The sequence below is a fragment of the Vanessa atalanta genome, chromosome 8, assembly GCF_905147765.1.
Source record: "Vanessa atalanta chromosome 8, ilVanAtal1.2, whole genome shotgun sequence".
In the NCBI taxonomy this organism is placed as follows: Eukaryota; Metazoa; Arthropoda; class Insecta; order Lepidoptera; family Nymphalidae; genus Vanessa; species Vanessa atalanta.
This window is the reverse complement of record NC_061878.1, coordinates 7,954,641-8,242,998: the sequence shown is the minus strand read 5'-3', so window position 1 is coordinate 8,242,998 and position 288,358 is coordinate 7,954,641. Positions and strand designations below refer to the sequence as shown.

General features: G+C 31.3%; 8 protein-coding genes and 1 non-coding gene across 10 annotated transcripts; 4 read left to right on the top strand and 5 right to left on the bottom strand.

Annotated features, from left to right (window-relative positions):
- Window positions 1–9,896: 9,896 nt before the first annotated feature.
- Window positions 9,897–10,015, bottom strand: LOC125066097. The gene has a single exon (XR_007119658.1). It is a non-coding gene; the product is annotated as a 5S ribosomal RNA (ribosomal RNA).
- A 94,642-nt stretch (window positions 10,016–104,657) lies between these two features.
- Window positions 104,658–182,610, top strand: LOC125065656. The gene is made up of 6 exons (XM_047673411.1): window positions 104,658–104,687; window positions 177,718–177,841; window positions 178,194–178,432; window positions 179,711–179,803; window positions 180,892–181,032; window positions 181,609–182,610. The coding sequence occupies exons 2-6, from the start codon at window positions 177,735–177,737 to the stop codon at window positions 182,388–182,390; spliced, it is 1,362 nt and encodes a 453-aa protein (XP_047529367.1). The 5' UTR covers window positions 104,658–104,687; window positions 177,718–177,734; the 3' UTR covers window positions 182,391–182,610.
- Window positions 182,611–183,225: 615 nt separating this feature from the next.
- Window positions 183,226–191,490, top strand: LOC125065919 (protein I'm not dead yet-like). The gene is made up of 16 exons (XM_047673778.1): window positions 183,226–183,233; window positions 183,328–183,342; window positions 183,419–183,554; window positions 184,105–184,257; window positions 184,771–184,895; window positions 186,184–186,295; window positions 186,918–187,008; window positions 187,796–187,856; window positions 187,961–188,086; window positions 188,428–188,527; window positions 188,846–188,955; window positions 189,033–189,124; window positions 189,302–189,397; window positions 190,060–190,256; window positions 190,650–190,802; window positions 191,326–191,490. Exons 1-16 carry the CDS (start codon window positions 183,226–183,228, stop codon window positions 191,488–191,490), a joined length of 1,740 nt encoding a protein of 579 aa, XP_047529734.1.
- Window positions 191,491–194,306: 2,816 nt separating this feature from the next.
- LOC125065829 (protein I'm not dead yet-like) lies at window positions 194,307–203,864 on the bottom strand. 2 transcript variants are annotated; one of them, XM_047673673.1, is made up of 14 exons: window positions 203,797–203,864; window positions 202,049–202,201; window positions 201,607–201,722; window positions 200,602–200,716; window positions 199,873–199,975; window positions 199,467–199,527; window positions 198,699–198,824; window positions 198,129–198,243; window positions 197,245–197,360; window positions 196,847–196,938; window positions 196,674–196,766; window positions 195,709–195,908; window positions 194,947–195,084; window positions 194,307–194,512 (listed from the first exon to the last, which is right to left on the bottom strand). In XM_047673673.1, exons 2-14 carry the CDS (start codon window positions 202,166–202,168, stop codon window positions 194,396–194,398), a joined length of 1,512 nt encoding a protein of 503 aa, XP_047529629.1. In that variant the 5' UTR covers window positions 202,169–202,201; window positions 203,797–203,864; the 3' UTR covers window positions 194,307–194,395. The 2 variants fall into 2 exon arrangements, with proteins under 2 accessions (XP_047529629.1, XP_047529628.1); XM_047673672.1 differs by lacking the exon at window positions 203,797–203,864 and adding an exon at window positions 202,910–202,966.
- Window positions 203,865–204,093: 229 nt separating this feature from the next.
- On the bottom strand, window positions 204,094–215,354 carry LOC125065918 (protein I'm not dead yet-like). The gene is made up of 15 exons (XM_047673776.1): window positions 215,350–215,354; window positions 214,923–215,052; window positions 214,335–214,487; window positions 213,340–213,455; window positions 212,003–212,117; window positions 211,261–211,363; window positions 209,874–209,934; window positions 209,228–209,353; window positions 208,289–208,403; window positions 207,848–207,963; window positions 207,176–207,267; window positions 206,427–206,519; window positions 205,330–205,523; window positions 204,876–205,013; window positions 204,094–204,334 (listed from the first exon to the last, which is right to left on the bottom strand). The coding sequence occupies exons 1-15, from the start codon at window positions 215,352–215,354 to the stop codon at window positions 204,221–204,223; spliced, it is 1,671 nt and encodes a 556-aa protein (XP_047529732.1). The 3' UTR covers window positions 204,094–204,220.
- Window positions 215,355–218,156: 2,802 nt separating this feature from the next.
- On the top strand, window positions 218,157–262,551 carry LOC125065631. The gene is made up of 7 exons (XM_047673364.1): window positions 218,157–218,434; window positions 240,229–240,417; window positions 247,152–247,322; window positions 255,807–255,884; window positions 259,550–259,687; window positions 261,092–261,188; window positions 261,355–262,551. Exons 2-7 carry the CDS (start codon window positions 240,237–240,239, stop codon window positions 261,506–261,508), a joined length of 819 nt encoding a protein of 272 aa, XP_047529320.1. The 5' UTR covers window positions 218,157–218,434; window positions 240,229–240,236; the 3' UTR covers window positions 261,509–262,551.
- A 6,334-nt stretch (window positions 262,552–268,885) lies between these two features.
- Window positions 268,886–275,923, top strand: LOC125065915. Its single transcript, XM_047673773.1, has 9 exons — window positions 268,886–268,900; window positions 269,358–269,430; window positions 271,590–271,767; window positions 272,555–272,678; window positions 272,748–272,894; window positions 274,191–274,392; window positions 274,546–274,721; window positions 275,047–275,151; window positions 275,780–275,923. Exons 1-9 carry the CDS (start codon window positions 268,886–268,888, stop codon window positions 275,921–275,923), a joined length of 1,164 nt encoding a protein of 387 aa, XP_047529729.1.
- A 510-nt stretch (window positions 275,924–276,433) lies between these two features.
- Window positions 276,434–282,195, bottom strand: LOC125065676 (putative inorganic phosphate cotransporter). Its single transcript, XM_047673440.1, has 9 exons — window positions 281,920–282,195; window positions 281,576–281,772; window positions 281,259–281,495; window positions 280,973–281,182; window positions 280,723–280,890; window positions 280,127–280,343; window positions 277,951–278,072; window positions 277,192–277,308; window positions 276,434–276,749 (listed from the first exon to the last, which is right to left on the bottom strand). The coding sequence occupies exons 1-9, from the start codon at window positions 282,032–282,034 to the stop codon at window positions 276,525–276,527; spliced, it is 1,608 nt and encodes a 535-aa protein (XP_047529396.1). The 5' UTR covers window positions 282,035–282,195; the 3' UTR covers window positions 276,434–276,524.
- A 1,366-nt stretch (window positions 282,196–283,561) lies between these two features.
- Window positions 283,562–288,053, bottom strand: LOC125065914 (putative inorganic phosphate cotransporter). Its single transcript, XM_047673772.1, has 9 exons — window positions 287,954–288,053; window positions 287,616–287,812; window positions 287,284–287,520; window positions 287,003–287,212; window positions 286,763–286,930; window positions 286,354–286,570; window positions 285,363–285,484; window positions 284,368–284,484; window positions 283,562–283,799 (listed from the first exon to the last, which is right to left on the bottom strand). The coding sequence occupies exons 1-9, from the start codon at window positions 288,051–288,053 to the stop codon at window positions 283,575–283,577; spliced, it is 1,593 nt and encodes a 530-aa protein (XP_047529728.1). The 3' UTR covers window positions 283,562–283,574.
- Between the last annotated feature and the right edge of the window lie 305 nt (window positions 288,054–288,358).

The following is a 288,358-nucleotide window of genomic DNA, read 5'->3' as shown; positions in this document are numbered from 1 at the left end:
CGTGTTGGAATAAACATCTTAGCCGAGCGACATCTGCGTCAAGTCAAACAAATACACTTTTAAAAAAAAAAAAAAAAGGGCGGGAGTTTTTGGCGGCAGACAGATTGGATTGCGATTATCATATTGACTGTGTAGCGTTGATGGTTATTTGTCTTGTAAATTAAATGTTTTTTTATCTTTTGTGGTAAATTGATTGTTATTGTAAATTAAAGGTCATTGTTGTAGAGGTTAGCTTATTTGTTTTTTTTTCTTTTAGTAATTCCTACTTCTGGTTCTAAAAATATATATTACTAATATATAAATTAGACAAAACAGAAACTGTAAAAGAATTAAAGGAATCGATCGATACTATAATGGTTAAAATGATGCATATTATTATATAAGACATTTTATATATTTTTTTAATGACTAATATTTATCAACTGCATAATATGAAGGAGTAATTAGATCGTGTATATTAAATTAATATTTTTGAAATCAATTTTTGTACCAATTATAATTTGATGATAATTAAAGTAAAAATACTTCTTATATTGTTCTTGTAGCTTAAACAATCAGTTGTTGAAAACTTGCGTAATATGAATTAATTAGGAAAATACTACAACTTGGTAAGCGGATGAGCATACAAAACAAATTTAATGAAGGGTTATAACGCTTTACATACATTCATAAGATAGCGTCAGTTTAATTATAAGATGGCTCAGTGATTAGAGCGCGTGTATTTTAGCCAAATATTGTGGTTCCAAACCTCGCTAAAAATCATTAAAATCTCATAATACGTGATGTGACACGACTCTTAAATTAATACGATTTCTTACATAGAACTAAAGTCTAACTGTCATATTATTGTTATTTAATTACTCCAGTAATAGAATCATAAGACTTACGAATATTTTTACTATTCAATTTCTTGATAACTATACATACAAACATACACGAGAAACATAGGACCTATCTTAATCTTTTAAAAATACTAACAAAGAAAGCATCTAAGTGTATTTTTTCTTTGTAGTGTATGTATATTGATAAAAGTCCATATTTCATCGTTTCCGACACGCGTTGCGAGTATTTTGCTCAACGCCTGTAAATGCATACCCATTAATTACAACACTCGTCCGGCCTGACTGTTCTGAAACGTTATCCTATAACTACCCCATAACACCCTACTGTTTCTTGCTAACTCTAATTATTGTTGAGAAACTAGCCGTGTATCCGATGGATCCTTTCGGAAGCATTATAGAAAAACCACCGAATTTTCTTTTTTAGTTATTGTAGTTTTTTGGTGCACTTTAATGCAAACTTTTATCCTAAGTGGTCGAACGAAAGTTTTCGTCTGTCTTTGATCTTTAACTTATTAATATACCTTTAATATATATTTCTAAATTTCTAACATAAGAAATAACGAATTTCCATGCAAACTTTTTACCCTCTCTTAGTGTTCACCTAACTACCTAATTCCATAACGAATTCCTGTGTTATATATACCCACCGGTATTGGCCTTGCGTTGTAAGTCAGTCCGTAATTTTTAAATTTTATTAAGTAGAATATATTTACCTTTAATTATATTACCACTAGAAGTAAATTTGCCCAGAAGACATAACATTGGTTTGGATAGATTTTAATCATAGACCACGGGTTCAAACCATGATAAATATTGAATTTGTCCGCAAATTGTGAGTTCCAGTAGTGTGAAAAGACTTTTTTATTATTAATAATTGCTGTTTTAACAAATTGTTAATTACTACACACCCTACCGGGAATTAGCATTCGCTTTTGATTTTATATTCGCTTGTCGCCTTTGTATAAACTTGATTTGTGTTTATAGTTCATCTCGTGCTCCGCTGTGATAGATAGTATCGGAAGGAATATGCATGTTTCGAGTGAAATTCACCAACATGTACATACTGTGTTTATCAATCGTTAATAGAGAGACGTCAACGATTTAAGAAGCTGTAAAATTTCCCCATTTAGGGAGGAATCTCCTCAGCCGAAGGTTTAGGTATTTAAATACGTAACTTATTTGTTTATTTTTTTAATTGGGTTGACTCACTCGCTTTTCAAACCAGAGCACAACAATACTAAATATTGCTGTTAAACGGTAGAATGCATGTTGGGTGGGTGATACCTACCTAGAATTTGCAAAAAGCCCTACCACCAAGTAATTAGTTTATTTAAAACAAACCAGACTAAAGTATTTTTTTTTAAATTATTTTTGAAGAATTATATCGGAGTATGGCTAATATTATATATGTTTATATTTTCAATAAATCAATTTTACGTCATCATTATCACATAATCTACCGCCAATGAAAAAATTGGTATTGTTGTTTTCAGGTTTGAAGAGCGAGTAAGCAAGTGTAAACTACAGCCACAATTGACTTAGTTTCCCAAGGTTGATGGCACATGGACGATATAAAAGGGTATGGGTGATATTTTTTACAAAGTAAGTGTCAATGGCCAGTGGTGACTAGTTGCCATCAAGTGGTCCATTTGCTAGTTTGTCTGTGTCTTGAATTAAAAAAAAAAGAATCTTTTGACATATGAATGCATCTAAAGAAGTTCATATTTAGCACATTAGTCACTCCCGCAAAAAAAACAAAGTTTTTACTTCTCAGAGTTCCGGAAAATGTATATACATTTTAAATTACTCGAGCAAGCTGAGCTTAAGGATTTCTTAACGGCTGTTGTGAAAATTTCTTTTAAAACTTTGTTATAAAACACGTCTCCGGATATTATATCAGTTTAGGTTTTGTTAATGATAACAAAATATATAGATCACAATCATATAAATAAAAATGGATATTGGTATATAAGTTTGACATAATTATATTTCGACTGTTTAACAGATCACCTATAGGTATGTGTATATTTTCTTAGAAAAGGTTTTTATACTTTGCACTTTGTTGTAATTCGCCCTTACAACTTCTAATTAGAAGAAACCATTCCAAGAAGAACTAATCTCCATGAATTTTAATACACAAAGAGAACATCGTCTGCCGGGTTTGACTTGTATTTGATAAATATTTGTTATGTATTTTCAAATTTATAATTAAGAAATTTGGAAATTTCGTTAGTGCACGACTCATAACTGTCGTTAAATAAATAAAAAAAATAAAATGGGACTTATATGAGAGCCGAGAAGACCAATTGGATCTTATCCAATGATTGCTGCTTCAGACTCACTCAAGCAACACTTAATTTGCGTTTATGATTCATCTGATGTTCTGAAGGAAAACATCGAAAGGAAACTTAAATGTTTAGACACATCAATTTCAACACATTTCAATGAAATTCTGCCACATGTGTATCCATCAACCCACATTAGAGCAGCTTGGTGGAATACGTTCTCGTCATAGGTAGGACGAGGCTTTAGCCCAGCAGTGAGCCATTTACAGAATATTACTTTACTTCATTTTAAAATGTAAAAAACAAATGATAGGCTCAAAGTAACTTGTTTAATAATCAACGAAGACTAATCTTCTGAAAGATAAAATCTAATAAGGATTACTTAGAGATGGCTCGCGTGGCAGTATCCACGACTCTTGAACAACTCGGGCCAGTAACTCGCCTCTGTAAGGGATTAGTGGAAAGTTGTGAAGGATAAGCGCCTCGTCTCGTTAACTACTTCACACCGTTCTCTGAACAAAATAATCCCATTATCTTGTTTTGGAAGTATAAACCTTTAACTAATAATGAACCGAGCAGCTAAGTTCGTACAGACCTTCGCAGTCTGTTGTTTTATAATCTACTAGCTTATTATCTGTAAGATTGATTGGAATTGAAGACTAATATTTGAATGTTAGTTCATCATAATGTATTTAAATAGTATGTTTATTTATGCGTACATGGCATTAATCTTCTGCGTCTTTCCTCTATGGTTGCCTGGAGTGATCGCTATTTAGCAATAAGGCCGCCCCTTTTTACATATTTTTTGCATGTATTTTATGTCTATGTTTATTGGTATATAATAAAATGTAGTATTTTGATTATAATATGTTTATAAGTATGTATGTTATATACATACGCGTATATCAACTTTTATCATCATATAAGTTGTACGGTAAATAAGATTGGAGCGCTAAGGCTCTATCTAGTGACGTAGTGTTGTAACAAAGTAGGTGGCATATAATCTTTCTTCACGAGTAAATAAATATATACATATAACATATATGCCAAATTTCTTGCCGATAGTTTAAACGGTGCTGACGTTTATCAATCTCTATATGTTTATATGTTTATTTAAAGGAATTATATCAATAAAATTACATTAACCGCAATCTCTTTGAAATATAATTTGGGTGTTGATATAGTAAAAAAAAAATAGATTACCTGTACACAATATGACTTGATAAGACGCTCTTGTTACCTGTTGTACGCTGGTACTGCGAGTATGTCAGAAACCTTCACGCATGTATGTAACCTACGCAACAATGTACTGTGCGAAGGCCTAATATATAATTGGGAATCTTCAAAAAAAGAGCGCAGTAAATTCTTAACAGTAACCAAAAAATTTAATTGAGAAGAAAAAGCATTAATAATATTAATAAATCAGTTCTCACTTAAAAGTCAATCAGTTAAGGGAGTACAAGGATACTTCAATAGAATAAACATTAAAAAATCAAAATCGGTGTAACCGGTCTCAAGTAGTCATTGCATAATTTCTTTATGTACTTCTTTAAAGTCGTTTAAAAATTAATTGAGCACTTAAATAAAAATACGTGCCATTTTAAACGCATAAAATTTCTATTATACGTATTAATAGTAAATATGCACAGGCATCTTGTTCTTCAGAAATATTCTATACGACATCCGTATCACACTTATGAAATCTTGAAAACTGAATTAAATTTATGCTTTATTTATTGTAGTCAATGTTGAATTTTTCATATTTTATAATCGAGCTCCAGAGCTCACTCCAGAGTGAGTTTAGATTTGTGCTTATAGAATAGGTCAACTGTTAGATACCAAAGCATGCAGACTACTAGGGTAAAGCGGATGATTATACTTCTTACAGATAATAAATTTTGTAAAAAAACGATTTTTCAAGGGCTATTTATATTACCTAGTAATCAACTATATTTATAGACTCCAGTAATGTAAGAAGCACTTCTTACTTGAGTTGAATATTACAATAGAATTTCCTTGATGTTAATCGATTTAACAAAATTAACCTTGATACGATTTTTTCTGCTAACTCTACAAATTGACCACTTGACCACCAAGAGACTATTATAAATATCTGTCGTTAACCTACTTTCTTTGCAACGTATTAATAAAAAAAAGAGGTGTCGTGGGCTAACCGGTTGGAACAAAGTCGCTTACTCTACATATTATGTATCTATTAAATACCATAATTAAATGAAATGAACAAAAAATAAGTTTAAATAATTTTATTTCAGACCGCATCCAACATAAAGAAACAGAGAAAGGGCATAACGCCTTTTTCTCACGTGACGATTTTTGAATTTCACTCTATTGCAAGCTGAGTAAAATTTTTGTTAAAAAAAACTGGAATCAATATGATGAAACATAATAAAAAGTATTTTAAGAGATAATATCGTAAATAGTATCCTTGTCATTACAGTCTAGTCATACATACAAGTAATATTGTGGTATTGATCATTCCATGCGAGTACGCGTAAAAGATAGGCCTCCGGCAGCGATGTTAGGTAGTTTTTTTTTCTCAATTGTTATATGCTTGTGAGTATTTTTATATTTTCTAACGAACTCTATTTGATCAAGAAATTCCTAGAACTGACATGTTATATAAAAAAATAATTTAAATATGATTATTAATCTCCTTGTCTGCCTCAAATAATTAAAAAAAAAAATATTCAATCTCAAATCAGAAACATAGCGCTGGATGTGTATAAAAAGAGATATACTATGTTTTATTGTTTTGGAATAAACGTGGGAATACTGTATAGCCCAGAATGGACATTTACAGCTATTCATTAATAACGGCGGGTACAATCTCGTGAAATATGAACCTGCATTGATATCACCCTACCGTTGATGCCACTGAATTATTTATGAGGCATAGAAAAGAGCTATGAATTTAGACTGATCGGAGCACTGGTGCGACATGTTCCAACTGACCATGATGGTCGAATGTTTATTAGATTTAAACGTCAAATGTAAATCAATACAGTTGTTTATTTATGTTTTACTGCACGTTGTCCTGCGCGCATACAAATATATATACAAATGGTAATTTGATGGAATGGAAGTTGATATGGTGCAGCGCCATCTAGTGACATTTGTTGTAAAAAAGTGAATAATAAAAGTACCTATTTTTTTTTTAAATAAACATTTTTAATGACGACCGGTCAAGAAGTGTCGATCGATGCCAAAAATAAAAATTAATACATATATTAATTTACGATATTTATTTTCTGAACGTATGAAGGCAAATAAGTATAAAATATCAACTGGAACGTACTAAAGTCACAGTTATTGAGAAAGAAAAATCAGTGTAAGAATAATATACTACTAAATTCTAGAAAGTCATAAGCCAATTTTTACGTATTTTTTATTGAAAATAGATAAGCAGAATGGCAAATGAGTACACCAGATGGTATGTGGTCACCATTGATCTGCTGGACGGGACGTTGTCTTGAACGAATATGTGTCATGTTTCTTCGCTTAGGGCAGTTAGGCAGTGGTGTTAAGTTTTCGCGCGACATATTCATCGGTAACGACCAATCGAGGGCAACGCGGATATACGTCATCCACCTTTAAATTGGTAAACTAATTGTTTGACCGTAGACTAAGTGATGAGATCGTCTTTAATTTATTTAAATATAACGACACATTTCCATTATCATTATTTTCTGTATCCATCTGTGGCTGCCGAGCGATCGTTTGTAGGCGGGCGTGGAGAATTAAATCCACGTGTTTGAAGGTTTTACAATATAACGGGAATACAATCAGCACTTTCGGTATTATAATAAAGTAACGACGCTCCACAGAAATGCAAATGCATTACACAAAAGAGCGAAGTTGCGTCAGGGTAAAGAAACGTCAAACCGCCCTATTCCTAATGTTACTGTCAAAAATGTCACTATCACCTTTTTTCGTTTGTTTGACACTCTCTAAACACAGTGACCTGTCAAATATAATACATTCTTGACGTCGTGACACTGTGACAGGTAACTAAAATAAAGGTTGAATTTTATAAAGACTCGACTTCTTTAAGTAAAAATTAGTTGTTTTTTGTCAGATTTTATAAACAATACATAAAGTTTACTATTGTTATAGATAATTATAATCTGCCTACTATAGAACATACTTTATTGAACTAGGGTTTTATAAGAAATTTCGAATCGTCATTTCACAGATTACAGAACACCAACAAAGATTAATAATCAAAATGTGTTAAGATAAGGAACGTAGCACAGTATAGCCATTCATCTCATGGTCGGTGGTGATAAAAATCATTGTAACTAAACCAAAATGTGTTTCATAGAACTCAACCACATATGTACCCATCAATCTGCTTTGGATCAGCATGGTGTAGTAAGTTCCAACCTTAATCTTATCCTTTAGAGAAGGCCTTTTGTCCAGAACCAGTAACGGGCGGATGGTTAATTAATGTTTTTTTATTAATTGCATTTAATTGTATTAGAAAACAAAGACATACTCGTGACGAAGTTCCACGGTACCCTTTTCAAGGGCGCCCTAATGGCTAGTGTGACACTTTAGAAAGGGTTTAATTTATCTGAACTAAGTTGAGTTGGCAACTTGCCCTTAATTATAGTTTAACTTACTCGCCGCAGCTGCCCGTTGTTCTAAACTTGCCCGTTAATTGCCGCATGTGTTGTCGACATTTAAAGTATATACAAAAAAAAGATTTCATATAAATAATTATATAAAATCAAAATATACTTTATACTAGCAGGTTCCTACGAGGCAATTTGCACGAGATTATATCAAATGTAAAGGGAACCGCAATATGTAGATTTTTTAGAATTTAGATTCTAATGAGAATAATTGTCAATACATTTAGCAGTTACTGTTTTCTAAAAGAATAAACATTAAAGTCAATTTACAAGAAAATTCATTTGTTTCGAACCTGCAACATTCGTTTAAGATTAATCACTAATCTCTTGATCACCTCGACTCACTATCTGTTTTAGATTAATACACTCACAAGTAAATAATAAATTAGTGGGAATCTATTTGCAAATAGTTATATATCTTTTCTATATCTAATTAATTTGTCTTAATAGACACCGTCATCTATAAATTGTTTAGATAATTAGCACACGATAATTAATTACGAGCTCCTTGAGTTTAACAAACTAGTTAAGTTTTAATTTAGATAATTAATAAGTCTCATGAAATCGTCTTTATTGATTTTGAATTCTTGATAAGAAAATTTTGGAAATTATTTTGTGAGAGGAGAAAAATGCTGGAGTTATATATATATATACGTAACGGTCAAGGTGAAAAATTGCGCCCCGGGGAGAGTTGGTGAAAGGTGAAGCCGAACCCGACCGATACCAATATTTTACATTGTGTTTAAATATAACTTGTTTGTTTTGTACATAAACGAAATAGACATTGTAATGAAAAATTAAGTGAGCAATATTTGATACACGTGTTCGAAATGAAATGTTTTATTGGAAATGTTTAGTTTAAAAGCGTAATATATCCAAATGTAAGAGCCGAGATGGCCCAGTGGTTAGAACGCGTGCATCTTAACCGATGATTTCGGGTTCAAACCCAGGCAGGCACCACTGAAATTTCATGTGCTTAATTTGTGTTTATAATTCATCTCGTGCTCGGCGGTGAAGGAAAACATGGTGAGGAAACCTGCATGTGTCTAATTTCAACGAAATTCTGCCACATGTGTATTCCGCCAACCCGCATTGGAGCAGCGTGGTGGAATATGCTCCAAACCTTCTCCTCAAAGGGAGAAGAGGCCTTTATCCCAGCAGTGGGACATTTACGGGCTGCTAATGCTAAATGTTGGATGGCTTAAAGTATAATGAAAACTGCTTACAATATATGTAATGAATTGAAATTTGACGGTATTAGAGGTACTTCGGTTAAGTTGATTCAAGCGCACACACTAAGTATATTATGAGAGGGACATTATGCGTCATATGTTATGTAAATGTATTGCACATAAGCACAGACGATATATAGTTAGGATTTAAAATTTTAATATATTTATAAGTTCATCATATTAAGGTTATGTGCGAGGAAATATGTATTGTTGACAACCTCGTTGGTCTAGTGGCTAGCTTATAGGGTTTTAGACTTCGAGTCGATTCAATAAAAAACATATAAAGTTTTTTTCAAGATGTTTACAGTAGCAGTTTCAAGTTATAATGTTGGCAGTGTTAATATATCCATGCCTCGGAAAGAACCAAAGATTTTTCTACACCTGAACCCAATTCTACCGCCAAACAGCAGTGATCAGTATTATTGGATACCGGTTTGAAGCTTGATTGAGCCAGATTAAGTATAAGGACAATGTACGTCACATCTTAGTTCTCTAGGTTGGTGGTACATTGGCGATGTAAGGAATGGAATATGGACTCACTCCAGTCATATTGATTTTCCATCCCATCGGTTTATGACAGCATGAGAATTATGAGAACGCCTGTGTTTTAACGCACAATGCATTATTTTTTGTTCCTATGCAGTTGGTTATTCGTCGTTGATTGTGACTGTCGTGGAAAAATCATAAAATTCATCGTTTCGTTGTTTCTTAACTTCTTTGATTAGACCGCTTGCAATGTGCGCCTATGTCCTGGGTCCTAACTGTCGAAAACATCAAAAATGACAAACTAATATCACCTACAATAACCCCATTGATATTGTTCAAATGTTGACATAAGACCTACACTGTAGTAAAAGTATTTTTTTGCAAAAACTGCAAAAAGGCCAACGACACGCGGTTTTCCCAGGCGGTCACCCATCCAAATACTGAACGCGCCCGATGTTGCTTAACTTCGGTAATCGGACGAGAACCGGTGTATTCAACATGGTATGGACGTTGGCTACAGGCAGTCCTTAAAGTAGAAACAATATATATTAGCATATTCTCTATCCTAATTGTCGAAAATATCAAAAATGACAAACTTATTTCAACCACAATTGCTTTTCTTCAAATGTTGACATGAGACCTACACTGTAGTAAAAGTATGTTTTTGCAAAAACTGCAAAAAGGCCAAAGCCACGCGGTGTTCTCAGGCGGTCACCCATCCAACTACTGAATACGCTCGATATTGCTCAACTTCGGTGATCAGTGGGAGTGTAACCTAATATAGATCTTTTAGTTGGTGACGCACTGACAGTAGGGGGAGAAGTAAACAGTAGGCCATTTGTTTGATAGAGATACAAAAACATTAAAAAATTATAGATATTTCTACTAATTTTTAAGCCCATTTTGTCAACTAAATTATTTGTTGTGTTAGAAAGGTACGCTAGCAGTATTTGCGTGTAGGTATTGCTCAAGCAATAATATAGGACTCCTAGTAAATATTCCTAGCTTCGGTTCTTAAAAATAATTGATGGTATCGTCTTTAAGCTTATTTTATTCATTCAACTCTTCGTTGAAAACTTGAAGCTCATATTACAAATACCGGATTCCGTTAACACTACTACAAACAGCATTTAATTTTGAAACGCTAAAAAGATAAATTTTATTTTTAGGGACATGACAGAAAATATGAACGCAAATCGTACCTAAGGCTTGTGATCTTGGATCAGAATAATGTTATATCAGAAAAAAATCTTCACTGTCCATTATACGTGAGCAATAGGTGCCAATAGTAGGAAGATAATAATACCAAGGCACCCGAGAGTGCTTATAGGAAAATTCTATAAAGTGGCCCTTTGAGCGTGCAGGACTGACCCGACTCAAAGGCGCTGCCGCTAATGGCTTATGCTGACGTGTTATCTCACACCCGACTGAACTAAAAAGATATTAGTGCATGGTTTCACACAAAATATTTTGTATGAAGGAAATATTTTTAAAGGGAACTTCTTGTATCTTCATTTTGTGAGTCTTCTGTGTTCATACGAGGTAAAATTTAAGAGATTTTATACGGTAAGAATAATGGACATTTCATCACTAAGATTATATAAGGTAAGACGTATTCCATTAAAGCATTCATGAAGAGTATTAGTTTGATTCTCGTTGCTTTGGAACTATTATATATTTTCACATATATAATATTATATATTAACTTTTAGTCTTTGGTAATTTTTATTAACTTTAACCATAAATTGGTGACCTTGAGATCAATAATGTTACTTAGCATTATATTATTGAGTTATTTATGCTAAAAATATTTAAAAAAAGACGATGTTAGTATAGCACACCTCTTCTTATTGCCTCCACGGGTGACAGGAGGGCTGGTTCATATTTAGCCCAGACAATTTTTCAGAGTTACAGATTCAACGGGTAATGCTGTTAGCATTCTTTCCACCATTCCACGCGGTCATGATTTGGACAGTAACTATTTTTAATTTTTATTTCTTTATTAATAAGGACTTAAAGTTAATAATTTTGATGTACATATGTAATTTAAAAAAAATATGTGTATTGCCTGCATAACGCCCAGTTATTGCCATAATTTATTCTTGAAACATGAAAATAAACCAACAACGACAAAGTTTTAATTATTCGTCCGATCATAAAACAAATATTTAGTGTTACTGATAAGAACGGCCATTTTGTAACAAAACATCATTAAAATTCCTGGAATGGCTGTTTCCTACTAATCCTCGTCTAACATAACAAAGCGGGGACATAATCGTCGGCGCTTTCCGTGGAATACATTAATTGATAATTCTAGGGTCACAAGTGACAGGGTCGTAACTCACTAAGGCGATCATATTTCATACTGTTTCATCAAGCAGTCGTTAAAATCTTTACCTACTTAGGACTCTCATCCATTACACGAATAATCGATTTAGTCAGCTGTTGAAATTGTTATTATTGTTAGAGTAATAGCAGATTTAATATTCGAGAAAGGTAAGATATGGTGCTTGGGAACCAATTTTTATTATTTTCTTCAAAATAAAACAAAATATGTTTCATGAATCTCAATTCCGTAGCGGTCATTAATTGAAACCGCTTTGACGACCTCCGTGGTCGAGTAGTGTGTACACCGGTTTTCATGGGTACGCCACTCCGAGGTCCCTGGTTCGCTTCCCAGCCGAGTCGATGTAGAAAAAGTTCATTAGTTTTCTATGTTGTGTTGGGTCTGAATGTTTGTGGTACCGTCGTTACTTCTGATTTTCCATAACACAAGTGCTTTAGCTACTTACATTGGGATCAGAGTAATGTATGTGATGTTGTCCAATGTTTATATATATATTAAATAGTTTAAAAATGGAAACATAAACAAGTTCAAAGATATTTTAATATTCCCTATATTAACAATGTCTTATAATTTAGTATCAATTTTAATATTTAGAACAGAATTTGTGATATCATTGTCTCCATTAGCAATTTGACATCGTATGTGTTTGTGATGATATGTATTATTTTTAAAGCATATGTTGTATTATTTTAACAAACTTTTGTGGATCGTAAACCTAATGGCTGTATCTGCTTAATCTCCTCGCCGCACAACTGTTAACCATCTACTCTTAATTTGTTAACGAAAGACGTGGATAAACTTCTGTGTTTATTGTGCGGACTTCATTTATCAAATAATTACTGTATCACATATTTTCATTACTATTAAAGAAAAAATATAAATTCGCGTCGAACAATACCGTACTGTCCTTCTCTTTTTTAACTTAATTAAAAACAGATGAAGTTTCGTTAGATTTTTTTATATAAGATATACATAGAAATCACTAATGCGATTATTATTAAAATTTCATATGGCGATAAGTCATAGCTTTAAGATTAATATGGATATTTAAATATAGAAGAAAAAACTAGATTCGTATACAGTATTGGCAAAATTGTTATAGACATACCGATAATAGATATTCGTATATTCATTATTATAAAATCGGTGTTCATATGTAAATATGCGGTAAATACTCTCAGATATAGTAAGATTATGAATGAGAACATAACTCTGTCTTTCGATCTGTTGCTCTTTATTGATCAAACCAATAAACCGAATTTGATGAAACTTAGCAAGTTTGAACTCCAAGGAAGGAAATAGGCTATTTTTTTTCCTAACTCGTAACTTTCCTGACGACCAACCCCTGACTGCAGCCGCAGTTGACAACTGGTATTAAATTATATCTATTGAATGACAGCATTGAGCGAAATCGGTCAGAAGTATATCTACCAACTACCTTTTATTATATATATATATATATATATTTAATTATTAAAAATCGATAGAGTAAGGAATGAGTACATAAGAGGAAGTTTGAAAGTGGCACCGGTAAACGAGAAGCTATCTGAAAACCGGCTGTCTTGGTATGGGCATGTTATGCGGAGGAATGAGATCCATGTTGTGAGAAAGGTTTTGAGTATGGATGTGGATGGATATAGAGGTAGGGGACGATCCAAGAAACGATGGATGGATTGTGTGAAAGACGATATGGTTAGAAAGAATGTTACTTGTGAGATGACGTCTGACAGAGAAGTATGGAAGAAGAAGACATGCTGCGTCGACCCCAAGTAAAATTGGGATAAGGGCAGGAGGATGATGATGATGATGATGAATTATTAAAAATCGAATATAATTTCACATGTTACTTACTGCAATTAATATTGTTGAATACAATAGCAAATAAGTAATATTGCGAATAAGTAATTAAAAACCTCATTAAATTAAATAATAACATAACAAATTTGCTTTTAATAAAAATGAAGATTTCAGTTCCGGCTTACTTACCCCTGTACCTCGTTTCATCAATTTATACAAATGATTTGGTTTATCATACGCTGACTGTTACATTAATGAAAATCCATTTATAAATTATAGGATTAACAATGATAAATCGGGGTTTCCGTGCATCCGATCGTGGAATTATAATATTAATTGGTGGCAATATTTGATTGAATATACAATTATTTATTGAAAATAATACATTTAACTTAACCACAATATTATACGATTTGTTTTCGAAACCCTTTTGAAAGTAAAGTACTACTCAGTGATATTGTAATAAACACGATATTATCCCAAAAGGATGGTTCTTTGAATATATTTTTCTTTCGTCGCACAGGGGGGTATCAGATACGAGGTCAACCCTTGTCATACAGACAAACTTCAATTTTACTAAGTAGATTCGGCTCGATTTTATTATAATCTCAATGTGGTTTGTTTTTTGCGTTACATTCATATGATATCGAAACTATATTTGATTTATCAAAAAAATGACATGAAATTCAAGCTGGTCACGTGAATGTTCTAAATTTAAAATAGGCGAACTGATCAGTGCGATTACTCATATAAAAAAATAAAATCTTAAAATCGATTTATATATTCACGTATAGGTAGTATGTAAATCGGATTTGAAGTTTATTCGTTTAGGTATTACAAAAAAAAAATCTGCTTATTTATTATCATATGACATATTGGCATATCGCCTATATTTGGCGACACTTTTCCTTGTCGCATCGCTAAAAATGGAATTCTCTACCAGCAGACGTATTCCCTTCCTCTTATAACCTGGGTTCCTTCAAACGAGGCGTGAAGAGGCATCTTGCGGGCCGGCATGACGAGGGCGGCTAGGGCAGGTAATTATTCCTGAACGTTCTTGCCATCTTCGCGTTTGGACTCCAATACCTCTTACCATCACGTGAAGTGGAGTCATATGCCTACCCCGAAGGTATAAAAAAAAGTTCAGTTTTAGTTTATGAAATAAATTAAAGCATCGCATGTGAAGTAGTACGCTACTCAGTTGAGTCCTTTCTACTTTTTATTATTTCATAGTCCACAGTGAAAACAAAATCTCTTTTGAGTTTTTTTTTATGTACTCATTATTTTGTTTGAAATTGGTAGTCGGACTAGCAAAAGTGATCTGGTAGTAAGTGTTCGTCACGTGGTAAGTAGGCGGACGAGTAAATGAGCCGCCTGATGGTAAGTGCTCACTGCCCATAAACATTGCCTCCGTAGTATAATTTAACCTATTGCCAATGTGCCATTAACCTTGGGAACTAAGATGATATGTCCTTTGTCTCTATAAACAATGGCTCAATCACCTTTCAAATTGGAACACGACAATACTGAGTCCTGCTGTTTGGCGGTAGAATATCTATTAATGGGTGGTATCCACCGACACGGGTTTGCACAAAGCCCTACCACAAAGTAAAGTTGTCGCAAGAAAATTACTTTATAAAAAAGGGGCTTATGTGATTAAATTGTCTAACAAACAAATATAAAGAAATATCATACTTAATGATAATAATAAATACATCCATATACATATAATACATACAAAAATAAATTAGGTAAAAAGAGTAAAAAACTTTTGAGGCCAAAAACCTAATTTCGTACGTAAAATGCTTCAGTAGTAGCATCGACTAAGTAAACAACAATAATGAAGACATTACCCGTTTCAGCTTCAAAGAAAATTGGATCGAGGTGCCAATATTCGGAAGTCCCTCATTTCCGTTTAGTCGCTGTTGTTCGCTTGAGGCATTAAATTTTCTTCCATGTCCCATCCCAGCGCCGAATCCGGGCATGTCCTGCCCTTCTCTATTTAGGACAGGAGTGAATTAAGGGTCTGTTTCTCCATATTTTACTTTCACAACGCTATTTGAAATAAATTTCAACTTTTTAAACTAATGAATTTTGACGAAAGAAGTTTAATTCAGGTTAAATGTGTTGACATGACAAAGCTTTTTTTTAATTTTTTTAAATATGAATTCCTTGAATGACCACTATATCGGTATTTTATGTATATAAAATGGCTAATTTTATAGAGAAAAGTGAGAAATTTATTTGAAATTCTAGTTCTAATCTGATAAAGCTGTACTGAGTTATTCTTTTTTAATTTATATAAGTCGATTTGTGCAAGATTGAACAAAAAGTTGTGAAATTCTGACAAAAATAAATCCGCCGACTTTTGATAAAGCAGCCTAGTAACATAAACTCCAAACCTTTTCATGAAATGGAGTCTTCTGTCCAGTAGTGGGATTTTTATGGATTGGTAAGTAAAGTTACTTTGTCATTTATATAGTAAGTTTCCTCGACTTGATTATTTAAGAGACAAGATGACGCAGTGGCAAACACGTACCATTGAATTTTCCTAATTGTGTACTTATAACTCATTTCTTAAACAGTGGCGAGGAAAAACATCTGCATGGGGTTGGATGGATAAAAAATTTTCTCCTCAAAAAAGTAGAGAAGGCATTAGTCTTAGAAGTATGTAATTTAGAGACTGCTCTTTTATAATACTAAAAAAATAATTTATTGGATATATTTATTCAGACATTTGTTTGTTCGCACTTTCCAAATGGCACAACTTTGGCATAATTTGGTAATAAAAAAAGTACATTATGGCCAACTCAATAAGTCCATGGCTTAAAAAGAAGATCAATGTTATAATACGGCAAATTTTATACTTACAGCTACGTCCAGGTGCAGCCAATTTGCGAGCATTTTGTCCCTAGGTATCCATAACCTAAGGCCCGCCAAAGCGCCCAGGATTCTGATAACGTTTAAAAGGTTTATAACCCTCTTAAATAAAGTTAATAGCTCCCGGGAAGTTTTTCGTTGTACCCCTTAGGGCCATTACGCAGTGTTACGATACGATTTATTCTGCGTTTATAGACTTAGGGCCCCGGTAAAGCTTCTCGTTACAGTATTTGGGTGTCAACTAGAGTTGTAGATATTTTAGTAAGATAAGAATCTTAAAATTTACGAAAGAGTAAAGGGTTAGCTTGACTGTTCAAAATATACGACCTTTTCGGTTAGGAACCCAGAGAAAATCTCGGTGTAATTTGCTACCCAGGTTTTTCCAGCGAATAAGAATAAGTAAAAATCCCATGCTTTTTTTAATTAATTTCAAGTTAGTTTCATTTTGTCTTTTATTTTGTACAGCTTCGTTTGAAATATATTATCGAAAGTCATTTTTTTGTTCAGGTGAACTCATTCGACGGTTTTTTTATGACTATAGATTTAGTTTATTTATTAATAAAATTAAACGATTATGTCAGCCTATAACCATCACCGGGACAGGCTGTGTGGGAATCCTAACAAATCGGGTACTATCCCGTAACGATCAATCCTATACGTGTTTATATTCCAGCCAATAACCGGCCTAACGAAATCCATTCGAAGTGCTTAATTGATTGTATACCATTTTTCTATGCCCATCACGTTGATGAAACAGGTGTTTTTTTAAAAAAATATACGAAATATTCACGAACATATATTATCAGACGTATAGAAAAAAGTATTGCGTAATAATTAATTTCTTACGTTCGATAAATATTTCGATGAATCTAAATGTTTACAAGGGAGAAAATAATATCACGTTAGCTTAAATTATGGAAAATAGAAATGGGAGTCTTATCGTATAAATACACGTGGTTATTAGCTGTAATTAAATTTTCTATCGTCAATATGGAATTTAATACAGAATCTTAAGACACTTACACACTATACTGATAATCGTCGAGATACATAATTGTATTTTTTTTGCATATTTTGAATTATTTCATAGACAATTCCAAACACGAATAATATTTATTATTTTTACTTGCATTACTCTTTAGTTAAACATAATATTTAGTTTTAGTTTAATCATGTCTTCAGTTTATCAGTGTAGATACGAGTAGCTTAGTACAAAATAGTCCTTTTGGTATTTTTGATATATAACATCATAGGAATATCCAACTTACATATATAGTTGACTTTAATCAGAATTTAGTGCTATAAAACATCACTACTAACTGACGCGGCTTACCACATCATTTAAAAGTTCCTTTATCCTACCTACACGAATTGTTACTAAAATTTTACACGCCAGAGTTAGAATTTCTGTTTCAGATTTTCAAACTAAATCATCTAACCATTCTCGTGTTTTGTTATACAAAATCACCATTAGTATTTAGTTACGTGTTCTATAAACATTACACAACTTACCTCGTTATAGATATTATCTGTGGTCTTATATTCTACTAATTAGTTTTATTAAATTAACACAAAGAGAATCCTGCTCAAAGTATATTTATTTATTTATGTTTTTTTTTAGTTTATTTATTTATTGAAAATGTTACACGATTAACTTATCACTAAGCACTTAAATTAACAACTGTGGGTAACATTCAAAGAGATACTTTCTGTCTTTAAAGGTGTACAACAACAAGCTTATTCGGAAAAGAACCGGAGTTACTGACAAATATTGTATGATTAGCATGAAGTTCCAGTGGGCTAGTCACATATGTCTAAAGATAGATGATCGTTGGAGCAGATGAGATCTAGAGTGGAGAATGCAGCGTAGGTCAATCTCTAGCCAGGTGGACTGATGAACTGAAAAAGGTCGCCAACTCATTCAGGTCATCGGACCCGACTGGATGCGGAAGGCGGAGAATTGGTAGCTTGGGCGCATTTCGAGAGAGGCCTATACCGAAAAATGGATTGAAATTGGCTAATGATGATCTAAGGACCGTTGTGTAACACAGCTCGTTACCTGGTATATCTAATAACGGAATCTAAGGATTAGCTTTAAATCGCATTCATTACAATTACTAAGTAATTACTCACTACTCAAATAACGCTTATCATACGCGATCATTATTCATGAATGATTTTTAAAATTAATTTGTAATGTCTATATAATTTGACGACCTCCGTGGTCGGGTATTGTGTACACCGGTTTTCATGGGTACGCCAATCCGAGGTCCTGGGTTCGATTCCCGGCCGAGTCGATGTAGAAAAAGTTCATTAGTTTTCTATGTTGTCTTGGGTCTGGGTGTTTGTGGTACCGTCGTTACTTCTGATTTTCCATAACACAAGTGCTTGAGCTACTTTAATTGGGATCAGACTTATGTATGTGATGTTGTCCAATATTTATTTATTTATTTATTTTAATTGTAGAACTAAATAACTATTTATTAATTACCATAGTAAAGTAAAGTGTTAATATAACTTTGCTTATATCATATCGTGGGGTAAACATATAATGAGATCGAGGTATAACAGCAATGCTGCATCGGTGGTGCCTTCAGATGAGCGTCGGTAGACTGTTAGTTTAGTTAATCTGGTCATGTTTGAGGTCATTCGTGGCTGAGTAACTTACCCCAAATGTTAGTCTCGTCACCTACATATGTTTGAATAATGTGTTGCAAATGTGTGTGTTGCTTTTGATATTAAACACAAAATTATGTATGTGTGTTTTCTTAATTAAAAAAAATATATATCTTATGTATTTTAATTTTGTTGACATAATGTAAGTGGAAAAATCATATATTTAAAAAAGTAATCTTTTAATTAAGTTATATTGGAACTAGATTTTATCTTAAATGTACGTCAAGTAAATACGGAGTGGAAGTAGCCGACATAAATTACGAGGACTGTGTAGATGTCCAAGCAATACGTGTTCGTGAAATATTAGACTTCGCCCCAATATTGTTTATATTATACCATTAATTATATTAAATCAATTTTAACACTCTTGGATAAAATGATCGTTTTCTTAATCCATTATTATTAATAATAAAACTATGACAAATGAAAATACACTTTATTACTCTTTTAAATCATTATACAGGTATAGGTACATTAAATTTAAGCCTACCACCGGTTCGGAATGTATATATTAAGATATTATAATAGATTTACCACCGGTTCGGAAATTAAAACCTAAAGCCCGGAAAAAATCGATGAAAAAAAAACAGCAGTTTTTTTTTATAAGACATCAATATTTTCAGTAAATACAGTTCAATACTAATATGTTAAAATTAAACAAATTTAAAAAAAAAAGTTGTGAGGTGTCAAGGGACACCCGGTGGAACGAAGTTCTTATTATTATAAGAAATTATTATTATTTTTTTTTATTATATATTAATGTACAAAAAACCTGTATACACTCAACAAAAATAATCGTCGTGACACCACACTGTTCAATGCGAAATAGAAATGAAAATATCTGGCTTGCTTTCTATGAGAGAGAGAGAGAGAGAGAGAGAGAGAGACAGAGAGAGACAGAGAGACAGACATGCGCACGCCGCACAGCTTACTATAGCAAAAAGTGTCGTTACAACTTTTCGTGAGATTTTTTTCCGTCTAGCCCCCTGTCACAACGCGCGATAAGGAACTTCGTTCCAATAACAAAAAAAACAATGTATTGTCGATTGCTGAAACTGTCCTGATATTAAGAATATTCAAGAAGAAGATTTTTTATGGCTGCCCCTATGGGCATGGTATGCCTATGCATACCTGATGGAAAGTGGTCACCACTGCCGAAAGATATTGGCTCTGTACAAAAAATTAACCATTCCTTACATGACCATTGCGCCACAAACATTGGCTGGCTGGCTCACCCTTCAAACCGGACTACAACAATTCTAAGCATTGCTGTTTGGCGTTATAATATATGATGACTGAGTGGTAATTACCTAGACAGGCTTGCACTACCTTATTGAGTAAAATAATTGATACTTATATTATAAAGGCGATTGTAACTCTGTCTTTTATCTCTTAAACTGTTAAACCGATTTAGATGAAATTTGGTATGGATATAGTTTGAGTCCCGGGGAAGAACATAACACTTTTTTAATTAATTTTTTAATTCACCGCTCGAAGGGTAAAATAAGGGGTGACGGCTTGTGTACTATGGGTAAAGTTGTATATATTTCGCGCGGGAAAAGTCGCAGTTTTAGCGAACATTATATATATACAAAATATTCTCTCAATAAAAAAAAAACAATGCTTCATAATATTATTTTTGAAAATGTATCATTATTTTTCCTCAAGTTTACTTTATAAGTTATTTATAAAACAACAAGTCATGGTCCTCTAATAAAGCGTCCTTCAACATAATAAACCTGAATTTCTCTCTCGACTGGATACAATAGGATATATTTATTTTCAATACACACCCAAGCGGAAATCATTTTTCAACCCACGCCTGGTACGAAAATAGTCGGAATTAGGGGGCTTACTTTTATCCGAATTTACTTAACACCATATATGATACATATATTATATTATATATAATACATATATTATAAAATACATAAATAAATCGTTAAATTGTAAAGTTAACAAAGTAACATAACTTTCATTGTTTCGAAAAAAAAAAAAAAATTATGGCCATATCACGACGATAAACGAAAAATATATTAAAAAATTATTTAAAATCCGTATTTTATTAATTATAATTAAACGACACCGAGTAAGATATTCTCAATTCATCACATTAAATAAATTTTTGACAAGTAAAGAATTGATCTTCATTAATATACCTTTAAAACGTTATCCAAACTTCTTTTTTCCGTGAACTAATAAAATACAATGATCAATTCTCTACTTTTCCAAAAATAAGTATCATAACAAAAATAATTGCTGTGTAATAAAGTGAAAATATTTTTTCTGTCGTAAAGTATTGAGTCATGCAGTTTAGTTTACCACTTGACCTTTTTGACCTCTTGATTTTAGTGGGACAATTGCTAAATCAATAGAGCGTCTAATCAGACGTTTAAAAGAAATCAATTCAATGAAAGACTTCCATTTTTCAACCTATGTTGATATATAATTCAAAATATATATATAATTCAAAATTCATTTCTTGTTGAGGTGCAACTTCTGGATAATTAAAATCGAATCGTATGAAACCGCTATTCATATTCATATATATATATATATATATGAATATGCTTATTGCTTGCCATTTTGTGCCAATATTCAATTTCGTTCTCAATATTTACGAAACTAACTAATATATTTATGACCTATTTCATTTATATCTTCATTTTAAATTGATATAATTTTTAAATAAAGAACACCATATTCGTCTGCGAAATAAATACAAAACTCGTATCGATTTAATGAACATCGTTTGAGTTTCGGATAAGATTTACTGACGAAAATGTAAAAATAAAAAACGAACTAGATACAAAAAACAACACCTAAATTTTGAATATTTCATACGGCGTTAATTTAAATACTTTGTTGAAAAAACATTGTAAATGTTAATTAGAGTAGCTGGATCATGCCATGTTTTGCCAACTGCGGTAATCTATTCAACCACATATATGGAATAATGAAATTTAAATTAAGTACATAATATTCTATTTGTTTTAAGTACATATTATATACCTCTTTACATAAACACAACCTCAATAGCTAAGAACAAAATAAATCTAGTAATCGACCATCTTAAACTTAGTCGCTTAAAAACAAAAGAAGCTTCCGAAGAACCAAGGTCGAAGCGTTAACCACAAATGCGATAAAGAAGGCAATTTTCTAAATAGGGCTTGCGGGGATTACCCTAATGTCCAACAAAAATGGATTGTCGTTCGCGATATAAGTTACGCGTATCTTGTATCAACAAATGTTAAGAGCTTTTTAATGTGGTTTGAATTGACGTTATATTTGTGAGGTTTGTTGCTGTGGATTTTCGTATTATAAATGGATATTGTTTATGTTCATATGGAAACAATCTAAATAATTTTGAGTCTTGGACTACTTTAGGTTAAAGTAAGCATCCTTATTTGAACTAAACATATTATAAACAGCTTGTATACAAAGCCTTTGTACTAATAGTATCTTGGGATTATTTTTAAAAGTTTGACACAGCATGTGTTAGAATTTTTTTTGAATGAAATAGTAGGTACCCAAGTCGTATCGGTTCTAGTCTAGTACTCACCTCTAGTTTTAGAGTAGTAAGTAGAACCTCCTGGATCCACCAGATCGATGACATCAATTATTATTACGATTACTAAAAATAGATTAAAAATGAAATTATAAGTCACATAATTATAATTGTCATCTCTACAAAGTATAAAACAAAGTCACTTCCCGCCGTCTGTATACTTAGATCATACAAGTTACGCTACAGATTTTAATGCAATTTTCACAAATAAACAAAGTGATTCAATAAGTAGGTTTATACTTATTATATTACATGCATCTTGCAGACCGACGAGGCGGTCAAATTCAAACGCATTAAGTATTTGAATTGAATTTAAATGATTTATATATACCTCAGCAATGTCACAAATAAAATGTTATTTTATATATTTTCATATACACTTTCATAAAGTAGACAAACGCCTTGCTCGTTGATAGATAGATGAGTCTAATGAAAGTCAAGGGACCATGTACTGGAATGTTATCTTTTGTAAGACCTCCAGCGTAAAGCGATGTGTATTGTGGGAAGGACGTTCAATTGGATTGAAATGTCCGCCAGTCGTAGCATCCGAGTATAGGGACGGTAATAGCGTTTAACTGAAGGATGCGCTGCAGAAATATTGTTTTGTTGATTGAAGAAAAGGATATGTGATTACGTTTGTATTGAAAGAGTCGCTTGATAGCATTCATTGTCTAGTGAATATTATCGCAAATGGTTTAATAAAATGTTGCTTTTCATTTTCTCAAGACTTTGTGATTCTAAATTCAAATAACTGGATAGAAGTTCAGGATTTATTAACAGAGTATTTTTCTGTTTTACTTTTTGTATCGCATTACAGTTTTTGAGATCCAGGATCTCGAAACATTAGCCTTTGCTTGAATGCACAATCACATTAAAAGAAAACGATATTTTTTTTATATTATACTCGTTATTTGAACCAAGGGCATCGATATGTACAGCGTATAAACTAACAGCTAGTCGATTTTAGTAACAACACACTGCGTAACAACATTTTCATTGTAATTTTGAGGGAATTTAAATTTAAGCAAAATAATAATAATTGAATAAAACAATAGCTTTGAATAATTACTAAAACTTTTGTTCATAGTGAATTGAATTGAAGTGTTATTCTGTAAGAGGGAATGAATCTATTTATTTCGTGCTTCATTTTTAACTAGTTATCGCAGGCGGCTTCGCTATTGTTTTAGGGATCGTCGGGTGCTAGATATAAAAATAAGCCTATGTCCTTCCTTGGAATTTAAGCTTGCTTCATAGCAAATTTCATCAAATTCGGTTCAGTGTCTAGCTTTGAAAGAGCAACAGACAGACAGAATTATTATTTGTATTTATTTAATTATTTTTTTATGATATCGGTAGGCGGACGAGCAAATGGGCCACCTGATGGTAAGTGGTCACCACCGCCCATAGACAATGGCGTTGTAAGAAATATTAACCATTCCTTACATCACCAATGTGCCACCAACCTTGAGAACTAAGATGTTACGTCCCTTGTACCTGTAGTTAAACTGGCTTATTCAACCTTCAAACCGGAACACAACAATACTTAGTACTGCTGTTTGGCGGTAGAATATCTGTTGAGGGGGTGGAACCTACCCGGACAGGATAGCACAAAGCCACCACCGAGAAGTTAAATAACATTGATATATTTCTTTATTAATATTATATTCCAGTTTCATTTATTTGAATGTGATATCGTACGTACACGTGTGTACGGATAGAAGCAAACGATACAAACTGTTTCCTTAACTAGAAAAGTTTGTAGCTAATTATTTTGTCTACGTCGTGCGGTTCGTGGTGTTTCTTGCTAGCTTTGAGTTACTAAATCTTGAACTTCAGTAACATACATCCTATTTGGATTAACTATATTTAATATATACGATAATAAACTTACAGTTACTACGATTCTGAATAATTCAATGATGGTAAGGCGTTAGGGGCAAATGGTTCAAATTATGAATAAGTAAGTGTAATCGTGGCATCTCAGTTCCCATGGTTGGGAACGCTTTGAATATCTAAGTAATAGTTAACATTTTCATAGTGCCAATTTTCGGGGGTCAGTGGTGACCAATTACCATAAGTTGACTAAACTTATGTATAAAAATTAAATTAACAAGTTGGTTCAAGTTTAGAAAATAACAATAATAAACGAACATATACAAAACCATAAAAATTATTGTAAAATAATAAATCAACATTATTATTAATGTAGTAAAAAAATATTAATAATGATTCAGCTACAAAACTTTGATAGCAGACGAGTCTTCAAGCCCATGAAGATACTTAATTATTATTATTATGAATATACGGCAAATAAATAAATGAACCACATGATATAATATTTAACTAAAGATATATTTAAATACATAAATTTTCTGTACTTGTTTGTTGAATAGTCTAAATTGAACCCGAAGATAGCGCCGTGATCGGGAAGTAAATAAAATTATTATGTCGCCCGAACGAAGCTAGGCGCTAGTAATATAAATCCTGAAGCGATATCAAAGTTTAAGTTCTATTCAATAATAATAATATTCAATAAATTTAATACTTGGTAGTAAGGCCTTGTGCCCGTCTAGATAGGTGCCACCTATTCATCACATATTTTACCGCAAAACAGCAATACTCAGTGTGGTTGTGTTCCGGCTTAAAAGGCGAGTGAGTGTATCCACAGTCACAAGAGACATAACATCATAGAACCCCAAGGTTGACAGCACATGGGTGTTTTTATATATATATATATATATACCAATGTGTATGGGTAACGGTTGAGCTATTAGGTGGGCCATTTATCCCCCCTATATTTTGACACATGAAAATTTGTTTATTAAATTAAAAAAAAAAAACATTTCAAAGATTTATTTTTAAGTAAGAAAAATATAAATTAATAATGCAAAGGTCATCATCGAACGCAAACAGCACTGCAACGGTTTCATAATATCATAATTGGAAGAGTTGCGTTTTGTTAATTGCAAAACATTTGTGCTGAACTTCGTTACGTTGCTTAATGAATCTCTTTTAAATATTGCCATATTAATTGAATTTACTGCTTTTATTGCTCTTTGACTACAGGAAATTCAATTTGAGATAAAAAAAGAAACGATTCAGGATTATTGGTAAATATTGCTCTTCAATGAGAATTTTAATTGAAATGTAGATAATGAAGAGTCTTCGACGACATTTGCTGCTTCTTCGGTACTTAAACTCTACACTAATTTATTTGATAGAGCGAAAATATTTGATATACATTTTAACTCCTTACAATTCTGATCTCTTATTGCGGTAAAGCACTTTAGTGTACTTCAATTTCCTCTTATAGTTCAGTTTGTTGCTCGTATCATTTGCGTGCGTATCGACAACGACAACAACAATTATTTTAAATCTTTTGCTTCTTGTCAAAGTCAAATTAGTTTTACTTATCTGTATCACAGTTTCAATCACAATATTTTTTATTATATACATTAAAAAATATATAAGCATATAGCGATAATGGTGTAAATAATATATACTATGATGATTTATAAATATAAAAACACTACCATCAGATGTTGTCCTTCCTTCTAGACCATGTATCAGGTACTAAAACATTCTCTAAGCCGCGCTGCACTTTCATATATAAGTTTTATCTAAATTAGTTCAGTTAGGAAATAAAAAAAAAAACTTATCCTCATGTATTACCATCATACTGACACCGGTGCGTCACCCAGGACTTACACTATCATATTTCAAGTGCAGGACCAACAAATTTACCTACATTTATATTTCCGAACTCTTTTCAGTCATGTTTAATCTATCCATCGTATAATACAAGTCAGGGTTGAAGGTGATTTCCTAATCGCTTATGTAGTTTAATATTTCTGACACAGTTGGCTCCGTGAAGAACCAACTGCTTCAGATATAAATAAGACTAGCAACGCACCTGCAAGCCAACCAGTGTTGCAGGTGTCCATGGGCGGTGGTAGTAACTTTCCATCAGATGAGCCTCTTGCTCAATTGCCACATATAACATAAAAAAATGAAAAGATATCTTCACTATCATAAATATTTGATATAAATTATGTTTATAGCAATATAACAATAAAAAATACATCCTAAATTCCATTTTACGTATTACATCAGTACTTGTATTATTACTAGATAAAATAATACAATTTTCGTCCTATACCGAACATAATTCCTCAGCTCCAGTCGATAAAAAGTAAATGTGCTTACAAGCTTTATGGCGCCGTAAAATTCAAAACATCGCAGGCATAGAAAATGTTTTTCAATAAAATTATCTTTATAATAATAAAGAAACTCAAATAAATATTATTTTATATATATATTAGATATTTATATGTATATATATGATTTATTATGTAATGAAAAGGCTTATTTTTTAGTATTTCTTACAATATAAGTGTTAGTCATTTTGATTATTTATCTAGCTGATCCTGCGGCTTTACAGGCGCGAAATTTATAAAACTTTATCAATAGTAAACAAACCGTCACCCTCAAATCTTACTTCGTAATATATATAATAAGAGAAGGTAGAAGAGAGATGAATAATGAACTCAAATTAAGCCTTTATAAAAACTGAGTGCTTGCCCGGTTAAGGTAGCGTGGTCTAACCTTTGAACTTATCAGCTCTTTCGTTAATGTTATTCATTAAGATTAAATACATAAATATATATTTTTTAAAAAATAGGTATTCAAGTTTTTAAGAGATCTAATCAAAAATATTACTAAACTAAACTGCTTGGTAGTTGGCAACGCTCTCTCACCAATTGTACAGAATTGCCATCCAAGCGGACCGTGATACTGAATAATATGTATCTTTGCCCACATGTCTCGTTCACTGTCGCAACCCTTTACATTGGGCGCCGCGGCCAATGTTGGATCAAAACATGCCATAAAAATAACATAATAAGCGATAAAAAAAACCACAATTAGTATTCATTTTGTACGAAACAAAATCAAACAATAACACAAAAACATAGACTAATTTTGTTTGTAAACTCAGTCAAATTGGAAGATCCAATTTTCGCTTCGTCCAACTTATTTTAAAAGAGTTAATATGAAGCCAGACTTTGTAGCTTCCAGGACGATGAACTGAGCATTAATGAATGTATTGCTACAGTTTTAAAACATTCATTTGATTACTGGATTCATAATTATGAAAACTGGTTTTTAAATTGCAAATTCATATTCTATATGTAATGGTGGCAAATATATTTTGGTTTTCCTCTTCTTTGTTTCGTGAAATCACGTGACTTTCATATTAATTTCACGGCCTGATAAAGTGGCTAGTTATATTATAACGTATTCGTACGTTAAATTTACATATATTTTACATTACATTTTTTTACATTAACAGCCTGTAGATTTCCCATTGCTGGGCTAAGGCCTTATCTCCCTTTGAGGAGAAGGTTTGAGCATATTCCACCACGCTGCACCAATGTGGGTTGGTGGAATACTCATGTGGCAGAATTTCGTTGAAATTAGACACGTGCAGGTTTTCTAACGATATCTTCCTTCACCGCCGAGTACGAGATGAATTATAAACACAAATAAGGCACATGAAAATTCAGTGGTGCTTGCCTGGGCTTGAACCCGAAATCTTCGGTTAAGATGTACGCGTTCTAACCCCTGGGCCATCTCGGTTCGACATATATTTTGAATATAAAAAAATTTAATATATAGATAATAATATGATGACATTTGTAAGTGTATAGCTTACATAACAAAAAAACTAGTAACTGTTACAGTAAATATGTTGTGTAGCATCTGACGTCTCATGGTGATGATAAGCAACATTAACATTGTCTTGGGAAATAGGTTGGTACCATCTGATGGCGAGCGCCAGCACCGCGGGCGCTTATTGATCAAATCAAATAGCGTTGCCCTGGATTCCCGTTACAAATTCCCGTCCCTCTTCAGGAAATCTTAACCACAGTTTGCAAGTATGCTAGAGAAAAGATGTTACACGTCAAAAATATAATCGGAACTATAATATCTGAAATGATGAAATTCAATTATAATTGTAAACAAATAACCAAGAATTATTACATGTACGTACGAATTAGAGACTGTTCGTTCAGCACGTTCACGTTTGAAGCTGCTTTTGCGCTAGCGATCCGTCTCTTGTCATTTTCTACGCCACCTCACAACATGATCTGTAATATGTGAACATCAGTTCATATCAGGTTTTATTTTATTTCTTTAGTTTAAAAATAATTGTCACATTGCTGGACTGATTTTGATTTTTAGGTAGGGCTCTGTGCAATTTGGGGAGGTACCACCTATCGTCAAACAGCGATACTTACTCGTAGTATTGTTGTAGTCCGGTTAAAAGGGTGAGTGAATCAGTGTAATAGGCACAAGTGTCTTAACATCATAGCTTCCAATATTGATGACGCATTTGCGATGTAAGGAATGATTAATGTTTTTGTCAGAGCCAATGTCTCTGGCCATTGGTGACCACTTGTTAGCCCAGCATGTAAACAGTTAGCCCAATTGCCTGTCCACCTACCTAATTTTTTTAAATAGCTAATCAAATATATAAAAAAAACTATTATTATTATCATGCACATTTTTACCATCCTGAAATACTTTTTGAAAGTGAGCGCAATGAATTAGTTTCTGATTCAATTCTTGATTCAAAATTACCTCTTCAGCTCCAATCTTTCGCCTTTTAAAACCGTCATCTTTCTTTTATTTCTTTAGCAAAGTAATAATTTTAGTTAACTATTTTTATTTGATTCACGTCTACGCCTGAAACTTAATGTTATTTCTAAAAATAATTTATTAAAATAACGATAACAACTTATACTTGAACCGTTCTTTACCTTTGTATCAAAGGTTAAGTGAATCTTAAGGCCTGTTGAGAGTGGGCATGAGAAAATATGGTACAGTTTCTCGAACATCGATCGAACAAGTTTCATTCGCCGGTTGGCCTCTCAATCAACGTTAGACTACAATGCATATTAATGTCATATAATCGTAATAAACGTACCTATTCGTCAACCACGTCTAAAATCTCGACCTAAAATTCTATCTTAAGCCGGAAAGAACACGTGGATCTTGAACGGACGTGCGTTATAATTCATCTCGTGTTTGGCGGTGAAGGAAGACATTTTGAGAAAGCCTGTACGTGTCGTATATACGAAAATGAGTACTCATAATTCAGTCGAATGTACCTCTATGTTGTCCCTGTATTTAATATCGACCAATCCACTGTAGAGTAGCGTTGTGGGAACTTATATTTTTTAACTGCAGATAATGTCTTTATCCTGCAGGTAGTCAAATGTAGTGTAATTACATGCCACATGCATTTATGTATGTATGTATGTATTGAGTGAGGCTTGTTCTTACAATATAGTATCTTAGTGTGCGTGAGACGTTTAAAATAAGAGTATAGTTAGCAAATAAAAATACAATTTAAATTAAATGATTATCTTTGTTTTTAATTTCTACGTGTATGACATTATTGATTTTATTTTCTTTATCTATTGTGCGTAATATTGCTTTCATACACGTACATTTTAGTTGATCAACTGCGATATCAAAACCAATCGATTGAAACCGTCTAAACAGAATTGCAATCAAACATTGGCTTATAATATAATATCACTGTTATAAATATGTTTTTTGTCGAATCTAACTCATCGCCACACATCTACCGAAACAGAATTTTTTATACGTTTAATTCCTTATCGTCTACCGGATCATAACATCATCAACCATGTAATAAGTTCTCATAACATAACAAACAAAAAGTTTCTAAATAAAAAAAAATAATAATAATCTAACGTTATAATCATTAAAAAAATAAGATTAATTTATTCTTAATTTAAAAATTGTTTTCGTTTATAAACGTTCCGTGTTAGTTTAAGTAAAAATATATGTAGTAAATATAGTCATATTGATCATATGATTTGAATCGCGCGATATCTATGAAACAATTTTAATATCAGACGGGTCACATCCTTGACGTAATATTATAAATTTTATATACATATCAGGGGTCACTGAATGCAGGAAGTACCTAAATAAACATCGGCTATATTTCACTACCAACAAGCTGAATTGAATAGTGCTGACTAAAGTAACGTAGCTGACTTTATGACCCCTAAATCACTTACCTACTTGACCCGAACGGTACCAAGTTGGGATATTGGAAGTAAAATGTTTTCTATATGAACAATTCGTTTTCAATACTGATAAAGAACTGGAAGCGTATAATCTATATATTGTTCATTTTATAGCATTATCATAAGCTTCCTTTTTATTTATTTTTATCAAATTGGGCCAACTGATGGTGGTGAGTGGCTACCAACATATATACATTGGACCGGTAAGAAATATTAATGATTTTTTATATCGTCATCGCCTAAGATCGAACTAAAATGTTATGACATTAAAAGCATTCTTTCTACCACTATACTCATACATATATATACATATTCTGATATAACTATATACATATTCCGATGTAACTATAGGCTCAAGGAGCCTATAGTTACATCGGAATTGTCTGAAAAATATGCTATAACTACCCAAACGGGCTTGCACAAAGGCCGAACATCAAGTATAAGCATAAGCCGGATTGTCTTAAAGTAGGGACGATTGTCTTGGTAGAGTTATAAGTGATGAAGCATTGGAACGGTTTTAGCTGTACGAACTTTTTGCACAAAAATGCTACTTTATAATTGTATCCGAATTGAAGACTTACAAATACTAAAACTTTTTATTTACATCTCATTTGGACTTATTTATTTTTTAGATAAAACTGCGATGATAATTACTAGTAACAATACAATAAGTATTTATGCACTTAAAAGTCGTTACAATATAACTCAGTAAACATAAGAATTATTAAGGTTAAGTCCTTAAATATATACAAATATGAATTAAAAATAAATAATGTATAAATCTTGACCGCGTGGAGTGGTGGAAAGAATGCTTTTAATGTCATGGATATAACCCAACTTTTAAGAATCTTTTATTTCAATTAATACAATTATGCAAAAAAAAAACTGCTGGCATTGGTATAGCTAACATATATTTTTATTTTTACATAAGAACTGCAATAGCCATTGCATTTATGAAGCAGCTTACTAAAAACTAACTTAGTTCGGTATCATGCAGTAAAGACAAAGTTTATAAGGCGCTCGCGAGTGTGCCAACATTGTTTCCATATTGGCTTTCAAACTTGAAAATGCATTGTTACACACGCCACACTTTCAAATCCCACGGTTAATGAGATCCAGCTCCGTTGCTTAGAATGCAAATCTCATTCTTATCAGCTTAGTAGTTGCAATTAAAGTTTAAATTAATTAGGATAGTGTACATGGAACTTATGAGTAGTTCGCGTAATTTATAACTGTTATTACAAAGCAAATGTGTCCGTTAGGCGTAATGTTATAATGTTAAGTAAAAGTAACACGTGGTAAATGCCCCAGGGGCACAGGTCTCGTGAATAAAAGTAGAAGGACCCGTGGTAGAAGATTGTGGGTAAAACCATTATTGAATTTTCACGGCTTTAATTAATGCTTGTTAATGGAAAATGTTATCATGATCATCATCACCTTGCTTATCAGTGATCTTGCTTCACAGAGTTAGAAATATTTGCTATTCCTTCATGATAAAGGGACATAAAAAGAAAATAAATAACGTCACGAAAAAATAAACATTTTTAGCATAAATAAAATGATATCATTTGTATTTAGGTTGTGATTTATATCGACCTCTTTATTTATTCATACGTTTGTAAATATTATTAATAAACAATTTTGTTACGTTCAAATATGAATATATATAAATATATATTCAAATGTATGTATAAAAGTCCCTTATAGTCTGAGTGTAAGCATATTTTGTGTATACTCTTATTGTACGATCAATATGTTATCAAAATAGAGGATGATTTAAACCGTTATCAAAGGAAACGATAGTGTTTGTTTTAGACAGGAAAGACAGATTTCATCCACCGAACAATTTTCGAAACATCGGCCTCCCTAACATGGCTGGAATATCAATTTTACAATCACACCGTGTCACGTATGTAGTCGACACTCGTTGGTCGCGATGGAGAAATATAATCATATCGTCAAATCGGAAAGACTTAATTTATATTCTGCCCTTCGATGACAATATTTTATTTTATTTGGCTAAGAATGAACGAATATATTAAAACATTCTAGATGATGTTTTCAAGTGTGGTGCTTCATTTGTGTTTATAATAATCTCAACTTTGTTGTCGCCTTACGTTTTCATAAAAAAATGAATATAAATATAATTAAATGTATAAGAAGTAGTTATCTTCTCTCAAATAAAAAAATACCTTTAAGGTTATTTATAAGCACTTATGAATTGTCGTTTTACAATTGTATCATTGTTAAAAGCGAATGGGTTCGGAATGAACCGAGCCAACGAGATGAGTACATTTTAATAATAACACTTGTCATTTTATGTATCCTGCATTTCTTTCAAAAGATACACTTTTCTATTAATTTGACGATGAGTGCTAATTTATTTTACCATTAATTATATTATTATAGCTCGGATTACTTGAATCTAAACAGGATATCACATCTGTTATTATGTTACATATTCGCCTCGAAGTACAAGATTTATTTCAACTGTGTTTTTATATCGAATACACCTTTACATCGAAGTAATAGGATTTTAGGAAAGTCGCCGTGAATTTTATACGCTCGTTAAATTGGGCAAATCAGATCGCGTTACTGTTAATAAAACACACCTATATTTTACCTTCGTATTTTCGTAGGTTCTGTCCTTTGAAATGTTTGTTTGCGATATTTATGAATACTCCACCTGACTTATGTGACAGTTAGGAAATGTATTGACATCGTTCAGTAAACATTTCGCTGTAAACACTCGTATATGTTAATAATTTCGCTTCGCGTTACCTATTTCATACGGGTAAGGAATATATAAAATACACTTTTGTCACGTAGTAAATATCTCAAACGAGGATATATTATACGTATATTTATAGTACAGTAACAGCCAGTAACTACACCATTGCTGGGCTAAGTCGTCCTCTCCCTTTTGAGAGGAGTCCTTTTCCAGCACGCTACTCCAATGTGCATTGGTGTATGTGTGTCCACATGTGGCAGAATATCCTGCAAATTAGACACATGCAGGTTTTCTAACGATGTTGATTTTTACCGCCGAGCGCAAGATGAATTACAATAACAAATTAAGTACATGGAAATTCAGTGGTGCTTGCCTGGGTTTGAACCCACAATCATTGGTTAAGATGCATGCGTTCTAACAACTGGGTTTTCTCGGCTTCTTATAATATATTTACATTTTTCACATTTTTTTTCAATACTATGATACACAAATACTAGTACGATAAATTTGAACACACATAGTAGTATATTACTATTGGAAAAAGAAGAATAGACACTAACAATGACGTTGCCAGCTCCAAAGATCTGACTTTGCTTCTTTTCCTCTGAGTAAAATGTGTCATTTTACTCAAAGATATATAACCTAAGATTACAACAATACTAACACTCACCTAACCAGAAAATAAACAAAAGTCTATTATCAGGGAACTTTTAAAAAAACGTACAAATTGATGAAGTACTAACTAAGAAAAATATTTAGAAAAAGATGAAAAAAATAAAATATAAAGCTAAACATAAATATTCCTGCTACTAGTAATTGGATAATTCAGTAAAGACATATTATATTCATAGCGGATGAAAATTCACAAAAGTAACAAAGAAACTCGCGACGCATTCGCGAAGATATGCTGAAGATACGAAAAAGGGTTATTTATGATGTAAAAAATATCGAAAGGATATAATATATAAAGGATATATACAAAACCCACAAGAACAACAATGTAAGCAACATTATATATAGTTAGAATATAACCGAGTGTTCAACCAACATTATAGGAACGAAAACACAGCCGAGATGGCCCAGTGGTTAGAACGCGTACATCTTAAGCGATGATTTCGGGTTCAAGCCCAGGCAAGCACCACTGAATTTTCATGTGCTTAATTTGTGTTTATAATTCATCTCGTGTTCGGCGGTGAAGGAAAACATCGTGAGAAAACCTGCATGTGTCTAATTTCAACGAAATTCTGCCACATGTGTATTCCACCAACCCGCATTGGAGCAGCGTGGTGGAATATGCTCCAAACCTTCTCCTCAAAGGGAGAGGAGGCCTTAGCTCAGTAGTGGGAAATTTACAGGCTGTTAATGTAAAAAAATATTATAAGATTTTTTATTTATTTTTAGAATTCATTTATAACTTTAAAGATGATTTAATTTAAAACAATTCATCATTTATTATCATATATTCATCAATTATGTATGTCCTTAGTTTTCAAATGGAACAATGAATATAACAGCCTACTAAAATATCTTGGGAAGTACTACAAAAGACGCTTATAACTTTTGCGTTTGTTAATGTAATGTAAAAAAATACAGAAAATCATTGATTTCACAAACACAAGCTACTATTAAAAAAATGATTGAAATATTATAATAAACAACATAATAATTATAAAACTATAATACATCTAAAAATCAACATATTCAGCCACATGAGAATGCGAGATCTGATTATTCAAGGAAATTATATCTGTTATGTAATTTAGAGGCTTTAAAATCGATACATCATTAAAAAAAACTGGGCATGTGCGATTCGGACTCGCGCACTGAGGGTTCCGCACCATCAGATAGATAGACAAACATACACTGATACAACAAACAATTTTTTGATTGATTGCTTCTTGGCAAATTTCATTATTCTATGTCAACGGGAAGTACCTAATAGGTTTTAATTACCTTTGCCAATCTATAGGAAATAAACGACATAAACGACTATAACATCTGATTGCGTAGACTTAGAAGTTCGATTCAGCAAGAAACTGTATTTCTTAGTATTTGATATTAAATTCAACTTTATAGCTCCATGCGTTCCTTAGAAAAAGGATCTTGACGGACGGACAGAGACCAGACAGACGGACTACAAAGTGTCTTTTTTTTATGGCTATGGTTGGCGGACGAGCATATGGGCCACCTGATGGTAAGTGGTCACCACCGCCCATAGACAAAGGCGCTGTAAGAAATATTAACCATTCCTTACATCACCTATGCGCCACCAACCTTGGGAACTAAGATGTTATGTCCCTTGTGCCTGTGATTACACTGGCTCACTCACCCTTCTAACCGGAACACAACAGTACAGTGTACTGTTATTTGGCGGTAGAATATCTGATGAGTGGGTGGTACCTACCCAGACGGGCTTGCACAAAGCCCTACCACTAAGTGGTAGGGCTTATTCTTATAAGCATTTATTTTTTCTTAAGACGTACGGAACCCTAAAAAGTAACACTCCTCGAGTTTAACGAGTGATAGTGTCTTAATCCTTTTGCAATTGCACAGAGAGAAAGGAAAATTACATATTATGTATTACAATTGATTGTATATATGTATTACATATATAATGAATAATCATACAATGGCATACAATGAATTATCTTAATATTCTATAAATTATATATGTATCTACTTCAAGGAGGCACTATGATCTCATTATTATAAACTTTAGAAATGCTAACACATTACACCCTATGTAATATCAATATAACATTCTACGTAAATCTATGATCTTATATTATAGATTTAAAGTTCTTAAGAAGACTTAAGTTGCACACTGATTAATCGTTGTAGAGATTTAAAGATTTTTGTATCAAGTTATTACTGACGCGGAGCTTACAAGAAGATAATATTAAGTTGATCAGACAAAAGAGATTCTAGTTGAAGTTTAAGCACTGCTTACGTATCGAACGGTAACAAAATAATCTACCGTTTTAATGCTCTATTAGCGTGTACTGATATCCTATTAGGGTGTTAATTAACTTTACTTTACCAACATAGCTCTGATCAGTACAATATGTGAGTCTAAATTAACCGATGGCTCAGTAGATTGCACACGTGAAACTTAAGCAAGGATCGCAGGTTCTATAAGCTGGCTCAGTTAATTGCTTTTAATTATAGGATGAATTTGTGCTGCTACGGCCATCAGTAGGAAATTTATGAATAGTAACTATAGTTTGTATTTAAATTAAATAATTATACATTAATAATTTTTATATGTGTATAAGGAACAATTAAGCGAATTATCCTCTTATGTAATGTTATAAAGCTCAAATGTAGATAACTTACTGTCTAGTTTAGACAATTTTATTAGTTAAACGATGTTCCTCATACCGAACAACTTCAGCACGGCTAGAATAACAATTTTACAATCTTCCCGCGTCACGTAGTAGACACGCGTCGGACAAGGAGAATATTAATCATTCCTAACAATCTTATACTCCACATATTATTCCCATAACCCTTTTCAAGCGCAGAAACACAATTGTAACTGATTTGGAATCTCTTAAATTACAAATATAGTTTTGTGTTATACACATGTGGGCGTTTGTTACATTTGAATATTTGATATTGTTATACATTGCTGAGTCTAGATTTGGTTTCGACAGCGTGATCTTATATGTTATATGTAATAGGTTTCAATATTTCGATCTCCTGTTTGAACAGTGAATACAGTCTCTATGTAATTACAGACACAAAGGACATAATGTCTTGGTGACGGTCCTTGGTTGGAGACAAGTTAAATATGGGTGGTTAATATTACATACAATGCCAATGTTTGCCGAAATATATATAGTAATAATGTCCCTATTGAAGTATTGAAAAGTAGGATTTTGGAATCGTTTAACAGTGTGTAATACAGGATTATGAAATAAAACGGTTTTACGGCATTTTTTTTTATATTTAATTGTTATATACTAATAATAAACCAATAAAAAAATGATTTTTAATTTTTATTTATCTATTTATTTATTTTATTTTAGGGAAATAAACAATGAGATGACACTTATGGCGTAAAAATATACAATATTACATACATCAGCTGGTTTCCACTAAAAGAACAATTAGTAAAAATAAAAAAAAAGACTACCATACATAAAATCAAATAGGTAACATTATACAATTAATGAGATCAATAAACGTATACTTATATAATATACGGAAATCTTGTCATAAAATAAAATAATAATCTAAAGACTAGCAACGCACCGGCAAACGCCCCGGTGTTTCAAATGTCCATGGGCGGAATTTCCATCAGAGCCCCTTGCTCGTTTGCCACCTATGACATAAAAAAAAAATAATCACACAAAACAAATATTTTGAGCAATAAAAATAAAATTCTACCTACAGGTGATAATTATTATAAAGATGTAGGTTCCGTCTGTAATAAACGTATTATTATTATTAACCATCAGAACGCAGTTGAAACATTAAGGTATAGTACACAAGAGCTTGATATAAAAATAACAAAAATACTAAAAAGGTTTCAAGCGAGTTTTCCTCTTTTAACGTCATTCGATACAGTCCAGTGGAAACAATAGTATCATATTACTGTATGATACTTACATATTTTGTTTCTTTTTTATATTCAAATATGTTTTAGTTACCTGTTATGTTTATTATAGATACTTGTTTGTTTTGTTTAAAAATATAAGGAGATTAAGTTGCTGTTATAGGTACTTGGTTTCTAATGGTTGTTTCTATACCGAAGGTAAAAAAAATAACGGTCTCTAAATTCACTTTAAGAATGGAACAGAAAATTCACTGAAAAGTGAAAATTCTGTATTCTTACTGGATTTGTTCTTCTTACTGAATCCTACGTGGTTGTTCTTAAATGTTTAATAAAATACTCCGGGTTTCTCACAAAACTGAAATCTTTCCAAGTTTACTTGTTAAGTCCGATTGGTAAACGTAGCAACTGAGTCCGATTCTGAAAAAGCTAATAAGTGTTTCCGTTATGAAATTTCTATGCATCTGCATAAGCATGTACATTATAAAATCTCATGAAATGCGCTCACAAGGACTGAAGTCCTTTTTCAAAATTGAGAATTTGCCATACAATGTATGCACGTCGCTGGATTATAAAATAAATAATGATTATATAAATAAATATGATATTATACAGTACTTATAAAAGAATAAACTTTAACCGGAGATTAGGAGTTCCAATCCAGACAAGTATCCAAAGCTTTTATGTGCTTGATTTTATAAATTCCATCTGCCATCCAGTTGTATCTATTGGTCTTGGAACAGGCTACTGATACAGGTCAAGTTGACACATGAGAGGTAATTTTGAAACTATTTATTTTCTTTAATCGGAGTACATATTTTAATATAGTAATTATAATACGTGTTAGCTAATAAGGAATAACCTCAAAGTTTACATGTTAAATCTATCGGGATGTTAACATGCCACATACTATCGTTCCCTGCGGTTTAACCCGACTATTATAAATCATGCCTCGCCTCCAAGTTAGTTGGTCTGGCGATAATTTAAACGACTTGGCAATATATTAGGTGATATTTATGTTCGCGTTTATCTATTTAAGGTATTTCGTTAATTTTCATGAATTCAATATGTATCGTTATTTAACGTTAATTTCGGAATTTTATCATTAAATAATTAGCTTTGGGTTATTCTAATCGATGATAGAGTAAGATAAGCAAACTTTAGATTTATATATTCCTTGTAATATTAGCAAACCTGTTAGGTTTGCTAATATAGCAATATTAAATGTATTAATATAATTATTTTCTTTCGCCAGTTCTTCCACCGGTTCACATTTGAGGTATATCATTTCGAGGTGGTAGATGTTTTTTAAATCGATGTGAAATAAGTAAGTATAATGCTACTATATCGAATAAAGATTTTTGACTTTGAATTTGACAACATAAAACAGAACAGTGTCTGAATCAGAATCAAGTTCCATCTTTTCCTTGAGGGTAAAGTATTTTCCATGTCTTCATAGTGGATTTTTCACTTTTAATATTAACGCTTTTTAACTATATGATCTTAAAGACTGCTCCAATATTATTCAAGTTAATATAGAACAACCGTGATGTCTTAGTGGTCAGAAGATGCGAATCTCAACATATGGTTCCGAGTTCAAACCATCGATTGATTTCTTCTTCCCGATTAATATCAATGTTACCTTGTATACATTCAGTAATTCATTCCCATACTGTTCCTTCAAATTTACCATGAGTACTGTTGAAGTGCTTTTTCAATGAATAAAACTCTGTTATGTTTTTGTGTGCACGTTCGCAAAGGTTTTTGATGTACAGCTATTGTACAAAATATACGCGTGAATCTATCATTGAAATAAATCATTTTGAATTAAAAAAGCATAAAGATTAAAAATGCCATCATTAATCAGGACCTTGTGGAAGCCCGTAGGTACAATATACCTATCCAACACCATACCCTATCTACCCACATCATATACTCTACAGTGAAACTGCAATGCTTAACATAAAACATTTTGATTAAATTAATCCTATTACAGGTAGGACATTCAAGTTTCCAAGATTAGTGCTGCATGGGCGACATAAGGGATGGTTTTTAGTTCTTACAGCCCGGAATTCTTTAGGCGATGGTGACCGCATACCGCCACTTGCCGGACTACCAAAATCTTTTTTTAAAAAAAGGTAATCATACAATCTGCACATACATATAATCGACTATAACAAAGCCTTGAATAAAAAAATTAATGTTACTCACATTCTAGTATAAATTAAAACAAAATTAATTTTAATTGAAACGATTTTTCTTTTTAGAATATAAAAAATGGAATTATCATCATGTCTGTCTTGCTGAGTGTGCGAAGTTGATAATATGATTTGTGGCTCAAAGGGCGTTGTGAAATTATAGCGTCTCGTTGCTCTCCCCCCATTTGCAAGATTCATGTAACCAGAGAATCCTATTTAATTTTCCCTTCTATTTGGCTTCATGTTATTCAACTAACTTATAAAACATTATTTATTTATTTAAAAACTAAAATAGTTCCAGCTATCATGCTAATTTCGAATTAACTAAAATATTCATTATTTATAAGAGATAACACAAATGATGAGTAGAAGTATGTATACTCCTGTATTGTAAATAAACCAAATAAAATAATCGTTAACTTTAATTAAAATTAATATAGATCTGATTTGCCCCATAGTTATTTTCTCGGGGACATGTTCATGTGGATGGTGATCTTGCTGTTTATAATAATGTATGTATTATGACACTCATCCTTCATATCGAATCGGTTCGATTTATGATTTTATTATTAAGATGTAATTCGTCTAATTTTGGCTTAGCGCAAACAAAAAATACTTCATGTTTAGGTTTTTTTAAATACATATTTATTCATATAATTAATTATTATATTATAGTAAACTAGAATGCATGGAATGTATCTACGGAAAGTCCTCAGTGTCAAAATCATTCAAGAGTTCAACGATAGGTAAATTGATACTTTGGCAGAGCACCTCCAACACGAAATTCTTGAGAGTTGTTGAAAGACCTATCTTGTGCAACTTTTGATCCGCTTTTACAGCGTATGTACATAAATTAATATTTAAAATATACAAACTAAAACGCTGAGAATATATGTATACCAAATCTATGTATGGTACAGAGATTTGTAGGACTTTAAAGCTGAACATACACTGAACAACCTTTACTAATTTTATGATTATTTGATGAAAAATATACTAAAAAGTTTATTATATTTTTTCTTACATTCTGATATACAATATTGAGAACCTTTTAGTAAGTAATAATAAACCTCAGGATGCCTCGCTAAAAATAATAATAAATTAATTAATAAAAATAACAAGAATAACTTTTTTTAACGTTTTTGCGTAAACAATGTAGGTGTTTGTTCGAAATTCAAATTGGTTTGAAAAAACAACAAAAAAGAGACGTAGGCGTGCAGTAGTACGGAAAGATTGAGTTTTTTTTTATGTTATATAGGTATGTGAACCTACCTGGCGGTAAGTCCACACGACCAGCCACAAACATTGGTACTGTACTGCGAACTAAGTTGTTATGTTCCCTCTGCCTGTTGTTACACTGGCTCACTCACCCCTCTAACAACGATAATAAGTATTGCTGTTTGATGATAGAGCATAGGATGAGTGGATACTTACTATAGTAATATATACTGTAATGTATACTGGTACTTACATAGACGGCCAAATAAACTTATATATCTGAATCTTTAAAAAATGTTTGTAAACAGTTGATGTAACATTTATAAATACAACATTTTTTTATTAGCTGCCAGTCCTCATTTGGTACGATTAAAATGTTAACATCCCATTTTCCCCTTGAAGTTCAAATTTTAAAAATCTTTATCAGATTCTTTTACTTTGTATAATAAACCAATATATATCAGTAATTAATTAAATAAAAAGTCGCTGTGTTTAAAAAAATACTATTAATATAGATTTCAAAGTAAAAGTAAAAAAACTTATAAACCATGATTAGAATGTCTTGGAATTTAACGATCTTTTTATACAAAAATATTTCCTTCCCCCTGAGAACGGAAAAACAATCACTCAAAAGTTTTTAAGGGAGTACCTAATATTCGTTTAATATAGACCGGAGGGAAGAGCTCTTACGAGAGAAAGTTTATTGAATCGCGTTTACCTTTTAACCATTTACCTTTTACGATTGTATTTGCTTGTAGGTTTTTCTTCTACATTGTAAGTGGAAAAGTATATGTTTACATACAAATAATACGTGCAAATAAATAATATAGAAACAAAACACACTGATCATTTGCGACCATTTCAGAACGACAACGTTGGCTTGTCTAGTGTGCAGGATATATTATTATAGTGTCATCAGTGTGTGCGTAAACACACACTGATGAAACACTATACCACCATTCTCATGATACTTGGGATAGAAAATAAAAAAAAAAAAAAAAACTGTGAAGAAACTAAGAGCTACTATTGAGAATTTGTGATAAAAAAACACAAAATATGTATATTGATCGGCTCCGGACATTCACATCCTCGCGGTCTGCGGTTTGGTTAGCCACTTACTGGGCCACTGAGGCAGCCAATATAATACAGGTGTATTGTGTGTTTTTTTGTTTTGAAAATTAATAAAATAGTACTAGCTTAACACATTTTCTTATTTTTTTATGGTACTTTGTTCTAGCTATACATAAATAGAATAAAAACTTGCTAGCGCGATTCAGGGCTAACGTAAGCGGACTTCGTTCAAACACACGTTTGAAGACTACTTTACATTCATTCGCGCTCTTCTAAAGAGCTTAGGTGTACTAAAGTAGCTCTTACTAGAATAAATTTCGTTCAATACACTACATATTATAAATGTTTATTCATTTCATTTTAAATACGTTACGGACGATCGCCCAGTTATGGAAATGGGCCATCTGAGGGTAAAAATATTCAATCATATTTTAAATTGTCAATACGATGCTCAGCGTATGAACTAACGTAGTATAACCCATGTATTTAATGATGTAATGATTATTGCTTCAATCCAAAATACAGCAAAACAAAAAAATTGTTTGGCGTTAGAATGAAAAGTTACGAAATCATCGGTTTCGAAATACATTTAATTAATTCATAAGATTTTCTTCTTTTATTCATCAGTTAAATTTATTATTCAAATACAGTTCATATTTATTCATTCTTAATATAAAATATAATCTTACTAATTTGTGGGATGGCACTTTCCCTTATAAAATTTTAGAATCTTAATATATTTATAATATTTAAATTAAATTCAAACTCTTGCTATTAGGAAAATAATTGGTTGTGAAGTATTTAAGCACAATTGAATCATCTATGATCCATTGTCTACACAGGATGTATTAGTAATATTCGTTATACATCTTTGGCATATGAGCCGAGATGGCCCAGTGGTTAGAACGCGTGCATCTTAACCGATGATGTTGGGTTCAGACCCAGGCAGGCACTCTGAATTATCATGTGCTTAATTTATGTTTATAATTCTCGTGCTCAGCGGTTAAGAAAAATATCGTGAGGAAACCTGCATGTGTCTAATTTCAATTAAATTCTTCCACATGTGTATTTCACCAACCCGCATTGAAGAAGCGTGGAGGAATATGCTCCAAACCTTCTGCTCAAAAGGGAGAGCAGGCCTTAGCCCAGCAGTGGGAAATTTATAGGCTGCTAAAGTAATATGTCAAAAATATTTGATGGTATTTCTACATACAAATATATTTTTTAATATAAAGTCTTGTTTATATGTATATGTGTCAGTCAATGCGATGCTCCATGTTGTTTTGGTGTCCCGAGGCCAAAAGCGCTGTTGTTTGCTATGATTTTGTTAGTGCGGCGCTCCGTCAGAACGTCGATGACGTAATATTCAAACGGAGACAAAAGCCTCTATTGTGGTTTATATTTGTTTTAAATGTTGATACTACACATGCGATGAAGAAGTTGATCTTTCCCAGCTGTATACAGTACACATCCTATTACTTATATCTATGTATATTATATCTTAGCTTAGCTAAGATGTTATACCTGTTGCACTGGCTCGCTCCCCTATTAAATTAAAAACAACAAAACTAAGAATTGCTGTTCGGCGGTAGCTTTTTTTTTCCTGATATCGGACGAGAAAAAAGGTTACCTCATGGTAAGTGGCCACTACCGCCCATAGACAATAGCGCTGTAAGAAATATTAACCATTCCTTACATCACCAATGCGCCACCCACCTCGGGAACTAAGATGTTATGTCCCTTGTGCCTATAATTACACTGGCTCACTCGCCCTTCAAACCGGAACACAACAATATTGAGTACTGCTGTTTGGCAGTAGAATATCTGATGAGTAGGTGGTACATACCTACCCAGACGGGCTTGCACAAAGCCCTACCACCAAGATTAAGTGATGAATGGATGGTACCTACTCCAACGGACTAGCACAGAGCCCTACTACCACAAATGTGCGCAGGCAAACTTCTATAATAACTTATTAAGTATAAAAATTTGCTAACGTATAAATCTATTAGTATCCATAACAGTTAATCTAAAAAATATTTGCATGAACTTTAATAAAATTATTACTCAGTAAAACTCGAAATCGTTTACCTGCCTCTAACTCTTAATCGAAAACCTTTTCGATTATATTTTGTCGATTAAATCGGACGTTTCGATGAAATACTGTATTCAATAAAAAATAATTTAGCGTGAAACTGTGCCCCATATCTATGTTTCGCTGTAGCCCGCTTTTGGGGATTAATAATATCGTGCAACCTTTATAAAACCACTTTAAAGGTTTGCCTTAAGCCGGTGTAAAAGTTTATTTCAATTTGAATAATCTTATTCTGTAAAATAAAGGCTGTTTGTCTGTATTTTTAATAATAAAAAATAACAATGACTATGTATATGTAACAGAAGCAGATTTTGTTGGCAATATAGGTCCAAAATTAATAGAAAATTTAATGTACACATGTTAAAAAAACATCTGTATATAAACCTTATTTTGTTTATTTGTATATATTTGGATGTAATGAATGTATTTATATAGTAGCATTTTTAAATAATACAGATTTTTTTTATGTATTTTTAGTTTGTACGCCTACCAAACTTTCATATTCGTAAGGTTGGCTGGTAGTGAAAGCTGTAAAATGTAGTCCAGCATTGTACAATTTAATTTTATTGTGCAATAAAATATATTTTTTATTGCACTCAAAGAAGTTTAACTTCTTCTTCTCTAAACACGGTAACGTTATGTGAGCCGAAAGTAAATAGTGATGTTCATTACACGCACGGACAGATGTGCTTCAGCGACGGAATTTCACAATCCATTTGCTTTTATTGGCAACGTGTTCACCTTCAAAGCGAGTAGCGACTAATGCAGTGATTAATTACATTTCTGTCGCGTTGTATCGAAACATGAGTTCTTTTTTAAAATGATTTGAACTTCAATTAAATACAAATACGCTTAAACGACATATTATAGCAATACAGGAAAAAGGCTTTTTGTAAATTAGCTTTTGTTAATTGATTTGTTAAAGTGCATTAAATTTGGTTGGTGTTAGATTGTAATACCATCACAAAATAAGTGTAAGGTAGAAAAAAACCGGGCAAGTGTGAGGCGGACACGCGCACTGAAGGTTCAATAGCACCACACAATGCTGAAATATTACCGCTTATCAGATTTTGGTTTTGATTTCTTTTGCAAATGTATGGGACATACGATATACACGGTTATATCTTTTCGATTTTAATGTTAATTTCAACTCTATACATGTACGCCTTCCTGAGAAAAAGGTTCTTGATAGCAGAGAGACGGACGGTCAGACAACGAATCTTATAAGAGTTTCTTTTTTCCTAGAGGTACGGAACCCTAAAGACAATGTTAAAAAAATACTTACTGCTTAAAAGTATTAGATCGCTCGTTAATTGTAATAATTGATTTTGTAAGTTATATTATTTTGTTTAATTCGTCTAGTAAATGCTTTGAATTTGTTATATAATATTATGTGTTATGTTAGCAATATTAAACTTGAGTGTAAAATGAATGGTACTGGTTTAAAGTTGCAAGATTTAACCAAGCCAAGAAAAAAAATTGGTGATAGAGAAAATATTGTGTGTACATAAAAACATAAAAACTGTACACAATAAAAAATATTATAAAGAAATATTGTATTTAATTATTCCATAAAATAATGTATCATCTGGATAATTCTTGCGGGATTGTTTATGTTAGGTCCAAATGTTTGTTAAACTATAGTTATTTTCTATAGAATTCGTATCTCACTCGTGAAAATCGGCTTACGTATTTAATACGGAGTTTTAAAAGTTGTATCTCTCAAATATTATTAATATAAGCAATACTGCAAATCACTTTCTGTGTTTTCATGATCATATCCTAATAATGACAATGTTCTTTTACACTGATTCAAAAGGATTTTACTCAACGAAAATGCTGTTCTATTTCACGACAGTAACTTCGAAATAGAAGGTAGTTTTATATTCTTCACCGAATATCCGAAAACGGCTGGATTTGAATGGTATAGACTTTATTCTTTTGAGGTAGTTCTGATATATATTTTTTGATATATACAACGAACGCATCGATGGTTTTGGATTTAAAATTGTTTAGTATATTTGATACCCCAATTTAATAATACTGTATTCGTAACTCATATTTTACAGGAAACTTTTTGTGAATTTTATTATATGATTTAATAAAAAGTTATTATCAACTTTTTTTTTTTTAATTATTTTTACATAAGAATTCATAACATATCTTTGTAACATTTTAAGATAAATTAAATTACTGTAGTGACCTAATAAACATACATTCAGTTTTATTACCTTACGAGGTTATTTCACGAAGGCATTGACACGCAAAATTATTTAATTAAAATCCCAAGAGTTATATTTACTTTAAAATTTTTCTCCAATCTTTCTTTAAGACTTTCTTTAATACTTAGCCATGTATTTAATAGGATTCCAGGAAAAATATGTCATGAATAAACACTAAATAAACTTTAAGAAACTTTATAAAATGATATTATACATAGACGAGAAAAAGAAGAAAACTTAAATATTTCCGTGTTGGTAAATCTAGAAAAAAAAAAACATTTTAAAATGTCCTTTGAAAGAGTCGCAAAATGTGAAACACGAAATTACGCCGTATTGTCGTTCCGGAAGCGAGCGAGTTTGAATTTATTTTTCTCGAAACATTTCTATGTGCCTCAAAAATCATTAATCAGGCTTCTATTTGGCAGTGACCCAAGGACCTTACTCCCCTCATTTGTATTTACAGAAAGAGTTCCTGACCATAAATCATTTCATTTTGATAAATGATTTCATTCAATTTTTTCAAATCTCTGAGGGCCCCCTCAATTTAATATATGGTACTATTTTGTAAATGAGATGAATAAATGAAGAGCCACTCAGATAAACAAAATGTTTTCTGTATATATTTACAATATTTATACTCCACAGTAAGAAACAGTATAATTGTTTCAAATATGTTGGTTTTTTTGTACGTGAATCATCCATTAGCTAGGTAAGTAACAACTTATTATGACTTATGACTGTTATTTTTGTCATAGTATTTAAAATATATTGCAAGAACATTGAGACAATATTTTTATTGTCGCTCGCGGCTTCGGGCACATTTTAGTGGTTCGTAGTCAGTTATTTGGTATCGAGAGTAGCCTATGTTCTACCTTTGAGTTCAAGCGGACTTCAAACCAAATTTCATCAAATTCAGTAGTTTTGCCGTGAAAAAGCGACAGACATAGAGACAGAGTGACTCACACATAAAAAATATTAGCGTAGATAATTATCTTGTATATGTATGATGTAGCTGCTTATGAATATAATATAATATGATAGTAACAGCCTGTATATTTTCCACTGCTGGGTTGAGGCCTCCTCTCACTTTGAGGAGGTTAGCAGAATTTTCCACCATGCTGCTTAAATGCGGGTTGGTGGATTTACATGTTGCAAAATCCTCACGATTTTTTGCCTTCACCGCCAAGCTGGAGATGAATTATAAAAACAAATTAAGCAAATGAAAATTCAGTGGCGCCTGAATGGAATTGTACCCGCAATCAACGGTTAAGATGTACGCGTTCTAACCATTGAGACATTTCGGCTCATGTATATATTTTTATTGAAAATTTTATTCCGAACTTTCAATTTAATTACACAACAATAATCTTAACTTAAATTTTAAAACTATATTTTATAGAGTTTAAATAATAAATGAAATTAAGTTACGAGAACAAGACGCATTATATAAAAGATATTCAATACATAATATAATTACATAGAACATAGACAAGATTTTGAGATGCTTAAAAACTGGTCAGACAGACAAAGACATGACGCGTTAAGTTGCGGCGAGTGCGGTGGAGCGCCCTTCCGGCACTATCTACACCGGAGATGGCACATTCATCGCAATCGACATATGCGCTTGGCAAACTGCTCAGATATTTCTTGGTCCTGTACACTTAGTGCTCACTCCTTAGTTAAGAGGAAGTATATATGATCTGTGTCCTTAGGTTTCGAGTAGTATTACAGTATATGGAAACTTGTAATCAACTAAAATATATTCTTAGTAGTAGTAGAATAAGCAATTAATCTTCCAATATGATGTATGCCATTAAAATTGTTCAATTGATTGTTTTTGTTAAGAATCAATATATTACATTTCCGAGAAGTTTATTTTTTTTTTTTCTTTAAAATTCAACTTTATAGACATAATTTATATGGAATATATACAGGATGCTCGTTGCCCAAATATACATAGATAGAAGACTACTGAGCAGTTGACCTATTTACTAGAATGTTTTTTTGTTACCAGTAAAAATATACCGCATTTTAAACGAGATCTAATTCTTTTGCAGATTTAAAATTACTGTAGAACCGGCAACTTTCTTCCGGCACTGTTATAACCGGTAATGATGCACTCGACGCCATTTTCCAAGTTTTCTCAGATAATACAGATGAACTTATCTGATCATAAATTAAAATAGGTTGTTTAAAAATATTATTAAAATTTTAAAAAAGTCTTTATGAGACATACATTTTTGTCAGTGTTTTAAACAAAATAACACTTAAGAACGGATAGAGTTTCACTAGAAGTTGGTTGATTGACCCGTCTTCAATATAAAAACGCAAAGAAAAAATGAAAATAATTAAATGCTTTTGTTATTTTTGTATTGAACAGTAAGAATAATAGGTATGTGATTACACATATATATCCGTCTTCCACAACAAAACTCAAATAAAAATATGCCATTACGTATGTTGATGTGGATGTTTTTTTACGTATTAGAATTTAAATTCAGAATAAACAAAGCGAAACAACAAAGAAGACCTTGAAAACTGGTACGAATAAAGTCTGTAGAGAAATAATTAAAGAAAAAAAAGCAATATAACATAAATTTTGCACCGGTACTATTCCGATAGTATATTTTTGATTATTTGGAATAGTTTTAAGTAGTATTGGTATTGAAACTAAAGATACTATCTAAAGTAATATTAACCGTAACACTCTTAAGGCACTTTCTTTTTATACTAAAAGAAGATAGCAACGCGCTGGGACCAAGATGCACTTTAGTCTTTTGTTTGGTAAACTTACTAAGCAAGTTCGACATTCAATCCTTTGTGGTGATACTTCGAAAAGTTTTAGTTCAAGAAGACTGTTTTGCCGCGGGTGACTCGAATCGCTGCCACGCTGCGTCGCTACTTCCGCTCTCTTGCAGCTGAATTAGCAATTTATTTTTCATTCCACTGACAACTTTAAATATTTTTATAAGATAAGTATTTCTTAATTGCTATAAAATTGTAAAAAATATTTTTTTTTTCTAAAATGGATAATTCAAATATATCGTCAGATAAAAGTTGAATCAAATAAAATCAAAATACTCTTTATTGTACACAAATAAACTCATGCATGAATCACATTCAAATAAGATACTCTTGAAGCGACCTTATCACTAAAACAGTGATCTCTTCCAAGCAACCTTAAAGTGGAAGAAAGGAACAGAGGTAAAATAAATAGGGTTGTACATAGCGTAGATAAATATAATATATAAATACATTACAATACAATAATAATATATTTAAAATAAATTACTACTTAAGTGATTGAATGTTACACTAATATTTATTTATTTCATATTCTTTAAAAAACCGGACAAGATTATTATTTTTGATACGGAATTTTTTTTCTCTGTCAGAGTGCTTCAAGCTAAACTATAAACGTTACAAATATAGTTTGAATATGAGATTTCTAGATCTCTAAAATGTCTGTATCCACAAGGACGATTAAGACTTTCTAATTAACCCCTTGAAGGGGTAAACTCTAAAGAAGGGGTAAACTTTTCAAAATACAATTTTACTAAAATAGTAATAGGCGACGAAAAATAGTTCGGAGATACGGTGTTATCGATAGATATGATCTTGTTGTTTTTATTTTATTACTTCATTTTATGGTATAGATTTGCGGACGAGCAAATAGCCACCTGGTGGTAAGTGGTCACCACCGCCCATAAACAATGGCGCTGTAAAAAATATAAATCATTCCTGACATCGCCAATGCGCCACGAACCTTGGGAACTAAGATGTTATGTTCTTTGTGCCTGTAGTTACTCTTCCTTCAAACTGGAACACAAAAATACTGAATATTGCTGTTTGGCGGTAGAATATCTGATGAATGTATAATGTGTAGAATAATTTATTAATATAATTATATCTAATTTAGGATATTAAAGTTTTTGTTAATTTTACCCCGAAATTAATAAAATTTAAACAAAACCCTTATGTTAGTTTGTGGTTTCCTTCGATAGAATTTTGAACTATTAAAAGTATTTAGAATATTTTTTTATTGAAAATTATATTAATTAAGAAAAAATAGCGTTATTTCATGGCCAAGCAAAAAATCTACCCAAATAAAAATAATAATATTAGACTATTCTAGCCTCCAAAATTGTTGGGAAATCCCGCTAATGGTCCTCGTTACTCCAGTACTGGATACAAATGTATGTATGTAAATGTATTTCATCACAATATTTCTCATCACCACCATGCAACTTCTCCATGACTTACTAGTTCACTTGGCCACCTTGGTGGTCCAATTATTCATGTTTCAATAATGCTACAACAATATCACCAAAGTAGTTAATCTTATCTGGACTACTACAAATAAAAACCGATCATGATATTTATTCACTCAATAAACCAATACGAAACCTTTTACTTTTAGCGACATTGAGCATTCAAAAGTGTTTTATTGCGCGCCGCACTTCCACGCCCGAATTCCCGAATAAATACTAAAGAGCATCCGATCCCCTTTTTCTCGTAAGACGTTTCTCACTTATTCTTTAGGGGTTACACCGTCACAGGCGAAGGCCAAACCCAGCTCATCATTTGCATCCAAATAGCTCCTATAAATTCGCTACCCGAATTTTCGCCGTTCTCCCGCTCCTTGGGAGCAATTAAATACTTTTTCCACGCTTCAGTCCGCTCGCTCGATTTTTCAGGCCGAATAAATTCGACCAGATTTCAACACTTGCAAGCTTCATTAAGTAAATAATTTTGGTTTTTGTATTCAGTAACGTGAACATTTTGATGTGTTTCATTTTTTTTTTTTACGGTTTTTTTGTTCTGTTTTATAAAAGGGTAATAAACTTGTTAACAAGTCCGTGGCAATTCATATCAAAAATTATATCGAATTATTTTCAAATTATATCTAAATAAGAATGAATAACCACCAGTACAGAATTTTATTGGTACCATAAAGGAAAATAATATAACACAATTAGTACCATACACTTGGGGTCTACCTGTCTGTTCCCAGGCAATTTTTTACTTATTACCAATATACCTAACGCGCACCTGTTGTTATGAGTACTGCAAGCTAATAATTAATTACTGCTCTATCATCCTAGTCTTTTTATTATTAAAATATAGATTATTTACTAATAGTTCCGGCTTTTAATACTATTACTTTGAATTCTATAAATACCAATTTTGAGCCTTTTTATCTCTCTGTTCTTAGTCAGGTCGGATTATACCCAATATTTTGTTTATTTTGTGTTTGGCACCTGGTCATTAGTTTGTAACCGCCGCCCTAGGTATTGGCACTTTAAGAAATATTAACCAGCTCTAACATCGACAATACCCTACCAACTAGGAAACTAAGATATTATGTCCCTTGTGCGTGTAGTTACACTGGTCCACTCAGACTTCTTTTTTTAACATAATAATGGTTACTGTCACCTATATTGGAGCCGAGATTGCCCAGTGGTTAGAACGCGTGCATCTTAACCGATGATTTCGGGTTCAAAAACAGACAAGCACCACTGAATTTTTATGTGCTTAATTTGCTCGGCGGTGAAGGAAAACATCGTGAGGAAACCTGCATGTGTCTAATTTCAACGAAATTCTGCCACATATGTGTTGTGTAGTGTACACCAACCCATTGAAACAGCGGGTGGAATATGCTCCAAACCTTCTACTCAAAGGGAGAGGAGGCCTGAGTCCAGCAGTGGGAAATTTACAGGCTGTTAATGTAATGTCAAGTATATATAAAAAATAGCTTGCAGGCTATTCTCACCATAAATCATATAAAGCATAATATAAAGTTTTGTTTCTCAATCTTTCATACAAAGTTTTCGAATATCTGTAATAGTTTTGGCATCGTTCGCTTGGACCGACAATTTTCTCTCCGACTATTCTGACATAATAAGCTACATCTCAAAAAATATGTCCACTCTGAGACTATTATCGACTTCCAGGCTTCGAGCTAAAAAAAAATCGATAGAAAAACCTCAATAACTTTTTATCTTGGCGTGACCTGGGATTTGAATCCAGGAACTGTGGATCTACGATCTGAGTCTACGACTATTAATAAAGTCGTATTATAAATGCGTTGAACTAATTTAGATGGAATTTCGTATGGAGATGGTTTGAGATCTAGTTATTAATATTTAGATATCATAACTCTAACAGGTTGATCGTTACTGGTTTTAAATTAATGCCAAATATATATTATAAGATTTTTTACTTATTTTGAGGATTAATTTACAACTTTAAAGCCGATTTAATTTAAAACATCAATTATGTATGTTCTTAGTTTTCAAATGGAACAATTAATATAAAAGTCAACTAAAATATCTTGGAAAGTACTACAAAAGACGCTTATAACTTTTGCGGTGAACATGGAACGGGCGGTTCTATCGTCCTGAAGAATTGAAGTCGGAAGCCAACTTTGAACTCCATGCATAATAGACGTCAATTCATGACGTACATTGATGTTAGGACATATTTTATACCTCAGTTTATTAAAAACCGTTTTAGTGTTGAAATAAAAAAAAAGACTAGATAATTTAACAAAAATGGTGATCCTTCTATTTCTTTCGTTACTATAAGATATAGAAGTAAGTACTGAAGAAGTTAATACTTTCACGGGTTCTGTATTTAAAATAATGTATCATTTAATTATATCAATCCAGCGGATTAATATAACGAACAGTCGATATCAACCTACATACCTATTCAGTTTTCAAACTAATACAAATAAATAAGATGGAGATTGGGATAAGTCAAAGAGTTTTAAATTTATTTGACACATTATATAATAAAAATTAATCATTTCAAAGGAGGTATTATAGTTGTGTGTATATATTATATGCACTATTGAATCGTCATTTTATAAGAATAAATTTAATTTAAAGTTACCTTTGTTTCAAATGATCTACATTTGATTAGATTAGAATATGTTTTTTTTTTTTAATATTTGATAACATCACTTACATTACTCTGATCCTAATGTAAGTAGCTAAAGCACATATGTTATGGAAAATCAGAAGTAACGACGGTACCACAAACACCCAGACCCAAGACAACATAGAAAACTAATTAACTTTTTCTACATCGACTCGGCCGGCAATCGAACCCGGGACCTCGGAGTGGCGTACCCATGAAAACCGGTGTACACACTACTCGAACACGGATGTTGTCAAATTTATTAATGATGTACAAATGTATGTATATCCTGATTGAAATTCGACAAATACTAACACTACCCTTACTTAAAGCGATACAATATTACTAGTAATAGGCCTAATGTATCGTAAATAATTTATCGTGAGTTTTTTTTATATGAGTTAAAAATTGAGTGATAAAGCTTATTATCGAAACTTAAGGATACACTTTTCGCTTTTCCCATGGAAGGATAAAAACACTTGACGGTGCTTTTGATTGCGGTGATAGAAACTTGGTCTTATAACTTTTTCTTTACTTCTTGTTCTTCTACAATATTTGTCAACAAGTTACAATGCCTTTCCTTGAGACTAATCTATATTAATATACGAAATATTATTGTGTTGTTACTGAAGGTATTCCGACTCTTTTGAAACATCCAGAAGGACCTCTAGCTCTGCAGTCCTGTACCTGGTATTTTCTATCAATACGTATGATATATTACTGAATTTTCATTCTTAATACTATTATGAATATAATTTAAATAAAAATTCTGAAGGTTATCTGATTATGGATAATGTTTAGTAAAAATTATTTTTAAGTAACATTTACTTAATTTAACTCTAAATAGTTGTCTAGTGATTTAAAATTCGAAGATTCGTTTATTGTCTTCACTCGAAATGAAAACTTTACGCCAAATGTAAGGTTAAATATTGGTTTTTTATTAAAAACATACATTTCAATTGTTCTATTTAAAAAAATAAATTGATTAATTTCAATTAAAATTCACTACACAGTATTTCCAATGATAAACAAAGTGCAATTTAAAATAAAGCTCGCTGGAAATAATCCAACTCACTAGTGTAATTTTTGCTTCATTACTCAGTAACTTGTAGTTGAAATAAGCTCCTATTGCAATATCATATGAATGTAGCTGAAATAAATTTTGATTGAAACGGTATTTTGATATTTATATTTCATGGTTGAAATACTAAAAATTACGGACCACTCAATCTCAATAATCGTTAGGTCAACAAGAGCCAAGTAGCCTTGTAACTACAGACTCTTCGTGTAGTTAATTTGTGTTTATAATTTATATCCAGTGTGAAAACCTACTTGCGCGGAATGAAAATCTATCACATTTACGAGTATCTTGTATATTGGAGAAGCTGGGTGAAATAAGATTTTCAAGAATAAGCCACTACTGGGCATATCGTAGAGTATGTTTTGGAAATGAATACAATGATTTTAATAATGAAAGTATATATGTATAAGAAGACGCACCGTACTATTTTTTGAGATTGGAAGAGGGAGCCTTGATGCGTGGGATTTCGATCAAATGAAAGATAATTTGGAATTTTATTTATGTTATTTATTTGGTTAATTAAAATTTATAAGAATAATTATTTTGCACAAAAATTGTAATGAAGATTTTGATCAAATGAACAGTAAAATTTCATCATAATAAGTATATTCTATATATGGATGGAGGACCTATGAGGTTTCTTTTTTAGGAAAACATTTTTTTATTTAATATAATATTTTTGGGAAAAAATAACTTGAAGATAAAAATGCGCAGATTATTGCGCATGGCACAAATAACATGGTTATTTAATGTTGGAAATATGTAGTATAGCATTTCACAAGCTTATAATGAGTCTGCTGGTTACCTAACTTAGTGAGCCCACATAGCTGCTATGAACGTAGCAATAGAACGTTCACACATACTCTAGATGTTTACATAGCTCACTTGCACCTTAGCTATTGGTAAAAAGAGGACGTGTCATCGTAGATTAAAATATATTTCGAATTTCAAATATGCTAATGACAGTTGATTGCTTGTTAAAGAAAACCGATTGGATAATATACTTTTTTCTTAAAGTGTGGTTCGCCTAAAATTGTAGGTATCTAATTGTATGAAAAAAAATAAAATAAATCATAGGTAAATGTAAACATACACAAACACCGTCCTTGGAACGCAAATAAAATTCGGTTGGTCTTTCGAAGATAAATTTTTGGAAAAAATTGTACTTGGAACATTAGGCTCATAAATTTATTATTATTGATATTCAAAAATTCAAATGAATTATACGACGATTGTAAACATTTAGTCAGTTTTTAAATAGTCTAGTATTAAATCTAAAACAAATCCGCGCTTATCATTTCCAGACCACTGAACAGTTCGAATCCTGGTCGAAATCACTAACGTTGAAATACAGCTATTGCATTGGTTTAAAATAAATCTTTAAATGATTTACTGTAATGGTTATTTCTTAATGCGAGACTTCGCCTCTTGCTTTGATGCATTCTTCCATTTGCGGATTCTCTTTTCCCAATATTTCTTCCCAACTAGCCAACTCTTTGTTTCATACTAAATTCTATAACTTAGTACTCATTTTTTTATTAGTTCTATTATACAGACAGATTAGTTCTATTAGACACCTGGTGGTTAGTAGTCACCACCGCCTAGAGACATCAGCGCTGTAAGAAATATTCTAGCATCGCCAATGCGCCACTAACCGCGGGAGGTAAGATTTTAAATTCCTCGTGCCTTTGCCTTGTGTAATAACACTGGCTTACTTGCTTTTCGAACTGGAACACAACAATAGTATGTTGCTTAGCGGTAAAATATATGATGAGTGAGTGGTACCTACCCAGATGGACTTGAACAACACCCTATAACCAATTGAAAAAGCATTGCAATAACTCTTTAGGTTTCTTATAAACAATTATTTGCCACACTAAAAATATTCACGCAAATACCAAAAACAAGTGTTTACAAACGTTTGAACGCAAACTCATATATGATGAAACAAAGATCTATTTTGACATATTAAGTTAATTCGACCTATTCGTATTGGGTTTCTGAGAGAAATAATAACCCACAGTGTCTGAATGAGAGGAATGCAGACTAGTCGAAAGCCATAAAATTGCACGGAAAAAGACGAAATTGAAATACCTATAAAGCTTCAAGAATATCCACGAGACGTTCTATTTAATTAAAAACTTCATTCACATTTCAAAATCAAATGCTGCTTACATTTCAGTATATAAAGAAACGAAATAATTTACTTAATGAAGTTTGCAACGGTTACTAAAATGAAACTAAATTTGTTTCAAACAAAAATAATCGGTCGACTGGAGCGTTGAAAAGTATTCAACAACTAACAAGGTGAGAATAATTATGAAAAATAATACAAAGATTTATAACAACTGTTTGAATTTTATTGCATCGTTCAGTTTTTATCAGCAATATAATTAACGTGCCAATTATTTTTGGGTGTGGCTATAATCTCAATTAAAGATCCTTTTAAAGTCAATGCGAAATCAATTTCAATAACAATCATTAAGAAGTTGTTAAATGACTAAATACAAGCCAGATGTCATGTTAATCTCATTGCACATGAGTAAATTACAGGATCGGTGCGCTTCGAGGCGCTGATGCTGGCCGCTAGCCAAATGGTTGGTTGCATCAGACTATTCGCTATCGATAAATTATTTCTTTGCTCGTTCTTTCAAACTCCCAGATCCGAGTTCCAAGTTTTACGGCTAATAGAAAAACGAATGTATTGAACAATGTGTGGCTTCGCTTCGTGTCGATTGCTTTTCATTTTATTTTTCATTCATCGCATGAAGGCAGAAGGGGATGAGCCACCTGATGATAAAGAGTCGCCTAGCTCAATATAAAATAATAAAATAACAATAAAGATGCTTATAATATTAAACAAACATGAAAAAGGTAATATATATGTCGGAGAAGAACACCATTATTCTCCGTGACAACGTCATTGGTTACAGGTCTTATATACGCGTCATCAGGATTCAATGAGTGCACAAAAAAAAAAAATACTGCTTCACCTAATGCTACAAAGTTTCGCTCCATAGTTTTACTAGATAGTAACTGATATAAAACATCAAACAAATGGTATTAATCAACTAGGCGGAATCAAAACACTGAACTTATTTCACTGATGTGTGTGAAATTGTTAACTCTTCCGATAATCTACCTCGATCCTCCTTTATTCTGTTCGCATTACAAAAATTCACAACAAAGTGTTCGTATCAGTACTTTATTCCCGTCAAACCGTTATGATGGTTTCTCGACCCCGCTTGAGGCTTGACCTCTACTGTTGGTTTGGACTGGTCGTGACTTATGACAATATTATAATAGTAACCGTGAATGATTGACCCAGATTAAATAAAATAATCAATGTAAGAAAACGATTAAGATAATATTTAAAATGTAAACAATAAACACAATTCCGTGATTTCCTTAATTATCCTATAAAATTTAGACGAAAAATCCATTTACAAAAGTACAACAATTTAAAAACAAAACTACTTTAAACACCGTATTAAAGGTGACTCAAATTTAAGCTTATTTTAAGTCCCACGCAAATGATGTGAACATACTTAAATCTGTTTATTTTATTATGATTCATTTATTTTATTTTAATTAAATATTAATTTATATTTTATAATCTACTGTATTAAGAACGATGTAACAAAAACCCTATTGGATTTATCCGTACATCGGTATTAGTTGTCAACATATAATTTTAACAGGAATAACCTTCTCAAAATAAATATTATTTTTTAATTAGTGAATAACCTCCTTTTTTGAATTCGGGTAAAAATTCAATTTTGGGCATAATTAGTATAACCTAGTGCTAATATAAAAGTTTAATATGTACTCACCTTTCAAACCAGAGCATAAGGAATTAACTTATTGGTTTCTATTTATCGGTATAATAAAAGTGATTGGGTAGTGCTTATTGCATCACAAACGTAATCCACTGCTGAGCACAGACCTCTCCCAAAGGGCGCCAAAGCTTCAGGTATTCAAACTCAATGGAGTGCTATGTTGTATGATTTGATAATTCTTATAATGTGCATTTGGTTCTGTATAGCAACAGCTTAGCAAGTCCCTCTCTCCCTATTGAGTAAAATGCTTTTGCCGGTTTCCAAAGATTAATAAAAACAATAATAATAAGTATTTAATTATAAATATGCAAAACAAAAATCTACGATATTAGGAAACGAAGAAACTCATACGATTTGTTATATAAGATCCAGACATACGTATATTTGTAGTACTTTTTGGAATACTCAATTTTTCCTACGCTTCTGTTGTCTTTTGAAGTTTCTCTTGAATACAATTTTATTTTAAACCTCCTTCACTTTGCCTTCATTTTAGTTGGCTTTACTTTTAACGAGAAAAGAAAGAACACATATTCAACGTAAATTCTTTGTAAAATGATAGTCGGTTTATTTTACACAAAGAACTTTAAAGCATTTTAATTTAAAAAATGAACTTAAGATAAGAACATATTTAAGCGAATTTATTATACTTACTTTTGTATGTTTTCTTTTAATTTATTATTATGTTTGTAATTTTGTTTTTTGATCTGTATCTTATTCTTATTCATTAATATCTTCATCGTCACGATTAATACACCCCCCCCCCTTTACACGAGCGAAGCCGCGGCTGAGAATTAGTAATAAATATTTTAAACATGAATAAACGTCATTTTAAAATTTTGTGAAATTCATCAATTTTCATTTATTTAAATTAATGAACAGGTCGAGTTTTTAGTATTGGACTTATGTGTGCATGTGAATAATGTTCAAGGAATGGTCGTCGAAATATCAGTTATTTCATTTCTCGGCGGCTTGTGTACCTTTTAACTATTCAGGCTTGCTTTAAAGCAAATGCATGCGTGTGTGAATGATAAATTAACTACTACTTTCAGCAGATTTACCGGCTCTAATGCGAAACTAATTTTATATTAATGGCGTCAATGTTTTTGTAGATACGTGCTTAATTACAGCAAATCTCTTTTAACTGAATCGAATACTATACGAACTCCCTTAAGAGCTAGTTTCATTATTAATTACAGCCTCTTTTGTGAGAACTTTGGCAAACTTTGTTATCTTTTATTAAAGATATACACTATTAACAACTGAAATTAATATTTACATGATGTAACGGACTGTACTATACTATTTACATAAATACGTGAGAATGAATTATTGTTATTTTAATACATTTTTTTTATATAAAACATAACATCGGTCGCAGCGCCACCTACCGGGTCCAATATAAGCCGTCCGTAGACTCAGTTAAGCACATATTAAAATTTAATTAAAATTTAATCAAAATTGGTCAAATTGTTTTGAAGAGTTTACATACATACATACATACATACATATATAGAATTATATGTCATATATAGAAACATAAAAACATACATACAAATAAATTCATGAGATTGCATAGTAAATGTATACATATACATGGAATAATAAATTAATGACATTATATCAAGCTTACCTTTTTTCATACGTTTTTGGTGAAATCGTTCGTGTATTCATGGATATGTTCGTGTATTGGCGAAGAAAATGACGTGCCACTTTTTTAAGGAAAAATCTCGGCGCCAGCCTTTTTCCATACAAAATTCTATAGATTTAAGGCTGACCTGCGCCGAATGTCATACTCTCGTGAAAGCATATATAGGGGTATGATGCTTGGCAGCTCGGTTCAAATTGGACGCGTGGAGTGTTGCGCTCGCCGCATCGGCCGCGTGCAATAATGCATATCAAATTACATAATAAGAAATGATACTAGGCGGTGCAGCTGTGCGGGTTATACTGCGAGGCTGCTAGCTATGGTTGATTATTCTGAAATATAGGAGTGGCGCAGATCCGTGTGTCGGTGTAGTGCCTACTCATATATTAATGGTGGATGCATGGCAAAATATAATTATAATGAGAATGTGCTTCGTGCACTTTTCCTATAAATAATACAAATGATTATTACAAATTACGGTAAGGCAGGCCGTTATATGAATGAGTGTTCTCAATGAGACATCATATTTATTATATAAAAGCGATATAAAGAAGGTCGGGGTTAACCTCGAATAAAATATAATAATGAAATTAATATGATATAGAAACGGTTTGATGGTAGCCGTCTTGCGATAATATTTAATTGAAAAAAGTATGTACTGGGCGATGCATACTGATAGTAGAGGGTTACCTCGGTGACTATTAATTATGAAATTTAAATCAAGTATATTAACAAATAGCAATAAGGCTATAAATAATGATTGAACTTCTTTCAATAATAATTAATTTGTAAAATAAATAAACATATTGCTTGTCAACTTTGTCTTCCATGTTGCAGATTCTTGTAAACCGTAAGCGGAGCAAGTTGTAGCGATATTATATTGTAAAACTGTGACGATCGACGGATGTAAGTTCGTATAGCGGTCGAAATCAATAATCTTCATGTAAAACTGTGACGATCGACGGATGTAAGTTCGTATAGCGGTCGAAATCAATAATCTTCATGTAAAACTGTGACGATCGACGGATGTAAGTTCGTATAGCGGTCGAAATAAATACTCTTCATGTAAAACTGTGTCGATCGACGGACGTAAGTTCGTAAACCGGTCGTTCTAAAACTCCACAATTATTATCAGTAAACATATCCAAGTTTGGTATAACTGTTTGATACGATCACGACGACAACGATCTAATGATGTTGATGTTTTAAGATTTTTATTGTTAAATAACAAAACCTTTATAATATATTTGTACTATGCACATGCAAAATGATCGCGCACGAGTACTTTACTGAATATACTCTGGTGGATTCTTGATGATTCGACGCGTGGTCTGAGGCTGTGTGGCTCGACCGAGAGTCGCTGCATTAGTGTCCCTCGTGGCGATGTCGTCTTGAATTTGCTTAGGTGATGCAGTTGCGAGGTGTGATGTTACTGTATAACGTCTTCGGCGATACGGTAGTGTCCCTCCTTCTGTTACCAATGAGGCTGCCTACGTGAGATAGTTTCGGGGTTTGAGGTTACTGTATAACGTCTTTGGCGATACGGTAATGTCCCTCACTCTGTCTTACCGGGTTACTAGAGTAGTGTATGTGCTATGTGGTACTGAGCTATGGCTGGTTGACGTTACGATGTCGTTATTGATGTCTCTCATCAATCGGTAGTACCAGAATCACGACCGAATGTTGCAGGGCGTTGCGGAGGCTGTAATAATGCTGAAGTGATACGTTCATGCAGTGAAGGACCCAAATAATGGATTTCATCCAGGCTGGCATCACTATACATATATGGCGCACTAATCGCTTTATACGAGAAGTGTCGTTTGTAGCAAAATGTTCGTCCTTTTAGGGACGCCTCCTTAGCCCAGTGTTAAGGATATTATAAGAAATATTGTAGTAGGACACCTAGTTTAGTAATAAGACTGCGTATATCTCTTTGAAGTTGATTATCACATGCAAATAATGATCTGAGTTCAAAGCTGGTTTAAGTAATCGATTGTCGGGTGTGTGCCTGTTGTAGAGTTAAGTATATCCACTGTATAGTTATAGATTTAAGTAAAACGTGATACGCGAAGCGTTTATAAGGTTTATAAGCTAGTTAAGAAAACGTTCGATTTAGTTTTAAGTCTTAGTTATAAGTCTTAGATATAAGTCTTAGTTATAAGAAATAATACGATTATACGTTTATGATACATGATATATATATATTCATACTTTATAACCTACTACGGTAGAAAATATAACAAATTATGTTAAATCCACTTAAATGATTCCTACGCGGTAATCTATGAGTTTAATTGAATATTATTCCACTATGTTTGGAATTAATACGTATTATCTTACGATAAAACGACACTCTGCGACAGTGGATATAGCAACGAATAACGTTGTGCTTGCATTAGGCCGCCTGATGGTCGTGCACTTGAACTGGTATGAGAAACAGTGATTTAATGCAATGATAATCCAGGGTTAAGCCCATTGACTACAGATTTCTTCATCTATGACAGATTGACTATTTATGGGACTTTGATCCTTATTTTTATTATTATTGTTGTAGCATTGGCTACTTTATAAAAACCGCAGTTACGACTGTGAAACCCACTGGACCACGGTCTAGTTTGTTAATTTATTAATAAGTCTAATCGTCAATTTGAATAACATAGTTATTACTGTGCTATCCGCTAGACTACGGTCTTGATTTATTTATAAGACTATTAGTCTTTTATACACCTCAGCTACGGCTGTGATACCTGCTGGACTTTAGTTCTAGTTCATATATTATTTAACAAAGTGTTTGCACACTATAAAATCGCACTTCCCATGTTCGAGGAAGGTTCGCCGATCTATGGTTGGAATCTACAGTTGATGGCGGGCGCGGGGCCATTTCAACCTCCTCCCCCTTTTATATTTTTCAAAAGAGTTAAATATATAAAGATGGGTAGGAGCGACATCCTTCAGCTACTCGTAAGAGGTGTTAAAGGAAATGGGACCGGTATCTCATACATTCGATTATTATTATTCAAATTAATTAAACAAAATATTTATATTAAAAACGCATTTAAAAGATAAACCTGGTTTTATTTGACTCCTCTATAGTCGATTGAATTTATAAACTCTGACGCTCTAAAAGAACACGGTTATTACACAAAGTTAACGTTATATGGATCCTAACTAACTAGACGAAATCACGAGCCAAACCGATATTTAAATATAAGAAATTTAAACGTAAAATTATATTTTATCTAAGCTAGGCAGGGAATAGTCACAATGTTACAAGCTTGTTTATAGTCTATCTGGAGCCTAAGTGACCCAGTGGCTAGAACACGTATATTATAAAGATTGCAGGCTTAAGTTCGGGTTAGTTCTACAGAATTTTATGTCGTTATTTTGCGTTTATAATTAATCACGTGCTCGGTTATAAAGCAAAACATCGTTAGGAAAGCTTTGCCACTGCTGAGCTATAGTTATGATATAATATAATTAATCTATTATATAATCTTTAATAATTTCGGTTATAATTCCTTTACTCACATCATTTGTTATTGAACATTTTATTGGTAATTTATTAATTTGGAAAAATTCAGAAATTTAAGAAAACCATATAAAATTTCCTAATTGTAAAAACATAAGTTGTAAGATTAACTATGTGATTAGTTTTTCATAAATAAATATTTAAAAACTGGTATTATAATTAATTTTTGTATAACTCGGGAAAATTTTAAAAGAAATTGTCACGTGATACGACTTAACCAGTGTTCGGGGCTAGTTGTAACTACCCTGGGGCATGTGAAACAACAAACACTTAAGTATTTCCTCGAGTTATTTTTGTTTATCAAACGATTTTTAAAGGTATTCAAATTATGTGCATTTGCACATAAAATTTTTAAAATAAAACGAAATTCGAACATTAAGTAACAATAAAACAACATGAGGTAATCATTCAGTAATGTTTTGTCCTCCACTTTTTTATTAGTTATAAGGTGTGTTTAGGTTCACAGACTTTGTAGTTTTAGTAGTAATATTTACTGAAAAATTTATCAGTACTACAGTTTCAATTACTGTTACATAATCTGTTTATATTATGTTAGTAACCATTTGCACCCACATTAAATACTATTAATGCTCGGTAATATAAGGCTAATAAAGTTATCATAAAAATAACTAGACGAATAAAAAAAAATGAAGTTTTCGAATATAATAATCCATTAAAACAAAATAAAACACATAACATTTACAGCCTGTAAATTCCTACTGCTGGGCCAAGGCCTTCTCTCCATTTGAGAAGAAGGTTTGGAGCATATTCCACCACGCGGCTTCAAGGCGGGATACACACGTGACAGAATTTCGTTGAAATTAGACACATGCAGGTTTCCACACAAAGTTTTCCTTCACCGTCGAGCAAGATATGAATTATAAACACAAATTAAGCATATGAAAATTTTGACAAAATCACTTTACTAAGCTGTAGAAAAAGCAACGCTGCGAGGCGTCATCAGTCGTCGCTTACGTCACATGCGAGTGGATACGATTACGTAGGTACTTGTTACATTACGATCAAAGCAGCGGATTATTTGTCCTTTGTAGGATCGAACCGGCACCATAAACAATTTAGCAAAAGCATTATACGAAGTTATCTACTTATTTCATTTATTTCACATATCGAAATATTCTGATGCCATAAATTTCAAACGCGACTTTACTTGACTTGAATATATATATATAGTTATAATAATTTTAATTAATTAAAAAGTATGCATATGCAGTCAGAAACGTAGCTAACACAGCCCATAGTAGTTCGGCGTTCGGAGAGACTCTTGTGAGATTTATGTTATAAAGAATAAATAAGGTCGAAAAAGTTGTCAGTAAGCATTGATATTCTAGGAAAAAACTGAACGTTACTACCGCTAGTAAACAAACACCCTGCTCCCCAGTTTGCATTTACGTGGATTATATGTATATTGGTGTAATCCATCCACACCACTACGTCTATTAGAACTAAATAGCTTACTAGTTCTGCGCCCTGAATTCACATGGGATAGTTCATGCAATGCTACCCCTCATGAAGTTTCCAAACATCTTTACTTAGTGAGCGCCTCAGTTGCGAAAGGAGTAACTATGCAAAATTTCAACCAAATTTTTAGTTTCGGAGATCTTGTGATTAGACAGTCAGTATCGCATTTCGCACAGACATTTCGCATGTTAGTAATATATTTATTTCCTACAAACATAAATTCAACATTTAATTCATGTAATACAAAAGAATAACTAACTTTTTTTTGTATTACACCACCATTAAAGCGAAAAAAGTAATTAAAAGATATATAATAAAAAAAAATGTTATTATTACATATAAAATACAAACAAACAAAATAATATTTCGTGATATTTGTTGAAACAAATTACAAATAAAGTTGCAGAGCTTTACGATGAAATTGTAACAAATTAATATCGTAATTCGTCCCTAAGGTTCCTAGGAAAGCTTTCACCTGCTTCGTCAATAAAAAGGGAAATTACCCAAAGGTTTCCGATTTTTATTAGGTCAGGTCGTCATAATCGTGCCTTCGAGTTTCGTTCTGGTATTTCGTAGATTCTGGTTTGTAGTGTGTGTTAATAATGTTACTGTCAAGGCGGCAGCTTTGATATGGGTTGAAAAGGGCTACAATGGCGTGAGATCATGTTACCTTCAGTATTTCATTGGAATGTGGGCACCGCAGCAATATATTTTCGTTTCATAACACGTGCTTGAGAAATTCTATAGTCATGTTTACGAGGTCTATTGACAACTGACGTGGATCAAGATTGTCTTGTAAATTTATGGTTTGTTTTTACATAAAAAAAATGTGCGTTTTGAGACTGACAGAAGTGATAACTTAAACTAATCTAAGTTGAACTATTTAATATTAAAATTGTTTAAGTTGAGAAAAGCTTAGACTTGAATTTGAAATATATATGTAATGATAACGTAAGTAAAGTTTATCTATTAATAAAATCTTTTATTGATATCAACTGTGGATATTTTATTCTTAGTTACAATTCTTGAATATAGACATTAGAATTTTATGTATGTATATTATTAGTATCATTATTACCTACCTACTGTTGCTGTATGCGCAGGATTGGAAGCCCAACAGATTGGTGCCGTAACGCGTTACGTAACGAAGCAGTTTACTCTCCCATAAGACGTTATCACTTCAACAAGATCATGAAATTTAAGCTTTTTATGTCAATATTCTTAATTTAAAGCGGGTGAAACTGCAAAGAATTTATGTACCTATGTTTTATATAAAATCTTTCTCCGAATTGCGCTGCAGAATTCATTGTATCGAGATAGTCCAGCGCATGGAATACGTTTATATTTAATCTCGCGATCCACACGACTGAAACAGTATCTTAAGGGATCATGCATGTCTTGGAAGAAATTCTGCATAGTTTTAGTTCCATCACCCAATTACTAGCAATGTTAATTGGCTCAAAGCTACCGTAACTTAGATATTTGAAAGTCTAACAAACAATTTCAATGAGCTCACCTTACTTGTTATAATATTAAGTTCTAGTTTCCGAATGCAACTACGTCATTGTCATTTTTAATATTAATACTTAAGATTAAAATTGCTACTGATTTATAGCTATACCATGACAAAAAACACCATGTTTAGTAAGGGATACAATTTATTCTCTTGCCTAAAATAGCATACCTGAATCAATTACAATCGAAACTTTAGGCAAGTGTTTGAAATGTAATAGTGTTTTATCAAGAATAAAAACGGGTTTCTTGTAACTTTATGTGGTTTCTTGGTATCTTTTTGGTAAAACGAATAGAAAGAAGGGAAGTGCAAAACGCTGCAAACATTCTTGCCTCTATTCTGTGCGGTCATGATTTGTTCAGTAATTTATTTTAAAATAAAAAAAATATATATTAAGAACGGGAAAAATACGATTTTTGGGCTCATATAGGTATGCCATTAAATGTTTAATAAATAATTTATTAGTTCTATAATAGTAATTCATAAGATGAGTGCTTATAAGTCTATAATAACAAAGAGTTTAGTGATACATATTAAAATATCATAAACGTCTCGTTGACGGGCCAAAAACCTCCTGAACGAATACTTGGTCTTTATTCCACACGTTGCTCCAAAATCAACGCGTGCTTATACATGTAGGAGAATTTCATTCGCTCGTGTGATATTGCTAGTATGTAGGCTTACTCAGTACTAGTATGAAATGACCCAAATTAAACACGGAAACTTTGCTTGCTCCAATTTGTACACGAAGTCTTAGGACTCACGTTTCATATTCACTGGACCGTCCTAACTCAATAGTATAAACGCGAAAGAGAGTTTTTTTTTTTTATGGCATTGGTTGGCGGACGATCATATGGGCCACCTGATGGTAAATAGTCACCATCCATAGACAATGGCGCTGTAAGAATTATTAACGATTCCATACATCGCCAATGCGCCATGAACCTTCAGAACTAAATTGTCATGTCCCTTGTGCCTGTAGTTACCATGGCTCACCCCTTCAAACCGGAACACAACAATACTGAGTACGGCTGTTTGGCGGTAGAATATCGGATGAGTGGGTGGTACCTACCCAGACGGGTTTGCACAAAGCCCTACCGCCAAGGGTAATAATAAAGGATATATTATATAAAATTATTTGTATTTGACTGACATAAAATTCCTATTTCAAATGTTGGAAAAGAGTAACTACTGATTTCTTGTCAGTTCTTCTCGGTAGAATCTACATTCCAACGCGGTGGCAGGTTAACGTTTAATGCGATTCTGTAAAATGACGATTCAAAAAGTGGTTGTAAAAGTCTACATGAAAAAAGTATGTTTTGATTTTGTCACGTTTCATCTGTCTCACGCAGGTGAAGGCGTGGTTGTTAACTAGTTACCTGTGAATATTAAATAATAAATTAGTACGATATTCTAACCTTGTTTTTATAGAGAATAGTGAAATTAAATATTGTAAAAAGCAGAAACAATAAAACAGGCAATTTATTAAACATTTTATTGAACTTTGGAATGCTTCGTTTATTAAAAAAAAAAAAAAATTGTAATTTGTATTCAATTCGCAGTGCGCTATGTCGGGTAATGAAATGAAACTTCAAACGAGGCCCGCTGGAAGTAATCCAACTCGCTAGTGTACTTTTTGTCTCATTACACCGTAATAAATGGTTAAAATGAGGTCCTATTTCAGTAATATATTATTCGCTCGTTTGAATGAAATACTATTTTGCATTTGATACGCGTATTATGTACAATTTGTAGCTATTACACGCTATAGTGATTTGTGGTGTGATGTTTTGCGCGTTTCGGAGTAATATAGTAATTATTAACTTTATAACATGAACGCCGTGGCACACTGGTTGAAACAGTTATTGTACTATTTTATTAGCACGTGTTCTTAACTTGCTCTTAAATATTTTTATATGCTATGCTTTTATTTATTATGTTATTTTTATGCTTCGCTTTCATATGTTAAGGGTTTTATATGCAATTTAATGAAATAATGAAATTTTACTACACATTGAAACTCAATGCCTAATATTCAAATTTTACATTACGGTTTTAGGTTATTTTAAAATAGATTTAAAATAAAACCAATTAACTAATATAGAATAATACATAATTAGTAGAAGAAGGTAGTCAAGTGACGCTCGGTAAGTGTGAAATATCGCGATTGATGAAAATCATTTTAAAATATATTTGATAAATAAATAAAAACATTAAGTTTCATTAATTAAATAAATACGTTTTATTATTATCGCGTGCATCTTAACCGATGATTTCGGGCTCAAACCCAGACAGGCACCGCTGAATTTTCATGTGCTTAATTTGTGTTTATAATTCATCTCGTGCTCGGCGTTGAAGGAGAACATCGTGAGGAAACCTGCATGTGTCTAATTTCAACGAAATTCTGACACATGTATATTCCACCAACCTGATTTTCTAGCAGCGTGAAGGAATATTCTCCAAACCTTCTCCTCAAAGGGAGTGGAGGCTTTTAGCCCAACAGTGGGAAATTTACAGGCTGCTAATGCTAATTATTATTATTATTATAACACTTAGTATCAAACACCATAATATACACGTCAAGCACACTGAAGGGCCGTTCGCCGTCACGGCATACGAGTCGCTCTCACACTCCAAGCAGCGTTAATTCACATGAATAATTTATCTGTACACAGCATATATAAAGTTGGACAGTTTGTATTGCTGAACGTGCTAATATCAGGAACCACAAATAGGATTCCAATAATTCTCAGTATAAGTTATATAAACTTCACACTGAAGCCCTAAGGAGCGAAACAGTTGTTGTAAACCTCAATCAGTATAACCAAATGTATCTATAAGATATGGATATATTTATATTACAAATATAAAAATAAATAGGCAGCTTAGTAAAGAAAATCATATAATGTCATAAGTTTGGAATAAGTATAAATCTATACATATAATAAAATTGGAGTGTCTGTTTGTAATATTAAAATAACCGCGTTTTACTAAATGCATATGTATATATATACGCTACATATACCTAAATAACATTTTTTACAATTTTTGTCTGTCCGTCTGTTTGTTCCGGCTAATCTATAGAATGGCTAGACCGATTTTGACAGGACTTTCACTTGCAGATAGCTGATGTAATAAGGAGTAACTTAGGCTACTTTTATTTTAGAATTATATGTAAAATAATAATGAAGTCACGCCTTTTTATTAAATTCAAACGCGCACGAAGTCGCGATGAGTCTATAATATAATTGATTATTGAATAATTAAAGTTCTTAAAAATTTGACTCATTTCTGTTTGTCTAAAGTTTATACACGTAAGCCCGCATGCTGGCAAATTGCAATGTAAATTTCAAATCAGAGTTTAGAACAAGACCTCTGAACTTCTTATTTGAAAAGTGTTATTGGTCTTAAGAAACTTTGTAGTATAAATCTTTATAAGAGTTTTTATCGATATTTCAAAAACAGAATGTACTTTTTATGATTAAATAAGTTATTAATATTACCTTAAAAACATATTTAATTAGCTGTCATTGAAAGGTAGAAGTTATTATTATTTTTTTTTTTTTATAGTTACGAAATATCTTACCCGGTTATGAAATAATTTAATAAGTTTTTGGTATTACCTTTTTAACAAATTCTGTTATACCGAGAATACTCACATACATAAACGTATTTCATTTTTTGATGGCGATTCAATCAAACATACCGTGTAAAAGAAAACTTTTTTTTATAATATTCTTTATATTTTTTTTTATATTTCAATACAATATTATTTTAATTTATCCAGATTAAATTTCAAAGTATATATAAATAAATCACTATAATATAAATATTTATATAATATAATATAAATATAAATATTTTAAAAATTAAACCTTTAGTAATTAGAGTATTGAAAGCAATAACACTAACACATACTTACTAAAACTTTAAACAAAACGATCTGCATCGTCTGGTGTTCTATGTATAAAAGTCTTGTCATTTATTTATTTATTTTTTACTACATTATATCGTAGTTTTTTTTCATGGTGTCGGTAGGCGGCAAGCAAATGGGCCACCTGATGGTAAGTGGTCACCACCGCCCATACAATGGCCTCTTAAGAAATATTAACCATTCCTTCACTTCACCCTTCAAACCAATAATAAAATACAACAATACTGAGTACTACTGTTTGGCGGTAGAATATCCCATGAGTGGCTGGTACCCAGACGGACTTGCACAAAGCCCTAACACCAAGCGTAGTTAGCTATTTTTATTTTATTTGCATAATTAAAGACAAAATAAGCTGATGTTTAATTATCGCATAAGCTTCACCTTACAAAGAAGCACGGGAGCATGTAGGAGATAATGAGGCATCACGTGTTAACTAAGCTAGCCTTGTACACGTGATTATCTCTCGTCGTTCGGCTCATTGCTTCGAAACACTTAAAATAACTCCTGAACAAATTAGTGACACTTACCACACAATGTTGTTCACATTTAACGTTAAATTTTCTATAGTGTTGTGTTTAATGGGATTTTTATTTACATTTTGTATCATGGTTCATGAATTTAATTTTAAAATTTCTTATTATATTGACTTATATTTTAATTTTCTTCAGAAGCCGTATCATCTTTCTTATTTGACCAAATAATATACATGTTTGAAGTCATCCTGATCGAAAACCGGCCACAGAGGTAAACTTCAGGTAAACATAAAAGGCACAAGCGTTTGGGTAAACACAAGTTCTCTCATTTTCCTCATAATCCCGTAATCATACATTACAAATTTTCAGATGTTTTCTGGAATTCTGATGACAGTTACGAACCCAATGAAATATACGTCAAAACTTAACGTTTGGTCCAAGCGCTAATAAGTATGTCACCATTTTTGGATAAACTTATGTTTTTACGTATTTACATAAAATTTACTTATAATGAAATCTTTTGAGCTCAAGTTATTATTTGCACGAATCGACCTCTTCTGCAGGACAAATAATTTATTCTCATATTGTTTTTGTAAATCTTTTAAACGATTACTGACAAAATGTTACAGAATTTCATCAATGTGTTTATGTCAAACCACTGCAGTTGATTTTTAATTTCTGTTCGATATTTTGTATCAAACGAAGACACATGAAAATTCTGAATTGTCGCCCAGTCGCTGACTTCAATTTATAGTGTAGAAAAAATCATGACTAATATTTTTAAAATAAATAACTATATAAAATAAATGTATGTTAAAAATGGATGTATATTAACTTGATGGAACTAGGATATACAATGCACTAACATGATTATAACTTACAAAATTCGCTATGTGAACATGTGTGCGAGCGTCTTTTGTTTAATCTTGATTAATATTTGCGGAAGTAACTAGGTATAAATAATTATTCGCATTCTCTTAGTTATATTGCATTTATATCTTGGCTATAAGAATAATACTTTGAAAATTTATTTAAATGTTATGTACGCTGTTATCAATATAAGATCGATTTCATATGATTTGATCTTTCAAATTTCTCGATTCAATATAGAAGCATTATATCTACTTAATTGTCAAGTTAACTACTACTAAATTAAATACTTAAAGGGAAGTTTTATAAGACCATAGTCAGACCTGCTGTCCTATATGGATCAGAGTGTTGGGCTATAAAAGGGATTAATGTGTGGTGATTACGCAAATGGATAGAGTAAAGAATGAGTACATAAGAGGAAGTTTCAAAGTGGCACCGATAGGCGAGATGATATGTGGAAGGGGGCTATCATGGTACGGGCATGTTATGCGGAGGAATTAGGAAGGTCTTAAGCATGAACGTGGATGGATATAGGGGAAGGGGACGACCAATGAAAAGATGGATGGATTGTGCGAAAGATGATATGGCTGGAAAGAATGTTACTTGTGAGATGACGTCAGATAGGGAAGTATGGAAGAAGAAGACATGCTGCGTCGACCCCAAGTATATTGGGATGGGGGCAGGAGGATGAGGATAATGTCAAATTAAATACTACTACGAGTATGTCAATGTTGCATGTTAATATATTAAATATCATAAAAAAACAAATTGCCAGGATTCGATTTTTTCATTCCCAAGGCGTGTTATTAACATTGAACTCGCTAATTGTATAATACCTGGCACACAATCTTTATTTAATTTCATTTTTTTGCAACAGAGGCATATTTAACGCTTTCTGAGATCCTGTTATAAAACCGTTTACAATTCTATTTAATTTCAATTTTTTTTTTACAAAATTACCAAACAAAATTCAGTACACACTATGAATCTAACATTAATTTTCATTGCTTATGTGTATTGTATCCGTGCTAACTCAAAGGATAATGAAGTATAGTATAATTACATAATATTACGTTTAGTTGTCAAGGTTTAGAGCTTTCCTAAATTACTTGCTTAATAATGGTATATTCACTTGGAACGTGCAGTCAGAGTTGAGTAAAATGTGGACATTCGAGGCTTAATTTGACTCTGAATATCCTTCTATATAACTAAAGGCTAAATACATGCTGCAGTCAAATTTCACATATATATATATCAATGAATAGTGATATTTAATATAAGGTAGTAGAGCTCCTTTTTCAATAAATTGTTTGTCAAGCTTGTTAAATTACGCACATATATTCGTGTCTGCAATTTGTAACATGCAATTAACCGTTTTGCTTTTGTTGTTTATAAGTGAGTTCATGATGACGGTGTTAAAGTGTTAACAGAGGTCAGTCGCTAAATCATAAATGCTGACGGAATCCACAGCGTGCGATAAATAATTAACATTCAGATGTCGCATGCATTATATTATAAATATTTGTAAACTTTTGTGATTATACCCGCCTCTCCGTTTTCGGCAATGGCGGCCATTCTCTAGAGATTCTAGTGATTTGTGCAAACTTTCGATCGGCTCTATGGTATGTACTTTAAGGCAAAGATGTTAATAATGTCGTGAAATAAAATTGTCTGTGAGTCACTCGATCTCTTATTTCGAAAGAATGGAAAATGCAATACGAGCAGGAAAAGTTGAGATGAGTTTAGAAGTCCTGGTATGAAAGTGTAAAAACTGCTAATTTCAAAACCTTGGGACGTTGTTGAAGAATTTATGGCCAGAAGAACCGAAAAAATATTTACTGGGCTAATAAATATTTGAGTACTGGGCACGAAATCTGCGATTTTACAAACTAGCCACTAGACTGAAGAGTAATTGCACGCAAATATTCACAAACAAATCTATCAAACATAAAATAAGTTTGTTCATTATAAGACGATAAAGCTAGGTACATAAATAAAAGTAAAAAAAAAACACAAAGAGCAACCCATAAATGCAATTCAATAGTCAAAGCTGCAATACTGAAAGCAAACACCAAATTGCTCGCTAACTTGAGATTACATGGCGCGTCGTTGAAACACCCACCTCCCTACATGGCCGTTTATACTCAGAGACAATTTTATTTCACGACATTATTTACATCTTTGCCTTAAACTGCAAACCATGGAGCCAATAGAAAGTGTTCGATCAACATCGAATAGATTTTTTCTAAATATAAATACTTAGTTTATAATTATAAACTGCCATGTATAATATTAGTTTTGTATAAGTACATATATTTATTTATATAGATTATTTATGTATATTATGACAGAGCATGCACTACAAAAGAAGTCCAGAGAGCTAACGTCGTATTACTATATACTAGTGTGCGTGTACTTAGCAGCCCACTGTTGGCCTCTATTTCTCCCGGCGTGTTCTCAGTTTTGATAGTTTGTCTAGGCATGTAAAATAAATAATAAAAAAAAACTATTTGTAATGTTTTTCTTAAATATAATTTTCTATTTTTTTTGTCTGTAAGTAATTAATTTATCACAATAAAGTACTAAGCGATACAAGAATATATATATACAAAGAAAAGTGTCATATATTAATACTTTAAAAATCGGGAATTGGGACGTAAATAAAAATAGAAAAATCTGAGATCAGGCATCTTTACAAAGATGTATGAACATACATAACATATAAACCTACTTCAAGTTTCATATTTTAATTGTTAAAGAAAATATATTTAAAAATATTATACAATAATTACTTAATTGTAGCTCCCAATGTTGGTGGCAAATTGGTGTCAATTTGCCATCAACATTGGGAAGCAAGGAATGGTTAATATTTCTTCAAATGTCAATTTGTGCGGTGAAAATCGTTTGCTCGTCAGTCTGCCTGTACAGAATAAAAATAAATCAGAATAAATTGTTTTAGAGTTTATTATGAGATATCGTAATATATAAAAGGAGCGCACTTCGATCCTATTCTCATGTTGCTAAAGCGTTGGAAAAACTAACGAAACTTGACCGAGCTGAGTTATTTTTACAGGGTATGTCATCTTGATCTCGAGAGCTATATATATAATATTATATATAGATTGTTCTGACATTGAAAGGCCTTTATTGTCTTTTACACGTCATATAAAGAGAACGTCTTTAGAAATGAACGAGGAAAAGTTGACTCATTGGAAAAACGACATAAAGGTATAGAAACAAATATTGTATTTTTTATTATTTCTAAAATTATAATGACTATCTATGAGGCTGTAGGTGAACTAAATACATGTAAATTAAGTTTTTTCGAAAATGCTTTCGGTAAATACGTTGTAAAAAGTTTATTAACACTTTATAATATGTGATAATATCAATGCAAAATAACCTGCTTTTTTTAACAATTAATTTCATTTTTATTTTGTAATAAAAAAATGTAGTACCTTACGTATTTAAAATGAGAAGCCTTATTTCCTGTGCTAATTAAACAAAAGAAGTGATAACCGTCGAGGATAGGCTTGTAGTATTTATTAAAAGAGAAACACTTACCCACCTACGAATATATGGGGTAACAAAAAAAAATCCGATAATGATACAGTTTTACAAAAATATAATTGTTTAAAAATATATTATAAAATCAATAAGTAATTTTTTTTAAAAGATTTTTGTAAGAGATTTTGTCCCGATTTTTTTTTTTTAAAAGAATTCCAATGCAATTTATAATGTACTACTTTTGTTTATCGATAAAGTTAGTAAGTTTTATTCTTTTATGTATAGAACAATTATTGTAGTACAGCAATATGTTGTTCCAAATTTGAATATCAAAATTTCGTCCAATAAACATTATTTTTAGTCTAAATTCGTATTTCACTTGTCTACCTCTATTCGTGGCATAATGCAGTGCCGTCCGGTTCATTTGGCGCGTCTCGTTCGCTGGCCTGTTGTGAATAGAATCCAAATTACTTGAAAAATTCTCCAACTGCATTCCTTCTCGAATCCAACGCTCTACTTGAATACCTCCTTAACACAATTTCAAAGGAATTGCTTATTGCTTATCGACTCCCTCCATTCAATAACACCATTAGGCTGTCACTTAGGAAAACGTAATCAACTTTACGTGGAATAGCTCTCGATAATTATCACTCAATCAATTCATTACGTTGATATAAAAAATATTAAGTGCAAAACTTTTTTTGGAATTGGCCATAAAGAAGACTTGAATTTTAAACGAAGAAAGCAGGTTCAAGCCTGCTCATTTTCTTTGTGCTTAGTGTTTTTTTTTTTCCATTTCAACACGTGCTCTGCTCTTTGCTTGTATAACGTAGTAGAACCTTTTTCTTGAAATGAGAAATGAATTTTGCCCAGCAGTGAAAAGATTGTCGCTTGAAAAATATTTATGTTATTGATAAAATATAATATAATACTGTCATGTAGTAGAATAATATAAAATCATTAAGATTCCCAAAATCTTAGACAAATTAAACTCGCGAATAATAATATTGTTGTATTCGAATTAAACCGTTTATCTGGATTGTAAGACAGGTCCTGACCGCGGCAGACCCAACCCGATCGAAAAGCCACGAAATAGGTCAACACTGTCAAATCCGATTGATATCTGCCCATACTAATATACGAGATTTTTTTTTTGTAATGTTTAAATAAAAAAATGTGCTATGCCAATATTCTTAAAAATAATAATATAAGAAGGCGCGTAGTTTGGAGAAGGTTTATGTATATAGCCGAGATGGCCCAGTGGTTAGAACGTCCATCTAACCGATGATTTCGGGTTCAAATCCAGGCAGGCACCACTGAATTTATATGTGCATAATTTGTGTTTATAATTCATCTCGTGCTCGGCGGTGAAGGAAAACATCGTGAAGAAACCTGAATGTGTCTAATTTCAACGAAATTCTGCCACATGTGTATTCCACCAACCCGAATTGGAGCAGCGTGGTGAAATATGCTCCAAACCTACAGTACTAATTTTCACCAGCTTTAATATTTTTTTATAACCTTAGTAGGTAGACGGTAAGTGGGTAAATGATGATCAGTGATCGCTACGCTTCCTTATATGTCCAATGCACCACCAATCATTGGGACTAAGATGATATGTCATTTGTGCCTATAATTACACCAGCTCGCTCTCCCTTTAACCCGAATCACGACAATGCTAAGTATTGCTGTTTGACGGTTTTGTGATTAATTTGACAAAGGTCATTCTCTCAATTCAATGATATCCAAGCTTAATACGCGTGAAAAAAAATGTAACTTAAAAGAATCAGAGCAACCGTAAATTGCTTTTGCAAATGTATGTTATTCCCAGAGTGTAGAGAAAAACCCATCGTAAACATGTGTGAACAATTTGTATGCAAATCACGGAATTTGGTGAACGCGAGTCGCGTGGACTTTTAAACCGTTTCGTTACCACTTTTGAACAAATATTTTTTATTCCCTTTTGATTTTTTTAAACGACACTTTGAATTATTTTTAGTTTATGTTACATTAGTAACAGATTAGTTAAGTAGTAATTGTAAGTAATAAAATTCTCATGTAGGCAAATTTTAGAACTCTCTATATCGAAATCTTTATATATATAGAGTCTACTCTATATTTTGAACTCTATATTTATAGATTTAGTTATTTTAGTTTATCGTAATGTAGTTTTTTATAGATTTCAATTTGTCTGTATATGTGTATTGTATGTATATTTTTAAGTTATGTTTGAGTATACTTTTTTTATGAACCAATTTTTATGATTCTTTTTTCTTTGAGTTTTGTATCTCCCAAGGCTCTCCTGATTTGGTAAAGGACATTTTAAGGTTTTTATTTAAAGCGTTATTTCAGGCGAAATTTTTGGAGCCGGTTTTTATTCTATTTTGGTTGATATACCGACATATATATATATGACGACAGCTTATTTTATATGACGTATTACTGTATACATACGTGATGCAAAATCCGTAAACATACTTAGACTCAACTATCAATTTTAATTAGACCTTCATCAATAACTTTTAGACTTCTTGATCAACTTATGTGGAAGTTTCCATTCAAATTAGCGTCTCTCTAAATAATTCCGAGGCTTATATAAAATTATTTATTAGTTAAGCTGCAATTTTTAACACATTTTTCCCGTTTATCAAATACTAGCGACCCGGCCCGGCTTTGCACGGGTGCAATGCTGGTACTAAATATACTAAAGAATGTCTTACAACGTTCACAGTTTTTCAGTCATTAGACAATATAAACCGCTATATCCCTGCGTTTTAAATCTGTAATATCATCGAAAATATTCATCTGCAAAGGGCCATATCGATCTATATTAAATGCATAATGTATTTAAGGTACTTTATTGATAAGGATTAATGTTGTATTGCTTAAAATCGCTTCGAAAATAAGTCATTATTTCTCGTAATATATAAAGGATAAAAACTGGTTATCGTGGGTTATCTTTAAGAGATGGTTCAGTCAGCGTTTGCATGATGTTGACGGTTCCGAAAACAATAAAATTTTAAATATATTCAATTCATGGTGGTGGCATTCAATCAGTGTTAGGCCATTGTACATGGTCGCCTTAAATAAAAGCAATATATTTAAATATTTTATCTATTATATATTTATATTGCTCTTTGTTGAGGACTGACTGAGCCTTTATAATTTCAGATAAAATAGTATACCTAAGAGGCCTGTTTGGTAACACTTTGATGATATACATGATAAACATTCATTGGCCTAACTGTGATCCACTGACAATAAAAAAAATAGAAAAACCCTTTTACTCCGTTGTTTTATGTGATCACAGTACCAATTGCTTAAATTTAATTAAGTTATAAATAAATTATTAATACTGAAATTTATAATACGTAGTATTTTATAGATATACATATTAAGTAAACTACACTCTATTTTCATACAGTTATGGTTCATTTTTCATCTTGAGAATCCATATTACGGTTCATCAGGGAAATAGCATTCATATTCATATATAATTATTTGATTTTTAAACTTAAGATTAGAATATATTATTAAATTAAATTGCATATACATTTATAATCGAAGAATTTAAAAACAAGACATAGAAGACCAGACATAATACCACTACAGATAATAATTTTTACATCGCTAAATATCTGATTGACGTCAAAGAAAGTACACAGAATTTATTTGTCAAAGTAATATTTCTTTGTAGGGGTAACTCGTATAATCGTTAATGCTCTCCTCCGGGCGAAATCCCTTGTATAGATTGCGGTATCGTAATAAATAACAGCGTAACTGTTTTTATACAGGAAAAAATTACTCTTCACTTCGATAGCTTTCATATCTAAATATTTTGTTTACACGTCAGGCGATTTACGTTCTTTTTTACTATTTACTTATTTGTACTATTTATACTATAATTGTGTTACTTTTATAATATTAATATTAATATAATTCTTATATTGTTGAGTCCGATATTATATTATATCTTTATCCTTATCATTAAGTCCTTAAATATATACAAATGACCGCGTAGAATGGCGGCAATAATGCTATTAGCGTTTCATTTCTTTTACTTAAAATAAAACCTTTTAATATTGTTATTAAATTGCTAAGTAAAAATTAAGTGGAACTAAGATATTACGAAAAGTAAAAGATGTATAAAAAATGAATCGTTGCTCAAAATTTACGGTTAGGTTCATTGTATATATTTTTCAAGTTAGGTAAATTAGGATGATGATTGAGCTCTTTATACATTATTTCAATAGTGTCGGAGCATGGTGAAAACATATAAATTTAATGTGAAAATTAGTGTCGCTTCAATTCTAGCGCAACAAAGAATTTTAGAGGCACATCACACAATATGACCGTTTGCAACGTCTGCGTGTTTATTGCTATAATAAGCAATTCTCTAACAACACTGATGATACGGTGACTATCTAAAAAAAAGAAAAACAAATGAATGCTAAAGTTTACAAGATAGAAGTCAGAATTGATGACCATCACGAGTCAGTACACAACGATCGTTACTCACGAAACCAATCATGTTCTATGGCCATGGAGTGTGAAATAGTTGCGTAATTTTCCAATCACCCTGTGTCCACTGTGCAAGTCAAAGATAATTTGGATCACGCGGATTCATTTACATCTCAATTAGAAGCGATACTCGGCATCGCTGTGATTGAGTTTTATTAATTTACCGACGTCGATGTGGAACTGAATAGATACGCGAATAATGATAATAACTGTTTGAGATCGAAACGCCATTTTACCATTTAATTAGTGCCGTAATTGTTGTAGTTGTAATTATTCAAAATATTTAGCAACGCCATCTAGTGTGAGACAAAGCACACTTTTCTATTATTGAATGTTATGTTTGAGTTATTGTATTTTTAATCTGTGTCATTAATTCTGTTTAATTAAGTTTTTGCTATTACGCTGTTTCATTTCTTAAACCCAGTAACCTTTTGCTAAATTATCATAGTTTTGTAGCTGTATATAAAAAAAAAAAAAACCGTATTTTGCTTTTTATTTTTTTAGTTTTCTCCGAGTACCTATTAAACTATTCGAAATTGGATTGAGTATTGTATATAAAGATATGTACAAGATCTATAATCAATGACATATAGTTTGCTTATATAATAAAGGCGCATACATTTTTTTCGTAAAATTGTAAATACTGTTTTCGTAAAATTGTAAAATTATTATCATCGGAAGATTGGGAACGGTGATTTAATTTACAATAAAACGGATAATATTCCATAGTTTACAATCTGTCGGTTAGATTAGGCGGTTTTTTAAAATTTAACTGAAGTTCACACAAGATAGATAAGAAGTTATTTGTAAATAATAGGTTAAATTGTAAACTTTAGTTAGTTTAGTCGGTAGTCGATGTACAGGATCACACGGATTTCAAATAATGTTTGTGTCATAAAAGTATTTATAGGTGAATACACAAAAAGAATTAAATTTTCATTCTCTTATCAATAGAGTGTTTGAATTTAACCACATATAAAACAAAGCACATTATTAATTATATATATATTTTAGTGTCTTAAAATTTTCTTCCCTACTTCCTTATGACGAATATCGTAACGAAAATACGACTAAACACCATTTTTAATATGAAAAACGGAGAATTCATTTTCGTTCATTGTTCATTATTGTGCATTCATACACGATTTAGACTATTTTCTTTTTCACCAGAAAGTGTATGTTTATGTATGCAGTGGAGATTAAGAACGATGAGGCTTCACATTGTTAATAAATAAAATCACTCTCCGCTGAGCTCAACGTTAAAGAGTTGCTGGATGCTTTAAGTGTTACAATGATCCGCCCGCGTATAGACGAATAATGCAACAGTCGAGCGTACTCCTTTAAAACTCTGAGTGGAGATTTTAACGTTAAACCTTGTAGAAGAATGTAAATTAACGCTCAGACTCACACGCACACAAAAACAGATATTATCTTAGGGGGATATACGTGATTAGAAGGTCAAAATACGTTATTATACCAAATTTCAGAGTCAACCATGCGCTTTTCGGGAGTTTAAATTTCAAGTTTTAAATTATTTTAGCTATAATACGACAACTTCATGAAGCTTACATCAAAATGTACTAAATATAAAGTACAGCAGCTATATTTTGGGTCGGTTTATTACCTTGCTCAAAAGAGTCTGGGTAGGTACCACCCACTCATAGTATATTCTTTCGTCAAGTAGCTTAGAATTTTTATGTTCCGCTTTAATGATGAGTGAGACAGCGTAACTAGAGGCATGAGGGACATAACATTTCAGTTCCCATGGTTGGCGGTGTTTTGGCGATGTAAGGAATGGTTAAAAGTGCCTAAGGCACTAATGTCTGTGGCAGTGATGACTACTTAATATCCAGTAGCCTGTTTGCCATTGAAACCTTTTTTAAGCTCTTTTAAAATTTGATCTTCGTACCCAAGTTCTTAACCGCTACTTATAAATTGAGTTCCTTTAAAGTGAGAATTAAAAAGCATTTTTAAAGCTGCGTACATATCAGAGGCTGCTCGAGGTAGACCCGCAACGCGCGGCTCACCTTTGAGACTGTTCGCCTGTCAACGAGGCACTCGGTTGCGTGGCAACACGCTCGTGGCGATCCGTTTGTTGTAATTACGTACTCCGCAATGTACGAACAAACGAAAAAATACCTGTCCTTTAATTTAATTTTTTATCATATGATTAAAATTCAGTATAAAGATCGTCCGTATTTGATTGAATGGGCTTCCCGTGCCTGCCTCGATATTGAGCTTCAAGTGATCCTTATCAAGACCACGTTCCAATATAGACTATATTATCACCTTCCGTGGGGTAACGTTCGTTATTGAATACAATGTATATACACATATATATATAAAAACGTTAATAAATTGTTATTTTACAAAAAGCTGTTAGGAATAAAAGCTGCTACGATACTATGATTTATGAGGAGGTTATTTTAAAGATTAATGTAGTTTTATTCAGAAACAGACTTAAGAATTTCCCGCGAGGAAGCTTTAAGGATTAATTTTATTGTATTTAAAGTTGGGGTTTTAGCATTTTTTATAAAAAAAGGTTTTTATTTAAATCTCAATATTTATTTATACCTTTTTTCAAGTTCAATCTACTGATCAGTCCAGAATTACTTATGTCAGATATTATATTTTATTCTATAGTTACATAATTTTGTTATGTTTTTTATATAAGCATTCTCTTCTTCTCTCGTGATATTTTAAAATCCGAATTATAGTGATACTTTATTTTAATTCACGTGTCATATTATAATTATTGTAGTTAATGTCCCTTATCGCTTTTTGACATTCCGTTCCAAAATTAAATTTACTTTTATTCTTACAGATTATCTCTATAGTACAATCAGTGATTTTATGTGAAATTTTTGTGTAAGCGTAATAAATAGAAAAGTTCGTAACGAAGCATTAGTGTGTATTATGTCATTTTAATACATTGATAAAAGTATATTCTGTATGAATATTTTTGTATTCATACGAATACACAAAAAAAAATGCACTTATATAAAATATGTTAAAACCAGATAGCTCATTTTGTACACGCGCTGTTAATGACCACAGAGGTTATTCTGTGCGTGATTGAGACTCCCTTTTATTGTGATGCTTAATGAAAGCACGCATACAATAAGCTAACGAAACAATACTGGAATCGGCTAATTATAACATTAAAAACCTTAATTTAGTTATATCCTATAATTAAATTTAAATATCATCTTTAAAAAAATATTAATGAGACTTATTGCTAACTCACTGATAATAAAAATAGTATAAGTTGATTTTCGTGTGGGAACTGTAAAAGTATATTCCATGCAAATTGATGGAAAAGTGTAAATACTTTGGTTAGAATTTACATAACGAACCACTAGCTTTACATTTAAATTAATACGCGGAAGACGAATGTGTTTATAGGATCCTTGCATATATAACATTGCAGAACAAATAAAATTACCTTCTATATTAAATGAAAATCGTAAATTACAAAACTTTTTTATTTTATTAATGTCAAAATTATATATATAAAAAAAGAAATTTCGTCTCTATGACACCAATTAAATTAGGTTTTATTAATTTATTTAGATGTTTTTATTAAAATTTTGATTTGAATCTATTTATAAGGTATATTAAAATTAGGACGTAGCGTCAAAATTTCTTGAATAGTCGATAAGCTAAGGCAAATCCAAGGTGTGCCTTGGTTTACCACAAACATTTATTTCACTTCGACTTCAGTTGATAAATATCCAGTATTAAATTCTTGAATGATGACAGAGCTTTTTGCAAGTTCGTCTGGGCAGATACGAACCACTCATCACATATTGTTTGCCCTAACAGCAATACTAAGCATTGTTGTGTACCGGTTTGAACTTCCAGTTTAACTACAGACACAAGAGACATAACATCTAATTTCCAAAGGTTGGTGGAGCGTTGACGATATGAGGAATGATTAATCTTTTGTCAGCGCCAATGTCAATGGCCGTTGGTGACCACTTACCACCAGGTGGTCTATTTGCCCGTGTCATACAAAAAGAAAATGTGTTTATAAAGCGAAGTCACGAGATCACGAGGTCCTGCATTCTAACCCAAGTTGGGACAATATATAAATCTTGTTTAAGTCGATCATCTACAAGTTGGTTGTTCGTGTACAGTAATACTTAATTATCCACATAAGATGACTTATCTAGATTCGAAGCTCTATGCACGTAGCTATTTAGGTTCATATCTATAAACAATCTTTAATGTACATCACACCAGTAATAGAATTCATTAGTTATTGATAGAGAAACTTGAAGAGCAAACCCAACGGTATTGATAATGAAAGTTACGAACTTGAAAATGAATAGGTATATCAGTTTCGCGGTGGATTCACCGATTTTATGTAAATCTCTCTGAAGACCCCTTTACATTTCTCCCGAGTTTATAGTACTTTCTTCCAGAAAGTTAATTTCGAAACCTCTTGGCTTTCTTGAAACTCATTTGCCTATCAAGCGGGGTTAATTGCTGGTTTTATTCGAAGGCAATCGATACGTTATTTAGAATAAAGTATAACCGTCTTACGAATTAAATTTTGTGGGGTCTATGTATTTATTATGTGAATTGAATATTAAACCTCTCTTTTTTCTTAAATCGTGTCTTTGTTATCAGGATATTTAAAAAAGGCTCTTACACATTTCAATAAAATACGTCATAATTATGGTACAATTATTTTATATATTGTAATATATTGTAAATGTCTCACCACAGGGCAGCAAAGTGACTACCACGCGTCTCCAATTTGAGTTTCTTCATGATGTTTTCCTTCACCGCCGAGCACGAGATGAATAATCATAAACACAAATGTACACATGTACTTAACATGACAGTACAATGATGATAGTCTAGGTTTGAACCCGCAATCATTGTATAAAATGCACTCGTTGTAACAACTGGGCCATCTTAGTTCTTGTTTAGGGAATTATAAATAAAAATTAAGAACAAAGAAACTCAGTAATTTCTGCCCTAGTATTCTAGCCACTGGCAACAGGTTTTGATATAAAAATAATGTATATTATATCCTATAATGGTTAGTGAAACAATACAAGCAGAATACAACTTCAGAATATATTTCTGGAACATTCTATTTTGTATCACGTAAAGCCGATATGCCATATCCTTTGAAGCGCCGACGATATTAGCCAAGATTACAGGTGGATGGTTATATGGGAATGCCTAATGAAGCCCGATGCCTATCTAGGACAATGCAGGACTTGAGGCTAATGAATGGAAAAATCCTGATCGGCCGACTGTGGTGACCCCTTTCGCTACCCTTTACTTTGTTCGTTCAGAATAAATAAACTGATCAACGGCTGCTATAGATAGATGAGATACGCTCTTCTGACCAAGCCCTCAATGTACATTGCATCTAATATTAGCATCTCTTTGACGTATATTAATATCGTTATATGACTGTATACAGCAGTCGGTTGAACTGAAAGCATGCTAACGCTAGCGGGTTCAATTTTTTTTTATGGCATTGGTTGGCGGACGAGCGTATGGGCCACCTGATAGTAAGTGGTCACCACCGCCCATAGACAAAGGCGCTGTAAGAAATATTATTCATTCCTTACATCACCTATGCGCAACCAACCTTGGGAACTAAGTTGTTATGTCCCTTATGCCTGTGATTACACTGGCTCACTCACCCTTCTAACCAGAACACAACAATACAGAGTACTGTTATTTGGCGGTAGAATATCTGATGAATGGGTGGTATCTACCCAGACGGGCTTGCACAAAGCCCTACCAGGTCAATTCATTTAGAACAATTATTTATAAGCACTAACTGATATTAGTTGTATTTATGCAGTGCGAATTTTCTGAACCCGACTCTCACTATAGGTTTGATAATAAATAAGTCAAATTCGTTGTTTTTTTTGTATAGCCGATGGCCAGTTTATTGTAAGTGGTCCTCATCGTCCATATCCAAAGAAATATAAGGTATTTTAGAGAATTCTTACATCATTAATTTACCATTAACTACATATTTGTTCCAAGTGTCTGTATTTACAGTTCATAATGCGTCTTATTTCGCTCTCAAAGAGGAACATAGTAACACAAAGTATCGAGGCATGACGGTGAAAATCTGTTTAAGGAATTATTTACAATTTAATCTTATTAGAATATGCTTAACACATAAATACATAATTTCAAAATCGTAATAATAGCAATAACGATCGAAAATGTATAATATAACAAATCCCATTTGGATCGGCAATTCAATAATTATTTTATTACGATCGGTGAGGTGAAGTTAGTTGAGACCACGTAGAGTTCATTACCCTTACCTACTATCAGTGAACGTATACTCGAACTTCAGAACAGTTACAAACTATCAGCAAAATTTGTTCGAAACTTCGAAATACCCGGCAAATATCGATGTTACAGTATTTTAGAGTTAACAGCTTATAATATAACTCAATTATTGCTTAATACGTTACATTCGTTTGGAATGTTGCATTTGAGCAAATTATTTGGATAAAGTTTTCTTTTTTCTTATCAATAAAATAAAATGAATAGTGATATAATTTTTTTAAATGGCCTGATGGCATTCATTTTCATATCATGTAAATATACGCTAGTATTTTAAAACCTCTATGTTTTTTATAAAATAGTATTTGCCGTTGTGTTGAGTGTGTTTACTTATAAAATACCATTTAGTTCAATTGTTGTCAAATATAGAACATTTGGTAGATAATATTCTCAAAATAAAACAGTCTTATCCGAGCGAGACATCAAAAAATAACATTGTCTTTTCGTATCAAAAATCATACTTCTTCAATAATAATTATATCATTTTTAAATTACACACTTTACTCTTTAAATAGTTAATTGTTCATCGAAAACAATAGAAATTTGAAATCAAATTCACAAACTTAATGTGAAAAGGTCCTAATTTGAATGGGTGTTATGAAAGCTGTCCGTAATAGCAGGTAAGGATGTGCCAATTGTTTTGGAACCTCGTCCAAGTACCGTTATTTATTACAATATATTAAGAGTGAATACTTTAGATATGCTTTTTATCATTAGAATTTGTTGAACTTTACTCTGATTAAAATATATTAAAATAGTTATAAAGAGGATTTGAGCTTAGTACTGAGTCAATATTAATAATAATTCAAATTGAGCACAAAATTAAAACATTATATACTTTATTTAAGAAGTATCTTACAAGCAAGTGCTACGTTAAATACGTAAAGCCACCACCGGGTCGGATTGTAAATTCTATTACTATTATTTTTCATAATTCACAATAAGGGAAGAAGCGATTTTCTCGCATTAATAATAATAATGTGATCTCGAATATCGAAATTACTATTAATAAATAAATAATAATAATATGGAAAATTTAACTCATACGAATGGTATAAAAGTATTCGCCACTCGGCCAGATACTTTATAACATTCAGCCTAGAACTAAAAAATATAATAATCCTCAACATATATATATAGTAAATTGACTAAAATTAGTACTTTTGGATACATAAAATGAAAGTTTTTTTTTTTAAATATATCAGTTCTGGTATTTTTTTTATTTTTTATTTTCATGTCATTGCTGCCTTATGCCAAGCATGGCGCTAAATGAAATTTTAAACATTTCTTACATAACCAATGTCATAAACACTGACGTTGGGATGAGATTTGTTATTTTTCACGAGCCTTTAGTACAACAATCCTGAGTATTACTTATTGGTGGTAGAATATATTATGAGTAAGTGGTACCTGCCCAGACAGACTTGCATAAAGTCCTACTACCATGTAGTTATTGCCATTTCGTATTTACGCTGTACTTGATTCTCATTAATATATTCACACCAATTAAATTAAAACCTTATGCTTCACCTCTCATAATAAGTTTGTGAATAGACTTAAATATCTTTTAAATTATTTTATCTGTATTTATTATACGATTTATATTTGTATCTGTAATTATTTTAATAAATAGTATAAACTTTGATCATACTGAAACGTGAGTTGCTATAATAATTGTATTTTTCAACGTGTGGTGTTATTTTAATTAAGTATTTATCTTGATATTAAAATCTTTGTATTTGAACAAGCTGCGTTTAAAATAATTGGCGGTAATCATTATTTCAGTTAATTATATTTGATTTCGTTACTTGAATATTACATAACACCGCGTGTAATGACGATAATTTACAGACCCAAACTTGAACCTATGATATATTTTTAATATCCACGTAATTCATCCACAGAGTCACGCCGATCAAATGTTTAGGTGTCATTTAAAAAATTATGTTCAGCCATGACATCACAATTTTATCGAAATAAATCGCAAAAAGAATTGGCCCCATTTTGCGCTGAAATATTTCCTTCCCAACACTTAAGATAAGACCGTTTTCTATTACAACTGATCATTATTCATGTATTATAAATAAACAATTGTACAAATTTAATTTATAGCGTTACTGGTCCATTGTATCTGTTTATTTAAATGAAACAATAATTGCCGTTTCGAAATATATGCCATTGTAATAATTCGAATGCTGGAGTTATAGCATGCGCCCGATAATACAAAAATTTATGGTTATGCCACATTGGTATATATCACTTTTAGGTGTGATTATGTTTTAACATTTAAAGATATACGATAAATAATATGCAAGTGTTATTGTTAAAATACATTCTAGTAACTAGATTGTAAGAGGATTAAAATCCAGGATTAAAAACCTAATTCAATAACATTTTCTGAACGGCAGTGTTTAATCCGTATCTCGAAATACATGTCAAACCGCTGCTGATACGACAGCGCTGATCTTGTTCCTCTCTCTGGTCGTGTCTGATTTCAGTGCCATCAAAATATTAGAGTAAGGGGAATAAAGAGTGTGTTTTTGAACGTACATGTACTATTTAAGTAAAACTTTTCAGCGAAGTTATTCTGACGTAAAAATATGTTCACTCTGTAACCAGATGCAAATTTACTAAAGTGCCATATCACTATTTTGTAGTTTTTACGAAACTAAATGTATAATAGAAATAAGGAATATGAATGTTATGCAAAATTTTATCTTGTCTCAAATATATTTAGAGTCGCTATTAGAACAGAAAAATAAATTATGTTTTTATTCAACCATAAAAATAAATAACAACAGCTGTAATAATTTGCCCTCGAAAATCTGCGTCCCAAGCCTAAGTAACAAATTTACCAATAAACCACTGCTACACGTTTTATTTGACATTTATCAATGAATATATTAAAAAGTAATGTAAAAATTTCTACATAATATCAAATGAAGTTGCTTCCTGCCGTCTGTATGCTCAGAACTTTTAAACTAGGTAACGGGTTTTAATGCGGTTTGCATCAATAAACAGACTGATTCAAGAGGAAGTTGAAGGTTATAAACATGTTTCATAAGAATTTATCTTTTCATGTTTGTTCTTCAATCTAAATGTGGTATATTGACCCTTATTGTATCCGGCTATTATATTTTTATAATAATAATAGTATTATTAATATTACTATTATTTAAGATTGTAAACGACGTTATAGGTAATAGTTATACTAATTAATATGATACTGAGCTGGTCACATTAATTATTTAATGAAACAATGAAACGACCGTTAATGATAAAGCAATCCGTCACTATATCATAAGCTACTAATTTTAAAGCAACACAATCAGTATTAAATATTTTAACAGCCATGATGTCGAGCCATTCGCTTGATGAGAAATATTGTTTCATCAGCGAAAAGCCTCATTATACATTTTATCATACATCCATTATATTACTATCAGCTCATTTTAAATTTAGAAATACAATTTTTTTATTTTTTTTATTTTGACAATTATAATACTTCGACGGTTCGTTGATTGTTACAGATTAAATAAAAATAATAAAGTTTGATTTCTCGCCAATACTTTTTTAATTGACAGTTTTGTGTATTTTCATATACAAAACTAATGATATATTTAAAAAAAAAAACTTTATCTAGATAATTTTATGTAAATTATTTATAAAATTACATAAAAAATCATGGATAATAAATAAAAAATTGTAAGCTTCACATAATTTATAATTTACACCGCCTGTAAATTGATCACGAGGAAATAAATAAAACATCAACAAACGTAAAGGCTTGTTATAATGACGTTAACAGCTACAATTTCTTATTTTGATTTATAACAGTGGCAGATATAAGTCGATAATAGAGATAAAATAGCTTCCGCTTTCACACGAATATTTTGGCGCTGTTTGTTAAGACCGATTCAGCGAATTCATCGTGACGATAAAATACAAATACGTGAGATTTATTATGTTACGGAGTTTCTATTCAACATATCATTATTCACAATCACAATTGACAATACTTAAACGCCTTATTATATTTATCTTCAGCGACTCAGGAAATTTAAGCAAGCAGAATTGTGTGAGCGGATACAAGCCTATCCGGTTTTATGAAAGTCACAACGTGATCCCGAATGTAATATATTCTTTGTGTTTTAATATGCTGGGATGATGTGTGTAAAAATTATTCCTTTGTTCAATGTTTGTTACGTTTGTAAGTTTCTGCAATTTAAAAATGTTCAGTTTTTTTTTTGTTTAAGTAGTACAAAGAGAATTTTAGCGGTACGAATTGTTTTGTACGACAAATTATGATTCAAAACAGTATGTACATGATTAAGTGTAACATGATATTATTAAGGATAATGTATGAAAATAAAATATTTATTTGTATAGAAGTTAGCAATGTTTTTTTACTGGAAATAATAAGACGAATACAAAATAAGGTTTCATTACGTAACCTTTGTATTGATCAACTCTTGCTTGTAACGGACTATACTATACTATTTACATAAATACGTGAGAATGAATTATTGTTATTTTAATACATTTTTTTTTATATATAAAACATAACATCGGTCGCAGCGCCACCTACCGGGTCCAATATAAGCCGTCCGTAGACTTAGTTAAGCACATATTAAAATTTAATCAAAATTGGTCAAGTTGTTTTGGAGAGTTTACATACATGCATACATACATACATATATAGAATTATATGTCATATATAGAAACATAAAAACATACATACAAATAAATTCATGAGATTGCATAGTAAATGTATACATATACATGGAATAATATAGGAATGACATTATATCAAGCTTACCTTTTTTCATACGTTTTTGGTGAAATCGTTCGTGTATTCATGGATATGTTCGTGTATTGGCGAAGAAAATGACGTGCCACTTTTTGATAAAAAATCTCGGCGCCAGCCTTTTTCCATACAAAATTCTATAGATTTAAGGCTGACCTGCGCCGAATGTCATACTCTCGTGAAAGCATATATAGGGGTATGATGCTTGGCAGCTCGGTTCAAATTGGACGCGTGGAGTGATGCGCTCGCCGCATCGGCCGCGTGCAATAATGCATATCAAATTACATAATAAGAAATGATACTAGGCGGTGCAGCTGTGCGGGTTATACTGCGAGGCTGCTAGCTATGGTTGATTATTCTAAAATATAGGAGTGGCGCAGATCCGTGTGTCGGTGTAGTGCCTACTCATATATCAATGGTGGATGCATGGCAAAATATAATTATAATGAGAATGTGCTTCGTGCACTTTACCTATAAATAATACAAATGATTATTACAAATGACGGTATGGCAGGCCGTCATATGAATGAGTGTTCTCAATGAGACATTATATTTATTATATAAAAGCGATATAAAGAAGGTCGGGGTTAACCTCGAATAAAATATAATAATGAAATTAATATGATATAGAAACGGTTTGATGGTAGCCGTCTTGCGATAATATCTAATTGCAAAAAAGTATGTACTGGGCGATGCATACTGATAGTAAAGGGTTACCACGGTGACTATTAATTATGAAATTTAAATCAAGTATATTAACAAATAGCAATAAGGCTATAAATAATGATTGAACTTCTTTCAATAATAATTAATTTGTAAAATAACTAAACATATTGCTTGTCAACTTTGTCTTCCATGTTGCAGATTCTTGTAAACCGTAAGCGGAGCAAGTTGTAGCGATATTATACTGTAAAACTGTGACGATCGACGGATGTAAGTTCGTATAGCGGTCGAAATAAATACTCTTCATGTAAAACTGTGACGATCGACGGATGTAAGTTCGTATAGCGGTCGAAATAAATACTCTTCATGTAAAACTGTGTCGATCGACGGATGTAAGTTCGTATAGCGGTCGAAATCAATAATCTTCATGTAAAGCTGTGACGATCGACGGATGTAAGTTCGTATAGCGGTCGAAATCAATAATCTTCATGTAAAACTGTGACGATCGACGGATGTAAGTTCGTATAGCGGTCGAAATAAATACTCTTCATGTAAAACTGTGTCGATCGACGGACGTAAGTTCGTAAACCGGTCGTTCTAAAACTCCACAATTATTATCAGTAAACAGATCCAAGTTTGGTATAACTGTTTGATACGATCACGACGACAACGATCTAATGATGTTGATGTTTTAAGATTTTTATTGTTAAATAACAAAACCTTTATAATATATTTGTACTATGCACATGCAAAATGATCGCGCACGAGTACTGTACTGAATATACTCTGGTGGATTCTTGATGATTCGACGCGTGGTCTGAGGCTGTGTGGCTCGACCGAGAGTCGCTGCATTAGTGTCCCTCGTGGCGATGTCGTCTTGAATTTGCTTAGGTGATGCAGTTGCGAGGTGTGATGTTACTGTATAACGTCTTCGGCGATACGGTAGTGTCCCTCCTTCTGTTACCAATGAGGCTGCCTACGTGAGATAGTTTCGGGGTTTGAGGTTACTGTATAACGTCTTTGGCGATACGATAATGTCCCTCACTCTGTCTTACCGGGTTACTAGAGTAGTGTATGTGCTATGTGGTACTGAGCTATGGCTGGTTGACGTTACGATGTCGTTATTGATGTCTCTCATCAATCGGTAGTACCAGAATCACGACCGAATGTTGCAGGGCGTTGCGGAGGCTGTAATAATGCTGAAGTGATACGTTCATGCAGTGAAGGACCCAAATAATGGATTTCATCCAGGCTGGCATCACTATACATATATGGCGCACTAATCGCTTTATACGAGAAGTGTCGTTTGTTGCAAAATGTTCGTCCTTTTAGGGACGCCTCCTAAGCTTAATGTTAAGGATATTATAAGAGACATTGTAGTAGAGCACCTAGTTTAGTAATAAGACTGCGTATATCTCTTTGAAGTTGATTATCACGTGCAAATAATGATCTGAATTCGAAGCTGGTTTAGGTAATCGACTGTCGGGTGTGTGCCTGTTGTAGAGTTAAGTATATCCACTGTATAGTTATAGATTTAAGTAAAACGTGATACGCGAAGCGTTTATAAGGTTTATAAGCTAGTTAAGAAAACGTTCGATTTAGTTTTAAGTCTTAGTTATAAGTCATAGATATAAGTCTTAGTTATAAGAAAGAATACGATTATACGTTTATGATGCATGATATATATATATTCGTACTTTATAACCTACTACGGTAGAAAATATGACAAATTATGTTAAATCCACTTAAATGATTCCTACGCGGTAATCTATGAGTTTAATTGAATATTATTCCACTATGTTTGGAATTAATACGTATTATCTTACGATAAAACGACACTCTGCGACAGTGGATATAGCAACGAATAACGTTGTGCTTGCATTAGGCCGCCTGATGGTCGTGCACTTGAACTGGTATGAGAAACAGTGATTTAATGCAATGATAATCCAGGGTTAAGCCCATTGACTACAGATTTCCTCATCTATGACAGATTGACTATTTATGGGACTTTGATCCTTATTTTTATTATTATTGTTGTAGCATTGGCTACTTTATAAACACCGCAGTTACGACTGTGAAACCCACTGGACCACGGTCTAGTTTGTTAATTTATTAATAAGTCTAGTCGTCGATTTGAATAACATAGTTATTACTGTGCTATCCGCTGGACTACGGTCTAGTTTTATTTATAAGACTATTAGTCTTTTATACACCTCGGCTGCGGCTGTGATGCCTGCTGGACTTTAGTTCTAGTTCATATATTATTTAACAAAGTGTTTGCACACTATAAAATCGCACTTCCCATGTTCGAGGAAGGTTCACCGATCTATGGTTGGAATCTACAGTTGATGGCGGGCGCGGGGCCATTTCAACCTCCTCCCCCTTTTATATTTTTCAAAACAGTTAAATATATAAAGATGGGTAGGAGCGACATCCTTCAGCTACTCGTAAGAGGTGTTAAAGGAAATGGGACCGGTATCTCATACATTCGATTATTATTATTCAAATTAATTAAACAAAATATTTATATTAAAAACGCATTTAAAAGATAAACCTGGTTTTATTTGACTCCTCTATAGTCGATTGAATTTATAATCTCTGACGCTCTAAAAGAACACGGTTATTACACAAAGTCAACGTTATATGGATCCTAACTAACTAGACGAAATCACGAGCCAAACCGATATTTAAATATAAGAAATTTTAAATGTAAAATTATATTTTAAGTAAGATAGGCAGGGATTAGTCACAATTTGGTGCCGCGACCAGGATGGTCAAATCGGCTAATTCTTAATTTTAAAAGTAGGCGAAAGCCTACAATTTGTTGTCCGTGAATTGGAAAGAGTCTAAAGAGATTTATATGTTCAAATAGGCTTTATAACCTTTACAGTCTGGGGGTTGTAAAGTTTGAGGAGTCTGGGGGTTGTAATACTTTTCTTTTGTTTTAGGTGCATATCGAGTTTAATGAATATTCAGAGTAATAAGAATTAAAACTACTTGTGTATAGTGACAATTATTAGACTAAAAGTGTTAATAAAAGTGCTAAATACTTATATTGAACGTTACTAGAATAACAATATATTGTTATTGTTATTTAATTTTCTGACTAGCTTAACAACTATATAACAAAATGGTTAGGTTAGGTTAGGTTAGGTTAGGTTAGGTTAGGTTAGCACAACAACCGGCGTCCTCTTCAAATATAGTAATTGAAAATACTCCTTACAATATTTTAAACATAGCTACAGAGAAACCAAAATTCGATAAAAATAAAAATCATCCCGTCACATTTTTAGAAGATTTAACCGCGTATCTTAGAAAAATTCCAAGTAAAGGAAAAGAATTAGATTTAATTTATGAATGTTTACAAGGTGAAACTAGAGATTGGGCGAGACTATACTCTCCTCAATGGAAGTCTCTAGAAGACTTTAAAACTGACTTTCTTCATACTTACTGGGGAGAGTCAGAACAAAATAAAATAAGAAGAGATATTGTATGTGCAAAATGGAATAAAGTACAACACCCCACCATGCTCGGTCACTTTTTAAGCCTAACTAGCCAAGTTCGAATGCTATCTTTCACCATACCAGAACAACAACTAGTTTCAGACATGATTAGGCATTATCCGAGACATATACAACAAATGTGGGCAATGTCAAAAGGAGATACAGTTATCGAATTAACTGATTTTTTGCGAAATCTCGATGACATCAATAAACAGGACGACGGGTTGACACCACAAAGTTCCAAACCAAAAATTATAAAAGATATGAGTAATAACAGAGAACGTTATATTAATAGAAATGATATTCAGCATCCATATAAAGATCGGCAGAAGCAAGATTACAATAAAAATTACCAGCGACAAAACCATCAAACAAATTTAATTCACAATGATTATACTGAATATGAAAACGATTGCAATGGAGATTATAATAATGTATCTCATTACAATAATTTAAACTAAATATGGCTGAACAAAACGACCCCGTCTCAGCTGTTAAATCAGGGGATGAAGCTTTGTGTATGATGTTAAAAACTGGCTGGTTGCCTGGACAACCACTAGGCAGAAAATTTAATGGTAGAGGCATACTCCGACCAATACAAGCTGTTGGACAGAGAGATAGAACGGGATTTGGTTATTATAAGGAAGACATCGAAAATCAGATGGTTCAACTGTTTATATCAAACTGTAACAAGGAAAAATATGTTGTAGAACATGAAGTTCTAAACGTTTTTGAGGAACACGAAAACTTAGATTTAAGTGATACGAACATAAGATGTGAAATTCCCGTTAAGTTAATTACGTTAGAATTAGATGCATTACTCGATACGGGTAGTGATATCACTTGCATATCAGAATTAACTTATCTTGAGCTTAAGCATTTTAATTTGCCTATGATGCCAGTTAAAGCAATACAAATTAAGGGTGCAATAGGTTTAAGTAGTTCAAAAATACAACAAATGGTGATGATACCAACTGAGATAGGAAACTTAACTTTAGACATTGGTTACTTAATTGTGCCTAATTTGTCACGATCAGTTATATTGGGATTCAATTGGATCAAACGAAATGAAATAATTTTAGATTTTAGAAAAGAACATATGCAAATAAAGTTAACGAAGAATAATATAGAGTACATTATACCTATCGTAAACCGCAATACATGGTTAAATAAGACTGTAATGACTATTGCTCAAGAAAATTTCGACTATGTTTTAGAAAAAATTAAATTAGGGACAGATATTTCTCACCATGTTAAACAAAACCTTTTAAAAATGCTATATAAATATAAAAACGTTTTTACTAAAAAATTAGGGCGTTGTAATTGCTACGAGCATGAGATAATAATGACTAATAATAAACCCATTGTGAAAAAATCATATCCTATACCTTACGCCTATAGACAGAAAATGGAGGGAAAACTTAAGGAACTTGAGGAATTAAATATTATTTCAAGGGCTTCAACGCCTTATAGTAGTCCGCTGACTTTCACTTTAAAGCGTGATGGAACCATAAGAGTTCTCTTAGATGCTAGGGAAATTAATAAGAATATGATTGCAGAGACTGAAAAACCGCCGTTGCAATTAGACGTTTTAAATTCATTTCATGGGTGTAATTATATTACCACGATAGACTTAAATAATGCATACTTTCAAATACCAATTAGCTTGCATAGTAGAAAATATACAGGGTTTTCTTTCAATGGAAAATCATTTGTATACAATGTGTTACCACAAGGCCTAAAGACTTCAGTAGGAAGTTTTAGTCGAGCAATGGACCAAGTGCTAGGCCCGGAAGTTCGAGATTTTTGTGTTAATTACCTAGATGATTTAGCCATAATAACCTCTGGGACTATTGAAAATCACATAGACCACATAGACATTGTTTTGTCGAAGTTAGAAAAGGCCGGAATGACATGCAATATAGAGAAATGTGAGTTTCTTTGTGATGAAGTCAAGATGCTTGGCTTTATCATATCAACAAAAGGTATTCGTACGGATCCTGATAAGGTGTTGGCTATACAAAATTTTCCTGTTCCAAAAAAGATTAAGCACTTACGAGCTTTCTTAGGGTTATGTAATTTTTATAGACGCTTTATTCCCAATTACGCATTATGTACTTTACCACTATGTAAATTACTTAAGAAAGATAAAAAGTGGTCATGGACAGACAAAGAACAAAAAGCTTTTGAATTAACTAAAAAACAATTTATACAGACAATAGAACTTCAACATCCAGATTTCCAAAAACCTTATTACTTACAAACTGACTCATCTGGAATCGGTTTCGCAGGGGTTTTGTATCAGTTAGGAAATAATGATGAAATGAAAGTCTTGGGCTTCCATAGTAGAGCTTTAAAAGGAGCTGAGTTAAATTGGACTATAACCGAACAGGAGTTTTTTGCAGTAATTTCTAACTTAAAGAAATTCGAAACATATTTAAGAGGAAGTAGAGTCATTATAAAAACAGATCACAAAGCATTATTATTTATTAAAAATTGGAATTTATTTAATAGTAGAGTTACAAGGTGGATACTTTATTTGGAACAGTTTAATTATAAAATAGAGTACATAACAGGCAAAAGCAACATAGTAGCCGATATTTTATCGAGGTATCCTCCAAATACTTACAAAATTCAAGAGGCAAAAAACAAGTTACCGCAGATTTTCTATCTCGGTAAAGACAATAAGTCACTATTATTAAAGCTCAAACAATTGCCTAAGCTTCAGGGTGAAGATAATGAAATTCATGAAATCATTAATGGTCAAAATAATCGTTACAAAAATAGAATTACCTTTAGAAACAATATATATTATTACAAAACTAATAAATGTGAAGTAGTTTATATACCAGCTATATTAAGGGAAGAAATAGTTAACCAGGTACACGAAGAGATGGGTCACCAAGGCGCTTATAAAATTATAAAATACATAAGAGAAAGAATGTTCTGGAAAAAATTATCTAAGCACGTAAAAGATATAATTAGAAAGTGTCATTTATGTCAGCTTTCGAAAAGTAATAATATAAAATATGTTGGGCCTTGTCAGTCAATCATTACTAATGATGTAGGTGAAATAGTAATGGCTGATCTCTATGGTCCCTTACCAGCAGGTACTTTCGGTTATACATTTATTTTAGTTATACAGGATTCCTTTAGTAAATATATAAAATTGTATCCACTGCGTAAAGCTACCGGGCGTTCATGTTTAACAAAAATTAAACAATTTAATAAAATTTTAAAAATATACAGTGTTATGACCGATAACGGGTCACAATTTATTAGTAAAATATTCAAAAAAGGTCTCGAGGAACTTAACATAAAAACAATTAACACAACCGTGCGTAATCCAAGGCCAAACACGACAGAAAGAGTTAACAAAGAACTAGGGAGACTCTTCCGTACATATTGTCACCACAAACATAAGTCGTGGGTTACAATACTTCCAAGGGTAGAAGATCTTTATAATAATACATACCATGATAGCATAGGATTTACACCAAATGAAGTACTTTATGGTAAAAGACCCACTTTATCGATCGACAAGTTATTGCATAGCTCAAAGTCAATAATTGACTCCGAAAAGGTACGACAACAGGTTCGCGTAAACATTAAACGTTCGAGCGAAACAAGGCAAGTTAAATTCAATAAAACACATAAACTGATTCAGTTTCATATTGGAAATTTAGTTAAAATTAGAAGATCGACACGTTCAAATGCTCAAAAGAAAGAGATAAGTAAATTCGAATTATTATACGAGGGACCATATTTAATCGCAGCCGTTCCCTTTGAAAATGTATATACGTTAATGAATCCAAAAACAAAAGAAATACGTGGTAATTTTAATGCAATCCATTTATCTAGATATTACACTTAGTACATAATTGGGCCTTATTATATTTTGAAATATAAATAAGTAAACTATACACAAATATGAGAACTTGTACAATGCTTATATAAAAAAATAAGTTGTGCTCAGGACTCTTTTGAGAAATATTTACAATAATAATAAAAATAATATAATAATAAATTCATAAAATAGGGAAAAATAAAATTTGGATTTTGGAATTTAATTGATTTAACATATTGATATTTTATATATTTGATTACGATATTCTATAGTATAGTATAAAATGTAATAGTGTTAATTAAAATTAGTCATAATACAGATTATAATCATTTTAAGAGAAGGTTGATGATTGTTAAATTAGGCTATTTATAAATTGTATATAACCGAATTTTGTTTTTTTAAATAAATGTATAGAAACTAAAAGTTTGGTCGGGTCGGTGATGGCTCAATTACATCTATTAATCTAAAACAAGGAAATGAATACATAGAATAAGATAGAAAAAAAAAGAAAAAAGCATAAATCCATCTGATTGCTTAAAAAAAAAAAAAAAAAATTTTGAACTGAATAAATCTTAACAAATTAATTATATGATTGTATAGATATGTTTTGATTATATAGATTTAGTTGGAGGGGAGATGGGCGGCCATCAAGATACACCTTATTAATATTTTTAGGAAGCTATATAGTTATAAGCGAGGTTCCTACTTTGAATATATATATTTTTTGCAATATTTGAATACACGTATATTGTAAAAAACAAGATAAAATAATTAATTTATTTAGGAGTAAATTATATTCCGATAAACTTCATATAATTTAGGGGGTTGGATGTAACGGACTATACTATACTATTTACATAAATACGTGAGAATGAATTATTGTTATTTTAATACATTTTTTTTTATATATAAAACATAACATCGGTCGCAGCGCCACCTACCGGGTCCAATATAAGCCGTCCGTAGACTTAGTTAAGCACATATTAAAATTTAATCAAAATTGGTCAAGTTGTTTTGGAGAGTTTACATACATGCATACATACATACATATATAGAATTATATGTCATATATAGAAACATAAAAACATACATACAAATAAATTCATGAGATTGCATAGTAAATGTATACATATACATGGAATAATATAGGAATGACATTATATCAAGCTTACCTTTTTTCATACGTTTTTGGTGAAATCGTTCGTGTATTCATGGATATGTTCGTGTATTGGCGAAGAAAATGACGTGCCACTTTTTGATAAAAAATCTCGGCGCCAGCCTTTTTCCATACAAAATTCTATAGATTTAAGGCTGACCTGCGCCGAATGTCATACTCTCGTGAAAGCATATATAGGGGTATGATGCTTGGCAGCTCGGTTCAAATTGGACGCGTGGAGTGATGCGCTCGCCGCATCGGCCGCGTGCAATAATGCATATCAAATTACATAATAAGAAATGATACTAGGCGGTGCAGCTGTGCGGGTTATACTGCGAGGCTGCTAGCTATGGTTGATTATTCTAAAATATAGGAGTGGCGCAGATCCGTGTGTCGGTGTAGTGCCTACTCATATATCAATGGTGGATGCATGGCAAAATATAATTATAATGAGAATGTGCTTCGTGCACTTTACCTATAAATAATACAAATGATTATTACAAATGACGGTATGGCAGGCCGTCATATGAATGAGTGTTCTCAATGAGACATTATATTTATTATATAAAAGCGATATAAAGAAGGTCGGGGTTAACCTCGAATAAAATATAATAATGAAATTAATATGATATAGAAACGGTTTGATGGTAGCCGTCTTGCGATAATATCTAATTGCAAAAAAGTATGTACTGGGCGATGCATACTGATAGTAAAGGGTTACCACGGTGACTATTAATTATGAAATTTAAATCAAGTATATTAACAAATAGCAATAAGGCTATAAATAATGATTGAACTTCTTTCAATAATAATTAATTTGTAAAATAACTAAACATATTGCTTGTCAACTTTGTCTTCCATGTTGCAGATTCTTGTAAACCGTAAGCGGAGCAAGTTGTAGCGATATTATATTGTAAAACTGTGACGATCGACGGATGTAAGTTCGTATAGCGGTCGAAATAAATACTCTTCATGTAAAACTGTGACGATCGACGGATGTAAGTTCGTATAGCGGTCGAAATAAATACTCTTCATGTAAAACTGTGTCGATCGACGGATGTAAGTTCGTATAGCGGTCGAAATCAATAATCTTCATGTAAAGCTGTGACGATCGACGGATGTAAGTTCGTATAGCGGTCGAAATCAATAATCTTCATGTAAAACTGTGACGATCGACGGATGTAAGTTCGTATAGCGGTCGAAATAAATACTCTTCATGTAAAACTGTGTCGATCGACGGACGTAAGTTCGTAAACCGGTCGTTCTAAAACTCCACAATTATTATCAGTAAACAGATCCAAGTTTGGTATAACTGTTTGATACGATCACGACGACAACGATCTAATGATGTTGATGTTTTAAGATTTTTATTGTTAAATAACAAAACCTTTATAATATATTTGTACTATGCACATGCAAAATGATCGCGCACGAGTACTGTACTGAATATACTCTGGTGGATTCTTGATGATTCGACGCGTGGTCTGAGGCTGTGTGGCTCGACCGAGAGTCGCTGCATTAGTGTCCCTCGTGGCGATGTCGTCTTGAATTTGCTTAGGTGATGCAGTTGCGAGGTGTGATGTTACTGTATAACGTCTTCGGCGATACGGTAGTGTCCCTCCTTCTGTTACCAATGAGGCTGCCTACGTGAGATAGTTTCGGGGTTTGAGGTTACTGTATAACGTCTTTGGCGATACGATAATGTCCCTCACTCTGTCTTACCGGGTTACTAGAGTAGTGTATGTGCTATGTGGTACTGAGCTATGGCTGGTTGACGTTACGATGTCGTTATTGATGTCTCTCATCAATCGGTAGTACCAGAATCACGACCGAATGTTGCAGGGCGTTGCGGAGGCTGTAATAATGCTGAAGTGATACGTTCATGCAGTGAAGGACCCAAATAATGGATTTCATCCAGGCTGGCATCACTATACATATATGGCGCACTAATCGCTTTATACGAGAAGTGTCGTTTGTTGCAAAATGTTCGTCCTTTTAGGGACGCCTCCTAAGCTTAATGTTAAGGATATTATAAGAGACATTGTAGTAGAGCACCTAGTTTAGTAATAAGACTGCGTATATCTCTTTGAAGTTGATTATCACGTGCAAATAATGATCTGAATTCGAAGCTGGTTTAGGTAATCGACTGTCGGGTGTGTGCCTGTTGTAGAGTTAAGTATATCCACTGTATAGTTATAGATTTAAGTAAAACGTGATACGCGAAGCGTTTATAAGGTTTATAAGCTAGTTAAGAAAACGTTCGATTTAGTTTTAAGTCTTAGTTATAAGTCATAGATATAAGTCTTAGTTATAAGAAAGAATACGATTATACGTTTATGATGCATGATATATATATATTCGTACTTTATAACCTACTACGGTAGAAAATATGACAAATTATGTTAAATCCACTTAAATGATTCCTACGCGGTAATCTATGAGTTTAATTGAATATTATTCCACTATGTTTGGAATTAATACGTATTATCTTACGATAAAACGACACTCTGCGACAGTGGATATAGCAACGAATAACGTTGTGCTTGCATTAGGCCGCCTGATGGTCGTGCACTTGAACTGGTATGAGAAACAGTGATTTAATGCAATGATAATCCAGGGTTAAGCCCATTGACTACAGATTTCCTCATCTATGACAGATTGACTATTTATGGGACTTTGATCCTTATTTTTATTATTATTGTTGTAGCATTGGCTACTTTATAAACACCGCAGTTACGACTGTGAAACCCACTGGACCACGGTCTAGTTTGTTAATTTATTAATAAGTCTAGTCGTCGATTTGAATAACATAGTTATTACTGTGCTATCCGCTGGACTACGGTCTAGTTTTATTTATAAGACTATTAGTCTTTTATACACCTCGGCTGCGGCTGTGATGCCTGCTGGACTTTAGTTCTAGTTCATATATTATTTAACAAAGTGTTTGCACACTATAAAATCGCACTTCCCATGTTCGAGGAAGGTTCACCGATCTATGGTTGGAATCTACAGTTGACGGCGGGCGCGGGGCCATTTCAACCTCCTCCCCCTTTTATATTTTTCAAAACAGTTAAATATATAAAGATGGGTAGGAGCGACATCCTTCAGCTACTCGTAAGAGGTGTTAAAGGAAATGGGACCGGTATCTCATACATTCGATTATTATTATTCAAATTAATTAAACAAAATATTTATATTAAAAACGCATTTAAAAGATAAACCTGGTTTTATTTGACTCCTCTATAGTCGATTGAATTTATAATCTCTGACGCTCTAAAAGAACACGGTTATTACACAAAGTCAACGTTATATGGATCCTAACTAACTAGACGAAATCACGAGCCAAACCGATATTTAAATATAAGAAATTTTAAATGTAAAATTATATTTTAAGTAAGATAGGCAGGGATTAGTCACATGCTGCTTATGTGAATATAAATATAATTAAAAGCATATAGTAAAAATAATTGCATTTTCATAATAATTAACAGATCACTGAAAAATAAATAACGATGAAAATACTATAATTATATCAATTTTGTAATGCCATACTTAACGGCAATAAAGTTGTAAATTAAACTTCATAATTAAACTTCAGCGACCAAAAAGCAAAATGTTTTATTGGACGTTCTCTTTAATTACAATAAGTAAATATAACTTATACTAAATAAAATAGTAACTGTGCGTATTTTATTTTAAAGTGATGGAAGTGAATAAACTAACGATGTAGAGTAAAATATTGTTATTAAAATTGAATAAACACAGCGTGAGTGGCGAGAAACAAAAATAACGCATCTAGGCCGCGCCCGCACGAATTTCAGTTTCGACACATATTACGTTTTACAGAACCGGCAAGATTATATTATAAAAACTATTTGTGTACGTAAATGCAAAACGAATCTGCAGTGAATTTTTAACGAAGTTTCGCGGCAAGAAGTGCGCGCTATTTTCGTGCGGTCGGCGCGTAATTAGTAAAGGGCTTGGCTTGGCAGAGGCGAAAATGTTCAACCACACCAGCTCGTCATTCAAAGTCACTAGTACAAGCTACAGAGATTCGAAGCTAACGAAACGTGAGTAAATTCATATGTAATAAGTTTTTATATTTTTTTATATTTACATTATAAAATGGAACGACGCGAGAGGAAAACATTTTTATGGGCATGAAAAGGAGTTGTACTGTTCGTACAAAATTAGGAAACATGAATCTATTTTTTATTTTCTACACTGAAATTTGAATGTCTGAATATTCTGTTGAGTGAAATTTTCCGTCGCAACTTTAAATTTTTGTTGGCGAATTATTCAATATTATTTTCATAAAATTGGTTTGTACTTCATTTGAGTGTCTTTAGCTTATTTATTCTTATTGTGTCTGTCTCTAGTCTGTGTGGTCAAAATACGTCTATATTTTATGCACAGAATTTTTTATTTATTATTATAAGAATACGAATGATATAAAGAAATAAACTTACAATTTTTTTTTGTTCACATTTATAATAAATGTCATTTTATAAGATAAAAAAATTTAATTGTCCATTCGAAGTTTAAAATTAGCCAATATTAAAATAAAATATCTATTGAACAAGTTTAATTAAAACAACGAGACTCAGCTGTGAATTATTTTCGATTGTATTGTTTTACATGTAGAAACAGAAATAGGGAAACTTCTAGTAACAGTACGAAAACGATATGTCGTACTGTTTGCAAATATTTTATAAATATACAACGTCAATTATATATGTCATGTTTCTGTACGTCACGTTGGACCTCAATTGAGATTTCGCTTGGTTTCCTAAATACTTCTTTAATATTTAAGTTATGGACATTTTATTTTTATGACTTTATTTTATATAAACAAATGTTTTGTGGGTGTGTGTGTGAGTGTTGTTTTATTGTTACAGAAATGTTTTTAAGGCGAAGTTTTCCTGTATTGTGGATACACCTATGTGTTTCTTGGTGATTTTATAGGTAGATTTAATTTAAAAAAACTCGTACCACGTCGCTGTGTTACATATTATTTTGTGCTACCTCACACTTGGGCTCTTTACGTCTGTACCGATTTTGACAAATGAGATGTCAGTTTCGTAGAAATGTTGCAAATATCATGGGACGGCTTATCCAGTCAGTACAAATACGAAATTATTTGCTTAGAAAAATAACAACAAAAAGAAAAGTTTTAATCTGACTAATATTATTATAAATATCCAAATTATATTTCATTATTTATTTGGTTTTTATAGGAAACTTGATAAGTATTTTTTTTCTTGTCTGATATGTTATATCTACGCAAAATATTCTGCGATTAACTGAAGCTAAAAAAGATTTAAAATATAATTCAATATCTCCAGCCAAACAAACGAAGTTGTTCGCGGTGAATAATTATATCCAATATTAAAACGGTCAAAATAGATCAACAACGTTTACTGTTATCTGTATTAAATGTAGACTTTACGTATTTCACTGAAACAAAATAACAATTTCGATTCAGAAAACGATCGAATTGTTCATAAAAACAGAGTTCACGCTGACTGGAACGTTACTTTGTAATTTCGATGAGCTTTATATATGCTTTACGGTTATCGCACCGATTTAAATTTTCATAACAACCGAACCATCTGATTAAAAGTACAGTTGACAACGGATACGATATATTAATAAAAATTTGTAGGTTTAATTTCTGGAATTACCTTTCTCTTTTTATTAAAAAATGTAAAAAAAATAAAATATCAGCAGATTTAAGAACGCATTCTTTATTTAAAAACTGTTCAAATTAAGAATGAAATAGATTCGGGAAGCAGAGCGATTGCCTAAGAACTATATTTAGATCGTCTTGATTGGAACGAATTTGTGAGTCCGATGTTTACGACTTTAAAGACATTTTATCGCCGCAGTATTTCCATTGATTTGAAACTATGCATATGGATAAATACATATATAATCTGTTTATACGTCACGTCATACGAGTTTTGGAAATATTCATATTTTGTATTGCGGTATTTTGGTCTGAATGATGACTGAATCCGTTACAAGGATACTACATCTTGAGTTATGAGATTATATTATATTTAATGACGCATTGACGATGTGTGGAGTGGTGGATTGTTTTGATATGATGAAGTTATATACGCATTTTGGGAGTAAGGTCGACTCGTGTGCCGTGACGACTAACGTCATGACGTCTCTTGTGCCGTCATGTTTTCATTCTCCATGCTAGTCACTATATCATATTATAATAATAAGAACATTATATTTCTTTTACTGATACTATTTTATGCAAATTTTTCCTCATTGCAGTCATTAATTCGACATCTACCGTTTATTTTTATTTTTACAGTGACAACTTACTAACAGCTGGTTGCCTATTTATTCGTCCATCGGCCTAAAACAAATTAAAAAAAAAACACGTCAGTGACATTTCTTAACAATTTTGAATATGGAATCTTGAGATAAATTGATCTCCTTCTTATATATTAATAGCGTAAGCTGATGTTTGTACCAGTGATTATGGGACAATAGCTGCACGTAGAAAATCGTAATTGTCTTATTTTGAAGAACTCCAGCCGTAGATATGCAGAAAATTAAGGAGGATTCTTGATTGCAATTTACGAAATGGTTACGATTTAACAAATAATTAATTTTAGAGAGCGGAAAAAGTTACTGGCCGGGTAGAAAGCGGTGCTATGGTAGTATTAAAAAAAAACAAATGCGAACACACGTGCGAACAGACGTCATCAGTTTACCGTGAAATTAAATCAAAACAAAACCTGTCATAGTATTCGAAATTCCTAAAAATTTGTTGAATAAACGCGAAGAGTCGCGGCGACCCACTTGTTTTAAATTAACTAGGATTTAATAAGCACAGGATGTCTATGGAGACATTACTACATATCTAATGTCAATAAAGTTTACCAGATAAGCTGATGTTTACGGTAATTGCTTCGCTCCATAGGTCTGTAGCATGAAGTTATATGGCCTATAACGTTCCTTAATAAATTGACTATATAACGCATATATAATTATATTTAATCGGACTTTAACGTCTCGAAATCTACTACACAAATTCTATACAAGCTGACTTCGAAATCTAGAAACTATTGTTCGTCTTATATAATTTAAACCATTTTAAACAATATGAGCCGAGATGGCCCAGTGGTTAGAACGCGTGCGTCTTAACCGATGATTTTGGGTTCAAACCTAGGCATGTACCACTGATTTCATGTGCTTAATTTTTGTTTATAATTCATCTCGTGTTCGGCGGTGAAGGAAAACATCGTGAGGAAACCTACATGTGTCTAATTTCAACGAAATTCTGCCACATGTGTATTCCACTAACGTGCATTGGAGCAGCGTGATGGAATATGTTCCAAACCTTAAAGGGAGAGGAGGCCTTAGCCCAGCAGTGGGAAATTTACAGGCTGTTAATGTATGTAACAAAATAATAAAAAACAAAGCGTCAAGAGATCGCTAGAATTAACGAATATTGCTCATAGGCACTAATGCGCGACGCGCTTGACCTCCAATGACCCGCGATCGTACTCGAAACAGCTGATAGTCGATACCCACCGATTTTATAAATTACACATTACATTTATAATTTACCGGCGGCGGACGGAAAAATTAATACAATTAATTATTACCGGTATCGTAAATCGAAATGAAAAAGGATTTTAAAGTTTTGAAAATCGATTTTACAAATTTAAATTTAAATTTTTGTAATCATAATGTAATTACTATTATATTATGATAGTCCTACATTTCAGAGAGCACATAAAGCCGTTGGAATTACGAACTCTTTCTGGCCCTGTTGGATTTGCTATCGTATCGGATTATGTTGGATGGTAATGTACAATGTACTGGTATTTTCGCAAGCACTTATGCAAAATAGCATCGCCTGCGCAGTTGGCTAGTTTCCCTTGAAAATGGCTGCCGTGACTGAAGCCAGGAGAATCATTATCTATTTTATTATAAGCTGATACATAAATGTACTTCAAATGCTTTCGTGAATTGAATTAGTTTTGTTTTTATTTCGAATTAACGCAATCACTTATCTACATTTAGTCCAGTCATTATAAACAAAAAACAGGCCGAGAAATGCAAATGAACTGAGAAAGCTGATTTTTGGATATGTTGTAGGGACGGCTCAGAAAAGCTTAACCTGAAATTTTTTAGCTCGATATATAATCCGTGTTCGCCGCCATCTTTGAAAAAAAAAACGGTTGTATTTCGTTTTATTTTTGCGATAAAGACACCCAACAATTTAGGTCCTATAAATTTTTTAAGACCTGAGTTATCATATAAAAATTAAATTCATCCCTTTTTTCAAGATGGTGACGAACGCACATAGTAAATCGAGGTCGACTTTGCATTTCCAAATGTACTGTATATAGTATATAATGTATGTTATGTATATAGTATATAATGACATAATTTTTATCCTTCTTTTTGATGTATCAATAGAAGTACTCATTTAATTATATATCTCTCTTTAGTCTATTTGCTACTTTATAGTTTTAGTTAAATATAAACGTAATAATATAATTAGTCGGGCTGTATACAACATCTGCATTTAAATAATATTGCAAGGCGAACTTTTACTCAGATTTTCTCCATGGATGCGGGCGCCAGAAAATTATCAACCAAGCGGGAAATTAAAGTAGCCGTGAACGGCATAAAATTAACTAAGTCCTTCCGACTTGCTGTGTTAAGGTCTTAAGGTGACTGATTCCGCGCTCGCATTCGCCTGCGAGTTTAAGCTTAAAGCACACGATATTCAAATTAGTTATTAAGATATTTATCATTATATATGTACATGTCTTAACCATCTTCCTGCATGAAATTCGTGATGTGTGTACACAGCTTGTTATACGTACTCTTCAATGGGGGATGTTTTGCCCAGTAGTGGGATGCATGGGATAATAGGTTGTTTCTGTATAAATGTTTTCACAAATTCAAAATTCGACTAAATATAGATGTTGCCGACATACTGAAAATTATAAATTAAAATAAATTGCTACCTACTAACTTTATTTAGACATACATATGTACATTATCATTAACTTAGACCAATTCTATGTTTATGGAAAACTTGAAAAAAAAAAACAAAATCGAATCTTAGCAGTATACACAATCGTACAATGTCAGCTAGTGAAAGGCGACATTCTCGTGAATTTCTTCTAAATTATTTTGATATAGAGTATGGTTTATTATGAACCCGGTAGATGGCATCTCCATCGGGTTCAACAACATATTTCGAGATCAGTCTTAAATAAATAAAATCCATGTCATTCGTACGAAATTCGGTCGGGTAGCAGTGTGTAATAAAATATATAACAGATGTCATATTTATTTATGTATTATTTATGTCTATGAGTATGTTTCCGTGTTGAAATATTTAATTGCTACAATTTATTAGAAGAAGAATTTTGAGGAGAAGGTTTGGAACATATTCCACCACGCAGCTCCAATGCGGGTTGGTGGAATACACATGTGGCAGAATTTCATTGAAATTAGATACATGCAAGTTTCCTCACGATGTTTTCCTTCACCGCCGAGCATGAGATGAATTATAAACACAAATTAAGCACATGAAAATTCAGTGGTGCCTGCCTGGGTTTGAACCCGAAATCATCGGTTAAGATGCACGCCTTCTAACCACTGAGCCATCTCGTCCAACTACGCTTCATCTGCACTTTATTAATAATTTACTTATATTGAACAAATGGACTATAAATTGTCATTTAGCCAAATGCATGACTGTGATATTATATTTGCCCGTCTTGTATAAAGATAGATAAATAAATAAATAGTTCAAGATTATGTTATCTTTATGAGAAAAAAGATAAGAAACTCTCAGCAGCAGCTGGAAGTTTGACAGTTGGTAATGTTAACAAGACAATTGAAAAACATATTTTTTAAAGAATTTTGCTAAAACATTTAATATAAGTTGAACTATTCTGGGTCTTAATTTATTGTTAGACTAGTTTTCGGCCATGGCTTCATCCGCACGTTAAAAGAGGGGAGTATATTGATAGAATTTGGTTCCCATTGTTCTCCTTTAAAAAGGGAATGAAACTTGCCAGTAGTTAAACTTCCACGTGCGTCATAAAGCAAGTAAGCGTGTGTTCTGTGCCTGAACTATATCCTGTCGTGTCGAATTTACCTTTCCACCTGTTTACGAGAGATTGTTCTTGTTTGCGCACAAACTTGTGAAGTACAGTATAGCCTGTGCAGTGGCTAGGTTGTAAGTTAATTATATCAAAAAAATAAAAATTTACTAAAATATCTTGGAAATGAAATAAATTTAAATCTAGCGTTGTTTTTATTTATGAAAAATACAAGACGATTTCTTATGATATTTCTTAAAAATTTAAAACTAAGTACTTTTGTAGTTTTATTGTATGTAGCAGTAACATACATCACACGCCCAAAATGCAATATTTATAACATTCCGCTAAGTTATTTCAAGTGTGTTTCGCTTTAACTTCGCAACTTTGGCAATACTTCGGGTGTAGACGCGTTTCATATACATGTTTCAAGCGTCGAATAAAGGGGTAACTTTGAAATTTATATTATCTTTGGAAATCAATCAAAATTACTTACTAATTATACACGGTAGATTTATTTTAATGAAAAATAAACAAAATTAAACTCATAATAAATTTAAGCTTTAAAAATCAGTGATGGGTTATTAATATAAAAATTAATAACAAAAATTGTAATTTGGAAGACATTCGTTTTAAAATTAGGGAACGCAATACAAAAGAATTTTGTGAAGTTTTGATTTTGGCTGGGGTAGTGTGTGGTTTAAAGCGTGTCACGATTAACTGTAATATATATATATTTAAGCGTGATGCAAACACAAACATAGAGGTAAATACAAGTAATATACTTATAAGTTATTAAACGTACTGACTAGTACATTTAGTTCAAGGCAAAATCACACACCAGCAAGAAAATGCAAATCAATTCTTAATTACGTGCCTTTACACTTGAAGAAGCTTTCAAGCGCTTTGCATTTTCTGATGCGCCTTTGTCGAAAGTTATATAAAATTGCTTCAGAAGTGTCAATGAGCTACAGTAAGAACAATATACGAAAAAGTATCGCTGACAGGCGCCATTGAGGTTGTATTCGAATATTTCCAACCGCTATTACTTTGCAAACTTTCCCAATACTTCATATCTAGGAAACAAGAATCAAATGTACAGACATATTTTTAAATGTTGGGGTAGATCGGATAGGGGTGTATCGATGAGAATTCTTTACTTATTTATTAAAAACATATATATTTTTTTATGATATACATAGGTAGCCGGACTAGCAAATGGGCCACCTGATGGTAAGTGGTCACCATCGCCCATAGAGAATAGCGCAGTATAAAATATTAACCATTCCTTACATTGCCAATGTGCCAGCAACCTTGGGAACTAAGATGTTATATCCATTGTGCCTGTAGTTACATTGGCTCACGCACCCCTCAAACCGGAATACAACAATACGGAGTACTGCTATTTGGTGGTAGAATATCTGATGAGTGGGTGGTACCTACCCAGACGACCTTGCACAAACCCCTACCTACCCCTACCAAGTAATATTTCATTTGAGCACACTTATCTAATACTGAACCATATTTGATATACAAAAGATTAAATATATTTACAACCAAAAATTGGAAAAGAAAATATAGGTACCTTTTTGCTAAATATTAATTTTATGCATGTTTATTTTCTTACAAAAATATTACAATTTATCTAAGATTTTTTTTTGTAGCTTAGGCGATCAATATATTTGTCAAATAATAAACATATTATGTTTCTGTGTTCTCTCCGCAGATGTAGTGTGAAGCATGTATTGTAAAAGTTGCGGAGTAATAGTGGAGCATAGTTCGACTAGCTCCCGTCGCGCTGTCGACTTCACATTTATTCCTATTGCGGTTTAGCTCTACAGGAATTTCTAAATTGTATGCATCTATATAACATGTAGATATAACTACTTGCGTATTTAAAATATATGCATATGAGAAACTCTTTTGTCTAGAGCTTCTTTGGTTTAGTTTAAGTAAAAATTTCGATGCTAAAATAAATAAAAGATGATTAAAAAGCGTGGAGTTAATGCTTGTTGACTTCCAGGCAGGATATATAACATACATATATAATTGTATTTAACTAACATGACTGTATTTTTAGATGTTGAAAAAGAGTAACTACTGAGTTTCTTGCCGATTATTTTCAGTACAATCTACATTCAGAACCGGTGGTAGCTTTATTCAATATAGTTTGTTAAATGACGATTCAAAAGTGCTTGTAAAAGCCTACTTGAATAAAGTACATTTTGATTTAGATTTTTTGAATAAATGGTAAAAGAAGATTAAGACCTTATTTCAATTAATCGTGCTTAGAAATGGTTATAATTATTGACGTTGCATTGTTAAATCCAAATAAACATGCATGATTTAACCTCTCCACAGGCAATAGTCACAGAGCGTGTGAATAAATATTGATATCGTTTACACAATAGAATAGCGAATGGGAATAATTAGCGGACAAAATACGCAATTGGAAGCAAAACGTTGATATATATTTGCATATAAAACAAAATTTTGTTACTTAATACTTTTTTAAAACGTAAACAAAACCTCCCTCTTTACGAAATCTGATCTAAGAAACCACACATAACTTAGCCGTGGATTCCTAAAAATCCTTGTGAATATTTCTGCTGTCGGCACTGCCCATTTTCCTAGATATATTAAATTCTACGGACCACATTGTTTTCATTCCCGAGTTGGTTTATATAAATGTCGAAGTATTGATTTTTATTGTTATTTGTTTTTGTCTATTGAATTTTCAATTTTGAAATAATTTGATTGTTTATACAACACGTGCCACAACTTAATTTCATCCAAAACAATGGTTTTATATTCAATGAGTAATATTTCAACCGAAAATTGCAATTCATCGATAAGTTCAATCGTCAAAGCACTTTCAATTGACAGAATTGTATTAAATGTAAAGGTACTTGAGCAGCAGGGCTGAGTCTTCTTGTGAGGGGCGATAAGTGAGGATTCCACTGAAGTTCCGAATTTAATGTGATTCCTAAAAACACTTTAGCGTCAGTTACATCAAGACCATTACTGTTTAAAGCTATATTATAATTTTGTTTTCAAACGTTAGGCAGGGTAATAACTACTCATTTTATTTTTAGCATTCAATAGTGATTTTTTATCCCAAAGAAATCGTATATCCGTGAAAATGCACTGGTTACACCGTTATATTATTTTCCATCTACTTTAAAAAATAATAAAGTATCGTGAGCAAAAAAAAAACAATACTAAAAATACGTCTTTTATATGTACTAGAGATAGAAAAGTGCTTAAAATTGATCCTTGTATAACTAACAATATTGACAGCTAAACTAAGTAATAAAATAATCTACATTAAAATAAAATGGATGTAAAAAGATTATACATTAGTTAATAATAATAACTGTGTTTTTTTTTATGGCATTGGTTGGCGGACGAGCATATGGGCCACCTGATGGTAAGTGGTCACCACCGCCCATAGACAAAGGTGCTGTAAGAAATATTAACCATTCCTTACATCACCTATGCGCCACCAACCTTGGGAACTAAGATGTTATGTCCCTTGTGCCTGTGATTACACTGGCTCACTCACCCTTCTAACCGGAACACAACAATACAGTGTACTGTTATTTGGCAGTAGAATATCTGATGAGTGGGTGGTACCTACCCAGACGGGCTTGCACAAAGCCCTACCACCAAGTAAAATAATGTGTATAATCAAACGAATAAATATTGTTTTTATTGTAACTGTAAGATAATGTATGGCAAGTCCATTCTATTACAGCCTTGACAGTGAGGCACTATGAATCGTTGATCGATTTTCAGGCCAAATATAAATCGTTTTAAATTATAAATTTTACTCAGTAGTTGCTTTGATAAACGCAAACCAAATAATTAAGCATAATTTAAGAGTAGGAAAGGACAGAATGAGCATAAACGGGTAAAATTTTTTTCCAGTTTCGCAGAGCACCAGACAAGGCATAAACTTTGCGACCTATTTCCGAAATAGGTGGCTTCCAGGAGAAAGCGTTGTCTTTAGTCAAGTCATAGACATTCATTGTGTCCATTACGGAGCAAACAGAGCAAACAGAAACATTTTAAAAAATATATGTGTATATACAGTTGGCTAATAAATATTTATCGAGTGAAATAAATAATCATAGAGATTTGTAAAACGTATAAACATATTTTTCTTCTTAACATAATAATAAATATAGCAACGAAGTATATATATCATACTCGTATATAGAATACGCGCCACATACGTGCCACGTTTGCCTTTTTGTCATATTAGTATATACTGGAATTGAATAAACTGTTTTTTGTATTTTTAAAATTTTAAAAATACTAATCACCAATTGTTTTATATATAAATTATATACCTATCAAAGGCAGACATTAAATATAAATGCATTTGTGTCTTGTTACTTATACCATATACAAGGATTTATCAAGAAACTGTTAAGATGCGCTTGTTATTACAGTTTATTTGGTAGATATAACTCGAGTCGTTATTCCTGGGAGACGATAACAGCGCTAAAGGCAGATAAATGACTACAAATTGTCATTATTTTAATATTGTTCAAGTTTTATTAACAAGAAAGTATTTGAGCATGAATGAACAATATAAATTAGAAAGTTTCATAACGAGTTGACGGCAATTGTTAAAAAAAATGGAAATTGTAAAATCAGACCAAATCATTTATTTTTCGATGGAAAAACGTATTTACGCGTCTCCCTTAGATAAAATTTATGTGGAACTCACCGGAACACGTACCGATGTGTTCGTGTATAAGGCACCCTAACCTCAAGCTTGGTGAGGAACAACCAATCCTCTAGCTAAAGTATTTTTGGCCTGTCAACGCTTTTTTCCATATTGTGTATAGTTTTTGATATTCTTTGGAATTAAATGCCACGTACACGCTTTTGTAAATGGTGGGGAGTTGATGATCTTGATTTGAAGGCTCGTCTAATAGAAAGTGACCATCACCCACGGATATTTGTAACACCGCAAGGCTTGTAGGTGCTGTACCAGCATTTAAGTTGAATGATTATGTCCTTTTTCAAAAGTTTCCAAGTTATATCGATTCGGAAAAATCACCAACGAATGCTGAAGATAGTATTTATTTTAGGGTTCCACGCATGCATTAAAAAACGAAACTGTTACAGGATTACTCTGGGGTCGAATTATGGTTGCCCGTTTGACACAGCTTATTTACTCTGAATCAACGACAAATTTGGAATTTTTGTATTCACATATCGTCATGTGACCTATTTACAGATGTAAAGCGTTAAAAGGCTTTGATTTTGGAGGTTAAATTTGCGAGACAAGCTAAAAATATTTGAATTTTTTAAACTGCTTATATTCTTGTGATTTCATATCTTCATATGAATTGAAAGGACAGATCTTGCTTCTGTAATTCCTGACGCGTTACTAAATACTGAGGAATTCTTTCCATAAAGATTCGACACAAACTGATTCTTTTTGAATCCTTTAAAGTGGATGTCATGACGTTTCTACTTCTTAATAAAAATGAATATTTGTAAGTTTGACCTACATATATGCGTTACTAAGCGACTTGTCCGATTATGATGAAATTCTTTGTTTGTTTCTATTTTAATATAAAAATTTCACGTAGATCTTTTACCCGATTTTACCTGAGCAGAGAATCGATAGTTAGTTTGGAAACAACTAGTTTTCGACTGTGGGTTTGCCCGCGTGTTTAGTCCGCTTGTAGGTTTTAGATATAAAACTGTGCTGTATTGAGGCTTATGTTTTCTTCATACCAAATGTCATCGAAGTCGGTTCAGCAGTTTAGCGTGTGGGTTGAAAGCCTAACAGCCAATCAAACAGAGTTTTTGCATTTGTAATATTGTCGTAGCTGTCGACCGTGGTTTCATTGCTTTTATAATATTAGTATAGATAATTAATAGAACATAATTACATAATAGCCAACTACAAAACGAAGTTGATTTAATTATTTGTGGCTCTTGAAACTTATCCCTAATTAATTGACCACCTTGACCATGCGTTATATACATATATTTATATTAAAATCAAACATCATGTTATCAAAATATTACAAGCAATGACTATGTAAATTATAATAGAATTTATTCGTATTCATTTGTTTCCGAAAATAGACAAGTAATAGGAAACTGTTATTTATAGAACATTATAATTTCAATAAAGCTATTGATATCAGCGTTCATTCTCATATTTTAATTAAATTCACGTACAGATATAGATATAACATTTTAGTAAAAAACTTAACTGAATTATGCTTTACTTAAACATGTACTGTACTGTATTGAAGTATGCTTTACATTTTTAGTACTATTTTCTATTACAGATTTTGGTCTGTTCATTTTTATGAGAATTTTAATCGCATATTTCTATATAGCTAGTACATAATTCATAGTTTCATGCCCTATCTGTGTACGTATCTATTACTCTAAAAGCACAGTGTGTGTTTTAATAAAATGAACTATAGTAATAGCGTATCAAAAATACTATGAGTTATGATTGCTTTATAATATTGATTCATTATCATAATAATATATGAAGCGTACGTTAACTAATAAATGTATATTTGATCCCCTAATAAGCGAACAAGTTAGTTATTTATGATATATTTATTATTGATCTGATCACTTAGGAAAGCGCACACCTCTACGTAAAATTAATTATCGTGTATTAGTACGAGTAATGCTCGTACTTGCAAGATGTCCAATCATACGTGAGATGATTAATGCAAGAAAGGTGACTGCAAAAAAATACGAATTATATTAAATTTTTAAACGCGATAGTTTAAAGTGGAGGCGTGCGCTTACATCACTGAACACATATTTAGTATGATATTTAATCGACCCTTACGTCAATAATAAATTGTGTTTTATTATTAAAGTAAAAAATAAATCAAGCTAGTCCATCTGGGTAGGTGACACACATTCATCATTAATTCTACCGAAAAGCAGCAATACTTAATATTGTTGTATTCAAATGTGGCACAAGATTGGCATCTTAGTTCTCAAGCATGGTTGCGTATTCATTCATAAGTCTTTTGTGATTGTGACCAACTACCATTAAAAATTTGTAAGCCTGTTAATGTAATCATTGTAATCTCCTTTCCTATTTGACGAATGGTTTTGAGTTTACTTAATGCGAGATCGTGGGCCCACATGTAGCAGTTTTTCCTCTTCAATATCGAGCACAAGATGAATTAAGCATATGAAAATTTTCATGGCTTGCTTAGATTTGAACCTACAATCTTTGGTTAAATTCACGTATTGTTGCCACTGGGATATCACGGCTCAGTGTAAATATAGTCATCGTAATTGTGGAAATTAATGTCACAGTATTTAAACTATTTTTACGATGGTTTAAATATAGCTAACGCACGCTTCGCGCTTCGTTAATTGGCGACGTACCATCGTTTCTAGTGATACGATAATAATTTTATATATTATATAAAATTACGTCACACAAGAAAGAAAGAGCAAAAAAAGCGTCCAATGGTTAGAACGCGTGCATCTTCACCGATGATTGCGGGTTCAAACCGAGGCAAGCACCACTGAATTTTCACAAAACCGGCTTGTGTCTAATTTCAACGAAATTCTGCCACATGTGTATCCCCCAACCTGCATTGGAATATGTTCCAAGCTTTTTCCTCAAAGGGAGAGAGGAGGCTTTAGCCCAGCAGTGGGAAATGTACAGGCTGTTAATGTTTATATTGTACATCACACAAACGGCAGAAAAGTTATGTGAGAATCTTTGGACGTTATAATTATATCCACTCCCGACCTTTCCCCTCAGGTTTTAGCCTTAAAAACTTTATCTCATATTATTTTAAGGGTTTCACGTCTCGTTAGTGAAGATGTTCTTTGTGTCATGTTTGTACAATAGTCATAAGTGCCACTGGTCGGATTGTGGTTTTTATTATATACGCAGTAAGAGCTATAATTTTATTGTAAGCGAGTGCAACTAGTATCAGCTTTTATGACATAACTTTTATGAATATTTCATGCGAATCGTCCAGTCGATAATTATTAATTTCTACCGTATATGGCGAGAGAAGTTAGCAATAGTATTTGCTAATTTAATTACGTCTAATTGAGTTTTTAGAGACGTACGCATAATTATATATTTCGTACAGGTATATTTATAATTTGTACAGTGATAGACACTAGAAAATACTGGTATCTTCAATTTTGTAGAATGTATGAATTAATATAGCGATTGGCACTAGGGGTGATATAAGGATTCTAATGATATCCCATACATTCAAATCTGTTTAGGCATTTAAATGTTATGGTGGAATTAACGAAACGAAGAACACGCACGCACACATTCACACAACAAACTCACACTCGCAAACACACACACCACACTCACACACACACACGCACACATACATAAACATTGAAAACATTTTACTACATTTTTGGGCAGTCGTGTAAAAAGTCAAAATTTAAGGACAGGTAAATTATGAAGAATAGAATGAAAATGAGATTTAAGAAAAATATGTACCAACATTAATCCTTATCAAAATAAGTGCTCGTTTGCTTACGAAAACAAAGGAGTACTTTTCATTGCTTGGCGTTCTTGACTCTTGTATCGCGCGGAGACAAATCTCGACAAAAACACAAGAAAATAGCAATTTTTCATAGCAATCACATATAATATACATTAGTATGATATTGATATTATAATATTTGTAATTATATAATAAGGCAACATTCTATTAGCGATCTACTGTAAGTTTTGAGTATTTTCTTTTCATTTTAGTATACCAATTATTTTGCTCTTTTTAACAAAAATAACTTCAACAAAGTTAATAATTATAATATCACATAGTTATTTATATACTTCTATATTAAGAGGGATATTCAAAATTAATTACTCGATAACCCAGACCTATAAGAAGAAGAGAAGAGTATAGAGGTCATGATAAGATAAATAAAACACATAATTAAACATATGATGGAAGATTATTTATTTATTTATTCTTTATTACACACTCATACTAAAAAACTTAACCTTGGATTAATAAAAGTTGGATGAGGTGAAACAGGCGGCCTTATCGCTTAAGCAGCGGTCTCGTCCAGGCAGCCTTTGGCAGAGATCTGGTTATAAAATAAATGTAAAGAGAACTATTATTTTAAATAATGAATAAGTATTATAAAACACAATACACACATAACCATAAATATAAACAAATACATACATAAATAACTATGTATAATTATGAAAACTTATTTAAATATAATGCATAGGTATGTATAAACGTAACCATAAAATATACATATTTTAATAACCTGAGAAATTAAAAAAAAGGTTATTCAACACATGTATTCCTCATGTCGGTTGGGCTTATAATCCATTTCAATTAAAAAATCTCTTTGTGGTGTTGTATCTAACACGAAGCAGTAATGACGCTTGCCCATGTTTGAACCGTCAATATTTAGTTAAAGTTGAAGTACTTACATATTGCTCTAATTTGTATTTTATTTACACGATTAAATATAATAAAGATAAGTCAACTATGGATTTCTATGCGTCGTGTCCTCTGTTTCATTGAGCTCGTGATACGGTTATTATGTGATAGTTTTAAGCAGCCAGAATAACTACTTCTTAGAACTACGCTAGTTTCTCTAATCCTTGTTCGTACTTCTGAAAGTATTGACATTCCGGTAATCTATTCTATGCAAATAATAAAATCGTAACAGATCGAAATCTGCACATAGAAGATACTTAGTAAGAAATAGTACTACGGGTATTTATCAAGACAATTGATTTATTATAATTGACATATGATTTTTAGAATTTTTGTCTGTGTATACATTGCGAAATTAGACAAATACATCATAACTTTTTAATATTACAAAATTAAATTATAAATTTAAAACGTTCGGTTGTTTTGGTTTGATTTTTCATCTATAAGATGAAAAAGAACTCAAATGAGTCATCTGTCAAAAAAAATCTTTCATAATCTGTCCATTCATTAAGGAACTACAATGCCACGACAAATATGTCAACCATATACCCCCATTTTTGAGGCTAAAAGTCATGCGAAAGAAGTCGCGAGCACCAGCTAGTTTTAAATATAATTTAACCGTATAAAATACAGAATGAAAAGTGCTCTAAGAGCTAATCGAATAGAATATATTAAATATATGTATTATATATGATTTGATTGATTTATGACGGTTTCATAGCAAAACTAAACGGAAAATACAAATTGAAACAAATGAACGAATCAATCTGCGAAAATAAATATCGATAGCAAATAACGGGTTGGCCGTTGTTGACGTTGAAGGCAATTAAATGCTATCGTAGTCTGCAAGACGACAATCAAAATTGTTCGTATTCTATGAAGTAAGGCATTTGCGATACCTTGGTATTACATTATTTCATGGAATAATCTTATTTTTTTATATTTAATATGATTATTATTGTCGTATAATATCCTAGTGTTCGTGTATCGGTAATAATTCTAGCAACATTCTTTTCAAAAACGCCTGGATCGACTTGGTTTACTTGGTTGGCTAGGCTGGGTGGTCGGAACATGGCTATTATAACATTAGGTTATAGTTTATAGTTTTTCATAGTTTTACAAAAAGTAGAGCGGTACTATCGACTTATAAACAAGAAAAAAAGAAAGTATCAAACTTAATTTTCGCGATGTGGGACGCGTGTTTGCCGTCGTTGGTTTTAGGTATAAAAATATTTTTAAAACCTTTTAATACTTTATAGATATAAATATAAATATTGATAACACTATTACTTTATTTCATTGTTTCATGGTATTTTAGGAAAATATATGTGTTTTACAAAAAGTAGACTGGTACTATCGACTTACAAACAAGAGAAAAAAGAAAGTCTTAAACTTAATTTTCGCGAGACGCGTGTTTCTTGTCGTAGGTTTTAGGTATAAAAATAATTTTAAAAACCTTTTAATACTTTGTGTATTCAAAGTTATTTTTTGTATCTAACATTTTTAACAAGGCCCTCGTAACACACATTTATAAATTAAAATTCACTCACGGTATGTTTTTATCTCTAAGCTAATATTATTCTATTTTCGGATCATAAGTTAATTTCTCTATTCGTTACGTCAAACCACTAAGCCAATCATAGTAAAATTTGCCATAGAGATTAGGAACGAAGGTTACATACCTTCGACCGTATTATAATGACTAAGGGACTTATAGGAAAAATTAATTTAACGGGGTACAGTTAATACAATTATAACAAGATTACAATATTCACTTTTTTGTATATCTTGAAACTATAATATACAAAACTACTGTTAGTAGTACTGGTACATAAGTTCAGGTTTATCTGAAATGTACTATAAAAAAATACGAATTATAAAAATAATGTTTTTAAATTTTATTTTGTAAGTCGAATGTTATAAACGCGATAGTAGCTCTGTTTGTTACGCTTTGATGACCATAATTCGATAGAATTGTATATGCAGCAAGCTTGAACCCCCGAAAAGGACTTACACTATTCTTAAGACGCTTATTAGCTTCACTTGTAACTATGTATGTAAGAAAATATAGGAATCTTAATTTGACCCACTTCCCGGTCATCGATTAGGATGAAATGTTGTACACGATCTGAGTTCTGGTGACAGTACATGACTAGCTTTTTTTTTATATTATTTTTTTAGACTAGCTAAGAAACGTCATAACAAATCCAATATGGCGGCCTCTTCAAGATGGCGGACTGGCTGTTTGAAATCCGGGGTGGATTTCAAACAGCCAGTCCGCCATGATATGGATATCAAATGGAAGGGTTTGCTATCAGGAATAAGAAAAAAATAGTCACGTGACTTAAATCCACCATGGCGGACATCCAAGATGGCGGATTGGCTATTTGAAATGCACCCCAATGATGTGGGTATTAAATGAAAGGGTTTGCTTTTGTAATTTTAAATGTGTGCTAAAACCGTGTTTTTTAAACTTTTTTAAACTATTATTTTTGAATAAGACGCTCCATTCGTAATTTTTAGTGCGTGCTAAAAGAGTGTTTTTTTGTTTTATAAACTATTATTATTGATACCGAACACCTAACAAAATTACTAGTAGGATGACAATTAGTAAGTGTTTTTTATAAAAATAAAACAAATACCACATTAACGTATCTTATATACTTATAGGCCTTAAACAAGAACGTGATATATACCAAAAGAAGATGAGAAATAATCCTTCCGAGTGTTTCCATCGATTATATTTATTTGAGTGTAAGACACTTACGGTGATGGATCCGATGTCATACCGAAAGTAAACGCATTTAGTTTGTATTGTGTCGGGATCAAATTTTATTGCTTTATAGAAATATCTTTAGGTCATATTTTAGGTTGAGTTCTCGTTTGAAAAGGAAAGGCTATTTTATTGTTTTATCTCAATAAATAAAACTAATTTCTTTTTATATTTTTCTTCTCGTAGTAGTTCTAAGTCATTCGTCCGATTATGATGAAACTTTGGTGAGTTGATTTGAGTGCGTCCTTAAAGATACTTGGTTCAAAAATAAGATTTCTGTACCGTATGAAGACCCTTATTTAAATGTATGGTGCAGAAACGTGTTATTAATATTATAATTCTTAGTAAAAACAATATTATGATCGAAGTAGTATTATGTTTATTTTTTATGCCGTGGATATTTGTAACTAAACTATATTCAAAGTAGATGAGTGTTAATCAAAGTTATTGACTTTTACTTTCGTAGACGAAAAAACGACCAAGTTGTTATTATTTAGTATAAGGAATGCAAAAATAAAACTAAGGGCGGTGTTATTCTACTCTTTAAGAAAATTTGTTTGGAATGACATATGGATTAGGTAAGTAAAATCTAAACATATAAATATTATATACTTCTAACAAATTATAATTAGGAAAATGACAATTTGATCGACTTCTTTTGTTTTATTCATAGTCAAATATTTAAATAAAAACATTTATAAAATTACTATAATGAATATTTTTAAAAAGTAGTTTTCCATATCTTTATTTATTATGGTAAACTGAAAAACTGCATTCATAACAGAAAAAAGCAGCAAAATAAAAATTGTTAAGTTGATAATAATGTCAAAAGTTGCGACTTAGTGGCACTTCGACGGGTCCAAGGAGATTTGCTAATTAAACTACGTGTCCAAGTGTCCGCCTTTGCGAAACTGCATACATACTATGCATAAATCCAATTTCAAAGGACCAAACGCGGACTATAATAAATTCCATAGTTAAGGAAAACTAAATTATAATAAATACTGTCAACAACATTTTCCCACTGCTGGGCTTTCTTTTGTAGTACAGATTTTTGATAAATGTTTTTTCTCTAATTACTTACGTGATCAATTAATATAAATACCTATTTAAAATACCACGAGCTTAATCCCTTTGTTCTATATAACGTAAAATATATTTTAATAATTATTGTTTATATATTATATTTATGTGATGATGTTGAAGGAAAACGTAACGAAGAAATCTGTCACATGTCACAAATCTATCAAATCGGTGGTGTAGCGTGGCAGAATAAGTTCCAAATCTTCTCATCCGACACATCTATGCCCATTGTTGGGACATTCACAAGCTGTTGCTTTCGTATATAATTTAATGGAAGCGAATATGTTTTCGTTATAATAATAATAATAAATCGATCATTCACTATTAATAAAACGATGCGATATTCATACGAGATAGACCAATTTCATTGATTCGAGTGTCCCATAGCGAACCTTTCGCGTCCTCTGTGTGCAGTTAAATGCCTCCCAGGACCATTTTCGGGGCCATTTCGTTATGCCATAGTCGTTTTCATTATTGGACACTATCTAATGAACACAAATGACTTGGAAGCTCCGAGCTAAATGATTCTCCGCCATTTTAGCCTCTATTATTGAAATAGTTACGATGTTGAATGATTTATTTGAAGGTTTTGATAAAACTAACTTTATTTGGTGTAATCTGATTTTATTTCTTAGACGGAATAAGACCGAATTTAATTAAAGTGTGTATAAATAATGTGTTTTTTTTATTGTAACAAGATGTCAGGCAAAAACTACCTGTATTTGGAATATCTTTACATAGTATAAAACAAAGTCGCACTATATAGTTAAGTAACACTGATAATTTTAAAAGTTTCTAATGTGATGTCGTAAATTTATACATTTTTTGCGCTTACTTTGTAAACGCTGGCTGAACCCTACGAGATAGATCAAAATAATGTACCTCAGTATTGTACACCTTAAAACGGTCTTCAAAAATGTCCGCGATGGTATATGTCTATCTCTTAGGGATTACCCACATTGCTCCCGTGCGAAGGCGGGGCGGGTCGCTAGTTAAATAATAAAGTAGGGTTGTTTATTGTTACATCACAATATTCTTATAGTAATATTATGTATATTCATAATGATATAGATTATATTGATAGAACATAAAGTTACCGACTCCGCAAAGCTGCGAAGCCACTAAGGATGTATTTCCTTCTTAGGGCCTTATTATAAGTTTTGGATTGTATAATCAATCTTAGCAATTTTGTTTTTTAATAATGTTAAATATTATTTAGAAAATATTACTAGACAAGGATTACACAATGTCAAAACATAACTAATTGCCACCCTCGACGTCGTTCGCGTTTCAGGTTTATTGTAAGACGTTAGGTATAAAAATTAGCCTGTGTCCTCCCTTGAAGTTCAAGCTTGCTTCATACCCAATTTTAACAATATTCAGTTCAACAGTTTGTCAATGAAAGAGCAATTGACGGACAGACAGAGTTATTTTCTCATTACAAATGAGAGATATAGTAGAATAGAGCTTTATATGAAAGCGGCGTATAAGTTGATTCCATACAAGACACATGAGTTTAAGGTTATATATTAAGTGTGTGTCTTTGTGTTTTTTGTAAATCTTTTTGACATATTTCAAATCAGCGGTAACTTTATATTCAACTATCCGAACCCGAAGCTTTACTCGCGTGAAATTTATAAAACTTTAGAGCACACAAACCTTCACCCCCCCTTTTACCCCCATACGAATATTGATTTTCCACCTTTTCGCGCCTTAATTTTCGATATAAAAACTACCTATAAAATGTTGCAGATTTTCTCAAATATTCAGGTTTCCTCACGATGTTTTCTTTGCCACAGAGCACAAGATGAATTACACAATTTAAGTACGAGCCACGGGGCCATCTTGGCTCAAAAGTATGATAGTTAGAAGAATGTTTTATATTTACAATGTTTAGGCAGAAAATACCATTAGTTGGCCTGATTTGTGTGTTGTGGCCTTTCTATTATAATATTGAAAAAACATCACCTTAGTTATACTCGTACATTTTTCTAAGAATTACTCATTGTACATAATCTGTAGTGGCTTTTATCTTCGTTTGATGGCATATGAGACATATGTCATCAACCGAGTAAGCCGAGTAAAGATAAATAAATAACTTTGACCTTTTTTTAAACGAATACTTTTTTTGACATATTTATATTTATTTGTATTTTTATGTTTCTTTTTTTTAATTACTGCCGTGCCATTGGTGTATATTATCTTTAATTTGTATTTTTTTTAATGCAAGGCAGAATAAATAGAATAATGATAAATAAATATACATCGCAGAGCTATTAGGAAATAGATCTAAGATTTATTTATCTTGGTTGCTTTTGTTATTGGGATGGTGTAGTGTGTATTTATATATACGTACAATATATGGAACAAGAATAATGTTTGCGGTCATAAGCTTAATGGATAGTGATTCATATAACTTGATTGCCTCGTTCGTCTAGTGGCTAGCTAATCAGACTGTAGATCCTGAAGTCCTGAATTCAAACCGCAGGTGTTCAATTTGCAGTTGTTACGTACTCTTTGTCACTTTTAGTAAAGTGTTTGCAAAATTTTATGATGTTCGATTCAGTACAAACAAAACAATTTTTCATATTGAGATAGGAAGATATCTAAAAAACCAAAGAGCAGTACTCAGTATTGTTGCGTACCGGTTTGAAGGGTGAGTGAGTCAGTGTAACTACAGACATAAGGGATACGACATTTTAGTTCCCAAGATTGATGGCGCATTGGCGATGTAAGGAATGGTAATTATTTTTACAGTGCCATTGTCTATGAATGAAGGTTGGTGGTGACCATACCATCAGGCCCATTTGCTCATCCGCCTACACACCGCCACCATAAAAAACCTCCTTCTTAAAAATCCAAGCTTAATTTTACCATCCCTTGTATGTTTTAATAAACAAGTACTTACTAAGCTCGGGAGTTTTTTTCATTTTCATTTTGTTTTGTAATAGCGGATGCACTTTGACGCCAGGACCTTTTGACAACCTTTCTGAAAAAAACCCTTGCGATGTTTGAGACATATATGCATACTTTCCTAACGAAATGAAATTACATTTTAGGGATTACTAAGGCATATAGGCAAAAAATTCATCATATCAAGGTTAACACAGTGAGACTACTTGTAAATAGTAGAACATTTGCCAAGACAATTTTAATATGTATTTTTTTTATTTTGATGTGATATTTTATCTACTGTTGGCTGTCCTATTAGAAATAAAACAAAATAAAAACAAAATTTTTTTTTGTTAAACTCTCAATACCATCTAAAGAAGTATTGTAAGAATGACTTTTTATTTCTCTAAATATGATATTATATTTTTATTTTTTTATAATATAATATTTTTATTTCTCTATGTTAAAGTGATTAATTATTTGTTCAGATTCATGTTATATATCTTAGAGTCTAAGCAACCAAATCAGTCGTAAAACTGATTTACAGCTCCTCCGTCTTACAAAGTAAACTTAGATAAAAAACATCTAATTGCCTTTGATAACCTATTGTTGCATCACTGTTGTTTAATACTAAAACAAGTAATTGAAGATGGCTCGTCATTAGAATCTATTACAATCAGAGCGTTTAAACGGGAGGATTAAACTTGATCCTCCATATGAGAAGCCTTAATAAGATTCGATAAATTCAATATACGTAAATTATTGACGTATCTATAGCAACGTTTAAACGGTTCACATGATATTTTGTTTACTAAAACAAGTGTCTATATTTGTACATTATTTGTTAGTAAATAGTAGAGAAATAGCCTGTTAGTCCCATTGCTGGGCTAAAACCCCCTCGCGAGTAAAAGACTGGTTGGATGATACACTTGTGGCAGAATTCCATTTCCCAAACTGCTCACATATTCTACCACCAAACAGCAATACCTAATATTAATGTAAATTGTGATTATGTATTCGTAATGCTAATCATATTTTTTCAAAAGTTTAACAATAATAAAACAATTGTATACATATACATTTATTCTTGGTGGTAGGGACTTGTTCAAGCTCAACTAGGTAAGTTACTCATCGCATATTTTACTTCCAAGCAGTAATACTTAGTGTTGTTGTGTTTCGGTTTGAAGGTGAGTGATTCAGTGTTACTACAGACACAATAGACTTAACAACTTCTTTCCCAAGGTTGGTGGTGCATTAGCGATGGGAGGAATAGTTAAAAAATTTTACGACGCCAATGTCTATGGGGGTTGATAACACTTACCATCATTATTACCATTTGCTCATGTGCCTACCCATTAAATATTTAAAAAAAAAAAATTTTTTTTCGAGTTATTTTTCTACATTGTAGACCAAGGTATAAATAAACGCAATTTTAGCACATCAAAACTCAGTGTTTGAACCCGGTTTGAGCCCGCAACGCTTGGTCAAAATTCACAATTTTTTAACCACTGGTCCATCTCAGTTTTTCTAAGTATTAATATGTAGGCAATTAAAAGTTCAATCAATTTGTAATCAGTAAACCGATAGTTATACTAGATATTAACTCATGAAGCCTCTTATTTTAAACAAAATATTAAAAGATTATATTATAGGTACGGTATAGACTGTTTTAATTGGGATCATGAAAATTAATTAAAATCCTTCGTGGTATAAATATTTGTAGGTAAAAAATTACTGTTCAAACTAACTCCATGTAACAATATTATGTTAAACCTAGTTAAGTTATTAAAAGCAACGTTTGGTATAAATACGCTGCGCTATAATTCAAACTTTTATTTTATTTTAATTATTAGTCGGTTGATAAACTGGATTATAGGCCACCTATTGGTACTTTTAGACCAATATCTAAATGTACCTCAAGGTGGCCAATGTGGTGCCAATACACTTTAAGAAAATTTAACAAACATATATATCGACAATTTCGCCTGTAATTACACTGGCCCACTCACTCTTTCAACAACAACTCAGTCATATAAACATTGTTGCTCGGGGGTATAATGTGCGGTGAGTGGGAAGTACCTACCCAGACAGTCTTAACTAAAGAGCTACCAAGAGCTTTTGTTAAAATAACTCAACGTATTCACATATTAATTCCTATGAATATGTCTTGGACCTAATTTATGTACTATGAAATATAATATATAATATGTCTAAGCTATGAGACTGTCTGCGAGATATAATTATTTAGTGTGTTTGATCACAATATATTCCCTGAGCTAGCGTCATCTTATTGTTGACCAGATAATAAATAAAGTGCTTCTAAATTTTCAGTCAGACAAACAATATTTCATGTAAAAACAAGTTTGTGTATCATAATAATTTTATTAGTAAAAAATATAAAATAATACTATAATAAATATAAAAGTATTTGACTGTTTCTTTGAAAAAAAAGCAAGAGGTTTCGTGGGACTCTCGAATGGAACGAAATTCCTTTCACTATATAAAATGTATTAAATTCAAGACACAATAAAAAAAATGAACAGAGTTTGAGAATAATTCATTGACAATGACACAATGGTTATTAAAACAAAAAATAATTTTAGTTAATATTATATGAAACCGTATAGAACAGAAAGAGACACAGAAGGTGAAGGCAAGGTCTCCTGGGGGAAAACGTTTTTTCCTCACGTGATGATTTCTGCCAGTTCTACTGCACTGTATGAAAGGACTTCGTTCCAAAAAAAATGTTATGAAGTGTTTTATTATCAAGTACTGCAATATCAGTTAATCGGAAATTGCATCGCCCGCAGTGGGAAAAGCTTTAACGATTTCCTCATTTTCGTGACCACGAACGTTCACTCGGAAAATAATAACTGCTAATAGGGGAATCAATTCTTATCTGTTGAAATACTTATCGTTACGATGACACAGATATATTAATGTGCGTGCAATCTTAATTTACTAGAGTAATTATTTTTTTATTATTGTAATGGCCTTATTAGCACATATTATTGTTTTATCTGGTATCTTATAGCTTGAAATTCTCAATTATGCTTGCAAAATTTCAAAGAGAAATATTATCTTTAGAAAGTTTGAGGTCTATCAAATCTACTTTAGTTTTTCTCACACATTTCGTTTCCCCTAAATTTAAAGATTTTCATTTTGTTTTTCTTTTAAACTTTGAATGAAACTATAAAATGTGTTCTTTTTCACTTTAGTCTCAGTAGTTTAAGAGATACGATAACAATTCATTGTTTTCAATTTTAATATATTTTATACTATGCGATTTAATATTGAACAAAAAATATATATTTTTATATTGTTCGTAACGAACAGTTCAAACAGCAGTACTTAGTATTTTCGGTTTGAATAGTGAACCAGTGTAACTACAAGCGCGAGGGACATTGCATCTTATTTTCCAAGGTTAGGTTAGGGGTCTAGGGGCTGTGGTGACCGCTTAACATCAATTGGTCCATGTGCTCGTCCGCCTACCTATATAATTTAAAAAAGACAACTCTCATTTGATATGGCACATGGTGCATTAGAAAATGTATTTTCAATTATCTAATAATAAGCGTCTTTAAATTAATTTAAGAAACAGAAATCAGAATATCTGTATGAGTATTAAATTGTAACTTTTTTAGTTTTTAGTATATTTATATAAAAGGTTGCGATCGATAGACAGACAAATACAAGAGCGAGCACATTATAAGGGTGTCGTTTGTTCATTAGTTGTAGGAAGTCCTATAAATATCTATTCATTACAACCCACTCAGGCAATTAAATACGTAAGGTTTTCTTGGCAATACAACTTTTCCGTATAAAATATTCTTTAAAATGCAATTCGTAAATAGATTATACGTATTTTCACGTAATTTATCTCACGTCAACTCGTATTCATAATAAAATCATGAATCGTAATTAACCTATATTTTTTGCACACACATTCTATCATATAAATCTTAATTGATTTATAGATCCAAAGGAAATGTCATATAACTTCCTGACCCAGTCTGGCTCGACGATGTGTGAGTTCATTTCTGTGAAATCAGTTCATACTGAATGACTTTATACTATAAGGAACATACCTGTCTGAAGTTTGTAAGTTCAGCTTATAGTTCCAGAGAACTACTAATAAGTTAGAGCTATTTCCATATTTGATAATAACATAAATCATACATACTTTTACACATTTTGTACCGAAATCAAAATCTTTCTAACATTCGAGTATTTTAAATTTTAAATAAAATTAAATATAGTAATTAATATAAATAAATATACGTATATTTATAAAATTATAAGATCATTTTATAGGTTAAGCAAAAAAAAACTAATGGCTAAATTTAGAATGATAAAAATATTATATTGAAAGGAAAGTTCTATTCTTTATAGAATAAACAGGATTAGCGTCCCAAGAGATATATAAGGCGGATGTATACGACGGTGGACAAAAATGTGATCCTTAAAACAAAAGCCCTGGTTCAACTACTCATTCCTCACATTTCATTTGATATCAATCACGGCTTACGGTCTCGGCTCGAGTCGGGCGTTGTCGGCAGAATTCGGGTCGTAGCTCGTAGCGAATGTACTTCAGTGTTCCTAACAAGCTACGGAATACGCACGTGCTTCGCTACAGCGTTGCGGGTGGTTCAGTTACGAGTCTGAACATAATAAGTGGACAATAAGTGTGTCTACGAAAACTGTAGACGCGAAGTGTTAATATTTTTTGTGGAATGGTGCACGACGACTTTTAAGGATTTGCATTTGTTGGTTACAAATTTTGGTGATTGTTATATGGTAAGTAGATGTAACTTTTCTAAAACATTATTTCTTGATGATTATAAAATACCACTCAATAAATTAATATAATATAAATTTTTTAAATTATTTATTTAAATCGAACTTAGTATAAGTTAAATTATAATCGATTAAATTTTAAATAAATAAATGTCCTTATTTCGCACTACTTATACTAGCTAATAATGTTTGTTTTCAATGTCGAATGAAAGCCGGCATTAGGAATACATTCCATTAAAGTGCTTAAATAAGTAAGAAGATTACTAAAATCGAGGGTGTTATTGCTTAATTATGTGAACGAAATATTAAATAAGCCGTCGTAGTGTAGGCATACATTAATTAATTTAATTACTAATGTGTACACAGAACGCGGCTAATGAAAAGTGATAAACTATGTAATATTAATCGAATCTAACGTAATTAGTATGTGAAGTATGTTTCATAAGGTATATTCGGTATTGCGTTAAATTGAGTGTAGTATGCGATGGCATATATAATTGTTAAATTAACGACTCCTAAAATTCCAGTAACTTTATATCGTTTTGAAGGAATCATAAAAGATAATCATATGTTCTTTCTATTATTAATAAGACATTGGTTCGATTTTCAAGATTTCTATTCGTTTGAAACCTAATTAATAGATTTAAAAATTATTTCGTATTTTATCTTAGGATTATGGTGAAAGCTATAATATATTTAATGATTAGATAAAATATGTAAATTACCTGATGGATGTATAGATTCCGCGGCTGAATGAAAGCTAATCCTGATTACATGGTGATCTTATAACTGATCTTAAGGCTTCGTATATTTTAACTTTAATCTACAGTTCATTACTGCGTTTAATTTTCGAGTTAAATTACATATATTTAGTTATTTACAAGGTACGAAGTACATATTATTTATTTAAGTAGTTTTTTTTAAATACTGTAAAATTAATATAATATACCGTACGATATCGATTTCATTAGAAATGTTTCTTCTACTTCCCCCTTGTTCCGGTAGCTTAGGCGGTTACAGATCCCGATGTCATATGTTCGTTTCCCGGGTCGGCACCATAAGAAATTTACGGAGGCTTTTCTTTTAATAAATTCTCTATTGTAGGTCAAATTATGTAAGTTAGTAACACTTTGTATTATTTTATTTCACGTATAGACTTTGGTACTGGATCTTAACTTATTCTAATGTTTGAATGATGTGTTCTCGGATTATGATACGAAGAGAATAGAAGTTAACGTAGTAGAAATCTTTCAGGAAAATTACATTTACAATACAAATCTTGAAGAAACCTTATTTATATAACATATATTATTGTTAAAGATATTTATTGATATACTGTTATCAACTTCCCTGTGGCAGCGATCTTGTATTCTTCTACTGGCATAATAACACGTAGGGTTGATTGATAAATATTATCGTTAATTGTAAGTACCGAACGATGGGAGAACGTTATAAGTGATTCCTGTGTTTTGTGAATTAATATTTCTTAGACGCATTGCAAAATAATATTATGACTGTTCGATTATGATGAATTTAATGAGAAAAATGTTGTTTTCTTTGTGTGTGTTAAGATTATTAGAAAAATAAAATTCTTTAACCAGATGATATGGTATATAAGTCAGTGAATAATTAAATTCATGTCATTATATTATTTAATTTAAAAACGATTATCGATATGTAATTTAATCACTTTATATCAATTAGACATAATATGAAAAATATGTCTAAAAATATGAAGCAGTGAAAACTGTTTAATATTATTATTACTAGTTTCCGTGGTTACGGTCGCGTTTTAGGGGTTGGTTGTCAGGTTTTATTCAGACGATAATTTTACTTATAGCCCATGTGTCATGTACATCAGTACAAGCAATATTATTGTAACATTACATTACATTAACAGCCTGTAAATTTTCCACTGTTGTTGGCTTCCTCTCCCTTTTGCAGGAGATAGCTTGGAGCATATTCCACCACGCTGTTCCGCTGCGGGTTAGTGGATTACATATGTGGCAGAATTTCGTTGAAATTAGACACATACAGGTTTCCTCACGATGTTTTTCTTCACCGCCACGAACGAGACGAATTATAAACACAAATTAAGCACATGAAAATTCAGTGGTGCTTGGCTGGGCTTGAATCCGAAATCATCGGTTGAGATGCACGCGTTCTAACTACTGGGCCATCTCGACTCTTATTATTGTAAAGTTTCATTAAAATCCATTCAGTAGTTTTTTGCTTGAAAGAGTGACAAACTTTCGTCTTTATAATATTAGTAAGGATTAAGTTCCAGTGTACAAAATATGATACTCTTTATATGGTATTTTTTCTAGGTTTTGATGTAAGTATAATAATATACCGGTAAATGTATTTTACTAAAAATAATATAAATTCATTAATGTAAGAGTGCTATGAGTTAGGTACTACTGAAAAAGAGTAACTACTGAGTTCCTTGCCGGTTTTTCTCGGTACTTTCCGAATCGGTGGGAGCTTTACATATAAAAACTGTAACATGACAGTTCAAAAGCACTTATATGAGCCGACTTGAATAAATAATATTTTGATTTAGATTTTTTGACTAATTATTAAGTACAACTCAAGTAAATATGGTTCGATTTAATTCATCCAAACATTACCGCTTCCCAGTGCTCAGGCTTTCAACGGACTTATTAACCCTTACCCTCTTATAATAAAATACAAATAAATCAAATTATTTTGTAATTAATTCATAAATTGTAATTAGTTACCTTGTTTAAGGCAAAGTAATTTTATTAGCATCATCTGAATCGAACCTGCACCAATAGTATAATTTACTCCATGATTTTTATTGCAAATTCTGCTAACATTCAAAGCGGTCATAATTTGTACAGTAAATTTCTTTTTATTTGAATAAAATTAGGGTCTTAATGTAAATAATTCTTATGTAAATATTGATTTTCGTAATCCGTATTCATCGTTGCTTCCGTTTAAATAACATTTAATTGCGATTGGAGTTGTTCAGGATTGAATACGATACTTTTACATCAGTACGCAACCCACATACCGTTGCGCTATTGTGGTAATCGCTACAAAGCTCGCAAGATTTAATGAATACCTTTAGTTTAGATTTTTAGACGAAAGGATCTGATGGATTTTGTGTAATATTTTGCCTCAGGGGTTCCGAATTAGTAAAACCCAAAGAAATATTTTCGTGGAACACGATATTAGTTCGGGTAAACATTTTGTATGCGTTTACGTTTCGTTATGTAACCTTATATTTTCAGTTCGCAAAGAATTTCGTCAGTATTCAGAGAATTTCAATAAACTTAAAGTATGAACGAGTAACCGTACCGTTTACGTCGCTTTTGCAATAATATAATATTGACATACAAGTATTTGTAAGCTTATCGCATGTTGTATAGGAAAAAATATTGAGTATATTAAAATAGTGATATTTGATTAGGAATATTGTATGTCAATCTTGATCTCCTCTTGGTAATACGTTTTGACATAAGTTCAAGTGTTCCAATTTAAAAAAAATAAAATTTTTAATTTCACTATATAGCTGGTGACGTAATGGTAGAGTTTAAGGAATGTTTTTATTTCTTACAAAGCCCAAGTCTTAAGCGAGCCTTCTTAGTAAGCCAGTGTATTTACAGAGATATGACCTTTTAATTGCCATAGCTGGCGACGCATTAACGGTTCGGGAAATGGTTTACATTACAGTGCAAATATTTCAGCACATAAATACTTATTATCTTTCTACACAGTTGTGCTTGCTTATTTTTTTAAATATAAAATAAAAGTATAACAACTATACATAAAAAAGTTCTAAACAACTAAGTTCATTCATATCATATATCCTTAACAAAATACCTGAAAATGAATTATTCTTGCTCTTCAACCACTTACTTACTAGTAATAAAGTAAAACCTAACTTATATTTCAGTCGTGTCTTGTCCCTTACAAGTCATTAAAGTAATTGCTATTTGTAAATGCACTTTATAGGCATTAATACACGTGTATTTTATAACATTGTATTTTTTTATTTACCTTAGAATTGTTAACATTAAGTCCTTAAATATATACAAACATGAATTAAAAATAAATACAGTATAAATCATGACCGCATGGAATGTAGGCAAGAATGCTATCAGCATTTCCCCGATGAATCGCAATTCCGATCCTCTGAACAAAAAACACGAACCCGTCCTCCTGTCAATAGTGGAAGCAATAAGACGAGGTGTTATAATTTTAATGAGGATTTTTGCATTACTACTCCAAGGTCCAAGTGTATCAACAGCGAAATATTGTAATTGTGATCATTAGTTTTCTTCCTAAGTCTAGTGGTTAGATATAATGGCTGACAGATAAGGTCATGAGTTCTAACCTTAGCTCATCGCCATAAAAAGTATTTTTGTATTTCTGTTAATATCAATGGCGCCATAAGGATTTCTTACTATTTCTCATCGCCAATGCGCCCGCAACCGTGGAATATTAGATGTTATGTACCTTGTACCTGTAGTTACACTGGCTTAATCTCTTCAAAACTGTAACACAACAGAAGTAGAATATATGATAGTGGGTGGTACCTAATGTATAATTTTAAATTTAAAAAAGGAAAACTGGCAATCGTTTCATTTCCAAAATGTGTTAACATCCATGAACTATCTAACGCACTTTATTGCAAAACATTAATTATTATACAGTACAGTAAATTTGTATACAGTAATTCACCACGGGATTCACGGAATGCAGTCACAAGCTGTGTAATGTAATAAAAAAAAAAACATTTTTTTGAAAATGTAACACGACGCTCAAAAAAAATTAAACATTAAAGTAATTTATGACAAAACGTATTTCAAATAGTAGATTGTTGATTAAAATAGATAGAAATATTTCATATCAAATATCACTACGAGCGATAGCTATATTAATAGCAGTTTATTATAAGAAAACACATTATCAAACTTTAAATCAAACAACTGTCCAAACAGAACGATTATTTTTCTTATCGAATTTTGAACCCGTCAATGTTGGCAATGAGCCTAAAAATGTGGGATAACCGAGCCAAATTGACAACTATAAGAATTGATATTGTTGCATCGACATACATACAAAACTCGAAAAAACCCGGAGACAACCAGACAGTCTGAAAATCGAAGTTAAAAGATCACGCGGTCGATTACCCACCCGATAGTCCGACCAGATTCAAAATATAACGGGACTCAATATTCCGACTGCCCTGAGCACAGCCTAGGATAGAGCGGTGCGGAGGAAGCTAGTCGACACATCGGTAAAAGCATTTCATGACAAGCACGACCTTCAGTAATGAAGCATACGAAGAAGAAGAGACATAATTAAATAATAAAAATGTTTCGTTACTTTAAATCTATGTTGTTTAGAATATTATATTTATAAAAAATAATATTCAAAAATTAGATGAATATTATATTGCGTTTAGTTCTATGTTAATCCTATATTAAGTTTCTAGTTTTTTAATGTCAACGGAACGAAATTTTTATTCTCGGCTTACTGTAAAGGAATGAGTAACAAATCGTCACCCAATGAAAAGCGTTATGCCCCCTCTAGGCGACGTTTCTCTCTCTTTCTCTTTGCTCTCAGTCTCTTTCTACTTTATACGATTTTATATATTATTCCGTTAATTGTTATCATTTTAATTCATACGGGAATATTTTGAGATGGTCATTTAATTATTCTCAAATTTATTTCACGTGTCTGTTAATCAACACATAATATATAGAAACAGCCACTTTGTACCAACCGGGTGTCCCAGGACACCTTTCATTTTATTCAACGTAATGTATGGAAGCGATATATTAATTTAATGATTATTAAAAATATAATATATGCATCAGAGAATATAGTTGTATTTATTTATCTATTTTCGGGAAACGTAGTTTAATACACAAACATTTTATACCAAAATAAAACTCACACAAGCCAACAAAGTTTCGACTGTTACATTTAACTATGGAGTGAACCTAATGAGAACAAGTAATTAACAGATAATTAAAGTTTATAAAATAAGGTTTTTAAAAAGTAATTTCAAGTGTAACAAAACAAAAATCATAAGAATATTTATGAACAAATAGAGTTTTAAAACTCCTAAGAACTTAAACAGATTTATGTTAAAGATTACTGTAACATCTAAACATATAATATATTGGAGTGTCTCTTTGTAATATTAAAATAACCGCTTTTTACGGTACATATACCAAACGAACATATTTTTTCAATTTTTATCCTTCCGTTTGTTCAGACTAATCCCTGGAACGGCTGGACCGATTTTGACGGGACTTTCACTGGCAGAAAGCTAATGTTATGAGGAGTAATTTAGGCTACAACGATCACTTTTTTGTTAAATTCAAACGCGCACGAAGTCGCAGGCACAGCTAGTTTATTGTAACTGTCACAAGCTCTTACTAAAAAGCGATTTTCGGCATTGTTCGTCCTACATAAAGAAGGACAAACAATAATTATGATTAATTATTATAATCCATTGGAATATGCACTGCAAGAAGTTGAAGTTACTTATAACACCCACAAAGCTTCTAGCCAACATAGAACCGGATATGTTTTATCCCTTTTGGTTGTAGTTGTCTCACTCACTCATCAAACCACAAATACAGGTATCACGAAGAACACAGCAATGCGAAGTACTCATGTTTTCTAACAATATAACTAATTTTGTGGTAAACTACCCAGACGATCCTATACAAAGCTATAAGGTCATACACTTTCTATTTACCAATTTCATTAATTCTCCTCTCACCTCAAAGGTTGGCTGGAGGAGATATCTTATTGGGATTAGTCAAGTGTACACTAATTTGTTTAAATTACTCGGTGCAAGGTCATTGACCAAGATTAACATAATTTCTCTCCTATTAATAATTGGTTTTGTTATATAATGCAACACCGTTACGCTTAGAATTTTACTGTTCAAATTCGTTCTTTCTGACTGCAAGCACTTCCATCGCAATGCAGTCTCAACCGCGTTTGTCATAACGATGATCTAATTTTTTATCTCACTTGTTATAGCTGACTCTTCTTGTTTGATAAACAGAGCGTACGAAAAAAGGTGCGTTACTTTGTTCGGGTACTAGTTTCTCCTCCGAAGAACTTCATTAATATTTTATAAGGATCGATTTAAATATGTAAATTTGTAGTACATAAATAATGGTTTATTAAATCTAATGTCATATATTATGTATTTTATTATATTATTTTACAATAATATTTAAAGTAACGAGGATCGAAATATTGGGGAAATTAGTGATATTATATTATATTTTATAAAAATAAATAATATAAAAGGCAGTTAAATATTAATATGGTACTTCAATTTCTAATAGAGAGTTCAAAAATAATTTTATTGAAATTGTCATAGCAGTGTTGGCTTAAACCACAATTGTCCGCTTGTAAAGTTGACGTCTTTATTTTGGCATCCACAGGTATTTAAAGCAATTCTATCATTAAAAATATGTAAACTATTTATTCCTCGCTAATACCATCAAATACAGTAACAGTTTGTAAATTATTCCGCTGCAGGAAAAAGGTATTTTCTTTAGTTAAATAGAAGTCTCAGAGCGTAATCCGTGCGATGCCGATATATAGTATGTGATAGAATTTAATCTGATAATAGCTTTCCTCATAATATTAGCATTCCCTTTCAGACAGGAAAAATATTTTTCAAAAATGCAGATTTACAACTAAAAACTCAATCGTGCTTGTCTGGATTTGAACCCATAGTCAACTATTAAAATTCAAGTGTTCCATCCACTAAGCCATCACGAAACTAATAAGTATTATTAAAAGTAATAGATTCCCGAAGCGAATATAATATCGTTAAAGAAAAAATCTTTACATTGTATGATACAAAATTTGCAAATCGTTTCTGAGCGATCCGAGTTAAATTGCCACGATAAAAGGCCTTTGATGATTTTTTTAACGCTTTGTGTCTAAATTCCGCAGCACATTCGATTCAATGAATTTCACTCATTGCCAGCAATTCATTGAGAACAAAAGAGAGGTTGCACGGATGGCCTTTATGAGAGACATATATATGACACCGTATACGCTTCAATTAGATACAATAAACCAAAATTAATATTAAGATTCTTACCTTGTTCATTGAAAAGTAATTAACAGCGTTACGCTTCATTTTTGTAACGTTTTAAATAGTTAAAAGTAATACCAAAGAGATTACACGGTATAAATTTTCTGCCTCGCCCAACCACTCTGTGGAACCAGCTTTCGCTGGCGGTTTTTCCGATTCGATACGACTTGGGAACCTTCAAGAAAAGAGCGTACTCCTTCCTTAGAGGCCAGCAATGCATCTGCAAGCCCCCCGGTGTTGCAGATGTCCATGGGCGGTGGTAGTCACTCTCCATCATTTGGTCGTTTGCCAAATATAAAAAAAAAAAAAAATTAGTTACGACTAAAATTTTGTAACATGTTATTATGTTAGTTATAAAGAACTATGTAGAAATTTTCTATATACCACATATGTATATAGATAATTGTGACATGTAAGAGTGTGTTTGTGTGCGTGTATGTTTTATAAGACGTCTGACGATGACGTGTATGTACGATTTTGCTACGTCATCGTCATTTCAATTGATGCAATTTTATTATTATTAATTTTAGTTTAAATAAAAATATGTTTTTCAAGTGAAGCATTTTAGAATAGTTGCGTTATAGAATTGAATGTAAAGATAGATCGTAAATACTATATATGTACTTATATACTTCAAAGAAGATCAAGCGAGCAACTCAGTCTTAACTAATTTTCTCAAATTAAATATATAACTAACTTTATACTAAGTACACTTATTACTAATAGAATCGAATACAATGTCACGGGAGGTATGTATTGACTTTGCGGACTTTTTCCATTACTTCTTGTGTTTGTACAATGACTAACATTGTTTTATCAAAATCATCTTTATATCATTGTGAATTTAGATTGTAAATATATGCTAAAGCAACTGTAAGTATTTTATATAATAAACACCCCGAAGGAAGTCTCGCGCTCCAAGATTATAAATTGACCAGACAGCTCTTGTTTGTAGAATGAAAACTGTTTGAATATCCGGTAGTGTAACTTAAAGTATGTCCTAAGACCATAATATAAATATTAATATAATAAGACGAAAATAATTAATATAAACAATCGAAGTAACCACGATTTAAGAATAATGGGAGGGCGACATGGCATGACATCTGATAGATAATTTCTTTTTTAATTGGTGATATTTCTTATTCAAAATAAATTTTAATAGATTTTTTTATTGAACTGTATTGAATGATAATTCGATAACATTAATCTTTATTAAAATTAAATTGTTACAAAAAACTTGTCTAAAAAACTATTTTATTAATTTCAAAGATATAGCATCAAATAAAATATGGAATAATATTTGCCACGAATGAGAATCTATCACGTTATAATGGGATACGTTTTTTATTATGATTTTTATTACTTTTAGTTTTATGTATTGCCGCAGCGAGTTACAGAGAACATTAAGTATAATCATGACGAGTTTTAGTTATATTTATGCATTCGTAGTACTAGTCATATTTCATCAAAAGTTTGACAATAATAAATCTATTACATACATAAACATTTACTAAGCACCACCCACTCATCGCATATTTAAGCACCAAACAGCAATACTCAGTATTAATGTGTTCTAGTTTGAAGGGCGACTGAGTCAATATACAGGCACAAGGGATAACGTCTTAGTTTCAAAGGTTGATAGCGCATTGCTGTTTGAAGGAATGGTTAATATTCCAAACGGCATCTGTGAGATGGTGACCACTTACCATCAGGTGGCTCATCTCTCCTAAAGCTTATCTAGAGAATAAAAAAAAACGTTTCGCAATATCAAAAAAATATCTAGATGATTTTCAGTAAAACTAGTAAAAGCTCGTTAGATTGTTCCCCAAGTCAACATTATCGAACTTCTTCCCATAGGAAATGAAAGTTTCTATAATGACGGTCAAAATTGTGTTACGTAATTAACATAGTCGTAAATACTGTCATGATAACATTATTTGATGATTGATGGGAATAAACAACGAATGTTTCATTAAGCTAGCTAAACATCCTGGTTTTATCCTGGTCAGTAAAGGTCTACACTATAGAGCCTTTATATTGAAAGACTAACTAGACTAACGTACAAACTACAAACTTGATTTTTGAGGAACGTTTTTGAGCGTACGCAGAACAACTCATCAAATGTTCAGGGGATTGAACCCAGAACCTCGGGATATTTGGCCTTATATATAGCCACTAGACAAACGAGACAAAAATGAATAAAGGACAAACAAACAAGATATCATATAGAACATACAACAACAACGTGTACAGCATGTAAATTTCCCGCTGCTGGACTTAAGCCTCCTCTCCCCTTTGAGGAGATGGTTTGGAGCATATTCCACCACGCCGCTGGTTGGTTGCTATACATGATAGAGTTTCGTTGAAATTAAACACGTATGCAGGTTTTCTCACTATGTTTTTCCTTCACCGCCGAGCACGAGATGAATTATAAACACAAATTAAGCTCATAATAATTCAGTGGTGCTTGCCCGGGTTTGAACCCGGAATCATTAGTTAAAATGTACACGTTCTAACCACTGCGTCATCTTGGCTCTTATATAACATAATATTTTGGTAAATACAAATATAAATTAAAAGAGCACGCGCACGTTGTGTGTATGTGTGATTTACGAACTAATGACAATTATGTTTCTAACTTGCTATAATAAAAATATTAAGAGACCTAAATTGCATATTACATTTATTATTGTATAAAATATAATGTATAGATTATAAACTACTTGGTGGTAGGGCTTTGTGCAAGCCCGTCTGGGTAGGTGCCACCCACTCATCACACACACTGTATTGTTGTATTCCGGTTAGAAAGGTGAGCGAGCCAGTGTAATCACAGCCAAAGGGACAGAACATCCATCCATAGTTCCCAAGGTTGATGGCGCATAGGTGATGTAAGGAATGGTTAATATTTCTTAAAGCGCCTTTGTCTATGGGCGGTGGTCTAGTGGTCACACTTACCATCAGGTGGCCCATATGCTCGTCCACCAAACAATGCCATAAAAAAAATTTATATATATCGATCTATCAATCTCATTCTGTATATATATATATATTAGCTTATAGTTAATGTAAGTATAGAAAATTTTAAATTGTTTTTCAACAAAATTTAATTTACAACAAATCGTTGAACTAAAGCCAGTTTACAATATGAATTAGTAAGGAACCGACTTACAAAATAATCAAATATTTTAACGACAGTTATTTTATAAGTCAGCTTTGATGAAATACCAACGATATCTAAAAAAAATACATAACCATCTGCGGCACGAAGCATTTTAATTAATTTTAGGTCAGTAATGGATATTAAAGAATGGCCGCCTGTTGCCGCCAATAACCCAAATCAAATATTATATATTTTTGTTTTGTTTGCTTTACTCGTCATGTATTTTTTTATGATGAAATTGATAACATAACATTGTTTTTTTTGTTTTAAGTGTGTAATAAATAGCCTGTAGGTACAAATGTATATTATGAGAACCTGGTATCGAATAAAACTGGCGATAGAAATTATAGTTCTCAACAGCTCTATTAATGTATATGTATGTATTTCTGGTAGTATCGGTATACCTTCCATTTGGACTATGAAAGTGATGTTACACAAACTGCACATGTGTTGCGTGCTTACTTATCCTGCGCAGTTGGACATTCTCCGTCGAGTTTACTATGAGAAAATCATCATCATAATCAAACAGATAACATAATAAGATATCTTTTAAGTCTGTAGATAGATCATTAGGTTATGAAAAAAATCGTTGGAGTGTTTTGCCAAAGCACTCTCATTAAAGAAGTTAGTAATGATATAATTACGTAGTAGATATAATTAGGTAGTGTGAATCACTTAACATGACTTTTCATCGGACTATTAAAGGTAGACTATGCAGAGCCCGAGAAATTAGCCTGTGAGATTATATTTTGTTAATATACATATGTTATGGCACATATACTCACTGGCACATATATTTAAGCTCGGTTTCCAAAGCAGGACTGATCATTGATGTGGGCACTAAACTCATTGTAAATGTGGTTCATTTTAAAAGAGCAACTATGCGAGTGTCTCGTCCTTTCATCTCGCTGGAAGCTGCTTTCCAAAACGGTGGTAGAGTTGAAATATTGTAGATTCAAAATTGCTTGATTGCAAATTTTGCTTGAATAAAATAGCTTTGATTTGGATTTGAATATGTGAATCTTAATTGAAGATTATATGTTCAAAGTCCGGAACTCTCAATTTTCATGTGCCTAAGCTGTGTTTATAATTAAAATCGTGCTTGGCGATGAAGGAAAACGTCACTTGCATGTGTGCGTTTTATTATGTGTACGCACCAGCCTGCAAAAGTATTTCAAATTTGGAATAAGCTCTAAATTTCCTCAAAAGGAGTAGAGGCCTTAGTCCAGAAGTTATCACTAATACACACTACCTAAAGTTATAATAATAATATTATTTTATACAACAACAGTAATAGGAGTTATCTGTAAGAAACTTTAAAAATAATTTTGTTGCTTAAATACGAGATGCTAAAGGAACAGATCCCTTTGTTACGCTATAGTTAATTCCAAAAATAGGTAGCATAGTTTAAATGAGATTTCATTTAATCTTTGATCGTTCAATGCGGTTAGCTGCGAAATAAGATTGAGTTTTCATTCGAACGAAGCTGCAATAATTAACTGCTCTTCTTAATCATTTTTCTAATCAACAGAACTAACTTTAAAAATAAAATGCGATGTATTGCACTTATTTTTTACCCATTGAGTTTTGAAAAACAAAAGTCTGGATTTGAATTAAATATGGTCTACTGGTGATTTCGCTATCTACGTTATTTATATTTGTTTACATACTAAAGGCAAACAATAGGCTATTTGACTGGTTTTTAAAATCCATTTTATGTTATTTAGGAGAGGTTAAAGAACCCAGTAAAAGTTGTTTTTTTTTTTAATTCTAGTACATATTTGGTGAAACGTATCAAATTAAAAATTAAAATAAAACGCGCGTAAACGCGAAAACGCTACTTTGACAATATGGCGCTGCAATGGGGTTGTTGATGTCACTTGCCTGTATTGTAATCTGTGGCACATATAATCCACATACAGTAGTAATACGAGGTCGACAAGCAAGTGACGTCATCATAAAGTCGACCAATCAGGAGCTTTTTATGTCATGTGCCAAACGTTTAAACAAATGCATTTTAATTTTTGGATTTTTGAATAAACTAATTATTAACTTCATCTTTCATTAGTAAATAACCATTTTTAAACTCATAATTTATACTGATTACAATAATTGACACTTTATTTTTCTCATTGTCAAATAGCCTATTAAAAATACTATCTTATAGATTTTTTTCTCGTAGACAGTGCTGATAGTTGGTGGTTTAACTTTGGTTGGTTGTGGTTGGTGGTGGTTTAATTAACATGATTGTATTTTTAGATGTTGAATAAGAGTAGCTAATGAGTTTCTTGCCGGTTCTTCCCGGTAGAATCTACATTCCGAACCGATGGTAACTTTACTTAAAATAGTTTGTTAAATGACGATTCAAAAGTGCTTGTAAAAGCCTACTTGAATAAAGTATATTTTGATTTTGATTTTACCGCTAGTAGTAAGTTACCATCTTTTGTTGATATAGTTATAGAACAATAATCATAAATGTCCTCCAAATGATAAAAAGAACAAAACACAGAAAAATTACAAAGAAAAGTCATTTTAAAAGATTTTTATCTCCATTACGTTAATATGAATAAATAATACAAAAACATTCCGTTTTACGGAAACCCGAATTTATTTCTATACAACGTTTTCTACGAAATATGTTTATTTTTCTTTTGTTAAATAACTTGGTTAAAAAGCAAATTTACCTTAATTTGAGTCGAACAGTTACAAAACCGACGAGCAATTTATTATTGTTGAAATTAAACCTCGAATAAACAGAATAATTACTTTAAAACAGTACGATTAATTTTATGTGAAATTTATATTATTTATTTATCGCGGTAATTTTTGATTTTTTTTTTTTTTGCTATATATATATAATTAGCTATATCATCTATGTTATTAATCAAATGCTTCATTTAAATATTAAATAGCGATCTCTCCTTGGACGCGTGTGAATGAGATTAGTGATATTATGTTTTTGTCTTTGGCACCGACATCAGACAGTTTCGTATGTTTATGAAGCTGATGTTATTTTTGGATACAGTTTTTTTTAAACTGTTTCATCTTTTAAGTTTGAACATTCACACGATATTTAACTCGATTTTAATGACAAGTTTTATTCGTGAAAACAAAATATCTTAGTCCTCAACTATCATGGAAGAATAATAATTATTTAATTAATATATCAACATACATTAATACTCTGTGGTAGGGATTAACGTAAGCCCACTTATGACATATTATACTGCCAAACCGCAATACTATTCCAATTCCAATGAAAGTAGGAAAAAAGATAAACAAACCTTAGATTCACGTATTTCATTCGATTTGCTAATAACTCAGCTATATTGTGCACTACTAAGAGTTAATGATTAATATATATTTATTTATAATACAACACTATTACACTTAGTTACTTATTTCCAGTTTAATTTTACTTCCAAAATTTCGAAAACAGTTGCGCCAACGTTCAAAGGCCATTTTTTCGCAAATCCGTAATGAATATCATAGATTAATCAAGCTCTCGACCAATGATATCGCGTCAATTCGCTGTCAAATCTTGTTTACTTGACTTTTCTCCTCTTATGGTTGGAATAGAGTATAAGTATTATTGTGTTCCGTTTTTTAAGAGTATATGAAACGACTGGCACCTAATAATATATATTTTTTTGAATAAAACATTGACAATCATTATATATAGACATGAAGTTAAAAGGGAAACTTATAACATTTAGATAGAAAATTTAGAGCATATTCAAGCACACTGCTCCAATGTGGGTTTGTGGTTAGATAATATGTGGCAGTTATTAGGTATTTCATTGAAATTAGACATGCAGGTTTCCTCACGATGTTTTTCTATACCGCCAAGGACAAGATGAATTACAGTCAAAAAATAAGGAAATGAAAATTTCAGTAGTTGCCTGGGTTTGAACCCAGAATCATTCATTAAGATGCACGCGTTCTAACCACTTAGCCATATCGGTTGAATACTTCTAAGAAATTTCAAGACAGTGCTGTTATTCAGTAAGGAGTTTGCTCGTCGGGAGTCAACTCTGAGTGCAGCAGTCATGTCATGGTAAACCTTGAAACGGGCTATCAAAATGAAATATTTCTACAAAGTTTTCTCTCGCTACTATTAACCTTTGAGGAATTACTTCGTCTGACGCTAATCAGGTCATGGTTACTATAAAAAAATATTGTTACCGGAACTCAACCAACACGAAAAATTGCAGAACCGTAAAGGAAAGGCAAAGGGAGAATGGATCAAGTTTAATTTGATTACACCCACCGGAACAGGTGAAATTTAAAAGTAAATCTTGTAAAAACACTGTTCGTTGACATTTCCGTGCACATAAAGTATTTATACTTATATAATACGTTTGTATAAAATACTCAACATTTTGACATTTTTACATTATTATGCTTTAGTCGTTGTCGAAAATTAAATGTTCTATGTACTTAATTAGTTATGCTAACTCATGATGGAAAAGCGTTCGTACAAATGAAACTTACTTCTTCATAATATTAGTATAGCCCATAATTTGTTAAGTGCCTTTGTCGCCGTCTCGTTGGTCCAGTAGCTGGCTTAATATAACGACGTAAATCTCAGAGTCTCAGAGCTCCAAACCTTCAATTTTCAATAGCGGTACGAAGTTTGAAATGTATCGATGTTATAAATCTCTCACCTCAGAAAGCACGAAGATCTGGTCTTGGGCCTGAATTTATTTTATTCGTTTTTTATTGCCGTTCCCTAGATCATGAGTGTTATTTCAAACACACGTGAGCAGTATCTTCAGTGTAATTGACTGGTGTCCATCGAGAATGGTCGCCGTGACCGCAATCGATAAAGCGGACATCAAATTCGTTTTAAGATTTTTAGTCTTTATGTTTTAATTCCTATATATCCTTGAATTATCTTGCTTGAAAAATACTTATAAAAGGATTTCGTAATTTAAAAATAACCATAAATGATTTTCTAGGTGGGTAAATAAAAAAAAACGTTTTTCTCGATTTATAAATGGGTTTTAAAATTAGCAGTCAGGTTACTAGGTATAAAACCCATTTTATTGGATTATTAAGAATTGTTATTGTTCTTAATTGCTTAAAATATTATAAAACTTGAATATAAAACTAAACGACTTCAAATTTGGAACAAAACGGACAGTAAACCCTTCCGAACAAAAGAAAAATGTTCCAAATTGATTCATAATGAGGGATTTTTGTGGTGACAAATATAATCGAATTGAAAAACCATAATTTTTTTGAAGTTCGGTTACAAATGAAGATTTATCAATATCTTTTATTCACTTGGTCATTTTATTTTTGTACGATATAATAGTGTTTCATTTTATTAACAATATCCTTTGCTAAATGAAATGAGAATTTCAATATCCTAGTGAAGCCAATAATAAACAGTATATATATATACATACTCTTGGGTAATTGATCACCTGCCACATGTTGGACCTCAATGTACTGCTATACCGTTAAAGTGCGACTTGGTGACTATAATACTCTAGGGGATTCTTCGTCATTTTGTAAGATTCGAATTTTAAAAATGCATTTTAAGTGTTACATTGACCTAACCATATATATGTATACCGTTCGAATTTATCTTTTGCCTCATTTCTATCACCAAAATTTATACAGTTTTTTTTATTTTTTATTATGATAATATATATTTTGAAATACCTTATGGAAAACCGAAAACGAAATTTTATACATCACCAACAATAATTCAATCCATGATTGATGAGTATCGATTACAGATTGGCGAGAATATAATCGACGAAACAAAAAATATATTTTTATTTAATTTAATTGGTTGTCAATGCCTTTATAATTGATGATGGTGATGTCGTCCTGACCGATTTAGGTTACGGCGGCAAATTTCAAGGGAGACTAGCTAACGCAGGACATATTGTAGAGCACAAGTGTGTGCGCAAAACACAGGTACACTTTCTATGGCCTCGCTCTCATATTCCGACGGTACCGCGAGTCTGACACGACCGGAAAGAAATCAGGCGCCAGAGCAACGGCTTTGCGTGCTTTCCGAGGTGCGAGAGTCTACACGTCCAACTTCCAGACTCCAGGCTGACACTGAAAATTATTTCATAAGAATAACCTTTGCATACTCGACCTGAGATTTTAACCCAGAACCTCGAGTTAGTTCTAGCCACTAAACCTACGAGGAGATTAGTAAGTTCGTAGGCTTTTGTGATATAAGTTTGTAATAGCGCGATGGAATGAGTTCTAAACTACTTAATTTCAACTTCTTCTTAAAAGTAGATGAAGCTTTACTTTACTAGAAAAAACAACAACAAAAAAAATATGTAAATTCTGAGGGAACATCTGAAGTATATTACCCTAAGCGATACGATAACAATACAAAGCCGAATGAAAACAAAGTGTTTCTTTAAAGGTTCAAAATAATAATACTCTAAAAGGAAAACCGCAAATCCGTACCGACTGAGCGCAAACAGAGTTTTTAGGTCAACGGTTAGTAGAGATTGAAAGATTTCCACGATGTACCTAATATGAGTGAATTTGTTCACGTGATCTTTGAACTTGCAGCTGTACATAATATCGCATGGGAATTTTATAATATCAAAAGGTAGATTAACAATTTGACCACCGGTCATAATAAAAATAATATGCGTTGCACGTTTATGTAAGTGTTGAATAAGCGTTGACTTAGAGTTAAAGTTCTTATAAAAATGAATTTTGGAAACAATTAAATATTTAATTAAAAAAAAAAATGAAACAGATTATATAAGCCATCTGTAAATTAAGAAATTATAATTATTATATTTAAATGGTATATATTATTGATGTTAATCACCAATATGTTATATTTTATGACTTCAGTATATATTATGTATTTATAAATTATTTTATTTTATTTTAAAGAGAGTTTTTTTTTTTTATTAAAGCCTTATAGTTTCATAAACACATCTTAATTACATCTATTCTTAGAAAGAACATTCACTAATGGTTCTGAGTAGGATTAGCGACGACACTGTTACACGCCCCCCACCTAAACCTAAATTTAATTATAATCTAAGTAATTATTTCATTCGGAATGCGAGCAATATTAATGACAATGAAAAATCAATCAGTTTTCGACAAATATTAAAAATTTTATTTTTTTTTGTTCGACTGCTCATGGACGTCCTGTCATGGATCCTACATTATTAATATATATGTAAAAAAGCGTCTGATTAATGCATACTTAAATATATTATATCGAAAGCGAAAGTGCATAAAACCTTTAAAGTCATGAAAGAAGTATACCACTTATGTGAAACCTTACTTATGTAAAGATAGAAACAACGACATACCACTTCAGAGGAAAAACAAAAAGTGTACGCGAGCCCTGTCACACTTTATAAACAAGACGTACGATATAAAGACTCTCAGAGTAAAAATGAAACTGGGAATTCAGCCAATAAAAGGGAGAGACACAAAGCTTTTGAAATACGTATTATATAATACTTCACGTCAACGATGTTCGCGCTCCGACGTATAATTTACGCATTAACTCACAGACGATCGAGGAAGAATATTATATCAGACTGACGCTAAGAGAAGGATTATACAAGTTCCTATTTATTCGCATATCGTTTCTGAAGCTAGTGGCCGATTTGAAATATCATAGTAACGTAGAATCAGAAACGTGCACGATACCTTATAGCGTCTGCTATGGAACGTGCTAGTTGTGAGCAGAGTGTTCGACTTACATTCGTAGTGAAGATGTCAGACGATATAGATATTAAGGAAAAAATATAAGCGGTACGTGTGTCTGATCGCAACTACGTGGTGACCTTTACCGAATGATAACTTAACACTCGAAAGGATGTTTTAAAACGTAATTCAAGTTCGTTGCAAACGTTCGGCGTATTCTCACTATCATGTACATCGTTGCATATTCCATTACGTTGAAATAATACAGGTCAGTTGCGACCTTAAGAATCTCTTTACGTTTAATGTATATTTTCCGTACTATATTATTAAATACGAGGTTGAGAATTCTAGTGATTTAAATTGTTATTTTATAAAACAAAAAAGCACGATACAACATAATACGTGCATGTTGCTACAATTTTAATTATGTATTCTTTGCTCACTCCTCCACTCTACTTATTTTTTATCATAATAATGTACTTGTGAGCATATAGAAGAACTCGAAACATTTTTAGACCGTAAAATATCATCGGACGAACGACGGAGAATAATATACGTTGAATATTTTTAATTAATTAAAGGAGTACCTATCCCGTATATACGAAGTAGAGGTGCGTAGATGATTTTTTTATGTTGGAACTTAAAAAGCACTCGTGCGAACATATTTAACATATACTTTTAAATTATATCGATTAAACTGTTCTTCTTAGAGCTAATGAGTAGGGAATACATCTCAATACAGTAGCCTAATTAGCTATTATGAATATAAACAAAACTTAGAATTACGTATTCTATGCGATTTGCTAATAGCATAGTCGTATCGTGCCATACTAACAGTTCTTGATAACAGTCTTTATTTATAATACAACTCCATTTCACTTATCTACGTGTATCCACTTTAATTTTACTTTCAAAAATCCGATAACAGTTTCGTCGATGTTTTAGGCGCCATTTATTCGAAAATCCATATTTAATATCTTATTTTTTAAGCGTTGGTTGAAACCTATTATATCAGCCTCGCCTGGTTGAAATAAACTATAGAAGACTTTATCTATATATCTATATTTATATGAAAGTTGACATATTATGTATAAAATTTTCAAATAAATTATTTTGATTCAGGTTTGTCACGCATCTAAAAACTATAATGAATAATATTTTAATACAATGTTAGTTAATAAATAACATATACATACCACTATACTTTACTTTGAATTAATAAACATTTAAGAAAGTAATAAGAAGTAGGATTAACAATAAATTCAAATTAGGATTAGGTTATTAATTTTAAAATACGATAATATTTAATATAATAATTTTACTTAAATTGCTAAATGTTTTAAGATATAAAAATATACTCGAAATTTTATGAAACTTGTCCTATTTAGTGAGAGTGCATCAAAAATGTTGTGCCTCAAAGAAACATCCGCTGGGGCAAAGGCACGGATGTACTAGTCTCTAATATTAATTAAATTAAAATTAATACGTGAACGTTGGAAACTGTGTTTTAATACTTATAATTAGGAGGAGATAAAATATTTTTTTTTACGATACTTGTAGCTCCACCGAACTACAAGTATCTTAAAGTCTTAGTTATATATTTTTCTTTATTTTTTATTTATTTTTTATTTTTGTGTATTGGCATGTTTTTATTACCACATCACAATTTCAGTTTGAGGATAATGTATTGGTTTAAGCTTATATTTCATTCGACCGTGCCACAGATAAACACATAAAAAGTATGTATAAAAAGTAAAAAAAAAAACGTTCAATTCGACCTCATAAAAAAAGACTAATATTTAACACGTAATTCATTAAGTGCACATTAGTTTAAGTGAAGTTAAACGCAGCGACATTACGTTTAACTTCACTTATATACATTTCAAAGTTTTCGTTACATTCATTTTCCCTTTGCTTCTGGAGTCATGTTTCGTTAACTATTTGTACAATATTTTTGCAGTCTAGATGAAGTGTACACTATTTCTCATCACAGTTTCCAAGCCGTCTGTTTGCTTACTCCATCATATTATTTTAACTCGTACGTTCGCTCCGGCTTTATAAAGTTATTTCAAAATGTTTGCTTGTAGCTATATCCTGTTGCAACGTAAAATAGGTTCATATAAAAGTTTCCATTGGACCGACCACTTATCATATGAGATATTTGATATTAAATATTTATTTACAAACTCGACGAATGAATCCGCTGAAAGGTAAACTAAAAATGTAGCTGATTACTCTCATAGCTTGTTTATATATGAGTATTTGAGAATAATAAAAATAGGTATACATATTTTGCGGAACAGATTAAATAAAAAAAAAAAATCATAAAGAATAAAAATACAAGACTTCAAAGTCGAAAATATTCACTCCAGGCCACAATAAATCAAAATACGGGGGAGAAGTTTCGATGATAACGGAGCAAAAGTTTAACATGAACCTAATCACTTTTTTTTTTAAATCCATACATTTTAAAAATACATGTCGAATAATTATTATGATTTATAACGAACAGAATATTAGAAGCGAGCAAAAGTCAAACTAAAATCACGACTCATCTCCATCATAATATGTTTTAACGATGATTGCTATTTTATTTCAATTCAATTTGCTTAAATACACACACTTTATTTTCTAACTAATTTGACTTGTTCAACACGGTCGATGTGTTTGCTCTGAGGATATTAATTTGACTGGTGCATCATCGTTGAAATTAGTTTCAGAATTTCAGCCCGTACTGGTAACATCCTTGAATGACTTGACGTGTACTGTGTTACGTGTTTAATATTCAGAGATGAAATTTATGACCTAAATATTATACATCTTGGTTGTAGTACAGTTTTATGACATAATTTGTAATATTAACATCGTCGCTTCAATACTCAGATATTATGTTTATAGTATTTATTTGATTAAAAGGCAGCCCAGGTACTTCTAAGAATATTAATTTTGTAAAACATAATCTAACCAAAAAAATGTTTATCATAAATGGCGTTCAAGAGCGTAATAAAAAGTGTATATTTTTTACTTAATAATTTATTGATAATAAAATATCTCTATCCGCAGACATTGACACTGCAATATGTACCAATAAACCACTCCTTATAACGTCGATGTGCTGTCAACCATGAGATCTAAGATGTCCCTTATGCCTGTAATTACGGCTCACTGACCCTCCAAACCGGAACACAACAATACAAACCATCTATTAGCTGTAGGACTAGTGATGTGTTGATGGTGCCCACAAAGTCAGAATTAAAATGTATTATAGCATTTCTAGGTTCCTTCTCGGTAGAATCTACATTCCGTACCGGTGGTAGCTTTACTTTAAATAGTTTGTTAAATGACGATGCTTGTAAAATGCTTGTAAAAGCCTACTTGAATAAAGTATTTTTATTTTTTGATTTCAACTGACAACACCATCTCCAAATCTTGTCTCCTTTCTTCTTCTTTTGAATGTGAAATCAATGTTGTCAGGAAAGGATAGATCAATCAAACACCCATTAAACATCATTTAAGTAAGGTCGTCAATGTTTAATTTCCGAAAGTCAATACGAAGTATTAAAAACATAAGGTAAAATCCTTGTTTGTTAAATAATTTTACTCTTTATTTATTTGAATAATTATCAAAATAATAAATCTTCAAAAGGATAATACGGAATACCTTTAACGGCTATTGAATCTTGTCACATCAATGAAATTTTATCATTAATCATGATTCATGGATTAAAATAATTTTAAATATATTTTTTTTAATAAAAGCAATACCGGATGTTTTGTTAATTCTTTATTTTGATAAATATTCCATTATTTATCGGATAACTATTTTGTCAATATCTGTTAATAAAAAAATATCATACAATTCAATATGATACCACAATTCTTAGAAGTAACATTTATTATGTATCATATGAAAGTTTTATTGGTATACAAGAATCTATCGCGTGAATTTCATATCTTGAAATTCCAAGATAGGTACTCTGAGTTCTAAATAACTTTTAAAGCTTTTAAAGATTGTGGCTTAAAATATCAATTTCTTAGCTTACTGCATCATCGTTGTAAAAACTTTGTATGTATTTTGATTCCAGAACAATATGTACGATGTACAAAAATTTTAAATTTATGGAAAATGAATATTGAAAGAGCAAAGAGGAAAGTATGTAATATTAAAATGGATATAAAATTTTCCAATAACAAGCGTCGTTACTTTTAATATGTACTTAGATATTGGAATATAATTTTTATTATTAAAGCTTGATCGACTACAAATAAAATTTAAGCTAGCGTTCATACGCTTGACACGCTTTATCGGCCTCTTATTTGGAAAAAAAATCAACGTAAAACGATCGAATAAATTTTTTGTCATCCCTCATTGATTTCGTAATGTAGTCAAAGTTAGGGTAAGAAGACGAGAATGATTTATATCGACACAGTTCAGTGAGAATTTATAACGTTTTTTACGAATTCGAGAATGTATGAAAAGTGACTTATATATCGCGCATTCTTATTTTTCAACTGGATGGTTTCCATTTCGTTTTAGCAGCGTCTTGTTTCTTATTTAGTGCTTTTTGTGTGACGCAACAAAGGCATCCATTTCGCGTGTTAAGATATTCGGTTGACAATTGTTTAGGATGAAACTCGCGAGACAGCTTGTTGATTATAAATTATTTAGTTGACTAAATCTACCAATAGCAAAAACTATTTAAAGCTTAATTCCATTTTAATTTTATTGAAAACAGTGCGGTTTAAATATTTGTCTTTCAAAAATATATCTGTACGTAGATGGAACAAAGTATTTGACTTTGATTTTGGGTAGAGTTAATGTGTTTGAATCTCGACATTTATTAGCTGAAATACTAGCTTTTTTTACTTGATGGTAGGGCTCTGTGCAAGCCCGCCTGGGTAGGTACCACCCACACATCAGAAATTCTACGAAACAAACAGCATTACTCAGGATTGTTGAGATCTGGTTTGAAGGGAGATTGAGCCAGTCACAAGGTACAAGGAACGTGAAATCTTAGTTCCAAGGTTGGTGGCGCATTGGTGATGTAAGGAATGGTTAATATATCTTACTTTGTACTTGTCTATGAGCGATGACCACTTACCATCAAGGGGCAATTTGTCCGTCTGCATATCAATATCATAAAAAAATAAAAATTGTCCAACGTAACCTATTTATCTCCTCTTATATTTATTCCGAAGCGATTACCTGATGGAAAACACGGTCAACATATTGTAACTCGAAAGTCAATAACACGTGTACAAAGTTTAAGCTCAATCGGATGTACAAATGCAAAATAGAATATCAACGAGAGCAAAAATGTATAAGATATAAACTCCTACTTTAAATCTAGTTTAGATAAACATGGTGTTTTAGTTACAATTGATAATCGTGTCGGTCTTTGTATATAATATTTATTTATATCGTATTTCTTTTTGTTTATGAAATCGTTTATTCAAAGGGTGTGGTAATATGGTATAGTACTTAGCGAAAAATTCTAAAGCGAACACATATTCATCTAAGAATCTAAATAATATGTTTATGCCGCTTGCAATTGAAACGATACCTTACCTCACTGTAAGCGCGTTCTCAAGTTCTCTCGAGCTTTTCGCTGAAAGAGTCTGTTTCCATCTAGAGCCAACGTGATTAACGCCATGCTCAGCACCAAGAGATCTCCACCCAATTCCGTCACTAGAGAATGCCTTTAGAGCCCCAAGGGGTACACTCCGGCAGGGATGGTGCGCTGTATCCAGTGGTAGGTGGGAAATACGCCAATATCTTGCCTCACTATCCCGTGCAGAACAGCCACGTTCTGTAAGCATCTGAGTCAGTCTATATGTGACCACGGATTCTCTCTACCCAGTGACTTAAATGACGAGCCTCGAAACCGTAGAAGTACCTTACTATAATAGTACAAAAACCATTCTGTAATATAATACCCCGTCTTATTGTCGTTATATATATATAGCTTTCTAAGGAGCTGGCTAATTTTTCGCAAAGATAGTTGAAATTACTTAATCGTACATGTAATGTAACGGATACTGATTCTAGAATTCTTGCCAGCATTTCACATGGTTCTGATATTCTGTACATTTGAGTTTAATATTGTAAATGCTTATTCAAGCTCTATATTTCTGTTAAAATAGTTCATTAATATATAAGTTCTGTTCTGTAACAATCCATATTTTTTACTGTTTTGTACCTTGAAGGAGGAGAAATCCTCAGTTTGACAACCTACATTTATTTTTTTTGTTAAGAAGCTATTGAAGGTAAAATATCCTCGACGCGTTAATTCTTCTATGCTTTCCTTATTTTTTCAATCGAATTTCGAACATTGAGCAAATACTAGTATTAGTAAAACGAGACGTTTTGAGACACTTATAAGTCAAGGCTCCTTGTAATATTTTCACGTACATATAATTAATAATTAAAATCCTGTTACTCTGATTAAAACTTGCGACCTTTAGTTAGGATCTATGTGTTTCTCTCGGCTCTGCATGATTAATTTATATATAAACTACTAAATATAAACTATACCCCTTTGATGTATGTATTTAAAATAAGTTGTGTATTTTGCTCTCTAGATGAAGTAATTTCATGGATGAAATGGATCTACGCCTGAAGTTACCGAGGCCTATTGTCCTTTATACAATGTTGTCAAAGGCCTTTAGCTTGTTAGCGAAATTATATACAAAGTCGAATTAAGTCTTGTTTTCTTCATGACGACGTTATACTAAACAAATTTTATAAATTTTTTAAGATATTTAATAAGGAACTGACTTAAATTTATTGCTTTTATTACCATCATCATCATCGGATGATTTTTTAATTAATTGTTGTCACTCATTAAACAAGTTTATTGATTTTGCAGATAATTTAATGAATATTTAAAAACATAAATAAAACAAAAAATATAACATTATTTAAAAAACATTTGATTTGTGGCTTTCTAATAGTAATAGTTGTCTAATGTTTAATAAACATGACGCAATTAAAATTCAACTAGTTCATTTTAAAAACAACGTGTCCCTTGAAATCCTATTCTATTCATTTGAACTTTGAGAAGTATCTCGCTGGCCTGCGGCTAAAATTCAGACTTTACGTCTTATTAATATTTAACTAGGAAGGCTTTGAAACGACCTTTCTATTTTGAACTTGACTTTATATTATAATTTTAATATTTTTATTATTATTTTCGTTCTCTATGTATGTTACATTTGTATGAAATTTAAAAAATGTTTTGATAACACTGATATTGTGATTATCTGTCACACCCATGTCTCGGAAAGCATATTAAGTCGTTGGTCCTACGGTTGAACTATCTCCGATCTCATTCGTCAGTTAGAATCGTTTCATTGGATTCTGAGAATGAGATAATAGAGGTGCACTAATATAATTATTTTCTGCGCTTGCTAGACTCCTTTGAGAAACTCTAAGGAGCTATATATTTTATACAGCAAATTGTTAATTTAAGGTAAGTACGCCAAGTAAGACATTATAATTTATTAAATTTTAACATATTAAATTTTGAATATAGAACGTAACGTAATTAACTGAAAGGACATAAAATATATTTTATTATCTGTGAATTAATAAATAAGGCAATATTATAAAACAATTTTTAAATTTTCAAACAGGTTGATGTAAACGATGAACATGTCATAATCAACAATAAAAAAAGAAACAGAATTATGTAACTATGTAAACATTTGTTAAGCAAACAAGGAAGCGTAACTAACATATTCACGCTTAGCTTCACATTGCTAAATTATCGGCCCGTAAATATCCCATTACTGGTCAAAGACCGCTCCTCTCAGTGTGAAGGCTTGGAGCATATTCGACCACGCTGCTCCAAAGAGCTACAGAGGGAGCTCTGTAGTAGTACCATAAAGTAAGCCAAGCTTTCCACATCACGCCAATCTTGCCAATTTATTCGCTTTAGATTAGTGTGTCTCGTCCACAGGACAATCTTGACTTCAAAATAAAAATAATTGAATTTAAAAGAAAGTATATAATTCTGGTAACATTGATGAACAGTCAGCAGCAAAATTATACGTGTATGATATACAATCGATATTTTTTTTTATTGACATGTCCGGATAAGTACCAAGCTATATTTGATGATCTATGTGTATATTAGATTCTGTGATATTGATATACCAAGAATATGTCCATTTGATCGTTATTACCGTTTGGCGCGGTAGTCACGGCTACCGGTGAGGTGAAGCCTAAGTAAGGAGGAAATACTCGAGGCCCGTACTCGGACTGGCTTTTAAAGACCACTCAGGAAGAACAACAAAGCTATTATATAATTAAGCTGTAATAGAAAACAAAAGCGTTACTCCTCTTATTGCAATTTGGTTATGCTATGTACTAACGTACATATTGAGATTTTTACATATCGAGAATCAAACTAAAACTGCTTACCAGGTTTTTTTTTTTGTATTTAAGGTTTATAATGATGGGGGCGAAAACATAACAACATTACTTATGATAAGCAAGATAGATACGAATTGAAATTACTTAGTAATAAACTAACTAATATACCCGCAGGCCAGACCGCAAGAATTAGTCGGAGCTATTAGTATATATATTATAATATACACATATATGTAAATCAAAACTTTATCTAAATCGAAAATAGTATACGCCGTAATTTAAACAAAAAGTTTCCACTTTAATTCATAATAGAATTACAATAATTCGTAAACAATAATTGTGACGCAAAATAACTAAATCTGTTTCGTATTCCGTTGAATGTCCCGAAAGGCTTCTCACAGAGATTGCTTTTTGTGAATCGTTTAATAATTAGTACTTTAATTTAGCGAGGTATTGTTTATTCTGATTTGGTTCCCTTTTAATCTGTAATCAAGAGCTACACAGCTGTGACTCGAGAATTCCCTCTTCTTTAAAGAAATGTTTGTTATAGAAACAGCTAATTGTTCTCCGTTAAACCTCTTCCACAGATATGATATTGTAATTTTAACGTTATTTGTAAATTTGTTATTGTCATTTTAAAGTTATTTGTAAAAATGTTATTGTCATTTTAACGTTATTTGTAAATTTGTTATTGTCATTTTAACGTTATTTGTAAAATTGTTATTGTCATTTTAACGTTATTTGTAAATTTGTTATTGTCATTTAAACGTTATTTGTATAATTTTTATTGTAATTTTAACGTTATTTGTAATTTGTTGTTTCCATGGTTTACTCTAATTAATTAATATTATAATGTAACTCAAGGATTGTAAAAATTAACTCGCGGCTCGTATTTTTTTTTTAAAGTTATATTAATATTCGATTGGTTGATTTTTCATGACATATACTTATATCTAGATGTAAGTACGTCACAAATTTAAATAGAGAATGGAGTGATGTTAAATAAAAAGAATATGCTCATAGCAAGTGGCAAGGGTATCGTCACCTCGTGCTCAAAATGCAAGGAGAATAGTCCATATTTCATTTCCAACCGCCCCTCGAATACACAATGAGTTAAGCACCATGAATACTAACTAGACAACAGTTTATTTCGTTAATCGTGCAAACAAGAACTTTCAGTTTGCTCTGCTCTGCTCTTTTCTTATCTCGTCAAATGGGAAACTTAGACTTCGAATTATTATGCTTTTGAGTAGTGAATGAAATTTAGACTAAAATTTTATACAAATTAATAGTTGACTTCCCTTTTTTATGATAAAGGTATGTATATAGTCAAATAGGCCACCTGATGGTAAGTGGTCACCACCGCCCTTAGAAAATGGCGCTGTAGAAATATTAACCATTCCTTACATCGCCATTGCGCTATCAACCTTGAACTAAAATGGAACTAAGATGTTATGTCCCTTGTGCCTGTAGTTGCTCACTCACCTTTTAAGCCCAAACACAACAATATTGAGTACCACTGTTTGGCTTTAATTGCTTATTTTGTAATCAATTAAGTGCTTTTTTGTAGGAGATTATTGTCCATAATCTAATATGACCAAAGGACTTTATGGGATTCGACGAAATAAGGAAGGTGTAAAATTGGCTTTGTTAACGACACATGCAGATTACCTTACAGTGTTTTTTTAACCGTCGATTACGAGATGAATTAAGCAAATATAAAATTATGTGTCACTGGATTAGAACCTGCAATCATCGCTTAAGATCAATCTCGGACTCCTCATTTTTTATTTACTGCATTTTTTGTTTGTACATTATAATTTTGAAACAGACGATAAAAAATATTAATTTCATAGTAATTATTGCTTGAAGGCACTTAAATAATATATTTAATAAGTATTGAAACTAAACGTAGTAAAAGTTTACTATCCATAAGAAAGTAATAACGACAAGTAAATAACTATCTAAAAAGAGCCGTGTTAATGCTTTTAAGTATCAGAAAGAATGTTTAGGAAGGTAAACTATTCGTAATGACATAGAACTATGCCAATGTATCTAGTGAGAAGCAATTCTTGAGTCGAGTTTGAACATATTCTCTCAGCACACAACACAACGTACAAGCGTTATGGGTTGAGCGAAGTATGTTTGGGCAAAAAATACTTGTTTTGTGAAATAACAAGAAGTGTTTCGGGAACCGAGTAAAAGCTTATAAAACGCGGACTTTGTTTTAACTAAGGCTGTTGCGAAAGTAACTTGTTAATTAAATGAACTTGTATCTTTATAAAACAAATACTTATAACTTCGGGATGAAAGTTGTTTTGTTTTATTATTTTACTTTATAACCGAGATTTTGAGTAAACATTCTATTTTTTTTGGTTTGATGTTTTTCATGTAAATCATCATGCTTTTAAGGTTTAATGAATGTGTAACCTTAAAGTTATTTTTTTTTAATAATTATTATTAATGGAAATGTTTTATTATATTTTTGATTATATTATATACAAACTGTATTCTAAAATCTAATGTCATTACATAATAATTGTATAACGAGGTGTTTCTGGACGAATACTATCAATAAAAAACCAACAATAATGTTTTTTAAAGTCTATCAAAAACATACTTATAAGATAAATTTATAAATAAATTTTAAACAAATAAATAAATAGACACGCATTATTAACACGATAAATTATATTCGCCGTGTTAAATTTTCATAATTTAAAAACGATAAAAATATACAAGAATTTATGTAAAAGGCACTTCAAAAGGGATTTAAATTTCATTACTACCTACATTAAACTTTCAATGCCTCACGTGTAACCTCATTTTAGCGCACCCTTATAAGTGGAAAGATAATAAGTGGTACTAAAACTCGTTACGAGACGTTTGGAAGAGGCTCAAAGCGTGTTGAACATTTACATTCTCAAATGGACTGAAATTATGTCAAAGAAGAACCAATTTGAAAACAAGTTTCTCGATTTACCGCAGCGACAGTGACAAACACGTAGCTTCCTGGTATTAAAATGGACGTTCTGTACACATTATCGTTTGCATTTATTACATGCGTGTGATCTAGAATGTTCTATAAATTTCGTAAACGTTCGTCCTTATTATTGTCGTTTGAACATCACGTTTGATTGATGAGACGGCAATTTTCTATCATCGTATAAAAATTGCCATAATCCTCATCCAATCGCTTGATTATAGCTGTTAATCTTTTACAAAGAAGCCCTAAGCCGCCTTTTTATCGTTCTTGTTTTATTTCGCCCCCCTAAATTGTAGGCAATCGTGACTACTTAAGTAAATTAAAATGAGGCTGATGTAGTAGTACTTTATTGGTAAGTGAATAAATAAGTACTGTTATTTATGTGATGTGACTCAGGGAATGTGGAGCTTTGAGAGCCAAGTAGATTACTCGTCCCGTTTGAATCTAAATCGATTTTTCTAATTCAAATAATGAGAATTTACTATTTAATGATGATTTATTTATCCAGATAAGAGCAGTGTTTTTAAAATAAAACCGCCGTTATTTATGATCATTTCAGTCTCGTTCGAGGCTTTGTTTGAAATCTTGTGCACGTTTACACTCCTGCATTGGTCGTTAAACAAAGTTCAAGAATTTCATATTTTTATTACTACTTGACATATTCGCTGATTGTAGCCTGATAAATATTTATATAATACCTCGACTGTAGTCTTATTTAAATTTAAAGAAAAAATTATAACCCAAGTGATGAAGTGGAACGGATGATCTTTTGACAAATTTTATTTTGTATTATTGTTTTTTCTAAGTGACATTTAACACTTGAAATGTTTCATATATAAATATCAAACTTAAGACGCTTCGCTTGTCTGTATTTGAAGCCGCGGTTACTTATTTTCCCCTAAGCAATTTTGGCGTATATTTCATGCGTTTTTCGTACGTGAGTATTATACTTGCGGAATGTAACATCAATCAATTAGCACCTCCTGAGTTTTCCTCTGACTTATTCTCAGAAAATAACTTTGGGAATAATTTAATATAAAGAGGCAAGTTAATGTTTGGGAAACGTTGGATTACAGGCGATTACTGCAACGTGGATGATATGCCTTCATTTTACTAAGATTTATTACTTTTAAAGTTAATCCCTTTTACGTTTATTTCGATCTTCATTATTTGGTTCATTTTGTATTGTGTTTTAGTGAAATTGGGATTTGAGTAACACACACACTTAATATAGGGGTTTGAGACAAAGACGAAAAAAGCGACTCAGTGGTAAAAACACGTGAATCCTAATTGATGATTGCAAATTCAAACCTACCTAGGGCAAGCGTTTTTAACTACTGAGTTTCATGGCAGTTCTCATTTGAATCTACTTGTGGTATATTTACATTTAATTCAATAATTTAACATGACAGTTCAAAAAACCTTTTAAGTATATCGTGATACTGTGGTGTGTCGGCTTAAAATGTCACTTATGTATCCACCAACCTGCAATTCAGGCTCGATATCCTCTGAAGAGAAGGGGAGACCTTTACCCAACTGTTAACGATAATTTATGTTAGTATTTTAAACAAAAATTGTTATTAAAAAAAATTATATCGTTACGTAAGAATGTTACATTATGTGTAGTTAAATTTTATTATTGGTTTTTTAATTAAAAAAAAACAACAACAATTGTTGTTGATATCATGTTAAGGTTCAATGTTGTTTTCCAATACATATGAGTGCCGAGTCAATTTTATTCGATTGCGAGGCTTTATTTATTCTAAAATATACAGAGAAAAACATGAACAATGTGTAAATAGCAGATATTAATTTTGTTCCTTTTTTAATATTCAATAGGATTCAAATCGTTACACATGCATATGATTGAACATATACGTCCGGCATTAGTATTGACGAGGATTATTACTAAGCCAAATTTAATTGTATCCAGTTCAGTGATTTCCTTTTAGCTCACAAGTATGAGTGTTTGCGTGTATATGCAGTAGCAATGTGTGGGTGCGTTCATGACAGACGCACACTACATGAAAGCTTGAAAATAAAACACTTATAAACATGACTCTATTATTTCATTGACTGCATTGATCTAGATCTTCGAAAAAGTTTGAAGCAGTTTGTACTCAGTTCTGTGCCCGAATTCTTTCTTATCGTGTTGGATTCACTGTCACATTGAATTATGGTATGAAGGAATAAAGCGAAAGCAGACAAGAGAAACAGTTTAATTATATTTATTACGTGAAATAATTATGAATAATGTTACAAATTGATCCTTTTGTACTAAAATAAGATTTAGATAATAATTATTATATATGTAGGTTGATTCTAGAAAGTGTGGTAACTCGAAAGGGAGCCATCAATCAAAGTACTCTCATACGTTATCCTGATATCGGAGGAGGTCGAAGGGCATGTTACCTTGTAATATTTAATCCCAGGAGTAGATTGCATTATAATAGCTCGAGAATGATTGAGCATTACTTAAGAAGCAGGTGAACTATGATTTATGTATTTTAAATTACGCTTTAACAAAATTACATTTTTCGTTACGGTCTTTTATTATAACGAAAAAATTGTAATAAAATTTATATGAAATAAAATATTTCTGAATCGCGCTTACGTTTGGTTCGCCGCATTATATAGGGTTTCGAAAATATCGAGCTTTCTTCGATAAACAATGCAATTAAAATTATGTGAATATTTACCGCTTTTTAAGTATTCAATGCTCTTTAGTAACTAAGAATTATTTTAACCTGACTTCAAAATAAGATTAACCTTTGTGTGTTCGTATGTACGTAACTTATTCAGAAACTAAACAAATCCTTCATTCCCGTTCAGATGCACAAAATACTGCGGTATTATTCAAATGTGCAGGCTTATAGATATAATAATTTCGTTTCATTGTAAGTGCATTGAATTTGTTTTTTTTTTTTAAATCTGTTATAACTTCACAATAGATTTACCAAAAAGTTTTTACAGCAGTCATTGTTTCTCTTTATTTCTTTTGCAGCATATATTTTTATTTTCGTTTTAAAACAGAATGTAGGAATATAGAACTTACTTATTGTTCATCCACACATTGTTCTATTTCTGTACAAACAAAAAAGTTGCTCAGTTGTTATACGCGAGTTACAATACTATAAATGTAAGACCAAAAAGGGTGAACAAAGTTACGAATGAAAGTTTTTTTTCCACTAGATCGCACCACAATGAGTGGGCTGGCAATGTAACGGAGACTAGAGAAAATTTTCGGTGATATTTTATTAACCAGCTTCGGATAATTTATGGGACGCTACAAGTTATAATGTAAAACTTGATCATGGCTCCGAACAAACTTCCCGAAGATAAACGGCAAGGCCCATGCTGTTTATAATATCTTTTCGCGAGACACAAATTTGCATAGATACCTATTTCAGTAATTCACAGTAAATGTAGTTATATCAAAATTTGAATTGTTTTTTTTTTTAAGAGCAAGAAAGGTATCCGGCTACTTTTAAAAATTGTTGGATTATATTTTAATAACAAAGTTTAATTTATATTTGAATTAAATTAAGTTTAGCATTTTATATAGCTATTAAAAAAAAAGGCAAGATGTCAGCCCAATAATCAATTGATAAATTTAAATAAAAACCATACGATTAAATGAAAAGTTTGAAATACATAAGTATTTATGACTTTTATCCACGATAAATATATACAAATTATATTTGTAAAATATTTATTTTTAAACATATACATCTATTGGTTTAAAAAGGGTAACCGCAGAACTGCTCGTTTGTTCGTCTCAGTAGAATGTGTTTATAACACATTTAATCAATATCAATCAATCAATAATTGTCAAATGACAATTTAAAGAGCCTTCAACCAAAGTATAATTTGCCAAATTGGACACACACTACGGGTTAAGTATAAATACTTTACTACAACTATATTGTACGGTTTCATATTAAAATAATTTAAATGTTAGAATATAATTTACTATGTCATAAGTATTAGATTAATAACATCTCAAACCGTGTGTCATTATATCTGTCAGTTCGCCTTTATATTCGCTTGCGATGTGATTGATCTATTTCTTCAATTTCAACGTGTACCCTTATCGGTCCCATCCTATCTCACGTTGCCTCAACACGATCGAGGACAGGAAAGAAAATTGGGAATTTATAACATGAAATGACAGCGTCCCGTCATAAAAATATGTGTTCATGGAGTGCGAGAGAAGAAATCACATTTTACATAAACGTACAAGAGAAGTTGTGAAGCTCTATCACTTAATAAAAGATCTCCCTTGAGCAGCGAAGCAAACGACTTCATAAGATGAGACGGTATTATCATCTGGGGTAAAAAAAAGATATAAAACGTTGGTGAGCAACATTAAATAAATTGCAGGCGCCTACCGCCCGCCGCTTCGCATTTGTGGAGTCGCTAACTACCCCCATAGCTCTATTTCTCTCTGAAGTAACTTAACGACATTAATTATTATTAGAATATTTCATTCAATTACACATGGTAATTGCTATTTGCTAGAGCCACGCATAATATGTTTTCATATAACCGAGTACTTACTCGGTAACGAAAAATTAGCTTGTAAACATATAATGTACATTTTCCTCGTACGCAAATAGCGTGGGCGTTAAAAATTGCCACGGGCAATGTAAGCCCATTGACGGAACACCCTATTTTATAAAATATTACGCACCATTTTTCAATCACCAATTAAATGTTGTAAGAATATTAAGTATTGGGCTTAAAAATTTTATATAAAATTGACGAACTAATTCTTCGGATTACAGTCAACTGGTGATTGAAAGATCGAATTTAAATGGAAATATTATATTATATATTATATATAATAAAAGTCGTATTTAAGATTGTGCTCAATCGAAGTATATTCTGTTAAATTAAAACTTTGCACTGTTGATTTTTGTCACTTGCGTGAAATCTTCCGACATAGTACCATCGACTTACTTATACTCGTACATGGCTCGGAAATTCTATTAAGTATTTTCCAACCAAAAAATCTATTGCAATACATATATACTAGTTTATATTAAAAATATATATTCATATGAATATATCATTTTCTTTTTTCCGAATATTTAAACGTATTTTCCGTTTACCTCATCGTGGATATAAATATTGAGGCCGAAACGATTTTCCAGGAGCGTGGCATTGTTCGGCGCCGCCCAAATGAGTTTTATAAGTTTTGTAAGAAGCCCCGATGAGACAACTTTAGCTTGTCTTAAGGCATCTCGTACCGCGTAATTATGTTTAATGGAAGCGTTTATCGCCATTATTATTATCACAAATGTTATATATTTATTCGACGATTATTTTACAAGTGTAAAATGAAATACTGTTAATGAATGTATAAGGATGTGTTAGGTATTGCTTGAGTGAGTTATAAATGTATTTTCCAATTAGACACATGTTTTGTTGGTGTCAAATTTATCTAAGAAGACGAGACATGTCTTTCGTTTAGTAGCACTCGAAATTTCCACGTAAAATATCATTCAATGGATTATTCAGATGAAATAATAGGTATTGTCTATAATAACTATAAATGCAATGAGATTTTTTTTTAAAGTTTGAGTTTAATAGTTATGTTTCTGATATACAATGGTTTAGCTTTTATTAACTACACTCTATTTCATTTGCATGAAAAAACAATGTGATGTATCTCTTATTAAAAACAATAAGTGCATAATTTTGAAGGTTTTCTTAAGGCTCTATGCTAATTGTGTTTTATCCAAGGCAGACAGCCTTGATGAAACTTTTAATGTTTGCATGTAGCCTTCATTTACGTTAGATTATGTAATACAAATATAACAAGGCTACTGATTATGTCTAGATGTGTTTTTGCAGATTTATCTGAAGTGGTAATTTATTTATTAATGTGAACTCGAAAACAAAAAAATACAAAATTGTATTGTGTTTTATATGTGTGTATTATACACTGTGATATATATTTTTATTACGCTATTTAACTTATTTCGTCTCGCATTTGCTACGAAAAAAATTTGTGAGTGTACTGATGATTTTTAAATATATTTTACTATGAATTCTCGTTGAAGATAAAGTGTATTGGATTCGATGAGAATTTTAGGTCGTATAAAAAGGCAACGGTTCTATAAACGACGTGACATTTTTTTTGCATTTTAATAAGCTCCCTTTTTCTATGTGTATGAGTAGTTTCAATAAAACCGATTGTCCTATTGTTGTACTACTAACAATATACATCATTATTTACCAAGCAATTAGTTATCTATTATGGATGACCTCGCTTAGACAAATGATCTGTCATCTTGATATATTGACATCTCGCCTCAGGAGGACCTTTCGACCACAATCCGGTTTGATTTGACTTATCTCATATATCATAAGGACATTATCTTAATGCAATTGATGGCTGTTCTAATTATACGTGTTGTCGAGACAAAATAATTAAGACCGCATACTAATTTCAATTAAATGTGTCGAATAAATCTGATTATTAATATTTTTATATATTAGATACTTTTTTGTATTTTTTAATTATGTCAATAATACTTAAATATTTTAGAGGAAGAACAGGTTATTTTTTTTCCAAGTGAAATTATTTAATAGGATTATTGTGATAGGGTTTGTGCGTTTGGGTAGGTACCATCTATTCATCAGATATTCTACCGCCAAATAGCCACGCCCAGTATTGTTGTGTTACGCTTTGAAGGGTGAGTGAGCCAGTTTAACTACAGGCACATGAGACACAACATCTTAGTTCCAAAGGTTGGTGGCGCATTGGCGATCAAAGGAATGATTAATATTTCTTCCAGCGTCATTGTCTATGGGCGACTGTTGCCACTTACCATCAGGTGGCCGATTTGCTCGTCCACCTGCATATATCATAATAACAAAATAAAAATGTATTTCTTAAGTATAAAATATTTTGTTACACTTCAGAGTAATATTATACGATTAAATGCGAAAGTAACTATCAAATTAGTACTATTTTTTATTTTATCTCATTATGTATAAGCGAATGAATCAATTGTAATAATAATTCATATAAATTCAGCACAAGATCTAGATAAGAACGTAAATAAATAAATTTGAACACTTGATTGATTTTAAATACTATCAGGGTCGTGTTTTCAACGAAAACAAGGATATGATCTATGTTACTAACGATCTTATTCGAATATACTATAATTTTTCGCCTTGCTGCAACTTACTTCGAAATGATATCCGCGCTCGTAGCAACCTTTAGGACGGTCGTAAAGTGTCAAGTCGCACGACTAGAAACTTTACGTCCGACACTTCTCTCGGCGTCTTCGTGGAGGCTATTAAGACCAACGGTTAATAAAATTGTGTTTAATAAAAATTTAATAACGTAGTTCATTAAGAAATAAATTTAAGATTAAAAATAAAATAAAAAAAAACCTAAGTGTTTTTTTACAATAATTATGTTTTTTAAATTATAAAAATTAACTATCACGTAAATTTTAAAATAAATGTGTAATACTTATTCGAGGCACACTAAAAAAAAAATAATGAAAATTGATGAAATATATGGACTTCTATTATTTTTATAACTAGGGGGTTTTAATTTAATTGAATTTAGCAATTGTATGTAGATACAAATAAGTGAAGCTGTCATTCGCCTTTAAGCACACTTTAATAAATGTCAGCTCATATTAAGCTTTTTTTTCTCTTAGGTAAGGTTATATCTCCATAACTATACAGGTGCATTTCAAACCACAATATAGTACTTACTAAATATTATTACTGAGTGGATGGCAACTACGACGAGTAAACATACACAAATCCTTATTACTGGTTATTTATATGTAAATATGAACCAGTAGTTACTAAGAAAACACATAAGAAATAACAATATAAAAGAATTTCATTGCAAACCAAGACATATATACCTACGATTTGTATTCATATCCGCGCAGCATTCCATAAAAAAAACTAAAAACTAAAAACGCAGTTGCTTAAAAATGCGAAAAAATCAAATGTTTGAAATTTCAGAGCGTAATTTGAATAAATTTAATATTATGTAGTCGCTAAGTTTAATAGGAATCATAAAAAAGTTCTGTAAAACATAACATTAAAATGAATATATTTTAGCAAATTTGTTCTCTGATAAGGATAAAGAAAATCCAAATAACCGTTCGTATTATCTTTTATGCTTTTAATCTGGTCTTTGTATTACGCTACGGAAGTCGACGCGCACGGCTGGAACTAACATTCGCATTAACCTAGTTGCGTTCAATCCTGGTTATTTGGGTCCTTTTATGAAATAATCGTAGTTCATAATGCACATTTTGGTGGTATTAAAATAGTTCTAATCACTTGTCATTAATGTTAATCACCTTTCTATAAATTGCTTATCGTTATTTAGAGAGAAAAGAAAGTACACGAGCAAATAGAGCTGATGGTAAAAAGTCACTTTTGGTGATTGAGGCAGAAACTGAAAGAACTTTATTTTGTACTAGCTGGTGCCCGTGACTCCGTTCGCGTGACTTTAAGCCTCAAAAGTATTATATGGTTGACGTATCTGTGTATCTTTGCGTCTGAGTGGCATCGTAGTTCCCAAGTGGATGCACAGATTACGATTTTTTTTTGATAGATAACTTATTTTAGTGCTTTGCCATCGATAAAAATGAAACCACTAACAACCGAACGTTTTAAAATTATAATTTAATCTTGTAATATTAAAAAAATATGAATTATTTGCCTTACTGCGGAACATTATACACGTAGTGCCATCGGGGATTAAAACATAGATTTTTTTGCAGTTGCGAACAAGGTTTTAAACTCATAAACGTTGGTTCCATAACATCCTGATTTTAATAAGCCAAAGCCATATATTACTCCAAAGTTACTACAGTATATCAATAAAAACCACATCCAAATTGGTTAAGGCGTTTTTGATATTATCGGTAACAACAAACTGATAAACTGATAAGATTTCGATCAGATACGATTTTATTATATGTCCGAGAGACGTATTATCCGTGTTTTGCTGTATCTCATCTATGTTATGTCATGTTATCCTACATAATTTTTACTACCAGGTAGCATTAAAACAAAAATAGTTTGTTTTATTATTGATCGATATATGGTTTTTTATATGCATTATATACAGTATATTTAGTAAAATATAAAACCTTTGTTCATCGTTAATGCGATGCCAATTATAGGATGTACGGCGTTCTGTGCTTGAATTTTAGTAATGAAACTTTTTTAAAATAAATAAATATTTGTTTTGTAATTAGGAAAGAATTACATAATAACATAATCCACATTTTCAAAGGGCTAAATAATTCAGATTCCTCATTAAAATATAGGTCAAATTTTAATGAAAATCTAGATGTGTAAGTTTTTATTTTAACATGTGCTCATGTGTAAGTTATAATTATACATAAACTCTGTATTTTAATTACTAAAAACTTGCCAAGTCATTAATTACAGTGAAATAGCATATTATCAATGACTTACTCTAATGTCATCGTGTGATTTACGATCATCAAACAATTCTGTAATAATAAAACAACTAAGAGACACTTATGTCTTACTGGGCAAAGACTTCCTATCCTGAAGAAGACTCTTGGAGTTTAGTCCGCCACACTGCTCTAATGGAGATCGGTAAATAAATATATTGTAGAATTTATTCCACGCAAGCACGAGATGGATTATGAAACATACAAAAAATAATCGTTTATCCGAAGTACCAGCAACCTTTGGTTAAGATTCACGTTGTATGTCCACTGGGATATAACAGATCAATAATAATTATAAAATACTAACATTACCAGTAGATATTTTTTTTATATAATTCCTTTACCTAGTAGCTTTTAGTTTAATTACGCTTCTGTAATCAAGGCAATGGCAATAGGATAGAAATAGATAGATAAATTAAGGTCTTTTATCTACAATTACATCGCACTGGTGTCCCGCAATTTAACAGCACACAAAACCTTGGCAGTCGTTAATTACGACAGCGTTGGATTTCTTGTTATTAAATAATCCGGCGATTGTCTGAAGCTGTTCTCATTGATGCGATGTATTATTTTTAATAAATACGTTTTGAATATCTAATATATTTGACGTGTTTGAATATAGTTATTTGAAATTAACTTTTTTCATAGTTAAAATAACATAACGTAATTAACGATAATATCAGTAAAGCATATATAATAGAATAGTAACGTTTACTGTATAATATTGCGTTTTTATTGTAACGATTTAAATATTATAATTAAAAATTTCTATTCGAATTAATTTCATTGTTATGAATTTTAACGAACATAAAGACACCAGAATAAATACACATACTAATATATATATTTATATACATACATTATAAAGATAGGATGTTTCTTTGATTGAACGCGTTAATTATGTAATAATATTGACTGCCTCCTTGGTTTTGTCTTACCTATACAGACATATAATAGATCCCGAGTCTATACATGAATTACAGACACGAATTAAGCACATGAAAATTCAGTTGTTTCCTGGTCTTGAACACGCAATCATTTTTAACTTTTTTTAACTTCTTGATTTTTAACTTCTTGGTTATACAAGTTTATTTTTATATGAGAGTTAAATTTTTTTTGTTTCTACAAAACAATTAAGAGATGCGACAAGAAATTCTCTGTCTCGTTAAAACGAAACGGAAAGTGATTCGAAACAGATCAAATAGTTATATGTCGAATACGTCACTCTTGGTATTTTACTTGAAGTCAATAATCAATATGTTGACCCCGTTACTCGTTTCAGGGATATCAACAAATATTTAAACTCTAATTCGTTTGAAATGAGATATTGCGACGAATTTTATTGACCTTTTTTATCGTATTTACTTTGAAAAATAAGTCTAATATAAATAATATTAGACTTATTTTTTAATATATAATATTTTAAATTCAAATAACTTATTTTGTTATGAAAATTGCGACCAGTTTTAAGTATAGATTTCAGTAGGATGTAACATGAGTGCCATTACTACTACACTAAAACGTTGCTTTTTTTTTGTCCTTTACATTATCTTATCTATCTTATTCATTAATACAATGATCAAAGGCGGATATATAACGCATTAACTGCGTACACGCCGCAACAGTCAACCAGTTCAGACATTCGCTGTTCGTATTCCGTTTATTATGGTATTATAATTGTCATATTACCTAAAATTGTCAAAACAAAGTTACAAAATAAGAACATTGCACAGCCCACAAATATTCTACCGCCAAATAGTACTCAGTATGGTTGTGTTCCGGTTTGAAGGGTGTGTGAGCCAGTGGAACTACAGGCACAAGGGACATATTATTAACATCTCAGTTCCCAAGGTTGGTGGCGCATTGGTGATGTAGATGTGGTGATATAGGAATGGTTAATATTTCTTACAGCGCAATTGTCTATGGGCGGTGGTGACCACTCACAATCAGGTGGCCCATTTGCTCGTCCGCCTACCGATATCATAAAATATATATTCAATTAGGCATAATATGTTATATCCGAATAGGATTGTATCTAAAATAAAATCCTATGACTACATATATCCTGTTACGTATATGGTTATTGGGATTACGAGCACCATTTTACAGATATAAGTTGAATAGAAACGTCTAATGCTCGATTTGATAGTCGCAGGTTTTCTTTTTAAAATAGTTTTCTCTACTTGAATATCAATGTTCTCGTTTACTCATAGTGAATATCGTGAGTTAAAAGACTTAACAGAGTATACAAAATAGAACATTTGCATAAAATTATTGTTCATCCTTTACACAATTTTCTTCTAGAAGAGACTAAAACGATTGCTATATATAGTACGAAATCTAAATTATAATGTGCATCAGGACGATAAATTGTATACTCATTAATAAAGTTTAACAATTTGAGAATACAGAATTGAAAATTTAGTAGTAAAATAGACTTAATAAATATAAATTAAAATCTTGAGCATTTCATATTAAGCAAACATCAGAGATGAGAATCATTTCTGTGAACGTTTATTAATTAACAACACCAAGAGTGTATGAACTATATCCAAGTATAACGCGACTTTAATTGTACGTGATAGCTAAATTAATATTAAGTGATTGTATTATCATATGAATGTTAAATACAAAATGTAACTAAAATTTAATATTTTAACAAACTGAAAAAAAAAAATCTACAATAAAATTTTTAACATAATATTGATAAAAAAATGCAATGTAAAACATTTTAATAAGAAAACAAATCAATGATAGCAATCTTAAATAATATTAATTAATTAATCGGCGCGATTTTGGTCAAGTCTTGAATCATTGTAACCTTTATTGGGGTGAAAGGGACACTTCAGGTGCTTGCACTCGCTTGTTATGCTTAAGACGGGACTGAAAAAAAATGTACAAAATATTCAACGAAATCTTCTATCTAGTCTTTTTGTAGATAAGTTATGTATATTAACTAATTTTTGATTTAATTATAAATAATTTTAGTTCAATTAATTTATCACAAAATATGAGCCCTTAACAATATAATTGACAGATTAAGCATTTTATTTGATGTTTCCAGTCCGTACTGGTTCACATAATGTTGTCTTAGATTTTCGTCATCAGTCTGCCCGTGACCACGAACACTGCAAAGTGCTCGAAACGTCGGGATGTTAAAATAATTAATATACGCGATTAAATCCGTTAAAAACTAGTTTTATTTCAATGTGTAATAATCGCGAAAATCTAAGACAACATTATGTGAACCAGTACGGACTGGAAACATCAAATAAAATTTGCCAGATTAAGCATTTTCTATAAATAAAAATAGTACCTTCCAATTTCGACATAGATAAATTTGGTTATGTAGATATTACACGATATTTCAATTAACGAATAAAAAATACGCGGCTCGCGCGATAAGATACATTTAGGATGAAAATATTGCTTTGTTTGATACTTAGTTATATCATATATTTTTTTCATTTATTTTATTTATTACAAATAGGAAGCTAACAGATATAAAAAAAATCTTTATATTAAAAACGTCGGAAGTCGTAATGATTTAACTTTGCATACCGCATATAACTCAGCACGCATAAAAATAAACTTAAATTATTGATAGTATTCGCTAATTATTACATTAAAAATACTAGTCAAACAATAGTTTAAAATGCACGTTAACAAAAATTTTAGAAGAATGTAAGTGTGACTGAAATAAAATTTATGTAAAATAAACGAGTTATAACTAATGATCTCAAAAAAAAAAAAATATCTTTAATTATATTTTTAAAATTTGTTTATATGACGCGATTTAAAATAATGATTTGATTCATACATTGTTGAACTTTATGACACGACGAATTCGATGTAATTATTGATATTACTTTTGAATTTTATTTTTAATTAACAATATTGAATAAATTGATATCGTATTTAATGCAAATTCACAATGATTATTATTACTTTTAATAAAGCTGGATTACAAAATCGCTATTACAAAATCGTAATGGATATCAAGTAGATATTTCACGACCCATTGAAAGGTATTCTCTCCTCGTGATTTAAAATATATTATCAAGATTCGAACAATATAGACTATTTTCTGCTGGCCAAAAACAACCTTTAAATGTCCCATAGCGGAGGTAAGGCTTTTATGAAATATGAAGATATTTCGACTGAGATGCAATGCCACCTGTAATGTATTGGTTGATAAACATGCAAACATTATATTTTGAAACACGTAATGCTTTTTTTCTGTACAAAATGACTACAATACAAACTAAGCACGTGAAAAATCAATCGAACTCTACATTATATAAGTTATATATTATCATTAATATATAGTTATTTATATGTTTTAATTGTTCTGCTATATATATATTTTGGTCCGAACGTAGAATATTATATTCTTATCCCGTACATTTGGGTAAAGAATAAAAAACAAAAGCAAAACGTAACCTCGTTAAAATTAATGTAAAATATTTTCATTTTATTATTCGTAGCCATTGAAATGTAATTACTGTCGGCTCCAATTACTAAGTCTATGCTTATGATTTTTATTACTTATTTCACGTTAAAATAACGACTAACAAACGTTTTTAATTATTTCATAAATAGAACACGAAATATAATTGTAAAAAAAAAAAATTAGACACAGTTACAATGTGTACATGATCCGCAACTGAGATAATACTTTTATCTATATATCTAAATATATTTTTTTTCTTCTGATTTCGAATTGGCTAAAACTCGTTACGTAGTATTTAGTCTCATATAAACATAAAAACCGAGTTGTCTATTTATCATAGATAAATAGACAACTCGGTTTTTATGTTAAGATAAAATTATTTTTTCTAATTTCAAAACAGTATATAAAACAATCACCATTTACACTTTTGCATAACATCATATAAGAACGTATAATATATATAGATATATATATAACTAACTGTTACCAGGTACCGACTGAAAAAAAAAAAAACCAAATTGGATTACTCTTTACGTTTTCTGTCAATTTTGTTGTCGTATTTTCATAACTCACTTTAATAAACGGAAAAGTATTGAATAAAAATTTAATTTCGTGGCGGAGCCTGTCTAAATTTAGATTTACAAAGGATATCCCTTAATATGATTTCTCTAACTCATAAGAATTAACTGAGATAATATACTTAGATCAGCAAAAAATAAATATTCATATTCATTAGTCGTTCCCATTTCCCCTTACAATATCACATATAATATAACACGTAGAGAACAAAGATTAAATCACGAGGAAGTCATAAATTCGGAGTTTCGACGGTCACCAGGTCCCATGAGATAGCAATATGTCGTTTATCTCTCCCGCACGATATAGAGCATAATAATATGTAATTTTCTTCGATGTCTGTGGAAACTTAGCTTTTCGAGCAAATGTCGTAGTTCAGTAAATAATATATCGGGAATATTATTTTGATATATTACCGTGATTTAAGTTTTTCAATTCTTAACATTGTACCTATTACAATATCGTGTTTTATTTTATTTTTATTTAATTAATTGATCAGAATAAAATATTGTTTCACTTTATATGACAATTTTACGGCCTTAAATATTATATCTCGTTGGTTTACTGTCCAATAATGTGCATATCACTAATTACGAATTCCAGTTCTAGACTAAAATTTTTAAATATTATAATTTCTAATCTTGCACTTGATATCTCTACCCGTCTCGATGTGTAACACCGGATTATTAGAATGAGACTAATGATATTGAATCTGTGCTCGTGCAAATAACTGTGCTTGTGCATCACAGATAATATGAGCTGCACGATTGTTTAGCCACTATGATTGACCACCATGGCATAAACTCGGTCAAATGTCAATTAAAATTTCTTGTCAAACACTACTATGCATATTTATTGTTAATATGCATATTTATATGCATATTTATATAATATTCATAACGTATTTGAAAATAGATACGGGTTTCTTGTCAAAGGAAATTTTCCGTACTTTAATAAATATTATTCATACTCTTATGATACCATTAATGTGATAACATTATTTATTCATGTAATTCATTGTATGCATTACATTTGAATAATCTTAGTGACACAAAGAAACTCTTTTATATATTTACATTAATTTTTCTTTTGTTTGAAAACGAGCCAATTTATTTAAAATACGATATTAAGTCATATTAATTTATTAAAATTGTACCGTATGATTTTCAGTGAAAAGGAGGGAAGGGATGTGGGGCGGCGGCGCGCAATGCGTGCATGCGTCGCTCCCGCGTGGAGCCCGCGCGCAGCCAGCTCCTACGCTCAGCGGTGCCATCGCTAGCCGCCGCCCTCCCAGGTATAGACACCTACGGACATTTTATGATTTAAAAAAATAAAATTGTTGCTATATGAGAATACAAATATCTTATGCCAAAACTTCGTCAAAGATAAATAAAAAAATATTTATTCAAATAGAATTTTATAAATTTCCATTTGCAAAACAATTTAGTAATTAGTATTTTTCTGATGTCTTCTAAAAATAATTATAAAAATAAGTATTATCAATGGTATTAAAATGACACAATACAATTTATCCAATAAACGAAGTACTTTCGAATTAGTCGAGCTCAGAATTATATATTTGATACTAGAATAGATCGGAATATTTCATGTTTACGATACTTTAGTATTTATCGTAATTATTCCAGACCCACGCCTCCATCGCCGACGCTAGTAGCACAGATCGATTCATCGGTAGCTTGTCTATGGCTACTGACTCCTCTGTCTGCTGGGACCGCAGTCATAGCTATCATCGTAGCAGTAACGACAAATAACTGGCTACACACACAAGAAAACATGCTGAATCCAGCTTTTAATGGCACAGGCAAACACGAGCTCGTTGCGAAACACACAGTTTCTGGACTTTGGCGTATTTGTCATACAGATCGTGAGTTATTTTTTTTATTGTGTATAACGATATAAATTAAATTAAGCATTTATTTATTATATATAAATTATTATTGTAGCCATGGCATATATGACTGTTCATATTCCAATTGGTGCTTTGAGATTTGATCTCACAAAATTGATTAAAATAAATAAAAACATGGAATTTTTTTGTTAAAATAACTATATTTTTTTTCTTATTATTATAATATTTATGATACGCCAAGTATAGAGTATGCACGGCACATTCACATTAGGGAGTAGCGCGCCATAACAGAGTGTCATGCAATTAATTGCCGACTCTGCAGTCAATATGAGTCGCTTTTACCCCCAAGGCGCGCCAATAGATATTTCACGTTAAAAAAGTTTTATAGTTTATAAATTAAATAGTATTTGAACAAGAAATAGATATCTCGATGGTTATCTATAAGCGGTGGTGCCATAAGATGTAAATGATAGAGTTATCAATGAGTTCATCGGGCTCGCATAAAATTCTGCCGCTGGATAAGGGTAGTTAAAGCAATATTTTTTCTTATACTATTGAAATCTTAGGTCAAGTGTTGCAATGAAAACTAGCACACATCGGTAACATATCAAAATTAAGTTAGGATTTTTGTCTGACGTTATGTACGTATGTATATTTGGACATTAAATTTTATTTTTGAAATATAGTAGAAAAATGAAATAAATGAAATTGTATAAGTTGACAATGGCAGGCGTGACTTCCGGCCGTGACTTGCCCACAATACGGACGTTTCCCCACTAGGGAACCCCATTGTCCTGTCCACGGGCGGCCCCATGCATTACATTCATACGTGCTATGATGTTTCCGTTGCTGTCACGGCATTTGTTACTGGTCCGTATTCTTTACATAAGTTTATTTAGCTATTTAGAAACATCTAGAAATATTACTTTTAGATAGTTGTAAATATGCTGTAAGCTTTACTATACGACCAAATTGATATATGCTGCAGGGTTAAAGCCGTTCTTAAAAAAGTTATCGGTTTTTTCTGTGGCGAAATTGTCAGTAACAGCTCGGAAACTGGAAGTTGGCAGTGTTTACACTTCCGTGCCTTTGCTCGTATGTTTTATAAAATGAATTCCGTCAGAACGTTTAAAAGTTATTGTGTGACAAACGTATTTATAATTAATAAGTAAGATCTAAGAAACACAATAGTTCGAAGTTTATTTATTATTTTTAAGGCAAAGAGGTTACACTACTATAAGATTATTTAATCGTCTCACAAGAATATTTAAATGTGTTCTTTTATTTTTTCAGCTGGCAGCACAGAATTTCGATGTCTGGATATTCCATACTTCCCACTATCTCAATATGCACCGGATTTGAGTGACTCGACTAACGCAATACCATGTAAGTCTAGAAGAATATAATTGATTCAATCGTATTATTACATAACTATAAATAATCTTGGTAGATTATTTAAAGTTTCCCATAATAAAATGTGGTCTTCTATTTAAATAATGTTTTTCTTCTTTTTTAAATAGATTAATTAAAATATGAAAATTAAGAACTGGCAACTATTATTCTTAAGGTTCGTCCTATAACATACAAACGAATTTTTAATACCCCGGACTCCATCCGTCTAAAATATTATTTTTTATCACATGGTAAATATAAAATTTTTTTGAAAAAATGCCTGAATTTATATTACACATTTTACAGAACATTTTTTTAGGAATGCCAGTTTACCTTACGATAACTTTAGGTAATAACTGTTGTGATTCCTAAAAAATTGTTGATTAAAATGTAAACCTTATTTTATTTTAAGCCACAATTAGAATTTATGTTAAATTAAATTTACAAAGAAAATATACATAAAGAAACAAATAGTACAATGTTTTGTATAAAAATATTTCTAAAAGACTTATATTATATTTATATTTCTAATCAATTAAAAATATGTATAAGACGTCTGAGAAAATTAAGCAGAGAGAAATTATTCTCATTCCACCTCATTAGCTAGAGAGCATTAAGTATAGGAGATTAATAGAGGGCATTACTGTTTTTGACATCTCTTATAATATCTATCTACACACAATAATAACAAATTCATTTTAAGAATTCGGTTATATTTATAGCCGTGTCATTATATAAACATTTATAGCCTACCGTTAATGGTTAAAAATATATCTTAATAACCATCAACGGACATAGAAATCGAGGTCGACTATTTGTAATTAAGTTCAAAGCCCTATGGCATATCCAAAATTCTGCCTTTTTGGTTCATTTGTATTTCCAAATGTCTATAATAACTGGAATATTAGTACATATAACACTCTGAAATTGTAAAAACCTTTAGATTATAATCTATCTATACATACATATATTCACCCAAATGATTTATAGATACATTTAAATTTACACAAAGTGCATGTAAGGATATATTAAAGATATTATTAGAATTTACGTAATTTTTATTTGAAATTATTCGCTTTCAGATGTAGTAACTCGGTCTGCAGTACCCTTGTTACTGGCGGTTTTTACACAGGCCGTGGGAGGATTGTGTTGCGTGCTCGGGCATTGCGTAAAAGGGAGAAGACTTTGTACATTTATCGCTGGCGTCCTTTTTATTATATCTGGTGAGTCGAATGAAGGATAACAGCTTTTATCTTTTTTCCAAAATACATTTATGGAATGTTCCTCGAGATTTGAGATGAATTACTTGTATCTTATGTGTAAGCTGTTGCTACTTTACGATGTTTAGGACTAGGATCAGGATTTTTAATTACAATTCAGATATAACAATGAAATAAATCACGATTACTTTATATTTTATTAAGAATTTACTTAATGCAATTCATCAAAGGTTCAAAAATTATAAGCATTTGTATGTCCCAGTCTACTAAGCGTTATTTCTAAATCAAAATTAAATTTTTATATAGAAACTATATCGAGATTTAATTTTTATACCGTTTCGCGATTATGAAAGGTACATTCTCGTATTACATTGTCTTTCTAGTATTTTATCGCATATAAAAATGAATTATAAAACCGTCTCAGTAAAAGTTGGATTTCCGTTTTTGTTACTCGTTTTAAATATTTAAGGTTTTTAATTTCAATTTTAATGATAACATAAAGATTTGCTCTTATATTTTTAAAATTGAATTGCTCAACCGAAATGCTTTGAATTAACATTCGACATTTCTGTATTTCAGGTCTCATAATGTTGACTGGAATCGTCATGTACATATCCGTATTTAAATCACAAGTGGGCCACAAACTGCGTTACATGACATTCTTTGATACGCCTCGGATGTCATACAGTTACGGTTACTCGTTTGGACTGTACCTAAGTGGCTTCGTTGCAGCGGAGCTAGCTGGTACCTCGGCTATATTTCTTTTTTTACAATGGTACCAAAAAGATTGGATCACAGAATTGACAGAGAAGGCAAAAGCCGATTGCCGAGCTTGGGATCGAGAGTATGCCTTTTCTGACTTTAGAGAAAGGGATTCAACTCTGTTAGAGAGGCGCATGATGAAAAGAGACACTTATCCTCCATCCGGATCATCGGCGGCTACGCCACGTGAACGGCGGCGCTTTGTTTACGATGGCGATGAAATGCCACATTGTTCAATACATAAAAATAGACGAATAAATTTAAGTTCAGCGTCTCTTAAAGACTTATCGTCGTCTACTCTTTATGGATTTCCAGCAGCGCCACGACCGACAGCATGTGACAATTACTTCGAGGAATTCAAAGAGGTCCCACAAAGTGCAAATACATTAAGTGGTCTAAGGAGTGCTTCAATATTTCAATCGCAAGCCTCAGTTGCGAGTGGCAGATTTTTGGATACTTCAGCAGTTGAGCCTCCACCGTCTCGTGAAGAGGAAATGGTAACATTTGGTGCTGGGGCAAGAACAGTCATTGAAGACAAACCACCTCGCCATGACCGAGCTGTAGGCACCGATCCCTATAGACGGACGACGCCAGTCTGATTAACGACTCCCCGGGTTTCCCCCCCTGAAGCATATCGATAAGTGATAACAGCGATAGTGTTTCGCTCCATTTGATGTACTGGATATTATATGTATAGTAGCCATGAAAGAATTGAACGTCGAGAAAAGTGATTTTCGAATTTATGAACTATATGTGACTTGTGTCATGGAAAATTTTTGACTGTTACATTTCCTTGAATAAATACTGCCATTTGTGTAATTCGTTTCTTATTTCAAAATCATGGAAGGGTTCCAAAAAGTAATGCTTCAAAAACATCACAAATTAATAAGTGATATTTAGGTTAGGTTAGGATTTTATTAGTGAGAAAATTAAATGATCAGATGAATTAATAAAAAAAAGATACATTAAATTAATAAACCAAATCTTACTATTCATATCTATTGCCTACTCTACAGAATGTTTCTTTAATATGTCCGTTACGTGTTGAAGAAGCCTGCTTTTGTCGATCAAACTATTTCGTCGGTAAAACAGGAAAGGAGAAGAAATTTATTAAAATAGCTAAATATAAGTTAGTGATATTTATGAGATGTTATTGAATTATATTATATGGGATTTTTTACTGTAAGGCTTTAGTGTATTTTTTTTCATACGATGTACTTTTTTAACTACATTTTTTTAAATAATAAGCATCTTGTTGTGACTTAAAAATATGAATATAAAACCTTATTCATAAGAATGAGGTTTAACTATGTTCTAAATTTAAACATTGACGTATTTATATGAAAATAATATTTTATAGTTGGTTAAAAAGTGCGTCTATTATTATGTTTTAAGTAATAATAATGTTATTTACATACTCGTGAATAAAAAAAAATGGGAGCGTAAGTAAATTCTAATATGTGTGATATTGTGAAATTTAGATTGTAACTATTTATTTTTAAGCCATTAAATCAAATATACTTTTTAATATTTCAGAATAACATCACAATTGTAAGTATATATTTTAATAATATAATTATTTTTAATTTTATTGGTATTGTATATTTATTAATTTATCCTAACCTAGCGCGAGAAAGGATCCACGTAAGCCTGTAAAGGGATTACGTCCGAGATTTAAGAATATTGCCTTGATACATTTTAGAGGAATTTTTGGTTGTCTCGTACCGATTATCCTCTTGGCTTGGCAACCAGAAAAAGGAAAGGTAATACATTTTTGTCATAAAATATAATTAATAACCTATCCGAAGCAACTAATTACCAAAAATTTAAAATATTTTTTAATTGATAAATGGATAGTAAATGATATATTAAAAAATGCTAGATTTATGGGAACTAAACGGTTCCCACCTAAATATATCTACAACCACTTAGTCTCTTTGTATATATATTGCATATGTATATGATAAAATCAAAGATAAGACCTAGGGGACGGAGGACCGAAGATTTAATTCAGTTCATGCTTTGTGATAACGAGGAACACAGCAAAGAACTTCAATGTTTCCTATAAAATCAATACCACGTGTTTCTTGTTTGTTTTTAATTATTAAATAAATAGGCGGGACACTTAATGATAAATGGTCACAACTGCCCATAAATATTGGCACTAAGAAATATTTACTATTCCTTTCCAATACGCCTTTTTTATATAAAGATTATTGCATAGAAGTACATGAATAGCCTCTTACGACAGAGTAGTGTGAATTGGTATCACACGTACATATACCAATTTTACTTATAATATTTTTATTCCAGCATGATATTACGGTTAGATGTCTCTGGATTTGGATGTTTTGGTTTTTCTTGCTACAGCCAGTTAATATTCCGGTCACAGGCTTTATACCGATGTTTCTGTTACCAATGGCCGGAGTCATGTCTACAGTGGATACTTGCAAATGTTATTTTAATGTCAGTATTATAACCACACACACACTGGTATTAATTTTTCTAGGTTAAGGATTGACAAAAAAATTGTTATAACTATACTTGTCTTCAAAATTTAATTTATTGTGTTCACTCGACCGTATTAATCAGTTTCATTCTTGTCTTCTCCATCCTACCTGACAGTAGCGATATAATCAGTTCCCTGTCAGCACAACTTAAAGCCATTTAAGTTTTTAAGCCACCAAAAATTTAAAGAATTTTACGAAGATATTTTGCTCTAAGTAATATATTTTTATTAGATAGTAATAATGACCCAAATATTCATGTTTTTAGAAGTATACATTATACACAAATTCGTAGAACATATATTTTATTTTTGCATAGAAGAGTTAACATATTTTTAAGTTAACAGGTTCAATTATAAAAAAAAAACAATTTATATATTCTTAGTATGGCAAAAGTTAGCGATATATTAACAATTTAATTATTTCTTTAAATAACATTAGAACAGAAGTGACTATTTGTATTTTTTTCCAGGATAATATAGGTTTACATATATTAGCTGGTATGCTGCATTTATTGGTAAACGGATGTGGTCTCGATCGACGTATTATTCTATCGTTACTTTGTTCTGGTGACGCTTGTCAATTTTCTGGAAAAAGGTTAATTCTTTTGTATTAATTTATCAAATCAAGTAGTTTCGTATTTTCTCAAAGCAACAGGCATAGAGGTAGGCAGACTGTAAAATGTGCCACGATTATTTTTTTGGAAGTAGAGCTTGGTGGAGACGTATATGAGTTGTAACCAAGGGTAGGTACCATACATTAATCTCAACATATTCTACCGCTGAACAACAGTATTTACTATTGTTGTGTATCCTGTGCGTGTGAGCCACAGACACCCGGGACATGATGATGTTTGGATTGAATGTATTGTTTATATTTATTACAATTCCAATGTATGTGGGCTGTGTGACTATTTACCATAAAATGGTCCATTTGCTATTCTACCTAACTATTTAATTTAAACAAAAAATGTTATGGCATATGGCCTTTTAACATTGGCACTGCAATCAATATAAACCACTCATTACACCAATATACCGCCCTACTTATCTGATACATTGCACAGTATTGGAGAGCGATGTTTGGCGGTTGAAAGGGTGGTACTCAATACTCATTTAGATATCAGGACCATCAGGGTATCATCGGGGCTATGAATGCTAACAATCAAAGTATATATATAAGTAATGATATAGGTTCAAGCCCCGCCAAGCATCTCTGATTTTCCTAATTTCGTAATTCGGCTTTGAAGGAAAACATTATGAATAAACCTGCACGTCTAAGGAAAATCTTTCACATGTATATCTGACAACCCGCAATAAAGTAGCGTATTGGATTAAATTTCAAACCTTCTACTCGAACATAGAGGAGACTGTAGGCCAACATTGGGTCATTTACTTGACTGTTAGATTTTATAATGTAAATATCATAAAAAGTAATAATGTCCTGATGGAAAGTGGTCACGTCTGCTTATCTGCATTTATAATTTAAAAAGTTAAATTGGTTAACATTGTATTTAACTAACATAACTTTGTATTTTATATGTTGAAAAAGAGTAATTACTGAGTTTCTTGCCGGTTCTTTGCTGTAGAATCTACATTGCGAACCAGTGGTAGCTTAATATAGTTTGTAAAATGACAAAAGTGCTTGTAAAAGCCAACTCGAATAAAGCATATTTTGATATTTATTTTTGTGTCTAAGAGGCTGTTCTTTGTAAGGAATATGGCTCTGGCCGATTATATTTAGATCTATAGACAGAAAAGGTGGTAAAAGCTATTATTATTATTGCTATATAATCAAAACTCTTAAATGATAATACAAATGTTTATTAGTTATTTTACAATCCTATAATTTAAACAAAAATAATAATCTTTGTTTGAATTTCCAGGATGGTTTTAAAAGCTAGCACAGCTGCCTTTTTTCTCTCAATAATATCGAATAGATTAATAGTGACGTCGACAATAACACAGTTTTTGACACCGGCGTATTTAAATTTACAGGTAAAATGACTCATTACTTTTCTTAATACAAAATTATTCTAAGCAGGATTATTTAAGTTGCTAGGCTTACTTAATTGTTTTGACGTGTGTGTGTTTTTCGAAATATTCTTTTGTTATTTGACTCCAAAGAGGAGAAATTCTCAATTCCAATCCAAGTCGAACTAACATAGATAATATGTTATCTATATATAATAGACTCGGTGGTAGGGCCACTTGGTGGTAGGGCCACATGGTGGTAGGGCTACTTGGTGGTAGGGCTTTGTGCAAGCCCGTCTGGGTAGGTACCACCCACTCATCAGATATTCTACCGCCAAATAACAGTACTCTGTATTGTTGTGTTCCGGCTAGAAGGGTGAGTGAGCCAGTGTAATCACGATCGAATCAGATGTAAGGAATGGTTAACATTTCTTACAGCGCCTAGTCTATGGGCGGTGGTGACCACTTACCATCAGGTGGCCCATATGATCGTCCGCCAACCAATGCAATAAAATAAAAAAATAAAAAAATGTACTAACAAAATATTTGTAACTTGTTTTTGTTTTTTAATTGAATATAGACAATTTTTCGATTTTTATATTATTTTGGAAAGTAATATTGTTTTTTATGTTTCTAAATGTTGTAGAGTGCCACAGCTAGATATAGAAAGACAGAACCAGATTACGATAATATGAGATATATTGTTTTAAATGCAGTACAAACAGCATCAGCTATTGGTAAAATCTATATTTATTAATTCAATTCTAAGCTGTCATGAAGTTACTTGTATTTCAGTATAGAAATATTCTAAATCTTATTATTATGAGCCTTACTTAAGTTACCTAGGTTAAAATGGATTCTATTTAATAAAAATTTAAAATTACTGACAGTCTGAGCAGGATGAAATTTTGCACAGGGCTTACTTGTAAATTAAACTACTTGGATTTAAGATTGAGTAGACTGAGTAGATTGGGTAGACAGCAGTAAGACATGATTTTTCAAAATGCATCTCTATTCTATTGAATTTGGGTTTAATGGGTTATCCAAAGTTGCATGAAAGTTGGTCCTTTTTGAAGTTAGAGATGTGGAAATCGGTATTTTTATCTCTCTCATCATTCTCATTAACAAAAGATTATTTTATTAAATTAATAAAATTTAGGATTTTATGAAAATTAATAACTTAATAGGGTGTAATTGTGAATGAAAAATTATGGAAGTATTTCTAAAACTCTTAACGATTCAAAATATTTTTTTATTAGTATGTGTATGTAAACATATTTTTTTTTCACGAACCTGAATCGGCGATCTTTGGAACTGAAAAAAGTGTTTAAATAGTAAAACGAAATAACGTTGTATCATTAGAAAAAAAAATATATACTAAACAAGAGCTGTTTATAGAGTATTATTTTATAGTGGTTTATTTATCTCTTCTTGTTCTTTGATAGGACATAAATGATTATAGGTATCAATTGTACGTATTTTTAAGATCAGTACAGTGAGTGCTCTAATGAGATTTATTTACAGGCAGTACAGCGATTTTACATGCGGCCTTAACAACTGTAACAATGCGAGCCATTTGGTCCACGTTTGTATTCTTTAGAATTATAATTAAAGTATACGTCTCATTTTTTAATAAACAGTGCAACGTACAATATTTATACAATATTTGTTTGTTTTTGTTTTTTGCAGGAATCCTGGTAATAACGCCGAGTATCCAGATATATTTAATTATTTGCAATACACTTGTTTTGCATTTCCGATGGCTTTTACGATGTTTTTATTCAACTTTTTATACCATATGTTGCTCATTAATAGGTAAATAATATTATTTATATATAACGTACATTTTTGTATTTAGAATATGATTTACTAATAAAGGGTAAGCCAAATTATTTGGTCGAGAATTGCAAATAGGACAAGAAAAATAAAACTGCTCACATTTTAAATATTATTTGGTCCGTGCAGACCAATCTATCAAAAAAATGTACCCTAATGAGGATAGGAAGTCTTTGACACCGTCCCCCCAATCTGCTCCTAACATTCTCTCTAATATCCTCTGAAATTTATTATTTCACTTGTTTTCGTTAATTCTTAACAAAAACTATGTTATATATTTATGTTTTATTGTACTGAAGACTTATTTGTATCTCACACAGTGTAATTGGAAAACCGATGAGCGGAAACAGTATGACCGAAATGAGAAACATGTTATTAAATCACAAAAATGCTTTGCCCCCAGAGCAGAGTTACGAAAAGGTTATTGTTGTTTGATTCTCTTTGATTTCCGCTGGTTAAGAACCAGACGAACGTATGTATTTCAATCGTGGCTTCTATACCCGACAAATTTTTCTGTAAAATTTTCGTAAAACTACCAATAAGATATGAACTTAGTTAATATTATATAAAATAAATTCTGCATCTTGCGTTGTGTTTTAATTTTCCTAAAATTATAATCTTTGAAGTATTGTGTATAGTAATGTGAACAGTATCGGCGAATATTTTTTGCGGTTCTGTAGTTTATAATGTTCAATAATGAAGATTATTTTTTTTATATTTATCTTTCTTTGTTTATAGGTATGCTTGTTCTTCTATATGGCTTTCTTGGCCGTATGTTTCTTTCGATGGAGTGATTGGTTGGATATGGGCTGGTCGTCGTTCAGGACGGTGATACCAGAAATACCATTGTAAGAAATTGTTTTAAATTAAATCTTGATAAGACAGTTTAATCATAGGAAATAATGGATATGTTATAACTTTATAGAATTAAGGACGCTACTGTCGCTGCAATGTTTGTAGTAGGTCTACATGTTCTACCCAGATCAATTACGTTTTGGAAATATTTGACCGCTAAAAGTAAGTTGGACGAAATATACTTCATGAGTTGTTTGACTTATGTTAAATGTAAATGTTTACTAATTATATAATATTTTGTGTATACTATTTTGATACTTGTATAGTAATTAAATGTGGAAATGTGGAAATAATTTGTCTGAATATATTATTTATAAAACTCGTGATCGACTTTTCCAGATAGAACAGAACTTGGCGTTCTCAAGCCGGAGTCTGCAATATTGTGGTGGCGTTTTGTGGATAAGAATACTATTTATGGTTACATTATACTGATTGGTAAATATTTAATTTACTGTAGAATTGATTTATAGAATTGTAATTTTTTTCGGTTTTCCGTACCCGAGTGTTACAAAGCAAGCAATAAACAATGCTTATCTATACATAAAATAAAATTGGAGTGTCTGTTTTTAATATTAAAATAACCGCTTTTTACGAAATGCATATGTATGTATACACGGTCCATATACCGAAATATTTTTTTTACAATTTTTGTAAAAAAAATCTGTCTGTCTGTTTGTTGCGGCTAATCTCTGGAACGGCTGGACCGATTTTGATGGGACTTTCACTGAGAGGTAGCTGATGTAATAAGGAGTAACTTAGGTACAACTATAACGTATTTTCTAAATTCAAACGCGTACGAAGTCGCGGCACAGCCAGTTAGCAATAAGTAATGATTTAGAAAGAAAACTGAATGTTTAATTGTATATAAAATAGGTTTCCGAGTGGAAGAAATTACCAATTCATAACTAACTAAACAAGGCCATATAAGGCGTGGTTAATCTTTCTTACGGCGCCAATATCCAGTGGAGATCACTAGCACACACGAGTCTTAAATAGAATTAGTACGCATATACAAGTTCTTAGTTTCACAGCAATGAGACAGTCTAGGTCTATTTTATCGAAATTGTATATTGCTAGTAATTTGTTTTACATTGCAGGTGGTGGTGTAGCGTTGAATTCTGCAATTCGTATCAGTTCTCTGAATAATTTGGTAACGTCAGAATATGGACATAGTATCACGAACCTATCTTGGAATACTTCGATTTTCGTAGTATGTTTAATATCCATTATACTTGCGAATATAATGTCTGGAGTGGCTGCTTGTTGTATCTTTTTGCCGTTTGTGCTGAACATGGTTAGTACTAGATTTATTTCTGTTAAACAAGACATGTTATATTAAAGGGTACATTATTATCGTTTGTTGGTCGTTCTGATCTTTCTTTTGATCTCTAGTGATGTGGCTTTGTGCAAGACCGTCTTGATAGGTGACCATCTAATCGTCAATTATTCTTCTGGTAAAGCCTACTACTTAGTATTGTTGAACTCCAGTTTGAAATATGGACCAGTGTAATTATAGGTAAAAGGGACATACGCATTAATAATGACTGAAAATACCAGTCCAACTACTTATTAAAGAACTATAAATGACTATTAGTATAGTTAATAATAGTAATAATTATTATATAGACATATTATATTATAATCTGATTATTAATTCTCACGATGTACTATTATTTTGTTGTTATAGGCTCTAGAAACCGCAGGTGGGAATTGGCCTAAGAATGTATATTTGGGTGCAGTGGCTGTAGGTATCGGTACTTCGATGGGCTTCATGTCTCCGTTTCTTTATACTCCTGCGTATTTCTGCCATTACACAGGAAAAGTTCCAATTAAACGAATGGTAAATTATATTGAATATATGTGAATTTACTATATTTTAAATGAGAAAGTAGTTTATCTATCTGTCTGATAATATTTAACGGCCTAAATCACTGAACCGAAAAGCAAGCTTGAACCTTAGAATATAAAAAAGTAGTTTGTCTTTAGGGATAAACATAGGCCGTTTTTTATACCTAAAACCTGACGATTAAACACCAAAACGTAAGGGAAGCGACAGGCAACAACTAGTGTTGTATGTATTTGGTTTACTATCACTATGGTTAGATGATATTTCCATTTATCTGAACCTCTACCTCTATATAACTAATATATCAATCGGTTCCTGAAACGCTGACTAAAGTCAATTTTACTTGAATATTAATGCTTTTTGGATGAGTTCAGCCGATGACACCATATACAACCAATTAGTATCCAGATCGAAGCCAAATTACTGAATAATTTAGACCAACGTTTTAGAAACTGGAGGTCAATAAGATACTAGGAAATAATGAAAATAATACTTTCTGCTTAACGTATAATTTCAGATAAAATATTCAATTGGCAGCGCAATAATATGCTGCGTTACACTATGGCTGGCATTGTGCTTTTGGGGTCCATTCATATGGGACTCTGAGAAGGGGATAACAATTTATACTTTTGGCCAAGAAGCAGAAACAACAACAGCAGCAGCTGAACCGCCCGAGGGTTAATTACTTTCAACTTAATTTTAATTTGTTCTCTATTGCTATTACTTCTTTACTAGTGATAAGAACAAAAATTACATTCTTTTAATTATGTTAACAAGAAACGATTTATTTTGTTTGTTTTTAATTGTGTCATATTAATATATTACTATATATAAAGGTGGGCATCGATAGAAATAGTGTTTTATTTATTGCAATACTGCATGTCCAATAATAATTAATATTTTAAATTGAGTAGTTCATGGGCTCAACGTATTTGCCTTTATTAAAGTGCCATACCCGGAACTTTATTAAAGGCAAAAATAAAGCTTTAATAAAGGTGATTAGGAAACCGACGCGAATAATCTTGCTTTGGGTAGGTATGCATTAAACCTATTTGCGAGACATTCAAAGAGCCTATTTAAGTTTTGCTCGAATACGAATTTCCTCCAGCGTCCTTTGTGGTCCTTTTATTTCGGTTGCTTGGAAATAAGTTCCTAATTGTTGTACGTTTTTGGAGTGCTAAGAAAACGGTTATGTTTTTAAAATGATCTTTAGGACAAATTTTATAACGTTTTTTTTTCGTTTTTAAGCCATTTTTGTGGAAAAAAAATATTGACATTATATCGTTTTCCGTTTCGCATTTTAAATTTGGACCGTAATTATTATTTTAATATTGATATATAACCAGTGTTCAATCATTTTTATAAATAATAAGAAAAAAATATCACAAATAGTCACCCTCCCAAATTACCTCCTAAGGGGAAAACGTCGAATTACCTATAACTCTGTATATACATATACGAGTATAGTTATCAAAATAGTTTCGATACAATCATGACCCCGTATTTCAAATTTCATAAATAATTTGAAATAAATAAGAAAAACGATATTGATATTTTAAGGCTAAATTCCCAATTTATTTTTCATCTTCAGGTCTATTGTATTAATATTAATACTAAGAGAGCATCATTTTAGGTACTATGACTTTATTTATATATATATATATATATTAAAACAATATATGTATCTTAATAATATTTTATTCTCTTTTTATATCTCATATATAACTAGTTGTCGTAGTTACTTCGCACGTTTAAGGGTTTGATCGTTAGGTGTTAGGTGCAAAAAAGCTTATGCCTATGTCCTTGTGTATTGGAAAACAGTGAACTGTGTCTTTGCATATATTATGATAATTCTTTACATGGATATTATTTTTATTTTCAACAGGCAATTTACATGTAACAAAAAGGGAAAATACCGTTTTTTAGCACCACCTGCTGACATTTTAAGCGAACTGTCACAGCACCATCTAACGAAAACGAATAGAAAAATTTGAGAGTTTCTTGTTTCACTTATTGTTAGAAAATGTGTATAACAGATGGTGCTGCGTGTCTATCGTAAATTAAAAAACAGTGCTGCAAAATTATAGTATAAAATTAACTCCGTTTGTATTTAGTGCTTAAAGTTATCTTAATTGTGAAAATAAATTTGAATAAAAATAATCGTTACGTGCAATCGATATAATAATGTGCTGATTATGATATTCTATAAATATAGAACAGCAAGTTCATAAAAATTAGGCTTATTTTCTTATAAAAATAATTTACATAATATGATAAAAATTAATATCATGATGATTGACGTGATGATCAGCTGGTCGAAGTATTATGTACGGAGTCGTCTACGGCAGTCTACCATTTTATATGCATAAGTTATTGTATGAAAATGTTTAAATATTAGGGTATTTATGCAATTGGAAATTCGTATATAGCAGTTTATAAAATTCACTTTCACCAATGTTTTCACCTATAATATTAATATAATAATCAAAATAAATATATAAAGTAAATTGCATATTTAAAAATTGTTATCTTGACTTAAAAAAATATAATTAAGTACAATAAATCAAATACTATAATTAATATTATGAGTGTAGAATAATTTTTAATTTATTAATTTTATAAATTTTGGTTGAATAAAAAACAAAGGTCCAAAAAAAGTTCGATTTTGTAACATAGAGCATAAAAAATAAAGTTCTTCCTAAACTTAACTGAATGTATATTAACTCACCTGAACAAAAATCCGAGATAAAAACATCCAGGTGCTCCACTAACAGTACATTATCTGAATCGACCATTTATATGTAATACAAAGACTTAAGAATTATTTCAGCGAAGACCTAAATAAATAAATAAATATTGGACAGCATCACATACATTACTCTGATCCCAATGTAAGTAGCACTTGTGTTATGGACAATCAGAAGTAACGACGGTACCACATACATTCAGATCCAAGATAACAGAAAACTAATTAGCTTTTTCTACATCGACTCGGCCAGGAATCGAACCCGAGACCTCAGGTGTATACACTACTCGACCACGGAGGTCGTCGTTAAATAAGTTAAATAAGTCGTCGTTAAATAAGTTAAGATAAGGAAAAATGGCAGCATTTCGTTGAAACGCAATTCCAATTCTCAGGACGACAAATGAACCCGCCTTCTTGTCACCAGCAATATCATTAAAACGGGTTTAAATGCTTTAAAATATTTATATTTAGCATCTATTACTACAAGGTTTTCATTACAACATGCTCTTGAAATTTAACTTGACAAGTTTATTTTTTAAAACCTTGTCATATTATTACAGTGGCCGTACGATGTCTCGTATGATCGTCTCATTTCTATTACATATTGGTTGTTATGGTTAGACACATTTATTTTCTCAAAAGATTTAAATTACTTACAGAGGAAATTACAAAACAGTTATGAAAAAATTAAATCAAATATGCGTACATAATACGATGAATATATATTGGTTGTTGAGGCACGAAAACACAAGTTAAGGTTTTAAAATATATTTCCGCTAAACATACAATCGTTGTTTTTTACGAAACAAAGCTGTAATCATTGTTTATTGTCTTATTTACTTTATTCTATCCAATTTGGTAAATTGTGTAAATCAGGCCAGATGACTGGCGCCCAATAACAGACACATAACCAGGATATTATGATAGTTGATACCGTCGGTCCCAGGCCAGCTTTTATCTGAAATTCCGAATGATAAAGAGAAGACGGTAAACCTAAAATTGCGTAGTTTTACGAGAGTAAGACTATTACTTTATGTATATTGGAAAAGTATAACTACTGAGTTTCTTGCCGGTCCTTTTACTAGAATCTACAATCAACACCGGTAATAGCGGCACTTTTAAATTAGTTCTTTAAAATGACGATTCAGAAATGCTCGTAAAAGCCTACTTGAATAAAGTATGTATTGCTTTTGATTGATAAGCCGATATTTTTAATGCACCCATCTTAGTGTTTACAATTGTGGGATCTCAGCAGAAGTTTAATTATGACTTATTCATTGAATTAAAGCTAATGAAATCTGTCTGTATTTAAGCGAATAGTTCAATATCCTTTTTATATAACCATAGATAAAAAAGAAGGAGAAAGAGAGTAATTTTTGTTAGAGTACTCACCATTTTTGAAGTTGGAATATTCGCAGAACTTTGGACTACTAAATTTCCAGGTGTCCCAACTGGTAAGCACAATGCGTAGGAAGAAGAAAAACCTGCCGCAATATTGTACCACAGTGGATTTTGGTTTATTTCCTGTGCCTTTAAAATATAAATAGATTTTTAAATTAACATGTTTATTTTTATTACTAACAGTATTTAAAACGGGATATTTACCATGTTTTTTATAATTCGAAATATCGAGCTCCAACAAATAAAAATAAAAAACATGGTAAATATCCCGTTTTAAATACTGTTAGTAATAAATAGATATTTTAAATAATTATTTTATCATATTAATTATAAATTTAATATAAATCGTTACTATTTATTATTCTTTATAATTTTAAACAATAATAACGACTTTGAAAGAGTCCATAAGTCATTTTTATTTCGAAACGCATGTGGATACATTTGCATAACATTCTATCTCAAGAGCTTTTTTTATTTGTTTAAAGATATTTAATTGAGTATTAAAAATAAAATTATTATCTATGCTAGATTATATATTATTATCCTAAAAACTATCAGTTTTCAAATTGGAAAAATCTTTTTGCTTTATTTATTTCATGTTATGGGAAAGGTTAAAAAATATCATATAACATCACGTTATGAACCACGGGGGCGGAGCAGGAACGCTTAACGCGGGTAAAACCACGTGGACCAGGATAATGTTCTAAAATATTTTATTTAATATTTAAAAAAAAAACAAAATACTTAAATTACCAGTTGCATAACAATCGGCGAGATCACATTACAAACGGCGACATTAGATGCAAAGTTTGTTGTAAATACAGTAAAAATAATTATCAAAAGTATTATCAATTTATTTGGCAAGTCTTTCATGTTTTTGAGTAGTAATCCTATTCTTCCATTTAAATCCGTATAATCTTTTTTCGCTGCATTTGATAAAGCAAATCCCCCACCTGTTAACAATAATAATAATAATAAGCGGGCTTTCTAGCTCGTAGTAATGTGTATTCATTTCTATATAATATAATAATATTATATATATTTTTGGTCGACAAAAGAGACATCGTGAGGAGAGAAAGGTTAAAGGTGAAAGAATAAAGGACTTAAGAATGCTTGAATTAACTTAATTAAACTCCTTTAGATCTATCCTTTAGATTCTTTTAACGCTTTAGTCTGTATGTATATATTTAAAATTATATTAAGGGCCACGCGTGGATCTGTTTAGTTTCAGTCTAAAAATAAAAACTAAGAAATTACACTATATAAGAAATCATTCTGTAATGATCTTGTATACCAATACTTTCAATACTATTTAAATTCTAATTCATGAATCAATTGTCGTTGAATTGATTTCATATTGGCAATTATATGTTTATTTGTATGTATTAGGCTATTATTATTAGTACCTATCTGGGTAGGTACCACCATCTGTTTAGATATTCTACCACTAATATTAGGTATTATTGTGTTTTGGTTTGAAGAGTGAGTGAGCCAGTCTCCAACTGCAGGCACAAGGACATAACAACTTAGCTCCCAATGGTGGTACATTGGCGTGATTTAATAAATGGTTAATATTTCTTACATCGCCAATCTTTACCTGTCTGTCTGGTCTGTGTTGACCATTTACCATCAGGTGGCCCGTTTGATCGCCTGCCTGCCTATTAAATATATTTAAAAAAAAAACAGATAATTATATCGTTGCAACTTAAAACATATACCTAAAAGAAACATAAAACTGTACGGCATTATATCATTAACTTTGTCCCAAATTAAAACTGATTGTATTCCCTTATTTGGTAACTCTCCGTGATCTGAAAGAAACACACCCTACATGAATACTTTATAAATTTTATAAAACTATTCAAATACAAAAACCTTGAAAAATTGTCACCTTTTGCAGTGAAATTTTTAAAAAATAACATCGAAGACGGCAGTAATAGCATCAGGAACCCGATTAACATAACCGCTGCTGAGTCCTTTACGCTGTAAAGCAAAGCAAAGCTTAGTATCAGCGTGTTGAACAAATCCCTCATCGCTTTTCTAGAACGACTTATACTCTCTCTTATTCAGTGAGGATTGCTAGATACAAAATATTATTTGACACGTGGAGGTTGCCTTTCGACTTTTTTTCTTCATATTTTAATCAGTTGCTTGCCCAGATTTGATCTCCCTGTCTTGGTTAACATTCATGTGTTTTATCTACTCCGCTATCTCAGTTTAATTACATATGTTAGTCTATGTCAATTTTATATTAATCTAATTCTCAATATTTAATCGATTGATACATACAATTTCTTATCGTCGGCGTCAAAATACAAAGATATCATGTCACCCCAACCAGTGAATATTTGAGGCGAACGACAAAAGAATAATATAATTGCACCGCTGAATAGAATAATGACAATCTGAAATAAAACAAATGTCCATCAAATTATTAGGTTTATATAACATTCTAATATTCAGACTTCGATTTAAATTAAAAAATCTTTAATTAAGGATTTTTCATGTACTCTTAAATAATGAGGTATTGAGTGTTTTATCTAAATTGTTCATTTTTTATAACACATGGTCCGAAACTAGGTAATGGTCTATAGATGACGAAGTATAAATGACTTTTTTTATGTAGTATATATAGATAAACCGGGTAGACATATGACTCTACTCCACCTTTTTACTTGGTGGTAGGACTTTGTGCAAGCCCTTCTGGGTAGATACCACTCATCAAATATTCTATCGCCAAACAGGATTGCTGGTGCATTGACGATGTAAGGAATGGTTAATATTTCTTACAGCGTTATTGTCTATGGGCGATGATGACATCTTACCATCAGGTGGCCCATTTACTCGTCCACCAACTTATATCATAAAAAACCTGATGGTAAGTGGTAGAAGAGTATAGCTAGTACAGTCAAGAAGAAAGACCTGAACTAGTCGCCGATGCCTTTTCACGCCTCCTTTGAAGAAACCCAGGTTATAAGAGGATTACTGAATGAAATAAGTAGTCCTTCAAACATACTACATTTATGTCAATTTCATACAATATTATTACTAACATTTTTTTTAGAAATAACTAAAAATTTTTTAGTTCTTCAGTCCCTTTCAGCACAAGAAAAACTATAAACTCTACTTGTGTTAAGTCGAAGCGGATAGCTTACAATAAATATATTACTTACTATTTCCCAAAAGGTTATTCTGCCCAATTTCTCTAATTTCTCAGTAACTGCAGCTTTTGCCGCTTCAATTCCTGACTCTGTTATTTGTGCTCTTTTCGCAGCTTGGCTATTTGGCCTTTTTATAAAATAAAGATAAATTTTGTGATTTTTACATACTTGAACGTTATTCATATTTATAAATGACGAGAAGTATAATTTTGGTATGGTTTAAAAATGAAATAATTAAAAATAAATTTACATACTAGACTTATACCAAAAGATGTAGCGCATTTTGGAGAAGGTTTTAGTAAATAATTACTTATAGTATTTGTAAAAATACTATAAGTAATTCTATGGTCTAGTTTTACGATAGAGAATTCAGAGAGTCTTCAAAATATACATATTGTTATGGTAGAGCTCAGTACGGTGACGGTATAGTAGCGATGTATGGAAAATTTTCTGTATTATTATCATATGTATACCGTATTGCAGTGTACTGTATACGTATTTATGCCGATCTACATAATGTACCGATATATTATATCGATAGTAATTTATTTAGGTATTTATTAAAAATGTTTCATAACTTACCTTAAGTATCCTAAATACACCACGATAAGATACAGGTATACGAACGCCTCCATTAGTAACATATAGGGTATTGCAAAAGCAGAAAATTTTGGAAAAGATAAATATTCCGGAGCATTTGGGTACATTCTGAAACGTGAAGAGAAATATTTATAGCCGCGAGCAAAATATTATTGCATAAAAAATTCTATATCTTGACTTGCCTTTCTTGTTTTAAATAGAATGAGTGAGAGCTTATAAGCTATGAGGAATTAACGGGGAATGCTATCTCTTAGAACATCTTCCTACAAATTATAGGCTTCCTCATTAAGTCCCTTAAGCATTAAGCAAAAATTTATTGTAAGCTCTAAGGAACCACTTTTTCATGTATTTTCTAACACTTTTCAAAATTATTATTTTTTGCTTATTTAAACTTTGGCTATGTACAATCGCTGCTCCATACTTGTACGTATTTAATATTAAAATATATCTACATACTAAAATCTACCATCTTTGGCTGGAAGTGTATAAACTAATCAGAATTTATTTTTATCAAATCGAACTGAAGGTCTGAGATAAGAGTATTCAAGCAAACAAATGAATTCATAAAGTTCATAGTATTAATAACGAATAAATCAATTTGCTCTTAAGCAATGCAATATATAATAATATTTTTTAAATTAAATGTAATAGTTAGCTATTCAAAAAGTACTTATATACAAATTAAGTGTAAGCACAGATATAAAAAAATCATGACTATACTTATACTATAATATATGTATAATGAAATACCTAGAAAATAATCCTATGAAAACTAAATTCGTAGCGGTTCCCACAAGCGAGCCAACGCCACCTAAAATAATGATATAGATAGATAAACTTATCGTGAAAGAATATAAATATATCATAAAATATAACATAATTTGTTATTTCTATAAGGGTGAAGAAATAGTAAGTTTACCTGTGATTGCGCACAGATTTGTGCATTATAAACATGTCCTGATTAGTTTCGTTCGATTGGTCACAACATTACTTACGATGTGACCTTATTTTGATGAGTTCAAAATATCTCCTTTAAAAAATAAACCTATATGACTTATATTTCACCACCGTGTCTTTTTCGAATTTTGATTTTTGTTTATACAGAGTAACTCTATTGATATGAATATAATTATTTAAAAATATACGTGAATCGCACCTATAGTTGCCGAAAACGTAGCGGCGCAGAAGTAGCAAGTAGTTATATCTGATGCAATCCTTTCTCCATCCACTCCCGTGTCGTAGATTTTAAGTAAACCTTGCTGTTACAAAAGTAAATCCTGTTTCAAAATTAGTTTTTAAGATATTTAAAGTGTGAATAGACAAATATATGTTTTTCAGCTGGACGAACGAGGGGACTCTTCTTAAGGGCGTGTGCTATAACTGGCCACACCGGAAGCCCGGTTTGTGTCTGAGAACCAACACCGCGGCGGCTCTACAGTTTTAGATAAATAAGCTACGCGCCCTGCTTGAGGAATCCCGTTGCAAGCGCCCACGTCACATGGTGCTGCTTATACTATTTCTTAATTCAGTCACGCGAACGTGTACCAGCTCCAGTTTTAGCAGGTGCCTTAAGAAGCAGGCTTAGAGCTTATGCCACTACGCTGCTCCAGTGCCGATAGCCGCACATTTTCACGTATCCATTATATAAATGTAATTTTTTCATACAATATATTAAAGTTTGACGATGTTTTGTACCACTAACACAGGAAGAATTATAAATACACCTGAGTTGCTTTCCTGTTCTGAATTTCTAGTTAATGCATATCTCTATAAATGTATAAACATAAGTACAGAATATACTTAATCACAAATGTGAAACATGTTTTAAGTTAAAATTATTACTATTGTTCTTTTTATTAAACAGAGAAATCAAAAGGTTGCTAACATCTTCGAAGACTTGAAGTAAAGCGAAATTTATAGGAACCATCATCGTCGTGGCCGCGGTGTTTGTGATCCACATTGATACAAACATTGTTGTAAAACACATTGCAAACAATAACCTAAAGACAAATCATATATTAAAATGCTTCTACGAGCTACGTGTGAAGCTACCTAGTGGTGTGAACGCTTCCATTCATAAGAGGCTCGAATCTGACTGCACGCATATTATGCTTAACAGGAGAAAAAAAAGGGAATATAGAATTAAGAATATTTTTTTTCAATCAAGGAAGCAAATTACAAATATAAAATATGTAATGTTTATAAATTTAGATCCTATGAAAAAAAAAAAACATGGAGACAGTAAAATAACATAAATAATATTTTAACTTATAATGTTTATTGCAATCTACTTTAAGTACGTAAAATAATTTGAATTGGTAATTTGAGTATATATATTATATAGTTCGTTTATTATATATCGTTTATTGCTCATGTCGGCGGTACTCCAGTGTTATTTCGGAGTGATCGGTAGTAGGGTTATTTTTCATGTGGGTTTATTATCACACACTCGACTTATACTAGCTATTATACTAGTTCTTAAATCAAAAGCTTTTTGAATACATCCCATCATTTTAAATAAATTATTATTGCCCACACATTTCATAGTTTTACATTATTTATTATTAGAAAGGACATTTGACAAGGTAAAACTCTATTCCGGTAAAATAACATTTATTATTGAATTTGTGAAACGTTTGTCGAGTACGTACTTATCTTGTTATAGTAGGTACTTATATTGTCAACACGTTATGAAGTACATACATATCACGTACCATTATGAATGTACTCGTCCTCTGCAGCGGAAAAAATCGATTGCTTTTCAAATGTCCAGTAAACGAAATGTTATCATTTAACAATATACGAATCGTACGTCAATCGAAAAGAAAAATAATATTAAAATATATTACTTTCATACAATGTCAGAATGCATAACGAAAACCCTTCGTACTTGTAATGTGAATACCCAACCGCTTGGATCGCATAAAGAGCTAATCTTATGTGAAAACCCGATTGTTCAACAGCATAAGCCAGCCACATGCTTCCCAAGAACATCATAATCGTATCCTAAAAAAAAATATTTTTTTAATTGCCTTGATACTATAACCGGATAATAAGACTTTAATAGTGCTATGAACTATTTCTCTTATAACTTTTGTAGGTGGACGGGTAAATTGGTCATCTAATGGAAACTAATTTTAACCATTCCTTACATCTTAAACTGAATAAGTACCAATTATAGGACACATAATTCCTGGCTATAACTGCAGCGTCTAAACTCTGCTTAAAACTAATTTGTTTATCAACTGTGTTTTACCAAAATCAAAATGAGCTAATAAATAAATTGAGTTAAAGATTAGATTGAACTGAATTAGGATTTATTACATACTTACGTTCATATAGCAACAACACGTTTCATTTGTACTCATTATGCCAGTCAAGGGAAATATAACAATTGGCAAAAATGAAGTGACAGCTAACGGAATGCATTCAGTCACCCAGAATACAGCCATCAAGACTAACGTGTAGGCACACCATTGATATTTCTAGAATAGAAAAAACAACTGGACCACCTGATGATAAGTTACCACTGCCATAATTAACTATTGACCATCCCTTTACAACGCCATTTCGTTACCAACCGAAATCAAGATGTTATGATGTTTGTGCCTGTAATTGAACTGGTTCACACAGCCTTCCTACCGGAACTCAACAATACTAAGCATTACTGTTTCGCAGTAGGTACTACTATGTACCTAGGTACAACTGGTAGAAATAAAATCTTTGGAATGTATATATGAAGTAGCTTACAATTTTAAGCAAACATCTAATATGAGTCTCGAAACATCCTTATACGTTGATGGTTTTATGCCAAACACAGGCATAAAAAATCATGTATGTTTATGTTTGACGACCTCCATGGTCAAGTAGTGTGTACACCGGTTTCATGGGTACGCCACTCCGAGAGAAAAAGTTCATTAGTTGTCTATTTTGTATTTGGTCTGTGGTACCGTCGTTACTTCTGATTTTGCATAACACAAGTGCTTTAGCTACTTACATTGGGATCAGAGTAATGTATGCGATGTTGTCCAATATATTTATTTATTTATGTACGAGGTCTCAACTGAATCGAATGAACGATACGTTAAGAAGCACTTGTCTTTATAAGTACGATTTATGAAATAAGAAATCAAAATGATATATTGTTTGTTGAATGATATTATTATTACAAATATGTAAATATAAACATTTACCTCTGGAGGAAACGAAAGATGTATTGGAATTAAAATTAATGGTACAAATAAACACAATATCCCGCGCCAGTGTGTGCAAAAAAACAACCATGTCCTCTCCTTTATTGTAAAAGGTTCATTTCTAAAATCATAAAACTATCATTCATAACTACAGCTAATGCAAAACCATACAATTTAACATTCCAACATGTGTAATCTGTTCCAACCGAAGGAAAAGATAAATGATAAACAAACCTGAACTTGAATTTTAATTTTTTAATTTTCAGAATTTGGGGCTTTCCCAACGACTAATTCCTCCGCTAAAGAATGTTTCCTTAAGACGTGTAGTTTAATTAGTGCGTTCAATAGAGTAAAAGTATTGAACGAGTTTTGTTTCCTACGGTACCTTACGTCACTTCATGGCATGTACGTTACTAGATCTATTTTTACACACAGGTAGACTGGCCTACACAAGCTACCACCTTAATTCTTATTACAAATGAATAAATAAACGTTTAAAAAAATTAGTTACATTTTATATTTTATTAAAATGTAACTTTTTCTTATTAATTAAAGTTAATTCATTTTACATTCAGTTGAGATGCAATTAATCTGTGCTATTCATTCTGAGTTCGGTATTGTGAATAATAATAAAGTTGTTTTAAATATTACACAGTGAATTTAAGGTAAATTTATGCATTTAAATGTAATTGTATTGTATTGTATTGTATTATAACTAAAGATATGTTCCTTAAAAACTGTTTACATTTTAGAATACACGGTTAAGAGTCTTACTCCTCCTGCCATGGAATGGATAAAATATATTTCGTCTAAAATTTACATATACTTATTTTATATACGTCTTTAATTATCTTCAAAAAATATTATTGTAAATATTGATTACTTACAAAGTAACTGCTTGATTATTTATTGGATTGTCTTCATTTTCCGATCTTATTGAAACTCGATCGATAGTATTGTCCATCTCTTAGGTAATAAAACCAAATGAGGCATATATTTTGAAGGATAATTTCGTTTATTTTGCAAAAAACCAGTTGGTCACGTGTAACTAAATGTACTAACCATATCATTGCAGATAGCTTTAAAAGATCTCAAACAAAACAAATAATTTAATTAAAAAATCCTTAATTTATATAAAAAATTCGTAATCATAAAAATAATTAGATCACGGAATATTTTATTTATTTATTTATCAGCAATAAAACTAATTACATTATTAAAACAACACTGAATGAACATATTAAACCTAAATATCACACTTAAAACTTGTAAACAAAAACATATTTTTTATTACAACACTGGTAAAATAGATTATGCCCATTCGGGCATCGAATGTAGCGAGGGCCAAACTATAGGAGCGTAAAAGTAGACCGCTAGCCAAGTTACAATGATCGTACTTACAGTAGGCCCTATGCCGGCTTTTATCTGTGAATTATAAAGTATAAATTAAAATCAACAATCAGAAATCTCCTCTTGAAACGGTTTACGTAATACGGATCAATGGAAACACGTGAAAACACAAGCAGGTAAACATAAAATGTTTTGAGCACGATATGAGTTATAAACAAAAAAATATATTTTCTATATTATAGTAATGTTTGATTTCTTTGAAATATTTACTGTTCTACATAAATAATATGTATAATTTAATGTGATAACGTCGGCGCCACTCTCTATCTCGGAATGAAATGTAATCCGAAAAATATTACAAACTTTAGGACACTATATCCATTGAGAAAGATTATAAATTTAGACTACAAGGAAAGCAGTACCCATAAACGATTATAGTTTTTGCAAACTGTAGTCAAGTAGTCAACATGTGTATAAAACGTGTATATAACCTAAATTTAATGTGGACAGAAGATGGCCCATAGCTTATACTAAAATAAAATTTATTTTTTAGAGGAATAAAGTAAAGTCTCTTTAAAAATTGCATCAAAATTTATAGTCAATAATAAAGTCTAACCATTTTTTGTGTAGGTATTTTTGCAGCGCTTTGCACAACGAGATTGCCAGGTGTTCCGACAGGGAACATGTAACAGTAGGATGAAGCAAAACCGGACGCAATCACATACCATAGTGGGTTTTGACCAATCTCCTTCGCCTGACACGAAAAAATTATTTATTGAATCGTGCAAAGTAACATTTTTATACAAAATAATGTCGTATTTATTAATTATTATAAAAATTACTCATGCAAACATTACTTTTTTTTATTATTTATAATTAAAATAAAAGGATTTCCTATTTTACTTGCACTAATTTCGCTGTTTTAAAACTAAACTAAATTTCTAAAAACATATTTAACTTTTTTTATCATTTGTATAAGTAGGCAAGATTCATATTCAGATTAAATCGTCACTAAAATAGGCTTTGTTGTAAAGTTTTTTTCAAAGTAAATTAGAATTTTACAAACTTACCAATTGCATTGATATCGGTGTGAGAACATTACATACGGCGACATTAGAAGCAATATTGGTAACGAGAACAACGAATATGATTAGAATCAATAGCACGACAATATTCGGCAAGCCCTTCAGAGCTTGGAGGAATTCTCCAATTTTTTCATTCAGGCCAGTTTTTCGTGCGGCATCGGAAAGAGCAAAACCTCCGCCTGTTGATATACAAAACAAATATTAAGTAAATTTACATTAGATATTCTTCCGCCAAAGTTAATATTTCTATGTTCCGGTTGAAAGGTGAGAGAGTGTGTATCTTAGATCTCAAGGTTGATGGCGCGTTAACAATCAGGTAGAGCATCACGTGACACACTTCACAGTCGACCTACCTATTTTTAAATTAAAAAAAAAACATACATATGTCATCATATGGTTTCGTGTACCTGTCACCGCTTGAGCGTTGGATTACAATAGCAAGTTGTGCCGGCTACAGAGATCGCATTAATATTTTTATCTATAGATAACGTCAGTAAGAGAATATACTCTTATCTGAGCTGATGTCTTTGAACAATAATTACAAGTTTACATTAATTGTCACGAAATATTGTACTTTAAAAAAAATAAAGTATGAATTTTAGTATATATATAAATCATTATATAGAAATATGAATCGGTTCGTACGTGTCCATGTACACCGATATGTGGCACGATAGCAATGAGGACGCGTTATTCATTATATAAAATTGACCGGCACCATTCTTTATCCGGTATCACATATTTAATAACATTTTATTCTTTATGGAATAATTTATTTTACGTGTATTGACATTGTAAGAATGCCATTGGATGAAATTATCACGCATTAATTATGAGAACGATAAATTAAGCAACCACTTCTTAAAATGATTTAATTGTATTCTCAAGGGTATGTGTTAGTTTTATAAAAGGTTCAATTTTATTATTTGTGTGCTTACGAACATTTTGTATCAGGTTTCATGATTGTTATATAATTTTAGCTATATTTAAGACATTACCATAAACATTAATATAATAAATTTTAATACTTAAATATTTTAATATATATATAATTATACTTTTCAATTCAGTAGGAAAATTACCAAGTAGAAAAGTAAAACTGTAAGGCAACTCTGCCATCAAACTCTTCCAATTTAAAACGGATGGTACTCTTGATTTAGGAAATTCTTCATGATCTGAAACCATCAATACATGACTTAAGCATTAAAACATTTTGAACGAATGGACGCGTTTTTTGTACTATTTACTTTACAATGCTTTAAAAAGAAGCACCGAATGACGTCATCAGCTGATGCTTATCGAGAGCGATAGCCACACAGTATCAAGATATTTATTAGCTCCTGTGTATGTATTTGATATATTGAATTTATTATGATATCAATCACCAACTGACAAAACAAACACGCTGACTTTTCTCTGCCTGTTCTTTTCAGGTTTGTTTGTCTTTTCCGAACCGGTGGTAGATGTTAATTCGACAATCAAAAATAATTAAGTGTAATTTTTCTATAATATTGAATAAAGCGATGAATTTAAATGTAATCAAAGTTATATAATGGTAATTAATTAATCGAAAGAGTTGTTTGTAGAGAAATAAGATTCGAGTTTTTTAAATTGTATTTTATCATATTGTATTTGAATACCGATAATGTACATATTGGTCACTTCTAGTTTTAACAATTAAATCGATTAAATATTATTGATACAATTGAATCATATTCGTTTTCTGACACTACACATAATCGATGCCGTATAATGCAGTTACAAAAGGTCCAATTCTTATATAATTTGGATTACCCTCTATACTGCTTAGACTATCTGTTACCATACGTACATTTTGCCTTACAATTCTTGAAAAATATAAGGTTTGAGGGGAATAGAAACATCATGAATGCAACGAGCGCTGCTAAAGCAGAATCTCGAACGCTGTGAATTATGTGTTAGTAATAAATTAAACTGTTCATTACTAGTTATTTTAGTTGCGTAACAAACAAAACACGAAAACAAGCAATATTACTATTAATTTCCAAGTTGTTTGGGTATTATTACTTAATAAACAGTAAAATCCTGTAAATAATTCTCGTGAATATATTTGGAGTTTATTTCATAAACTTATATTAAAATAAATATATTATAGCAGAAATTATGAGTTAGTAGGCGGGAATTGTTTCATATGTTTTTCAATTTGTCGTTTTCCTTCACCGCCTCTTAATCGTCGTTAAAGCTCACGTGATCTACTAGTTACAAGTAAACGTACAAATAATACTGTTTTTTGGATTAGTTCACCCTTCAAATAATGTCTACGAATTAAATAAACCCATTCGGTTTTAATTTACGCGCTATAATAATTAAATGTTTTTTATGGACACGCTTAGTAATATTATAAATTAAAGGGCTTATCAATATATTTTCTACTTTACTTTTTGAGGTTACACAACTATTACTATAAAACGTAAGAACACTTGATAAAATCAAAGAGTTTCTACGAAGTAAATAGCTTACGAACAATTTCTCGTCCTTCAATTCAAAGTAGTTATTGATGACATCACCCCACCCTTCAAATATCTGAGGGGAGCGACAGAAGAACGCCACCATCGCGCCGCCAAACAAGACAATAACCATCTACAATTTCGTCAAACTTGTATTAATAAGTTTTTTTTGGTTAATACTTTGTATTCATGAAAGTGACAAATTATTTTTAATATACGGAAACTTTAAAATCTTAAATGGTAATATGATATATGAGGCTATTATATAAAATTACATATTTTATTTATATATACTAGGTATATAATAATAGTTGACAAATGTTTCAAAACGATAATCCATCGCTAAAGAGCAATCTCTTCCATACAACTTCACAGCGTGATAAAATGGTCTAATAAAGGTTATCTGTAAAAATATTCTATGTTAAAGACAATAATAAAAAAAAAACAATGTAACTTACAAATTCCCAAAAGCTGACTTTTCCTAGTTTAGCGTAATCCGATTGGACGGTTTTCTTCGCAGCAGCGATTCCTTCCGGTGATATTTTAGATTTTTTAGCTGTTTCACTTCTAGGCCTTAAAAATTAATATTATAGCATATAATCAAAGATTAAAACCAAGAACAAACGAATGGAGCGGGCGGAACATTATAGTAATAACAAAAGTTTTGTCACTTTAGTATTGACGTATTGTGATTGATGTTTCCTTTTGATTATTTATATGTTTAGAGAGACTGTCAGAGTTGAGAACGCGTCGAAAATAACGCAACTATGTACACTCACACAAGTAAAGTAGTACGACGTGAGTCAAGCGTAGCTGTCACGCACACCACGATAATAAAAGTGGTTCGTTTGTTTTTGTAGTGCGACACTATCTAGATATATAAATATTCTAAGGTATTAGAAAGAAACAAAAAGATGATACATTTTATACTACCGGAAGCTTATACTCGCGTTTGATTTTGTATTCACTTACATTGCGTCATTACAATGTTACAGCGTGCTCCAACTCCTTACATAAATTAAAATCTCTGCATATAATAAACGAGATGGACTATAAAACCATATTAAGCTCTATTGCACTTCCTTGATATAAACCTCCATGATTTATGTACAGAAATATTCATCATCATATCACGAAGCCTCTCAACATTTTATTTCATTACTATTAAGGCAAACAAATGGAAAACCTTTGCCCATAAACACTAGAAATATAAAAATTATACACAATTGGCATCGGACATACGTTGCCAATCTAAGATGTTGTGTCCCTTCTGCCTGCATTACACGCGCATTCTCACACATGAAACCGAAATAGACTTATACAAAGTCGACCCGGAAACGACGAGTAGGTGGTAACCAATAAAAATGTATTAATTTAAATTTATGAAATGATCTTACCGTAGAACACCCACATAAACTATCAACATATACATCAGCATAAAGAAATCCAATACTATCATGTACGGAACACCGAATGCAGAAAACTTCGGAAACGACAGTAATTCTGGTGCATCGGGAAATCGTCTGAAAAATTTCATATTAAATAAGCGTATAAATAATACAGTATTAAGTCTCGTTAATTTTACAACGATGATTTTTATATGTAAATGTCATACGTCAAATGAAATTTCATACTTAATGACACTGGCGAAATATTGTTGGCTCGGCTGGAACGACTTTAAGCGATTAAGCTAATAATTGGTTCGAATTAAACGAAATAATAACGTTAATAATATATTTAAAATGTCTTTAAATCCACATACTGTAACTTCACATTCAAACATGGTACCTAAGACATTATCTCTCACGTGTTAAGAACGCTGGTTCACGAAACTTAAAAATAGCAATTTAGGTTACAAAATTAGATAATTATTAGTGAAATACATGTACATGACTAGGAAATGATTAGAAATCAAAGTGACGATATAATATAATAAGAAGAAAGTGGTTTATAATGAAATATTGTGAAAAGAGAGTTCGACGAACAAAAGAGGTCATTGACCTAATTGAGTCATTAAAAGATAAAATTATTTTCTTTACTTACGTTATGAAGAGCCCTTTGAATACTAAATTGGTCGCCGTTCCTACAAGAGTTCCAATGCCACCTAAAATTATATTCGAATTGACATTTTATTTATTAACAACCACTAAGTCTCATTTCTAATGAATACTTTGAAGTTATTTATTTATAAGCAACGAGCAATAATTAATACTTTATCAAGTTAAAAAAATATAATCAATAATACGTAAGTTCCTGTCTTATAATTGAATTTCATAAAATATCTGTACCGACCCGATAATCGTATCTAAATCTAAAGTCTAGTGTCTAAATTTCAATTAAGCTTTTTCCGTAAAATATTACTGAGAATATATCTTTAAAATAACTTGAATATCGTTTAAATTATGCATTTAAAATTAGATTTTTTTTTTTAATAAGTTTTCTATTTCATTCTTCATAAGATTTTTATATGACGATATGAATATTTTGATATTATCTCATTCAAACAATGCTCTGATAGATAGACAGGACAAATAGCCACAAGTGTTACTGAGTGATCATTGTGAGTTCACAGGACATATAGAGCATCATAGTCATTCGTTTACACTAAAAAGTCAGTTAATCTAAGCTTAGTAGAAAACATTTTATTAATCTTATTGAACTTTAATCATTATATAATATTGTTAAAGGAATTGAGCGCATTTATTTAGTAAAATAACTAATTCTTGGTGACAGGGCTTTGTGCCACTGGTACCACTCACTCATCAAATATTCTACCGCCAAACAGCACTACTTAGTATTGTTGTGTTCCGCTTTGAAGGGTAAGTGAGCCAGTGTAACTACAGGCACAAGGGACATAATATCTTAGTTTCCTAAGTTAGTGGCGCATTGGTGTGATTATTATTAAGGAAAAGTTATTATTTCTACAGAGTCAATGTCTATGAGCGGTGGTGACCACTTACCATCAGGTGGCCTATTTGCCCGTCCGCCTACCTATTACATAAAAAAAAAACTTCTATTATAGATATGGTGCTTTGGCAGTATACGTTAATAGAACTGAAGTGATAATATAAAAAAGCCGAGATGGCCCAGTGGTTAAAACGCGTGCATATTAACCGATGATATCGGGTTCAAACCCAGGCAAGCACCACTGAATTTTCATGTACTTAACTTGTGTTTATAATTCATCTCGTGCTCGGAGGTGAAGGAAAATATCATGAGGAAAACGGCATGTGTCTAATTTCAACGAAATTCTGCCAAATGTGTATTCCACCAACCCGCATTGGAGCAGCGTGGTGGAATATGCTCCAAAACTTTTCCCCAAAGGGAGAGGAGGCCTTAACCCTGCAGTGGGAATTTTCAGGGTGCTAATTATTATTATTATTATTATTGATAGAAAAATGTAAAATTAGGAAATTAAAATTGTAGGTACCGATTGTCGCAGAGTAAGTGGCTGTGCAGAAATAACACGTCGTGATATCAGACGCTATTTGTTCACCATCTTTGTTTGTATCATATATCTTAAGCAACTTTTGCTGAAATTAATAATAACTATATAATATAATCAACATCGTGAAGATCGTGAAAAATAAAAACTTATTTGTTCATAAAATAACATAACATTGTTCTTTTTTCATAATTATTATAATTACAAAATTCAGAAAAGATTTTGGCTGTAAGCAATATAAATAAAAAAAAAACATTGACAATGTAGTCGATTTTTAAAACATGTATTTAAATATGTATATTTATTTTAATAGAATATCTAATCTATTAAATTTGATTGAAATACTCGTTTGTCTCAAAATAAAGGATACTTTTTATATCAATTTTATTACTAAAAAATATATAAAACGGGCTTTCGACATTGAATTCTAGTCATAGGATGTCTATCGTATTTCTTTTTAAACATTTGTTCACGCGACATATCATATATATTTTCTTCACACATTAAACGTTTTCTAAAATCCGAATCGTCAATTGACACATAGCTTGCATTTATAACGCCCGTTTAATTTACGCGTTACGCGAAACGTGCAAGTAACCGTTCCTTAATTTACGAACAAATTTAGATATGATGACCACATCGTCAATACAAAATTATTCACGTATCGCTATGACGAATATTTAGCTTTGTTACAATCATGAAATATAGTAAAGTATAGACTACTCACTTCTTCGAAGACTTTTAATACAGCAAAATTAATCGGTACCATCATAGTGGTCGCAGCCGTATTCGTTATCCACATCGAAACAAAAGTGGTAACTATACACATCGCAGTGAGCAATCTGAAAATATTCTTTACTTTAAATATACTAAACAGGAAGAGGCTAAAGAGGTAGCTTATTTTTTACAATATAACAATACAAAGAATGCAGCATACTTAAGATTTTATTTTATGTACTTTAATATTTTATTTTTCCCTACGTTTTAAAAAGAAATCATTCGCCGTGATCAGCAGAATGGAATCTCTGCACGAATTCTCTTCATCTACCTTCTTAATAAAGAAGGAGGTCTTTACCTTCATTTTCACATATATTTTATTTAATTTCGATTATAATTGGCATCAGCTAAGCTATAATTTTTTTTTAATTTATGCATGCATATTACCACGGTGACATATAAAATGAATATAATAGTCTTCTTCAAATAAACATTATAGTTGCACCTCTTTTTTTGTAAAATATTAAAGTTTAAATATTAGAATGGACCGCAACATATTTTTTACAAAAATCAAATCGACAAAAGTGTTCTTTAATTATAAAACTGTCTATCTGTCTAAATTATTATCCATTAATCTTCCATTTAAATAAACTTTGACAAAAAATATCAACTTAATTACTAGTTACAGTTCTTTCAACCTTTAGGTTGGTTTCTCCCGGATCAAATTGGTTTTGAATTGATATCTTAACTTCTCAAAAACATCGAATTTGTCTGCCACTTAATTATTCTTCCGATAACAAAATCATAGTAATAAAAATATTTAATTAAGTTTTAACGCTATCAACAAACATATTCAATCGACTTATTGTGAAAACTCAGATTCAAGTTTGAACACTTGTTTTTTTTTAATATTGCAGGATTAAATCAAGAAGTAGATTAGATTAAGAGAAGAAGTAGAGTAGATAATAGATTAAGCTAACACTGAATTTTCATTATCTAAAATTGTCATTATAATCCATCTCGTGATCGAGGGCGATGTTTAATATCGTGAGGATAGAATTCTTTCCCATGTACAAGTTCACCGCCCACATTGGCGCGCGTAGTGGAATAATCTCCAAGCCATAAACGCAGATGACGTATCAAGTGGAAGATCACCTTATAAAATAAAATGCTAACAGCGTAACAAAAGGCAAACGGACCATAATATCTTAATTCCGAATGTTGGGATGTTGTAAGGGATGGTTATTTTCATGCGTTGCCACTGTCTATCGGTAGTGACAACTTACCATTAGGGGTCCCATTTGCCAGACTACCTTCTTCCGAACTTATATTTATATTTATTCTTACTTGACATGTGAGTATCCAATAGCTTGAATCGCACAGTAGGCCAGACGCTTGTGCAGACCTGACTGCTCCACTGAATATGCTAGTATCAAACTCCCCAAAAACATGAATACCGAATCCTAAAGAAATACTAAAATATTAAAAAAGAAAAAAAACGAGAGGTGTCTTGGAATGAAGTTGCATTTGCTTTTTTTAATGGTATATTTTGGTGTGCGAGCATATGAGCCACCTGATGGTAAGTGGTCACCAACGCCCATAGAAAATAGCGGGATATAACATTATATGAGGCCATATGCAATAGAAAGAGTAAGAGGGAAAAGTTGCCTGGAAGTTTCTTTCCTTACCAGTTTAATTCGCGTAAGCCGTAAAAAATAACAATATTTTGATTAATATTAAATATTTAAGTATAATATTGATATAAATTTAAAATATTACAGCATCTACTTATACACAAAGGATACTATTGTGAACCTATGGGTCCTTTTTATATTTATACGAAAAGGACCGTCAGTATCAAAATTTAAAAATTTTACGAAAGCAAATACTTTAGTCGAAAAAGGTTCATTAGTGAAAAGCCATAATACGAAAGAAATTCTAAGACATGAATAAACTCCCGACGTTCATTGAAGCAACGTGACCCATTTAAGCAGAATTTTGTATACGTTATTTAGTTACCCACTCAAGTCGTCCTATCACCGAATGGCGCTGCAATACTTGTATTGCTATATTTCGGCTAAAAATGTGATTCGAGTCAATGAGACTCAAAAGTAACTACCGAATTTGTTGCCGGTTCTTTTCGTTACAATCTCCTTTCAAATGATCAAATGGTAGCTTTATGTTTAATTCAATTCGTTTTATTCATAACGATTCAAAAGTGTTTAAGAGCCTACTTGAATATGGAATATTTGTATCAATGTCTATGATTAACATATTCCTTCACATCTAATTTGTCTTTCCTCTTGTTGTAAAATAACAAAAGATAATAAAATTTAACTAACATTAACATATGCTTTGCAAACATCTGCTGTACTTGAAACACCACTTAGAGGAAATACTATTACTGGTATAAAAGAGGTCACAGGTAAAGGAATACACTCTGATACCCAGAATATTGCCATGACAATGAGGCAGTAGGCTGTCCATTGATATGGCTGAAACAATTTAAATATGAACAAGTTATAAATGTCACTGCTGGGTGAAAATTTTGGTAATCATTCTTTCATACTCCTTAAATGCATCATGAGAAATTCCCATCCGGCAAATGCAGATTTCCTCGTGATGTATTCCTTCACTGTCAAGTACGAGACGAATTATAAACATAAATTAAGAACGTGAAAATTCACTGGTACTTGTTAGTTAATCAGAAACAATATTCTGTAAATTTTATTGCATCAATCAAAGGTTGAAGGTCTGGTGACCTGAGGTCTTTGTGAGGTGAACTTTTATCTGCACGATTCTCCGAAAATTTATGAAAATGCTGATAAAAATTTTGTACTCTATACAGAAATAAAATTATTTCATTCATTCAATTGTTATTTAACAATAACTGAAAATATTTGCAAGATATATTTAATCATAAAACATACTTGAGCAGGAAAGGGTAGCAGTACAATGATGGCTAGTACAGGCACAATCATACAAAGAAATCCTCGCCAATGTACTGCAAACATAATTTTAAACCTGTCTCTTGGAAGTAAAAGAGGTTCTTCTTTTGATCTGAAATTAAAAACATGCAATTTATCAAAACAAATGGTGTGGTGATTGACAAGTCCGCGAGATGTAACTCAAAGGTAAAAAAAAAGAAAAACTTTTCGTAAGTATCAAAGTGGCATAGTGTTATATAATAATAGAACTTTAATGACTTGGCAACATAAAAATGTTCGTTTAATATAGGGTATTAATCTATAAACAAGATGAAGCTTCAAATGTGACTTTTATAATTACTTGAGACTTATAAATAAAATTTGACGATCTCCATGGTCGCGTAGTGTGTACAACCGTTTTCATGGGTACGCCATTTCGAGGTCTCGGGTTCAATTCCCGGCCGGGTCGATGTAGAAAAAGTTCATTAGTTTTCTATTTCTGATTTTCCATAACACAAGTGCTTTAGCTACTTACATTGGGATCGGAGTAATGTATGCGATGTTGTCTAATATTTATTTATTATTATTAATTATTTGAATATGTAATATTTTGTCGTTTAGTAATAATTTGATTAAATATTGCAGTAGGAAGGAAAAATAAATAGATACATTGATTTCCTTTGCATGTTCAGTAGTAGTTCAGTAAAGCAAATTTCATAAGTAATAGTTATATGATGTGTTTGTTATATAGCCTGTCTGAGTAGGTACCAACTTTCAATCAGTCATTTTACTGCCAAACAGTATAACTCAGTAAATGAGCCAGTGTAACTACAGAGACATAACATCTATGTAGGTAGGTGGCGCATTGGCGATCTAACGAATAGTACTTTTTTTTAATTAGCTAAAAAAATTTTTTTTTTTTTTGTGGAATAATATGTGAGTCATATCTCGTGCTATTGCACAATAATGGTACTTTGCCACAACCATTTGCTCGAGTACAACAATTACTGTACAATGTTTCAATTCAATCAAATTATAGCAAAAAGCTTTCTTAAAAGCAATAACAATAAGTGTAAACGAACATTGGTTATTTTGAAATGATAATGTATAACCTGTCGTAATGTAAATCATTGTCTTTCAAACTCTAGAATGAAACGCATTTACGATCGGCCTGAATCAGTCTGAGCGGTTGTAATATGTCACTATTTATTTAACAGTTCTGGCCGAATCTGTCTGAGCGACGTTCAGTAAAATCTGCTTACGAATCTGAATACGAATAATTTTATCATTTCCGAACGCATGTATATGTTTGTATTCATATAAATTGATGCTTAATTTTAAGCGTAATAGTTAACACAACTTTTTACAGTGTCATTTCATTTCATCTAATCTCTTACACGAGTTGTCTAAAAAAAGCTTTACATTAATTTTTAAAATATTTTTAAAATTTTAGTTTAATTTTATATATGAGATACATACATGTATGTATTCATGTTAGATACCAGGTACTGTACATATATTTTATTTTAAATACATTATTATTTCACTGTAATGTATTTATATATTATGTTTATATCTGCCTTGTACATCCCTACCTCTTTCTATATCTATTTCTTTTCTCTACCTTAAGGTTGCCTGGAAGAGATCGTTTTAGCGATAAGACCGTCTCTTGTGCATTTTTCTTAAACGTGACTAAACTATACTGGTGTACAATAAAGAATATATTCGTTTGATTTGATTTTGATTTAACTCATGTGTTTTAAGATCTATCCACTCACGGAAGCGCACCCTTTCATACAAATTATCGGCGTGCATTAGTTGATTGACGCACGTGCACAAGAAAGACATCAAAAAATTGATTATATTTGTTAATGCATGTCGATAATTTAGAGGGACGCGCCTTTGTGAGTTAACACATGATATACACTGTAACTATAAAATATTATACATTAGTGTATAAGCTACTATCATTGAAAGAAGCTCTTATAATTGGTACGAATACAAAAATACAGATCCTATAATGATAATAATTATTCTATCAGGGCCTTTATTCCAATATAATATTTAAATAGTGTCAGTTAAAAATATATAATACAGAGCTACATTCAATTTTATCTGCTCCGAACCTCGAGTATAATTAATAAAAATTATAGCGCTGATCGAGTTATCACCGGAAATATTTAAATACAAAATAATTCAATATATAATTTTAGTAACGGCTAAATATTATCACGGTGATTATTCATCTCCAAATTATTTTTACAAAGCGCTTTATAAATGATGTCTACCCCAATTAACTGCGAGTTTTCGAATCGACGATTTTCGTTAAGAAATTGACTCGTATCTCATAAATATAAATCACACTTCCGATAGAACTTGGTACAATAACGGTTTGGTAATATGATATATAATATAATAATAATATACATTCCTACTTATATTTATCATCATACTATATAATTCACTTTAATGTAAAATTATACAATATCAACGCTAATACTGAGTATAGTACTGTATATAACAGTTTGAGGGGTGAATGACTCTTTACAATTTAAGGGACAAAGATAAAATTTTAGCTACGGTCATCTACTTATTAAGAGTAAATCTAATTCTATAATTTCTATATAAAAATTCAAAACTTTATCCAATTGTATAGTATCAGTAATTTTTGCTTGAAATCGAATTAAGCATTGTTACATAATACGAAAATAATGTTTATAAAAAAAATTACCTTAACATTTCTCCTCTTTTTATTATTAACAAGTAACGTATTAAAATATATAATTTTTATTCTTCTTCTGTCTAATTTTTATATAAGAATTATTATTATCAGTAAATATTATGATATTGAAAGATGTCTGTCAACATTTTTAGATTTCGAATGAATACGTTAGCAGATTTTTCAATAAATTTGAAGAATATTTTTAAAATAGGTCTCATATATTTTATATAAGAATGTCCAATTGATTATATTGATATAAATCGTTACATAAACAAAATGCTTTAGCAATTTCGATAAACGCTTGCAACTTTTCAGACTCGATTCCAAATTCAGAAACTTTTAAATATTTTCATATTATCAATTCAGGAAAGCATGGGCGGACAAAGCGTGAAAGGAATAGAAGCATTCGTGTGGATGAAATCCGATTAAAATAGAGCAAGACGCAAGAAAACGCCAGAGTGGGATTTGTGTAGCTGTAACCCGGTAACAGACGCGCGCAGCCCCGTACAAAACTGTGTATCCAGCCACGTGGTGCTCTTTCCCGCCCGAGAACAGTTCTACACGCTAGTTCGACGGCTCCACAGGCTTGGACGCACGTCTTTTTACTTTAACACGCGTTAATCGTATTTCGAAACGAATCGAAACGCTCAAACTTTGAAGTGGACGAAAGGGTTTAGATAAATATGTAATAAAGTGTTCATTCGTGATCCATATTGATGTGAAAAATGTACGTTTGTCAAACATTCGTGATAGCGGTAGCCGGAAATTTTGCGGCGCTCAGCTAGATCAACAGGTCAGGTTCCGAACGTTAATATTGTCTTACTCCTCCAAAATCTCATTTATAGCCATTTATTTTTATGAATATTTACGAATAGACGAAATAATTATCAAACGCATTGTTTATTTTGAAAGCTTTTTTAGTTTTTTTTATTGTTTCGCGTCGTTACCTTTTGTATTGTTGAAGTGATATAATAGTAAATGAAGTCACTTTCTCAAGTTTATTGTCATACGGATGATGAATTTTAATGTTTTTATTGACAGTGTCTTGTGAAGATATAATAATTACTGATTCTAATAGTAATGTTACTTCTATTTGCTTTTTTTTTATTTTGTTGTGATATTTTTAATTTAAATCATTATCGATTTATTTTTATAGACTTTTATAAAAATAAAATTCGCAACAAAATATAAATATACAAAGTTGAATAAATTTCAATTACAAAATTTAAAATATTATTTAAAAACTTTATTCTCTTATCAAATTCAATTAAAAGACAACAAAGTTAAAAATTAGCAAAAAATAATAATACAGAAGTTTAGAGGTTAGTGTGAGAGCTCCATTTTCCTTCCATTTTTCATCAAAAAATCTATATCCGGGTATGTAGCTGACCCAGTTTAAAAACATGCATTAAAAGATCAATCATTCAACCGATTAGGACCTTTCAAATAAATATATAGTAACTCTTTACTAAATGCCATGTATGTGCTACCAATTTAATATTACATAATGTTTACTTCGTTTTTTAATGTTTTCTTTTTTTTTAAAGAATACTAGCAATGCCGTAATTTAATTAAGGAATAAGTAATATTCCTATTTATCCCTCCTTTTAAGCTTATCATTTGTGTTAGGTATGGAGCGACAATAGCTCAAGGAGTCAGGATCGATCCTGCGACATCTTACATAGCTAGGCGGTCCGTAAACCATTGCGCTATTGACGCTTAAAATATTTTAAATATGTTTTCATACATACATAAGCTACAACTAAAAAATAGCAAAATACATTATCTCTCCATCGAGTCATTAACATTTTATATTACATTAAATATATATATTGGACACAATCCCTTAGAATTTTAACATACATGCCTTTACATACATTAAGAGAAATGCCTGTTTAAAAGAAAGCGTTTACGTTTCAAACTTTTCTATGGTCGTACTTTATTTCTTTTAGTTACCTACCATGTTTTTTAGAATTTAAAATTGATATTTAAATTTTATAACAGATGATAAATTGTTTTTATGTCCAGATCAAGTACAAAATATGCATATTTCTATTACAAAATTGACAGAACAAATTAATAATAATACAAAGCAAATATTACAAAAGAAATTTATCTCCGAAGTTTCGCTATCCGGACAATGGGCTCCTTTGAAAGTTACACGAATATTTGAAACCCTGGTTTTGTAATTAAGATCTCTAAATCTCTAAAGAGGTTCGTTCTTCAGGGTGAGATTACTGAAATTAAACTTCTCTTGTTTTTAATTACAATACTATCGCCATTCACAATTATTGTTTTTATAACGGATTGAGATATATAGATAATATTTCAATTATTAGATTACTTGGTGGTAGGGCTTTGTGCAAGCCAGACAAGGATACCACCCTCTCATCAGATACTCTACCGCCAACAGCAGTATTCTATATTGTTGTGTTCCGGTTTGAAGGGTGAGTGAGTCCGTAAAAGTACAGAAGCGACAAAACATCTTACTTCCCAAAGTTGGTGGCACATTGGTGATGCAAGTAATGGTAAATGTTTCTTACAGCGCCATTATCTATTAGGACTATTTGCTCATCCGCCTATCTAAATCATAAAAAAATACATGAAACATTAGCAGACTGTAAATTTCCCACTGCTGGGCTAAGGCCTCCTCTCCCTTTGAGAAGAAGGTTTGGAGCATATTCCACCACGCTGCTCCAATGCGGGTTGGTAGAATACACATGTGGCAGAATTAGACACATGCAGGTTTCCTCACGATGTTTTCCTTCACCGCCGAGCACGAGATGAATTATAAACACAAATTAAGCACATGAAAATTCAGTGGTGCCTGCCTGGGTTTGAATCCGAAATCATCGGTTAAGATGTACGCGTTCTAACCACTGGGCCATCTCGAATTCGGATTTTTATATTTAAAAAAAATACATGAAAAGCTTATGTTAATTGTAACTTAGATTTAAATTAATTATAAAATCAACGATTAATATCAAAACTTTCTAAGCAAGATTATATTGATCTAACAAAAGCGTAAAACGTATTATTCGATAAATAATTAATGTATAGTGTTTTTAATTAATTCTTTATTAATCCCTTCCAATTTACATTTCGGGCCGGTATTATGTTTAATTAATGAGAATCTCTCATTGAAACCTAATTGAATGACGTATATACTGATTGTATTGGGTTCTCGTTTATTTTAAATTATAATTATATAAATCAATAATAATCATCTCGTTAAAATTTTACATTCAATTATTTAGAAACGTTTATGAAAACCTACATGAATAAATTATACATTGATTTGTTTAAATTAATAATTATTTTATAATATAATGACAATATATTATATAATTTATATATTGTAATAGTTGAGTTCCTACCGTAATAGCTTACGAGCGATGGTAGAGCCTTACGGAACTTACGTTCACGCATTTAACCAAAACAGAAGTTAAATTATTATACATATTATACGGTGCGCTTCCAATGTTGAACAATGAACTCTAAACATATCTGATAACGATTGCAGATAATAAGAATTCTATTTATCGTAAATGTAATGTAGAGTAGCAATAATCTCGTTTTTATGAACCGAACCCTGCGGTTCAATGCTGAGATCACAAGAGTGTTTTTTATTAAAGCTACTTACTGGTTTACATGCTACATTTGCTTGGTGGTAGGCCTTTGTGCAAATCCATCCAGGTTACCTTTACATATTGCACAGCCAATCAGCAATACTATGATTTGTTCTGTTCTGGTTTGAAGGGTGAGTGAGAGAGTGCCAGTGTAACAAACTGTATTTACTTAGCAGATTTGTTTTACAAGGTTGGTGGCGCATTGGCGATGTAAGAAATGGTTAATATTTATCAAAGCGCCAACGTCTATACTTCTAATATGATGGACTGCGGTTTCGTCTCCCATTAAAGAGAAGTTTGGAAATAATTACCAACATCTATTGTAGTCGGTGGATACACATGCGGTACAATTTCATCCGACACATACAGGAATCTTCAATATTTTCTGTCACCGAGTGCCAAATGATACTACTCAGTAGTGCTTTTCCAATTTCGAATACAAATCTTCAATAAAGATTTACATAAATAATAAATATTAATTTTATGAGAAACTGAAATGGAACGTATACGAATTATTCAATAATTCCATTCACTAAACATTCGTATAAAATGGTTCTTGTGGAATGTTTGAGTTGTTTGTGCTGTCAGATATCACAAACAGTGCTCTTCAAACTTTCGTAACGATCAGTAACTATTGAACTCATCACTAAATATTAAGTTATCTTAATACTAATAGATTCATCTTATAATACTCTAAATCTTTCATTATTGCGCATCTCACGCATGCTTTCATGTTTACGTTGCATTTATTGGAAGCTTGCCCCATACTGTAAAGTTGACTAAAGACAATATCTATTTTGTTTGCATGTAAACATTATTTGCACACATAAATACATCGCGACAGATAATTAATATATTTGTCAACATCTCGTTGGTCTAATGGAAATGGTTAACAAGGCTGCAAAACCTGGGGTGCCAGATTGGAATCCCGTTTCGGGGCATTAAAAAAGTCAATTGATTTCACAGCAGCAGTTCTGATTTACGAAGTATGCTGTATTACACTCTCGCGCCTTGGAAAACACGTAAAGCTACTGACTCTGTGTCTAATCTCTATCCAGTTACGTTAGATTACTTGTCAAACAACTCTAAAATTGAAGAAATAGATAGAAGAATAAGTGTACATGATTTTTTCTATAATAATTTCTGCAAGATTAAAACAAGTATTGAAATTGCCAGGGGTTGCAAACATTTAATTACAAGGGCGTTATGTATCATTGCTGGTAGCTCGTGTCGTACCAATATCCGTTATTTGGGTTTGTTTTTTACCAGCATTAATTTCAATTCAGCCAATAATACAAGGAATATTATAATGTATATGTAATGTTTGGCAATTTATTAAAATGCCAATATATGTCTGTGCCGAGTGAAGCTTATCACCTACAATTAAGCAACTAATGGTATCATCATCTATTTTCATATCGTCAATAGTAATAATAAATTTAATGTTAGTACGTATGCACGCTAATAAAAATTACATTAAAGAAATTACATCCCAGACAGCAAACTAGTCAGAACACGTGTATCGTAATGGAATATTATGGGTTAGTACTCGGAGCGGATTATTAATTAAAAAAAAAAAAACAGCCATGGAAAAAAAAATATTTTTAAAAATCGAAGTGAAAATTCATTTGGACACTATTGTAATCAAGCTTAAAGTCTGATTCAGAATTGAAAACATATCCCTGTATAGATTAATAAAAGTCAGAGAAGACCTAAATTTATACAGTTTGTCTGTAAATTACGTGACAGTGTTTGTTGTAGCAATGTTCCGTTCAAATCTATACTATTCCATACGGGTATTTCGACTCAGAAATACTATAATACAATGTTATTATTGTATATATACCGTTTGTATCAGTTACGATGAATGTTGTTTAGTTACGAACTTTCACAACATTGCTATGACTAACAGTGAGCATTTTATCTCAATTATAGTTTCAGTACAATGTTTCCTTTCGTATCGTTAGTAAATGCACAAATGAGAAATAGCAAAAACTATGAAACTCTTGCCAATTTCAAAACTATATTTAAATATCCCTTAAATTATCTTCAATTAATTAAAACATAAGTATGCTCTTGTATTTATATATTTATAGAACAATAAGCTATTTTTTAATAGCTTATTATATATTATATTATATTAATAGGATAGGGAGGCAGATGAGTATATGTGTCAGATAGTGAGTGGTCACCACCATTTTTTTTTTCAGTAGGACAACCAACCGTAGATACAATATCACATAGATAAAAATACATTTCACAATTATCTTGGCAAATGTTCTACTATTTACAGGTAGTGTCACCATGGACTATCACATACGTTACACAATATGTATAAACGAAATATTAAACGTTAATCAATATAGATAATATTAATTTATTATTATATTCATAATTTATAGATATTGGTGCTGTAAGGAATATTAACCACTACCTCCATCGCCAATGTTCTACCAACCTTGGCAACTAAGATATTATCTCTCTCTGCCTATACTGGCTCACTCTGCCTCCGAAGCGAAAAAACCTAACCTACTACTACAAAACCCTGCCACTGAGAAAAGTGATTATTTACATTCATGCCTCACATAAAGCTGAAAATATACAAATGGTCTCTATTATATATCCAAAAGCCCAGTGAGCCAGGTTCGAACCAGCGACTTTTTCGTCGATAAGCCGTTGACCTTATTAGTGCTCAGACACATTTAATTCAATTTATATTAATTTCAATAATCATTGGGATGATTTCATTTCAATATCTAAAAAAACGTGATAAGAGCACCAAAGTTTGCAATATAGAAGATATCAACGGAGCTTGGAAAATAATCTTTGATCCGAGCGCTTAACGGACAAACTTTTGCAAAACGAAAACGAATAAACCAAAACTTTGTAACGGGATTGATAACCTCAAAATTATCCGCAGAAAAGTCCGTGGCATGGATGTAACCCGATATACAGATTACTGTTATTGCCTAGCGGATTAAATCTTGGCTCCAATATTTGTAATACTTGGTACAAATTTAGGAAAATATATTTAACTTTTCAATGTATTAATTTGAGAAATATTGAAACGAACAACTTTCCGTTATACGTTTTGTACATGGTAAAGATGCATATGTATATACAATAGTAGATTTTTTTTTTGTTTCTGTTGGCAAGTTATGAAAAAAATATTAGAATTTTTATTTTATGATGTGTTTGCACTGTGTGACTTAAAAAATAAATGATGACAATGCTCGCTAAAACGCCATTTAAGTGTCAAGTCGCTCGAAGAAAACAACTTCAGATCTTATCTTATTTTACATAGATTTTTTTATTACATATTTAAATGGCGATTGCTTACATTTGTGAGTGTTACAGTAGAAAAAAAGAAGAAATAAGATAATAATTATTATTTTATAAGTTATAAATAAATTGATTATTATTATTACGTTGTTAATTATTTTTAATAATAATAATAATATATTCTTTATTGTACACCAAGATAAGTATAACACACAGGAAATAAATATAACAAAATAAAGCATGGCACGAAAAGGCGGCCTTATCGCTGAAGAGCGATCTCTTCCAGGCAACCTTGGGGCAGAGGAAATGGTCTATTAACGGCATATTTTTTTTATATATTTTTAATTTTTGTATCCGTCTTAATTCCAAACTTAATACATCTATACTAGGTCATATTTTTATAAATCTAATAAAACGTTCGATTTTTAAAAATATATTACATAATATAATAAAGAGCCGAGATGGCCCAGTGGTCAGAACGCGTGCATCGTAACCGATGATTTCGGGTTCAAACCCAGGCAGGCATCACTGAATTTTCATGTGCTTAATTTGTGTTTATAATTCATCTCGTGCTCGGCCGTGAAGAAAAATATCGTGAGGAAACCTACATGGGTCTAATTTCAACGAAATTCTGTCACATGTGTATTCCACCAACCCGCATTGAAACAGCGTGGTGGAATATGCTCCAAACCTTCTCTTCAAAGGGAGAGGACACTTTAGCCCAGCATTGGGAAATTTACAGGCCTAATATAAAAATGTAAAATATTACATTTAGTAAATATTTTTTTGCCTCATCTAATAAGTCATCGAGTTTAACGATTTAATATAGATTATACTGGAACCAAATTTGTACTAAGCAGGAGAGAAAGCTAAAAATATGTCGGTCTTTTTTTAGGAAATGTAAACATTGATAGGCATTTGAGTGCTAACATTTAATACGCTGCTACTACTAGGCTACTGGAAGGAGGAAGGAAGGTGACAAGCATATAAACATTTATTTTTATTTATATAAATGTATCTAAATGATTATACAGAAGCGACTTGAAACATAGGATGTGCTTCCAGCTGTCTGATACTTCCTATAGTAGTCATCCGTCTAAATAGAGAGTCAATCAATGCAGTATTTGAGGATTTATGTCTAGATAGACTGTCAAAAATGAAAAAGCGTCGAAAAAAATTGTGGCCAACAGATACACGTATTACTAGTAAGGTAGTATGACGACCAAGATAATGAAGTTGGGCCGTTTCTTTTAGTGTACGAAAATCTATATAGATATTATACAAACAATCTAAGAAGATACTTAAAAAAAAAACAAATATGATTCGCCAAGTATGTTAATAAAAACTAACATAAGTTGTACTGGACTAAAAAAATATATTTGAAAATCGAAAAGAAAAGATCATTGACCTTTTTTGTATTTCCATTGCTTATTATGATGATGATGACACCACCACGTATTTCATTTTAGTACATGAGACTACTTGTGTTGCCGGTTTTTCACGGTTGAGTCAACATTCCGAGTCTGTGACGGTTTTTATACACATAATTTGAATCCTGTAGTTTTACCATTGGGTTATATTAAGAAAAGCAGAATTCATTTAAAAAAAAATAGTTTTTAATACTCACCACAATTTCATTTTATTTATTTGTTTTTTTTTTTTCTTTATTTCATTAAACAATTGTTAATACGTTTGTGTGCTCATTTACACTTTTATAAATTTCGTGTTAAAGCTTCTTTAACCTTAACGATAGTTTTATGAAATCGTAAGTGATATCTATTATAATTAGAAATTATTTTTTGTATATTACTTGATATTGATAATTATATTTTCGATTCCTATTAACGATTCAGATATGATTCATAACAAAGAAACAGACTGTTGTTAAATGTGCATAACGCTATACTAATTCTGCCGTCAATCGAAATGGATTATAAACAAGAAATTTCTCAAATCATACGTTTAAAATTACTCTTTGATTCGTATTTGATTGACATTAATGAAAGATTAACCCAATTTATAGCAGCGATTGTGGAGGCAGGTTTCAATTACACAAAACGATATCAACGCTCAAAATTTTACGTTCATTGTAAAAAAAAGTTATAAAGATTTTTTGTAAAAACTAAATATAACTTTTTTAGTCTATTTATAAAGAAACGATTAAATAAATTATTTTATTAAGTAAAGCCGTTTAGCTTCGTCCATTACTATTAATTTCAAATATATATTTAGTTCAACGTTTAGGAAAAAAGCTATAGCGATCTTATGCGAAATGTTCTGAGCTTGATAGCTTTATTTTTACTAGTGTCATCACGTCTAAACGTAAATTAAAACTTTACTATTGATTGATTACTGAAAATCCCGTGACCCTTTTATTAAAATAACTCATACTAAGCCTACAGTCGAAGCGTATCAGTTTAGATTTGAGGGCGGATATGATAACGTGAATCTAGTACCTGTTTTTTATCAGCGATTGAGCAATACAGTCACTGTCAGATGTATCAACAAAGTGTTACGTAAATTAATCAATATATAAAATGTTTAAAGGGATTAAATCAGAACGAATGTGATGCTATGAGATAGCGACGATTCGACACATTTATTACATGAAGAACCGATATGGCCCAGTGGTTAGAATATGTGAATCTTAACCGAAATGTGCCTTCGAAGTCAATTTATGTGTACATTGTCTCGTGCTCGTCGGTGTAAAAAGTATCGTGAGAAAATCTGTATGTCCAACAAAATATGAATGTCGATGCATACGTCTATGAAAATATTTCATAGACGTATGCATCGACTAGCATTGAATCATTGTGATGGAATAAGTATCGAGCCTTTTTTTTAAATCGAAGAGTAAGCTTCATCCCAGCAATGGGACGTTTACAGGCGATTATCTATTTTATAATATTGCTTGGGTTTTAAACGCGATGATATCTTTTTATTTTTCTAGTATATATACTATATCATATTATACACCTGAATACTTATATTATATAGTTATGACGTTTGTTTTTGCTTATATAATATAAGTTAATAATAAATAAAATCAAAATAAATATATTAAATCAAATTAAACGTCATTTAAGTAGGCTTCTACAAATACACTTGAATTGTCATTTTACAGAGTCGTATTAAACGTATGACAGGTCTGAAATGTAGATTCTACCGACAAAAACCGACAAAAGACTCAGTAGTTACTCTTTTCCAGCTTATGAAATACAAAATTGTGTCAGTTAAACAGTATAAAATTTATATAATTTAACTGACCTGAAAGCAATCAATCAATCAATGTTAATTCGTTTTCGTATTCGTTAATATATATATCTATATTGAAACAAAGAAAAAACTTTCTTAAAATTACTAACAGTATTTAAAACGGGATATTAATATATTTAATTTCAGTCTCGTGAACAAGACATTCGTACATAATGTCGAAATATCGAGCTCCACCAAATAAAAATAAAAAACATGGTAAATATCCCGTTTTAAATACTGTTAATAATAAAAATAACCATGTTAATTTAAAATTTCTTAAAATAATTATTAATTTACGTTCACTATTTTTTATTCTTATGTGAGATTTAATTTTGACAAAACATGATCCCTTTGAAGATCGTTAAGCCTTTAAATAACGACCGTTGTAAATATGCGTTCTCATCTTTTTAACAAAAGCTATCAATCAGAATGTCACATACGACATTAATGTACCAAAGAGAAAACATAATGTCATTCTTACATTACATTTGTATCAACATTTTTACGTCTGATATTTCAGTGTCACACATATTAATACCACATTTAAGTGGTTAAATAAAATGACATATTATGATCTATATTTTTAAGAACTTTAATTTTTTTAAACGACTTCAAATCTCTTCTTCCATGCCTATTTCTTTCATAGTACAGTGTATCAGGTGTTGACAAAATTGTAATTCTTACATTGCGAATATACAGCGGCCATTGAACTCATGCGTTATTTTATTAGCGCACGGTTTTCTTATATTCATTAAGATTGATTATTTGATATATACTAGAGGTGGTAGTCTAAGTATTGTAATAAGTTTTTTATGCTAGACTAAAGTACTACTTCAGTATATTCATCAATAAGTATATTGTAAAGCATAAAAGCTTTGCATTGCCGTGTTGCAGTTTGACAACTTAGTAGCTAGTGTAATAACAACGAGTACATTGCATTGTAGAGCGTATGGTGTATAAAATATTTTCAGCAAATACATTACACCTCTAGCAGTGGCTGTTTTTATGAATGGTCGTAACCTACCACTAATAAAAACTGTTCTGCTATTGTATTTGAACTTCGAAAAAATAACGTATCAAGCGGTTCTATAATGAGCATTATAAACAGATAAAACAACACGTTTGAACAGGCGATTGCGTTAAGAGTTCCATCAGTTGAGCAGATAAAATTAACGATCTATATCCGGAGCTAATGACAGCTTTTGTCTTACGCGTTGATGTAGAATTCTTAGCTCCGACTATCTCAGTCTACGCATTGTCGTTTTAAAATAGAATGCCCATTTCACGGAGCGTAGCGTAGATTTTTACGATAAGACTCGCCCATACGGATTCAATGACTGTACTATCGAAAGCTCAGTTATTTTAATATATTGTGTAGAATAAAACAATTCAGTTGCCATAATAATTATGTATGTCGCGTATTTTAAGTAAATATATGTTATGAATGAACTGCACCCGTTCATTGTCGCAATGAATAATTTCTTACTGCTGCACCCGATACATTTGTCAAAAATCATTTCGTCACATACCACATCCTTAAGAGGTAGATATATATATCATTGACCTTGCTGACCGATAAATATGCTTCTCGCATATCTCAAACATTCTCTTTCCTGTTATAAGTCAGTTCAGATCGTCGAAGGGTTGAAACCCTTGTTTCGCCTCATAAATCAGTGCGGGATGCACAATTTTGCGCGATGATGATCGAGATTTACGCTCAACAATACGTAAAAATAATATATCGGTAATCTATATCGTAAAAATAAGCCGAAGATTCCTTTGGTGTTGTATTATTCAATATGAAGTTATCAATAATAAAATCTTGTTATAATTACCATAATTACAAAAAGCAAATTACGTAAGAGAAGGCACTTTGCTAATTTATTTACATTTTGAAAATGTTATTTTATTTTGTTTTTGATTTTGATTTCCAACTGTAATATCTGCAGATTACATTTTTAATATATGAAGTTAACCCTATTTAGCTCTTTTGGGGACGTAGTTCCAAAAATATTGCCTCAGTTCTCACTTACGCCATATAGTAATACTTGTGACAAAAAAACATGCTTCTAACCCCAATCGTTGCGTCGTATACCAGTCAGTTAGTTCAGAGTTTCATTAGGTAATTTGTTTTTATACATATATATTTTTAATAATCTTTTATTTATGAATTTATTCTTACTTATATACGTAAATAAAAACAGTCAATGTATATGAAGTAAAATAAAAATATTGGAGTTCCGTTAGAAAAACATGCCACATAAAAAATGAAGCTGGGGTCATATTTACCATATAATATTTTGCTTTTATCTGTAAAATTAAATACCAGTAACCTCGATACCAAACAGAATTTATGCGAGGGTACATATATAATATAATATTTATATCCAAATTTCCCTTGGAACATAAAAAAGGATAGCAAAGATCGAATTACCAATTAAACCTAACCAATAGCAAGTGCCTGTAAAATTTCATCATCCATATTTCGGGGTACGGCTATAATACAAAGAGTATTATATTATAAAATACTAATTGACACGCGCGACTTTACTTGAGTTTTAGGGGTTTGGGCAGAAAAAAGTAAGCCTATCCTTCCTTGAAATTCAAGTTTGCTCTATACTAAATGTCATCAAATTCGTTGAAAGAGCCACAGACAGACAGATACTAACTTTTACATTTATAATATTAGAATAGATTACTTGTTTTATATATTTTCATTATATGGATTACGTGGATCCTTAAATTGGATCGTGGGTTCAAATCGTGGCATGAACAGTAAAGCTATTTATAATGATTTCGTACTTGGAATTTATGCAAGTCCAGTCAGGGTAGAGACCACCACCTCGTCTAATATTCTGCTACCAAACTACAAATATTTTAAATGATTATATTCAGTTTTGAAATTAATACATTAACCTATCTAACTAGTGTCTTTTATTACAGACACATGAAATGTAAAATCTTATTCCGTGATTTCCGGCGTATGGAAAATGTAATCAACTTATTATTTATCGTGTTATTTATTATTTTGTATTATTTATGTAAAGAACAGCTGTATTTATGGAAACATCAGCTATACTGCGCGTCTGCCTTCAAACTTTTAATATAGAACATCTCTTCTAACATAAATAAAGCGATGATAACACGCCGTCAATAGAAAACTTTGTAAGGGAACTTCTTGTATCAACTATAACATATATTATTCCGAGTCATATATAACGTCAACCCGCAATTTAGTGTTGTCCGCATATGTGAAAAATACCTAGTTTTTTTTAGAAGTTACGTCATTGCTTGGCTGTAAATATAAAATACACGAAACAAGAATATACAAATCATAAAAAAAACATGGATTTCGTATTAGTTGATACTCATACATGACTAATAAATTCATACAAGTCTATAGTTTGAACTTGAATTTAGAAATAGAAAAACAATTTATAGTAAATGTAATTCTGTATCATGAAAAAATCAAACGATTATTTCTATTTTGAGTATATAAAATCATTGTGTAAAAGCAATAAAAAACAGGCGACGTTTTGACTCTCCCTATAACAGCACAATTTGCAAAACTCTGGTGTTAGTTTTCTTTAATGATAATTTAAATAAATATTTATAAATTTCGTTTCGTTTCGACTCGAAGAAATAACTAATAAAATTAAAATAGTAATGATGTGAACATTTCTGATACGAGTTAATCACGTGACGTCTCATTTCCTTTAGTCAATATAAAAATAAGACGCAAATGCCATTCTGAATTTATTTACATGTAAGTATTAAGTTTCGGTTTAATATTAGCTACTTAATAAAATTACTAGTGCAGTTTTATTAATTGATTATTGGATGGTGTGTATAAGCTTTATATTATATATATAACAATAAAATTGTTAATATCGTTATATTATATTCAATCTCACCATAAAGTCAAAGTTTATCCTCTCGGACAGAGAGTTGGCCAACCTGACGGTCAACTCTTGCACCGCGGTCGCTCATTTATCGAATCAAATAGCGCGCGACTCCGGCTTTTTGTTACATATTTCCGTCCCTTTTCACTCCCAGAGATTCGAATGCGAGAGGAAAGATGTTTCAGGTTAAAAAGGATATTTTGGTTGTAATCATTTCATATTATCACAATACGTATGACTTACTATATACCTAAATATAGTAGTTTTTCAAATCCCAAGTTAAAGAGTAGAGGTAGAGTGGAGGGGTAGAGTAAAGTAGTTTATCTGCTTATTCTTATTCATAAGTAAATCCTAAACATTTTAAAATAAACATTTAGAACCTTTTTTTGGCATTAATTTATTTAAGGTAGTGAAAAATTATTATATATTTATTATAGAAAATTCTATTTCAATGAATTGTACAAGTTTATTATTATATGATTTCTAGACGATTTCTCGAGAACACGCCAACGAGAACCGAAACAAACTTGTGTCTGAAATGGAGTATTTTTTAACCAGAGTTTCGGTCTGGGGTCGGCTAAGCCTTGTCTAACGCAACTCCAAAAGACCCAAGCTTTTGTGTTACCGTTAAAAAGTTACTATTTGTCGTATCTCCACACTTCGAGAACATTGCCTTCCTACCACAACTTTATCAGAATACTTAACTACTCTCTAAAACTATAGAAGACACAAATATTGCTTAACATGGAGTACAGCTCTCATCTCTGAGTAACTGATTCTTTTGTTTGTGGGAGTGGCTTGATTTATCTTCAAGGATCAAGCCCTTTCCGACCGGTTTGAACGTTGATGTTGGATCACTTTGCACCTTGAACCATTTTTCAAGTGAAATGTCACGAAGAATTGTTTGCATTTATCCCAGCCGATGAATTTATTCTTCGGACATTGCGTCAAAATCCCAAGTTTCAGTAAGATGGCCAAAAATCCACAACAGCGTGATTTTTATGTCATTTCTGCCTCGACCAATCACTCTGTGGAACCAGTTTTGGCGGTTTTCCCAAACTGATACGACTTGGGAATCTTCAAGAAGAAGATTTTATCTATTCCATAAAAAAAGCAATTAATATTTTACTTGTACGTTAAAATATTTAACATTCAGTCTCATCTCCGTAACATTATTATCTCTCTATGTAAATAAAAATAATTGTTATTTTATTTTCGTTCCTAAAAATGCGTTAATAAAGTTTTTGTAAGTTGTTCTGAGTAAGTCAGCGAAGGCCCTAACCCAAAAGAGCAACATTTATTTTTCTCGTGTATTTTTATGTATTTGTATTTCAATATAAACGATTCTATGTAGATCCTTATTCAACCCGGGTGGAGCTGAAACGGGCCTAGTTAAACATAGAACAGGAGAATGTTTTGTTAAATATATTTTTACGAGTAAAATAAAAACATATTATATAAATATTGTTTCATTCGTTATCGCAATTTCTAATCCAATCATAGGCTATTAAACGATACTTGTTTGTGTTTGTACACCCTAGTTCAAGGAAGGTGTATTAAGGCCGAGTGGAATGCTTGATATTGAAGTAAGTCTTGTGTAAACATCGTTTGGCGTCATCGGGGACGTCGCCAGGCGTCCCGACGCCTGACCCCTGAAGGAGGGGGAGAATAAATAAAACAATAGCTTCACATTCCAAAGCTAGAAATAGGTTATTGCATATAAAAAAATATATTAATATTAAATTACGAACATTCCAGAGTTAGAAACGGATTATTGCAAATTTTATTAATACTTACGTATTAAAGAAGATTAAAACGTTGTAATATCTAAGTTTTATTGGGTGTTTATTTTTTCAATTTATTTATTTAGAATATCAGCATTTGTCTAGTTATCTATATTAATATATATATGTATGCGGAGACATTTAGCAATGCCTAACTGAAAAAATACTAAAAAAATACACATAAAAATTACACCATACACCAAAAGATACAGCGCACTTAGGAAGATGTAGTTTATTATATTTTCAATCACAATTTAATTTTAGACTACTTACATGTTATACGTGAATTAAATGTTTTTCTTTATAGTAAACTAGCGACCCGCGCCGGCTTCACACGGGTGCAATGCTGATACCAAATATACTACAGAATGGCTGTAAAGGGCCATATTGATTTATATTAAATACACAATTTATTTAAAGTACTTAATTATTGGATAAGGATTAATACTCTATTGCTTAAAATCGCTTCGAAAATAAGCTATTATTTCTCGCAAAAAGTAAAGGATAAAAAATGATTGTTGCGGGCTATCCCTAAGAGATAGACATATACCATCACAGACTTTTCTGAAGACCTTTTTAAGGTATACAATACATAGTACATTATTTTGATCTATCTCGTAAGGCTCAGCCAGCGTTTGCAATATAACCGCAAAAAATGTATTTATTTACGACATCACTTCAGAAACCTTTAAAATTATCAGTGTTTTTCTGCTATATTGTACATGCTTTATACATATAAACCTCCCTCTTTAATCAATATATTTATTAAAAAAAACGCATCAAAATCCATTGTGTAATTTTAAAGATATAAGCATACATAGGGACAGACAGCGACAAGTAACTTTGTTTTATACTATGTAATATAATAATGATGACACACATATCATACTGAAAAATTATTATTATTATTATTTGAATTATGGTATATGTATTTTATTAATTATAAATAGTATATAAAGTATTTTGAAAGCATTAATACAAAATCAAAAACAGGGCCTGTCAGCAAAATGTATCGATACAGTGTGGGCTGGTTGAGTACGGTTAGACATAACATTTGGCACTACGAAGTAGTCTATCATGTGTATTTATATATAATGTTTTATTTGTTGGTCTTTGGCGCGGTATTTGCCGAAGACGGATTATAGGTTATAAATTTTTGATTCTTCTTCAATTTTATTATTTAATTTCTTGCAAAAATAACTAGCATATGCTTACATAAATTTATTTAATAAATATATAATAGTGATATTCATACAGAATAGACTCTTTGAAATTAATATTAAACTAACTTCATAAACATAAATATTATAATAACTTATTTAGTAGGTTATTTATAAAAGTCTTATAGTTATTTTGTTTTAGCTGTTATCGTGTCTACTAATCAATCAATCCATTATAATGAGAAATGTAGAATTCTCGAAACATTTTGTATCTTCCTTATACTTTCATTGAGTAAGCGAAATCAAAATAACTTAATATATACATATATATGACCCGTTCCTATATTTAACGATTCTTTCTTGACTTACGATCTTATCTATTGTACATGTTACTTCGAAACTTTTTATCGTGATGCACTGAAATTGACTCTTTGTAGACAATTCTAACATTAGAAAAAAAAATCTTGTTTCTTAAATATATCAAGCAGAAATTGGTAGAAATATAATTAAATATCGCCGAGCCGAGATGGCCCAGTGGTTAGAACGCGTGCATCTTAACCGATGATTTCGGGTTCAAGCCCAGGCAGGCACCACTGAATTTTCATGTTCTTAACTTGTGTTTATAATTCATCTGGTGCTCGGCGGTGAAGGAAAACATCGCGAGGAAACCTGCATGTGTCTAATTTCAACAAAATTCTGCCACATGTGTATTCCGCCAACCCGCATTGGAACAGCGTGGTGGAATATGCTCCAAACCTTCTCCTCAAAGGGAGAGGAGGCCTTAAGTGAGGCCCAGCAGTGGGAAAATTTACAGGCTGCTTATGCTAATGCTAAAGAATAATTAAATAAAAAAGTAAAAATAAAATCGTATTATTTATGCGTCATCTATTTGTTCTAAGGGCCATTCATTTATCATATCAAATAAGAGGTATTTAATAGGAATTATTTACGAATCTGGTCCCACTAATGGAGAACTAGGTTATTATAACATTATTCTCATTATAAATGAGAGATAGAATAGAGTTAAATAATAAAAACTTAATTTAATAAGTTACCATTTTTCCAAATAATTATATAGCTTACAATTATATAGTATTAAATGTCTTTAAAACACAACTGTTCCAATTCACGCGCCAAGTAAGGTTTTATATATTTATATTTTAAATACCTTATACCGCAAGACATACTTAATACAAATAGGTACATCAAAATCAAAATATTCTTCATTCAAGTAGGCTCATTAAAGCACTTTTTGAACCGTCATGTTACTTCAACAAGAAATATTTTCCAATTTTAAAGTGAATATAACATTTTTCTTACGAAGAAAAGTTACTTTTCCTATGTACGGCGATAATATATTTTAATTGAATTTACTTCAATCTCTTCGTAATATAAATATTTTTGAAGCAGATAATGGCCAGATTCTAGATGTAACTGGCACATCTCATTTACTATGCATGCATAATAATAATTGTTTATATTTACAACGAAGGTACGCTATGAAAAACAAATTTGACACTAGATTATCGACTCGATCGTAAAATATTGAACATCGAATAACGGCTATACGCCATTTTGATTTGTGTTTCCTTTGAACATTATAATTATTGTAGTCAGTATCGTATATCATTCTCTGACATTTTACGATTGTGTTCTATGTAGAATTTTGGGTTTGTTCTTACGTAATATGTGTGTTATGAGCTTAATTGTTTATGTACGTAACAATATCACCATTTAACGGTTTCCTTTATTATTCATGGAAATTCGATTAACGTTATGAACGTGTAATTTTTAATCACGCTCGGCACATGTTGCCCGTTTATTATAGAACGTTCGTACAATATTACCATCGATATAATCATTAACTATGTATTTTATGTATTTCCTATATACTTATACAGAAGCTATAAATGTTACAGAAACGTCATAAATTATAATATGTATTTATTTTATTACTATTCGTTTTTGATTTTGTTATACAAGAACGATTATATATTTTGTTAGGCAATATTTTTAAATAGTTTATAACTAGCCTAACAATTGACAATTAATTGTTATGACTGTCAAAGAAAAATATTTGAAGATTAAATAATAGTTTATTTTTCTTACTCTTTTAATGCCGGTTCCACATTCGCGTTATTACATCTTTGTCTAACTCTCCAGACAATATTTCGACGTCAAAAAGTCATCGACTGCAAAAATATAATCGCATCTGTAACACAGAATCGTAAAATTGAAACAACAAATAAATCAACGGAATAGCAATATTTATTATCAACCAAACTAATGATAGCTTTCATATATAAATTTAAACTATAGCGTTATTTCACGGACATCACGTATCTCTTCGAATCTCCCGTTCGCAAATCACTTTTTTGTCTTGATATATCAACAACATAATTTGAGTATATTATCTAAAATCATATATTTATTATATATAGTTTTTATTACGAAAATATAACATAAGACTCTCAATTAGAAAAGTCTTGTTACCGATCCATACACGCGGTGCGTGACAGACGTTAACCATGTTTTATTTACCCGTAGTGGTAGTTACATGACACCGCGTTAAGCGTCAAGGCTGCAGTAGAAATGAATACTTTAGCAAGTGAAATAAACAGCACTGCAGCTATAAGCGATTTCAAGTTTTGTACTGTAAGAATTTTACATTTAGTTGACGAAAAAATACCATGTGAATGCACATGTGTATGCAAGAGCGTAAAACCCTCTTTCATTAAAATTGTACAGTACATTATCAGCCTGTGAATTTCCCACTGCTTAGCTAAGGCCTCCTCTCCTTTGAAGGTTTGGAGCATATTCCACCACGCTGCTCCAATGCGGGTTGGTTACACATGCGGAACAATTTCGTTGAAATAAGAACACATGCAGATTTTCTCCTTCACCGCCGAGCACGAGATGAATTATAAACACAAAATAAGCTCATGAAAATTCAGTGGTGCTTGCCTGGGTTTGAACCCGCAATCATCAGTTAATATGAACGCGTTCTAACCACTGGGCCATCTCGGCTCTTAAGGCTCTTTAATTAATAGATTATACTATGGCCGAGTATGAATTGTAATAACGTTTCAAAATTATTCGTAAATTATTATTAGATATATATTTTCTGTCATGGTAGACGAGTGAACGGGCCACATGATGGTAAGTGGTCACCATCGTCCATGACCGTTAGCAATGCCAGGGTCACAGCCCAGCCACTGCATTGCCGTAGCAATCGGTGTTTATGTAATAATATTGTGACCTCAAAAACGTACGTACTCTGATGCGAGTTTTGTTTATATTGGTTTAGTTCTTCTATTCAATTAGGCGTTACAAAAAATACCGACTGCTTAGGTTGTAAGTAATGATTTTTTAACCAATAGGGCGATTGGGCCATTTGATGGTAAGTAGTCACTACCGCCCATAGACAATGTATAATTATTATTTGTAGAAATATTAACCATTTCTTACAACGCCAAAGCGCCACCAAACTGAGATATTATTTGTAGTTACACTGGCTCACTCTGATGAGGGAGTGATACCTACGAAAACCCAAAACGCAAAACCTTACCACCAAATGTACAATAGGAATATTAAATGTACCTTAAAAAAAAAAAAAACAATTTACTTTTTTGTATCAATAATTATTGCTATAAATAAATGATCCCGTTTTAATAAAAGTTCTCTTTGTATTAAGAACTCATTTTAAAAATATAAGCCAACAATGTTATTAGTCTTAGCGGCACATAAGTACACTAAGTGCCTGAATATGAACTAAGCGTGAACTCGTAAACATACTGTAACGCCGTTATTTAAGTAGGACATCAAAATTATTACTTGTTAGTTAAAATGTTGCTCAGATCTACATTTCAAAAAGCTAATCCCTATATTACGGAGCCGAGATGGCTTAATGGATAAAATATGTTAATTTTAGACGAAGATCGTTGGTTTAAATACAGACAGGCACCATTCCTTTTATATGTGTTTAACTCCTGACAAATTCATCTCGTGGTAAGGAAGTCAATAGTCATCATGTATTGGATGACTTTCTGATAAATGTGTATCCACCCACCAGCCCTGGCGCAGCATGGTGGTATATGTTCTTACAACGTTAAGAGTAATTGAGGTCTATCCTAGCAGCGCGAACTAACAGACTAATACTACATATTGCGGGATCTATGTTTAAACTTATTAATTTAAATTTGTTTTTCGGAAATTACAAGTACTTTTACAACTTGAATATCTAATTCTTTTAGTGCTTCTAGTAACAGATACTTTACAAAAATCTTTTAAAATGAATTTATTTGCTCACTACTCTAACAGATTTGCCTATGGTCTGGTTATTCGCTAATCTACGAAATTATTGTACAACCTAAACCAAAACATAATACTCTATTGAAATTTGAAAACCTACATAAATTTAATCCAATTTTGATAATGTTTAATACCGTGTGTAAATATTTCGAAACTTGAGCGAACGTCATTAAATGAGCGTTAACGTAAGCTGCATTACTGTATCACTAAATTACTGAACCAATTTCGATAAAAAATGCCACTATAATACAAAAACTCTTATTTTTTATTACTATTAGAACAATAAACTTTACTATTTACATCATAATTATTAACATTAAAGCTTTAACTTTATACAAATAAGAAATAAAGTTACTGTATAAATCATTAGCGCGTAGAATGGTGGCGAGAATACTAGCAGTATTTTTTCGTTGAAACGCAATCGATCTTCTGGGCAAAAAGTTAACCAGCCCCTCTGTCACTGAGGTAATGAGGCGTGATGCGACTTTTAATGAAGAATTTCGCACTACTTCTACCAGGTCCAAGTTATGGTCCTGGTTAATTTTTATTAAATGTCACAGCTAATCTTAATCAGCTGTCTTGCTTATTAGTCGTAGACTATTATGAAGCATATTTTAACTCAGGGTTAATGACCGTGGGTTTTCACGATATTTTAAAAAGTATCGTGATATTCTTAGAAATAAACTACACTGCAGCTATACCATAAATATGGAAAGAACACCTAGGGAACGACTTCATTAGATTAACGTTTAAATCTTCATGTTAATTTAAATAACATCTTGGCGCTTTTCGCTATTGATTCTACTGGTAGTAGTTTTATACTTAATTAATTGTTTAATATGAGAATTTTAATTTGCTTGTTAGAGCCTACTTCTATATATTTAATAGATATTTGATAAAAAATACCTAAGTTAGTACTAGCTGTGCCTGCGATTTCGAGACGTTTGAATTTAACAAATGTAGACTAAGTTATTCCTTATATCAGCTGTCAGCCTGCAAAAGTCCCGTCAAGGTCGGTCCAGCCGTTCCAGAGATTAGCCGGAATAAACAGAGACAGACAGATAAAAATTGAAAATAAATGTTATTTTTGTATGTGTACCGTGTATGCGCATACATATTACACATTTAGTAAAAAGCGGTTATTTTAATCTTATTAACAGACACTCCAATTTTCATATACCTATGTATAGATTTAATGCTGATTATCTCTGTGGTTTTAAATATTATACAAGTCAGAGGTTATATTTTAATTTTATTTTTTCAGACACGAATATGGAGACTGACAAGATGTCGACCGCCTCGTCCGTGGGCGCTGAGCGGCGACCGTTGATGCAAGCACTCGTGATCGAAAGGAGAATTTTATTCGCTTGTACGATATTAATCGGTCTCTGTACATTCGTTTGGATCACAGCTGTTTGCACCGAGAAATGGGTCCATATCCAAACTGAGAATGGTTAGTAATATATTATTTGTTTATACACTATTGTATGAATTAGATAAAGGGTGTTTAAATCGAGCACAGACTCCTTTATTTCTCATTCAGACTCGTGCAATAGAAACATATTTAAAAAGAGGCAAGTACTGAAAACTGTTGTTGTTAGTTGTTTTTTAGTATCGTTAAACATTTTTAGGATCAAATTTATTTAATTAAGAATTTGTTTATTTTAATACATAATTTACCAATTTTGTGCAGACATGGGCCATATAGTATTCAGCCTTTTTTTTATATTTAGACACAGACTAAAAAACGTTTATATATAAATAGCATTACGTCAAATTACGCGTAAATATAATCAGTTTTACCTATAAATATTAGAGGGCCATGCTAACGCAATAAAAAGAACTTAATTCGTTAAATAATATTAAATAGCTTTTTGTCTTGCTCATTCTACGTCAAATCAACCATCATAGAAAGAGAGACATCATTATATAAATAAATCCCCGCGTATGTTTATTATTAACTTATTAAAAAGAGGACTTAAAAAATCTTATCACAGACCGTTTTCAGTCTGCTTGCATTGTTTAAAGTGGAAATAAAATGGAATTATTTACAAATAAATTACAAGTAAAAAAAAAAAAAATTATAGCAAATAATTGTTACTCTGTAATAAATTACAATATGATTTTAATACTATATAATACCTAGTTTACTTATAACATATTCGTTGTATTTATGTTTGAACATTTGGAAACAGTCACCGTACACGAATAGAACGAACGAACATTTGGTAACATTTTCTTTTGTTACGTAGCGAGTAATAAATGGACGGTCTGAGTTGGTGGAACAAAAACGGTTCCGACATTTTAAATGTTGTCACGTTCTGTGCCATCTCGAACATGTGACATGTGCCAAGCTAAATAGAATTCAAATTTAGTCGTCGACGTTTGAAAAAAAATATGATGATCGTATAAAAGATTAGCGATTAGCGCTCATTATAACAGATTTAAATTTCGTTTTGAACAATATCTTTTGTTATCTATAAGGCATGTAAAAGGCTGAAAAGTATTCATCATCTATACGATTTATATGCTAGCTGCATCTCAATGAAAATCAGGAGCAAGTTAGTGTTATTCTTCTTCCATATACTTGTCCTGCGTAAAATAAATAGAAGCTTCATAAAATGTTTACTTGTAATGACGTATTATGTATAACTATAATGGTTTGCATGAGGTACGTCATTAAAGATCCTTATCGGTATGTTTTTTTTTTTCTTAAAATCTTCATAATTCAGACAATTAATAAGTAATTATACACCTAAACCATGCTCGCGAATAGCTCCGTCCATTGGCAAAAATGGTGTAATAATCCTTTGGTTTTTGAATGTATTACGTTCAGACAGACAGACGGCGGTGAGTACTTTATTTCATAAAATGTAGTCATAGCGAGCAAATAAACTTATTATTGATTTCAGCCACTTCAATTATTTATCAATGAATAATTTAAAATTTTATTGATGTTGCTGTTTGCACATTATCAAACTCAGTGATGACGCTTACTCTTCTAGTTTTATGATACGACAGCAAAAAAACATCTAAAGAGTAGTGAACGGCTTTATAGACGTCCAAAGGGTGAATAAGTTATTACTGAAAATTCTTGATAGAAATGCTCAATACGTTTTATTATTATATTATAGGCTGGCCTGAGTTTCAAGCCCTCACAATTCAGCATAATTCTGCATGCCGAATAAGCATATAGAAACTAGACCAATGTGATATCCATAAGCAAGAAAATTTTAAATATGTATATGTATTATATGTATAGTTTTGCAATAAGTAGATTGAGTAATTATCGATATAATATCGAATTTTTTATTCGATATTATATCGATAGAACACACAATAACAGCTCTATAATTACAATGGGCCATAACAATATCCTCCAAACGTAGACTAAGTGCTGTGAAAACATTGCAGAAACAAGTATCATGTGCCAAAACATATTGAAGTCAAATTTCTTCCCATTCTTTTATTATGTATAGCCTTAATCGTTGCCAATAAAACAAATAACATCTACTAACATGAAGATAAGAATGTAAATACAAAGAATAACTGCCTATATAAATTATACAGTGGCAGGTTACAAGCCGCTAAATCAATTAGAACAGTAGAGGTATTCTGTAAGAAGAAACTCGAAACTCACTTAAGAACAGGATCCTGATTTCCAGAATGTGATGTGCGATATTCACTATAATAATTGTAGCATTTAAAGTGAACACGTATCAAAATGGCATATCATAAGTCGGCTGTTAATATTTCACGAGTGAGATCCGAAGTGAATTCTCACAGAATAGCACTGCTATAATAAGATTATATTTGATAAGTATGACAAGTCGATTAGACGCCCTGACGCCGTGCTTGTTGATGAAAATCAAAATCATACATCTGAGTTTATTATTAATTATGAGCATATGGCACTGAGGTCGATGTCCGGTGATCTATTTCTGTTACCATACATGAAACGTGTAAACGAATGCATATGGGCTTATATTGGGCATAATACTTTTTCATAATTATGAAATAAAACATTAAATGTCAAATTCTCAATAGATGTGATTATTATTTTATAAAATATATGTCGTATGTTTTTCAACTTCATTTGACACTTTTCCATATATATTTTTTTTATCCATCAAAACGGCAAAGGAGTAAAAAATTGTCTCCATTATTTTGTTAAAAAAAATCGTGTTTTCTGTTATATTTACATTTTCCGTAATCAAATATGACATAAGTAAGAGTTTTTAACAACGTATGTTTTGTATCAAAACTATACCTCATCCGAGAGCAACCATTAGTAAATAAAAATACAACGAAACACGTTTGTCTATTGTTTATTAAAAAATATTTTTGGAACCGTAAAAAAAGATTGGTTTCGAAATACAATTTTAGAACAAGTCTGTTTGCTATTTTTACGCGTGATCATAACTCGTAGAAAACTGAATTGTTTCAATAAAATCATTTTTGAAATGCACCGACGCCCACACAAAAAGCAAACTATATCCAATGTTATAAAAATCTGTAGACCATATGAAATTATAATATATAATAATGACACTCCTTTTTATCTTAGTCTCTGCTTATATTATAACTGATGCAAATCCGTACCGGGCTTTCTATCAGGTAGCACCTATGCGACGGATATTCTTGAATCAGCCTTAATTTTCGGTAAAGAGATTCATGATTTGATCGGTGACTATAATACTTTAATAAAATATTTAATAATAGAAGTACACATAAAGTCAAATAATATTACATACATATATGAACCGTTCAGCACAATTTTTAAAGCATAGTTGAAAAAACATACAAAGGCCTTAATTATAAAAAAAAATAATAAAAACAGATAGAACAAAGAACGGTAACAAGAATGACGACAGGATTTTTCCTGTCCTCCTGTCACTTGTGGAGGCAATAAGATAAGACGTTATGCTTTTAACAATGGTTTTATCACTATTACGTCAAGGTTCAAAAGTTTCAACTGCAAATTTAACACAAATATAATTTGAAATATATAAATTTGTTAGAACTAGCCGAGGAGCCTATATCGGCATCATTACCGGTCTTACATACCACCGAATTATAGCTAACGAAAATTACACAGAAATTTACTTTTTAGGAATTGTTTTGTTAAATATCAAATAAATAAATTTCGATTATTGTAATTAGATTACAATAATCACATTCGGTATAATATTTGGGATAAAAATTTATATTTGGTAATACTACATAAATAACAAGAAACTAACTTAAATTAAAAATAACAATATATGAACATAAATAATCAGGCCTTTTTTATCAGAATCTACATCAGTGCATCATGGATATTGTGGTGCATTAGACCTAAGAATAGTTTTTATTGCAATAAGCCCGATCTAGAATGAAACGAATACGGTCAAATGATCATTATTTTAATATACGATCATCATCGTCAGGTGGTGTTCGTTTCATTTCCGAATTCATTGTAAAATAAATCTCAAAATAATATGAATACGTATAAATACACAACAAGTAATATGTTAAAACTACGACATTAGTACCGACGAGTAGTCTGTGAGACTTGACTTTTCGCAATAGCATGAGATGACATCAAAATTCTCAAAAAAATCTGCCAGCCGATTGTACACAGTATACAGACGAAGGCTGTACGTTTACACTAACACATACAAACTTCAAACTTGAGCGGTCGAGGTGTCTGTCCACAAGTCGTAATTAAAGGTTAGTTCTGCAGTGTGCTGCAATAAATAAGTTTCTTTCTTTAAAAAAACATTCAGAATTGAAACTAAGCACGACTATTTGTTGCTTTTAACTCAACTAACGCGAGCATAATGTAACAACAAACAAACCATTACCTATTGTAGAGCTCTTAATGGAAATTGCAAACGTTAAACATTGATACAAATGTGTGTTAATTAATCTGCCTTAAACATGACCTACATAGTTTGAAGTTTATATTGCAAATAATACATACAAAAATATAATAGAGTTGAACAAATATATGTTATAAGCAGGATAGGTCTACTTACTCATTACACATTCTACCAAATAGTCATACTTGGCACCTAGCAGTGCATTGCAAATACAAACAGAATACATATAACAATATCTTAGTTCTCAAAGTTAGTTACAAATTGACGTTTTAAGGGATGAGTAATAATTTGTACAAAGATTTCTGGATGGCCCATATTTTACTGACAAGTAAAATTAAAGAGAGAATGATGAATGATGTCCTTACTGATTTCTTTTGGTGATTTGGTATTGGCGTTTGAATTGGTATGTAATATTCTTGGTGTCGGTGTAATATATAATACTGTTATATATATATATATATATATGTATATATAACAGTATCTGGATTTGGATACGGATAAGTGAACAATATTTTAACGGCTTTAGATACTGTTACGGGTACGAAATTATTTCGGAGTCTCCGATTGTTACGGATAGTTTCAGTTACCATTAGATTAATTAGAAATCATTAAAGAGATGATCACCAGGTAACAGTTTGACTTTATTTATCAGCTATTATTTGGTATTAAGTATAATCACAGAAAAAATAACCTTTAAAAAACTTAAATACCCTCTTTAAGTATAACACTATACAAAAATAAACTTATAAAATAATTATCGGATTCGATTTCGGGTTCGGATAGATATTTTTTTTCGGATATCCGATAGTTTTGGTTACAATTACGCAGCTGCACAACATCCCTAATTTATATGTATGCTCTATTAATAATATTGTTATAACCGGTTTCTTTATTCAAAAAATTATAGTTACCACATTAATTGTAGACATTTTATAAAACTATAATCTAAGTACATATACACCAATAAAAATTTTAGTAGGATGGTGATTTGTAAGTCAATATTATCTTCTAATTATGCCACTTAAACTTACATGTACTATACGTGAGCAGAATTAATAGTTACGCGTACTTATTAATCACGCATTAATGTCAATTATCAAATGAGTAAAGTAAAACATCGAACGATTAGCTTACGTAACACCGCATTTAAGATAGATCGATCTATTTGGCAACGCTACCGAATTTAAAATGCCGCAGGCTCTTTCACGGTGACTTGTCGATGCATGTAATTGCTTTATATTAAGATTCTGACTCATCTCTTTTCCGTTGACGGAATCGTTTATCAAATATCTATTTTAGAATATCAGAATAAAAAATTTGTGACGATTATTATAATGCGAACAATAAAAAAGTTTCGATGTTTGCCAAAATTATAATTAATGTTAAAGATTTTTGACAATGACAATGACACACATTAAAATGATATCCTGCCGAATGATACGGTCAATGCAGACAGTCTCAGTGGAGAATATCTAACTACGCTGGATGTATGATAGTGCTGTAGTTTGTGCACAAACACAGATGCACACTTTATTCCTCTCTAGTAATCCGTTGGGACGGGAAACTGTCACGATCGGGAAATATCAAGGCGCATGACCAACGCAACGGCTTAACACAACAATCGCATCAAAATATATCGTCAATAGTACTTAATGACATACTATAAATAATTACATAAGGCTCCATTAAACTCGGTGTAACAATAGCGATATTCAAAAGATTTTCGTCTAGTAAAGCCAAACAAATCGATAAATGATGTTCTAAAAACAAATTAGCATGAATCAAAACGATATATATTTAATGATTAACACGTGTCCATTTTATGCAAAGATATATATATATATTTAAAACTATCATAATTCTGAACGTAATATGCATACTCATTATAGGTTTTTATTTCTAACTAACACTCAATTTCACCTGTTTATATTATGTATGTATTGGAAAAATCTTGCAACTGAACTTTAAGCCCGACCTATAAAACTTGCAAATGTTAAAAACTCTCTCTACCTTACCTCAGAATACACGAAAACCATTGGTTCTGCACCTAAAAGATTGCCCATCGATTAAGATATAGAATAATAGGAGTGAGGAAATACATACAATGTGCAGTGCACTTCTCTTTGCGCACACAGTTGTACTCTATAATACGTCTTGCGTTGAGGACTCTTATGGGATGACAACCGTCACTGAAATCGTTCAGGGGAATACCCTCACCATAACGTTGTATTATGATAAATTGATATTTTCAAAATCAATATGCATTTTACTTTTGTTAGTATAATTATATAACACAACTATTTATTCTGTGTCTTTGTTACAGGTATCTTCTTACCGACCCGAGGTGGATACTTCATGTGGAGCGATTCTGGTGTTTGGGAGATATGCCGATACGTTTTCCATTCATCCGACCCTCCATTAAGGCATAATGCAACGCACTTGGCGACACCTAATCCGTTCGACGTGAGCGGATTAAAAGGCGAATATTTTACAAGTAAGTCGATCGCGACAGTGCCGAGTGTACTTTACAAACTCTTTAAAGCCAAAAATGTCTTTTACACTCTAAATCCTTTCACTACCTCAACCGTAATACAGATAATTTATTCTAGACCTTTAAGACATAGTATTGAATAAATTTATATTCTTTTTTATTAGTCTAAACAAATATTCATTCTCAAATGCCCAACATATCGATTCTTTAGTAGAACGTTGAAAAAAGCATAATTTTGGAATCATAAGTGACGTAATGTTTTCATGGTGGAATCACTTTGAAAATAAATAATTAAATCCATCTTGATATCTATAATAATAATATAAAGAAATTTGGTAAAATTTGTTTGTTTGTGTCTAAGGAGTAATCTCTGAAACGAATACTTTTCTGAAAACATTTTTACTGAAAGAGGTACGTTATTTTTGAGCAATATATATAATTTTCGTTATTTATTTTAGGGTACAGGGTAGGGTATTTATATATTATATAAATTTCTTTACTGACAAATTTCCTGCGTGTCAAACCGATAGACAAAACCTAAGAGATCCGTGGCGAATCACTAGTTATTTAATGAAATATGTTTGATTATTATAATATAGCAAAAGATAAATAAATCAAAGGCCAAATTGTGTTCCTTTGTTATTAAAAAAATCAATAATTAAACAACAAACGAAAAACAAAAAAATACAAACAAGCGCTTTCAAAAATTCAAATAATATTCAATAATGTATACATTGAATAAAGGATTTTTAATTAAATTCGTTAAGTTAACTTAACAATAAAGTTATTATTTTGCATGTATTAAAAATTATTAATATATTATTTAAATTTATTTTAACGATTACTTGTGCTAGGCGATAGAATAACATAGAAATAAAACCTGCACGTCAAACAGCACCAATATAACATACCAATAAAATTAACAGTATTCGACCACTGTGTTATATTAAGCCTTTTCTTCCTGAGGATGCCTAAACCAGTAGAGCATTTACAGTCTCCAAATAACAGCCCTACTGTTGAGCTACATATACTTTTTTTTTTTTTTAATAACAGAAATAATACATAAAAACAAATAAATAAATTTCAAGTCTTAAAAATAATTTTTTTCTCATCATCCTGTTTACTCCTTTACTTCTCTATAAAAGCTTTTATGTAGAATCTATTAAAAAATTAAAGAATTAATTTTTATTTATTAGTTTTTTTTAGATTTTATATAATACAGAAGTTCAGCTGAATGAGTACAATAGTCAATATTAGCAATTATATGGTCGTCTGAGAGATTTCTACTTTTTAATAACGATTGAGCCAACATTACTTTCACGATAGTAGCATTTATTAAAATCTTCGTGAACACGATAAATGGAAACAATAGTTTTCCATTAAATTAAACTTTATAATGAAATAATCCAATGTCATTAATATTTATTTATCGAGTGATGCTCGATAATTAAAATACGTTCACCATGGTGCGAGTGTTTTAGTATGAATAAGTAATTTGTTGTTAAACATTGTTAAATTATTAAAATAACGCTCTATATTTAAACTGCTATACTGATTCGTTAAATTTTATGCAGAAGGCATAAATTCAATATAATTACTACAGGTTTATACTTCGATTGATTAAACGAAGTAGCCACAGCGTTATTTGCCGAGTCTTGACGGTTATCGTGGGTAGTTTTACATTAAAATTAACCCTTGTAAAATGATGATTCGAGATGTAAGAACCTCCTTGAATAAAGTATATTTTGTCTTGACGCATACTTCTTATGTATAGCCTTCTATAATTTATATTTGTATATATTGCTTGAGTAATTGAATTATCTGGTTCGTTCGTGTTATAAGTAACAACCTCGTTAACTGACTAATATACTGCGAGGCATGGAACAATCTCAGTTTATTTTTTCCCGGAGCGCCTTCTGTTTTAGCTCACTCACTAAGTCCATTAGCTCCCGCTGGTTTACTTTTATATCAAAAGCTATTTTCTTTTCACATCGGAAAAAATAGAAATCTAAACAAATCACGTCCATCCTTCAACATTTTCCGTGTATTTTTTTAATTTATCTTTGTGTGATTGTGGTTTTTGGGTTAGCCCGTATACACATGTATACTCTTTGAGCAAAGTCAATTTTGGTGTTACGGTATATTCAACCTCATTTTCGAAAACTACAGTTGAATATTCTTCGTATCGAATTAAATGAGCAATTTTTGTGTATAAATCTCAGAAGCGGTTTGACTATTTAATATTTGCTGAAAAAAAACAAAAATTTTTTTCCCAAATAAGAAAAACATTTTGTATTCATTACCATTAAAATTAATTATACTATTAGAAACAAAAAAAGAAACTATAAAGACGTAAAAGACTTTTTTTTTAATTTCCTATTTAAATATTTACCTGTGAGGTTTTCGTGTAATTTCACCAGCTGACTCACTCACTCACTCAATTCTACCCCCAAACAATAATTATTTTTATAGATGTGTTTCAATTTTGAAGAACAAAACATTTTAGAACTTATTATTAGTTGTGGTTTATATTCATAAAGTTATCACCCATGGACACAGTAATTACTTAGCAACAGGTAGCTTATTTGTTTGTCTGTTTTCGTACAAGTAAATGGGAAGCAAATATAATATCCTTCCGAGATCAACTTGGCTTATTCTCTAATAAGTAAATGTCATGTTTATATGAGTTTAAGCTATACGTTCTCGACTAAGAAAATGTTCAAACAAGATCTTCTTTATTCTAGGTATGAGTTATTATGTGCTAGAAACGCATCACGTATCTTCATAAATTGTAGCACGGTAGCGCAGACGTCCGCAATTAGTTTCACTTGTATGTTTATCTATTGTTATAATATTAACAATTCTGTCGCTATTTCTAAACCTTAGATCGACCAATACCTCAGACACGTGTGGATTAATAGTCATTTATTAATAATATTTAGGCGTGTGCTCTGTAATATTAAAAAAATAACAATGCACCACAATGAGATATTTTATAGACATACATTGAATCGCTCATATTTTTTTTTGCATTAATAACTTAAGCTTTAATAATCTGGAATGTGTAATAATTAACTTCAATATAATTTAATTATAAAAATAAGTACAGACTAAATTGAAATTATGTATTTAATAAAAAATCAGAGACAGGCTGAAAATTAAATTCACGTTGACATTTACGAATAAGTTTGCGCAGTTTAACGAAGGCCTCTGGCAGGGAACTCGAGCAAATCAAAAACTATACTTGTTTTATTGCTAAAATCATATGGTATGTATGTTATTACCATATTGAGGAAATTAAATTAATTTTATTTTGAATGTGCAGCGACATAAAAGTTCGTTGTTAAACGAATAAGTATACTGACAAGTATATTTGCCTCTTATTGTAACAACTTGAAACTGGTTTTGAAATGCTAGTAAGCACGATTTGTATTAGCGTTCCTATCTGTAGTAAGCTATCCGTCCACCCGATGACAGATGGCTAGTTTCGATAGGAAATGCTAACCGTCGATAGGTTATTGAAAAGAAAATACTTGCAAAAATACGTGATAGATTTGGCTACCTTTAGTTACTGAAATTAGGGATAGATAAGTTATTGAAGACGGATGTTAGTCGTTGCATGATGTCATTCTGTTAAACGTGATAGTTTGCTGTATAATTAACATGTGAGTTGAAACAATTTGTATTCTTGCCAAACATGTTGGATAATAATATATAAAGTTGTAATTAATTTTTAGGGATTTGTTATATCAATTGTATTGTATTGTATTTATGCGATTAATTAATCAATCTTGAGACATTGTACAATGTGTTATTTGTTCTGCCCACACGCGCAACTATTTTTGATAATGAGTGACTATTTAATTTAATAAAGCTATATGCATACGTATAAAACACACATAGATACGAAACTCACACATTCACAATTATAATAATATTTTTATTTTATAAATATTATTATAATTAAAACTATAATACATAAATGTATGAAGATTAAACTATATCAATAATCGCAGATTAAATGATGTCGTGTTGGAAATACTGCTCTTTCAAAATGACATACCAACATACAGAGGCGAGTCTAACGACCTGTCAATTACTGTCCGCTAAGAAAATAATATGGAAAGACAGATTATGCAAGAATAAATATCGCTAATGCGTTTTCGTTTAAATATATACTTTATGAGGTTGTTAAATTATAAAAGAAACAAAATATGCTCCGTTTTAAATGTAACTTTTCATATTTAAGATTTATGTTGACTGACTTACTAACATTGCACTTTGCTTTTTAATTTCATATTCTATGAAAAACGAATATATTATAACAAATTAAAATGTTTTCCATTTTGTCGTAGCAGTGATAAAACTGATAATTTTGGTTTATGACCTTGAATATTTTTAGTATAACTAAGGTCTGACCCAAGTTTCAGCATTAATTCATTATTGTTAGTAGAATTTAAATTTTGACAAGGCAGCAACAATAGCGCATAGCAGTACCAAAATATAAAATGCAAAGGATACGATTACAATCAATGACATGGAATGAACTACTTACAGTATAAATACAAAGAGACTTAAAATTTGAGTAATTACTTCGTTTGCAAGGTAAAGGATAGATAGGGATAAGGTGTGGATAGATAAAGTAGATCTTACCCGAACTACAAAGTTTTAATCCAGATATCAAGTTCCCTTTATTTATTATTTTTACGATTGGCAATAAAGTATGTATGATATACAATTCTGACACACGTCAAGTTCATTAACGAGAGCAGCGTGGTTGAATTAGACGACTTTCATTCGACTTCACCCTAATAAGTTCAACGGGATAAAAAATTACTGTTGTATGTTTTTGGGATTACAAACGCAATTTACAAGGCCGCGACGGATGACGCATGGTTTTTTTTTGACATACGTTTTCGGGCTTATGGTCAACCTAATAATAGTCAATAATCATCACTGTCCACTGGCACCGTATGAATTTTCCATTCCATTCCTTACATCGCCAATGTACTACAAACCTTGAGAACTAAGATGTTATGTCCCTTGTGCCTGTAACGCTGACTCACTCACCTTTAAAATCGAAATACAAAAGTACTAAGTATTACTACTTGGCGGTATAATACATGATTAAAAAAATATTAGTGTCAATGTATGAATTGTGAAAATCAACGCAATAACTGGAGGAATATTCTAAATTAACACAAAAAAATAAAAGATCCACACGACCCACACAATAAGATTTATAGTCACCGATAAAAATACCACATTGGTTCTTACAAGTCGCCTCCAGCTATAGTGGCTAGTATGTAGCGTGTGTAAAACGTAAATAAATAAACAATGCAACGCTGTGCGCAGTTAACGTAACCGAACGAAATTACTACATATTAATAGCTGTACGTGATGTGATTACGAGACTTGGTAAAACATCTATATCAAACTATATGTGTACCTAAATTATGACATTTACGCATGAGAAAGTATTATCGTGTCTTCGTATACGACGTATACGATAGGTTTACTTGCAATGTTTATATTAGGGGACAAATAATTACAAACAAAAAACAGTTTTATCAAATTATGAAAAACTTTTTAGAATACAATTAAACTATTTTCAAACAACGTTGATGTTGAAATAGACTAGTTTTGACAAACATTTTTATTTTGATTTTTTTTATATATTTCGCTTAGGGTTCGTACTTGCGATAAAAAGTTCCTTATAGGATCTATGTCGTGTCTTTTTCACCATCTGTCACAGCCTATATTTACAAATCTACTGGACGAAAACCGTTGAGGTATTTCTATAGAGTTCGGTGACCCAATAACTAATGTAAGGTATAAATAAATTAATGCTGATTTCGTCGATTGCGTTAGGGATGCAGATTAGGACGCAGGTTTATTTGAACGATTACTAGTGTTAGGCGAAAGAAAAACATAGAAATAGAACCGGCATGTGTCACTACCACCACCAATATAACACACCAATAACATTATGAGTATTGGACGAGTGCTTTATATTAGGCCATCAAAGTATATATTCTTCAAGACCATCATGTCTTTCTTTCTTTCTATGTAAAAATTTGAACATTTGCACATACTTTTATAAATGGATTATTTATTATTTTCTAGTATTCGTATATATTATTAACTAGTTGTTCCGCTACGTACTTTATAAGCTAACACAATAAATAGGCTATCTAATCATATATTTTATAATAAAATATATAGTATATGAGCTTCACACAAACTAAAGAATAGATATCGGTGAAGAGCATATCGGAGAAGGAGCATAACAACTTGGGAGTACCGTTTCATAACGGTTGTCGTCAGGGCGCATCTTACCCAGAAGGCGCGTCAATAAGTGTTTCACATCAAAAATGACTCCTTCAGCTTCATTTTACTCCCAGCAAAGCGAGCTATTACTGACAGCTAAAAATAGATGTTAATAAACGATTGCACTAAACGTCATCTTGGAATGCGTTCAATTAAAGATTGTCAGTCACACATATTTGTTTTCGCTGTCTTGATTGATATTTGTCTTGTAATTGTTTGAACACGAATACTATATACGTTTCGTTTTCGTATTCTGGAAAGCTATAATCTCGTGAAATGTCCACGTAACTGTACCGTGTTACGGATTGAAGTGACATCTGTTTTGTGTCTTAATCTTAGAACCGGAAACATTACGAAATAGAAATTCTTTTACTCATCATCTAAGCGCTTGAAGTGGTCGTAATATATTTATTATTATTTCATATTTTCATACGTCCATGATCTTAATAATTTATGGGACACTCGTTTCCTAAATTAAAAATGTAATGCAAGCTACTTCCATTAATGCGTGTATTATATTATACGACAAGCTGCTCCGCGCGTTTTCAGCATTATTCGATACTGCTTTGCCCTAATGGGTCATAGCGTGATGAAATATAGACTAGTCATGCAATATAAACTTTATCAATAAACGGGCTATCTAACGGTAACCTATTTCAGTCCTGATCCTGAATGATCAACAAACAAACTATTGAATAAACTATTTGTGGTTAAAATTATTTGGCCTTGTAGAATTACATAAAAATAAAAATGTGATAATAAAATAAATATCAATACTAAATTTAGATCGTTTTTTCCATTACAAATGGACACATCAATTTTCAATCAGGTAGATAACGTTGATCAAATAGATGAGATTAATAACCTTTAGAACCTTTTCACAGTGTCAATTAAAAAATCAAATCATATGTTAAAAAGAAAATACTATTAGATGAGGCCTATTACGTTAAAATTGTATATTGTGTTTATTATAATAAGCCTATGTAATTTATTGTGCAAAAGAGTAACAGCTGAATTTCTCGCCGGCTCATCTATTTAGAATAATTTCGAACCGATGTTAACATTTACATTTAATATAATCCTGTAAAATGAGGTGCTCGTAAAAGCCGACTCTAATAAAATATATTCCTACTTTATGCACAATTCATTCATCAATTTTAAAGGCTTGTTTCATAAATTACACGTCACTCAATCAACTAAGTATTGAATAATTGTTAGTGTGATTAAAATAATAGAATTAAGCCATATGACATGCCTAGGTAGGTATACCTACTGGAACTGTTGAAAGCTTTGATTTATGGGCTCGTTATTCGAAGCAATAAACACTCGATGACCGGTTTATGGTTGAATTTCCTTAATAGTTTTCTATGAAACAAATTTCTTCTTCTGAACAAATTCGTGCCTAGAAAATATACCAGCATGTTTATGTTGTGTCTTTTATTTTCTAACGACACAAATATGAAGATATTATATCTTATTATTATAAGAATATTATAAAGTATACGATTGTGACAAGTTGTAATAACTGTCTGTAAACCTTTCGATTATTTAGGTAGTTACTAGTCTAATTTCTATTTAAAATACCCAATCACTTATTTACGTTACGTATTAAGTGTCGATTTTAACGTTACAAAATACATGTCTTCTCACTGAATGCCCGCGTTATAACGACTCGTGAGCATTGCAACACTCTATAAACAGAAGTGTGACTTAAACACAATCTTACAGCTACCAGACGTTGATAACAATATATAACAACGCCATTATTTTGGTAGTTACACGTAAATGTTAAGATTTTTACTAACCACAAAACCCGCATATATAGTTCAAAAAGTGACCTTATTGCTAACAAACCAGACATTATAAAATACATGGGCTTACAAGTAAATTTATTAAAGACACAAAATTAAAAAAGTTTACGTTCGAATCCTGTCATATACAACAAAGCGACATGACCCAAAACAAGTTTCTGATTAATTTATCAAACGTCAATTTAAAATGGAATGAATATTTCGTACCATAATCGCAAAGGCCTGATATTAAAGTTACTTTATTTTATTACTTGATATATCTGAGAGGCTTCAATTTCGAATGTGTTCCGATTTTTTTACGACGTGTGCAATTATATTTGTCATTCAATAAAAACTATTGTTGCAGATTGTACAAATTACTTAGCACAGCCGACGATGAAGAATGGCAAGCCAGCTGATCCCGCCTATGATATTGACATAGCCAGTGAGTATAATAATAGTATCATTTTATTACTTGAAAGGATCCTATTAAACTTTTCATCTTTATAAAATTATATAAACGATTTTGAACTCAATCCTTACCGGTACAAGATTGGAAATACAATTTCAGTGAGAGATCAGACAAAGCAGAAAGCTCATGACAACCGGACGATACAGTGAAACGACTATTATAAATTAAAAAGGTCATTAAGAATATCTGAGTCTCTTTTAAGTAACTGGTCTTACGTCATTATGATCTTGGAGTAATCACTGTGTTAATGATTAGACAAAGATTGAATTGTAAATCTTAAACAATAAATTACTTTAGTCTTACGCAAAAACAAATATAGTTCTTAATTTGTTCATTAAATTTTATTAAAGTAGAAAAAAAATATGTTTTCTTCTGTTCACGTACTGTGAAGATTTTTCTTTGTCACACCGTATTTTCTTACTTTAAAATAAATAAAGGAAAAGAGGACAAAGCTATTAGTTTTATTTGCTTTTTATGTAGTTTACTTTTAAATCAAAAGTCCTCAATGGTCATACAGTATAAAACTATTGGAAGTGGTATATGTCTTGTAGTAATATCCCGTAAATTTTCCACTGCTTGGCAAATGCTACTCTCTTTTAAAGGAGAAGATTTAAATCCTTTATATTCAATTTTATGATCTTACTATTTTTTACCTATGGTTTAGCTCCCACAATTTTAATTGATTGATTTGACTTAGTTGAAAAAAAATAGTATAATTGTTATAATAATCTTTGGCCGCCGTTACTAGTGAGATATGATACAGTTTTTAAATTTTGATATAAGGTTATAACATCAAAATTTTTACATAACACTTAAACGTTTAGACTACCCAGAGTATATAATATAATACATTATACATATATTTTTTTTTCTATATTTACCCATAAATATATATATAGTAAAGCTCCAGCCTATTACTGTCTTACTGTAGAGCAAGTACTGTAGGGCTCTCTCTTTTAAGGACATGATTTGAAGCTTACTCCAACATGCTGCTCCGATGCATATTGGTTGATAAAAAAGGTATGCTTTAGATTATAATATGTATAATAAATTAAATAAAAAAACACAAAAGTAAGAATATTTCTTATGGCACGAAGGTCATCTTAGCTCGTCAACTCAAAGCAGCAGTACTATTCTGTAAGATCTCACTTCGGATCTAGCATCTAAAACGTTGAAAACCGACTTAATGTGACTTTCTATTACAAACTAAAATTTTCTCATTATTAAATTCAATGTCGTATCACTTCCTTATTACAATGGAAACATCGATCAATCTATCGAGAAATTCTTGCAGTAATATTAACACAGACTTGTTAAAGCATACCTTTTAATAATACATTAGCTACTCCTCATAGTTTTACCCACGCTAACCGTTACCGCTCCGCCTCCATAATTCACAGCGTAATGTCATAATTAGGTCTAAAAAATGTGCTATGTGACGCAAAAAGAATTCTTCAAATCGTACTAATATGTCCTGATATAACCTAACTCGAACGAACTCTTCAGCTTTATAGATTAGTGGAGATTTGGTCTAGAGTTACGGTAAGAGGCTTATATGCACATCAGGCTCAGTGGACTTTAAACTACAATGGTAAAATTATTAGAGAAATATAAGGAGCTTACCTCGATAATACTTTAGTATTGTCGATACTATATAAAACGATCTTTGAAATAGTTCTTCGTAACCGATAGATGACCACAATTTACCAAGCGTCATTAATCGTCGTCTCGCTTCCCGACAATTGATACTGGGTATCTTAGTTAACTTCGTTGATCCTGAAGCGGTTCTAATATTGGTTTTAACGATTCAACTTGATAGGAATTTATATTTATTGGATACTATAGCAATGTTTACCAAAATATACGACAAGTTTCAGTGGACCGAACTCGTGATTCTAATCGTGATTCTAACTCTACTACTCGACGGTAAAATGAAAAATGAAGAAGCCTATATGGAACAGATTAAAATCTACTACATATGCAACAACTTCTACTTAGAACAATGTTAGTTCATTTAGAGCGCCGTTGCAGAATAAGTTCCAAATATTATTTTAACGATAGGAAACCGTTGACCAGCAAACAACATACAGCTTTACTTAACTTTTATTCTGTAACTATTATTTCTATCATAAATTTAATACATTTCCATTTAATATTAAACCCTTTACGAAATAGCTCACACTGGATTCATTCATCATTTTTGTAATACCGACAAGATGCGCTCGGAGAACTTATTTTTAAAACTTCACACTACCCCAAGTGGTGTTGTTGAATGTGAACTTATAACTTGCCTTAACAGCATGTGTCCAAATGGTCAAGAATTATCAGAATTTTTTTTTTCAAATAATCCGCATACACATATAAAGTAGGTATAGCATATTATGAAAACAATTTAAGTTATGGTAGGGCAATGTGCTATCCCATTTGAGAAGGTACCATCTACTCACATATTCTACCGCCAAACAGCTTACTTACAACAAAATACTTAATATAACTGTATTCCGATTTGATTGGTGAATGAAACTTCTAAAAGTCACATAAAATTTTAGGTAAGGAACGGTCACATTACCCACAGCACGTCCTAATGTCTACAGGCGATGGTGACCACTTGCTATCATATTGTTTTGATTTTGCCAGTCAGCCTGGTTATTTGTAATAAAGGATATATGATTTAACATTTTAAAAGCTAAGATAAAACGTAAAAATATCATAAATAGCTTTATTAATAAAACTACGAACGACGAAAAAATCGAAAATCGTTAAAAGGCTTCGATAGAAAATTCGAAACTCACGATCATTAATTAAGCTTAAAGCTAAGCTGGAAATCGGTTTTTCACTATGAAAATATCCACAATAATCCACATTAATAATCGTATTATGGTAATAGCTTTTTCAGTTATGGTATTTTAATATTTCATCGGTAATCTATATTTCATAAAACAAAGCTGGAGAATTAATTCCATGAACTAATATTGCATTAGGCTGTTCATCTATACATATAATAAAATTGGAGTGTCTGTTTGTAATATTAAAATAACCGCGTTTTACTAAATGCATATGTATGTATACACGGTACAATAACATATTTTACAATTTTTGTCTGTCTGTTTGTTCCGACTAATCTCTGGAACGACTGAACAGATTTCGACGGGACTTTGACTGGCAGATATCGGATGTAATAAGGAGTAACTAAGGCTACTTTTATTTTAGAATTATATATAAAATAAAAATAAAATCACGCTACAATATACAAATAACTTAAATTCAAACAACACGCACGAAGTCGCGGGCACAGCTAGTTTTTAATAATTAAGGACAATAATTATACGACCAGAGGAGTCACCACATTCATCCTTAAATATGGCATTCAAAGTTAATAAAATATAAGATAATCAATTTTATTAAATTATAATTGACTTATGAGAAATTTCCGGTCAAAGCTCATATTATTCATTCTGTATTAATATCTCAGTTAGATACTATGGAATGTATGATATCAACTTTAATCGTTTAGCTTTGCAGGCGGTTTTATAAAGTTAAAATGTATTATATTCAATGGATAATTATTATTATCTTCAATTTATAAGCTTCTTTGATTCTACTAAGGATACAAATTCTGATATACTGTTATTTTGCAGATTACGTGCGAACAATGATCTCCTTCGGCATCATCAGTCTTTTTGTAATGGCGATGGGATGTGGCTTCTCCGTGTACACCTTCAGAAACCCGCGTTACATGTTTAAACGTCTCGCTGCTGGCATACACTTCATAAGCAGTAAGTGTTCTGTATTTTGTAACATCAGCAAACTAAGAATCCGCTGTCGCCCTTTATCTTTAGATAAACTTTCCGGATGAAACTTGATACAAAGGGATTTTTGATATTATTGTCGTTAATTCTATTTATAATTTTATAACAAGAGAATATCAAATGTTGCTTTTCATTTAACTTTTTAGTTGCCCGTAAATATATAATAAAATGGTATTTTTTTCTTTTGCCGCTGAATAGTAGAACTATATGTTTATTTATTTTATATGCTTGTATATAGTTTTCCATCATCGTGTTCTCTACAAAATTCATAAAATTTTAAGCAGAATCTAGTTGAAAAATTCATACATCCTAAGCAAGACTGGGAAGTTACATACGACCTTTTAAATTTAATAAAATAAATTGAAAATGTTATTGTTAGCCGGAAATAAAGTGAACCCTTCAAATTCTTTTGTGATGGTTCGCGAAAATTTGCGGTTTATTTACAGTAGCCGCAAATATTCGTGTATTAAAATAGTTCAAGGTCACGATAAATTAAACATTTGTGCGTTAACGATTATATTCGTCGTCCCTGGATCGTGTATTATTTCAATGTCAATATAATTTTATTTTATTATTTTTGTTTTGGTTGTTACTTGACGATAATAAAATCAAAACAGCATTTACATTTCTTCAGAAAACGCTTGGGATGAAAAATTTAATTACATAGCTAAATTATATGTACGAATAGTATTTTTATAATTTTTAATCTATAATCATTTTTAAAAGTATATAATATGTGCTGAATATATCCGTGAAATTAGTAAATGACAAAAAAAGTTTTTTTTGAACACGAACGATCCTAGAATTGCAGGGTAAAATTTAAAACAAACAAAATTCAGTTTTATTAGACTTATTTCAATTGTGTACTTGTAAAGCAGTAAAGAACGTCCTTGTAAGATTAAAACTTTTGAGACATATTTTTTTCAACTTGCAGTGAACAAGCGACGTGGATAAAGCTCTTAAACTTTCTTTTAAACACGAGAATGGCTCTTTGGCTATTAGTTTTATACGAGCTCGTATTTTTATTTAATATTGTTATTGAAAAGTTGAGTTTGAAATATGTTGTTATGGTACGGGTAAATGGGAAACCTGATTGTATGTGGTCACCACTGCCTTACATCGCCAATTTGCCACCAACCATCCCATGGTTACTCCTTCGGTCCATACTACAATGGAAATGAAATGTTATGTCCCTTGTTGTTATGTTATCTACCTTCAATCTGGAAAGCAGTAATGCTAAGTATTGCTGTTTGGTGGTTGAATATATAATGAGTGGGCTTCAACCAAGTGTTCTGTAGTATTATTTTTTTATAATGTTGGTATCGAAATGACCTTTATAATTGTGTATTATATTTTTAATTTTCTATACAGCCGCATGTACATTCGTCGTGGTTCAAGTAATGATGTCTTCCGTGGACCATATGAAAAAGAACTTGAAGTTTATTTATCCCGAACGTGCCTATCATTAGTAAGTCAGATATACTTGTGTTTTAATATACTTAATATTTTGGTTCATTTAAAAAAAAGTCTAATTTCAAATGAAATCAATAAAATCTTACAGACATGATTATATAACTAAGGTTAAGCCTGGGAGTTTGATTTTTTTCTTGGTAACATTGAGATTTTCTTTACAGTTTCCACATCAGCTTCTTCCTGGCGTGGTTCGTGGTTTTGGTGAATCTCTTTGCAGCTGCTTCGTTCCTCTGGTACTCTCGTAAAAGGAAAGGCGACAAAGCAGCGACAGACGAACTAGCGATGGCCGACGAGCCGACGATCATCGGTCGATGACGCTTCAGACTCAACTCCATACGACCTCTCCTGTCGAATGGACATTTTCTCAATTCTATATTGAACAGTGCTCAATTGACCAATAGCTGTAAAAGTTATGTTATGAATGTCTTCCACGTATACTTCAAAAGTAAGCGGGTTTGTAAAAACTCTGCTGAATACGACAACTTAAGTTAAAACATCGCCAGGATTCAACGATTAAATCCTGAACTTATTTATTCTCTTGAACTACTAGTTACGTGCCGTCGTAATAAATTAAATCAAGCTGTTTCGTAAACTAGCTAACTTGCTTATCTATTTTTAATTGATTTACGCGATGTTATAATTTAAGTCTGTAGAGTTATTATGTAAGAACGAACTCGAAATTCACCGCAGAAAACGATTTCAAAAGAAAATTTCAAAAAAGTCGTATGCGAAATTAACTACTATAATTATTACATTAAAGGATCGAAATAGCGTAAAACCGTAAGTCGGTTATTAACATTTCACAAGTGAGACACGAAGTGAGTTCTTACAGATAAGCTTCGCTGTATTTTATTGAGAGATGGTATATCTAAAAATATATTCTACATTTGGCGATTTTTTAATTGCGTCTTGTTAATCTTGTAAGCGTCTGATGTATTGTTATTGTTATTTCGTTTCTGGCTTGCGATGTGTTATGCGTGAAATTGTATATTGTGTATATTCCTTAGACCTATGAGATTAACAACATCCTTACTGTTGATATATTAAGTATCATATTTCTCAGTGCGATTCAAATTAGCTTAGAAATATTTCTTACTAAAGGACCAGATGTTGGAAATGATATCAATGTTTATTTATTAATAATTATTATTGAAATAAAACATATCTAAGAAATTGATCTATTTTAATATAATTCTTGAACATTTTTCTATATACAACTAGCATTATTCTATGCGTATTTGAATCGTATTTGATTATATTTATCGTTGCTGCCATAAGATTATTATGTAATATATAAACGCATAATGTAAATCTTTATCTAGTCAAACTATTTACTTATACTCGTATTGGAACTATTTCGTTATTAGCACAATGACATGTTTACAAGTAAAATGTACAAAAGTAATAATAATTAAATAAATAGATTTTTATTGGTTACTATTCAAATAAATGAAATACTTTTTTTTTTTCTATAATTAATATGTATTTAAATTGCAAAAGAATGTTATAAAAAAAATTATGATCAACCAGGCCGATTAAATACTCTTTATTTCTGTTTTTTTTTTTTACATTATTATATTATATCAATATCAAACTTTTACTTACTACTTATTAAAATTTTGTTCTATCATTTATTCGTGTCAAAAAGAATGTCATAAAAAATATTTTATGATCAACCAGGCCGAAGAGCCGAGATGGCCCAGTGGTTAGAACGCGTGCATCTTAACCGATGATTTCGGGTTCAAACCCAGGCAGGCACCACTGAATTTTCATGTGCTTAATTTGTGTTTATAATTCATCTCGTGCTCGGCGGTGAAGGAAAACATCGTGAGGAAACCTGCATGTGTCTAATTTCAACGAAATTCTGCCACATGTGTATTCCACCAACCCGCATTGGAGCAGCGTGGTGGAATATGCTCCAAACCTTCTCCTCAAAGGGAGAGGAGGCCTTTAGCCCAGCAGTGGGAAATTTACAGGCTGCTAATGCAACCAGGCCGATTAAATACTCTTTATCTATGTTTTTTTTTTATATTATTATATTATATCAATATCAAACTTTTATTAACTACTTATTAAAATTTTGTTCAATCAGTATCAACAAAAATGTAAAACTCTAAAGAAAAATATTTTAAATGATATATTTTATTAAACAAATTTATACTTAAACTTTTAATAATAACAAGTTTCTTCCGAATTCAAACTTCAACTAATTAAATTCTCCCATCCGTTATAACGAACGATATACGTATATCGTACGCTGATAAGAAAAAATATTAAAAGCATTATATAGATTTGAAGTAAATATGTCATGGTGCTAATTACTTGATATTTATTTTTGTCTATTTATAAATATACGCTCTTTAATAATTATTAAGTAATATGATTTGGAGCTTTTAGCATATTAAATACAAATTGTATTTTATATAAAATTATAATTTTTCTCCATCAATTCATTTCACTTTCGGGATGTTGTTTGTTTATAATAAATATTTGAAATCAGATCATTACCAGCCTTGTGTTTGAGCTGTCTTTAACCACATATTGTAGTAAGCTCGTGCAAACAACAATGACCTCTAATACAGTTTAGTAAACACTAAAATCGTAAATAACGATATTTTCAAACGAGAATAAGACCTAACAGATATTATTTAACAATATTTTCATTTTGATTAATTTTTATCAATTTATTCTAAAATTCCATTTAATGATATTGAATCATCACAAATACGTCTTACTTATAAACTTTTTATTAATTGTGTGTTTAGTTAAACACTGATATCTGTCTTTCGGTCATAACTGATTTGACATTTAAATTAAGAAGATTTATTGTTTAACTAATCCTAAGCATCCAGAGAGTCGTTTGTCTTTTTTTTTTTTAATATTCTCTTATGAAAAATAATATCTGAAAATTTTCAGTATATATTTATTGACAAAGGAGGTCGAATCGTTAAATTGTTATGTTTATTCAACAAAATGTAAATATTATAATTATTATTATTAATAAGTTTCCTAATTTACAAACTGTTTTTATTCCAATCTTAATGCATTATCTCACATGTCGGTGTTCTGTATGTACGTTCAACTTATTTAAATAAAAACTTATTTGAGTTAATTTCTTTGAAAATGTTTCCCTTTATCCTTACAAGAAAATAAGGTTGAAGTTATGTACTGGCGTGTAAATTATATTGAACGTAAACCTCGAAACTCGACAACTTCATATATATTCTTAAATTGTAAACATTATGACAGACGTAAACATTTGTTTATTTTTGAAGAAAACTGTTTATTTCACTTTCTTTTGACGTTTGAATGCTTTATCCGAAACCTTGTTACCTTAAATAGAGGGTTCCGCAATAAAACAATTGATTATCGTTGTTTAACGCTATCACATAACATTAAAGCGGCGTAAATTACAAACAACCTCAATTTGTCTTGGCATTAGTATCGCTGTGAAAATAAACAATGACATACTTTGAGAAAACACAGAGACGGTACGTTTCTTTCGTACGTCTTTCTTCTTTTTTTTTATATCAACACAAATAGGTTTTTAAACGAAACATTAACAAAGTTATGCAAACAATGAGAGAAATGAAAAAAATATATACATAAGAGTATAATTTAACAGGTCGACATCGAGTTCAAAATTCCATTGAATTGTAGAAAGAAAAATTTTACTCACTTCTCGTCGGTCTATTTTAAGCTGTGCATTGTCGAGGAATCTGGCAGCGGCCCAGAGCTGGCCTGTGACTCTGCCAACCTCAAACAAAGGTTAGTGTCCTAAAAAAAAACTGTCCAAGGAAAGACCGGTCGTGCTAATGAACCGGTGTAAGATGAATTTAAGGGTCCACTTAAACAAGAAAATCGTCGTTGATAATATCTCTTCAATAAAGATTTCGTACAAAAATATTATAATATTGTAGACCACGTTATGAAAAACATAAACTTATCCTTCGTACAATATTTATTGAAATAACTTTTAATTACAGTGACTTTTTTTTCTGCATCCTCTATTTATATCCTCCGGTTTATGAAACGCTGGTTAAAGTCAGGTTAACTTATTACGTCATCGATTGCTATCGACCAATGACCAGTCAGATAAAGCCTAAATTAGTTAGCTTGAATATGATCAGAGTTTCAGAAACTCAAGGTCAATATTTTACAATTTGCGCCAGATATGGGCTAAACTTTTAAGTGTAAATTCTTAACTTATTTTTAAGTGTTTGTTTTATTTCAGAAACTTACACAGACGTATGCACGGTCAAGTTTTGAGTTTTAAATTTGTCTAACATTTTAACACATCTATTATAAACCAACTATAAACTTAATATCATAATACTAACTGTATTTATTTGTAAAAAGTTTTTTCGCTGGAGTTGATATCGTCTGTCGTAAAGGTAAACTCATTCCATAATAATTGAACTTGTTGCATCAAAAATAGTTTCAGTGTTAGTATTAACATCAATTAGTTACGTATTGAATTTGAATACAATACAATAGAACAATAGTGTAATATTCATTCTGTTACTTAGCTTGAATCTGTAGGACTAAGAGCCTACTGTGATTTCTAGTTTTAATTGTATTATATATGTGTAACGTCAGCACCTACCATCTCACTGACGTCAGCTAACTTTTACAGTACACAAATTCCTTATTGGAAACCGAGCTCTAAGAATTGGAATAAAGGAAAGGGAACTAGAGCGCTTCTTTAGCAACAAAACAAGATCCAACGTCTTAGATAAAAACATGTACTGGACATCTCGAATATAAAAAAGTGGACTGTGATTTACTTGGTACGGCTTTGTCCATACTCTTCTGGGTAGGTACCATCAACTCATAAGATATTCTACCGCCATACAGTAATACTTAGTATTCTTGTGTTCCGGTTTAAAGGCTGAGTGAGCCAGTGCAACACGCACAAAGGATATAACGTCTTTCTAACGTTGGCAGTGTATTGACTATGTAAAATATGGTCAATATTTCTGACACCACGAATGTCAATGAGTGGTGGTTGAGATACCAGAGTTTTATTTTATAACAAAAAAAATAGTCACCAATATATATGGTAAAAAATATACACCATAAAAATGTGTCTTTTCAATGTAGGTACTAGTCTTAAAAATTATTATATTTTATGAACATAAATGATTGCTTTGGATATAAGATGATTTATGTGTATGTTCATCGAATTATACTTAAAAAGATAATAAGAACGTTGTTCTTAACTACTAAATTGATAATCGTGAAACTAAACTAAACTGAATATTACGAATGAATAACAATTTCGCTGTTTTTTTTTTTTTTATAAATGCATACATTTTCTAGTACCTCTCGACGGCACGCTTCGGAGCTGATTCTTTTGTCGTCAGAGACAAATCGATTTTTTTTTAGCTGTTTGAAATTGACTGGCCGCTTTGAATATGACATCAGGCGGTGCAAAGTAATAGCGCCGTTTTTTTATTTATGCACGCGTTGTATACACAGGAATCTAGTATTCACAGTCAAGGGATTTATATATTACTAATCTTTTCAATTTGATTAAAATAATTTGATGTAGGTACTTACTATAAAATATGCTAAGGCTATATCTTTTTTGGTTTCGCTAGAACCGTCTCTCAAAAAATCCTGGGTCCTGGAAATAAATTGGAGGAAATAGCTCGAAAACATCCTAATTGCCGCTTTATTCAGATCTTCCCGTGTGTAACAGTCAACTCAAGGCCATTAATGCATCCACGTGCCCAGAACACGTCCTTCTTCCGTACCTCAGTTGTACAATCTGCCGTCGCAATTTGGACCGTGATGGCAGGGGGAGGCTTAGGAGGATAGTGACTTATTTAAAACGAACATCACCTCTTATGGATCTATTCTAAATAACATATTTTATCTTTTTTTGAAATAATTTATAAAGACAAATTACAGTACATTCCACATGAGTTAAATAATATTGACGCATTCAACCGCGTGTGGTCTTTTCATAAACACATAATATTTTTAAATAATGTTTCACGGCTCAAGCGTGTAGTAGGCATTCATTTCTGTCAAAAACTATTTCTTGGCACAAACGATTTGTTTTTTAAATATTAAAAAGACAGTTAAACGCCTCTCTGGCGTAATTTTTAGTGTCCGTGCCAATTGAAGCATTGATGATTTTTCAATATGAGATCATTATTATTTGGATAAATCGGAAGCGAAATTCGTTCAACTACTGTAACCATTTCACAGGTAACTCGTGAATATATCTACGTCTCACTCCATGGAGTACAAAAATAGCTTTGTTTAATCTTATGTTTAATATATTAAGAAATATATTTAGATACAACTTATTAAAAATAACATTTTCGAACATACATAATATTTTATTAAAAAACTTAAAATAAACGTAACAAAAATTGAGTTTGATTTGTTTGGAACACGATATTATTTAATCATACTAAATTATTTTAAAAGACATATAATGTATATCAACAGAAATTTAAGTACGAGAACATCTGCTAAAAATGTCTATGCAAACGGGTACATTAAACTCTATGTGAATATGTGAATGCATTCTCTGCTAAAGAATATCTATTGTTGACAATGCACTGAATGTATACAAAATACAAAAGAAGTAAGTGCCCATTGATACTACGTATAGCGAGATTAAGGTTGAAATAAGAAAGACACTAATTGTTCAGACGCTGACACGAAAGTGAAATAAATTAGTCACGATTTTAGTGGTCTAAAACAGCAAGGCAGCCAGTGGGTAGACACAGGTATGTGATAATTGAGGAGACTCAATTGTAGTTTTATATGATCTTATAATCATCTAGAAATATAGGTCACTCAGTCGTATGTGGTCATAACTATTTTCTTTTTTTTCTGGCTTTTATTTGTGCCAAAAAGGCACAGATTATTTCACCAATGTCACGTGCGATGGAGAAGACACGGTAGAGATTGATCGATGCGGCATAACTTATTATATTTAGAGTCATAATTAATAGACATTTCTTATTATGAGGCAGTTTCGATGCTAACAAGTAGTACTGGTTTTGGCGGAAAAATAGCAGATAAAATAATATGTGATAAACTAAAAAGACAATACGGACCACTCCATGGAAATGATCATATATTATGAGTCGACATTTTAAATTTATTAGTGAATGTCTGGCATATAATGTAATTACTATAATGGTTCTTTGTAATTAACCATTACGACACGCAGGCCACCTCCTGTAATATACCAGAAAGCTCCACGTATTTACCAACGACAATTGTACAAAGTTTCAATTCTATCAGATATACAAAACATTAACCCATAGAATACGTATAATAATTAGTATTAAATTAGTATTGTATTTAATTGTAACATTTAATTTTGTAGGGCTAAAACAAATTTTGAATGAAACATTAATAACTTAGTCAAGCCACACTAATATGTACATATAAATGTAAAAAGTGCTAATACATTTTACCATTAGTACCATATAGGTTCAACGTACAATACCAAAAAAGTAAAATCAAAAATATTTATACATATACAACCTTCTTTGTCATCGCGAAATGTCAAAACGGAATGGATCGATCATTGTTTACATGTCGTCTTGGCAACTGTTATAAAGTTGCATGTTGTGCTGTAAAAGTAATGGATTAAAATAATTTTTGATGAAGACTTAAACAGATCAATAAGGGAAAGGTAATTCAAGCGGATCACGCGATATGGCCGACTCTAAGGTAAGGTTAACGTTTTTCCCCTTTCAACTTAATTAATGTGACTTACGTGACATGCGACTACCTTCTGTATACCGAACCACTCCCCTAAGTGTACTAGATCTTTATCCTTATTAAAATAAAGGTGAAAATGCCATAAATTCATAATTCCCAACGAGACTACAGTAAATTTCCATTTATAGAATACTATTTACCAGTTCATATATCTTGAATGTTTTATAACCGCACCCGTTTCTGTGTAATTATTTAAACATTTTATAACGATGAGTAGTTGAAAAATTAAAGTGATAATTACTTAAAACATTACCTCGTATTATATTATAAAAAGAATATTTTTCTTTACTTTAAAATGAATACCTAGAGATTAAAAATGCTATATTATTAGATATAATTTTATTCTAACTATATACTGTTATATTATTCTATGTAATACTTTTTATTAAATATTATTTTAAAACAGGAATCATCAAAAGCAACTAAGAGTAAAAAAGGAAAGAAAGAAGTTAGCGGTGATAGCTCAAGTGCATCGAGTGGTTTGTATAAAATAACAACAGAAAATAGTTTCTCCCCCTTTTTTAGGGTTCCCTATATCCAATAGTAACTATTATGAGATCAATCTCTTTTCATTTCAAAGCATTTTTATCCGAACCATCTAGACGAAAACAGTTGAATTATTGTAGATACTTACAAAGAATTTTGTGACCAGATTTATGTATTTAAATTTTACTAATTAATAAATCAAATCAAATCAATTTTATTCAAGTAAACTTCACAATGACACAAAACAAACAATCGTGGATATTAAAATACTACCACCTTACCATAGTATGTATATCAGCTTTTATGGAATACTTTTGTATATTCTTCTGTATAAACATCATATTATCATAAATATATTGTGAAGCAGCCGTTAATACACCTATTTCTTTAAATTTTTCGCGTAATGATGTCCTAGAGCTAATATTGTAAATATTTCGGATAGTTCTTTTCTGGAGAATAAATACTATTACAATATCTGCTGCATTACCCCATAACAACATTCCATATGACATAAGACTGTGAAAATTACTAAAATAAACTAGCAGTACTTATGTCCGTGAGTTTTCTTATTTTTTTTTATTGCATAAATGGCACTACTTAGTTTCCCTGCTAGGGCACACAAATATAAATATTTATAATATTTATATACTACTGAACCTTAAATTAAAAAAAAAAGTCTAATTCGTAGTTTTGCAGAAAATCATAAATGAAAATAAATGTATGTTTTACCACAGAAAATAGGGAGAAAACATCTCTAAGCGGGTCCAACTTTTCTTTGCCTTTTTTTTATTATGAAACCACGCTAATACTCGCGATTCACCGTCGTGGAATACGTTTTAATTTTCTCTTGAGCTTTACTTGCATTTTTATAAACCTCTTAAACGATGAAGGAAAACAGATAAATGTTTATGAATGCACTTGTTTATACAATTGCTTATAATATAAGAACTAACAAACTGAACTGTTTCTTATAATAGTATTATTAGATAGTAAATTAAATATATGTTCAACCATAAAACCGAACCGTTAAGATAAACTTCAAAAATTTAACGTTGAGTATAGAGCAGTGTCTGCGCGACTGAGATTTGCTCTGCTTTAATAATATAATAGTTTAATGAAAGTATTTTTATTGTGAATAATAAAAGGGAAACTTTTTCTTAATATAATATTTGAAACAAATCGTTAGTACCGTTTTTGAAATACTCCAAATTAATTTATGTATACACAACCGCAGTTGCTCGTTTTATGTTATAATATATGAAATTCTAAAATGTATATATGAAATAAAATATTACTTAAAGCAGACTTCTCTGTAAATTATATTTCAAATTATTTTTCTCAAGAGAATAATGCAATTAAGGAAGCTTTTTGTACTTGTCTACGGCGATTACAATGTGTTTATAATTTAGGTTGATTTACGGAACAATTAACAAAGAACAGGTGTTTGTAACATTCTTTTCTGAATTAATGTTTCGTCTAAAATTAGTTCACAAGCCGTTAATTATAATTTCGTTTTCGTAATAAAGAAAAATTAAAAAAATATCCCTCAAAGGAACGACTTTTTCACTGATTTGAATTTAAAAAAAAAAATCTAAATTCGATTTCTCGAAAAATGTTCAAATGCGGGAAAAAACCTTTAGAAGAAATAGGACCTTCTTACAAAATATCAAAACGAAGTTGTGACCTAAATTTAATAAAGACATTCCGTTTCCAGTTTTCTAAACTTTATTCTTACATAATATAAACAATACACGGTTACTAAAAAAGATTAGTCAGTAGTAGGCAACTCTTTTATAGTAAAAGTTATATAAAATACTTTTTACAAGAGATTACGTTTTCTCTATAAAAATCTATGAGATTTTTATAGAATAATTAACAAACAATACAACATAGAACATTCAATAGTTACAAAATTCATCATTGTTCTAGCATTATGATCAAGGTATTTATGTTCATGAGTGATTTTATATAATATATTCTAAAAAATGGTGATAATTTTTTAAATAAAAAAACATACATAATAACTTTTGGGGTTTTTATCTATATATTTTTAAAAGCTGAAGTTATACTATCCATAAAATTTTAAAGAGCACTAGAGTGGAGTATGTCTGATCTGTTATAGTTTGTTTTATATTACAAACTTTTATTTAAGTAACCGAAGAAAATATTGACGATGAATCGTGCGGTCAAATTGGACAAGGCGTTGGTACAGCGGCCGTTTCTATCAACCGAGATGAATATTTGCAAGCTTATCGAGATCTTATGTTTGACCGCAGCCAATTGCAAATAAAGAATAATTTACTTCACCGCCGTCTTGCTGAATATTACAAGTAAGGAATTAAATTAGAACAAAAATCTTGACGTTTAGAGTAGAAATAAAATATTTCAATTGAAATGTTATAAAAAATAATAATATATATTTTGACACAAATCTCACTTGTCTGGCTATCTATGTTAAAATTCGAGGAGTGTGAAATTCCGTAGTGACAGCAAAGTATAATATAATTCAAAAAGGTAATAAAAAAACGATTTACCCTCTTTTAATTCCAGATAAACAATTTTATTGATTGCTTGATTTATACCAATCACTTGTTACCGACTTCAGATATTTCATTGTTTTAATAAACCGGAAATATACAATATTTTAATAAATCACAAAAACTATATCCTACAAATATTTTAGTTTCTCTATTGATTCATTCCGCTTAGATTGAAATATTTATTTTGATTAATAACATGATTTTTATTTAGACTCGAAATTGAACTTATAATAAAAGTCGAAAAACCAGCCTTTCGTTTTGCCAGACACCGAGCAAGAAAGGTGTGCTGAAAATAATAAAATAAATAATTATAATATAAAATTAGTAAATGTCTTTAAATATAATTAAAACCCTAAAGTTCCTAAAGTAATGTATAATAGTGAAAAATAAAGTTATATTCAGTTTGTGTGACTAAGATAATAAGAGAAGGCAGTAACACAAAATAGAGAATCACTTAAAAAGTTTAGCCTTTAAAAGTTCAACGCTTTTACTTTAACTTTTAATTTATTTTTCTATACGTGGTACATTTTTCTTTATAATATGAAATGTTTACTCAGTCTATTTCTTAACATTTCAGAAAGAGAAAACTTGATCACGTCTTGAAGCCTTTAGAAAACGCACCACATTTGGAGGAAAAATATCAGCAGAAATTGTTTGCATTTCAAGAATTGAAAGAAAAGGAAGAAATAGAAATTACTGACGTAAATTTTCAATTACTTTTCTATTACATATTTTGTTTGCGTATAGTGTAAAAATACTAATATTTACAGATAAAATCAAAATTACATATTGTTCAAGTTAAATATGCAGATAAACTAGAGCATGCTGAAAACAGTTTCAAGGCCCTTCAGACCTATGAACGTAGTACTGGTACAGGCCTTATTTATTCTAAGAAAGGCAAACCAATTGCAGATAAGGTAAATTTTATAACAACAAATAAACTAACATTTTTTTCGAAGTGATTGACACCTGGATACTATGACCTAAATAGTTCATCTTTGTCGTAATGGTATATTCAGTAAGTATCATTTTCATGTTCACGATAAGTAATCAGCTGTTTGCAATCATTCGGATTGCGACCAAATGGGATTGCTTAACGTGGTTTTAAGCTAAGATGGGAGCACTATCGACTATTTATAAACTATCACTATAATGCTTTATAGTGCTGGTGCACCTAATTATATAATAAAACTTTAGTTTTGCAAATTTGATTTTAATAGTTTTTTAAGATATATATATTTAGAAAAACTCTCATTTTTTCTAATATGAGTATACATGTCTAAAAGTTGTATTTTTAAATTTCGCCTTTTAATAGAAGGAACAAATCGGTCATATAAAAAGTCTTGGTTTGTAAGAATGCTAATCTGAACACATACATTAGTATAAATACCAATATACTAATGTATGTATAATGTTAGCATCAGCTTTATAAGCCGATGTTACCATCAATGCTATGAGAACTCTCTGTCAATGAGGGATGAAATGTATCTCTTTGCTCCATCCACTCCAATTTTATACAATCCGTTTATAAAATTTAGTAAAATTGATATTATTAATAATATATAAACACTTAATAATGTACTAGTTAGTAACTTACAGATCAAACTGGCTTTATAAATTCTATTCGATATTAATTTGAGTACTTGCCCTTATTTCTTTCGGAAAGATCCTCAAATTATTTATGTACTTAAAAAGCCAATATTATGTTTTAGTGATAATCGTCTTATGTACTACTTACAATTATTCCAGAAATTTTATTTTGAGTGGCCATGGTAGTGTACCTCGATGAAGTTTTATCCCCCTAAAAAGGGGGGGCCTTTTTTAATTTAATTTACTTTAACTTTATTTTCACGATATAATACAACTCAACATACTCTAAGCAGATTTATCTTCTATTAGATACCATAGACTATAAATTAATTCCAGTATTAATAATATGCTAAACTTGAACAATTCATATTAATTAAATGCCAACCCTGTCATTATGGCTGATAGCTTCAAGTTAATTTTGTCTTTAGATCTTGCACTGTTATTTCCTTGTGGAATACCCTTACAACTTTATGGTGAATTTTTACTCGTAAATGTATCCAAATCCGTTTTCAATTACAAATATAAATACACTGCTTAAATGTTAACAAAAAATAAACAACAACAAAAACATATTAAAGAACAGATTGCTTTTGTTCTCTTAAGTCGAATTTATTTTCTTTCAGACTGTTGAACGGTTTCTAACTTTACAAAGGCGCAAAAGCGAGCAAGCATCGGCTCTTTGCCTTCGATATATCAGAGCGAGGAACGCTGTAAATGAATTAGATTCTATTGTACGTAAATTAGAAATGATCGCTCCGGGGCTCAATGTAGCTCAATATGAACAGCTGTATATTGACAAGCAAAATTATTTATCAAAAATAGAAGGTAATTACTAATTATCAATAATTTATTATAATTAGAATATTATATATCTGTAATTTATGAACTAAAAATGATATTTAGATGTTAGAAAATTTTGAAGGAGTATTTTCTTACTATATATATGAATATAATAAAAAAAAATTATTATTTTTCTAGAGCGTGAAGATGAACTTATTAAAAATCGAGTGAATTGTACTGAACATAATCAAATGCTAGCACACATAAGAGAGAAAATGCATCATACCGATGAAGTCATTGATTTTACTGAGTGTGATTTTGGAGATGCAGAAATTGAACTAACGAGGGCAAGAGAACAATTGGGTGAAGTAAAGGTATCATACGTATTATAATAAAATCGTAATGTAAACAATTTAATTGGCATACACTTAAAATACGCTGATCGTCCACAAAGTAAAGTCGTAATGTTATTTTTTTTATTAATTTCACGAATTTGAAGAGGGTTGCCGACAAAAGCAATCTAAAAACTTTGTAAGAAAGACAACATACATTTCAATTACAATACACAAAATATACACTTTTCTCCCTTACAAAGCTAGAGGCATTTACAGGCTATATTAAAACGATAAATCGCTTAATATAATTTATATTATAAATAAATTTCTTACCTAAATATTGTTAACTAATATTTATTCACAGAGCAAACGCGATCATCTTCGTTGGGACCTGGAAAGCGAGCGAATAAAAGCCGGCTTACTAACCAAAAAGGATTTGTTGCGTGATTTCCAAGACGCTACCGACGAGGTAAACATTTGCCATGCTTCATATCTATTAGAGGCTCGATTTGAAATTCTAGTTTAGAAACCGTTTCGGTATTAAGTCTCATGAATAAGAAATTGGATAGAATTTGAAATGATAATTAGTAACTACCGAAGGAAACGATCAATGCTTTGTTTATGTTTAGTCTATTTTCTGATGTTATATAACATTAACCCTTAAATCATATTTGGCAAACAATAGCCGTCTGTCATAAATACGTGTATAATAGTGTTACCAAATCATGTGTACCAAACTTCTGGACGATTCTGTTCAAATAATCAGCATCTTTTGAGTCGTTAAAACAATACAAATATAATTGTATCAATTGTGTTCTCATTCATATCGGTTTAATATTATATTAATATAATTATTGCTTATATTTATTTTATATTTTCAATACATATTGTACGATATGACAGTGCATGGTGAGACTACCTGTAAGTAGGAGAACTTAGGTCTAAACTATTTTGAAATGTATTTATTTTTTTATTTTAATGAAATAATATAAAGTATCTTTATTCGTATTCAGTTGGTTTTCCTAATGAAAATATAATAAAATAAAATGTGTTTTTGCAAATCTTCATATGTATTACAAATATATTTTTTTTTATAGGTTGTAAGACTTAAGGAAAAAAAGAAACTGCTCCAAGCTCAAATAGCTGAAACCTCGAAGCAATTAAGAGAAGCCAGAACGCGTATGCAAATAAACCAATCCTCAAAAGCTGAAAGTAGCAACGACTCAGATTTCTTACTTTGAGAAAATATGTTTATATAATTTAGTTATATATAACTTCACGTTACCATGTTTGGGAAATTTTATTGAATTCAAATATATATATATATATTTTATAAGATAAATATCGTCTTTATCTCCAATTTCGTATTTAATCGCTTATATCGCAATAAACACCGTGTACAATTATTAATTGTTAATAATAATTTGCATAGACGTTGTCTGCCATGTTTATACTATAATCTTCAACATCACGCTTCATCATTTGTTGTCAGTTTTATGTTCATTTATTTCGCAGTTTTCTATCAGGTAATGCAAAAAAACATCTCAATTATTCTTAGAAATTTAAATAAATAAAAAAAAATCACAAAAGACATCAAGCCCCTGTAATAATTAAGCAGCAATTTTGTTTAAAGGAATGTTTTGCTCTTTATTTTAAAATATACTTAATTCACTTAATGAAAAATCAAATTATAAACAAGAATAAAAATATCTAATATTTTTTAATTTTACAATAACATTAATATCTCTTAATAACTAATACCTTTAAAATAAAACTATTGGTTTCTGTATCTAAAAGTTACATGAGAAAGTTATGCCTTATTAGGTATAATTATAACGAAAATTAAGAAATCTCTTTTGGTATTTTTTTAATTAATTCAGCGTCTTGAGAATTCGATGCTTCATCGCTTGTAAGAGAACCATGTTTCCATCCAGGTGGATAGCCAAACTGTCTGACGTCATCCCACCATATCTGATCTACTTCCATCCAGATGCAATACACGATGTTTGTTCCAACAAGCATTACAAAACAAACCCAAAATGCCATTCGCCACTGTACCAAGGTCGACTGAAATGGAAAAGTTTATTTTTGTCAGTAATAATTCATTTTAGATTTGAATTTAAGAATGATTATTTTATTAAAGAGTAAGCTTATTATATATAGTATATGTAGGTGGAATAACAGGCAAACAAGACACCTGATGGTAGGTGGTTGTCCCATGTGCTTGTAGTTACACTGGCTCATTCACTCTTGAAACCGAATCACCACAATACTACGCTGCTTAGCGGTAGAATATCTTATGAGCGGGTGGTACCTACCCGGTCCTACTACCAAGTGAATTATATTCAAGGATTAAGAGATGTACTTTATTTATATAAATAGTTGTTTTCCATTAAAATTAAAGATAGGGTTTTTGGTTCGAATATCTATTAGCTAGAACATATTTTTAGCGCAATTATTTTACGATACAGAATATAAAAAAAAAGTATCTTTAAAAGTATTTACTTACATCAGGCGTTAAAAGTCCAATCAAATACGGCGTTATCATTCCGGAAAATGTGGACGCAGTATTTATAAACGATGTTAGGCTTCCTGAATAGTTAGGCGCCATATCCAATGTATTTACCTGTTAATATGATATATTTTATAACAAAAATGGCAGTGAAAACATTTACGCAATCATATATTCTCTTAATGGTTGAACCACCATATATATATATATATATATAACAGATTTTTACTAAGTGAGACCTTTTTATTACTTATAATTTTTTTTCTATTACGGGTCCCAGAACACTCCATAATATACAATGTCAATAGCCTAATTCTAATCGTAGAAAGATTAGCGATTAATAAATTTAAGATTTATAAATAGCCCAGCACTACAAACAGTTCAACATTACAAACAGTTCTTGATTAATATTATAACACAACACTATTCCATTTTAATTTTACTTCAGAAAATCCGTCAACAACCTTGCCAACATGAAAAATACAATTTTTCACGAATTCATAACGAACACCACAGATTATTTAAGAACTCAACTTGTCTATTACATGCTCCTCCTGTGATTAGAACATTGGATACCCGGCAATACAAGAGGGAATAGAACCCTAAAACATCATCAATAATGGAATCCAAGATCTTACGACCCTTCTTCTAAAGATTACTCCGTCTTACTCATATAAATTAATGATAATATTATAGGTTAACGATTAACTAGAGACAAATTTATATAACAAGATATATAAATGAACCCATTTTTACCTTCATACCGCTGTAATATGCACCCATAAGTCCCATTGACATAATAAAGAAGATTATAGCTGCGTTTCGATCACATCCAGAATATGAAGCTAGGATAATGCATATCGCTGGGCCAGTCGCAGCTAAATATGAGAGATATTAAAAAAAAAATTGATTCTAGGTAAATAACCTATTCATCGAAATGTTTCGTGTAAGAAGGTACACAATAACGGTCTGAATTCTGACAAAATAAAATAAGGGACATACACAAGCATATTAATAATTTATGATATTAGTAACATAATGGTTTTCTAAGCATAAGTCTGGAATATTAAGGTACCCAAACGAAATTCTATTTTCATTCTTATATTGAAGATAAGACTAAAATTATTTTCGATCAAATCTTCAGGATCCGCTAGAAATTCCTTTTTTGTATATACATTACATTTTATCATCATAATTTTAAATTCGTTCGTATCATTTATTTCGTCTTCTGATCACTAATTGATCTGTTCATTTGTGTAAAAAATGTCTTTGCTCATTTTAAACTTGGTCCATATAGATACTACATGTTTGCCAGGCGTTTTATCTCTGAAATTTTTCATTTGTTCTTCTATCCTACAGATGTCATTCAGACCAAGAACGTTTCAATTAATATTATTAATATAGTTGTAAGATTCTTAAGAATCTCTGGAGTTCTTAAGGTAAGAGTATAAAGTAAGATAATTTTTATGTCATTTTTAAATCCAGTTTCTTCATGATTCTTATTGTGATTAGTGTTCGTATAACTGATATTTGTAGATAGGTAGAAACAACCGACATATTTATTAAATGTTATAGTTTTCAATGTTTCATAGATGTATTGATTTCTCTTCGAGGCTTCGTCGAATCGACAACGCAGTTTTGAAAATCTCGTGATATATTTTGCATGTGGCGAGGTTCCGGGTTGAGCTCACGTGTAATTTTCATCAGATCAATCGCCTGTGAGACAACCAAGATAGCGCAGTTCTTACGTGATTAGGCTGTGAGACCCATTGCCGTGACTTTTTTACTTTAATGTGTTCATACAATTAATTATATTTTATCATTTTATGTAAGATATTAAACTGATGATAACAAATATCGTTTCCCACTTGAAATAGTATTTTTAATTATAAATTTCATTCAACCATTTAGCAGTTATAAAACTAAAATGATAGAGATTATGTTCGTAGGTCTACAATGTACTACAAATCCTTATGAGGTGAATACACTGGTCACTAATATCCTAATTCTTAGATTATCATTATGTTTATAATGATTGTTTGTTTCACTAAATATTGTATAAAATCCCTTTAAACAAATCAACCCATGTTGATTTCGCGTGAAAATATGGTTTTAATTAAAGGGAAAATTAAATAAATACGTGGTATTTGTTCATTTAAGCAAAGTAAACCTACTGTGAAATTATTGTTATTTAGATTAATGCAACGCAATATTTATTTCATGAAACTTTAGATACATCTGTAGTCGAAACTACGAAGGTTATTATTAAACGTGTTGTAGGGCTGTTGCAACATCTGCCTCTACGATACAATATTCTTGCCTTTTGATTTAATTCACAAGTCGAGGATACAGATGTTACAGTTTATGGCACTTTGTTGTTGTTTATCCAGAAAAAAAAACATATATTTAGACATAACACCATGCGACAAAGTGAAATTTTATAACATACGGAAATAAAAATTGAAAAAGACATTATAAAAGATCATTGAATTTAAAACCATTTAAATTAATAATGTAATCCACTGATAAAATTAAAAAAATATTTGAGTCGATTATATATTAGAGTATCTATCTACTTAACTAACAAGTCCAGATGTACGCTTAGGTATAGTGGCGTTTTAGATATAACAGTGACAAGGATCATGGATATAAAACGAAATATATTACGATATAGAGATAGATAATACAAGTGCACTGATTTGTCTGAAAATCAAGCATTTCCTCTTTTCAGCTCTTTGACGTCACAAGAGCAATTTCGTGTTGATAACGCATATAAAGCCAAAAGTCAAGTCTATTCTAGTCTTGCTAAGCTGGCTTTATCAAAGTATATCGAGAACCCAACAAAGTATATACTATTGTTACGAAACATGAAAGAATGTTTATTAAAAAATAAGTGATTTAAGTTGTTGTGAAATACAAAAAAATTACTCACCTATAGTTGTGTATATTTTTCTAGCAGTTTTTACGCTATGCCATTTTTTTCTTATGCTAAAGTCACAAATTATACCAAAAATAGAAGCGCATATCGTCATAGCCATAAAAGGTAAGCCGGTTAGAATGCCAGTGGTCGCAATATTGAATTTTAAAACATCATGCGTATATTTTGGGAGATCTGAAACTATAGTATACAGACCCCAATCGTGTCCCACCTTGAAAACAAAATCTTTACTTTTTTGTTGTTTGTATATACCTAATGTTTTTGAACGATGAATATGAATTTGGCGCGAATATTTGACTTTCAAATAAAATACAAGAAATACAAAATTCACAGTTAAGTGAAGAGTAACTAGATGTATATAGTTACTCTCAAATTAGAAGTATTAAACATCTTGGCAACTAAGATGTTAATATGGTCCCTTTGCCTTCAGTTACACTGTTTACACTCGCCTTTCCAACCGGAACACAACAATACTAACTATTTAATGGTACTATATCGGTATGTACAACCAAGTTAAAAGTTTTAAATTCATTCCTTGGTAAAATAAAATTTATATATCACATTAAATAAACGTATGGTTAGGTACTTACATTCGCTACTAGCAAGACCCATGCAGGCGGTGATCTTATAATAGCTTTCCACGGTACTGGATCTCTTTTATTAATATTTTTAGCTCTCGTCACGGTTTTGTTTAAATAATCTAATTCCTTTTTGGAAATAAATGGATGTGTATTTGGTTCACTGTAGCACAGAAAACTCTGGAATTGTCGTCAATTGTAACAAGTAATAATCACTCAAATATGATTTCATTAATCAGTACAAAGTATTTTTAAGACTTACCCAGAGTATAAACCAAAATATACCGAAACCGCCGAAGAAGTAGAACACATAAGCCCAATCTCTGCCATTAGCTAATAACAATCCCGACATGGTTGACCCGAAGATGTTACCGATTTGCCCCCCTCCAAAAATGATAGCAGATATGAATGCTCGTTCATGGGGTGGTATCCAACGCGCCATCATGTACGACAAGCCAGGCATCGTTGGGCCCTATAATTCGAATTCATTATATGTATAATATTTCCATAACTGTCTTGAAATAAATGTGTAACATACAAAACTATACCTCTCCCATTCCTTCTACGATACGAAGAATAAATAACCAAGTTGATCCACCCATTCGCGTTACGATTGGAGTTAAGAAAGTAAACAAAGCTGTACTAAGTAGACCAAATCCTAATACCCATTTACCCCCAAACTTTTGGGCCAAATATCCTCCTATAATTTGTGTCGTTGCATAACCATAATAAAATCCACTTAAAAGAAGACCCTGTGTCTTTTCATCCCAATCAAATATAGCATACTGCAAATTAAAGACATACAAGTATAAAATACGTAGATGTTTAAAATAATTGAAGTATTTTTCAAAATTTTCATGCTTACTGGATTTGTAACAACAGTTGTATTGTTACTTATACCATCACTAGGACATGCATCGGGATCTAAATTTTCTCTTCCGTTATTTTTGTGTTTCACCATTTGTGTAATAGCCATGTTTAAGGTTACACGCATAGTAAATGCATTACATATACCAATCAAGCCTACAATCGCAAATACGTAACGTTGAGGAATCACACAACCTGTGAAGTACAGACCATTGTTTACATTAAGTGATAATGACCTCATTTTGAATCTAACATTTACCTACTAATATAAGTGTTCTTATAGATAAAGATTCTAATCTTTCTTATATTTCTCTCTGATTTTGTTAATTATGTTCTACTTACATGATCTTAGTAATTTAATAATTGTTGAATCTTTTTTTCTCACTGTTTCTGCGTCTGCGTCGCTATTTAAGATCAAGACTTCACCTTTTTCCATTTTCAATTCCTCCATGTTCATTATAAATATTTAGATGTAATAAAATGTCATGAACTGATTTATGCATTTATTTTTGAAGATACTTAGTTCAACGGCACTTAATTTATCACTGAATTGAAACTATTATCTTTCACCCTGACTGGAATGACGAAGGCAAAAATTCATTTCAGAGTGGAAAGATGTAACCGACATCACTATCACTGGTGTAATCAATTGTTTAATTAAACTGAAAAGTAAGAAATACACACACATTGTCATGTGATTATGTATTTCTTACTTTTGGACTATAAATTTAAGTATTAGGCAAATTGTTTCAATTTCATCAAGTATGTGTTACGCCGTGTTTGTATTTATGTGTGATCATAATTTAACTTTTGATGAATCTTAGTCCTTCCCAAGTTAAATATTGTTGACAGAATCGAATGAAAAGGAACTTTTCTGAATATTTGTTCAGGAACTATTATATCAATTTGCTAACTTTGTGCAAATCCGGGTACGTTTTCTACCACCAAACAACAGCACGATAAACGGTTTCTTATTATTCTTATGGTAATTCATATAATAATATTAAGTTCCAAAAGTGCGAAAGTTTTATTTTTAGGAGTTTTTACACATAGGAGTTAATTCCTGTTCGTAAGTTGTTTGGTACGCGCAGTAGTTGTTTTTAATACATTTGTTATTCAATATATGAATATTCCATTTCAGCTTTTATATAATTTTAGAGAGCACTATATAATCTTTTATATATTATACTGATTGCATCTTTTGTAATTTTGAACAAAATATTTTTATAATTATCAGTTTTTCCAGATCGAGCGTTATAAATCTTCGTTAGTCGAATAGCTGGAAAAAAATCAATTAAGAGATCCTTGAAAACGAATACAAGTAAACCGCTGAATATGTATCAGTTTCATTTTTATTTGGAAAAATTAAAATTCGTCATTTAAAAATGTCATCGTTATGTATAAGTTAAAATTTATAGCACCATTTTACTGGAATTCATTGTTATGTACATAATATAAAATAATATAATATAATACATGACAATTTATCAAAACTTTCTGATTAAATAAATACCAACTTGGACGATATAAAATATATATTTTTTTCGATATAATTTTTCGAATAAAATTTACTGTGATATCTTGTGCTCAATTGTTTTCAGCTATCAATGAAATAAAATTAAATTGGGAAATAAAACTCCTGTTAAAATTTAAAAGCAATCTTTAACAGTATCTAAGTGTATTGCTATAAAAGCTTAGGAAAAAAGTATTTTATACTTACTAGTATAATACAAAAAAATTACATTGATAGTATGGAGCACATAATTATGTTTTCTATTTATTTCTCACATTTAATGAATGAATATTGAACATTATAATATTATTATTAACATAAAGTGTAATATTTAAGAAAAATTTAGGTTTAACAAGAAGAAACGTAATACATGTATGTGAATATGTTATTTAAATCGTGCTGATAAAATAATATATGACATTTTTTTCATCCTCATTTATTTTATTTGCTTATAAAAATCACCTACTAATTACATAATGAAAGTTTAAGGTAAGGCTTTCAATGGTTTTTCAATCAATTCGACGTCTTGTGATGTTTTTTCCTCTTTGTTAGTAAGAGAACCGTGTTTCCATCCTGGTGGATACCCAAACTGTCTGACGTCATCCCACCATATCTGTTCTCCATCCATCCAGATACAGTACACTATGTTTGTCCCTACAAGCATTCCAAAGCAAACCCAGAATGCTGTTCGCCATTGTACCAAAGTTGACTAAAATAAAAAACAAACAACAAACTACAGTTATAAATAAATAATTATAGCTTCTCATTTATATTAATGAAATAGTGTTAAAATTGTAAATACGTTTCAGTTCCGTTTTATTTGATCTGTAAAACAATTAATATAAATTAGTTAGTTTAGGCCGATCAATTAAATATTTTTTCAAAGACGTTGTCCCATGTGCCTTCTATTAAGGTTCACTCAATTTCTCAAAACACACTGCAGTAAAGTACAAGTTCTTGTCAAGTGTTTGTCAGTAAAATAGCTTGTCGATTAAGAGGTTTTTTAACGGGTGCGAGCAAAGCCCTACACCACATAAAATAATTAGTAATATAATAATAATGTTTCTTTTTATTCGTAAAGACAGACATTCGATAGTTAAAATATTGATATTTATATCTAAAGAGATTGTACATCCACATCATAGTCTAGAATGAGCGAAAAGCTGGTGTCTGAGTTAAGAATGAGAATGTCTTTGTCACCATTAAACATTTTCATTTGAACTAAACTCAAACTAAAATAAAATCTCTCAGATTTTAAAACAAGCATTATTACTTACGTCTGGAGTCAAGAGTCCGATCAAATACGGTGTTATTATACCGGCAAATGTGGATGCTGTGTATATAAAGGACGTCAAACTCGCTGCATAATTAGGTGCCAAATCCAAAGTATTTACCTATAAATAGTATATGTATATTATTGAATAGAACTGCAATGAATATTAAACTATTTGGCCGAATATGGGCATTTGGATATTGCTTAAAAAATAACAAAAAAAACACGAAAAGTTCATCACGCGACTTTTCTTAATGCTGAATATGAATGTGATTATTTCGAGAAAGTTATTCTATTATGAAGCGTAGCAGAAGTTCAACAAAAAACAACTTTAGCGAATATTTCGATATTCAATCTGAAGTCGAATATACAACACAACACTAAGCTATTAAAAAATAATTAAATAAAAGGAAATAATTTTTTAACGAAATGTTTTTGGAGAAAAACAAGCTTCAGAAACCCAATATAGAAAACGAAGTTCTTTTACGCGGCTCACGGTACAGTGAACTAGCAGAAATCGTCACTTCAGACAAAAGCGTTATGCCTCTCCAGACAACCATTCCATCTCTGTCATGTTCTCTCTGTCTCTTTCCTTTTTTATACTGTTTTATATAATATTATTCTAAAAATGATATTACTTTAATTAAAAGATTATAATTGTCATTTCTCAAACTCATTCTCAAACTTTGTTAGTTAATTTCAATGTGTCTGTAATTTAAAAAATAACAAAAGTAACCTCATTCTACCCACGTGCGCAAGTAAGTTCAAATATGAACTGTTTCTAATCCTATAGTGGTTTTAACAGAATCGCACTAAGGTGTCTAACGATACCATCTTTTTTCGCGTCACATAAATAGGTTATATTATATTCAATACAACTTTAAAACTAAACGTAAATATGCTGTACGTGAAAACATCGTCTATCAAAATCCGTTAACATATAAATCTATAGAGCGTATCAAAAAAAAACACGCCTAAATTAATTTAGGGTTAATTTACCTTCATACCGCTGTAATAAGCACCCATAAGTCCCATGGAAATAACAAAATAGACCATAGCTGCATTGCGATTGCAACCAGAATATGAAGCTAGAAGAATACATATTGCTGGACCAGTCGCAGCTGAATATGAAAGAAATTTATAACATCAATATAAATTCTTAGTAAATAATTTAATTTGGCAAATCATAATCAAATTTTCTCCGTGTAAAAACACCTGAATCGAATTTTACTAATTAGTTATATAATTGTTCTTTCCTTTATCATATAAATTCTTTCTTTAATTATAATATTGTTTGGAGGACAGGCAAATGAACCAACTGATGGTTAGTGATCACCACTGCCGATAAACATTGGCGTGGTATGAAATTCTAACCATCCCTCATAACGCCAATGCCTCGGTTGAGCCGAGATGGCCCAATGGTTAGAACGTTCCGATGTTTTCGGGTTCAAACCCAGGCAAGTACCACTGAATTTTCATGTGCTTGTATTTATAATTCATCTCGTGCTCGGCGGTTTGAATTAATTCTTAATTCAGGTTGAATGTGTCTAATTTCAACGAAATTCTGCCACATGTGTATTCCACCAATCCGCATTGCAGCAGCGTAGTGGAATATGCTCCAAATCTTTTCCTCAAAGGGAGAGGAGGCCTTAGCCCAGCAGTGGGAAATTTACAGGCTGTTAATGTAATGTAATAATATTTGTGACTGTTCTTCATTACACTGACTCGCTCACCCTTAAAAACGGAAAACAACAATAGAAAACATAGCAATTCGGCTGTAGAATATATTATGACGAGTGGGTGCTACCTACCCAGTAGGGCTTGCAAAACATGCTTATAAATAATTAAAACATATTGATAATTTTACATGTATTTATATTATTCCGACGGTCTTAAAAATGTGATTATTTAAATAATAAAACTAATGCCTACTTACTTGTATACATTATGATCTTCTGCTTTTAAAATACATTTGATTATATAAACTCACCTATAGTTGTATATATTTTTCTTGCAGTTTTCACGCTATGCCATTGTTTCTTGATACCAAAGTCACAAATAAACCCAAAACCGAAAGCACAAGTCGTCATCGCTATAAAAGGCAAGCCGGTTAGAAGGCCGGTGGTCGCAATATTGAATTTTAAAACATCGTGCGTATATTTTGGGAGATCTGTTACAATTGTGAATAGACCCCAATCGTGTCCCACCTAGTAAAATCATTTTAAAATAAGAAAAATATTTATGTCAAATATGTTTGCTGCAGTCTGGTCTTTGATATGAAAAAATACAGCGTAAATGTTTTATAGTAATAAGCAAGGAATATCATTGGACTGAGATACAATTATAATTATAAATGGTTGGCTTTTTCTTGAACTCAGAAGTCAACTATAAAAACCTACATTAGCCACAAGCAAAGCACATGCAGGTGGTGATCTTATAATAGCTGTCCATGGTATTGGATCTCTTATATTGATATGATTTGTTATCTTCACAGTTCTGTTCAAATAATCTAATTCTTTGACAGAAATAAACGGATGTTTCTTTGGTTCACTATAACACAGCACGCTCTGAAATATTGATAAAATATTAATTTAATACAAAAAACGCCGTTGGTAATAATGATTTCTGATTTATCTTACCCAGAGTGTAAACCAAAATAGACCAAAACCGCCGAAGAAGTAGAACACATAAGCCCAATCTCTGCCATTAGCTAATAACATTCCCGATACGATAGAACCGAATATATTACCGATTTGCCCCCCTCCAAAAATGACAGCAGATAGAAATGCTCGTTCATGGGACGGTATCCACCGAGCCATCATATAAGACAACGCAGGCATTGTTGGACCCTATAATTATAATCAAGTAGTAAATCATATTTTATTAATTAAATTTAAAAAAAATGTATATAAAAATATACCTCTCCCATTCCTACTATAATACGAAGAATAAAGAGCCAAGTTGATCCACCCATTCGTGTTATAATCGGAGTCAAAAAAGTAAATAATGCCGTGCTGAGAAGACCAAGTCCTAATACCCATTTACCCCCGAACTTTTGTGCTAAGTATCCTCCTAATATCTGTGTTGAAGAATAACCATAATAGAAACCACTTAAAAGAAGACCCTGTGTTTTTTCGTCCCACTCAAACATAGCGTGCTGAAAGAGGACAAAAAAAAACAATTGCAAACAAAAACAATTTTGATTAGGTCCAAAAATTTGTAATTTAAAAATACTGATCTCATCATACTTACTGGGTTTAGAACAGCAGTTTTGTTAAAAATTATTGTATCGCTTGGGCATGCATCAGGGTCGAAATGTTCTTTACCAAAATGTCTTTGTTTGACCATTTGTGTAATAGCCATGTTCAAAGTTACACGCATAGTGAATGCATTGCATAAACCGATCAATCCCACAATCGCGAATACGTAACGTTGAGGAATCACACAACCTATGAATTGTACATTATTATTTACTATTAACATGAACTAATATAGCTTTGACTAAATTGTTTTACATATTATATCTTATCTCTGAATATAAATAAAGCCGAAGGTTGCTTATTTTCTTTTTATTTTAGAGAATTACTTACATGATCTTAAGAATGATATAATTGACGAGTGTTTCTCTCGTTCTGTCCTTGATTCCCTACTGATCAATAAGTCTTCTCTGGTCGCTATTGATTCTTCCATATTTTTTATATCATACGTATTATCCTTTTAGTAGACACCACTATACAAATACTCAAAGTTCATTCGCTATATAACGATTTCATTAAATTGAATTGAAACTTTATCTTTCGAACAGAACGAATAGACTGAAGAAAAAATATTTCATCGTTGTAAGATTTCACCGATATCTTTATCATCTGTGTAATCAATTGTTTAATTAGGCAGCGAGTCATTTATATATGTTTTAAGACTGATAATAATTTTAACTATTAATATTATAGTTTATTTATTTAAGTTTAATATTTAAGGTAGACATTGTACAAATA

Bases quoted from the DNA above. Each gene is read 5' to 3' on its own strand.
- LOC125065656 (XM_047673411.1), top strand. From the start codon at position 177,735: ATGTGGGGCGGCGGCGCGCAATGCGTGCATGCGTCGCTCCCGCGTGGA. The intron at 177,842-178,193 runs GTATAGACACCT...TAATTATTCCAG, and splicing joins GCTAGCCGCCGCCCTCCCAG to ACCCACGCCTCCATCGCCGA. The intron at 178,433-179,710 runs GTGAGTTATTTT...TTATTTTTTCAG, and splicing joins GCGTATTTGTCATACAGATC to CTGGCAGCACAGAATTTCGA.
- LOC125065919 (XM_047673778.1), top strand. The intron at 188,087-188,427 runs GTAAATAATATT...TATCTCACACAG, and splicing joins CATATGTTGCTCATTAATAG to TGTAATTGGAAAACCGATGA. The intron at 189,398-190,059 runs GTAAATATTTAA...TTTACATTGCAG, and splicing joins TGGTTACATTATACTGATTG to GTGGTGGTGTAGCGTTGAAT.
- LOC125065829 (XM_047673673.1), bottom strand. From the start codon at position 202,168: ATGGCTGTATTCTGGGTGACTGAATGCATTCCGTTAGCTGTCACTTCA. The intron at 200,717-201,606 runs GTACGAAGGGTT...ATTTGTCTTTAG, and splicing joins GTTGGGTATTCACATTACAA to GTTATTGTTTGCAATGTGTT. The intron at 199,976-200,601 runs GTTAGCAACCTT...CTTTTGTAACAG, and splicing joins TACTTCAAGTCTTCGAAGAT to CAAGGTTTACTTAAAATCTA.
- LOC125065918 (XM_047673776.1), bottom strand. The intron at 213,456-214,334 runs GTTAGTTAAATT...GTATTTCTTTAG, and splicing joins TTTGCAAAGCATATGTTAAT to GATTCGGTATTCATGTTTTT. The intron at 209,354-209,873 runs GTAAGTAAAGAA...GAAATTTTTCAG, and splicing joins TTCAAAGGGCTCTTCATAAC to ACGATTTCCCGATGCACCAG.
- LOC125065631 (XM_047673364.1), top strand. From the start codon at position 240,237: ATGGAGACTGACAAGATGTCGACCGCCTCGTCCGTGGGCGCTGAGCGG. The intron at 255,885-259,549 runs GTGAGTATAATA...GTTATTTTGCAG, and splicing joins CTATGATATTGACATAGCCA to ATTACGTGCGAACAATGATC. The intron at 261,189-261,354 runs GTAAGTCAGATA...TTTTCTTTACAG, and splicing joins CCCGAACGTGCCTATCATTA to TTTCCACATCAGCTTCTTCC.
- LOC125065915 (XM_047673773.1), top strand. The intron at 272,895-274,190 runs GTAAATTTTATA...ATTTTCTTTCAG, and splicing joins GCAAACCAATTGCAGATAAG to ACTGTTGAACGGTTTCTAAC. The intron at 275,152-275,779 runs GTAAACATTTGC...TTTTTTTTATAG, and splicing joins TCCAAGACGCTACCGACGAG to GTTGTAAGACTTAAGGAAAA.
- LOC125065676 (XM_047673440.1), bottom strand. From the start codon at position 282,034: ATGAACATGGAGGAATTGAAAATGGAAAAAGGTGAAGTCTTGATCTTA. The intron at 281,773-281,919 runs GTAAGTAGAACA...TGTACTTCACAG, and splicing joins TATTAAATTACTAAGATCAT to GTTGTGTGATTCCTCAACGT. The intron at 281,183-281,258 runs GTATAGTTTTGT...TTCGAATTATAG, and splicing joins TCGTAGAAGGAATGGGAGAG to GGCCCAACGATGCCTGGCTT.
- LOC125065914 (XM_047673772.1), bottom strand. From the start codon at position 288,053: ATGGAAGAATCAATAGCGACCAGAGAAGACTTATTGATCAGTAGGGAA. The intron at 284,485-285,362 runs GTAAATTAACCC...TACTATTTATAG, and splicing joins CTTATTACAGCGGTATGAAG to GTAAATACTTTGGATTTGGC. The intron at 283,800-284,367 runs GTAAGTAATAAT...TTTTTATTTTAG, and splicing joins TCGGACTCTTGACTCCAGAC to TCAACTTTGGTACAATGGCG.